We start from the raw sequence: 288358 nt of genomic DNA on the forward strand, positions 1-288358 counted from the left end.
TAAGTCTGGTCTTTTTTTGTGAGTTTGAATTTTTTTCTACATTTTTCTCCAGCTCTGTTCGGGACCCTCTATTGTGATCTCTCTCAGAAGCCATGATGTTTTTGATCACCTCATATGCACATGAAAGCTGAACAATGAATGAATAAAGAAGACTGAAAAAGAATTGATGCCTTTGAATTATGGTGTTGGTGAAGAATACTGAATATACCATGGACTGCCAGAAGAACGAACAAATCCATCTTGGAAGAAGTACAGCCAGAATGCTCCTTAAATAAGAATGGCGAGACTACATCTCACATACTTTGTACATGTTATCAGGAGGGACCAGTCCCTGGAGAAGGACATCATGCTTGGTAAAGTAGAGGGTCAGGGAAAAAGAGGAAGACCCTCAATGAGACAGATTGACACAGTGGCTGCAAAAGTAGGCTCAAACACAGCAACCGTTGTGAGGATGGCAAAGGACCAGTGTTTCGTTCTGTTGTACATAGGGTTGCTATAAGTCAGAACCAACTCGATGGCACCCAACAACATATCTATTGGTATCGATATCTACATGTATATCAATATCTATATCTGTATCTTATCCTCCTCACTTATCTTGAAATGCCTTAAAAGTAGGGAACATGTCTTACTTATAGTTACTTCTCTAGGTATTAGAATCCCTCTTTGAACCCTATCTCAGTGGGCTGGAGGGAAGATCAGTTTCATTGCTTATTGCTCCTCTCCTATCATCAGTTGACACCACTCGCTGCTACAACATCTTCAACCCAGCTGGAATGGCTGTTTCAGTTTCTGCAGCTCTGCCTGCCACATCTGTACCACTTGTGGGGTATAGGAAGCTTAGGCATTTGGGGTTCCTGGGCCTGAGTTTCTTGGTAACTCATAACGTAATCCCTCTGAAGTCTTGTCAACTCTCAGGGGCACTCTCCTGAGAAGGGCCTGAGTTCCACCTCTTACTCTTCATAGACCACATGTTTCTCTATTCTACCCATTTTGGGTATTAGGGGGAAAAAACGCCTCCACGAACAAAAGGCTGAGCCTAGCAGACAGACAGTCCCTGAGATGTGAACTTGTATAAAAATAAAGTGCAAGTCTGAGTCAGGGTTGTAGTCAGGCTGTTCAGTGGGCTTGACTCAAGAGACCAAACAACCCAAAGCCATAGGAGATAATAGGAGGAAGTAAATATTGGCAGGTGAGCTCCTGGGAATTTGGCAGCAAGCAATAGCTTGAAATGCCAGCAACAAAGAAGGTGGCATCAGAAAGGCCTGACAAAGGGTAGAGAGGATTGGGATGCAAGGAAACGACATTGTTCCCTAGGAGGACCAATGAGTTCCAGGTAGGATTTCAGCTCTAGAGGGATGAAGCTTTGGATCAGGCATCACAATTAGGATTTTCAATGAGGAAAAAGACTATGAGGACCTAATCACCAGAAAGGATTCAAAGGTTAACCATATCCAGAGGCAAGGTTGACTGACTTCATGCTGGGGTGCTCAGTCCCTGAGCTACCCGATTAGGGTTCCAGAATTTCTTCTCTAATAGGAGGGAGGAAGATTGGTCTCTAAGTTGGGGGCGGAGCTCCAGCTTGCAGCAGAAATCTGAGTAGCCCCAGGGATGGGGTGTAGAGGAATGGGGGAAGGAGTGGAGAGTTAGACAGGCTATTACACCAGGTTTTGGATACACATAGTTTGAAAAGAACACTGGCATAAAAAATTGTCTTCACACATTTCTCCACACTTGGATGCCGTCAACACTTTCAACATGTTGACCCAAATAAAAATGGCCTGCTTTTTAAAAATCACCACTTATATAGCCTTCTCAAAAGCTCAATTGCCACAATCCAAGATAGAGAATATCTCATATGTTGAAAAGTACAGTGACACAATTGTTTCAATGATGACGGTTAGTGAAGTCTCAAGAACTGATAGCACATTTTTGGGGAGGATCAGAGAGCACGCCATGGACAATTGCCAGTTTGTGAACCATTAGTCAGAAACACTGAGTTAGGGTAACTCTAAGATCTTCATTTGGGCAACAATCATAATTGTAGTGAAAGTACTTGAACGTTATTCAGTGACTTCATAGGCAAAATGATTCAATCTCTTTCCACTTTAATCTATACCACATCCTACAACCGCAGCAAGCTTTCTTAAGCTATTAGTTAAATACATTCTTCCTTTTGCTTCAAAACTTCCAGTAGATCCCTAATGTGCTCCATGTCAAGTCCAAACTCTTCTGTCAAATGTTACCACAACTTGTACTCTACCAATTCTCCACTTTAACCTGTTTTCTGAATATGTCAGGCTAATCTTTTGAATCTGTCACTTTTGTTCATGCTATCCATGCCACTGGAATAAACTGCACTGTTCTCTCTGGCAGGAGCCCTCGTGGTACAGTGGTTAAAGAGCTGGGCTGCTCACCCAAAGGTCAGCGTTTTGAACCCATCAGCTGCTCCGCGGGAGAAAGATATGGCAGTCTGCTTCCATAAGGATTTACAGCCTTGAAAACTCTACAGGGCAGTTCTACTTTACCCTTGCAGGGTTGCTATGAGTTGGAATTGACTCATGGCAATGGGTTTCATTTTGGTTCCTGGCTCTCTCTGAATAGCTAACTCCTGATATCTTTCAAGATCTAGCTCTCGTCCCTCTTCCTCCATGAAACCTTTTCCAATAACATTTGCCAAGACTTTTTTCTTTCAACTTTCAATATTGCAGACACAAATGGTCATCTACCAAACATCCACTCTTTCCTTCTTCCTTCTTTGTAGAACACCGGTTTTGTTCTGGGCAGCTCTTTTGAAGTATTTGAGTGATCATATTCTGATCAAAAGGAAATAACTTATAGGAATTGCTTCCCTGATACAGACATGATAACACCTTTTCCTCCTGAGTAATTTTTTCATCTTCTTCCTGGATCCTTGACCAGAGCTGCAGGTGGAATAGCCATCTTGTGTGTATCAAGTGACCAAAGGAATGAAAGCTAAATGCTAAGGATGGCAAAGTGAAAGAGAAGGCACTTGGAATATTGATAACATCATGGAGCTACTGTACCTGCCCTGCACTGCCTATTCAGACATTTTTTGTTATATGAGAAAAATTAACCCCTCTTTAGGTGATTCATAATATATAAGCAGATGATGTATGCAGCTTTATACAATTCCTATCTAATATCTGCATACATTTAGAGTCAATATCATACCATAAATCAATTATTTGTTCTCTTGCCCTTTTGACTTTGTTCATTTTCTCTCTCCAACGAGGTAGTAATCTTTTTGTGGATGGATGTGTTCTTATATGTGTTTATCAATATTTCATCACTTATCTTCTTAGATGCCATTCTAGGTGGCTAATAAATAAATGTTAGTGTAGATCATGTCAATCAGCCAATAAGTATATAACAATGTAAATTATATGTCCAGTATAGTAGACAGAGTACTCGCTGGGGGAGTTTGAGTTTTAGAGTAGTTTTCTTGTAGCACTACAAATCCGATTCTGGCCTATGGGTTTTCCATGTGTTTTAAAATAGTTGTTGAGACTTCTTTCAGTTACATTTCAGTATTTAATTTAATTTTTCTATTAAAGAATACTTATAATTTCAGAGGTCAGTGTTAAAATAATTAGATAGATGATTGAATCAGGCAACCTTATAGGACTTAAACTATATCTTAGTATAGAATTTATTATGGGATGAAATGAATAACACTATGAGGACACTCTAGTAATTGATTTCTAATGCAAATTAGATAGGAATATTCTATCATTAGCTGTGGAAGAAGCCATCCCTGCAATTAAGAAGTTGAGGAATTGAAAGTACGAGATGTTGGATGAATTATCTATATGAAATTAAATTCACCAATAATGATGAGGATAAGTGATAGAGAGGAAAGCAGTGAGATAAAGGCCAAAATGATTGATGAACAAGGAAGATTGATCAAGAGGTAGATGACTGCACCAAAGAGATTCAGTAACAGGTATTGACAGGATTTTGTGTTGGCATCAGTATTGTTATTAAAACTTTTTTTATTACAGTTTTGATTTTTCTCACCCAGGAATTATTGAGAAAAGTTTTTTTTTTTTTTTACAAATACATGGATTTCTTGTATTTATTTTTTCTTATTCATTTAAAATGATGATATTTCATTATTATATTTTGTCTATATAACATGGTCTATTTAATTCTGCTTTGTTGAGTTTATTAAAGTTTTCTTTGTGGTCTAAGATACATTAAATTTTTGTCAGTGTTCCACTAGTGTTTGAAAAGAATGTCCATTCCTGGTTTTGGTGGCCCAGGCTTTGATATGCAGCTCTTGAGTTAAATTTGTTAATTATATTATTCAGATGATGAAGAAATGAAACCCATAGCTTAAATAATTTTTGTTCAATTCAGAATAATCTGTGATTGTTTGTTATACAAATAGTTTGTAATGTTGGAAAGAATTTCGACATTTTAGAGAACTTGAGAGACTAACCCTGTGATCTCAGCTTTTAAAAAGTAATTGATACTAGGTTTGTGATTTTAAGCTGAAAGTTGTAAGAGACTTTGCCAACATTTTAAAAGATGATTGGAATACATACGAGAATTTGAAATTAACTCTCTCTCCCCCACCCACACACACAACAGTTTATTAGACAAATGAGTTGAAGTTCTTCAAAAAAATAAAATATACTAATCTACAAATGCAGTTTAAAATGCTTAGGGAAATTAATCAAGTCCTAAAGAGAACCATTTAAGTGGAATTTCCTTCTACATTAGGTGACCAGACATTACATAATTAAAGAGTCTCCTGAAAATCATTATTCTTATTTTATGTAAAATTCACTAGATATCTTTAAGATGGATTTAAAGCCTTAAGGAAAATTTGGGTTTGAAATTGGGACTTTTTATATTGAATATTTAAAACCCATGTTATTCTAAATAGTTTTTTTCTGGATACAAAAGCCCTCCTTTAGCCTTAGAAAACTCTCATTGATAAAAGTGGTATTTTGATCAAAATTCCAGAAAGGGGGATGGGTGGGTATGATTTTCTAAAAACAGAAACATGGAAGAAATCTAAGTAAAGGACTTCAAGGGGAAATGGCAGCATGAACACATGTATCTTAAAAACCTCCCACCCTCAACTAAAATGAATAAAGGAATGTAAAAAAACAGAAAAGCCATACATAAAATTTGGAGGAGGACCGTCCATATCCTATAATCTCTAATAAATTTTTGCTAGATCTATTGCAGGTGGGACCAAATTAAAGGAAGACACCAAGGGGTCCACAACTCTCCCTTTTAAGAAAGTGGCATGGTTTCATAGAAGCAAACTGAAAAATACCCTGTAAAAATACCACCAATATCTCCTAATTTTGGGGGACCAGGGCTGAAGGCAAAAGACGGGGGGCCCTGGAATGGATCAGAGGAATATCTCATGTAGGATCTCTTTAACCACCACAGATCAACAAAGTCTGAACGGACAATGCCCAAAGGCAAACATAGTCACACTAGGTAGGAAGCAGCTTCTCCCATCACCATGGGTTCCTTCAGGAAGGAGACTATCAAAGAAACCTCATGTACCTGGATTTATTAGAAATAATGCAAGTCAGTGGATATATCTCAGAGGACAGGAGCAAAGTAAACCCTGAATGAAAAAGGTTTGGGATCTGGGAAAGAAGCTTGAGTTGGGAACTGGCTCAGACACTGGCAAAGGACTGCGGGGCTCTACTCTTGCCCAATGGACTTATCCAACTCCTTCAGTATATGCACTAATTACTGTATATGATACAAATAGTGGGTGGGGTAGGGGGAGCTAGGCATGGTAGACTGGGGAAAGGTTGGGCAGCAGTGAAGTTCTGAGGTATTTTCAAAACAACTCAGTAACAGTTTGTCTCTGCATTCATCAAGTTCCTAGGATAGGGCTGTTCATACCCGTATTATGAAAAAAGACAGCTATTACATGCCATTGCACTTCATTTAGTTTATATGTCAGACTACTTCTGTAGTTTGTAAGCTTCCTGAAGGCAGGTACCATGTCTTATTTCTCTTTGAATACCCAGTCCCTAACATAGGCATAAGGAGACCTGGTGGCTAAGCGCTTGGCTGCAAACCAAAAGGTTGGTGATTCAAACCCACCCAGCAGCTCTGCTGATCTGCTTCTGTAAAGATTACAGCCTAGGAAACCCTACAGGGAAGTTCTGCTGTCTCACATTGGGGAGCTATGAGTCAAAATCAACTAGACAGCACCTAACAACAACAGCACAGGCACTCCATAAAGTTTAATGGATGAACGAACAATTAAATGAATATTCGTAGGTTAAGTAGTCTAAGTTTTTGGAGCTGAATGTGTCTTGCAATTCTGAAAAGGGTGAGACTTTGTGTAAAACAAGGCCATTGTAACTTCAGGTTGCGCTAAAATATTTTAAGAGGCTAACCCTATCACTCACAGGTCTAAAGAAATCTCACTATCACAACCTGGAGGCCCACAGGCTTAATTTGGTAAGCAATGTGTGTACGCATGTACGTTTTAAAATTTTAAATCAATTGCCTTCCTGTGAAAATTGGGAGCCATCCTAAAGTTTTGGATTTGCATGGTGTTCTTGATGGCAACCTTGTCTGAGATACCATTTCTATTAAAAACTGGAAAGATATGGCTTCAGTAGGTGAAATTCTCAAGTGAAAAATTTGGTCAGAACTAAGTAGTGGCTGTCCTCTTTAGATATGGCATGCAATCTGCAATTTACCATAGTCCCTGCCTACTCACTTTACTCATTTATATTGCACCTGTGGCCCCTAATAGCTGGTTGAGTTTGTGACCCCAGCACCCGATGATATCCTGGTAAAAAAAAAAAAAGGGCAAGTGAGAAAGAAAGGGATACCTTCTCCTTTTTCAGAAATACTGGGAGAAACCTAATTGGACCTAGTGGGCAGTTGTTGTGGTTAGACTTGGAGCGAACACATACCTGTAGAGCAACTGTATTTGGGGGCAAAGCTCCTGTTTCTTCACTGAAGTGGGGGTGGGCATGGGAGGATTCCAAATTCCATACCATTGGCTCCAGAACTGTCCTTTGTGGTAAACAAAGAATACCAGTCTTTCCACAGCCAGGGGCTTGCTATTAAAGAGCATGGTTACTGAAGGGGGAAGAGCAGAATGGAGGAGGTCTGAGATTGTACTCAGTCCAAACTAACTACCTCATACAGCTCTCTGGTTCTTAGAAGTCAGCCAATTCAATTTACTTACATTTGGCTTCTACTTTCAGAAACACATACATCGAATGACACAATCTGCTATATTAGATTTGCCATTATTTTACAGTGATGCAGCAAAGAGCAGGCCAAGTACCTTAGACACATGAGATTTATGGCCAGTGATTAATCTTATATAAATAATGAATTGCTACCAAAGAGGGGAGAAGAAAAAATTCTTTCCCAAGCAAGGAAATCTAACCCAGTCATTTTGTGGATGAGGATTTTTTAAAAAACATAAACAAATTAAAAAAAAAAATTAAACATTCAGAATCTAAAAAATCCTATTTGAGTACCCAAGAGTCATCATTTTCCAAAACCGACTTATTGGGTACAGCTGGCGAACTGGCATTTGCCCCCTCGCCTCAGGAATATTAGAAAATTGCAATGGGTCCTCTCCAGAAGAAATGTGAGATTCATGCACTCAGACTTGCCAACAGGAATACACCTTCTGCAGCTGGCAGGCTTGAACTGACAGTCATGAACAGGTCCAGTTTGAAAGATGAGGATTCAGGATGCAGTGAGCAGCATATTTTTCTTATGGTTTTTTAAATGTGCATTTAGCCTTTGGGAGGGAAAAAATAGAAAAACTTTCAAACGATTTATAAGAGCCCTCCCTTCATACTTTCTCTAATTTTCCCTTTCTTTTTTCTGTGATTTGGAACAAAGGGGGGAAGGGGGAGAGAAATGTAATGCTACTGTTTATTAGACTTAGAAGAAAAATAATTTTGATTTTTTTCAGGAGCAGGGTTGTGTAGCAGGTTGGATATGTCTATACACATACCCAGGAGTCCCTGAGTAGCATAAACAAGCACTGGGCTACTAACCAAAAGGTTGGCGATTCAAATCCATCCACAGATGCCTTGGAAGAAATGCCTGGCAATCTATTCCTTCAAGGTCACAGGCATTGAAACCCCTGTGGAGCGCAATTCTACTCTGAAACCCATGGAGTCACCGTGATTCAGAATGGACTCCTTGGCAACTGATGATAGACACACTCTCATACATCCTGTATTACTGGTGGTACTCTTGCTCATTATTATCACCTTTTTATGAAAATCCACCTTATAGTCCATTGATTTTTATTCATTTATTTTTTGGAGATATATAGAAAATTTCAGGGGAGTCTTGATTCACTGGTTTTTCATAAAAGAAAACATTTCCTTTGCAGCTTGGAGTTAAAAAATGCAACTACTAGAGTTGTTTTCCTTTTCCTCCCTCTAAAACCAAGAAACATATTTTTCTTTCTGCACTAAGGCTATTACTGAACTATCAGATGACCAGTTGGGTCCTGAAACCAAGATATTTATGGTCTGTAAATATTTTTATGGTGGTAGTGGTGAAGAAAGGGGTGATCTTCCCCATACACACAGACTGCCTTATGATTTTTTTTAACATTTGAAAGTAAGTCTCTTTTTCCTGCAATCAGGGCAAAGCAATCTCACTCCCTGCTGGGAGAAGTTATGGAGGTTCCTTTGATTGCATTCTCAGACACTGTGTATCTCTGAATTATGAAGATTATGGATTGATTTTTGTGGTTCTAGTACAACATAGGCATTGTTAAGATAAAAAGATGAATAAACAGAGGCAGAATTATCTTTCAGAGTACTATTCAGTCATAAAGTGAAATGAAGTTCTGACACATGCTACAACATGGATGGACCTTGAAAACATTATGCTGAGTGAAATAAGTCAGATTCAAAAGGACAAATATTCTATGATCCTACTTATAAGAACATGCAAATGCACAGAAAGTAGATGAGTGGTTACCAGAGGCTGGGAGACGGGAGAATAGAGAGTTACTGCTTAAGGGATACTGACTTTTTGTTTAGGGTGATGAAAAACTTTTGGAAATGGGTGTGGTGCTAGCTGTATAACACGGCGAGTATAATTAATGCTACTGAATTGTATGCTTAAAAATGGCTAAAATGGCAGATGTTTTATTATATATGTTTTACTACTATAACATTGTTAAACATCTTTTAAATATTGCATTTTTTTTTTTTTTCCCCCTGAATCAGTTCTATCTCAGAGTATGTAGTCCAGGGACCAAAGTAACTCAGGAGCTCACTTAAAAATATGTTGGTGTTTGTATCTCAAAGGCAATTTAATGATGTATAAGTCAGCTTTGCTGTGGTAACAAACTACCTCTCCGCCACCCCCGCCAAATCTCAGTGACTCATTTCAGTGTTTGTGTCTGACGGTCAGTCATGGCCCTGATGCACATGTCCTCTTATTCCAGGATCCAGAATAAAGGAGCAGCCCTTATTTGGGACATGCCATTCTTGCATCAAAAAGTAAGAGCAAGAAAGTTGGCAGAAACGTACCATGACTCTTAACACTTCTGTGTGGATGTGGCATGGGTCAACAGATCAAAGCAAGGCATGTGGCCAAGCCTGATGTTGATGAAGCAGGGAACCACTGCAGGTTGACGGCAAAGGGGGACAAGTAGTTGGGAAGCATAGTACAATCTAGGAGGATATCAAGAGGAGCTTCAATACCATCACCAGTCAATATAAGGTGCTTTCAGTCTCCATCCGAGCTCCATGATTTAACACAAGACTCCCCCTGCCATGCAGAGCACATCCAAAGTTCCTTCCTCCTGTTTTTTGGTGTGTACTTAAGTCATTAAAAACAAATGTTATTATTTGCCTGAGCAGAGAAGAATTAGAAGGGTCAGTATTCTAAAAGAAGAACATGATAATGTAGCCCACAACTGGACACACACTATCGCCCAACTGTTGTTTAGTGTCGTTAATTTCTTCCACTTTCATTCTTTTTCTCTTCCTTTCTGTGTCATCCATCCTCTCTTCCTTTTCCTTCCCCCATGCATAAATTTTTCATTATTATATCTCTCACTTTTTCATTATTTCTCTTCTTTCCTAGTCTTTTTTCTTTTCATTAACTCTTTCTTTCACTCAATATTATCTTCTAAGTAAATCTAGGATATCAAGATTAATCAGACATGGCTCCTACCTCAATTTATGAAATGAGAACATCCTTCTAAATCTGTCCAAGGCTCTTTATAGCTCTGAAATCCTATGATTATTTGCTCCCAAGGGTTTGCTGGTTTGTAAGTGAGAAAAATATATAAAGTTAGCCACACTACAAGGTAAAATGTTTGAAGTGCCAGGAAAGGGTAATTGATAAAGTGCTATGAAAATTCAGTAGTGGGAGATTATTTTAGAGTGGGTTGGCAATTAACCAGCTTAATTATCTGAATCTTCTTGCCATTTCCTTTTTTTTAATTTCCCCTCTCCTTCGTTGACTGACACGTTCTCTCTCTTTCAGATATTTTTATTTTTGTAGCTAGCCCAAGGCTCTGAATATAGTTTTTATAAATCAGCACTCTTTTGTCTGCAAGTTACAGAAACCCAACTCAAACTGGCTTAAGCAGAAAAAAGGAATGCACTGGTTCATTAAATGGAAATGTCTCAGGCCTTTAGGTATAGAATCTAGGTAGTTAAAGGATGTCATTAGGAATCTGTTTCTCTTCTTGGCTTTGCTTTTCTGGGTGGCGGCTTCATTCACAGGCAGACTCTTTACTCACGGTTACAAGAGAGCTACCACTAGCTCCAGACCTACAGCCTATCAGTTTAGCAACATTAGCAGTTCCCTTCTTTCATTGGTTCTAGCAAAAGACTTTCATTGGCCTGTCCTGGGACACAATCCTACTCCTGAATCTATCTCAGTGACCAGGAAAATGGAATGTACCAGTTGGTCAGGCTAGGATCATGTTACCATGTTACCTGGCTAGGATCATGACCCTGGAGGAAAGTAAACCTTACCAGAACTAGACGGACAGAGTGGAAGAAAACAACAAAAATAAGAGTGCTGTCTCAGAGGAAGGGGGCATAGAAAATGGACATGAAAAAACAGCAGATATTTGCTACATGTTGTTGTTATGTGCTGTTGAGTTGATTCTGACTTCTAGTGACCCTATATGACAGAGTAAAACTGGCCCCACAGGGTTTCCTAAACTGTAATCTTTACTGGAGCAGATCCCCAGGCCTTTTCTTCCATAGAGCTGCTGTCGGGTTCGAACAGCTGACCTTTCGGTTAGCAGCTGAGTGCTTAACCATTGCACCACCAGGGCTCCTTGTCTACTACATACCAACCCAAAACCAAACTACTGCCGCCGAGTCGATTCCAACTCATAGCAACCCTATAGGACAGAGTAGAACTGCCTTATAGGGTTTCTGAAGATGTAAAATCTTTACAGGAGCAGACTGCTGCATCTTTCTAATGTGGAGTGGCTGGTGGGCTCAAACAGCAACGTTTTGTTTAGCAGCCTAGTGCTTAACCATTGCGCTACCTGGGCTCCTGACAATCTAATAGCAAGGAGCAATTAGATGTTGGTTTCTAGGTAGGATTCTCCCCTAAAAGAATCCAAAGCTCCTTGGAGAAATAACTGATTCTAGTGCAGAAACGGGATATACAAGATGAATCTGGAGGTTGTGCCATAAAGTAAAAATATACTCAAAGGATTCTGAGAACACGCCAAAAGGACATAGAAGCCAGCGTAAGAGCTCCCATTGGCCAGATCTGGAACACATTGAGCCTCAAAATAAATGCAGTAATAGAATACAATCCATTCAACAAAATCAGAGTCCATGGGATTATACAGATATAAATAAATAAAGAAGAGAAATCTCATCTGTACAGTTGAATGACAGTAAATGTAGAAGAAATAATGGAGTTAGAAAATCACCATTTGGCAACCAACAGAGTATAAATTGATTAGACAAGTATCATCAATGCATGCCAAAACTAGTGGGTAAATGTTTGATGAGGAAAAGACTATTTACATAGTTTAAAAGGGTTTCCCACAAATTAATTACTAATTTCAAAGGGAAACCTGACAGACAACACATTAACCAAGTAATGGGACAAACTGACATCATGTTCCTCTTGATATGATGCCCTGAGAAGGCTACAGCATCACTTCTATAGTATTTCTCCTAAAAAACGTAACTTCCAAATTATGAGGAAACATCTGACAAATCCAAACTGCAGGAAATTCAACAAAATAGTCTGTATTCTTCAAACATGTTCAGGTCATGAAAGACAAAGAAAGGCTGAAGAACAGTTCCAGGTTAAGAGGGGACAAAGAGATGTGACTACTAAATGCAGTATGTGATTCAGGCTTTAATCCTGGTCTTGGGAACAAGTATCTACAAAGGACGTATCGGATAATACAGAACATCTGAATATGGACTATAGATTAGATAATATTGTATCAGTGTTAAATTTCTTAATTTTGATCGTATTGGAATTGTGTAAGTGAATGTTGTTGTTCTCAAGAAGTATACACTGAAGTACTTAAGAGTAACAGATTATGTCTAAAACTTACTAGTCAATGACTCAGAAGAAAGTATGCATAGCAATAGAGACAGAATGAAGGGTAACGCAAATGCAGTAAAATTTAAGTAATTTGTGGTAATTGGAAAAAAGTGAGAGTTTTTTGAAAGTATATCAAAATAAAGAGTACAAAAAATAAACACTTGGGGGAAACAAAAGATAATCTCTTGTTTATTTACTTTTTATTGTTTATCCCTTCCTGACTGGAATGTAATCTCCATAAGGCCAAAAATCTTGCCTTCCTTGTTCACTGTTGTATCTTCAGCATCCAGAATGGTATAAATATATAGGACTTCAATAAATATTAACTGAATGAATAGAAGAGAAACAAATGAAGACAAATAGCAATAAACAGACTCTCATGCCTCTAATTTTGCTCTTCCCAGAAATCTGACTAAATCTAAAATATTTTTTTCAAAATTGGGAAAATCTACAAGGCAAAGAAGTATAAAAGAGAAAACATCAATCTCCCACCACCAACTTTCCCTGTTCCTCCAACAGTCAGAACTTTACCCTCTAGGCAGAATATCAGAAAACTTTTCTCTGGGAAATTTAACTAGCCTCAGTGAAAATTAAATAAATGATTATTTGATTCCTCCAACAAATATTTCAGTGTTTTTTTTTACAGTCCATCTTTACCATATAATAAAACTCAAGCTAGCAAACATCTCCCAAGTGCCCAGAGTTTATAAATCAGCTTTTTAGCCTCTCAATTTTAAATATAAGCAAACATACAAGAATCACCAAATTTTAAGAAAAGCCTCAAACGTGAAAAATAAAGATCAGAAAAAAAACACAGAGAAAAGCAACTTGGAATAAACAGAGACTATATACAGACAGAAGAACTGATATATTCAAACTGTGGCATTGGCAAAGAATATTGAATATATTGTGGGCTGCCAAAAAAGAACTAAAAATCAGTCTTGCAAGACATACAACCAGAATATTCTTTAGAAGTGAGGGCGGCAAGACTCTGACTCACTTACTTTGGACATGTCATCAGGAAAGACCAATTGCTAGAAAAGGACATCATATTTAGTGAAGTAGAGGGCCAGTGAAAAGGAAGGAAACCCTCAATAAGATGAATTGACAAAATAGCCTCAATAATGGATTCAAATATATCAACATTCATGAAGATGGAGCAGGACTGGGCAATGTTTCATTCTGTTGTACTTAAGGTCATCATGTATTGGAGTTGACTTAATGGCAACTAATAACAACAACAAATGTAAAGAAATTTTATAAAGAAAAAAAGAACTCTTTGAATGAAAAGACAAACAAAACGAAGCATGAAAAGAGCAATGGAAAACTCATTGAAAGACTTGGAAATAAAGTTGAGGGAAGCTTCCAGAAAGTAGACAGCAAAAGATTAAGAGATGGAAAATAGGGGAGACAATGTAGAGGAAATCCGAGGACCAGGCTAGGATGTCCAATATTTAAACAACAGGTGTTCCAAAAAAGGAGGGCAAATGTAGTGGAGAAAATCATCTACAAAATAACTCAAAAATATTTACAGAACGGATGAACATAAATTTTTAGGTTAAAACCACCAAAAACTCATCAAAATGAAGGGAGACCCACACCAAAGTACTTTCAGTGAGATGTTAGGCCTTCAAGCTTCTGGAAGTGGGAGGCAGACAGGTACGTAAAAACAATCAGTAGCCAGAATCACTTTGGGCTTCTAAAAAGCAACACTGAAAGGTAAAAGGTAATGGAGTAGCATCTTCAAAATACTAAAGGAAAACGATATCAAATATAGAATTTTATACCCAGCCAAACAATCAATTATGGGTATAGATTAGAGACATTTTTAGACATGCAAAGTCTCCAAAAATTTACCCATACCCAATTTTTTTCAGGAAACTGTTAGACAATGTCATCCATCACAACTAATGGTTTACTGGAAAAGAGGGAGATATAAGATACAGGAAATAAAAAATCCACCATAGATGAGAGGAGGAGGGAATCCCCAGGAAGATGGTGAAGGGACAAAGATTGACATTTGTGTATCAAGCACACAAGATAATGAATCTAGCTGAAGCATTCCACAAGCCTTCAAGAAGGACTTTAAGAGGATGAACTTGATAGACTACTCAGTATGAATGAACATATTAAGTGGTGATTCAGATGACTAGAAGGGAGTTTGGTGTTGAATTTCTGAAACGTTTCAGAAAACTATGCAAATGAGAAAACAAGGTAATTAGTTTCACTCTAAAGAAAACAAAAAGTTGCAGGGGAAACTAACAGCAGTAAAAGTTTACTACGTGACTCAGCAGTAAATAACATATTTAGGCATCATAACATAAACACAATATCGATCTAACAAAAATTCTATATAACCATATTTGAAAGATTGGAGGGTGATATGTAGGGAAGAAACAGGCAAAAAAAGGAAACTAAATTCTCATCTTTTACCGTAAAAAAATGATATGTTAGACAGTAGAAGTGAAAAAATATTGCTATATATATATACACACACACATATACATACATATTTGTATAACCAAAAAAAAAAACCTTTTGCCACTGAGTCCATTCTGACTCACAGTGACCCTATAGGACAGAGTAGAACCGCCCCATAGAGTTTCTGAGGAGCGGCTGGTGGATTCAAACTGCCAACCTTGTGGTTAGCAGCTGTAGCTCTTAACTACCGCACTACCAGGGCTCCATATATATATGTATGTGTGTGCATATACATATATATGTACATGTATGTGTATTTATGTATATGTATGTATGTATTCATATCGCATCAAGCTAGAAATACTTGCAACTGCTACAATCTGTGTTTCTGCAACTGGGCATGTGATTATAGCTGGTATTTATAACTTCGTTTTCCCTCATTATTACCTAAGACTGAAATAGATGGACAGCCTACTAAAACCTTAATTGATTTGTCTAAATAGAAAAACTTTAGGTCTGGTTTACTACTTGAATCACTGCACTAAGTAAGGGCAAAACAGGTAAATCTCACCTCTGTTGCCAGATGAGTGGTAAGGATCAGTATGAATCCAACCTCAAAAGGTGGAGATTGAGCCAGTTCTCACATTCCCACTTCTTCATCCTCATTGCTAGCCTCCCACTCAAGTGGCACTTTATCTTTGACCCTAACCACTGGAGATGGGTCACAGCTCACAAGTTAAATGGACACCATCCTTCAGGCCAGCTGCCCACACAGCCCTTCTCTGACCCCAGGTACCTGGAGCTAGGTCAGAGCTTACAAGTTAAAAAGGACACAGTCCTTCAGACTGCCTAATAGGCAGACATCAGCCCCTACTGACTCTCACTGCTCCTTTGGGTTTGATAATTCACTAGAACTACTCACAGAACCCCCCAGAGAGTATACCATACCTACTACTGCAGATTTACTACAACCAAAAAAGATATAAACGAAGGGACACATAGGGTGAGGTCTGAGAAGGGTCCCAGTGGGAAGCTTCCATGTCCCAGGGATGGACAACCCTCTGGAGAGCAGATATTCTCCCAACCAGGCAACTCATCTGAATCTTAGTGTTCTAAGCTCTTATCAGCCTCCCTACTGGCCATGATAGAGTACATCATGCCTAGTTAATGTTGGGCCACCAAGTGGTCCTTTTTGGTATGGTAAGCCCCCATTCATTAGCCTCAGGTGTAGTCCAGTTCTCTGGAACCCAGAACAAAGGCCAAATTGCTTTCTGTACCTCAAAGTCAACACAAAAGAAAGTCAAAGTCCCTAACCTCCAAACGTGGGTCAGATCAGATCCAGAGGAGGTCAGATATCTTGAGCAAGGACTCTGCACTATTTCTCCTAGCCTTCACCAATAGGACCTAGAGCCATTTACTCAGATTATTGTGTACTGAGAACCTGGAAATAACCAGCCTTCTTCGGGATTACTGGACACTAACTCTGAACTGACACTAATTTCTTTTTTTTAAAGGTAATAATGTAGTAATATAAATGTTCATGATGTAATATTAAGTTTTAAAATCAGGTTACAAAACATTATATAAAAAGAATGCTCTTTTTGTGAAATACACATTTCTTTACAATTTATGTTATTCTACAATGAATAAGTACCACTTACACATGCTCCCCCTCCCCTTTGGCAACCAATGATGTGTTTACTGTCCTTTTTCAAGGCTGTCATATAAATGAAATCATAAAGTATATAGCCTTTTGAATCTCTGACTTCTTTAACATACCAAATGCTTTTAAGATTCATCCACGTTGTTGCATGTATCAAAAGTCTGTTCCTTTCTTGTGTTGAATGGTATTCCATTACATGGATGTACGCAGGCATTGCATTGTTTCTAATTTTGTGATTATGAATAAAACTGCTACAAATATTCATATACAAGTTTCCATGTGGATATGTGTCATTATTCCTTTTTATTTTTATTGTGCTTTAGCTGAAAGTTTATAGAGCAAAATTTGTTTCCCATTCAATCGTTTGTATATAAAGTGTTTCATGACTTTGGTTTCTTTCTGTACAATGGGTCAGTACTCTCCCCATTTCTGCCCTGGTTTCCCCATTTTCTTTTGTCCTGATTATCTATCTCTTCCTGCCTTCTCATCATTATAATTGATTGTTCTAAGGAGTATGTTCCTCTTGAGTGTTACTGTTTATCTTATGCGCTTGTCTATTGTTTTGCTGGGAGGTGGTCTCTGGGAATGGCTTCATTTCCAGGTCAGAAGCATGTCTTAGGGCCATAGTCTCGGGGGTTCCTCTTGTCTTTGTCAGACCAGCAAGCCCTGTCATGTTTTGTAAATTTGATTTTTTTTGTTCTAAAGTTTTCTCCCTCCCTGTCCAGGACCCTTGGTTGTGATCCCAGTCAGAGCAGTGGCAATGGTAGCTGAGCACCGTCTAGTTCTTCTGGTCTTGGGGTTGTGTAATCTGTGGTTCATGTGGTCCATTAGTCCTTCAGAATAATTGCTCCCTTGAGTCTTTGGTCTTCTTCACTCTCCCTTGCTCCAGAAAGGAAGTGGCAATAGTTGTATATTAGATGGCTGTTCGCACGCTTTTAAGATCCCAGACACTACTCACTGAAGTAGGATGCAGAACACTGACTTTATGTTCTATGTTGTGACACTAATTTCTTGACATCCAAAATGCCTTTGTGGTCCTCCAGAGCAGGGGGCTTATGAAGATTGAGTGATTAATGAAGTTTTGGTTTGGGTCCATTTTCCAGTGGGCCTAGTGGGGTTCCCAATCCAATATCATGCTTACTTCCCCAGTTCAGGAATGAATAGCTAGCCTATACATACTTAGCAATAGAAGAACCCCCACATTGGTTCTCTGATCTCTCTCTATATTTTTTCTATTATCATATTTTATTCTCCACATTGTTCCAAAGTTACAGTGGCTTACAGAGATACATGGCTTACAGAGATACATATAATACTACAGAGTAAAATAAATGAAAAATAGGTGAGAAAAACATGACAAAGAGGTAATATGGGTAAAAACATAAAATCAAGCAAGAAACCAGATTAGTACTTAAGGTACATGCAATAAAGTCTTATACACTTGCTGAGAGTGAGCCATAAATTTGCTCTTGAACAGTAAGACAATTCATTGAAGACAAACCCATTGCTTAGAAGACGTATGCCTACTTTAAGTTCTGGGGAGGGTATTTCCTGCTCTTGGGGAGTACCAAAACCACAAACATAGTGAAAACAGGCATTCTATCCACATTAATGAAAATTGAGCCTAATTCTTAAAATAGCTGTGAATTTTTATGTACCTCCTGTTTTTAACGGGGTGTAGTTTAGTGACACTTCCTTCCAGCAATCACATTCACACAAAAAAGAATGTAAACGACACACACTAGTTCAAAAGAGTTCAAGGCACGCAAGATTAAAAAAGGGAAATAATTTTAAAACTTTATGTCAAATCTGGAGTTTTCTCTTTTGAGCTGATCTGAGTTGGACTTCCTTTGAAGTCAACAAAACTGCCTCCTGGATCTCTTCCATGGGGAGGAAGAGCAAATCGAGAATTTTGCCTTATCACATCAGTCTACAGAAGAGGTCTCAAGAGGCAGAACATAGCATTAACATTCGGAGGAGTCAAATATTTACACATTTTTCAAATGTTAAATAAATGATTACGATGTTGCCCTTTAAAACAACAAATTAGCCAGGATAAGGACTGGTCAGTGACCTTGTTGAAGATCTTTCATAGTAATTAATTACTTCATTCAAAATATTATAAATGAACATAGGCAATCACATGCAACTAGCGAAGTAGACATTCTGCTTATATTTAACAGGAAGAAAATTATACTATCAAGATTGACACAATGGCAAAAAATGCCATAATTTGTTCCAAAATAATTAAAGGATAAATTCTAGACTAGAAGTGTGAGTATAACATCAGCCAACATCAACAATGAATAAAAAGATTGTGGGAAACTTCGAGACTATGAATATCTGATAAAAGGTAAAGAACACTAAATCAATTAGCTAATGAAAATGAGAGTCAGTGCCAAAATCAACCAAATCTTTGAATATAAATACTAACTTAGGAAAGATTCGGGAAAATTCTAATCTATTATACTGTAGCCTGTTATACTGTGCTACTAAATACGGGGCAATGTGGGCCCCTCCCACCTCCATTGCTAACTGTGTGGTCAGGCTCAGCATGAATCCAGTTCCCACCTGGAAATAGATTCTGTTCTCACTTTCCCACTTCTTTATCCTCATGCCAGCCCCTTCAGTGGTACACACTCTTGCCTCTGGTGACTCCAGTCACCTGGACGTAGGTTGGAGACTCATCAGTTAAAGGGACACTGCTTCTTTTAGATGGCCGAATAGGCAGATGCTAGCTACAAGCTAGTGGAGTCCACATCATGCCCCAACATTCTACCTTGCTGGACAGAGATTCAGGCCTGGTTTCCCACTACCCCTTCAGGATGCTAGTCACAAGTTCAGGGGTCCCCATTAACTTCTGACATGCTGGATTCTACTATCCCTATGGGTTTGATAATTCCTTGGAGTAACTCACACAATTCACAGAGCATCATCTATACTTACAGTTACCTATTTATTACAACCAAAAGGATACAAATGATGAGACTTCTGGGAGGGGTCCCAGAATGGAGCTGCTGTGCCTGAGGGGATGTGCTTACCCTTCCTAGGACAAATGTTTGGTCTCTCCAACTCAGAAGCTCCACCTGAGTCCCTGGGATTGGGGCTCCCAAGCAGTCCATGTGCTCATTGATAGATTACACCATGTCTCAGGAGGTTTAGTCACTATTAATCACTCGGGTTAGCCCTCTTGGGCTGGCCATCCCACCCTCACTGGCCTCTGGTGTGGTTCAGCTGGAAACTCTGGTGGCGTAGTGGTGAAGTGCTATGTCTGCTAACCATAAAGTTCGGCAGTTCAAATCCACCAGGCGCTCCTTGGAAGCTCTATGGGGCAGTCCTACTCTGTCCTATACGGTCGCTATGAGTTGGAATCGACTCGATGGCAGTGGGTTTGGTTTTTGGTTTGGTGGTTCAGATATCAGGAACGGGGGGAAAGGCCAAATTGCTTACCACAAGGAGGTTCCACACCTCATGTATACAGTCATAAAATCACTAGCATCCTATGGTTTTCAACACTGAAAAAATGTATTAGAAAACTCCCAAATGAAAAATTTTAAAAATAGCATCGAAAGGGCACAAAAGCTATAAAAGACAAGACTGACAAATTTAACTACGTAAAGTTTCTGCATAGTAATAGACATCGAAAGCAAAGTTGAGACAAATCATAAACGGGAAAATATTTGCAACTCAAATCACGAAAGATAACATCTATAAAAAAATTTTTTTTATATCTATATATTTTACATAGCAAAAAGAAATTCCCAAGGATACAGCAAAAAAAGAGGCAAATGATATCTTCGGAAAGGTCATGGTAAAGGAAAATATTAATATTAAAGATGTATAATTACATTTAAAAGAAAATACAAGTTTAAGCTTTATTAAGATACCACTTTTTGCCTAGGAGTTTCAAAGATCAAAAACTGTTGGCCAACATATAAGGAAACAGGCACTCTCATACACTGTAATTTGATAGAACCTCTGTGGAAGGCAATTTGATATCTATATCTGTATCTCTCTATCTATATATATTCCAACTGTTTGATCCAACTTTTCTATCTTTAGAAATTTATAATACAGACAAAAGTGAAATGACCCAGTCTGTTAGCAGAAGCATTGGTTACAACAACAACAACAAAATGAAAAGGAACTAACCGTCTATCAGTATGGAACTGGTCAAACACATTAGAAGACATCAATATAATCAAAAATGAGATATGTGATTGTAAAATTGAAGAGGGACGCTCTTTCTGAAATCATGCAGAATGAACTCCAAGATATATGAAAATAAAACAAAAAAACAAAGCACAGATTAGAGAATACTGTGTTCTGTTTGTGTAAAAGAGAAGGAAGATTATACACACACATGCACACGCTTGACAAGCACAAAATATTTTTGGAAGTCTAGTCAAAATCAGGAAAGTTATACACAAATAACATTGATTATCTCTGAAAACTGGATGGCTGTGGGAGAGAGGTAGAAGACTTTTCTCTCTATGCCGTTTAAAAAAATACTGTTTTTAGAGAAAATTTACATAGCAAATTAGGTTCTCATTTAACAGTTTTTATACACATTATTCAGAAACCCTGGTGGCGTAGTGGTTAAGTGCTACAGCTAGCTAACCAAAGGGTCGGCAGTTCGAATCTGCCAGGCACTCTTTGGAAACCCTGTGGGGCAGTTCTACTCTGTCCTGTAGGGTCGCTATGAGTCGGAATCAACTCGACGGCACTGGGTTTGGTTTGGTTTTTTGGTTTGCACTGCAGCTTCCAAAAGAAAAAAAAAAATCGCCATCAACTCAATTCTGACTCAAAGCAACGCTATATGACAGAGCATAACTGCCTCATAAGGTTTCCAAGGAGCAGCTGGTGGATTTGAACTGCCAACCTTTCGGTTACAGCTGAGCTTTTAACCACTATGCCACCAGGGCTATATATATAAGCATACGTATCTACCTTTTTTTTTTTTTTTATCTACCTATGTAACCACGCACATATGTGTTGGTTGTTATTACTGTTGTTGCAAAATTGTGTTGTGGCTTTTACCAAAATTATCCCTTATTCTTGTGTATTTCTTAGTGTCATCTTTTATCTTGGTCAAGTTGTGATGACTTTACCCTTATTCGGTATTGCCTCACCTATCACCAAAACTAACAAGTGTCTACTTTCTAGAAAGTGATTTCCCCTCCTTCCCCCTCCCATCCCTGGTAACCACCAAGGGATGTTATTTTCTTTATGTATATGTATTCTTTCTTTTATAATAATGGGATCATACAGTATTTGTCATTTTGTGATTGACTTATCTAACCCAGTATAATGTCTTACAGGTTCATCCACGTTATAGCATATTCTGAGAATGCTGCTTAGCATCCCATTACGTGTGTGTACCCCACAGTTTATCCATTCATCTGTTAATTGGCAGTTAGGTTGTTTCCATCTTTTTGCTCTTGTGAATAATCCTCAAATGAACATAGATGTACATACACGTTCATGTCAGTAGTTGTAATTCTCTAGAGTATATACCTAGGAGTACAATTGTTGGATCATAGGGTACTTCTATTTCTAGCTTCATGAGAAACCACCATACCGTTTTCCATGGTAGTTGAACCCATTTACAAACCTACCTACAGTGGAGTAGGTTTCCAAACTCCCTGCAGCCTTGTCAGCATTTGCTGTTTTCTTTTTTTTTTGGTCAGTGTCATTTTTGCATGGGTGAGATGGGATCTTACTGTAGCTTTGATTTGCAACTCTCTAATGGCTAATGATTGCAAGCATCTTTTCATGTGTTTGTTGGCCACTTGAATGTCCTCTTTCATGAAGTGTTTGTTCATGTCCTTTGTTCATTTTTAATTGGGTTGTTTGTCTTTTTCTTGTTGAGATGTTGAAGTTTTCTCCATATTTTAGAGATTAGACCTTTATCAGATATATCATTCCCAAAGATTTTTTTTTCCCAATCTGTAGGCTGTCTTTTTACTCTTTTGATCAACTTTTTTGATGAGAATAAGTATTTAATTTTTAGGAGGTCCTCGTTATCTAACTTGTCTTTGTTGCTCATGCATTTGTTGTGTTTGGTAATCTATTACTGAAAAAAATTAGATCTCAAAGTTTTGTCCCTATATTACCTTTCCAGGAACTTTATGGTTTTGGCTTTAACATTTAGGTCTTTGATCCATTTTGAGTTAGTTTTTGTGTATGGTGTTAGGTATGGATGCTGTTTTATTTTTCTTTAAATATCCAGTTTTGCCAGCACCATTTGTTAAAGAGACTGCATCTTCCCCATTGAATGGGCTTTGACCCCTAGTCGAAAATCAAGCAAGCACATTCCTGGGTTCTTGAAATCAAGAGAAATATTCAGTGAATGGCAAAAAAAGGTGTGTGTTATCAACAAATTAGCCCCAAAGAAGCCCCACAGATGCATGGATTTGTTTCTAGGTTCTCAATTCTATTCCATTGATCTATGTGTCTGTCATTGAACAAGTACCAGGCTGATTATTGTAGCTGTATAGTACACTTTGAGATTGGAGAGTGTAAGGCCTCCTACTTTTTGGTTCTTCTTTAATATTGCTTTGGCTATCTGGGGTCACTTTCCTTCCCTTATAAAGTTGGCGATACGTGTTTCCATTTCAGTAAAGAATGTTGTTGGAATTTGAGTTGGTATTGTATTTTATCTATAGATCACTTTCAGTAGTATTGACATTTTCACAATGTTAAGTCTTCCAATCCATGGGCATAGAATGTTTTTCCATTTATGAAGGCCACTTTTAGTTTCCCGCAGTAGTGTTTTATAGTTTTCATTTTATAGGTCTTTTACATCCCTGGCTAGGTTTATTCCTAGGTATTTTATCCTTTTGGGGGCTACTGTAAATGGTACTGTTTCCTTTATTTCCTTTTCAGAGTTCTCCTTGTTAGTGTAAAGGAACCCAACTGATTTTTGTGTGTTGATCTTGTACCCTGTCACTTTGCTGAATCCTTCTATTAGATTCAGTTGCTTTCTTGTGGAGTCTCTGGGATTTTCTATGTAAAGAATCGTGTCATCTGCAAATAGACTTTGTATACCCTTTTGTAAGGATCGAATTTTGAACTGTATGAAAGCATTACAGCTTGGAAAAAGAGTGAAATGGAAAGGACGCCTCCCATCTATAACATTCTCTACTATCCTCAATTAACCTTCTCTACTTTTTTTTTTTTTTTTTTTACTATCATTGAGTTTTATGGAGTCTACTTCATCACTCTACTTCCCTGTAAACAAACATCAGGCAAGTGTCTATTTACAAAGCTAGTATCTGAAAATATCATCTCTAAACTCAGGTTACAGAAAAAGTCCATCAAGTTCCAAAATGAAGAAACTGTGATCTCTGAGCCTCAACAACAACACATTCATAGTTTAGAAATGAAAAGAAGCAGAAATATGGGATTAAAGTTAATGATAGTTTAGGATCTGCTAGGGTTATATTTTTTAGTAGCAAGCACATTCCTGGGTTCTTGAAATCAAGAGAAATATTCAGTGAATGGCAAAAAAAGGTGTGTGTTATCAACAAATTAGCCCCAAAGAAGTGTCAAACTCTAACTAAGCACCCCCAAAACTAACTGTGACTTAAATTTTTTAGTTTCAGTGGTGTCCTTTAAAAAGGCAGGGACAAACCAGGAGTGAGTACATGAAAAACGGAATCAGGAATCTTTCATTTTTCCAGAACATATTCTTGTTTTATTAATCTGTTATGCATGCCTTTGTAATGCGCTCAAATCACTTATGATTGTCATGTATGCTTTCCGTATCCCCATATGTATGAGTCACTTATAATGTGAAGTCAGAAACAGAGGATTTCTGAACTTAGAAATCTCTAAGATAGCCACGCACCTGCATGCTGTGATTAAAGAAATGTAGCTTCCAGCTAAATTCTTGTACGGTGGCCATGAGGTATAAGTATGTCATAAACAACCCCCTTAATGTCTAATCTTGAAGAAAGATTCAACACTACACCACATGGCCACCTGGAAGAAACAATGGAACACATTAGTCTTCATTAAGCAGGGCATTAAACACCCAGTGCTGTCGAGTTGATTCCAACTCATAGCGACTCTATAGGACAGAGTAGAACTGCCCCATAGAGTTTCCAATGAGCGCCTGGCAGATTTGAACTGCTGACCCTTTGGTTAGCAGCCATAGCACTTAACCACTACGCCACCAGGGTTTACCTGGCCCTTATTGTGTGAAGCCAAGGTGAGAAAATCACATATAAACTCTGAATTTCTGCTCGCTTACTGAGCGATGACAGCAGCAAAAGGTCTGACTCTCACTCTTCTCTAAAGGCTGAGAGCCTGCTGAGATACTGCCTATCTTATCCAACCTCAGGCCCTAGCTATGGAGGGCCTCCTCTGAGTCTGAGGTGTGGTCAAGCCTTCCTCTCAAAACAATTCATTCAGGAAATCTAAAGATTCAGATTCTAATCACTGAATTAACATTGTAATTGTTAATTGAGATCTTGTGTGCGATGCCATGATTACCTTGCAATAAACTAAATGAACTTATGAACGACAAACTTCAGCATTTCTTTTTTTATTCTTAAGATAAAGTCTTCCAGGGCATAACTGTATTAACCAATCTTCCACAGAAGTGGTGTTATTAAAAGCTTTTTCTATGAACTGGGCCTAGGGGTTCACTAAACTGGACAAGACATCTGGTTTAAAAAAAAAAACAAACAAACTGTACAACCCAAATGATTAAAATTTTGGGAAGTTATCTTTGATGACAAAAGGCTGAAAGTTGTCTATGGTTTAAATAAGAATGACAGAAGCTAAGTGTCATATTTCCACATGGAAAAGCCTTCACTGATGAATTTGTCCTGACATTGGTTAGACTTGACAGCAAACTTCCTGACAGAAAGAGAAAATTGATTGTAAACTAGAACATAGTAAAGGGGAAAGGAACCTTGGTCTAAGTTCCTGAAAATAGTGCTGAAGAAACTGAGACATTTAATGATAGAGCTGAATTTGCTTGGTCTGTGCTTATTTTTGCCTTTCAATATCTTAAAGGACACTGATAATCTTTGATTTTGAATGGATCTCAAAACTGTATATGAAAGCAGGAGGCTTATGTAGAGAGGACTTTTTTTCTCCTGTGGATTTAATTCTTTTATAAGTGTAATAAACTTTGTGTGTACCTGTGTGTTCAGGGGAAGTAGTATTATGATGCTGGGGGAGGGTATTCACTGAGGTATCAAGTCATGCAAATGTGCTGGTCTACTCCATTGACTGAAAAGTGTAAAATCAACTCCAAATTCTGTGATAAAAATTAAGGGTCCAGAAAGCAGAGCAACAGATAGTTTCTGCACTGTGTTTTGTGCACTCTGGGCCCAGTCTCTGGGGCTGAATTTTCTTATCTATGAAATGGGACCAATAACTTCATCTCAGGTTTACTTGGGTGTACTCAGGCATGCATAAAGGAAAGACACCAAAATTGTTGTACATAATTGTTGTTATGTAACAGTAAGGTTTGTAAAATAGTATTGATAAACAATAATGGGATAGTCAATAAACATGATTATTCTAATATTGATTCTTATTATTTCTATATAATTGCCTCAAGTGGCCAAATTTATGAACATCTTCTGAAACTGGAGGTATAGAAAAAGGAATTTAAATAGTACAACATGCTGACATAATATGAGGATATTTACAGAAGCATTTTAGGCCATCGTTAGCAGTATAAATTCTTACCTTTTATCTAAGGAGCAAATACACTCTTTCTGCAGTCATGGATGCAGGAGATTTCACCAGACAGAAATTGGGTAGCGTCAAGTACATTTAATGTAATTAAAAAGAGTATTTCTCCATTCTCAAGGCACCTAAAGTTTAACGCATGGGTTGGGGGAGAGCAGTGGGGAAGGAGGAGGGATAGGAATGAGAAATGCTTCAGAGCAAAGTGGGCTTTTCTTTAAAGAAGCAAAGCCTCAATTCCTTTCGGAATGCAAGCAAAGGATCACACGGTTTTTAAAAGTTTTCCTGGGACAGAAACAAAGTTAAGAAATAACACTTTTGAGGATAAGCAAAAGCTGTTGGAAGTCCGCTTTTCACTCCCTAAACTGAGAGCGTGCTCTTATCTCAGCCTTGATAACAAATCTCCCTATAAAACAAAGCGCCAAGATGTAAATGAAAAAGTGGCAGGGGTGTGGCATCTTTCCGGAGGCGGCTCATGTTTAATCTCTGCCTGTCAGAAGCAGCAGCCCTGGCCTGGAGCTCTGGAAGGAAGATCTCAGAGAAGCCGCCTGTCAGTCAGTGAGATCCCCCTACAGGAAAGTGGCGCTGAGGTTGGTAACTGACCCTCGAGCGTCTAAGAGGGTGCCTTGTGCGTGAAGACATCGAGTCTCCAGGACCAGCAAGGACAGGGGGCGCCCCCACTCCAGCTACTCTTCAGTTTAGCCCCCTCCTCCTGGAAAGCCCAGCGGGGATTCGCCTGGGGTTAGGTTCGCTACAGGCGGTCAGCGTTCTTTAGGACCTCAGGGAAACCCGAGCGTTCCTGGCTTTAGGACCCAGGAACTCCGCGGCAGCTTAGATTTAGATGCCTAGGACCACAGCACCACCTACTTATAGAAGCATCCCGAGCCTCAGCCGGTCCGCATCTCCATCGGCAATTGCGCTTGCCACAGCCCCTCGGCTTCTCGGGAGCGTTGTCTCCCCCAGCTTGGAAAGACAGAGACCTTGACGTTAGCCGTGAAGTGGAAAGAGGCCGGGAAACGGCGGGATTGGCTAGGGACGCAGAGAGTGAGAGCGGGCGAGCCCCTCGCTGGGTTCGGACTCACCGGCTGGGACGCAGCATCCCAGTGGCTGCAGACGCACCCGCCCAGTCCTCGCCGCGCTCCTGACAGGCGCCGCCGGCCCTGCGGACCCTCCGCGCACGCCCACCCCGCAGCAGTCGCGGGAATCCCGGAGCTGCCAGGCGCTATCCGTGCGTCTCGCCAAACTTTTCCACAGCCCACGTGCTAGTTAGGCAGCTCGCCTCCCGAGCCCGAAATGGAGCGCAGCGCCTAGGCACGCCGCGCCACCGGAGACGTACGTGTGCACGGTAGGCGACCCGCGCCCGGCCGCCGCTGCGACGCTCAGGGACCCCACCGTGGGGCCCCAAGGGCCGAAGTGAGCTCCTTTAATCCTGAGCCCTCGGTGCCTTGGAGTTCTTTCCTTCCCCCGGAGCGCCCGCCAATGCCACTTACCCGGGTTAGAGTTTAGGGCTCGGGAGAGGTTGCTAATTCACTGATTGTAATCACCTTCCTCTCCAAGTCGCCCGCAGCTGTACGGTGAATTAAACCGCTCCCCGGCTGGTGACAGGCAGTGAGCTCGTTTCCCCTCCCCCCCGCCCCCCCCCCCCCCCAGCCGCCTTAAGTTGGAACGCATGAAGGCGCAGCTGCCTTCCCCGGGCTCTCTCCACCCCTCACCCACCCAGTTTCTCGCCCCCTGGTCTCGCAGGTTCACGGCGGAGAGATGTTGGTCCTGCTGAACTGACCAGTGCTGCTCCCGGGCCAGTGGCGCCTCTCCCTCTGGGTCCTCTCCAGCAGCGCGGCCGGCTCCTTGAATGAGCCCTTCAGCTCCCCGACTTTGAGAGACATCTCTCCCCCGCCCGACCGCCCAGATGCAGTTTCGCCTCTTCTCCTTTGCCCTCATCATCCTTAACTGTATGGATTACAGCCACTGCCAAGGCAATCGATGGAGACGCAGCAAGCGAGGTGGGTCTCACTCTGCCCGAGGGGCGTGGGGGCCCGGAGGTGTGGGGCGCGGCATTCATTTGCCCTGGGCTCCCAGGGTCCCAGCCAGGCAGGACTGTGCCCGCCACTATCGTTTTTGGGCACCACCGCCCCTACTCTCCCGGCCCCGCTCTGCAGTCGCCAGTCCGCGCGGTGAGCCGGAGCGTGACATGCAGAGAGCAGCACTAGCTGGGCGTCCCGCGGGCGCTCCGGGCGAAGTCGTGCAGTCCACACCCACGTTCGCGGCAGCGCTTCCACTCAGACTCTCTTAGCTTTAGGTCGCATTCCTTATCTGGCATCTTTTTCTTTCTATTTTTCGTTTCCCTCTGTTTTTTCTTTAGTTTTGTTCTCCTAGCTATCTCCCCAGCAGCGCGTCTGTCTACCCCTACTCCACCCAAGTTGCGCCCTAAATCCTGGCCCAGATCGTCGTGGACCTGGCCCTTCGTATCTGTGTGTGTGTGTGTGTGTGTGTTGGGGAGGGGTACCAAGTCGAGGTAGAGGACCCGCATTTCCAGGCAAAGGGCAGCATTGCCCCCTAAGAACCTGAGACCAGATGGGATGATCTATTGAACTTCACCAATTCAGCGGCCACTCGTGCGCTAGTTTTCTGGGAAGCGCTCGCCTGCGAAGTGATGTTTGGAGGCTGGCCCGACTCTGTACCCTCCATTTGCTTCCTCAGAAGCACCTATTTCGGTGAGTGGTTTCTGTTCCCGGTGAAATTCACTTGCGGCTTTTTAACCGCCCTTTTCCTCCCCATCAATTGTGTGCGCATCGGGGAGAGGGGAGTGGAAGCCTCCAGAAAGATTTCAGAGAGCTAGCTCTCCCGCAGATCTAGTGCGCTGCATTATTTCAGTCTCTGAGTCCTGCTGGGGTGCAGCTAATCTAGTCGCGTTTTAGGAGAAGGACTGCTAGACAGTTAGATCTGGAGGATTTAAACATAAACCTTAACACACACCTTGCATTACTTGGGCATGGAAGGTGCGCAGCAGCAACCCCTTGTAGGCATCTGGTGAGCGCTGTCTTTATCCAGCAGTAACTTGAGTTTTTGCGCGGTTAGAATTTGTTGGGAGGTAATAGATCTTGATTTTCCCGGTATATAAACGTCTCACTCGACCTGTGAGATGATTTGTTTATACCTCTTTATGGAATCTGCGGTCCTGCATTCAAACTTTGGAGGCTTATCGCACTCTTCTTTCTTGATGGCTTTTTAGGACATCGTTAAAGCTGTTGTCACCTCTAGGCAGGGTTAGAGGTTGGCGGGCCCGAGGGCAAAGCTCGAGCTATCTGGTGATGTGTGTCTTCTGTAGCCTGTGCTCGCCAGTTGACGATATGGATCTGTGGTTCATAAGATGGGAGCTATTCCTTCTCTCTTTCTTTTACTCTTTTGTTTCTAATATTTTGAAAATGCTTCTTATTTTCAGAAATTGTCCCGCATAAAAATACTAGGGAGAAATTTTCTTCCCAAAGGTCACGAGTGTTTGATACTGATGTTTGTCCTGGAAAAGTCCCTTTCCATCTCTTTCTCTCAACTTCCCTCCCCTCCCAACTGGCTCTTTTTTCCACCCTAGTATTTTCTTTCGAGGTATTATTCCTCAGAGCCGCAATTTTTGATTACACTGTGGTTAAAAGTGTTTGGAAAGGCCTTTCCCTCTCTTATAGGCAGAAGCTGCAGTCTGTTTGGTTGAAAAGCTAAAGTGCTTAATTTTATGAAACAGAAATAACCTAAAACCCTTTGCCAAGCTCTTGTTTGCTTATTAAGTGACATACTAATTCAGTGGTCGTTTTTGATCCACACTGCTGGTTCCTATGTGGTTGAGTGGAGACAACCAAGCCTACTGTTTTAGTAAAACTGAATGCAGAGATGCTGTTTGGTGGAGAATGACATTACAGCACTCCTGCGGCCAGAAGCGATACTGCACACTGTGCCGTCTGTCTCTGCAGTTCTGCCTATGCCTTCTTAGGTATCTGAGGCAAAATCTACTTGTTTCAAAGCTTACTTAAGCAAAATCTCTTGTAGCAATTACTATCCACATCCCCAAGCGCTGACATTTAGAAACCCAATTCTAAAGTGTGCAATAGCAACTTCTGCCAAACCAACCTTTCATTTTAATAAAATTCAAATGCTCTCAAGTGTGTGTAAATCGGTAAGGTGGTTGAAAAAAAAAAATCTATTGAAGTTTTTTTTTTTTTTTTCCTTCTTTTTCTTTCTCAACAGATGTCCCTTTCCAAATCCCAAGTTTCTGGCCCAAATAACTGTGGTCCTTAAAAGTGACCACACAATCTGTGCCAACAAAGGGTGTACTGTGTTTTTAATTAAAAGTGGAACTACTTAAAGGACTGGCTAGACAGTGTAGGGTGATAGTAGCTTTTCTGCTTTGCAAGGAAGCTTAAGGATTGCATTGTGAGAGTATTGAAATGAATAGAGATCTAACTCAAGTTGTGTGAATTCTCCCTCTTCACAAACTTAAGCTGGTTTTAATTGATCGCATGTGCACTGATTGATCCTATACCAATTGTTGTGCATACCAAACAATTGGCTCTCCCAAAGGAGATGGATTTACATTAGTTCCTTGGTGAATGCTTGACTACTTGCCAAATCATGCCAGCAGTGACAGTTGACGTGCTGGAGCCTATTGTGGTACCAACATTTCCCTTTTTCCCTTTGTTTTGGATGGTGGTAGTTAAATATTACTTTCTATGAAAAAAAGCGATTAGTAGCTTTAAAAAGAGAAAGTGTTGTAGCTTAGAAGATCAGTTTTCTCTGCTTTGTGCTAGGATGTAGGCATTTATAGTACCAGGATTGGTAGGCTAATGCCTGGGACCTTATTCTTTTTTTTTTTCATATTCCATCTGCAAATAATCAAACCTTCACTGTGGAGCGTTCTCAGAACTCCTTTGGCATTATGTTTAGTCTGCTCTATGATCTCAGATGCTCCATAATATCATTTTCTTAATGAAATAAAATTCTTGGCAGAGATCAGATAATTTAGTCAGTTAAAATCAATTGCATCCAGTCTGGAATGGAGAGCAAATATATCATTTAACTCTTATGTTTTATTTCAAAATATAGCCAGAGGATTGAGAAAATAGAATGGCAACCTTTCCTGCTTTTGAACAAAACTTTGTATGGGGGGAGACCATCATAAACAATACCAGTAATTACCTGCCATTCTTTCTTCTCCTTATCTTGAAAACAGAATCATAGATTAAAAATTCATTTGATAATTACTAATGGGATCTGGCCTCAATAATTTTCTGTTAATCAGGTAAGCATGCTACTTTTTAAAAAGCTGATTAACCACTAGAGTTTTGTGTATCAGGTAATAGTCCTAAGACTGACTGAGTCCTTTAGCCCTGCCACCCCGAAGCTAGCAGTCATTATTAGCTGCTTTTAACCCTTATTGCCTGTATCTGTCTTGAAACCTCTTATGATTTATTTTTATAATAAATGGGATTATTTGATTAGTTTTTAGACTAGTTATAAGCCACATTTCAGGCCTAATCACTGAAAGGTAGATAGACCAATCAAAACTTTATTACGGTCTTTCTGGAATTTCTTGAGCTTGATATGTAGTGACTTAATTTTATAGTTCATTCTTTTTAAATACCTAATCATATTTTAACCAGGAATTTATAACTACTTGATAAAGCTCTTTAAAAGCAGCAAGGCTCTGAAACATATAATTCATGTTTCTGGTGGTCCGAGGGTAGGGGGTGTGGTGTGACAAGTGTTTCCTGCTGTAGCCCTTTCCATTCTGAAGCTTCAGCTCCCTCCGTAACGTCTCATTTTCATAAGATTAGATTTGGCTTATCCCGTGAAACTGAAGTGTTCATGACAAATAGTGTGGTGTTTTTCTGGCAACTGAGGTTGGAAAAAATAAACATTTTCTCTTAAGGCTTATATGGCTAAATTAATTTACGTTTTTATTTTTTAAAAACTTTAACAAAGAGATTTGGAGGTATTTGTTTTTGTAAGTGCTTTTAATAATTGTTTATTTCTTGTGGTATTCTTTCAAAATGCAAAATGGCACATGGAACATATTAACCTACACTTAAAACGAAAAAAGCTTCAAAATGCATTTTGTAGGCTCGCTTTTTTAGGCTCCAAAGTATTTCAGAAAAGCTGAGGTGATGTTTAACTTTGCGGCATAAACGTGTTCTTTCTTTTCCTTTGTTCTCTCTCTTTTTTTTGTCTACTTTTTCTTCCAGCCTAATTCCATGCGTTTTTCGGGCCAGTGTCTTACTAGTGCGGAGAGGTCACAAAATTGCGGTCCTCAAAGCAACATCTTTTTTTTTGCTACTGATAAGTTGGAAGTGATTCAGAATAGGTGACGTCCCCCAGGCCTCCATTTAATTCTGGCTTGCTTTATCTGCTTTTAAAATCCACCTTAGTTAGAATCCAATATTTGCAGAAATCACAAGTTGGAAATGATACTTTAATTCCTTAATGCAAAACCACCTCTTGATTTATTCAGAGACTGACTGTCCAGTTTATGGATTATCCAGGCTACTTTTACTTCTTTCCTTCCAACTGACTGCCTTTTAAGCCTTTTTTTTTTTTCTGGAAGTAAGCACTCTTCTGCCTCCCAAGTACAGAAAATAGATGACAGACAAATCATTTGATATAATGCCTAATTATCACTTTGCTAAAAGGATCTGACAAGCTTTGGGATGAAAAGAAATTTTCAAATTGTATGTATTTTTCAAGATACCATGATGTCCATTTTTTGTAATTATCACCAGCAATCAAGGATGATAACTAGATGCTAATTAATACTAAAGTATATATATATCATATATAATTATATATAATAGAAAAGACATACATATATGTATATATAAGTGTGTATGTGTGTGTGTATATGTGTATACACACACACGCACATATATGGTACCTTCGTGGCACAATGTGTGTGTGTATATGTGTATACACACACACACACACACACATATATGGTACCTTCGTGGCACAATGGTTAAGCACTTGGCCACTATTCAAAAGATCAGAGGTTTGAACCCACCAGCTGCTCTGCAGGAGAAAAGACCTGGCAATCTGGGTCCATAAAGATTTGTACAGCCTAGGAAACTTTCTGGGGCAGTTTTACTGTGACGTGTAGAGTTGCTATGAGTTAGAATTGACTCGACAGCACACAACAACAACAATATATATATAAAGAGAACGCGAGAATGAGGATAGAATATTCCTACTCTTTCCAAGGCCAGCCTCCACCTGTTCCACATATTTTTTCTCTCCTCTAAGACCTTTCTGTATCGGTCACTGTCTTTTCAAACATGCCGCTATTCCCCAGTCCTAAAAAAAAAAAAAAAAAATTCTTTCCTCCTTACATTGATGCTCAATCTCTTACCTTTTTCTTTGCCTTTACCTTTCCCTTCTCTTGGTTAATAAATTCTGTTTTACTCACTCTTGAATCTGATACAATCTGGCTTCTACCTTCACCATTTTACTATAAGGGTTTTCTTAGTGGTCATCCATACTCGCTTCATTGCCAGCTCTTATAACACCATTGCAGTTGTCTGTGACTCGGTCCTCTGGAGATGTCTTCCTTTGGCTAGTGATGCAACACTCTAGTTTTACCTTCTACTTTTCTGCCCGTTTCTCTTCTTTGGGCCATTCATTCTGGGTAGGTATAGAATAGTATTTTTTCACCTGCATTCCTTTCTTTGGGGGATTTTACGCATACCTGTGTCAGCAATGGTTTTTTCCATGTAGAGTCATTTTACTCTAGTCGCAAGCTCCGTCCTCCTCTTTTAAATTACATTACCTTCCAGTTGCCTGACTTCTGCCAAAAGGGTAGATGTTCCATGCATACTCAGATTTGACAACTTGCTTCATCTTCTGTGTCTTCTCTCACATGTGTTCCTCTGCTTGGGTTCTTAATTTCTACTCTTGGGTAGAAATGTTCCTGTGAGTCAAGGCTGGAGGCCTCGTTGTAGTCTTTGGCTTTTCTGTTGTCGTTTTATTAATTCATTCAGTCTTTGTGAGTCTGCCTCAGAAATGTTTATATCCATCCCATCCTTAATTTCCTAGCTCATACCCTCATTTACTCCTGTTCTCTCAGCATCCACTTCTTTCTCACTCCATCCTTCACAGTGCTGCCACGTTGAATTTTTCTCAACCGCAGATCTGATCATGTTACTTCTCTGCTTAATAAGCCCCAAACATCCCGTGTCTCCATTTTGCCTGCAGAATAAACACCAGCCTCTCTCACATGGCATTCAAGGTTCCTCACCATCTGACCGCAGCCGATTTCCAACCTTCTGCCACCCTAAAAGCCCTATATGCTTAAGCTATACCAGATTACTTCATTTTCCCAGTGCACCATGTGTTTCTGTGCTTTTGTGTTGTGCACACGCAGTAAAAACAAAATCAGTGCCGTCGCAGTGCCCAGCTAAAATGCTACTACCTCTGCGAAGCCTTCCTGGGATTTTCTGCCTGCCTTTCTGAAGTCAAAATCAATTATTCTCTCATAGTCTTAGCTTTTTGTGCTACTGCTCAAGGACTCTCCCCCTCCCTTCCCCTTTATTCTGGTTATTTTGGCATATATCTTATTTTCATCATATTTGAAGCTTCGCTAGGGCAGGACTGTGGGTTACTCATCATGTACTCCCCAAACCAGGCCTAGTAGAGTGCTTCCTCCATCATGGCTGAACAAAAAGCCATTGCATATGAGATTTTTTCTTTGTGTTTAAAATACTTTTGATGACCTTGTGAATTTTTTAAAAGTTTGAGTTTCTTTGCACATAAAGTTTAATGAATGATTAAATATCACCAATAATAGGTGTAATCACATTATTTGTTGTTCTTCTTTAGAGTTTAAAGAAAACAGAGGAATAAAAACATCCTCAGCCCATTACTCATTCCACAGTCTCTTCTGATATTATCCAGAATTTTACAGACCATACTAGTGCCTGTTTTTGTGTATCCATGTCTGTTTATTATATGAGTGATAGAGTATCCCAAATGGCAGGTGAGTTTGGGGCTACCTGTATTTTTAAAAACACTCTTCCTAGAGAAAGGGGCAATAAGGGATTTTCATTCTCAAATACTTTACCCCATTTGAATAATCATTTAGGGGAAAAGAAAAAACATAGCTTAAAAGGCATTAATATTAATATAGATAAATTAGTGCAGGAAAATGTTTGAGAGTCACTCTTTTATTTGACTTTAGGATAATAAGTGTAGCTCTGAGGACACTTCAGTGAGAGACAGATGAGTGTGTGTATTTTAGAACAAGCTCTTATGTAGATGTAAATAGACTACATCATTTTTTTTCCTGTAGTGTCTTTCAGGAAAGCACTGTGCAGCACAGTGAATTACTTAATATGACCCTTTTAGCCATCCATGGTTTTGTAATGATTGGATGGGGCTAATAAGGTGCTTGTGGCCCACCAAGGGGATTGGGCAGCCTGCTAGTAATGCAGGTGAAGTGTATGGAATACTTGCAGGGGTGGGACCATGCAAATAAAGTGTATGGAACCCTAACAAGGGGGATTGGTCAGTTTTGGCATCCTGCTAGACTTAAAAAGAGAGCCAATTCTAGAGCAGTGGGGGACTTCACTACCACCAAGAAAGAAAAGCCAGGAGTGGAGCACATCCTTTGGACCATTGGGGTCCCTGAGAACCTTGTAGACCCAGGAGACAGAACTGTAACACAAGAGATGGCACAAGATGGTGAGAAGTCGTGGCAAGTGTGGCAGAGAACTGACAGCAGCAAAACCAGTAGGCTGGTGCAGTGGGCTTTCCAGCCCGTGAAGCAAGAGAGTTGAGCATCTTTGGCCAGAAGGCTTGCTGGTGGAGTGGGGTATCTCCAGGCGTTTGCCAGCGGAGTTAGGCTTGCCAACCCATGGAGCTAGAGAGTTGAGTGCTTTCGGGCGGAGGCTTGCAGGCGGAGTGGGGTGCCTCTGAGCACTTAATCAGTGGAGCTAGCCAGCTTTGTAATACTTGCCGGAGCAGGGTAGAGGCTGGACCGAGGGGCTGAGGGCCAGGGAGAGGCTTGCCTGCGGGCATTGCCTTGTCTCCTGGGTCTACAAGGTTCTCAGGGACCCCAGTGGTCCAAAGGATGTGCTCCACTCCTGGCTTTTCCTTCTTGGTGGTAGTGCAGTCCCCCACTGCTCTAGAATTGGCTCTCTGATGCCAAAACTGACCAACCCCCTTGTTAGGGTTCCATACACTGAAGAACTGTATGCTGAGTTGTTCCTGAACCTGAATTGTAACCTGATAAACTTCCCTAATAAACCCCATCATTGTGAGTGTAGTCTGTGAGATCTGTGTGGCCACTGCAATGAATTAGCGAACACAGCCAAGGAGTAGATAGTGCCATGCGAGGGATGGCTGGTGTAGGAATTGGTAAAAAAGGTTGGAGCGAGGGGGTGTGTCTGACCTCAGCTTCATAGGAATCAGCCTTGGGCTGTTGATGCAAATAATGACCCTTTTTCTTTCCCCTTGTGAAGTTAGACAAGGAGGTCTAAGGGTGCCGCCATGCCATTCTTACAGTTGGCACCATTTTTTTTTTTTTTTTTAACAACTGACATTTCACTACCCTTTGAAGGAGGTGGGACTGGACTGGTTTGACTTATAAGGAAGGTGAGCTGCTTACTGAAATGTTGTATGATTTTAAAAACCAACAATTAAGTGGAAGAGAGCTAGATTTAGACCCATCTTATCTGAATGTACTTGCTTTTCCTGTACACAGTATACTTCAGCCTAACATTCATTTAAAAGAAAATGAAATCACCTCTGAACCCATTCATGTCTACAGACCAGACTTTTAATCAGCTTCAGAACTTCCTACAGTTCATATTTATGCTAATTGAGTAACTGATAGTAAATAACTGAAGGCTGCGAGGGTGGAGGAATTGAGGCATAAGTCATAAGGATGTTCTGGTAAAAATTTGCAGACCTAGGACTTGAACGCAGACCTAGGACTTGAAACTCTGTCTGTGGTTGCTTGTAGTGCTAAATTTGTTTGATCATTACTCTTGTATATATAAATTATGGGAACCTCTTTTATTTCTGGTTTTCTAGTGAGAACATACATGTGTGTGCATGTCTCCGTGTGTGTAGGTGTGTATATATGCCTGGATTTTATATATACCCACCTGTGTGTGTGTGTGTATAAATGACAGCCTCTTTCACATGGCATTTGAGGTTCCCCAGCGCTTGACTACAGCCTGTTTGCAGCCTTCTACCACCCTGATAAAATCAGAAAAACCAACCAAGGTTAGAAAAAACTATTAAGTATATTTCTTACTTTTACTCTAAAATGCAAAGAATCTAACTATAGGTAGCTTCTTCTCTTTTCTAGTCATTTGGGGGAAACCTTTATAATTTCCTTTAAACTTTTCAACTTCACCTGCTGAAGGACATTAAAAGCAGTTATGAAATATAGTATGTAGTTTTTATACATGGGGTCACTATGAGTCGAAATTGACTCAATGGCACCTAACAACAGTAACAACAACAACATGTTTTTCAGCACCTCTCTTTTGAGCATGGTTTCTTCACTTGGGGTTCAGAGACAGGGACCAAGGTTTTTGTGAGCTTACTGAAATTATAAGCAAAACATTTTCTGTTTCTTTTTGGGGTGTAGGGAGAGGACCTAGAGCTTTCACTAAATTCTCAAAGAGGTCCATCTCTTTCCTTCTACAAGTTAAGAAGCATCAGTTAAAGAAATAGGAGTAGACTTTCTTATTAACCTGATGCCAAATAGCTGCTTCAAATTGATGTAGATGTACATCTTCTAAAAGTTCATTTTTTTTAATGTGGGTTTTCAACCATTTGTCATGTGCATACTTAACGATATGAGGCCACATTGGAAGCACTATCCCCAAATCTATTTCAGTAAATAATTACTTGGCCAGCAATTCCTTAGTCAGAGACAATAGTTGTTAAATTTTCCTCTGCATCCCCCCAGAAAGTTTATGAAAGTACAAAATAAATACACATCTTAAGGAGTCTTGTTAAAACTTTGCCTATGATCTAATTCTTATTTCATTAACAAAACAGTTAATACATAGTTTTAGAAATAGTTGTAATTTCCCAGCCAATGCCATGTGGTGCTGGCACTGATGTGACTTGTATGTCTCACAGTTCACAAAAATTGCTAGAACCTGAGCTTAGCACTCTTCAGTTCCAGCCAAGTGGGCTTCTGCTTGATTCTGGCTGCTTTGTCAACACAGTTTAGAATTTTTTACCGTGTTCCTTTTAGTCTCACACCTGGGGCTGGTTGAATAAAACTTGCCAGCCAGCCACCTCAGCTGTTAAAACGCACTGACCAATAGAGGGCACACTTCACATTCTTTTCCTTGTGCTTTGTTCTGAGTCCTGCAGGATTTGTGCTTACTTTGCTCCTTGGTTCACGTGGCAGACTTGCTTTCCTCTTTCCATTAAGATTGATGCTGAGATCATCATGATCTTGTCACAGAGGAAGAAAAAGGACTGAATAAGAGAGTTTTCAGTCTTACTGAGCATTGCTAATTTTGGTCCCTAATCTTCCAACAAGAACTTCTCATCAAAAGACTTAACCAACCTCACAGTTTGCCTCCTGTGTGGGATAGATACTAAAATTAGAGATTGCATAAACCTGGAGCTGGATTTCAGTTTTTATAGCCACTTTGAAAGACATCCCCCCCACCCCCCGCCCCTGCCCCGTAAAGAGCATACCTAAAAATTTAACCAACTGGTAAAGTTTGGGTCAGCCAAACAACTCCAAATTAATACTTCCCAATTAATTGCCAGATTCTTAAATCTTTATGGAAAGACCAATTTCTGTCAATGGGCCTCCCATATGTTTAGCCCTTTGAGAATGATGAAAATTGCCTGACCTTATTTTGAAAATTCAAGTTTAATTTTTTCTTTTCCTCTTGTGTAATAAAATCCCAGGGGTTTTGGTTAGCAGATGTAGCTCTTAACCATTCAATTTATTTAATCATCCAAACCAAAACCAAACCCAGTGCCGTCGAGTCAATTCTGACTCATAACGACCCTATAGGACAGAGTAGAAGTGCCCCATAGAGTTTCCACGGAGCGTCTGGCAGAGTCAAACTGGCGACCCTTTGGTTAGCAGCTTTGGCACCTAACCATTATGCCACCAGGGTTGCCTAGCTAATCATAGTGTGGTTAATATACTGTGACCAAACTTGGTGTATCCTATGTCCACCTACAAAAAACTAATCCTTTAGGTTGTTCTCGGATCTTTTACTGCCATAGATGGTCTTTGAAAGACTGTGCTCTTAATGAGAGACCCCAACAGCCCAGTGAATTGGGAGGAAATGCTCCCAGGGACCCCCAGTGACTGTGCCTGAATAAAGATTAAGGCAGTTCCTGGCAATGGGTTTTTTTTGTTTGTTTGTTTTGGAATGTCTAGGAGCCCTGGAGGCACAGTAGTTAAGGGCTGTGGCTGCTAACTAAAAGGTCACCAGTTTGAATCCACCAGCTGCTCCTTGGAAACTCTATGGGGCCGTTCTACTCTGTCCTATAGGGTCACTCTGACTAGGATATTGATCTTCAAGCATTCCATTTCATTTTTGACTATTTCCAATTTTCCTTGATTCATACTCTGTACATTCTGATTATTAATGGATTTTTGCAGGTGTTTCTTCTCATTTTGAGTCATGCCACATCAGCAAATGAAGTCCTGAAACTTTATTCCATCCACATCATTAAGGTCAACTCTATTTTTGAGGAGGCAGTTCTTTATTTGTTGTATTTTCAGTGGAAGGCACTCAAAAATTGTTAAAATTAATGGCAATTATTGACATTTGGTGTTTGATTTTTAGAGCTTCACTTTCTTTGGAAGTGAATGTGTGTTTATGGGTAAGATTTATAGGAAAATTTTGTGGGATTTGGGTATTGGTGTTGAGCTCTGCTAAGTAGATATGAATAAGTGGTAGAAAGCAGCTGTATATTGGGTGAATGGAATGAGCAAACTAGCTTATTTTTTTCCATTTATCTAAGGTTCTAGGTCCCTGTCATAATTCTTTGAGAGGAACCAGAGCTATCCTATTCCACAACACTTTTCTGACCAGCAAGGGATATCTCGTGCTACCCTTCTTCCCCCACCTTAATGTAGTAGAGAAACTTTTTTATGATCAGGGGACTAAATAACTTGAAAAGCCACTGGTGTCAGAAAAATGGACAGCAGTGGTTACCAAAAGCATGATTAGTGGGCTGAGTTAGGTTTTTGTGGAGTTGGGGAAGTGATTTGTATCACTCCTGATGGCCACTAAGTAGTGAAGTAGCTGATGTGGTTCTTGATTGAATCCTGTCAACTATGAAAGACGTTTTTGTCCCTTCCTTTAAATAATATTATTCTGAAAGTTGATCTAGATCTTGACAATTACTGCTTGAAAATTGGTTGTCCAAAATAATCAATTTAGTGCAATTTAATTGTTCCATTTTGGGAAGTAAAGAGAATAGTGCTTTGTAACTGCTATAGGTGGTCTCAACTTGATTTGAAAATGATTCAAGTGTATAATAACCATTTTAAAGGCTTTAACATGCTTCTACACAGTGAGTAGTCATCCTTTTTTTTTTAAATCAAAGAGGACGGTTTGAAGAAATGGAGAAGCTGGACCTAGGAAAGGGAAGAAAGTGCAGGAACATGACCACTTGTTTCAAGACTTGGAGGCCTGTCATGTAGAAAAAAAATGCAATTTATTCTACCTTTTGGAATTAAAGCAAAACGGTGGAAACTCATAGGGAAGAAGACTAAAGATTATGTTTAGGAAACTATTCATTAATGGAAGAGACCCTGTCTTGATGCCCTGACTCTCTGACTTTGAGGAAAATGCTTTTTTTCTAACAGTAGAGGGTATCTCTTAAGACAGTTGTAAAGCAGATGATTTCATAGAGTGTAGAGGGACCACAGTTCACACTGTAAGAGTCATGATGAGAACATCTATAATGCATCTGGCACATAACAGGTTCTTAAATATAAATTCTTGTCGACAGCTATTTGAACTACAGTTATGAGACTCTTGCCTCCCTAAATAGAGGAGACAGAACAAAACTGTTTGTTTAGATTCTGTATCATATGCCTCTGGGTCATCATTCTAAGCCTCAGTAATAAATAATAGTATAGATACTGAAGTTTAATCTGGATTCCTTAAACTGAAACCAAACCAAAAAACCAAACCCGTTGCCGTCGAGTCGATTCCAACTCATAGCGACCCTGTAGGACAGAGTAGAACTGCCCCATGGAGTTTCCAAGGAGCACCTGGTGGATTCAAACTGCCGACCTTTTGGTTAGTAGCTGTAGCACTTAACCACTACACCACCAGGGTCTCCCCTTAAAGTGAAGGGAAGGTTTATTTCTCAACTTACATGATCTTGCTGTCAATTTTTAGAATATTTCATTATGAAGAGTCTGAGCTCTTAATGCACAGATAAGCAGTATGGCATACAAATATTTTACCTTCTTTAATGGGAAGGTAAAGAAGCATTTGACAAAAATTCATCAACAGTAATACTTTGCACTATGAAAGTTACTAGCTGAAAGTTTGGTGGTTAGAACCCACCCAGAAGTGCCCTGAAAGACAGGCATGGCAGTCTGCTTCTGAAGGTCACAGCTTTGAAAACCCTATGGAGAAGTCTACTCTGTACACATGGGGCCACCATGCATCAGAATCAACTCACCGGTAACTAACAACAAGAAAGCATAATAGGCTTTTCAAATTCTTTTAGACAGGCAGGGAAAGGCAGGATATAATTTTAATGTTACTTGAAATGCATTTGCAGAGGGTGGTGATTGGTGTGTATGGTAAAGGGCCCTGTCTCCAGCTTTGTTGGAACAGCATTTGTTTTCTTAATGATTTGGTTGAGGACAGATGGCACATAGACTGTAGATTTGCAAAATACAAAGTTGAACAGGATGTTTAAAATGTTGGCTGACTGGTTGCAAAAAGATGGGTGGGAATGACAGGGTGAATTTAAGAATGAAATCTTAACAGGGTAAATGAAGAGTTTAGTTCCTAAGGTCAAAACACTAACTATGGAAGAATGTAGTAGTAGTAGTGGAATTGGGATGATTACTAGAGGTAAGACCACTGCCCATGTTGGAGACAAGGGGTTGTCATTGATCCTGGATACATCTTAAGGTTACAATGTGATACAGTTGCAAAAAGAAATTGGTTGCATTAAGAGAAATGTTTATCTAGATTCAGGAATAAAGCAGATGAAGGTCCCCAGTCCATATCAGAGGTAAGATATTCTGTTCTGGTTGCCTTTACGTTCAGAAGTACACTGGCAGCATCAATTATAATACTGATTTGTAGTCAGACCCTGTTTCAGTTAACCAGTTGCCATTGTATTCCCTGGGGGCTTTCAGTGGCTGATTTTCGGAAGTAGATAGCCAGGCCTTTCTTCCAAGGGCCCTCTGGGCAGACTTAAACAGCTGACTTTTCAGTTAGCAACCCAGCGCTAAACCATTTGTGCCACCCAAAACTAAAAGCCCACTGCTGTTGACTGAACTCTGACTCGTAGCAACTCTATAGGACAGAGTAGAACTGCCCAATAGAGTTTCCAAGGCTGTAAATCTTTATGGAAGCGGGCTGCCACATCTTTCTCCTATGGAACTGCTGGCAGGTTTGAACCGCTGACCTTTCAGTTAGCAGCCGACTGCTTAACCGGTGTGCTACCAGGGCTCCTTTTGTGTCACCCAGGATCCTTTAAATCCTCATTTTATTTTCACAACTCTGTGAAATAAGCATTATTATTAATTATATTATTATTATGAATAGTAGTAATGGTGGAAGTAGACCCAGAGGTGGCAGTAGATGTAGTAGTAGTAATGGTGGAAGTAGACGCAGACATGGCGGTGGATGTAGTGGTAATAATAGTGGAAGCAGACACAGGCGTGGTAGTCGATGTAGTAGTAGTGGTGGAATTAGACACAGACGTGGTAGTAGATGTAGCAGTATTAACAATGGAAGCAGACACAGAAGTGGTAGTAGATGTAGTAGTAGTGGAGGCAGACACAGATGTGGTAGCAGATGTAGTGGTAGTAGTTGTGGAAGTAGGCACAGATGTGGTGGTAGATGTAGTGGTAGTAGTCATGGAAGTAGGTGCAGACGTGGTGGTAGATGTCGTGGTAGTAGTCGTGGAAGTAGATGCAGACGTGGTGGTAGATGTAGTGGTAGTAGTCGTGGAGGTAGATGCAGATGTGGTGGTAGATGTAGTGGTAGTAGTCGTGGAAGTAGACGCAGACGTGGTAGTAAATGAGTAGTAGTGGTGGAAGCGGGGTAATTTGTAGAGGTGGGACTACTGCACATAATCACAGAGACTGTTCACTACATGAAAGCATTATGTGAATGAGGCCCCTGGACTTGTGTATACAGTGGCCTTGAAGATGGGGATGCTTTAGATATGGTTTAAAAGCCCATATGGTTAAGGTTCTTTCTGCCCCTAAATTTCTATGAAGCTGTATGAATCCCAAGAATCACCTGAGTGTGTTTATTCCTTTTTCAAATAAAACCATGCATCAGACTGGCTTCTTGTTATTCATTTCCTTCAGCTGAAATGGAGCTGATCTCCCGTTGAAGTTTACTGGCCTTCAAGAGTTGTCAGCATCCTTTATGGAGCATTACTGCAATTTTAATATTGTCTACTATTGCTTCTGGGGTTAGAGGTGTCTTAAATTAGTCCCCTGTGATTTTGAGCAGCACCTTATATTGGCATTTCCAAGAGACTTATCTATTCTTGATTGCATAATGTATAATAAAGGGCTAGTAGGAACATCTTCTAAAACTATTGTGACAATTTTTGAACATAAGCAAAAGTAGAGTCATATAATGAATCCCCATATATACATCACCCAGCTTGAACTACTATTGAGATTTTGTCACACTGCTGCTTTTATTTATTTTTTTACTTTTTATTGGTTGAGATGTTATAAGGCAATTCCTAGATATTATATCTCTTCACCCTACATATTTCTGTGTGCATTTCTTATAGATATGGACATTTTCTTAAAAACCACAATTCATTAACATACCTAACAAAATTAGGAGAGTCCTGGTGGCCTAGTGGTTAAAAGCTTGGCTGCTAAGCAAAAAGTCAGCAGTTCAAATCCACCAGCTGCTCCTTGGGAACCCCATGGGGCAGCTCTACTCTGTCCTATAGGGTCACTAAGAGTCGAAACTGACAACAGCACAACAACAAAATTAGTAATTACATAATTAACAGAATTAGTAATTCCTTGGTAACACTTATAATCAGTATGCAATCGGATTTCCCCCAATTGACTAAAATGTCTATGGGTCAGTTATACTCTGTCCTGTAGGGTACTGTGAGTCAGAATCAACTCGATGGCACCAGGTTTGGTTTCGGTTTTGCATGTATGAATTAGGATTCATAAAACACTCATTCATTGTATTTGGTCGGTATCTCCCTCACGTTCCTTAGAATGTAGACCAGCACTTCATCCCCACCCATTTTTACATAGCATTGACTTTTTGAAGAAACCAGATCAGTTACCTGCAGAATGTCTAACATTATGGATTTTTCCATTTGCTCCCCTGTGGGGGTCATTTAACTTGTTCCTCTCTCCTTCATGTTTCCTGTAAAGTAGTTGTCCTTGAAGGTTTGATGAGATTCAGGTTAAACTCTTAAAACACTTCACAGATGGTGCTGCATCTTTTCCTGTTACATCACATTAGGGAGCCTACAACGTTCCCTTGTGAAATTCTTAGTGATGGGTTCATTAAATTCTTAATCAGTGGGGTCATGTGGTAACAGCCTGATCCCTCCACATTCAGGTTCCCATTATCCTTTCATGTAATGGTTTCTTCCATTGATGATCTTGGTCTGAGTTACCGGTTTCATTAAAAAAAAAAAAAAAATGCTGTAGTGTTGTTTTTGACTCATGGCAACCCCATGTGTTGCAAAGTAGAACTGTCCTCCAAGGATTTTCGTAGCTGTGACCTTTTGGAAGCCAGTTTTTCAAGACTTGTCTCGGTGGTTTTGAACCACCAACATTTTAGTTAGCTGTGTTCTTAACTGTTTGTGCCACCCAGAGACTCCTTCAGTTTCACTGGGGGCTGCAAAACAGTGATTTTAAAAGTCTTATCATTCCTTTCACATTAGCTGAAATTCTTCTAACTAAAACAAACATTCTTTTCAACCATAGCTATTTTACTCTGAAATTACAGTTCTTACAGGAATGGCGGGCTATAGCTTAACTCCTCCCTTTAATTGCCAATTTTCAGAGGGAAGGGTCAGTGCAGGTAGGGCTGTTCTTAACTGTTAGGCTGGCCAGTGGGTCGACTTCACTACCAGTGAAGAAGTGGCTTTGATTTGTGTCAAGCTGCTGCCTGTCAGGTGGAGGAGGTGAAGTCTTCCAACAATTTGTTTACTGAAACATTAGTGGTAGAATGACATTGAAGTGTTTTTGGCTTCTGCTACCAGGAATGAAATGCAAGCCTTCTGAAAACCTGAATCCTATTAGACATCTTCTGATAATGTTTTCTGTTAACAGCTTTCAGAGAAACTACTAAGTGAATGTACAGTAGCTTCAGCCTGGTGTAATCTGAGGCTCATTGGGTAGAAAAACAGTACTTTGTGCTACTTAAACACTCACTGAAAGGCTTAGAGAGGAGAGGAAGGAAAATATTTGAGGAGATCAACTGGATGTGGTAGAATAGAAGTAACGTCACCTGAGAAGGATTAACGTTTCCCCAAAGCTTGACCTGAATGGCAGCTCGCCACTTAGAATTTGCTCTCTCAACCCATCAACTGCTTGTGTTTTTTTTTCCTTTTTTTTTTTTTTGCTGTGTAGTCCTTAACTTGCCGGCATATAAAGAAAGGGTCTAGAGATTACTTGTCTTCAGGGGTTAAGTGGCAGTGAAGTTTAAAAAAAATGAACATTCTTCCTACTTATTAGCTGCAGCTGGCTTTTTCTAATTACAGAAATCTTTCCTTTGTCCATTTAAAAATTTAGCTCATTGCTCCCAGTCAGGATCCCATTGGTGTAGTTTTGTATGACCCATTGGAAGATATTTATCGTATCTACATTTAATAATTTTATGATGTAGTGAAGTTGAAAATTTAATTCACACAAATGTCTATGGGGAGAAGTAAATTAAGTAGCTTGTTATAAATTTTGAATGTAAACACATTTACTATGGGGCTCACAAAAACAAACCTGTTGCAGGAGGAAATACAACATTCTCTTCCTGGTAAAGTGCCTTCACAATAATTAAGAAAGCAAAAAGTATCACAAACTAAAGAAATTGATTATATTGCATGCAAGCCAGGGGGTAGAACTAAGAGTAGAAGTAGCTCTGTTACTAATGAAAGGTTTTTGAGCTCTAATTTGCTTTCCTGCCCCTTCAACCTGTATGTTTTAAAGTAAGAAAACAAATGAGCTGTAGCCAGTAATTAGGGCAAGTAGCTCATGTCCTTCATACCTCATTTTTTTCCCTCTTCATTTAGTTTTGAAAGTTATTTGGTAATAAACCTCCATATTGTTGAAATGTTTCAACTTGGAAGCGAATGGTAAAGACTTTACGTTTTGTTCATGTAAGTAGCTGGTTTAAAGAAGAAGGGGGGAAAAAAAAAACCACTGGGGGTTTTTATGACTTTAAAACCAACATGTGGTCATTGTTGAAAATTTGGAAAATAGAGAATAACACAAAGAATAAAACAAAACTGATAGACAATCTTTCCTCTCACCAATAACCACTATTTACAATTTGCTTAACAATATCTTCCAGCCGTTTTCGTCCATTTTACATAAATATACATTTTTAAAACATAGTGCATCATAAACCCATACTCTTAAGTATTTCATTGACATTATAATAGCTACATGATAAGTTATTGTTCTCTATGCAACTTTAAAATCTAGTCCCCTATTATTGGAATGAGGGATGTCATTGCTGATGTGAGGTGTGTCAAGTGAAAGCAGAGAATACCAGAAAGATGTTTACCTGTGTTTTATTAACTGACTATATGGATCATAACAAATTCTGGATAACGTTGCTAAGAATGAGAATTCCAGAACACTCAATTGTGTTCATGCAGAGCCTGTGCATAGACCAAGAGGAAGTTGTTCAAACAGAACAAGGTGATATTGAGTGGTTTAAAATCAGAAAAGGTATGTGTCAGCATTGCATCCCTTCACCATACTTATTCAGTCTGTATGCTGGGCAAATAATCCCAGAACCCAGACTCTAGGAAGAAGAATGCAGCATCAGCATCGGAGGAAGACTTATTAACACCCTGTGTTATGCAGATGACAGAACCTTGCTTGCTGAAAGTGAAGAGGACTTGAAGCACTTACTGATGAAAATCAAAGACTAGAGCCTTCAATATGGATTACAGCTCAACATAAAGAAAACAAAAATCCTCACATTTGGACCAATAAGCAATGTCATGATAAATGGAGAAAATATTTAAGAAGGATTTCATTTTACTTGGATTCACAGTCAACGCCCACGGAAGCAACAGTCAAAAAATCAAAGGGCATATTGTGTTGGGCAAGTCTGCTGCAAAAGACCTCTTTAAAGTGTTGAATAGCAAAGATGTCACTTTTGAGGACTAAAATGTGCTTGACCCAAACCATGATGTTTTCAGTATGCATATGAAAGCTGGACAATGAATAAGGAAGATCAAAGAAGAACTGATACCTTTGAATCATGGTGTTGAAGAATATTGAATATACCATGAACTGCCAGAAGAACAAACAAACCTGTCTTGAAAGAAGTATAGCCAGAATGTTCCTTAGAAGCAAGGATGGCAAGACCTCGTCTTAAGTATTATGGACATGTTATCAGGAGGGACTAGTCCCTGGAGAAAGGATATCCTGCTTAGTAGAGAGTCAGCAAAAAACGAGGCGATGGATCGACACAGTGGCTGCAACAGTAGGCTCAAACATAGCAATGATTGTGAGGATGGTGCAGGACCAGGCACTCTTTTATTCTGTTGTACATAGGGTTGCTATGATTTGGAACCAACTCGATGGCACCTAACAACAACATTATTGGACAGTTAAACGTTTAAGTATTATTAAAGATTTACAGTACTATTCATGATGCTGCTATGAATATCCTTGTACGGAAATCTTTTCCTACATCATTTCTACTTAGGAATTAGTCCTAGAACTAGGTAGAGCAATTAACACACTGTAATTGTTACATTTATTGAGTACTTATATGCCAAGCATAGTTCTTAATACTACATATTATTTTATTTAATCCTCCAAATGACCTAGTGAAGTAGGCCCTGTTTATTTCCTTCATTAGAAATAACCCATTGCTGGTGAGCCGATAACTTGCCCAAGGTCATAGAGCTAGTAAGAGGTAAAGGTAGGATTTCAGTCTAGGTATTATGGCTCGGCCATGCTCTTAAACACCAAGCTAAAAAGTACGGCGCTCAATCTTGTTGCCAGTTGTTCTCCAGAATTCTGTAACCATTTTTAATCTATAGGTGGGAGATGAGGTGCACATTACTTTGAGCCTATGTTAATTTTTCTCCCGCCTTCCTTCCTTTCCTTTCTCCCTTGAGTGTGTCTGTTGAGAATAAGAAGTATCTCCCTTGTCCCCAAGAAGCTCACAGTTCAAATAGAGAGACAGGAAATTCTTTCCCATTTTTTTCCTGGCTCCAAATAACTTTAATACCCAGTCAGTTGCTTAAACGTTTGTCCTGGTTTACTCAGCAATACTTCCTATTTCTACACTCCCTTTCCAGTATATTTTGAATCTTCTTGTTCTTCTAAGTCTGCCATTTTGTAGACTACACTGTCATGTGTCCCTCCTAAACCACTCAGTCGCCTTCCAGCTAATCTTCCCTGACCCATTCTCCACAGGGCCGCCAGAGTGATTGCTTATAAAACAGAAGTCAGAGCATTTGATTTCCCTGCTTAAATGCTTCAGTGGATTTCCATTATACCTCAAATAAAATCCTAATTTCTTTGCCCAGCCTGCAAGATCTGTGTGACCTAGTCCCTGTTTACTTCTCCAACTTTCCTTTTGTTGTCTATGCTTAATCACATTGACTCTTTTTCCATTTCTTAAGCACTTTAAACCTGTTCCTGTCTTAAGACCTTTTCATTTTTTGTTTATGTTGTTTAGGAAGCCCTGTCCCCACCTTTTCATGACTAGCTCCTTCTCTGATAGCTGTATCTAAAGTAGCACTTTTTTTCTACCTCTTCATTTTCTGCAGTTAGATTATCAGGGCCAGGGCTAGGGTGAGGCAAAAGCGGGGACTAGGGCTCAAAATCTAAGGAGTACACTTACCTGAGCCTAAGAGTGAGTGCCTTCTGGAATTTTGCACTTTTTTTTTTAGGAGCCTCACTGTAAACCCTAGTGGTGTAGTGATTAAGGGCTACAGCTGCTAACCAAAAGGTCGGCAGTTTGAATCCCCCAGGTGCTCTTGGAAACCCTATGGGGCAGTTTTACTCTGTCCTATAAGGTCATTATGAGTTGGAACCGACTCCACAGCAGTGGGTTTTTTTAGGAACCTCACTTAAACCTCACCCTAGTCTGGGCCCTGCTTTCTGTAATATCAACTGTTTATTTCTTAAACACTGTAGAATTCTCTCTCTCTCTCTTTTTTTTTCTTCTGAAACCCTTTTCCTTTGTCTCCTGGGCATATAGCTAGTTGACATTTCCCAGACTCCCTTGGAGTTAAGTGTGGCTATAGACTCGAGTTTTAACTAGTGGAAAGTGGGCAGAAGTAATGTACTTACTACTTCCAGACCTGGAAGCCTCCTATGGGAGAGCTTCTTGCTCTTCTCTCTGCCAACTTGGTGCAGAAGATCCAGCCCCTGGGGACAGCAGAGCCACAAGGTGAAAAGAACTCCCTGAAGAACCCTGTGGAAGTCTCCCTACTGACCTGACATCTGCATTGGACTCTATAAGAGCAAAAAACAAACTTGTATTGTGCTAAGCCACTAAGATGTTGAGACTTGCTTGCTCAGAAGCTAGCCTTGCTTGGCCTAAACAAGGCAGACTCTGTTATTCCCACCAAAGCTTTTGGAACATAAGCTCCCAAAGGGTGGTGGCCTTGTTTACATTGTGTCAGTAAGGCCCAGTACAGTGCTTAGCCTGTTGTGGGTATCCAAGAAATATTTTTTGAACAAATAAGTTCAGCCTTTAAATAGCAATATGTGAATAATTTAATACAGAATGTCAGAATAATACAGATAGAACTATCTTGTGTTCCAGAGGGGAAAGAACACTGTGGAATGATTCTCTAGAAGAAAAAGTTTCATAAAAATGGGGACTTAAGCTAACGGTATTCACTATTTATACAGTGGTTCTTATATTTCTTAGCCACACATGTTTTGAAAACCTAAAGATGCAGGACAGTGATTTTACACTGAAAAGGTGGAATATAATTACAGCTCACATATTTAGGCTATACCAAATTCTTTTTATAGTTTGACGCCTATGACTAAACAATATCAAAAATTTCTTTCCTTTATTTCTTCATGATTGTGCCCAACATATGTTTGAACTTTTGTGGATTTCTTAATTGATACAGCATAGAAGTTATGCCTACTTCTATTAGCAATCTAGTGAAATCCCTTGATGTTCAAGGTTCAATAGACTGTTATTTTACTTGTGATAGAAACATTTGTTTGGGGTTAGGATTTGGTCATGTTTCTTCCAGAAATGTCTGTGAGCTCAAAGGAGAGAGCATTGTGCTGGCATTGTACTGTGGACGATGGGAAGGATTTTTTTTTGTTGTTGTTAAGATTGAGGATTTCCAAGCCTTTTGAGAAGAGAACCTGATTTTCGTTTCTTGGAAACCTTGAGATCCGGGCGGGGGAGGAGGATGGGTGAGTGGACAGTGACGGTTCCTGCTAATGAAGTTCCCAGGCAGCTCTCTGGTAGGGTCAGAGCACCTTTCCACCAGGAAGCTCGCCTTCCAAGGCAGGTGCAGATAAAATGTATGTACTGTAGTGCCAACAGATGGCCTAGGTTTCATGATCTGTAAGATGGTCCAGATACACAGGTTCAGAACCCAGTTAAGGCCTGTTCTTGTGAGTTAGGGTTGAGTCAGTTCTGCCTCGTGGCTTCCCCATGTGTGCAGAGTAGAACTGCTCCCTAGGGTTTTCAAGGCTGTGACCTTCTGGAAGCAGATCTCCAGGCCTGTCTTCTGAGGTGTTTCTGGGTAGGTTCAAACTGCTAACGTTTCGACTAGTAGTCGAGTGCTTACCTGCACCACCCAGGGACTCCAGCTAAGACCTAGAACGTATAAAACCTCAGAGTCTTTTATTCCTATTTATATTCAAGAGTAATTGGTAACCTACTGTACCACCTAAGTTATTTCTAACAACAACTAACAAGCTAACTTCAGTAGCTCAGCCACAGCTGTGTGTGTGAGTGTGAGAGTGCATGTATGTATGTGTATATCTGTGAGAAAGAAGCAACTTAAATTCATCTTTTTGACCAGATATCCCACCTATCTAAAATGAAGATTTGACAAAATGATCCCAAGACTCCTTCTAACAATAAAATTTGCATTTCTGTTTTTTATTAGGTCCAGATTATCCCCCTGATTAAAATTATTCTGTTTCTTAAATACAGTGTAACATCTATTAGATTATTTTACATCTCTGTACCTTTTTTTAAATTTATTTTTAATTGTGCTTTAGGGGAAAGTTTACAAGTCAAGTTAGTTTCCCATTCACAAATTTATACACATATTGTTTTGTGACATTGGTTGCAATCCCCACAATGTGACCGCACTCTTCCCCTTTCCACCCTGAGTTCCCTGTGTCCATCCATCCAGTCCCTTCCTGTCCCTTCCTGCCTTCTCGTCTTGCTTTTGGGCAGGAGTCGCCCATTGGGTCTCGTGTATTTGATTGAACTAAGAAGCATGTTCCTCATGTGTGTTATAGTTTATCTTACAGGCCTGTCTAGTCTTTGTCTGAAAATTGGGCTTGGGAAGTGTTTTCAGTTCTGAGTGAACAGAGTGTCTGGGAGCCGTAGTCTCAGGGGTACCTCCAGCCTCTGTCAGACCAGTAAGTCTGGTCTTTTTTCATAAATTTGAATTTTGTTCTACATTTTTCTCCGGCTCTGTCTGGGACTCTCTGTTGTGTTCCCTGTTAGAGTGGTTGGTGGTGGTAGCCGGACATCATCTACTTCTTCTGGGCTCAGACTGGTAGAGGCTCTGTCTGGTTCATGTGGTCCTTTAGTCCTTTGAGCTAATATTTTTCTTGTGTCTTTGTTTTTCTTCATTCTTCTTTGCTCCGGATGGGATGGGACCAATAGATGTTTCTTAGATGGCTGCTCACAAGTTTTTAAGACCCCAGACACTTCTCACCAAAGTAGGATGTAGAGCATTTTCTTTATGAACTGTGTTATGCCAGTTCACCTAGGTGTCCCCTGAGACTATGGTCCCCAGAAGCTCAATCCTTCAAGGTGTTTGGATGTGTCTAGGAAACTTCTATGCCTTCGCTTTGGTTGAGCTGTGCTGACTTCCCCTACATTGTGTGTTGTTTTTCCTTTCACCAAAGTTGACACTTGTCTACCATCTAGTTGGTGATTTCCCCTCCCCACTACCCTCCTAACCATCAGAATATTTTTTCTGTGTGTAAACTTTTTCTTGAGTTCTTATAATAATGGTCTCATACAGTATTTGCCCATTTGTGAATGACTTATTTCATTCAGCATAATGCCCTCCAGATCCATCCATGTTGTAAGATGTTTTGTGGATTCATCATTGTTGTGTAGTATTCCATTGTGTGTATGTACCATGGTTTGTTTATCCATTCATCTGTTGATGGGCATTTAGGTTATTTCCATTTTTTTTGCAATTGTGAATAGTGCTGCAATGAACATGGGTGTGCATATGCCTATTCATATGATGGCTCTTAATTCTCTAGGGTATATTCCTAGGAGTGGGATTGCTAGATCTTATGGTATTTCTATTTCTGGTTTTTAAGAAAGCACCATATTGTTTTCCAAAGTGGTAATACCATTTTAGATTCCCACCTTCAGTGCATAAGAGCTCCAATTTCCTCACAATCTCTCCAACTTTTGTTATTTTCTGTGTTTTCATTAGTGCTGGTATTGCCGGGGTGAGATGGCATCTCATTGTAGTCTTGATTTTTATTTCTCTAATGGCTAATGGAGCACTGGCGGTACAGTGGTTAAACATTCAGCTGCTAACCAAAAGTTTGGCAGTTTGAATCCACCAGCTGCCTGTTGGAGACCCTATGGGGCAGTTCTAGTCCGTCCTATAGGGTTACTATGAGTTGGAATGGACTTGATGGCAACGGGTTAATGGCTAATAATGATGAACATTTCCTTATATGTCTGTTAGCTGCCTGAATGTCTTCTTTGGTGACGTGTCTGTTCATATCCTTTGCCCATTTTTTAATTGGATTATTTGTATTTTTGTTGTTGAGGAGTTGAAGTATTTTGTAAAATTTAGAGATTAGACCCTTGTCAGATATGTTGTAGCCTATGCCATTGTTTTGCTATTTGTAAAACGGGGGTGATCGCACTTACCTAGTTTATAATTTTGTTGTGAGGGTTAAGTAGATCCTATACTAAGGAGCCCTGGTAGCTCAGTGGTTAAGAGCTTGGCTGCTAACCAAAAGATCAGCAGTTTGAATCTACCAACTATGCCTTGGAAACCCTCTGGGCCAGTTCTCTTTTGTCCTGTAGGGTGCTGTGAGTTAGAATCTACTCGATAGCAAGGGGTTTTTGATTTTTATGTTAAGTAAAGCTCCTGGAACAGTGCCTGGCACTGAGCAAGCATGCAGTGACTTTTAGCTGCTGATGCAAATTAAGCTTTCCGCTTACTCTGTGGATGTTTTTTTGCTCATATTTGCCTCCCACACCAGGTGTCTAATAAATTCTCCATTCATGGTTTTGAAAGATTCTCTGAAATAGTGTCCTTTTAAAATCTGTTCTAACCCCAGTAAACTTCTGCAATGTGTAGGGGTTGGAGAAAAGGTAGTGATATTAATTAAGCATTGTTGATCATGGTGCCGAGGAATACATCCCAATTGGAAGTTTTGGTCAAAATCATATTCACTGCCATCAAGTCAATTCCAACTTGTAATGACCCTGTAGGGCAGAGTAGAACTGCACCACAGGGTTTCCAAGGCTGTAAATCTTTATGGAAGCAGACTGTCACATCTTTCTCTGGTGGAGCAGCTGGTGGGTTCAAACCACTGAATTTTCAGTTAGCAGCCAAGTGCTTTTAACCACTGCACCCCCAGGGCTCCCCTGTCAAAATCATAGGTATTATTCTTTTTTTAAAGTTCTTTGTAATAAAGCTCATTCTTTTAATCCTAGTCTGTTTCATCATGTATCCAGGAAAATACGTTTTTCTAATATCCCCCATTTATTAGCATTAAATTTGAATTTCTTAAAGGCAGGGAAGAATAAAAAAGGCATATGCTTAGAGATTTGCTTAGGTCTGTTGAGATGCAAAATACACCTTATAAAAATGATGTCATAGAAGCATGTATATCTAGAACTCTAAATCAGCATGTATTCGATTCCTGGCTTTCTGTGTGATCCAGTTCCTGTATGATCCAATATTACATAAATAGGTTTATTTCACCGTGAAGATGAGTCACATTAGAAATAACTTCACCCAGGGAAAAAAAAAGAGAAATACTTTACCAGCTGAAAAAGCTAAAGTTTTCCTTTCTGTATTTATTACCATAGCATTTTTGCTTTTAAAAAGTAAACATACAAACCAATATTCTAACGTGTACATTGCTCGGTTTGGTGTAAGTTACCAAAGAACTAGAATGGAAATAAATGCCCGAAGAAAACACTTGGAGAAACAAACGTAAATTTACTTAACCCTGGTGGTGCGTGTGACTGTAGTTCTTTGGGGATAAAGAAAACAGCTAACTTAAGAGACAGGAGTCCTGGGCTGGAATCCCTGATAAGGGGGTACCGGCTGTCCTTAATACTATGGTCTTTTTTAAACTAATGAGTTTGAGGAGGTGATTGCTACTCCCCCTTCTATCTCTAAAAACTCCCTGCCCATCTTTCCCCTTCATTTGCTGGAATGGTATTCAAAACTGCTTTGCTCAGCTGGTCCTGTCCTTTCAAAATGTCTTCTCTTACAGTCTTGATGAGACTCTGACCCTTTGGCCCTGCTTGCTTAACATTCATGCATTTTCTCTGTACACAGCTGTTTTTATTGACAAGGTTTTTTTAGGAAATAGGTAATATTGAGAAATTTTCTTTAAAACATTTGGTACCTCTTAGTACTCATATCTTCTGAACATTGCAGAAGGTAGCCAGTTCAAAAGAAAAAAAATTGGGCGGGGGGGCAGCCTTTTTTTCTGCTGATGATACTACATAACCTCAAACCTTAAGTATGCTAAATGCAGGGTCTTGATTTTTACCCCCTACACTATCTCTCCGGTGGTCACTGTCAACTTGGTGACTGCCAGTGGCATGCTGTCTAGATCATTCTATAGTAATAAACATCTCGTTTTAATGTTTAGATGAGATTTAAAAAAAATCAACTACCAGTTTTTATTCTCTCCCTTAAGATTCATTTAGTTTTTCTTTTTTTTTTCTACCAAGTATTTAGCGTAGTGGTTAAGAGTTTGGCTGTTAACCAAAAGGTTGGCAGTTCGAATCTACCAGCCACTCCTTGGAAACCCTATGGGGCAGTTCTTCTCTGTCCTATAGGGTCACTATGAGTCGAAATCAACTTGACAGCAGTGGGTTTGTTTTTCATTTTTATTGGAGGATTTAGGGTGTTTTTTTTTTTTTTTTTTTTAGGGTGTAGTGGGGCTAGGGAAGTTATTGCTCATTGCTTGAAGCCGTGCAGGGTTCTCTAGGTCTCGCACACGTCCTTACATGTGGTTTTGATTTCATGGTGTGAGAGGGTTCTTCACTTCTTGATTCTTTTGTGGTATGTTGCTGTGGCCATCACTGTAATTAATCTACCAGGAAGAAATCTGAAGGTTCAAGTCAGTAAAGAAGAACCCAGGACAAAAGCAGCGTAGGAGCACCTCCCCCCGCTGCCCCCCAGCTTTTTACCGTATGATTCTTCTGTCCTTGGAGATGTAGATAACTTTTTCCTCCCTGGTTTCATCGAGAATACTATGTTGCCTCTTCTTTTTCAAATTTAAGTGCAGAAAATGGTGAGTTGGGGGTGGGTTATTGAGCCAAGCCACATCATAGGTCCTGGTCAATATTTACCAGATAGTGACGGCGGTTTTCTCTGTAGACTGTTTCACTTATTCATGCTGGCAACTTATTCCTCTGATTTGCTCCTTCCAAATGGAACTTCATTAATGCCACCTTGCCTCCTTTGTTACTTTAAAAAGAAGTTTCACTTTTAATTTTGATAAATTGGAAATAATCAGGAATGTAGAAAGAATAGTAAAATAAACATTCACATACCCAGAATACCTAGAATACCACATACCTAGAATAAAAAATTCACATGTTGCCATATTTGCTTCATCGATCTGTATATACATACCTTCCTTGCTCATTTTTAACAGGTGAGCTAAAGCTGTTTTGTATGGTCCCGTGACAGAGGCGAGGAATTATCCAAAAGTATGAATTTCACTCTCGCATAATCTGTTTTTTCAAACGTAAATATTGTTTTCATTAACTGCTCTATACCTCTAGTCCGAAATCTTCTGGAAGCTCAATTCTAGTAACTAATCAAATATAAGTAAAAAGCAATTTGTTTTTATTGCAAGATTCTTTTTGAGAAGGGTATATGTGGTTTGTTTAATGGGTTATATGTGGAAAAAAATTTTTTTTTTTTTTTTTTTTATGTGGAGAGTCTGCTTGAAAATGCGATATGTTTAAAACAAATACATCTTAGAAGCACAAGTGATTTGGAGGGTGCTACCGATTTCCCAATGTTGACTAACTAGTGGAAAAAATAGAACAGTAGTTTAGTGTTTGTTCTTTTTCTTTTTAAGAATATGGAATTCTGTATGGGGTAAAAAAAAAAATGGAATGGAAAGAACTTTTGTGTTCTTCTACAAATATGAGACTGTCCGTTTTAAAGATATAGTAAAGCCTAAGCTATTAGTAACTCTACAGAATAAGTCATTTTGGAAAGCCAGGATTATAGATAGATGAAAACAAATATTTTAATTGTTAGAACTTGGAAAAATTGATGCATTTCTTTCTTAAATATATTTGTTTTACTGATTCTAATACAATTTCTGTAATTTTACTCTTCTTGGAGACTTTCCCTTATTTCTACCTGGAACTATCATGCTATATACCAGTGGAGACGTAAAGGTAAATAAATGTTGTCATGTTGGCTCTACTCCCCTTTCCCAGTGGCCCTGGGATTTGCTTTCTTTCTCACAAAGTTGACATGAAGCAAATAAGGAGTGGAAGGGTGCTTAATGGATAGCACACTGGTACTGGAGTAGACCCTAGGTCTAAGCTGTGTGTCTTTCGCAATTTGCTTAACCTCTCTCAGCCTAAATTTTGCCATCTGTTAAACAGATGATTTCATGGTGTGAAATCATCTATTTAATTGTGAGGATTAGATAGCAACACCTACTAAATGCCTAATATAGTACCTAGCACGTAGTAAGAATAAAAAGTTTCAGCTGTTAATAGTTTTCTGCAGAATTATTTAGCAAATAACCCAGAAGCAGATCCCTGTAAGCAGATTTTTTTTTTTCTGTCTCCAGAAAAGTATTTATTATGTCGATCGCTTAACTTGTCCCATTACTTTGAGCAAATATTACAAACAGTAGACCAAGGTTTCCTTTTAAATTGTATCCACTTTCTGCATATCCTTTCAGTGAGAAGGAACGCTGCCCAGCAACCTTTCAGGAATTTCCCTGAGGTGTTTGGAAGAGCCTGTGTGGTGAAGCCTGCAAATTCTTCATCTTTATCAAAAGATAGCCCTTCTGCTGACAAGACATTCGGTCAAAACTCCCCAAAGTTCTCATTAATATACTTAGCATGGTCTCTGACGTAAGCAGGATTAAAAATTGCAATTTAAGTATTTATAATAAGATTGAAAGCTTTGAATAGGATTTTCTGGTATATGATCAAGTCTCACGTTTATTATTAATACTTCATATCCTGGATAATGCCCAGAGATTATATGAAAGGCAGAAAGGTGATAAAAATACTACCAATTGCTAGTCCTGCTTCTGCAGGTTGGCCTCTGGCAGACAGTGGGCTTCCTGACTGCTGAGTCCTCTAAACACTCATGCCTCTGGGTGCTGCTTCCTGCTTCTGACTCTCACAGCAGCCTCCAATCCCCATCTTTTGTTTCCCCCTTTCCCAGTTCTCTATCATTTTACCTTTCTTGACTTTTTTCTTTCCAAGTACTTGGAACCAGCTGTTGCCCTTGCCCCAATGAATTTCTCATGTACTGTATTTGTATTTTTTCACTTAGCTGGTAATCAGTGCAGTGGTCCAAATACTCTGCCTTTAATAAGATCTCTGGACTTACTTGATATGCAAGCCTCAAATATTAATATGTTGAAAGAGCAAAATTTTTAGAAAGTGGTGGTGTGTGCCATCGAGTTGATTCTGACACATAGCAACCCTATATGACAGAGTAGAACTGCCCCAGAGGGTTTTCAAGGAGCACCTCGTAGATTTGAACTGTCAACCTTTTGGTTAGCAGCTGAACTCTTAACTACTGTGCCACCAAGTTTTCCATATTGGCTTATAGAATTATTAAGAAAAACCAAACCAAACCTGTTGCCATCGAGTTCTGTCCCAACCCCTAATGACTGTGGTGCTTATATATTATCCAGGGCCTGAAATAATATGGATCCAGGGACAGAAATATTATCATTTTGTTTTTCTCTTGCTTTGTTGATTTTCAAGCAGGATTCCCCAGCAGTTTCTGTTTTCCAAAAGTTCCCAGAAGTGGTCCTGGGGCTGATTCTTTTTGACCCAGCTTGATTATGTGTCCATCCCTGAACTGATCACAGTGGACAGGGAGCTGAGATACCTGTTTGGGTTTTGTCATCGTCCACCCTTAGACTAGGAGGTGAGGTGGTGGTGGCAGCCATACCTGAACTGTGGACTGAGGGGTAATGCATTACAGTAGGTCCCCAAAGAAAAGTCAAGGTGATTTTCTCTAGTAAAGGACGAATGGATATTGAGTAGGCAAAACCAACTGATATCATTACTGTATGCTTCCTCAGATTTGGTGATAGTAAACCCCACTTCTCCCAAGAGTTGTTTTAAATCTTTCTGTCTTCTAATTTTTTACAAAATTACAAATACAGTAAACAGGAATGATTATGATTTTTTTCAATTATGTCTGCTGGCTACATAAACGTTGAGTGTTTTGTATGTAAAACCAAATGGTTTATTTCATTTCTGGAAAGGTTCTGTGTGGATTGCCTTAAGCAATTGTATTGGAGAGGGAATTCATGGGGTGAATATTAAAATTTCCTATCCATTTTATGTGTAATTTGTCAGAATTGTCAATATACTGGGCTAGGCTTGGATTATAGACTTAAAGCAGACCACTGGCCTACCTCTGTAGTTAATAGTATACTCGATGGCACTGGATTTTTTTGGGGGGGGGGGGTTTGTAAATGATGCTTTTTGTTTCCAGGTGCCCAGTTTTAACCTGGGAAAAAGTTTACATGTGATTATAGGATTGTTCCTTCCTCAAACTATTGATTTAAAAAATATATATCAATGACCGTTTTCGTTGCTAGTCTTAGTTCTCTTCATTTTTCCTGTTTATATCATATCTTATACACATCTTAATGGTTTTGCCTACCACTGAATAGACAATTTTTTTCTCGTCTAGTTTTTGGAATAGTCTAACAGAAGTACTTATTAAATGTTTCATGGTGTGTGTGGTGTAAGAAAAATCTATAATTGTTTTTGATTTAGATATTTTACAAAGTAATCAAACCCCAGATATTATAATCCAAGATAAATGGTAGCACATTTTCTTTGCATTTGTGAAATCTTATTACACTGTTCTGCAAATGTATAAACGTTTTCTTTTCACAAGGCCCTAGGCCTAAATTACAGCTCCTTATTAACAAATGGTTTCCATACTCTGTAAAATGTGTGCGGGCGAGCCTTATTCAAGCAGCAGCCATCACCATTTGCACTGTCTGGAATAGGGGTCATTTAGCTTTTAACTATACCTGTCTTGGCTTTTTATCTCTTCCGAGATAAGAAGTGTTTCATGTTTTATTGAATATTTACTTATGTGAACCTGAGATACAAAGATTCTCCACTTTCCGTGAAGAAAGACTGCAAGGTAGGAAGGAGAGAGTCAAAATGTAGCTGTGTTTTATATTATACAGTTTAATTCCAACCATATATATATCCTGGAGTGCTGACTCTATGGCAGTCTGAATGGAGTAAGCAGTTAGCAAATTGTTCACATGTTTTCCCCTGCAACTCATTTATGTAGATGCAGGAAAAAGTCTTTTACTGTTTAGGATGTATATATCAGTATAACATATATAGACAAGATGGCTATCTTGGAATGTCTAGAAAAGGTGAACATAATTTATCTAATCTTGTGTTGCAGCTCTATGTGGAACAGACGTTTCTCTTTCCTACTCATTTTACTCTCTCCCCCAAAGAACTTTTAATACTTTTGAGTTTGGGTATTTATGGGTAGTGAATGGACCACACTACTTTATAGTCTTGAATGTATCATATTATATAATAACTTTAAGAGGGAAAGGAGTTAATTTTCTCCGAGTGTTTGGATTTTGAGCCCAGGTGTCCAGTACATGGGCTTTGTGATCAAGAGGGAAACTTACGTGTTTGAAAGTCAATTTACCTTTTAGAAATTAGGAGTATAGATATTAGTGTTCCTTCCTGGCATCTAAAATCAGAGAATTTTTTCCCTTCTTGATCACTTCCTACATAAATATATATAGCCATCTGGGGACAACAGAGTCAGTGGCATTTTATGACTGTAAACCCACTGTAGAATTGTAGCATGATCAGTGGGACATACCAAGTCTTCATGGGCTGCGGATTCATTGAGCAAAGCTCTCTTGAGTTCCTATTGGGTGTCAGGCATTGTGTTAAAAAAAGATTTTTACTTATAAGCTAGTAAAGAACTTGCTTTTGAGTTTAAAATATTTTTTTTTAGTGGATAAGTGAGTATTTTTTTTTTTTTCCCTCTGAAGGTGCTGTTGCTACAGTTCAAATGTAGTTGTATCCATGTCATGTTCTTTAAAATGCCTTGCCATTGAAACAATGTTTTGCACAAGTGGCTCTTTTCATTTCACTTCTCTGCGGTGTTTTCTTGCCTCCTCACAGACTCCTTTACTTTTCTTGTCCCTGCTCGGACAGCCATCACACGGCAGCAGCGCTTTCACATTCCTTTGCTTCTTGCCTGGCTCTCGTAATTGTGAAGCTCGGCCAAGTGGTCATGGGTATCTCTTTAATTTTCTTCAAATTAAATGTGGACTGAGAGAATGTTGGCATGCTTCAGGGTGAGAGGTGCTAAGACTATCTTTTGGTTTTTTTCCAATGTACTACTCTTTTTCAAACTTTATTAGTAAAAAGTATAACCAAATTTAAATAACCACTCTCCTGGAGCAAATAAACAGAAGAGCAATATACTGTTTTAGATACAACTTCAGAAAGAACTTGTGTTTCTTTGTTCTTTGTTATGAGCTAGATAGAATTCTTATTTGGCACCATTCGAGAAACAAAGCAGATGAAACAATCCTTACCTTGCCAGAGCAGAGGGACAACAGTCGAGGTCTCCGTATGTACAGACCAGTGCTTTCCATTACATTACCCTGGCTTTCTCTAAGGTTCATACAAAAAAAAAAAAAAAAAATGCAGGACTTTAAAGTGACAAAACATTAACATTACATGTAAATAGAGGAAGCATTTTAACCAAAACAAACTTCTCTCTACAAATTAAGTACACTAGGGTCGCTTTGTGTTGGAATCGACTTGATGGAAATGGGCTTTTTGGGATCCTTAATGTTTAAAAGCCCCATTTATCAAGGTACTTGCTGTTAATACAGTTGCTCTTATCTTCCTCTGTCCCCCTCACCCACTGGCTGACCTAGGTTGTTTTCACTTTTAACAGCCTCTATCTGAGACTATTCAATGCTTCCGCTCTAGTAGTAATAGCTACCATTAGTTTTGGTGGTTGTTTCTGTATACAAGTAGTTCCCGACTTACGGCTGGTTGTAAGTCAGTTCTGATATAAGTTGAATACCTCTTCATTTTTTTTTAGTTTTCATTATTGCCTGCTATTGGGCAATGCTTAGAACAGTAAAGCATAACGCTGAACATCTGAGAATAACATCAGGAAATTACATGCTATAACATTACTAACGATAGGATGTACAAAAAGAAAAGTCATAAGTGCGATCTGTCGTAACTCAAATACATCGTAAGTCAGGTACTACCTGTACTATATTTCAGTCATGTGCTTTACAAGTATTACTCCATTTACTCCTTGAAACAGCCACGTGTAGTTAGTATGGAGGTGTGTTTTAGGGAGCAGAGAGATGAGGGGATGAGCTTTTACAGCTATCATGTGATGGAACCAGGATCTGAAGCTGGGCCTGACTCCAAACAAAGCCTTTGATCCCCCAATTTTCCAGCTTTGGACGGCCTCCTAGTCTGCCAATTTCATGCTTCCTTCATCTGTTACCCATCACTGTTGCCCTAGACACCAAAGCTTATCCTACTTCTATGACCAGCCACCATCCTTATAGACTCGGCTCCTTACTTCCCCATGTGCCTCATTTTGTCATTTAGGTTTCCTTTTTTTTTAGGAAAAAAACTATGTTGATGACAGGTTGTTTTATACTTCTTACCATTCATTTATTCAACAGTTAACGAGCACCAGCCTTGAGCTGTAATGAAATCTGGGTTGCAGGCAACAATGCCTCTTTTCTGTAATTTCCCTTTTGTGGAGAGTCCTGGTATTTTTCCAGATTTCCTTGGAAAAGGAAGGGCTGCTTCTTATCACTCTGTGTCACTTTGTAGCCATGTGTCCACCTCCATTATTTAACAGTCTCCTTTTTTGTAGTCTACTAGTAGATTCATTTATGCTGCCTTCCCCACATTACCATTGTGCCCACTGACCTTCCTTTACAGTCCTGCGTTAACTTCATACTTGGTACATGAGGTTCCTCTAAAGTCAGCACCAAGAGGTACCATTCGTGACCCATGAAATCTTGTCCTTGATATTATTTTCTCAATTACCTCGTGAAGTGGCAACATCTTGAGATGTTCCTAACTCCCAGGTCTCAAATTTGCATCTCCTTCTCTTGGACAGACTATATCACTCAACCCTTCCTTAATAGAACTTGCTATTTGACCTTGTAACCACAGGTCATTAAACTTTCAGTTTCTTGTTTTTAAGACTGTCAGCGTAGTGGTAAACTAAAGATTGTGCCTGGGCCCGTGGTCATCTTCTAGGCTGACCTCTTTATTACCCTGACCCTTTTTTCCTTGACCTTTTGTGATGCCAGTCCCATGTATCTGGTGTGCTTTTTGGCCTCAACTGAGATTTACTGCTCCTTGGAGATACATTCAGACGTTGATTTTGGATTCTTTATTACGTTTCCCCCACAGAGGCTCTTCCAAATGGTTTTCTGCAATCTTAGTTTTTATTCCATGATGTATCTTTTGTCACTGAGGTAACTTTGTCACTTAACTTACCAAGAAGATCAGACGTTATCCAATGGGCGTTCACTGATCTTCCCTCTCATGCCTACCATACTTGTACTTTCTTGTTACCCTACTCTACTCTTTTCTTAAAACCTTCTTTATATATTCACCCCTCCTTTTAAATTTCTTTTTCTTTTTTAGATGAAGTGGGGTCGGTTGCTTCCACCTGCACTTTTGTTATCTCCTTTTCTGGATCTTGCTCAGATATGATCTGTCCAATTTGTGTCTTCAGTTTCTCGTTCTACTGGTACCTTCCCATTTTACTTTCAAATGTGCTTTTATATCCTCAGTCCTTATATATAGAAATGTCTTTTGACTCACCAACCCTTAAAATTTACTATTTTTGCTCTGGGCATTCCTTTCCTTGTCCAACTTCTCAGACAAAAACAATTTACAATCCTCCTAACATTCTTCTGTCTTTCCATTCGTTCATTCTTTAATGCCTTTTATAGTGGGGCAAGGAGAAGAAATCAGATATCAGGTTATGTTTTAGAGATGTCCTCCTAAATTGCTTGATAACTTTAAAATCTCTCTCTAGACAGGCCCTGCGTTTCCATTTACATGCTGGACAGCTCCACTTTCTTGGCCAACTTAACTTGTCTTAAAAGTGAATTCATCTCTCTACACCCCCTTCCTCAACGTAAATGAAACAAACAAACAAACAAACAAACAAAAAACCCCACAACTTCACACTACCATCTTACTCTGTACTGGCTTTGCTGTTGATTTCAGTGATACCTCAGTTCTCTTCACCCTGGTAGGGAATTTTGACCACATCCTCAAATATTCTCTATCCTTCAGACCTCAAGCTCAATTTACTTGTTAGTTTTTGGTTTATAATGAATCAGATTTACCCTTTGCCAAATTTCCCCTTTGCAATACTCTAGCCCAGATGAGTATGTTAGTCATAATGACTGCAAAACTCTCTTAACTGACTTTTCTCTTTTATTCACCACCCCCACTCCCTTCATTAGTTTTTATCCCATACATTAATCCAGGTTAGGCTTCCTGTTTCTCTTTGGTCATGTTCATTCTCCTGCTCAGAAATGAGGAACTTCTCATTACCTAGAGGCCAGTTTTCATACTTGCCTTCCATGTGGAAGACCTGGGTTTGATTCCTGGACAACGTGTCTCATGTGTAGCCATCACCTGTCTGTCAGTGGAGGCTTGAGTGTTGCTATGATGCTGAATAGTTTTTGGCAGAATTTCCAGACTAAGACAGACCAGGAGGAAAAGGCTAGTGATGTACTTTTGAAAGTCAGCCAGTGAAAACCCTGTGAATCACAAAAATTTGATCTGAAACCTCTTATGGGGATGGTACAGGCATGGGCAGCATTTCATTCCATTGTGTTTGGGGTTGCCATGATTTGGGTGCAGACTTGACAGCAGCTAACAACAACAATAACAACAACAATTTTCATACTGAGTGTGATATTCTATGTCCTGTTTTGTATGTACCCAACCTACCTTTTCAACCTTCTTCTAAGATTATCTGCATTTACTCTCTACTTAGCTGAACTACAGCACTTACTCTTCCTAAGCGTGCCTTGTAGTTTCTTTCTTTGTGCCTTTTGCTCATAAGTTTGTTTTTTCTGTCTAAAATGTCTTTACTTCCCCTTTACCTTCCTTCTGCCTTTTAAAATTCAGCCCATAAGACCCAGCTTAGAGCCTTCCACAGTGATCGCCCATTGTTGAGGAGTTAGTGATGAAATAGAAAATAGTATTATTTATGCTGACAACGTTTACCCGCCTGATGGTACAGCTGTTTTAATGCCTGCTTATACAATACCTGGAAACCCTGGTGGCATAGTGGTTTAAAGCTACCGCTGCTAACCCAAAGGTCAGCAGTTCAAATCCATCAGGTGCTCCTTGGAAACCCTATGGGGCAGTTCTACTCTGTCCTATAGGGTCACTAGGAGTGGGAATCGAGCCCATGGCAATGGGTTTGGTTTTGGTGTGGCATTACGGTCCCTCTGATTAGATGCCTTTCAAGGACCTATTCCTCAGAGCCTTCTAACAACAGGTGCTCAGTATTATTTTCTCAATTAATCCTTTATTTTTACTGTTTATTATTTGACCGATAGTAAGAAAGGATAGGTTTGCTTGGATAGTCATAGGGACCCTCTTAAGGTTGAAGGGAGAGGAGAGGAGGAAGGCAGGTTGAGCTTGGTGTGGTGGTTGAATGGATGAGCTCCTGTATCTTTAGAACTTGGCTCTATTTTTTTGCCTTTTGAAAGGCAATCTTATGATAATCCATATTTTACACATTATTTTTCAGTCTTAAACACGCAGAAGGGTACAGTTTAAACAATCCTTTATTCTAAGCACTAAAGCTAGACTGAATGAGTTTAAATCCTGGCTTTTCCACTTACTAGCTGAGTGACCTTGGGCAAGATATATAACCTCTCTGTTCATTCATTTCACCCTTTGTATATCCGAAATAATAACATTCCCTTATAAGGTTTTTATAAATATTAAACAAATACACGTAAAGCATATTAAACAATGTTTTTTTTTTTAGCATTTAGTACATTTTCAAATGCTGGTGACTAATGTTATTACTACTAAGCAATGAAAAATTGCTGCAAGTAAAACGGTGTGAGGTATTAGAACTTAGAGTTTCTAATTTACTTGCCAGACAACTAAAGTACTGTGGTTTTAATACAGAAGAAGAACTGCTAAAATTTAGAAACTCTTAAAATGTGGCACATAGTAAAAGAGAGAATGAGTGGGCATATTATGGATAATTATGGAATATAGCCTCATCTTTGTTGTACTGTCATATACACCTGGGAATTGGCTGATGCCTTAACTAAAGACATTTCAGAATAGGGATAATAATTTATGTGGTAACTAGTAGACACCGAGCAGAGCATTTATCAGTACTTACTAGATACAAAGATAAATAGCCCATGGTCTTCGTTCTGGCGTTCTCAAATTTGTGGGATAAACTGGTAAACCGATAAACTACAGCCCAACATTGAAAAGCACTATTAACACAGGTACGTACAGTGTGCCGTAAGCCTCTCTGCCTGCGACATGCGTGACGTCTTGAAAGAGGAGGGTGAGTTAGGAGCTGTCTTGAAAAATGAGACAGTTTTCTGCTGAGAGTCTACCTTTTGCTATGGATGTTAGCACATTGTAATGATGTGAGGTGGGTGTTTTTGTTTGTTTGTTTGTTTTGTTTATTGCCCTTTTTTTTTGCCGACTAAAATGTGTGAGGATAGCAAAGCACCCATGGTGGTTTACTTGGTATAAAGGGAACGCTTGTTGTACCAAGTTTTTTGTTTGTTTTGTTTGTTTAAATAAGATGTTTTGGCTTTTAACACAGTCTTTTTAAGAGCTGTTTTTTAACTTGGAGGATCGCGTGCTGAGAAACACAGGATACCTCTGTGTTCCTGTCTTTGTAATGTGTTTCACAAAAATCAAGAAAAATGTTTAGTCAGCACATGGATAGATCTTTGTCTTCGGTTTCTAAATCTGATAATGGTGGGAATAACCTGGGGAGCATTTAATAATGTGGGAGCCTGGGCCCCAATCCAGAAAATCGAAAACAGACTGTCTGGGCATGGAGCTCAGGATCTGTCCAGAAATCACAGAAGTTTAAAAACGGGGAGGAAACAGTGTTCACTGTAAGCTTGTGCTATTGATGTGTCTGGCACTAATTGGGTCTGTGATATTAATTCATGCACAGAAGTGAGTTGAAACACAGTAAGAAGACATAAAAGTAAGTCGAGAGACAATAGGAAGTATCACCAAAGTCCTTTTTGCTTATCTGACACCTTACTTATCCTAAGGATCTACAAGAGACTGTGATTTCAAGATAAAGAATAATTCAGAAAAGATGTTTAGATTTCTAACATTCTATTGCTATTGCTATACACCCAGGTTATCATTTGGTCTTTTGTCCCTATTATGTTGTTTTCATTGAAAAGGATCTGCTCTCCTTATTCCGAACTCCTTTTTCTCTCCCCACTGTACATTGGGAAGTGTGTTTCAATGATTAATTTAAAACGGTTATGCAATATGGTGGTGGTGGTAGGGAAAGCGGTTAGTTATTTCAGTCAAAACATGATGACAATAAAATTTAGCTTATGCTTAGGAGTCTAATTGATCATATAAGGGTGTGACAAGATTGTTAAGTGTTTTGTGCACACGTGTATCTTTTCTAGACCAGTATTTATGATGCTTCCCAGACTGGCAGGTTCGGGAGTTGATTTTCATACAGCTTTGACCACAGCCTGGATATGGCCAGTCTTTATTTTGATGGCTGCTAATGCCCCATAATGCCCTGGCTAGGCTGCACCAATTGTCATTCTTAGTCTGACATAAAAGAGATATCTAAGCCACACGGTTGCTGTTGAGTTGATTCTGACTCATAGTGACCCTATAGGACAGAGTGGAACTCCCTCATTGGATTTCCAAGGAGCAGCTGATTTGAATTGCTGACCTTTAGTTAGTGGCTGAGCTCTTAACCACTGTGCCACCAGGGCCCCAAAAGGGAGCTATAGACCTAAGGATTTTTATTTTGAAATATTTCAGTCAGATCACAAATAGAAGTTACCTCCCATATACATCACTCAGATTCAACATTTAGTGAGGTTGTTTGATATATGCTTCATCTGTCCTTTCTCTTTTGTCTTTGCTAAAGCATTTTAAAGCAAATCTCAGACATCGTGTATTTCTACCTCAACATGCTTCGTTACCTATAAAAAAATGCAGATTCTCTTTTGTAACAATGCCATTATCACATTTAAAAAATTAACAGTAATTCCTCGATATCATTTTATACCCACCAGAGATCACATTTCTCAGACCATCTGAAAAATGCTTTTTTTTTTTTTTTATAGTTTGTCTATATGAACAGGGATGCTAGTTTGGGAAAAGGACATTTTTAAGGGTGGCACTAAAGACATCCTTAAAGAATGTGTTATATTCCTCATATAATTAGAACAAGTGGAAAGGGGGTGGGGAACCCAGAGCATCATAGGATTTCTTAAGTATTTTGTGGAAGGAACTAATACTTTCTCTCCATTTTCTGTCCTTAAGGAGCACTATGATCTATCCCCTGAGAATGAGCGATCCGATGCACTTTTTAAACAATGTAAACCACAGTTTCTGGTTTAATGAGAGATTACTTTTCACATTGCATTCCATGTCATTGCAGATGCAATGATTTCATGTTCTAAAGTTAGTCCTGCAATTATCATTTTGATTGCTCTTAGAAAAATGCACGCAAAGAATACAGTGACTCAGCAAAGGGCGTGCCAGTGGGTTGTAGCTTTAAGCTTTCCAGTTATGATGGAATTGCATAAAGAATGCACAAACTCTGTGTTGCATTTTTCTGCTCTTCCTGCCTTTCTTTCCAAATACCACCACTAGCACCAGGCACAACCAGCTCCTTTTCTTTATCTTATTTTTTTAAAAGGTTGTGAAGAGTTTTGGAAGTACAGTTTACAGGTGAATTGTAAATCTCCATACCCAGCCCCCTTCTTAAAAAGTAAGCTGTCCATTCCCTTGTGATTACAAAGGTTTGTGAAGCTGTGCTTTTACTTGAAAATAATCCACAGACTCCAGAAAATTCTAACCTTAACATAAATTGATGCCCACGTGGCACCTCAGTCCATGGGGTAATTGAAGGTTTTTATTGTGCACATGTGAAAGGACACTAAGTGTAGTAAGAAATGGCACTTGACTTCGAGGCATGCCTGTCTTCGGAGGGAGGATGAAAGTCCAGCTTGGAGAAGATTAGCCGTTCGGAGGAGAGGAAGCGGGAATTGGGGAGGACATCTAGAAGTTCCTGCAGCAATCCAGGTACAAGTTAATTGGCCGCAGGACTAGGGTCATGGCATCGGGTGCTAAGAAGATGTTAGAAAAGTTTAGAAACTCTTCTTGTTCGGTTACTTTTTAGATCTGGGTAGTGAAGGATGGTGTTGACCAAGAGTTTTATCCTACAGCATACAGATCCATATTATGCTTTTGAAAAGATACACAGAGACTGGTAGGGAGAGGTTGATTTCTGTTTCAGTATCTTAACTTCGAAATCATGAACACCTAAGAGGAAATAGTAAATATTTAGAGATATGTGGCAGGAACAGGATAGAAGTGGGGATTATTGATTTGGATGATGAGTAAAGCCATTTGTTCATTTATATAAGACATTAACCTTCATGTGCCAGGGACACGTAAGGTGACCAAGTCCAAACGCACTGCTATCCAGTCAATTCCAACTCACAGCAACCTTGTAGGACAAAGTAAAACTACCCCATAGGGTTTCCAAGGCTGTAAATCTTTCATGGAAGCAAACTGCCACATCTTCTGCAGAGCGAGTGGTGGTTTCAACCCACTGACCTTTTGGTTAGCAGCTGAGTGCTTTAACTACTGTGATAACAGGGCTCCATGAAGGTGACAGTAATAGAAATTTAAGAGTTTCTACCCTCAAGGAGTTCATCATTTTAGCAGGAATGGAAGTGAATGGGTGAGTTCTCAGAGGAGCAGACCATGTGTGAACTATGGTTGTTATTAAATGTTTATGATTATGTATAACCAAAACCAAGCCAAACCCAGTGCCACCGAGTCGATTCTGACTCATAGCGACCCTATAGGCGGATTTGAACTGCCAACCCTTTGGTTAGCAGCTATAGCACCTAACCACTAAGCCACCAGGGTTTCCATGATTATGTATAAAAAAAAAAAAATTTTTTTTTTTTTTGTATAGGAAGGCCTAAATTTGGTATGGAGCCCTGGTGGCATAGTGGTTAAGAACTTGGCTGCTAACCAAAAGGTCAGCAGTTCAAATCTACCAGCTGCTCCTTGGAAACCCTATGGGATAGTTCTACTCTGTTGCTGTGAGTCAGAATTGACTTGACAGCACCTAACAACAACAATAAGCACAAATTTAGTATAATGATTCCTTGGGTGGTACAAATGGTTAAGCACTCCACTACTACCTGAGAGTTGGGGATTCGAACCCACCCAGAGGCATCTCACAAGAAAGGCCTGGTAATCTGCTTCTGAAAGGCCACAGCCTTGAAAAGCCTATGGAGCTCAGTTTTACTATGTAACACATGGGATTGCCTCGAGTTGGAATCAACTCAATGTCAGCTGGTTGAATTTGGTACAATCAATAGATGGTTTTCCTCTTTCTTTCCTTCTCTAATCCTTTTTTCCTTTCAAAATTTTTATTTTAGAAGTAGGAATAGAGAGTATATGGTATTTCACTGAAGTTGTTGAGTTTAAGGGGCAGGATCAGGGGTCAGAACTTCTATTTGGTCTATATCATTGTGGTCCAATCATAGTTCCTGGGCTAAGGCTACTATTTCTACAAGTTGCGTGTTGAAATATGGGTAGCAGTCCTCCTCGCTTCCCCCTTGTAGCTACTGGGCCAGTTTGTGTTATAGATGAAATGTAGGGTACCAATCCTGTCTCGGAAAGAAGTACAACCAGAATGCTCTTTAGAAGCAAGGATGGCAAGACTACGTCTCACATACTTCAGACATGTTATCAGGGGGGATCAGTCCCTGGAGAACGACATCATCCTTGGTAAAGTGGAAGGTCAGCAAAAAATAGGATGACTCTCAACAACAACAGCAATCCTATTCTATTACCTTTTCTTCACTTCTCCACTTGTGTGCTAGAGATGTGGGAAGCTAGTCACTGTCTCCAAAGTAACCTTGACTACTTGATGTGTCTACTGGTTCAAGGTCACTTTTTTCCCCTCTATCTACAGGAAAAACAAAAACAAAAAACTGAAATGAAACCCGCTAACCAAAATTTCAATCTTTAGCTTTCCTCATTTCAAGAAATATTATTTTTATATTTTCATTCATGGTTCTTGAATTTTCAATGTAGGGAATTATAGCCTTTTTCGATCCCTGATTTTTATGCCATTTCTTATTCTCATTCAGGTGATACTCAATGCTTGTATTTTTCTTATCCAGAGGAGCTTTTGTCAACATGAAAGTCTCTTTTAAAATGAATTGACAGTCTACTCTACATATTTTTCAAAGTGCATAGGATGCATAGTGTTTTAATAACCAGTAATAAACATTAAAATCTATTTTTTAAAGTTGGTAGCATAAAAAGGCCTTTAGTTACACCACAAAAAAAAAAAAAAAAGAAAACACATAATGGACTCCAGCTGCTTACCTTTACAATTTCCTGAGTCAAGTTTTCTGCACCATATAGTCATGATCCGTTAGTGCTGCAACATCTTGGGGATCTCATAAGTATCCTCTTTATGACTATTATTTAAAGAAAGATTAATCTGATGGTAGATTCAAGCCTATAACACCGTGACCTATGAATAGATTAGTTCAAGTTATGCTTGTTCCAATATGGAAGTATAACTTAGATGCACATCCTACAAGAATGATTTAACAATGGAATTGGTTGAGACTGAAAGAAATCAGTAGATTGAGGAGACATGAATTCTGTCCCTGGTAGTGTAAAAAATCATCTTGATCCTTAAAGAATATTAAAACAGGAGTACAATCATCAGTAGAAAAATGCTTGCCAATTTTTCAAGGACCTTGGATACCATGCAGTGATTTCACTGAATGTTAGATACACTTGATAAAATGCATCTCATCGTTATATCTTCAACAACAGGCAAATTGAATAGCTGACATAAATGTTAAAAAAAAAAAAAAAAACTATTTCAGAATTTTGTTACCTGATGATCTAGGAAGGGCTTGCCTTGCTGTGTTCTTAAAAATATAAGTGGCCTTTCTCTGAGTTGTTTGTGACTTGCCTCAACTAAGGTTAGGAACCCCTCTTCCTACAGTAGCTTGTACACACCTTTATCATTGTTCTTGTTGTCAGGTGCCATTGAGTCAGTTCCAACTCATAGTGACCCTTTATATGACAGAATGAAACACTGCCTGGTCCTATGCCATCCTCATAATCATTGTTATGCTTGAGCCCATTGTGGCAGCCACTGTGTCAGTCCATCTCATTGAGAGTCTTCTTTTTCACTGACCCTCCACTTTACCAAGCATGATGTCCTTCTCTGGAGGTGGGTCCCTCCTGATAACATGTCCAAAGTATGTGAGATGAAGTCTTGCCATCATTACTTCTAAGGAGCATTCTGGCTGTACTTCTTCCAGTATGGATTTGTTCATGCTTCTGGCATGAAGGGAGTCAATTCTTTGGTCTTCTTATTCATTGTCCAACTTTCACATGCATATGAGCTGATTGAAAACACCGTGGCTTGGGTCAGGCATGCTTTAGTCCTTAAAGTGACATCTTTGCTTTTTAACACTTTAAAGAGGTCTTTTGCAGCAGATTTGCCCAATGCAATGTGTCTTTTGATTTCTTGACTGCTGGGTGTTGATTGTGGATCTAAGTAAAATGAAATCCTTGACAACTTCAATCTTTTTTCCATTTATCATGATGTTGCTTATTGGTACATACAGTCATGAGGATTTCTGTTTTCTTTCTGTTGAGGTGTAATCTATACTGAAGGCTGTGATCTTTGATCTTCACCAGTAAGAGCTTCAAGTCTTTTTCATTTTCAGCAAGCAGGGTTGTGTCATCTGCATAACACAGGCTGTTAGTGAGTCTTCCTCCAATCCTGATGCCCCATTCTTCTTCATATAGTTCAGCTTCTTGGATTATTTGCTCAACATACAGATTGAACAGGCAATGGTGGAAGGATACAACCCTGACACACATCTTTCCAGACTTTAAACCATGCAGTTTCCCCTTGTTATGTTCAAATGACTGCCTATTGGTCTATGTACAGATTCCTCATGAGTGCGATCAAGCGTTCTGGAATTCCCATTCTTAGCAATGTTATCCATAGCTTGTTATGATCCGCACAGTCAGATGCCTTTGCGTAGTCAATAAAACACAGTAAACATCTTTCTGGTGTTCTACCTGTTTTGTCTTTCAGCCAGGATCCATCTGACATCAGCAATGATATCCCTGGTTCCACGTCCTCCCCTGAATCTGGTTTGAATTTCTGGCAGCTCCCTGTTGATGATGTTCTGCTGCAACCACTTCTGAATGCTATTCAGCAAAATTTCACTTGTATGTGATATTAATGGTTTTGTTCAATAATTTCTGCATTCTGTTGGATTACCTTCCTTTGGAATAGACATAAATGTGGATCTCTTTTAGTTGGTTGGCCAGGTACTGTCTTTCAAATTTCTTGCCATACATGAGTGAGCACTTCCCAGTGCTGCATGGGTTTGTTGAAACATCTCAATTGGTATTCCGTCAATTCCTGGAGCCTTGTTTTTTGCCAATGCCTTCAGTGCAGCTTGGACTTCTTCCTTTAGTACCATTGGTTCTGTACTGTATTATTAGCACTCACCTTATTGTGTTGGTTTTATTTTTCATACATGCCCCAAATAGGTAGAACATATTTAAGTCAGTAGGCAGTTCCTGATGGCACAACCAGTTAAGCACTTGGTTACTAACTGAAAGGTTTGTGGTTCAGACTAACTCTGAAGCTCCTTGAAATCTACTCCTGGTGATCTACTTCCAAAAGGTCATAGCCATGATAACCTTATGGAGTGCAGTTCTACTTTGAAACACATGGGATCACCATGAGTCACAATTGACTCAGTAGCAACTTTTTTTTTTTTTTTTTTAAATATATCAGTCAAGAAATGATTGAAGGTTGTGGGTCCTGCCCCCACTCAATTTCCGTAGTTATTTCTACGCATTGCCTGTGGTTACTGTACAACATCCATCATGGTTTTCCTTCCTTGCTTGGATACCTGCTGGTCAATGCCTGTCATTCCTGAAGTCATTAGAGGGAGCCTCACCATGACTACTGCTCAGACAGGACCAAGGACTCTCGCTTCTGACACTTCTCAAGTTGTCAACTTGTAGGGTGCCAGGGCCGTGCTGACTTCCATGCAGAAGTAGAGACACTGCCACCATCCCAAACTCTGAGCTGTACCTTGGTCATATGAATGACTACTGCTTGGGCCCCTCCGAAAAATATCTCCTCAAATAGCTCCTACAGCTACTGTTCCTCAACCTTCTAACTTTTGAGCCTCAAACCCAGTCCAATGGACTGGCCAACAACAGATGCCTACCTGTTTTGTCTTTTTATCTGTCCTAAGGCCTTGCCTCACAAAACTCCTCCCTCCATCCCAAGTTACCAAACAGAAGGGAGACCGAGTTGAAAAAAGAGGAGGTCATTGCTACTAAAAGTGAACTCCAGCGAGTAGAGTCAGATACATTGTTAAATGAATGTTTTTATTCCTTTGAGCTCTACAAGGGCAGGGATTGTCCTTTTCTTTGATTCCTGGCACTTCACTTAGTGGTAAAGAGGCCAGAGTGGAGGAAGAATTATTGCAGTGTAGTTTCCACAACTCATTTCAAGCTGGAATACCTCCCTTCAGGACCCTCTGCTTCCCATCCATTAAAGAATATTAAATATGTAAGTATAGTTATTCTTGTTGCTCAAGTTCTATTTCAAGATTCCTTTTAGTGGGGAAAAATGTTTCACGTATTTTCTCTTTCCCTTGAGTCATCATTGTTCTTGTTGGGAACACTGTGAAAAATGTCGTGAAGATGCCTTGCAGTGTGAGTTCTGTGGTAGCTAATGCTTCCTGAGCCTCCCAATTGTGGCAAGTTAAAAATGATGATTCTTGTGGGCTGTTTTTCCTCTCTATTTTAGGTGTGGAGTGTGTGAGTAGAGGTTGTTTTACCTTCCTCAATTTGTATGCCCACAGGGATTTTCTTTTATAAATATTACTTTGAATATTACCATGTATTTAAATTGATGCTGAACCAAAAAGCCAAACCCATCACTGTCGAGTTGGTTCTGACTCATAATGACCCACATGGTTTCCAAGGAGCAGCTGGTGGATTCAGACTGCCAACTTTTTGGTTAGCAGCCAAGCTTATGGCAGTAACTTATTATATACCGTGCTCTAGCAATAAAATAGCAACTTATCTGTAATTCTTCTAATAGCCCTCTGCAATAGGGGTCAGCAAACTTTTTTCTGTGAAGGGCCAGGGAGTAAATATTTTAAGCTTTGTGGTTCATGTGGTCTCTGTTTCAACTCTTCAACTCTGCTGTTGTGCAGAAGCAGCCATGGACAGTGTGTAAAAACATGACTCTGACTGTTCCAGTAAGATGTTCTTTACAAAAATAGGCCATAGGCTTGATTGGACTGGTGGGCCGTAATTTGCTGACCCCTTCTGCCAAACATCTTCTTTTTTAGATGAGATAATTAGACCTCAGATATTGAGACTTACCTAAGATCGTCTTGTTAAAAGGTGTGAGCATCAGGATTTGAACTGATTCTATTATGTCATGATTCAAAAAAGTCAATCATAAGATATCTGTTTTTTTAAGTGCTCATTCAGTTCAGTATCCACTACTTGCAAGGCTATGTACAGTGTGCTATGGAAGTGATACAGACCTAGTTATAGGACTCTGTACTTCAGAGGATGGGATAGTCAATAGCATCTCTCTTACCTTCCTAAGTCATGAGTGATGACAAAATATCAGAGTTTTCATATGACAAATTAAATATCTTGATTACTGGTAAAGCTGATACTAGAAAACATAGCTTGGGTGTAGAGTAAAAATGAGCTTCCTACCCCCATACGTTGGACTTAGGCTCAGCCAGCCACGTATAGAGAATGTGTGATGGCCCCAGCACTCCATGTGGAGGCCTGCCTCTGTAACCCTTCAGGAAGGTCAAGCAGATTCCAAAGAAGAGAAGAAGGGGAGAGCGCTAGTCTGCCATGCTTACTTAGTTCTTAGTTGTGAACACTCCATTCTGAGAACCCCTTCCCTTTCAGTGGGGAAGAGTTAGTGAGGGAGTGAAGAGAATGAATAACATTATGTGAGTAGAAACATCAGGAGTAGGGAATAAATGTTCCTTTCCTGGTGTTCAACATAGAGCAAGTGGCATAAGAAGGAGAAAAGTTAAGTGGCTTTAGAAGTTAAAATGATTAGAAATTACTCCTAGGGTTGGAGAAGAGCGAAAGTTTGACAAAGAAGGTGGCATTGGAAAAGTCCTTGAACACTCTTTATTTCGATAAGTGGAGATAGTGGGGACAGGATAAACAAGAGGAAGTGAATATTAGAAGCAAAGGTCCATTTGGGGGACCAAGGAGGGTCAGTTGCTGGGTCACAGCATTATGATGACCAACTGTCCTGATTTGCCTGAAACTATTCAAGTTTTAGTGCTGGAAGACTTGTGTCCCAGGAAAGCCCTCTGTCCTGGGCAAACTGGATGACTAACATCCCTACAGAGGACCTTAGGTGCCAGGTTAGCAACTTGGACCTTTATTATGTTGGATTGTGGAATATATAGAATGGCTATATGTATGTTGTTAAGTGCCATTGAGTCAGTTCCAGCTCATAGTGACCCTATAGGACACAGTAGGACTGCCCCATAGGGTTTCCAAGGAGTGGCTGGTGGATTTGAACTGCTGACCTTTTGGTTAGCAGCTGAGCTCTTAAACACTATGCCACCAGGGCTGTGGACTTTTTGGTGTGTGTGTGTATATATATATATACACATATATGTACATACATGTGTATAAAAAAACCCCAAAAATATGTACATACATGTGTATGTACTGCCCTAAATGAACCACTAGTTAGAAGAGTGAGAGACCGAAAGCTGTTCAGTAGACAGAGGGACCCATTTGAAGGTTTTTGAGAGATGTGAAGGTTATATTGAATGTTAGAGTATGTAAATGTGCAAATAGAGGCTTGTGTATTGTTGAATACACATGTTGAAGCCACATAAGAAAATATTAAGGAATGAATTAAAACATCAAGAAGCGTTTTGTTTTTTGCAAAGGATGAAACCCTAAACGAAAGAAATGTGATCCCTTTTTATTGTTCCTGTTGGGCTCTGAAATGAGTTATTTAGAATTCAGTTCCCCAAATTGTTACCTATTCTGATCTCTCCATTCTAATGGATAATGGTGATTTGGAGTGAATTGTTAGGATTCAATCCATGGATTGTTTGGCTTTTTATCTTTTAATGCAGGGTCTCTACTCTCCTGCTTTCCCAAACAGAAAAGCCTTTGTAATAAAGAATGCATTTGCGATAAGTTCGTTGAAATTTATTATTCAAGAATTGTTTTCATTCCCATGACTATATTGTTCTGCTGGCATCTGTTTATCCCACCAGATTGACCAAATTGATAAAAAAAACCTACTTGGGAAAGCTTGTATGGTGATTTGTTGTTGGCACTGAACTCGTGATAAACTGGATGAACTAGATGCACATCTTATCTGTTTATGTATCTAGATGGTGTCTTTCTTTCAATAACTATTTGTTAATGAGTTAATCAGTTGGGTAATTTTCCCTTCTGAGAAACCTAAGTGGAAAATGCAGTGTGTTTGGGCATGTTCTTCTTTTGGGTAGTGAACCTTATTATCTAAGAAATACCAGAAGTTGATCTCATAATTTACTCAAAAATTCCAGGAAATATGGAAGTGATATAGAGATCTGGTTGTTTGAAAACCCCAGGAGCACTTTCAAGAAACCGGTTTGTATTAGTTGCTGTAGTTTCTTATAGGTAATTATTATGTTAATTATTTTGAAATGGATTGGTTGGTCATTGGTTCTTCTGCTGAAACTTGCATTGTTATATTGTTTAACTTTTTATTTTGAACTGCCCCATATGGTTTCCGAGGAGTGCCTGGTGGATTTGAACTGCCAACCTTTTGGTTACCAGCCTTAGCTCTTACCCACTACGCCACCAGGGTTTCCTTTTATACCAAAGGTAATATTTACTATATATTCTTTTGTAATTTTTTTTTTTTTTTTAACAGTATATCCTAGAAACCATCCCATATTGGTTCAGAGATCTTCCCTGTTCTGTTTTACAGCTACATTGTTCTCCATTGTGTGGATGTACCGTAATTTCTCCAATCACTCTCCAGTGTGTGGGCATTTAGGTTGTTTCCAGTATTTTTCAGGGATGGACAGTGCTGCAAAGAATAACCCTGTACATATATATCTTTAAATTAATGTAATTTTTATTTCATCAAAGCAACTTAATCCAATTTTTTTTTCAAGTTGTCATACATGGAGAGAATTTTAGGGTTATGTGTGTGTTAACTTTTTTATCTTCCTTTGGAAGTATCTTCAGAGTATAAAATATTGTTAAATTCTCCTACTTTTAAACACAGAAACACCGTATTGGGACTATACACCGTGAAATTTTAGTAATTTAATTCATGTTTAATGTGTGGTCAAAAGAGCCCTTGTGCTTCCTGGCTTTTTATTATCTTAGGTAATCTGAGTAGCTTCTAACGAGAGGTTCTAAAAGAATTTGGGTAGCTGGTTTTATAGCCGTAATTGAGACACAGCTCTGCATAACTCCTTCCATCTACCACTTCCTCCTCCCTATACAGGACGCAGGCCTGAAAGACTGCAAGCGTGGCCATGTGTTTTTCCCAATTAATAATTGTTCTTTTATTATTAGCAGCCTTAGAAATGATATATTTGTAAACACTTGGTTATCTAATAAGCTTTTACCTGTGACTATAACAAAATGTCCTGTTAAGTAGGACCGTATATATTGCGAATTTACAAATAAAGGTGGTTATAGGCCTGCTCTGCGTTACCTTCTGTATTACTATGTTTCTGTTTAACTGTCACCACCTGAGAAGAAGCTAATCTTAATTTTATTTGTACGTCCTTTCTCTTAAGTGTTCACATTCTGCTGGTTTCTTAACTTTTAATCTAAAATCAAATCGTATCATTTTAGTTCAGATGCCATGTGTTGTGTTTTATCTGATCCTTGTGCACTTGAACTCAGATTTCCCTGACAAAGACTCTGTTGTTTCTGGGCTGATTGACTTTAACCAGAAGCTGGTGCTTTCTAAGCTGCATTTTCGAATGGGCTCTGGGGGTAACGTAGCTAGTGTGTTCCTCAGGGATTTTGAAATACTATGACGTTTTTCTGAATTCTGAATTTCCTGCATTCGGTTAAAATGATGTAATTTTATTCCTTGGCAGTAACCATAAAGGGGAGTTTTTCTCACTGTTTCTGAAGGATAAATTAATAAATAGTAATCTGAGTTCTGAAGGGCGTTTAATTTGGAAACCTGATTATTGAGTCAGATTTCACTATAAGAAGTCAATCAATCTCCGTTTCTTTCTTCTTCCCTTTGTTTTTCCTTCCTCTTCTTGTTCTCAGTTACGCTTGTAATACGTAAATATGTCCTCATTGTGGGGGAAAAAAAAAAAGGTAAAAAGCATGTCTCCCATGTCCCGTTTTATAATTTCTCTCTAGACGTAGCTGCTGTTTTATATCAATTTCAGGTAATTCCTATGTGTTTATACCCTCCCACACATAAACTGTCATACATATTTGGGGCTTGAGGATGAAGGAGAAATGTTTCTCCTCTCCAAAGGCAAGGATGAGTGACTTCAAGCAAATCAGCTTAAATTTTGGTCCTACTGAGAAGAAAGTGGAGAATGGCCTTTCCTTCCAAAACCTGCTAAGTCAGCGGACTTGCTGCGCTCTCTTTGTGCTGAGGAAGAGAAGGGAGACCCTGACGGACTGTCTCTAGGAGGTACTAAAGATGGATCCTACACGTTTGGCTACATAATAGATGAGACTGATGAGTCCAAAAAACCAGAACCCATTGCTGTTGATTTCAACTTCCAACTCATGGTAATCCCGTATGTTACAGAGTAGAACTGCTCTATAGGGTTTTCTTGGTTGTAATCTTAACAGAAGCAGATTGCCAGGCCTTTCTTCTGTGGCACCACAGGTGGGTTCCAACTGCCAACTAGCAGCCTGTCACAAATAGCTTGCACCACCCAGAAGCACTGAGATTGGGAATTACAGTCCTCAATCACCACACTGTCATGGGGTGGATGAGGGAGGGCTAACTAAGGCATGTGTCAGAGGAATGCTCTGCGAATACTCCCCGCTGTGTATTAGCTGAAAGATATGAGATCTTTTGCATCAGACAGCCAAAGCCTAGGGAAGCTTCATGCATGACAGACAGGGTTGCTTTTGAGGATGAAGACAGTGAAGGCTTCACCTTCCTTACTGAGCCCTTAGGCAGTGAGACAATTAAGGCCAACCAAGGAGATAGCTAAAACCTCAGTCTTTAAGTAGAAGACATGGCTCTGTTCCTCTCCAGCACAGTCACGGAGTTAGCACCCACTGCCCCCAACCCTGATGCACTCCAAGCTGTTAGAGACTTAGATATTTCCTACTTGTGCTGAGGGAAAGGGAGGAAAGGCTTTGCATTAAATATAGATTAATGTCTGGAAATAAAAAGGACTAAGTCTTAGATATTAAAGAACTACTTTAACAAATTTCTATTTGCTTTCATTCATGGAATCTGTTCAGTATACCTAGGAAACTGGTACTTGAATGAAAATGGGGCTCAGTGTAGCAGAAAGAGGGGAGGCAGGTTTTGAGAGAAAAATCTGTTTATTTACATATTCCAATGAATCAAACTACCTCAATAAATTAGTTATTGGTTTGCTTGCCAATGAGATACATTTGATTTGCCTTTCAAATCAGTGATCTGTACAACATGGGTGAAGGATGCATTGAAAAAAGATTGATACAGAAGTTGGTAACTGACTATATGGTAAGGGTATGGGAATCTAGGTTGGATGTAAGGAGTTTGGTCTCTGTTGTGTAAGCAGAAGTCTACTTGGTAGGGCTATTGGTTTCTTATTGAACACGAAAGAGACTCAACTGGCACATACCTTTTGCCCTCACCCATGCCTAGGATGCTATGCAACGGATACCTCCTAACTGCCAGAGGGCCTGGGAAAGCTTTTTAGCCAAATGCATTTTACCTCCCTGAAGGTCCTGAAAGAAGAGTGAGCGACTAGGAATGTCTGCTACATAATAGGTTACCTGTTTGCCTTACTACCGCCAATATTAAACAAAGAAGACAAAGGTTATTATTTTTTTAAGAACATTTTGAAAAATAAGCCACATATTAATTGGGACTACTATATATGCAAAAAAAAAGGGGCTGTCATATCCAACATGCACTCAATCAATAAGTGCTTTAGAACTTCTAGTGTCTGATGATTGTAATCCCTGAAGGATAACAACCGAAAGAAAGAAAGAAGAAAAGCAGTTGTCTTTCTCACCCAGCTTGATTTGAGTGAAAAGTAAAAAATAGAAACCACCAAAGGAAAGTTTAAAAGCAGCACGTAATATGTGACTGATAAAGTGCCTCAGATGAACACTCTGAGGGAGCCCCATGAAAGGGCAAGATTACCATGGAGCGAGGGTCAGTTTTGCAGAAGAGATGATGAAAATATAAATGGGAGTGAGTTGTATGATTTTTCTTTTTAATAACAAGTATCAGTGTTGGGTGATTCACTGTAACATTTTTGAGTTGGCTTCATATAACCAAAATCAGTTGCCATTGACTCGATTTCCACTCACAGCGACCCCATGTGTTTCAGAGTAGAGCTGCACATATAGTTTTCAATGGCTGTGACTTAGGATGTAGATCTCTAGTCCTTCCTTTGGAGGCACCCCTGGGTTGATTCGAACTGCAGACCTTTCGGTTTGTAGGCAAGCATTTAGCTATTTGTACCACCCTGAATTCATATAGGTAGATTTGAGTATATTAGAGATTAGGAGGTCCACAGACCATAAATAAAACAAAGTTTCTCTAGTTTACTTTTCTATGTCTCTTTTGTATTTATATTTAGAATAATCTAGATTGTATTGATTACTCTTAAAAATATCCATCAGTCAGTTTTTAAAACTATTTTCAACATATATGCAATTCATGTGTCGGCATGAAGTCTGTTAAACATAAAATGTTTTGTTAAACATAAAAGCCAAATTCACTAAAAGTTCATGAAGACATGAAATTCAGAATACTGGCACTTTTAGATTCTGGGTGCTTTACAGAAAAATCTTAATATTTGATAACACATGGCTTCATTTTTAAAGCTTTATCTGGATTTTCTGTCTGCCCCTCCCCCCTTTTCAGTCCTATTTAAGGCTTCGAGACGTCTTGGCAAAAAGGAGCTAAAGAGATTTAATTCGTACAGAATATGAAACTCTTTAGGCCTGGATAATGTCTGTAGTTTTGCTAAGTCTGGAAGGAAGGAAGCCTTAGCCAACACTGGGACAGCTTGAGAAACTATTGAAATCATACATGTATTGTTCTGTCTCTTATATAGGAAAGTACTTCTGTGTGGCCTGGTTTTACTTGATGTGGTCCTAGTTAATATGGTTGGCTACTTAAGGTCTCTTGTGTTGACCTAAGGGAGGTTTGTGAAACATTGGTTAATGTCCCATAGTGTGAGAAGGATTTATTACAAATGCTGTATATCATTAACATAGGCATTCTTTCCATGTAAACCCAACTCTTTTTGTAAGAGTGTATCACAGTAACTTGGATTAATCCCTCATTTTCCCCCGAGTAAAATAAACCAAAAACCCATGGCTGTCAAGTCAGCTCAGACTCATAGCAACCCTATAGGACAGAGAAGAGCTGCCTTGTAGGGTTTGCAAGGCTATAAATCTTTATAGAAACAGACTGCCATATCTTTCTCTCCCGGAGCAGCTGGTGGGTTCGAACTGCTGACCTTTTAGTTAGCAATCGAGTGCTTAACTATTGCACCACGAGGGCTCAGAGACCCTCAAAAAGATTTATCCTAGAATAAAGCTGTGTCTCTGTTTTGAAACTCTGATTCTTCTTTCTGACAAGATTTAAGTGACACCCTCTTTTAGCTAAGAAATATAAATATGAATTCAGCATGAAACTTTATCCACAATTAAGTATGCCAATTTTTTTTTTTTTTTACATGTTGCTGTTTAAAAAAAAAAGCACAGTGAGCTCGTGAAAATACTTCATGGAGGGCGGGCACAGTTGGCAAACAAACATAGAAAGTGGGTGTTCTTTGTATAAAAAATACGATAAAAAATATTATAGAAACAACGTTTGTTTTTTTTCTACAAGAAACAAAGTAAGTTTTGTGCAATGGCCGAATGATTCAAAGTTCTGTAGAGAACGAGTCTTCAGATTCTAGAAAGACTTTTTCTTGGTAGCCATTAGAAACAATCTGATTTGAATATTGGTATATTAACGTTGACTTTCCACAGAGTATTTACATTCCTACATATATTTCCCTCCCTTTGACTTTGTAGGTGCTATGTAATTGAATATTTACTTTGGAATATCTTCTAATTTAACTATATAAAAATTAACATTTCCTAAATATAGGCTTATCAGGCATAGGTTTAACTGCAAGTGGTGCAGTGGTGAAAGTGCTTGGCTGTTAACCAAATGGTTGGTGTTCTGAACCCACCAGAGACTGCACAGGAGAAAGATGTGGCAGTCTGTTTCTGTAAAGATTACAGACTTGGAAACTGTATAGGGCAGTTCTACTCTGTCCTACAAGGTCCCTGTAAGTTGGAATAGACTCAACAGTAACAAGTTTTTTGGTATAGGTATATCATTCATTACACCTACTCCTCACTTATTGACATGGTTAAGTTCCAAAGACCAGGTCGTTAATGTGAAAATCGGCATTATGCAAAAATGGAGGATGAGCACAGCAGATCACAAGATGGAGGATGAGTACATCATTACACAATTGCAATATTACATCATTATATAACTGCCAAACCACTGAGAATCATGGTTCAGCCAAGTGGACACATAATTGAACCATCATAACCGGTGTACTCTTGCCTCACGCTTCAGCGCTCGTTACTGCCAGATGTACATTGTTAATGAGCAAAATAGTCAAGATAGTAGATTTTTTTACTATTGTAAATGTGAAGTGTCGAATAATGAGATAGACGATAAGTGAGGAGTAGGTGTACTAATATCACAAGAAAATAAACACATTCTTTGTTTTAAGATTTTGTTTGTATCAATGTTACACATACGCATAGCTTAGAGTCAAATAGTTCTCCAGGCTTTTTAGGAAAAATTGCTGTCCTTGTCCCAGTGACCTCCTTCCACCTCCTCTCCTGACCACTTTCTACTCTTTTAGAGGTTTTTGGTATTTGTGTTCCTAACTCTTCATAACGTGACTTTATAACTCTTTCTCAACTTTTTAGTTTCGGGTATTATCGAGTTTCTAGTATGGAAGATAAGGATTTAGTTCATTTTCTCTGCCTTTCTTCCTCACCAACACAAGTACACTTCTTCTCTCCTTCCTCCCAGTATTGTGATTTTGAATGGACGAGTTGTGATTTTTATATTTTTATAACTGTGCAAACATTATCCACAGCTGAACCAAATAGTGTATGTTGTATATATTACATTTTCTTTCCTTAGGTGGTTTTTTACACATCCCTAATTCCTAAATCTCAGTACACGGAAATATATTGCCTATTTTATTCTATTAAAGAAACTTCTTCCAGAGCCTCTGACCTGTACCAGTCTGGTTTGGTTGGTTTCTAGACTGCTTCAAATCTGTGATCTTGGGATTTCCCTTCCCTATCATCTTGGAGATTCCTTCTGCCTCTAACCATGTTGAATACCCTGTTTTTGGAGTCCATCTTTTGTTTTTTTAATTTAATTCCCTGTTTTTTCTGGAACACATCCTTCAGTAGCTTACTGAGAAAGGGTACATTTTGAGGCACTGCATATCAGAAAGTGTCTTCAACTTCACAGTTGACTGTTTGGGATAGGTATAGAATTCTAATATGGAAATTATTATCCTTCAGATTTTTGAAAATGTTATCCCACATCTACTGCTTTCACTAATTTCCATGTTGCTATTAGCAGAATGGTGCGGCTCTGATTTTTTTTCTTTCTCTCTCTTGAAGCTTATAGGATCTTCTCTTCAACCTCGGTACTTTGAAATTTTACAGCAATGTGCTGTATTTTCATCTACTGAGCCCCTGGAGTGGGTTTTTTCCAACCTGGAAATTTTGTATTTTGGCTCTGGTAAATTTTCTTGAGTTGTTTTCTCGATGGTCTCCTCCCCTCCATTTTTTATTTTCTCTCTTTCTCTAACTGTTGTTATTCAGAGGTTGAAACTTTTAGACTGGTCTTTATATTTTCTGATTTTTTTCTTAGTTCCAATTTTTCTACATACATATATTTATTTTACAGCTCAAATTAGTTTTTCATTCAAAAATTTTATATACGAGTTATTTTGTGATGTGTTGCAGTCTCCACAGGGGACTTTTACTATCTACCCTAGGTTCTCCATGTCTATTTGTCCAGTTTTCCTGTCCTTTCCTGCCTTCTGGTCTTTGCCTTTGGACAGATGTCGCCCATTTGGTCTCATATGCTTGACTGAACTGAGGAGCACGTTCCTTGTGTGTGTTATTATTTTTTTTATAGGCCTTTCTAATCTTTGCCTAAAAGGTAGACTTCGGGACTGGCTTCAGTTCTGAGTTAGCAGGGTGTCAGGGGGCCATAGTCTTCGAGGGTTCCTCTAGTCTCTGTTAGACAAGCAAGTCTGGTCTCTTTTTGTAAATTTGAATTTTGTTCTGCGTTTTTCTCCTGCTCTGTCTGGAACCCTCTATTGTAATGTGTCAGAGTGGTTGTTAATGGGAGCTGGGCACCATGTAGTTCTTCTGAGCTCAGGCTGGTGGAGGCTGTGATTCATGTGTTTATTAGCCCTTTAAACTAATATTTTCATTGTGTCTTTGGTTTTCTTCACTATCCTTTGCTTTGAATGTGATGAGACCAATAGATATATCTTATATGGCCACTTGCAAGCCTTTAAGATTCAGGCGCTATTCACCAAAGTAGGATGTAGAACGTTTTCTTTATGAACTATATTATACCAATTGACCTAGATGTCCCCCGAAACCATGGTACTTAGCCTTCAGCCTCAGTAACTTAGTCTCTCAAGGTATTTGGTTGTGTCTAGGAAGCTTCTATGACTTTGCCTTGGTCAAGTTGTGCTGACTTCCCTTATATTGTGTATTTTCTTTCCCTTCACCAAAGTTAACACTTGTCTGCTATCTAGTTGGTAATCCCCTCGCCCCTCCCCTCCCTCTTAACCATCAAAGATTTTTTACTGTGTGTGAAACCTTTTCTTGGGATTTTATAACAGTGGTCTCATGCAATATTTGTCTTTTTGTGACTGACTTATTTCACTCAGCATAATGTCCTCCAGACTCATCCATGTTGTGAGATGTTTTGTGGATTCATCATTGTTCTTTATGGTTATGTAGTATTCCATTGTGTGTATGTATCATAATTTGTTTATCCATTCATCTGCTGGCGAGCACTTAGGTTGTTTCCATCTTTTTGCTATTGTGAATAATGCTACAGTGAACATAGGTGTGCAGATTTCTATTTGTGTGACAGTTATTGTTTTTCTAAGATATATTCCTAGGAGTGGGAATGCTGGATCATATGGTATTTCTATTTCTAGCTTTTAAAGGAGGCACCATATCATATTCCATAGTGGTTGTTTTAATTTACAGTCCCACCAGCAGTGCATAAGAGTTCCAGTCTCCCCACAATCTCTCCAACATTTGTTATTGTCTGTTTTTTTGATAAGTGCCAGTAATGTCAGGAAGAGATGGTGTCTCATTGTAGTTTCGATTTGCATTTCTCAGATGGCTGATGATTTCGAGCATTCCTCATATGTCTGTTATCTGCCTGAATATCTTCTTTGGTGAAGTGCCATATCCTTTGTCCATTTTTTTAAAATTGGGTTATTTGTCTTTTTTTGTTGAGGTGTTGAAATAGTCTAAAGGTTTTAGAGATTGTATCCTTGTCGCACGTGTCATAGCCAAAAAATTTTTCCCAGCTGGTAGGTTCTCTTTTTACTCTTTTGGTGAGGTTTTTTGAAGACCATAAGTGTTTAATTTTTAGGAGTGCCCAGTTATCTAGTTTATCTCCTGGTGTGTGTTTGTTGCTGGTTATGGTTTTTATTCTGTTTATGCCATGTGTTAGGGTTGTATTAGTGTTGGTTAGGAAACCCTCGTGGTGTAGTAGTTAACAGCTACAGCTGCTAAGAGATTGGCAGTTTGAATCCACCAGGCACTCCTTGTAAACCCTATGGGGCAGTTCTATGTTGTCCTGTAGGGTCACTATGAGCTGAGCTGGAATTGACTTGATAGCAGTGGGTTTGGTTTGTTTTTAGTGTTGTCCCTAATTTTTCTTCCTTGATCTTTACATTTTAGGTTTTAAATTTAGGCGTTTGATCCATTTTGAATTAGTTTTTGTGTATGGTATGAGATATGGGTCCTATTTCATTTTTTTACAGACGGATATCAAGTTTTGCCAGCACAATTTGTAAAAAGACTGTCTTTCCCCCATTTAATGTATTTTGGTCCTTTGTCAAAGATCAGCTGACCATAGTTGGATGGATTTACATCTGTTTGATTCTGTTCGATTGGTCTTGTGTCTGTCATTGTACCAGTACCAGAATTTTTTGACTACAGTTGCTGTATAGTAGGTTCTGAGATAAAGTAGTGTGATGACTCTTACTTCTTTACTAATTCATTGCTTATCTGGGGACTCTTTCCTTTCCATGTAAAGTTGGTAATTAGTTTTTCATCTCATTAAAGAATGCTGTTGGTATTTGAATCGGGATTGCATTGTATCTGTAGATTGCTTTGGGTAGGATTTACATTTTCACAATGTTGAGTCTAATCCATGAGCGTGGTATGTTTTTCCATTTAGGTAAGTCTCATTTGGTTTCTTGCAATAGTGTTTTGTAGTTTTCTTTGTATAGATCTTTTATATCCCTGGTTAGATTTTTTTTCTTACTTTGAAAGAGATTTTCTAGTTTTATCTTCCAGCTTTTGAGATTTTTTTTCTGTCATCATGTCAAATTTCCATAAATTTTTTTGTTCTCTAAATATTAATTTTTTATACCTTCTTGTTCTAATTTTATGGTTAAAATGTCTTTCTGAGAATATTAATCAGTTTTAAAGGGTTTCTCTTCTTAATATTTTTTGAATTTTTTTTTTTTTTTTTTGCCAATTTCCACTTTTCTGATTATTTTAGTCTCTATCTCTCATATTAGATGCTTTAGTTAAATGTCTGGTGATATTTTTTAAGAGTGGAGTATTAAAAAATTGGAAACTATACATGGTTGAAGAAGTGGGGTATATTAACTGTGGTCTTCACTGTAATGTAATATGGCTGGGCAGTTCATTTGGTAAGACTCCATTTGTTCATACCTTTTGATCTTTTCAGAGCCCTGGTGGTGTGGTGCAGTAGTTAAGTGCTCAGCTGCTAACCAGGAGGTCGGTAGCTCAAACCCAACAGCTGCTCCACAGGAGAAAGGTGTGACAGTCTACTTCCATAAAGATTACAGCCTTGGAAAGCCCTTGGGGGAGTTCACCTGTGTCCTATATGGTTGCTGTAAGTCAGAATTGACTCAGTGGCAGCAGGTTTAGTTTTGGGTCTTTTCATGTAGGCTAGCCCAATTATCTAAGAAGACACTTCTGATCTGCTTAAAGATCCCTGGTTGCCATGGTTCGAAGAGCCAGCTTGAAGCTGACAAGCCCAAGGTGTCTCTTCCTTCAATAGGGAAATTTCCACTTAATCCCTCGTGTTTCCAGTATATTTTCCCCACTCTCAACTTTCCCTGGTATCTCACTGTCCAGAGAATCTCTATTTACTCCTCTTCAGAGATGAAATCTTAACCCTTCTTCAGGTATTATGGAAAGACACTTACCCAGCTTTGTGTGGGAGAAGATCTGGAAGTTAAACTGTGTCGCACACAGAATTTAAACCATTTCTCTTGGTTTTAGTCCCAAATATGTGTTACCTTCAAGAGCATTTGGTGCCAATTTCTGAACCTTTTACTCATTCTGTGATGTTAAATGGGTTACTCTTGTCTTTCTTCACTCTGGTAGCTTAGCTTTCTTGGGCTTGTTAACTTAAACCCAAAACTCATTGCCATCGAGTTGATTCTGACTGATAGCAACCCTGTAGGACAGAATAGAACTGCGCATAGTGTTTCCAAGGTGGTAAATCTTTACAGAAGCAGACTGCCGCATCTTTCTCCTGTGGAGTGGATGGTGGGTTTGAACTGTCAACTTTTTGGTTATCAGCAGAGTGCTTAACCATAGTACCACCAGGGCTCCTTATTGTTGTTCACTTAGTTGGTATAAAGCATCGGCTTTCTAATGTCCAAAATATTGTGCCGTTTTCTCCTCTTCTGTTCTCTTTGTATTTAAAGATTTACATCTTTAAAAAATAAATACCATTGTTATGTTTTCGTGGCATTTGATAGACGTAGAGTTAAATGTAAAGGTTTAATTTGTCACCTTTAGTAGGAAGTACAAGCTCACTGTTGAAAAAAAGATTGCATTATACCTTCTCTTACAAAAAAATGTATTTGGCTTAACAAACAACTCACTTTATATCTCCCCAGTCCCCTACACAGACCGTGATGAATCAGTGCTTCCAGATCTCCACATAGTTCCCAGCTATAGCCAGTTCCCTTATTCTTTTTTGCCCTATGATTTTAATCAATCTCTTCAGTCTAAGTTAATTTAATTAAAAAATATACACATGCATATTGCCACAAGCATTAATCTCTAAACGTTTTCATGATTGCTAGTCCAGGCCTTTTAATTTATTAATTACTGGATTTTAATTTTGATTTTTGAATTATTTTAATTATAAGTATGGTTGATTTCAAATTTTTGAAAACATGCAAAACAATTTTCTTTATCTGTCTGCATCAGAACCCTACTTTTGAAGTATTTGTGACTGGGGTAACTTCGGCTGAATTCTCTTGGTGTGGTCAGCATCTGCGGGTTTCCTTGTTCTGAGTGAGTGGGCCATTGCTGGTATTGTGGTTCCTCTTGAGGTCTGGCTGAGGTTCAGGTCTTGACTTTGGCAATCCATTCATAGGCTCTTGCTAGATGTCAGTTTGCCCTTTCCCATGGCAACCCCCCTGGTGAGGTGTTCAGCTAGCTCACACAACTTCGCTGGGCTTCCTGCACTGAGGCATATGGAGTACTCTTGTGATCACACCCATGCTACATAGAAACTGAGGGAGATTAAAGGAGTGTAAATTCAATCTCAGGTCTTTTTCCTTTCTATGTGAGCCCTGTGCCCACTGTACTTGAGTGTGTCCACCCCACATTGATACTAGGCATTCTGCATGACTGATTGTTCCCCAGGGTTTGTGGCATGAATAGGGCGTATTTCCATTTGCCCTTGGTCCTGTATCCTCTGTGGAAATTTTCTGTAGCCACTCCATCACTCCCCAGGTTTCAACCTCAGGATGAGACTTTGAAACATTCACTACATCTAACTCTCTTAATTTCCTTATAATTCTTCTCCAGCACCAAAAATGAGCAGTGAAAATTGGGAACATACACTTCTCTAAAAGAGTATCTTTCCCTTCTCTGCACGCCCCCCACCTTCAAAAATTGTCATTGGTACTGGTAGCTGGTACTTTATTTTTCATCATGGTTTGGGTTCTTGTGCGTATTTGTACTTGTGGGTATTCTTGTGGGTAACTATCATAGAGGGTCAGGTATTATTAAAAATTCTCAAGGTAGTCCTTGTAATTCTTCTCATGAATATCATTTATTTATTTACTTGACAAATTATTAGAAAGTGGGATAAAATGTAGCAACATAGATATATAGATATCCTACTGGGGAGAATAATAATTTCTTTCCTAAGGCTAATCTTGTCGGGATATTAGCCGTATCAAAGAATTTAATCAAAGTATGTATGTAGTATATTACAAGAAGGTATATATATATTTTTTAATATAATTTTATGTTCAAAAACACTTTGTCACCATAGAGTTGAAGGATGTGCTTGTGTTCCATCTGTTATGGTTAACTAACTAACTTAGGTCTAGGAATCACAAGCATGGGGAACTTTTCTACAAAGGGATTATAGAGCAACCTGGGCATTGATTGATGTGCAATTTACTATTTTTAAAAGTATATACAGGTTTCATTTTTGACTGCTAATACTAATGTCTACAAGGCCAAGCCAATGGGGGAAATTGTCGGGCAAGCCCTTGAGCTTACCTGAGTGTGCAGAATGGAAACAGGTGACTGAATTTATATTTATAATGGTGGTCAAGGAATAAATAAATAAGAAAGAAAATAAAGCAAATTATAACTATGGAAAGTTAAGTTTCTAGTGATGATGAGGGATTTTAGGGTCCCTGAGGATTCTGACTGAGGTCTTGAGTCATCAGAAAATGAATTTTGAAATCACATAGAGAACATTCTCTTATCTTTGAACAAATTAATTAAATATCTACTCTGGAATCCTAGAATACCTTGTAATAGAATGATAATCCCCTACAAAGATATATAATGGAATTAGAGAAGATAGAAGAAGGATTCTAAAATGGCAAGGATAGAAGGTATCTATGCCATGGGGGGTGGGGGGTGGGGATAAAAACTACAGGAATCTATATAGAAAGACGGGCTACAATAAGTTATGGCCAAACTTTTTGACCTCATGAATGGTACAAATAGTATTGATGGCATGAACACTGTCAGTCCAGGATTTGGTGAGCAGTGGGGCTAGAAAATATCACCCTACCCAACCAGTCATAAACTTATGGAACCAATTACTCTAAGAGGAAGTAGGAGTGGAAAATATAAATAGCCTCAAAAATTATTTAACTAAATTTGTGGATGACAGATCCATAATGGGTTATTACAGGGAACTAGGATGTTTTGGGTCCACTCCTAACCTTTGAGGCTGACATCAAAGAGCAGTCATTCTTCCCACAGCATGTCCCTTGGTGCCATTATCAAAATCCTGGACAGGAAAGATCATGAGTCTGATCCAGTGTAGCAAGACCTATTAGACTCTGATCTGTGGGTTGTAAATTTAGAGTAAATTCCAATATGAGAGTTGTAAATTTTAATGAATGAAGACTTGAAAACCTTAACTTTTGTATTTTCTAATCTTTGCTAATTCCCCTTTACATAGTGTACTTTGAAAGCCTCTTTTCCAACTTTTTTTTTTTTGAAAGATCTCCTTATTATGTAGCCTGTGCTCAATGGTATTTTGTGATGTGGTAGTTGTGTGCTGTCAAGTCGATTCTGATTCAGTGGCCCTATGGCACAGAATGAAACTGCCTCATGGGGTTTCCTAGGCTGTAATCTTTACAGAAGCAGATTGCCAGGTCTTTTCTCCCACGGAGTAGCCAGTGGGTTCCAACTGCTGACCTTTAGATTAGTAGGCGAGCACTTAATTATTGCACCATCAGGTCTCCCGTAGGTTGTATATTAAAAAAAAAAGTGTAGGATCAACTAATTACCCTGGGAAAATAAATCCTTGACACTTGGGATTTCTCTTGCATACCACCCCATTTTCAACTGAAAATTGAGATCATAAAATAGAAAGATTATACTTCTATTATGAATCTTAGTTTTTCTAATAGATATATAACATTCATCTTTAAATTGATTTTAATCCAAATACATAGGGAAGCATAAAGGTAATTTTGATGTTTTCAGGTCCAGAGATTTGTTCTACCTTATTTTTAGGGGATGGGGTCTACATCCAGAACTTTGAGCTGAACACCTTAGAACAGTGCATAGTAACCTGAGAATCCTGTTTAAATGCAGCTCTGAATTCTGTAGGTCTGGCTTGAGACCTGAGATCTTGCATTTCTAACAAGCAGGTGACGCTAATGGTGCAGATTCAATGACCAGACTTTTCATAGTGGACTTTAAAATATTGCTTGCTAATTTAGTGCTGTAGTTTTTTTTTTTTTAATCTTGGTTTCGGTTTTTCTACTAAATATGGTTTTGGACTGCTAAAGGAATAATTAAAACAAATTATTTATGTGAGCAGTACCCAAATACTATATTTACTTGAATATCGAACTAAACTAGAAATGTTCTTTCTTTTCCACCTATTTGGAATTCTTCCCATCTCTCTTCCTCTTCCTTCTTAAATCTTTTCTTTTTGTATTGAAAAATGAGGGACTAAACGGCACAAATTTTGCTTCAGTCTATTAAATTTCAACACTCTCTTTCAGTCCCTGGAAAGGCTCTGTATACTTTGCCTAATTACTGGTAATAAAACTCAGTAAAAGGATTTAAGGCTTATGAATGTTCTACTTGGAGGAAATTGTAATTAAGGTTATTAAGGCATTGGGGTTCCTGTGTATATTTTAAACAAATTAGGATTTTATGTGTTTTTTAAAGAGACAGTAACTCTTTCCTTTCCCATTATTTCCTCTGCATGGATGAGCATGTGGGTTTAGTTCATGCGGTTTCAAGTGGCATATGACCTACTCTGTTCTCTCAGGTAAATCACCAATTGAAGTTAAAGAGTTAGGGCTTTTTTTAAAATGTGAAACTCTAGATAACTTACAATAAAAACTAAAAAATGAAGAGAAATGGTCCATCATACTTTGTACAAAAGTATTTTAAAAATCAAAGTATTCTTTGAATGTTTTCTTTAAAACAGTTTAAGGCAGAATAATTATTATTCATCTTTTACTTCCAAAATAATTTTTCTATTAAAAAAAAGTAATGAGTTTATTGTGAAACATTTATAAAGCACCAAATAGTATAAGTAAAAAACTGACTTATTTACCACCTCGAAGTTACCACTGTTAATATTTTGTGTCTATCTTTCCATGATATTTTTTATGAGCATGTGCAGAAGGTAGAAATTTTCAAAGGTAGATCCCCAAGGGTGCCACAGAGCCACTTTATTTTTCTAACTTGAAGTCATTTGTATCTTGAGGCCTTGTTCCTCTTAGTAATGGAAAATTAATCCTGGTAAATTCATGTACTCTGTCAATTGTTTTTCCGTTTTCATCCCCAGATGAGCTTTGCACTTCCTTCCTTTCCCCCCTCCTCACCTTCCCAGGATTGCATCAAGCTTGTCAGAGGAGGAAAAGAGGTGGGGGTCTCTGTCAGCAGATGCTACTTTCCACTACTATGTGTGCTGTCACTGTTGATCTTTACTCTTCCACATCTACCCTGCATCATCTCCTGCCATGCCCTGCCTTCACAAGGGCTCCGTTCATCTGTCCCTGTTCTTTGCATCATCTGTCTTGACTAGGAGATGTCTCTGGCCTCTCTTGTACCCTTTTGAACTCCTCTCAGGAGGTTAGATTCTTTTGACTGGCCTCTTATACTGCTTTGGACTCAAAGGGACTTCTCAGGCCCTCTCTGTTCAGAATACCTCGCTACTATCTCCACTCTCCTACCAGGGTGACTGTGGGGATGGAGGACACTTGAATGCTGCTACTTTCTCAGGCTTTGCAGAAGCTTCTGGTCTCAGCTTCCCAAATTTATCCGGACAGGATGTATTCTTTGTTCTGCCATTCCCCTAAGGTTAGGGCACAGGTCCCTTCTTAGAGACTCATTCAACATAAACTCAGTGTTCTGTCCTTCCCCCACCCAGTTCATGGGGTCTTTATCTTGTTGAAGAGGGTAAATTGGCTCTGATAGATAACAGTCTTCCATGCTTATCAATGACAATGTTTTTTGCTCTGTGTCTTTCATGTCTTTGGATTTTGAAACTAAACATTCAGTATCTTATAACGCGATAAAATTAAAGACAAGACTTTTGTCCCTTCTAAGAGTTCTAAAGTTCTTTTTGGAAACAAAATTTGAGCTCCTTCTTTTAAGAACCACTCCTCCTTGAGCCAATTTATTCCACTTATGTATTTGCATGAAGAAAAAGTAAAGAGCTAAAAATGAACTTAAAAGGAATAATGCATCAGGTCATACTCCAAAATATCCCATCACACATAATGTATGTGTGATTTTTAATAAATAAAAGTAAAACCTGTTACCATGAAGTCGATCCTGATTCATTGTTTTTATAATCTGCCTTCTCTCATTCTGTAAAGAGAAAACGTTCTTTACATGTTAACCACCACTGCTACGTGAAATAAATGGCTCTTTGGGGTCAATATTTAAGATCTAATTATGTTATTCAATATTTTATTGATGAGACATTTAGACTGTTTACTATATTTTCATGATTAAAACCAATGCTGTGATAGAAATAAAATATTTTTGTTCACTGGTCCAGTTAATTCTTTCAGCTAATTCCTCGAAGTCACATCATTGGGTAAAAAAGGGAAAGTGTGATATTGCCAAATTATACGCTGGAAATTTTGTACCAATTTACGTTATCACCAGCAGTGTTTGAGAGGCCCACTTCCTGAGTGATTACCAATTTTTTTAAGCATTAATCTTCTAAACCTTAGAATACGGTGAGGCTTATTCTTTATTTTGATTTTGTACTTTTTTGTCACTAGTGAGAAAGAATGTATTTTATGTACATCTCTCCATTTCTTTTTTGGTAATTTTTTTTCTTCCAATAGTTTGTTTATATTATCTACTTCTTCTTCTACCCAGTGCTGTTTCTTCTTCTAGAAGGACCTTTATCCATATTAATTTGCAAGTATTCATTATACAGAAAAATTGCCTTTTGTTGTAGGTTACAATAATTTTTTCCAGTTTGTATTTTTTGTTTGATATGTATTTTGCCATGTAGAGGTTTGTTTTTTAGTCAAATCTACCTTTCTTTTCTTCTTCATTTTCTGACTTTGCCACACAGCCTTTTCAGGAAGCTCATTTTAATTATTCTATGAACAGACTTTAAAACGGGCAAACCATTTTACAAAGTGATATTTATATGGTGTATCTATGAAATTAGAGTACATTTAAAAATATTTGTAATAGTGAATAGTTTAATTTTGTTTTATTAATATTTTTTTATGTGATAGTATCTATTTCTCTTTATGCCAGTTGGTCTCTACTAGGCTACAGTGAAAAAGCCGTCAACCCTGATCATTAATTCATAGTGAGCAAGATTGTGTTGGTTTATAAGATTACTCAAACTTTTCAGTTAGTGACTGGAGTGAATGTTAGTGGAAGGTCCGTGACAGCATGAACTCTAGTGTTTTGTCCCTTGGGGAAGGTGGTCCTCAGAGGCCAAGTAGAGTCCATGAGTGAGGCAGGCCATGTGCTAGACAATGGAGAGAGGTGAACTCTGATGGAGAATGAATGCTTGTCCACTGGAGGCAGCTGCTACGCGACTGTGGTCAAAGGTTATCAAGCAAGAACGTGGGCCATGCCCTCTGACTATTCAAGAAAAAGCTAGAAATACGGATTTTCCTATTTAAAAATTTAGAGGGAAAAATGCACTATAGGTAAAACAGAACACTTCTACATGCTGAAATAGGGCTTATGATTATCAGGTTGCAACCTCTGCATTATATTCTTTGTATGGGCAAAACTGCTCTATGTGAAGAGTGTCCCCTAGAGCTGTGTAGCGCATAACCAAACGTGGCAGTCCTAAGGCTATTATACACCATGATGATGAACTTATTTTCTCAGGAAGTAGGTAATTTCCCATTTTTCTCCCTTGAAGTATATGTGTGTGTGCACAAACACATGCATACTTGCATGGCTACCTGTATGAGCCTAACGATCAGCTCTTAACATTGAACAGAAACCAGACTCCTTATAATCTGTATCTACTGGCTCTTCCCACCCCCCTTTTGCTGCACTCCTTTTTGAAATCTAATTGTGAAAACACAAGGAAAAGAATAAAAAAGCAACAGGGATCTACAATATGAAGTTCTGGATCCCTTTGAATAAATTGGAAATTTAACATCACAAGAATAAATCTATTGACAAGACTTCTAAACAGGTGCATACTTCCCTTTGTGTCACATCAGAAGGCATGTGGTTCCATCTGTCCCACTTGTGGTGATGCTAAGTTTGAGTGTGTGGTTAACGTGGTTCCACCAGATCTCTCCTTTGTAAAGGTAATGTTTCCCTTCTGGAAGTCATAAATAACCTCCTGGGTGATATTTTCCTGACAAACTTTTTTCCAGTGGTGTTAGGATGCACATGCTCCCTGCCAGAATCAAATTATGCAGCCACAGTCTTTAGAATGTAGACTATGGGACATTCTACAAGATAACTGGCCTAGACTCTAGAAATACTAATGTCAGGAAAGATTAAAAAAAAAAAAAAAGCGCAGGAACTGTTCTTAATTAAAGAAGATGAAAGAAAACCAAATGCAATGCCTGATCCTTGATTGGCTTCTGGATAGTGGAGAAACAGTGTCTACTTTTGGGACAATTGAGGAAATATGAATATGAGTATATTAGCATTATTTTATCCATGTTAAATTTCTGAGATCTGATAAAGTATTCACATAAGGTACATGGCGAAGAATTTAGTGTAAAGTTTGCAAATTCCTTTTTAAATAGTTTACCAAAAGATGTATGTGTGGTATTTCCATATCTTTGTTTCTACCTTTATTTGTCTGTGTGGATAGATAAATGGATATATAGACATAGGTGTATAGACATAGATATTATGTGTACATAGGGAGAGAAAGCAGGGGAAATTATTATTTTTTAAAGTAATGGTATTAGTCTAACATAATCTTTATTTTCCCTTAGTGACTTAAATATCTGGTTAGGTATTTATAATTATTGCTTTAAGTTATACGTGCATACAAATTTGATGCCCTAAAACCTCCTCTAGCATTTGGAGAGTTTGAAGTTCACTTTTTCCTATTTCTTGAAAATTAGGTATTTATCAGTTTCCCTCCTTTGAAACCCTCTATTTTTTTTTTAATTTTTCAAAAATCAATGTCTAAATATTTTAAAAAATATATTAAGATGTAATTTGTTAGGCTCTTCTTGTCAGCCTTATATTTTAATATTTTTTTCTTAACCTATGATTGGTTTTTCCCTTTTTAGTATGGAGTTCTTTATTTTTTGTAAATATAAAAATGAAAGCAGAAAATAAAATAGTTTTGCTTTGTCTTTCATCTAATATATTACACAGATCCTAATAGGTAGCATTAGCTTTTCTTGTTTGTTTATTTTGCCCTAAAAATAATTTTCAATAAATCTCAGGAAACTTTAGCCTTCTTCACATTTCTTTTGTAATTATTTCATTCTTCTCCTGAATGTATCCTTTTGTATCTGTTACTTAAAACGTTGAAATTAATTACAGAACTCTCTATGAAATCATGTTGAATTCCTGAGAATGTTACTCATTTCTCCTTCTTTGGGATTATATAAGCAGAATCTTATTTTAAAACTGCCTTCTTAACTCCTATTCTAATTTAGAAACTTTGTGAATCCAAACCTTCTTTCTTCTGAACTTTTAAAAATATGCATTCTTAAAGTCTGAGATTATATACTTCTAGGGTCACAGTTTATATATTCTACTCTTAAAGTCTCGTGGTACATGGTGATTTCCATATTAGTAACAAACGCTTCCTTGTAGATCCACGTTAGGTGTTGAATACCAGCTCCCTTTGTTGTTTTCTCTGTGTTCTGAAAGGTAAATTGTCAGTATGCTTGTTCAGTATTTATCAGTCATACTAAACTTTTTGTCTTTGCATATCCCATCCCTGTGTATACGTCTGTGCGCATGCTGTTCTCTCTGCTTGGAATGCCCTTTCTGACTGGCAAATTCCTACTTTCTCTTCAAGACGCAACTCATATTACCACTTATTTCTTAGTTTTTTTTTTTTTTTGATAAATTCAATCTCCTTCCTCTCTAACCCCAAGCACTTGGTAATGTACACATAAAAAGTAATTTAAAAACTACAAGACCTTGAAGGGCTCTCACTGGACAATTCTGGGATAATTTGAGCATCAAATAAAGATAGTAATAGATTATAGTCCATTGAATAAAATCCTTAAGTCCCTAGTTAAATGAATGAATGAATGGACAAATCTAGGAAAAGGGACAGTTCTTCCTAACAGTAGAATACTCATTAATGAATGGTAAACGAATGATGGAGTTAGAAAATCTCCTTTGACAACCATCAGAGTAGCAGTTGACATAGGCAAGAATGGATGAAAGCCAAAATAGTGTGTGGGAGGTTGATGAAGAGTAAGATATTTACATTGTTGTAATATATCTCCTCACAAATTACTTATTCATTTGTTGTTGTTGGGTGCCCTTGAGTTGGTTCCAACTCATTGCAACCCCACCCATGTGACAGAGTGGACTGCCTCCATAGGGTTTTTTTAGATGTAATCTTGATGGAAGCAGATTGCCAGGTCTTTCTCCTGCAGAGCTGCTGGGTGGGTTCAAACCGCCAGTTTTTAGTTAACAGCCAAGTGCTTAACTGTCGCACCACCAGGATTCTTTGCTTATTAATTCCAGAGGGAAAAATAACAACTTAACAGTGGAGAAACCAGGCAGAAACCACCTTAAGTGATCAAAGTTAGCATTGTAAATAAGGCAGAAAAGAATTTCAAATTCTAATGGAGTCCAGACTTTCTGGAGTCATGCAGGCTGGATGAACCCCTGAAACTATTGCCCTAAGATAATCTTTAAACCTTAAACAAAATATATCCCCTGAAGTCTTCTTAAAACCAAACAGTAACTTAGCTAGTAAAGAATGTCTGTTTTGAGCATTGTGCTCTTTTAAGATCTATCTTTATAGGATTTAATTGACAAAAGTGACTTGAAAGAGTAGATAAGAATCTTAGGGGACAGTGAGTTTATGTTAACGGAGGAGGAACAACTCAGAAAAGGATGGCGGCACAACTTGAGTGTAACCAGTGTTTCTGAATTATACACGTAGAAACTTGGTGTATGTTTTTACTGTGTAATTCTCAACAACAATAAAATAAAATAATTTTAAACAGTGCAAGCAAATTCATCATGTGCTGCCTAAAACAATGCATAGAAAAGGGCATAATGTGACTTCATTTATAATCTCAAAAACGCATGACCAATCATGAGGGAGCACCAGAGAAATCCAAACAGACATTCTGCAAGTTAAGTAGCCTGTATCCTTCAAAAATGTCAAGCTCACGGAAGACAAAGAACTGTTCCAGGTTAAAGGAGACTGAAAAGACGTGACAACCTAAAATGATGCTTAGTCCTGGATGGGATTCTGGTTGAGGAAAAAAAAAAAAAAAAGATATAAAAGACATTATTGGGTCAATTGAATATGGACTGTGGATTAGAAAATAGTGTTGTATCAATATGGTTGCTCTAAGACAATGTTTTTTACTTTTGGAAAGACACACTGAACACTGAAATGTTTGGGGAAAAAAGGGCTTAATGTGTGTAACCTAGACTCAAATGATTCAGAGAAATTATGTATGTATTTGTATATACACACATATTTCAAGCATGTGTGTACAGTTAGATACATAGACGGATAACGTATGAGAGAGTGAGAATAAACACCAGTAACAGAACAAATATATCAAAATGTAAACGGTGAAATTGGGTAAAGGGTATATACCAAATTCGAACCAAACCCACTGCCATCGAGTCAGTTCCAATTCATAGTAACCCTACAGGACAGAGTAGAATTGCCCCATAGTGTTTCCAAGGAGCGCCTGATGAATTGGAGCTGCCAACTTTTTGGTTATCAGTTGTAGCTCTTATCTACTACCCACCAGGGTTTCCTTTATTTAACTCTAGGGTTAAAAGTAGGGTTACTGACTTAAACAAATTCTGTATTGAATACTTTTAAAAGACCTGCTATTCTGTACTGTAGGTCACCCCTTCCTAAATTCACTGGTTTACAATGGTGCATATGTATACTGAGGCTTTATATCTGTCCATATGTAAGCAAACACATTATTGGCAATTTTCTTAAGAGGGAAACAGATTTTTGCTTTGCCTCTCTGAAACAGCAAGTTTTTGTGAATCACAATGGAGGAATTTGTTTTATATGTGATAGTGTTGGTACCGCTACAATTCTGATATGTGTTTGCCTTTAGTTTTGCCACTTTTGGTGAGTGGTCAAAGGCTGTTTACAGTTTCCCATTAATGTTCGTGTACGTTGCTTTTGGCTTCCAGGGCTTTCAAGGAGTGGTGGAGAATCGCAGTCAATAAGCAGTGGCAAATTTTTCTCCAAATCTGTTCTGAGCAGAAGCTTCTCCTCTTTGCATCAGTCAGCTCATACCTCCCTCCTTTAGTACATCTTTCAAGTCTAGTTTTGATCATTTGAATGGCATACTGAGGCTTTCTAATTACATAGGTAGGCCTGTTGTGTTACTTCAAAGGCCCCTTGGCCAGGACAGGATCTGTCTTCAAAGACAGTGAAGAGAGTGGACCATTTGCAGGAAATTGCATGGTTTGGAGTGATTTTTTTTTTTTTTTCTTTGAACTTGTTAAATGTATATTCCTCCTTAAAAAGTTCTGGCCTTTTGCTGTATGTCCAAACAGTTAAAGACTTTCCATTTATGATTTTGAAGATTTACCGTTAACTTCTGTCAGAGGAAACCTGTAATTCTATTTTCCCCCTATTCTTCTTGGCGTATCAGCAGTTTTATTCTGAAGTGTTTTGGGGGATGACATCTTCATTTTTTTGGTTTGTAAAACTTACACGGTACTAGGGATGCTGGGAAAGAAATTAGTATAGCACTCTTGATAACCGATCATCAAAAGGAAGTTGGTTATTAAAAGCAGAGAAAAGGGGCAGCAAGTGAACTACAAGGTACAGTTTTATTTGAAAGGAAGTTCTTAGTTATCATCATGGTATAATGCATTTTTTTTTCCCTACTAGGTGCTGTATGTATATATATATTGCTTAATAGAAAATCATGGTTTTGAAGTCAGCAGGATTCAGATTTGTCACTAAAGAACTGTATGACCTTGGAAAGGTTTCTTAAACTTTCTAATATATGTATTTACTTTGATAAACGGAAATTGTGAGTAATAAGCATTACTTTTCAAAAAGTATACAAGCATGTAGCCTGCAATCTGGCATGTAGCATGTCCTCTGGTGTTCATTTTCCTTCTTTTTTTTCACTTTTTCCATTTTGACTGTCCCCGGCTTATTTCTTCTTATTGTGATTAGACAGAATTTATTGGTACAAGAATAGTTAAGCCGTTAGATATGAAACTAGGTCAAATGTACAGATTGCTGAGAAGTTAATAAATCAACAAAGCATGTCCCACAGTGTATAAATGTTAAATGCAGACTTTTGTTATTGAAGATTTTTGAGAACTAAATTTTATGTAAGTCTGGAAATTTAGTAGTGGATTTTACTGACTTTGGTTAACATATGTGATACTTACCAACAGTTACCAATATGGAAGATAAAAAAGCTTTCACTTTTTGCAGTCATAGTGTATTTCCAAATAATTATTACATAATGATGTTTGTCAACCCTCAGGGCTTGTTAGTGCTCTTTTCATTAAGGCAACTGTGTTTTATTAAAATAATTTGTATTTATTCTTTGAAGAAACCTTTCTCTAGGACAGTGTAGCTAACTTGAGTTTTCCTTCCAATTTGAAAACACAGTGGTATGACCGACCCAAGGAAGTTTCCACATCAAACACACATGGGATCTTTAATATGTTTAGTTTTTTATGACGCTGATTCTTCTTGAGGGCTGTGTCCATGACACCAAGCAAGGTGTCCGGTTTGCTTTCCATTTTTTTTGAATGAACACAGTGGTGTAAGCAAGAGTTAGCAACTAGTATCTATTCTAGAATGCAGGTGGAATATGAGGGATATTTGAATAACTTGTATGTGGTGAGAATATACTTTGAATATATTCCATCCCTGGTGAGAATATGAATTGAATGTACTCCATCTTCCACCCGCTCCCCTCCCCCCTTTTAAACAATTTAATTTTTAGATAGGCAGATGGGGAGATTTTTCCTGCAGGCAGTTTAATAGGTCAGATACCATGCACTAATGTCGTAGTACTTAGGAAGTATGCAAAAATTGTTTTGAAATAGTGTTTGTATCAAAAGTATTTAAATACTGGATGGAATAAAAAGCTTGGCTCTGTTTTGTGAGCAGTTGTTTTTTTGTTTTGTTTTTTCCTATTTAAGTAATTGGATTATCTCTTTGGGTAAACATGGAACTCTGTGAGAGTGATGGTTTCACAATTTATCGTAAATGTATATATTTACATCTGTTCATGTTGGGATTACATGAGCACCAACAGTGTGTCCACATTTCCACAGAGCCTTTTAAGTAGGTTGGGAAAGCCCAGACGAGCGTTTGGCTTGAGTAATCTGTACTACACAGCTCTGTCTAAGCCCTGCTTCTGGGATCTCACGCATTGTAATTTTAAGCTTATGTTTCTTTTGGCATTAGAACAGTTTTATGGAGTTATTTATTTATTTATTTTCTTCCACAGATTCAAGCAGGTGGCTTATCTTAAGGAACATAGGATATGATTCTTCCTTTGTTTCAGAAACATCATGTATTTTTTGAACAAACAAGCAATCCCAAACCATCCTGTTTTTTTATCTGGCTTCATCGACTGATTAATGTTATTGGTGTTAGCATTTGTAGAAACTGAAGAGCTTATGATTCGGGTGGTGTATTTTGTCTACTTTAATAGTTTAGTCTTGTGATGAGTGTGTTTTTATTTATAATTGTGCATTTTCTCATTGCTTGACAGAATTAAGATCTAGTGTGTGTTTGTTGTTTGTTGTGTGCCGTTGAGTGGATTCCAACTCATAGAAACCCTGTAGGGCACACTAAAACTGCTCCATGGGGTTTCCTAAGCTGTAGGCTTCATGGGAGCAGATCGCCAGGTCTTTTCTCCCCCAGAGCAGCTGGTGGGTTCCGACAGCCCAGCTTTTGGTTAGCAGCTAGATGTTTAATCATTGCACCACTAGGGTTCCTTAACATCTATTACAGGGATTGCATTAAGATTTTTGTGACAAAGAGTTTGTAAGGGGGAAAAAAATATTCTTATAGGGCTTGGCTTTCCAAAGTAAAGGTTAATTGATTACGGGAAATGCTAATTCCATCATTTGGGGAATTGTATGTGCTAAGTCAAGGACCGTGATTTTATTATCCAGGTCTGTACATAGTTACTTCTACCTTTTCTTGTGCCTTATATTTTTACTTGACTTTTGGTATTAACTGTTTTGGAAATGACATGTTTTTGGAGAGTTTCTAAATCCCTCTTGTTTCATTTGGATTCTTCTGTTCTACTTGAGCTTCTGACTCTGGTGTAGGCTAGAAGATAGACTCTGTTGATCAGCCTGGAGAACTGGCATGTCGGAGTGCCAGTTTTGGCTTTTCTTGAGTCTCTCTCTGTGGTTACTGAGCCCTGAGGATCAGGACCTGATGGGTGCTGATATAAAATTACCCAGAAGGTACCTTAGGAGATCTGTGGCTACTACCATCACCAGATGTGCAACCCACACCTGCTTCAGCTGCTGACATTTTGGGTGAAATATGTTGAAGGAGTACTGCTTTGTATCAGGGTGAAATGTGCTGAAGCAGTTATTTTTCCTCTGACAACTACAATGATTGTTTGCTTTTGGCATATCCTTTCAGTCTCCTCCAGTTTTAGCATATTGTCTTGAATGTTGATGATGTCTGTAACTTGTTAATTAGAGGGAAAATGTGATATTCTAGACAGGCTGCTGTATCCTGTAACAGAACCATGTTAAGACTCCATCCCCATTTGCTTTGCAACCATATCTTGGTTCATTGTCTTTCCTTGACCTGCAGTTATTGAGTATTCTAAGCCTCCCTGTGGCATTTTAGATAAGTTAGACTTAGAGCATGCAGTACACATGCCTCATAGAAGCTTTCTGCTTCCTTCTGCTGTGGAAAAAAATACCCATCCAGGGATGCGCACTATGGTTACAGTTCATCATGGGTGTAAATGCACCTCTGAGCTGCCAGTCTTCAAGGATGTGGCTTAGATGATCTGGCATTGGAGAGTAATGGGGGGGTGGGGAGGAGTGGGAAAGGGTCATAATTGTCTTATTTTTCTTCACGTTTTTCTAATGATACTAACACTGTATGTGTTAAAATAAATCTTTAGCTCTATTTATCTTTCTCCTTCCATATTTTAAAATTTTATAATCATTTTGAATTTTTATATGGTGAGATACATACTTTGTAGGAGAAGCAAAATCATATGATTAAACACCTTTAATCTTAATATCATTAAGAACGTTCATTTCTTGAGATGACTTTCATATTTTGGAAGGGGCTTATGCATATTTCGGAAACCCTGGTGGCATAGTGGTTCAGTGCTATGGCTTTAACCAAAAGGTTGGTAGTTCAAATCCACCAGGTGCTCCTTGGAAGCTCTATGGGGCAGTTCTACTGTGTTCTATAGAGTTGCTATGAGTTGGAATCAACTCATAGTCAATGACAATGGGTACAGTGGGTATAGGTATACATATTTAGAAATTTTTTTTTTTCAAGGAATACTTCTCAGGATAAGGATATGTCTAGCCTTTCATTCCTAATTGACATATTGTAGATGAATAAAGTGGTATTATTAATTATCAAACTAACATTTTAGGGCAGGCAGTTTGTATTTGTCACAGGTAGTGCTTCTTTGGGGGTATTAAAGGTTTGTAAGCCTTGTATCTAAAATGTATTCTCTGTTGAAGAAAGTTTTGCCCTTAATTAGGTTCAAAATTTTTCTAGATTAGGCTCATTAACTAGCCTCTTTAAAATTTTAATGGGCATTTAGCAATTTATCTATTTCTAAGCTTTATTATGATTGTTTATTTTAACACTTATTTTCTGCTTGGGATTGTAATGGTGAACATTGAGTATTAAAATTTGTTGGCTTCATATTAAGATCAGATTACATGTTTTATGAAGATATTTTCTGTAAATATTTATACTTTTATGTAAATCTAAGCAAAAGCATTCTAAGATAGGCATTTCTTCATTTTAGGCACATCTTCTTGGGCTCATTAATTCATTACTTTGATTGCTTACTTGAGTTTGGAGCTTGGTGTTAGTATACATGATTATAGGATTTTCATCCCAGTGTTGTCAAGTTCTAGTGAGCAGGATCTGTGCCCAACTTGATTTATATAGGATCTGACATTCAAGGTCCCTGTTATTGGTGCCAGAGACAGTTTTTTTAAAAACATATGGCTTAAGCTCGGGATTAGGGAAGTGACAGGTATTAGTAATTTTATTATGTGCTTGTTGAGGTTAATAGTAACTATTCATTTAAAAAATAATGTTGAACTTGTAACATTATTTAACCAATGAATATGGGATGAGGCAGAGATACAAACAACCCAGTTGTTTCAGTCCTGTTATTTTCAGGATTAGAGATCTGTCCCCCTTTTCAGGAATAGGTATCTTCCCCTAGAAGGAATTTAGATTTCTTCTTACTTGGCAAGGGCTAAATCCAGAAACAGGAGTGTGCTTTAAAAAAAAAGTGTCAGGAGTATATTGGAAACAGATGGGCGTTCAACACCTACATAAAATGCTGTATGGGATAAAATGCGAATAACTGGATTTGATTTAACAAAAGACCAAACTTAAAATACCAGGATTCATAAAAAGGCCAGAGTTACTTTGCAATTTAAGAGGAACACAAATCAGTTATTAGGTTTAAAAGTAAAAGGTTCTACTTGTGCTGAGTTTTTCTCTCTCAATATAATTGTAAGTGATATATGTGTTGTTACTTGCTTTCTACCTTATGGTTTTCCTCATTTTCTGAATCCATAGATTCCTTTCCCTGTCATGGAGGTATGTGTGGGTTTGTGCTAAAATCACCATCTATAATTTTTATTGAGGATTTTCATGTTTCACGTGATATACTTCATCTGTAGGATTCTGGGTGGATCTAGATTTAGAAAAGTGTTTTGGTTGGAATGGTGAGGCTCTGGATCTCAGCAGGCTTCAGGGCTGGAAAAGTTGAAGCTTACAGAGAGAGCAAATAAACATGGCCATCAAAGCTGGGAATTAATATCTGTTTATTCACCTGCACACTTGAATTAAATCTCTTAGCAATAGACAGAGCCATTCAGCTTATTCGGATCATGACAAATAAATCACTCTAGTCATGTTTAAAGGCCTATTTTTGCCTGCCTTTGAACACACAGATTAGTGTAGTCACTGTATAATGGATGGAGAAGTTCTTGTTGATTTGTTAAATTATCGACTTACAACACAGAGAAGGTTCTTAGGATAGTTGACACTGGAAGATGGTTAATTAAACTGAAAAGTTTCTTCACAGTTTGGAGCATGAAGCTTCAAATTGCAAAAAATGAAATGATGCTCTCATCCTTCAGCATCGAAGAGCGCTGTTAATGACTAAAGATGATTGGGGAAAGGGAAGAGGTTGGGGGTGGCTTATATCACTTTTGCTTTAAGAGAAATCATTCTGTGTAGGGTTATAAAGGTATCTAAGATATGGACTCGGGTAAGTGTTCTTTAATTCATTTTCATTGTCTAAGTCAGTTGAGGTTCAGGTAAATAAAGCAATGCTTTTAATGTTTTTAATAATACCTTTTTTTTAAAAAAAAAAATGTAGGGCACAACTTGTTGACCCTGAAATCTTTGTGGTTAAGATGAAAGTTGGCTTCTGGTACATAAAAACAAAACAAAACAAAAAGCCTTTAATTTATGTTGATTCACTTTGTTCTTTAATTCTCTCCTTTCCATACTTTTTTACCGTGGAGTGTGATTTATGGTGATAAAGACCTTTTGGTTTAACTTTTGAACTGAAAGTAAGTATAACCTCAGCTTTACTTTGCGATGACTGTGGTACAGAGAGCCTTCTCCTTAAACCATTCTGCTATGTACGTAAACCTTCCAAATTCTCTTTTCATTTACAAAGCTAAGTTTGGGGTTTGGGTAATCTTGATACTGCTTTTTTCAAAACTCTAGTTAAATTCAAGAACAGAAGGCGGCCAGGAAACTACTCTTGGACATGTTACAGAGAACCCTGCAATGTGAGGCCACTTTTGATGCAATTCTAGCCAGTATCCCTCTGCCCTTGCCTTAATCTGCTGGTAGTTAATATTTAAAAAATCTCTCTTTCACAAAATAATAATGAATTGCTTCTCCGAGATATCATGCTTATAGGGTCTTTGTGTTGATGGCAAGTTATGTTCTTTGATGCAACCCTGAAAATTAAACTGAGTTGGATTCTTCCCAGTCATTTCCTGTCCCATCATAACCATTTCCTCATACAGCCTCTGAATATTCCCAGTTGCTATTTTTCTTTCCTATCTTTATGTACCCTATCCACCTTCAGTCCCAATCTTTACACCTTTCTTACTTTCTAACTGAGCTGTACTCCAGCTTTTCGTATTCACTTCTTACACCTTGCTCAGGACACCAATAACGGAATAAAACATCTTCAGAAGGCAGCTGGAGAAATTGTAAGTAATTGTAGACTGATTTTCTATCAGATATCTGAAAGTGCTTTATACCTCATAATGATCTAGTCAAAGTAAGGTATAACAAATATCATAATAAGAGTAGGAAAATTCATCATTATGATGTAGAATGTAGTAGAGAGATGTGGGCCTGGGGTTGGGGACCATAACTATCCATATGAGAAGTAAGAAGGTAAAGAGTTATGGGAAGATTAGCGGAAATCACCATAGCGAGGGAGTAGAATCCATTCTGTAGAGGTGTCATTATCATGGAAGCTAGAGGAAGAAGAACACTTCCAGCAATGGCCCAGTCTGCAGGAGTCCTGAGGGCCAGAAAGTGAGAATGAGGTCTTCAAATGGGCATTAGAAAACTGGTGGTAGTCTTCATAAGAAATAACTGAATGGGAGGTGGTGGTGGGTAACTAAAGGCTGCAGGAAAAACTGAAACTTACATGAATTGTGATAGTAGTGTTGATCTGGATCATTGCTATGGAAAGATGAGCACAACTTGACTGAAATTGAGTAGGATACAACATAGCATGTAAAGTATGATCATCTTAGCCACAGAGATTTCACAGTCAACAAGTTAGGAAAAACACAAATTTTATTTCATGTATATATGTATCTGTGTATGTATATATAATGTATATATATACACATAAATATATACATACACACATATATCACATATAAACACATACATATACATACTTACAAAGACATCTGGAAAGATATTTGCCAAAATTTTACTAGTAATTACACCTGAGGGGGTAATTTTTTAATCTAAATTAATTCTTCACCCCCTCACCCAATGACAGATTAAAAAAAAAAAAAACGGGATTAGTAGGATTGGGATAAAAGTGGGTTTTAAAAATCATTTGGAAAGCATAGATAGGCTTCTAGGCAGAGAGTGAGTGTCTATGAAATAGATCAAATATCTAGATAAAAGCTCTTGGACTGTTGATAGATCAAAGTCCTCAAATAGATGAGAAGTAGACCTTAATGGGCAAGTCAAAGAACTATCTTGTGAGAATGCAAAATGATACAGATACTCTAGAAAATGGTTTGGCAGTTACTTACTGTGAGACCCAGGAATCCCACTAATGGCTCTTTACCCTAGAGAAATAAAAGTTTATGTTGATAACAAAAATCTGTGCATGAATGTTTATAACAGCTCTATTCATAATTACCAAAAACTGGAAACAACCAAACATCCTTTAATGCATGAATGAATGAACAGATGGTGGTAAATTTCATGCAATGGAACCCACTCAGTGAGAAAACAAGGGATGTACAACAACATAGGTAAATCTCAAATGTGTTATGCTAGGCGAAAGAAGCCAATCTCAAAGGTTGTGTTTATATGGCATTCTTGAAAAAGCAAAATTAGTGATGGAGAACAGATCAGTGATTGCCAGATGTTAGGGGTGGGGGGAAGAGATGACTGACTATAAAGGAATAGCACAAAAGAGGTGTCCCCCCCCACCCAGGGGAGTGGTGATAGAACTGTTCTATATCCTAAATATAATAGTGGTCACAGAGAACTATGTTGTTGTTGTTAAGTGCCATTGAGTTGGTTCCCACTCATAGCTACCCCATGGACAACAGAACAAAACACTACCAGGTCCTGTGCCATCCTCGCAGTGGTTGCTGTGTGTGAGTCCATTGTTGCAGCTAGTGTGTCAGTCCATCTGGTTGAGGGTCTTCCTCTTTTTCACTGGCTCTCTACCAAGCATGATGTCCTTTTCCAGGGACTGATCCTTCCTGAAAACATGTCCAAAGTATGTGAGATGAAGTCTTGCCATCCTTGCTGCTAAGGAGCATTCAGGCTGCGCTTCCTCCAAGACAGATTTATTTGTTTTTCTGGTAGTCCATGGTACACTCAATATTCTTCTCTAACACCATAATTCAAAGACATCAATTCTTCAGTTCCCCTTATATGTTGTCCAGCTTTCATATGCTTATGAAGCAATTGAAAACACCATGACTTGGGTCAGGCGCACCTTAGTCCTGAAGATGACATCTTTGCTTTTTAACACTTTAAAGGAGTCTTTTGCAGCACGTTTGCCCAATGCAATGTGTCTTTTGACTTCTTGATTGCTACTTCCATGGACATTGATTGTCAATCCAAGTAAAATGAAACACTTGACAACTTCCATCTTTGTTTATCATGATGTTGCTTATTGGTCCAGTTGTGAGACTTTGTTTTCTGTATGTGGAGGTGTAATCCATAGTGAAGACTGTAGGCTTTGATCTTCATCAGTAAGTGCTTCAAGTCCTCTTCACTTTCAGCAAGCAAGGTTGTGTCATCTGCATAGTGCAGGCTGTTAATGAGTCTTCCTCCAATCCTGATGCCAAATTCTTCTTCATATAGTCCAGCTTCTCAGACTATTTGCTCAGCATACAGATTGAATAGTATGGTGAAAGGTTACAGCCCTGACACACACCTTTCCTCTCTTTAAACCATGCAGTATCCCCTTGTTCTGTTCAAATGACTGCCTCTTGGTCTATATACAGGTTCTGCATGAGCACAATTAAGTGTTTGGAATTCCCATTCTTCACTGTGTTATTCATAACTTGTTATGATTCTCACAGTTGAATGCCTTTGCATAGCCAGTTAAACACAGGTAAACATCCTTGTGGTATTCTCTACCCTCATCCATGATCCTTCTGACATCAACATTGATAATCCCTTGTTCCATACCCTCTTCTGAATCTAGTTTGAATTTCTGGCAGTTCCCTGTCGATGTACTGCTGCAAGCACTTTTGAATGGTCTTCAGCAAAATTTTACTTGTATGTGATATTAATGATATTGTTTGATAATTTCCATTTTCTGCTGTATCACCTTTCTTTGGAATGGGTATAAATGTGGATGTCTTCTAGTTGGTTGGCCAGGTAGCTGTCTTCCAAGTTTCTTGGCATAGACAAGTGAGCACCTCCAGCATTGCATCTGTTTGTTGAAACAGCTCAATTTGTGTTCTGTCAATTCTTGGAGGCTTATTTTTCGCCAATGCCTTGAGTGCAGCTTGGACCTCTTCTTTCAGTACCATTGGTTCTTGATCATATAATACCTCCTGAAATGTTTGAATATCAACCAGTTCTTTTTGGTATGGTGACTTTGTGTTCCTTGAATCTTTTGATGTTTCCTGCATTGTTTAGTATTTTCTGCATGGAATCCTTCAATACTGCAACTAGAGGCTTAATTTTTTTTCTTCAGTTCTTTCAGCTTGAGAAATGCCTAGTGTGTTCTTCTCTTTAGGTTTTCAATCTCCAGGTCTTTGCACGTGTCATTATAATATTTTACTTTGTCTTCTCAAGCTGCCCTTTGAAATCGTCTGTTAAGCTCTTTTACTTCATCATGTCTTCCTTTCACTTTAACAACTCTACATTCAAGAGCAACTTTCAGAGTCTCTTTGGCCATCCATTTTGTTTTTTTCTTTTTTTCCTGTCTTTTTAATGACCTCTTATTTTCTTCCTGTATGATTTCCTTGATGTCATTCCACAACTCATCTGGTCTTCTGTCATTAGTGTTCAATGTGTCAAATCTGTCCTTGAGGTGGTCTCTAAATTCAGGTGGGATGTATTCAGAGTTATACTTTTGACTCTTGTGGACTTGCTCTAATTTTATTCAGCTTGCATATGAGCAGCTGATAGGCTGTTCTTCAGTTGGCTCCTGGCTTTGTTCTGACTATTGATATTAGTTTATTGTACTGTGTTGGCTTGCATGTTGCTGTGATCCTGGAAGCTTTGCCACTGGTATTTCAAATACCAACAGGGTCACCCTTTGTAGACAGGTTTCAGAGGAGCTTCCAGACTAAAACAGAGTAGAAAGAAGGACCTGGGACTCTACTTCTGAAAAAAATGGCCAGTGAAAACCTTATGAATAGCAGCCAAACATTGTCTGATATGGTGCTGGAAGATGAGCCCCTCAGGTTGGAAGGCAATGAAAATACAACTGGGGAAGAGCTGCCTCCTCAAAGTAGAGGTGACCTTAAGGACATGGATGTAGTCAAGCTTTTAGGGCCTTCATTTGCTGACATGGCACAACTCAAAATGAGAAGAAACAGCTGCAAACATCCATTAATAGTTGGAATGTGGAAAGTATGAAGTGTCAATCTAAGAAAATTAGAAGTTGTCAAAAATGAAATAGAATGCATAAAGACCAATATTCTAGGCATTAGTGAACTGAACTGGGCTAGTACTGGCCATTTTGAATCAGAAAATCATGTGGTCTACTATGCCAGGAATGACAAGTTAAAGAGGAATGACATTGCATTCATTGTCAGGAAGAACGTTTCAAGATCTATCCTGAAGTACAATGCTGTCAGTGATAGCATAATATCCATACGCCTGCAAGGAAGACCAGTTAATAAAACTATTATTCAAATTCACACACCAACCACTAAGGCCAAAGATGAAGAAATTGAAGATTTTACCAACTTCTGCCATCTGAAATTGATCAAACATGCAATCAAGATGCATTGATGATTACTGGTGATTGGAATTTGAAAGTTGGAAACAAAGAAAAAGCATTGGTAGTTGGAAAATATGTGCTTGGTGATAGAAATGGTGCTGGAGATGGCATAATAGAATTTTGCAAGACCAATGACTTCATCGCAAATACCTTTTTTTCAGCAACATAAACGGTGACTGTACATGTGGTCCTTGTCAGATGGAATACACAGGAATCAAACTGACTACATCTGTTAAAAGACGATGGGAAAGCTCAGTATCATCAGCCAGAAATCTATACGTGTGTCAAAATTCATGAAACTGTATGTTAAAAGGAAAAAAGTCAGCGTTACTTGTATGATAATTGAAAACATAAAATAAAATTCCACCCCCACCCCCAAAGCTATCTTCACCTTGATTCCTGGTCATGAGGTACCCTGGTTCTTCTTCAGCCCTTTCTCTGAAACGTAGATTAAGCCCTTGCTTTGGGATCTCCCTGGAAGAGAGCTTATAGAACCAAATCAGGGCTGTGGGACCCTGGGAGAAGAGAGGAGAGCATCTTGTGGAAATAAAATTTATCTACTACAAGTAGAGATGTATTTATTTGAATCATTACAAGTAAATGCTGTAGGGTACGTTGTATTTTATGGTATAACTGATGATCTGATATTAACTTCCTGGATATTAGTTTTGTATGCAATAAAAATTACATGTAGGGCAAACAGGGTATATACCCCAAAGCTAAATGGTTGAATAATTGATGAGCTTTTTGGGTATTCCCTTTTTAGCTCAACCCAATAAAATTAAGTCACTTGTGACCTTATGTATCTTGTTATATTTATGGTCTTGCTTGGTGCAGTGGGAACTGAAACTTATGTAAATTTTTCATATTTTAGAAATTATATTGAGATTTCAGATTATATCATTTCCAAATTATATACTAGGAAAAATTTTTTTTTTTTTTAGGTCTAAAGTTTTTCTTTTTTTTTTTTAATTACCTTTTTCACCACTAGAGGTAGTGAACTTCTTGAGGTACATATATTGATTTTTAGATGCTATTTCAATATTTTTTTAAATTTTTAAATTAACTCGGAAAACTATTAAATATGTTAGTATCCAATGTAATTTATAATACCTTTAAAAGATACATAATTATAAGAAACTCCATTTTCCTGAAGTTAGTATATAGATATCCTGTCCATTTTTTGTTTTAAAAAAATTGAAATATAACTTTCATGCAGTAAAACTACACACATCTGAATTGCAGTTTGATAAGTTTTGCAAACATGTACATTTATGTCATCAATATCCCATTCTAATGTCACCAACATTCCAATCAAGATATAGAACATTTTTATCATTTCTCCCTAAATTCCCTTGTGCCCCTTTCTAATCAGTTTCTACCCCTCAAAGGTAGCTAGTGTTTTGATTGCTAGTGTTCTGATTTCTGCATTAGCTTCATCTATCCTTGACCTTGGAGGCCTGGTGGCACAGTTGTTAAACATTTGGCTACTAACCAAAAGGTCCACAGTTTGAATCCACCAGCTGCTCCTCAGAAACCCTGTGGGGCAGTTCTGCTTTGTCCTATGTGATTGCTGTGAGTTGGAATCAACTCGAGGGCAAGGGGTTTGGTTTTTGGTGCTCCTTGATCTTAATATAAATGGAATTATAAAGAACATATACTCTTTTGTGTCTGGCTTTTTTCATTCACCATAATGTGTTGAGCTTTATTCATGTTGTGTGTATTGATAGATTGATCTTTTTCATTGTTGAGTAAAATTCCTAGTATGAATATGCCACAAATTGCTTATCCATTCTCCTTTTCATGGCCATTTGGGTGGTTTCCTATTTATATTTTATAATTTATTGTATCTGTTTATAGTAGTTGGGACCTATATTTGCTATTACTGTTCTTACAGTTCCTGGGTTAAAAATTTTAGCATATATATTTAACTTAAAAACTAATCTATATGACAAAGTCTTCCTCACAAATAGTACAAAACCTTTAAATGCTTTAATTTTGGCTTCTCCCTTCCAGTCTTCTAGGTTATTGCTTTGAAAGTATAAAATATTTATGGATCCTGAAAATTAATCATTTCTTAAATACCTATGTTTTATAGATATACTGACATGTTTATCATTCGCTTTACTCACTACTGTATATTTTGCTCTACTTTGTTATGGGTTTGATTTTATTTTCTTCAGAATACACAGTTAACTGGTTCAGTGAGTGCTTTTGATTAATAAATTTCTTGCCTTTATTTTGACTGAAAAGTCTTTATTTTGGCCTCAGTCTTAAACTATCATTTAACTTCTTACAGATTTGTAGTTTGAGAGTTACTTTTTTTTTTTTTCTGATGAGAAACCTGCCAGTCAAATTTTCATTCCTTTGTAAGTAATCTATTTCTCTCTGTCTTGACTTGTTCACTAGTACAAGCATGCTGTGTCTAGGTGTGCACTTGTTTTACTGATCTTCCCAAGACTCGTCATTTAAGAACTCATGTATTTCTTTAATTCTGGGAAATAATCAGCTATTATTTCTTAGACCCATTCTCTTTATTCTCTCCTTTTGGAATACCTGCTATCTTAGTTATCTAGTGCTGCTATAACAGCAATACCACAAGTGGGTGACTTTGAGAAATTTATTTTCTCACAGTCTAGGAGGCTAGAACTCCAAATTCAGGGTGCCAGTTCCAGGGGAAGGCTTTCTCTCTCTGTCAGTTCTGGGGGAATGTCTTTGTCATCAATCGTCCATGGTCAAGGAGCTCCTCAGCACAGAGACCCTGGGTCCAAAGGACTCACTATCCTTCTGGCTCTTGTTTCTTGGTGGTATGACATCCCTATGTCTTTCTGCTTGCTTCTCTCTTTTTTTTTTTTTTTTTTTTATATAATAACTTTTATTAAGCTTCAAGTGAACGTTTACAAATCCAATCAGTCTGTCACATATAAGTTTACATACATCTCACTCCCTACTCCCACTTACTCTCCCCGTCTTGAGTCAGCCCTTTCAGTCTCTCCTTTCTTGACAATTTTGCCGGCTTCCCTCTCTCTCTATCCTCCCATCCCCCCTCCAGACAAGAGTTGCCAACACAATCTCAAGTGTACACCTGATATAATTAGCTCACTCTTCATCAGCGTCTCTCTCCCACCCGCTGACCAGTCCCTTTCATGTCTGATGAGTTGTCTTCAGGGATGGTTCCTGTCCTGTGTCAACAGAAGGTCTGGAGAGCATGACCGCCGGGATTCCTCCAGTCTCAGTCAGACCATTAAGTTTGGTCTTGTTATGAGAATTTGGGGTCTGCATCCCACTGCTCTCCTGCTCCCTCAGGGGTCCTCTGCTGAGCTCCCTGTCAGGGCAGTCATCGATTGTGGCCGGGCACCAACTAGTTCTTCTGGTCTCAGGATGATGTAGGTCTCTGGTTCATGTGGCCCTTTCTGTCTCTTGGGCTCTTAGTTGTCATGTGGGCTTGGTGTTCTTCATTTTCCTTTGCTCCAGGTGGGTTGAGACCAATTGCTGCATCTTAGATGGCTGCTTGTTAGCATTTAAGACCCCAGACGCCACATTTCAAAGTGGGATGCAGAATGATTTCATAATAGAATTATTTTGCCAATTGACTTAGAAGTCCCCGCAAACCATGTTCCCCAGACCCCCGCGCTTGCTCCGCTGAGCTTTGAAGCATTCATTTTATCCCGGAAACTTCTTTGCTTTTGGTCCAGTCCAATTGAGCTGACCTTCCATGTATTGAGTGTTGTCTTTCCCTTCACCTAAAGCAGTTCTTATCTACTGATTAATCAATAAAAAAACCCTCTCCCACCCTCCCTCCCTCCCCCCCTCGTAACCACAAAAGTATGTGTTCTTCTCAGGTTTACTATTTCTCAAGATCTTATAATAGTGGTCTTATACAGTATTTGTCCTTTTGCCTCTGACTCATTTCGCTCAGCATAATGCCTTCCAGGTTCCTCCATGTTATGAAATGTTTCAGAGATTCGTCACTGTTCTTTATCGATGCGTAGTATTCCATTGTGTGAATATACCACAATTTATTTACCCATTCATCCGTTGATGGACACCTTGGTTGCTTCCAACTTTTTGCTATTGTAAACAGAGCTGCAATAAACATGGGTGTGCATATATCTGTTTGTATGAAGGCTCTTGTATCTCTAGGGTATATTCCGAGGAGTGGGATTTCTGGGTTGTATGGTAGTTCTATTTCTAACTGTTTAAGATAACGCCAGATAGATTTCCAAAGTGGTTGTACCATTTTACATTCCCACCAGCAGTGTATGAGAGTTCCAATCTCTCCGCAGCCTCTCCAACATTTATTATTTTGTGTTTTTTGGATTAATGCCAGCCTTGCTGGTGTGAGATGGAATCTCATCGTAGTTTTAATTTGCATTTCTCTAATGGCTAATGATCGAGAGCATTTTCTCATGTATCTGTTGGCTGCCTGAATATCTTCTTTAGAGAAATGTGTGTTCATATCCTTTGCCCACTTCTTGATTGGGTTGTTTGTCTTTTTGTGGTTGAGTTTTGACAGAATCATGTAGATTTTAGAGATCAGGCGCTGGTCGGAGATGTCATAGCTGAAAATTCTTTCCCAATCTGTAGGTGGTCTTTTTACTCTTTTGGTGAAGTCTTTAGATGAGCATAGGTGTTTGATTTTTAGGAGCTCCCAGTTATCGGGTTTCTCTTCATCATTTTTGGTAATGTTTTGTATTCTGTTTATACCTTGTATTAGGGCTCCTAGGGTTGTCCCAATTTTTTCTTCCATGATCTTTATCGTTTTAGTCTTTATGTTTAGGTCTTTGATCCACTTGGAGTTAGTTTTTGTGCATGGTGTGAGGTATGGGTCCTGTTTCATTTTTTTGCAAATGGATATCCAGTTATGCCAGCACCATTTGTTAAAAAGGCTGTCTTTTCCCCAGTTAATTGACACTGGTCCTTTGTCAAATATCAGCTGCTCATACGTGGATGGATCTATGTCTGGGTTCTCAATTCTGTTCCATTGGTCTATGTGTCTGTTGTTGTACCAATACCAGGCTGTTTTGACTACTGTGGCTGTATAATAGGTTCTGAAGTCAGGTAAGGTGAGGCCTCCCACTTTCTTCTTCTTTTTCAGTAGTGCTTTGCTTATCCGGGGCTTTTTTCCCTTCCATATGAAATTGGTGATTTGTTTCTCTATCCCCTTAAAATATGACATTGGAATTTGGATCGGAAGTGCGTTAAATGTATAGATGGCTTTTGGTAGAATAGACATTTTTACTATGTTAAGTCTTCCTATCCATGAGCAAGGTATGTTTTTCCACTTAAGTATGTCCTTTTGAATTTCTTGTAGTAGAGCTTTGTAGTTTTCTTTGTATAGGTCTTTTACATCCTTGGTAAGATTTATTCCTAAGTATCTTATCTTCTTGGGGGCTACCGTGAATGGTATTGATTTGGTTATTTCCTCTTCGGTGTTCTTTTTGTTGATGTAGAGGAATCCAAGTGATTTTTGTATGTTTATTTTATAACCTGAGACTCTGCCAAACTCTTCTATTAGTTTCAGTAGTTTTCTGGAGGATTCCTTAGGGTTTTCTGTGTATATAATCATGTCATCTGCAAATAGTGATAACTTTACTTCTTCCTTGCCAATCCGGATACCTTTTATTTCTTTGTCTAGCCTGATTGCCCTGGCTAAGACTTCCAACACGATGTTGAATAAGAGCGGTGATAAAGGGCATCCTTGTCTGGTTCCCGTTCTCAAGGGAAATGCTTTCAGGTTCTCTCCATTTAGAGTGATATTGGCTGTTGGCTTTGCATAGATGCCCTTTATTATGTTGAGGAATTTTCCTTCAATTCCTATTTTGGTAAGAGTTTTTATCATAAATGGGTGTTGGACTTTGTCAAATGCCTTTTCTGCATCAATTGATAAGATCATGTGGTTTTTGTCTTTTGTTTTATTAATGTGATGGATTACATTAATGGTTTTTCTGATATTAAACCAGCCTTGCATACCTGGTATAAATCCCACTTGATCAGGGTGAATTATTTTTTTGATGTGTTGTTGGATTCTATTGGCTAGAATTTTGTTGAGGATTTTTGCATCAATGTTCATGAGGGATATAGGTCTATAATTTTCTTTTTTTGTAATGTCTTTACCTGGTTTTGGTATCAGGGAGATGGTGGCTTCATAGAATGAGTTGGGTAGTATTCCGTCATTTTCTATGCTTTGGAATACCTTTAGTAGTAGTGGTGTTAACTCTTCTCTGAAAATTTGGTAGAACTCTGCAGTGAAGCCGTCCGGGCCAGGACTTTTTTTTGTTGGGAGTTTTTTGATTACCGTTTCAATCTCTTTTTTTGTTATGGGTCTATTTAGTTGTTCTGCTTCTGAATGTGTTAGTTTAGGTAGGTAGTGTTTTTCAAGGAATTCATCCATTTCTTCTAGGTTTTCAAATTTGTTAGAGTACAATTTTTCATAATAATCTGAAATGATTCTTTTAATTTCATTTGGTTCTGTTGTGATGTGGTCCTTCTCATTTCTTATTCGGGTTATTTGTTTCCTTTCCTGTATTTCTTTAGTCAGTCTAGCCAATGGTTTATCAATTTTGTTAATTTTTTCAAAGAACCAGCTTTTGGCTTTGTTAATTCTTTCAATTGTTTTTCTGTTCTCTAAGTCATTTAGTTCAGCTCTAATTTTTATTATTTGTTTTCTTCTGGTGCCTGATGGATTCTTTTGTTGCTCACTTTCTATTTGTTCAAGTTGTAGGGACAGTTCTCTGATTTTGGCTCTTTCTTCTTTTTGTATGTGTGCATTTATTGATATAAATTGGCCTCTGAGCACTGCTTTTGCTGTGTCCCAGAGGTTTTGATAGGAAGTATTTTCATTCTCGTTGCTGTCTATGAATTTCCTTATTCCCTCCTTGATGTCTTCTATAACCCAGTCTTTTTTCAGGAGGGTATTGTTCATTTTCCAAGTATTTGATTTCTTTTCCCTCGTTCTTCTGTTATTGATCTCTAGTTTTATTGCCTTGTGGTCTGAGAAGATGCTTTGTAATATTTCGATGTTTTGGACTCTGCAAAGGTTTGTTTTATGACCTAATATGTGGTCTATTCTAGAGAATGTTCCATGTGCGCTAGAAAAAAAAGTATATTTTGCAGCAGTTGGGTGGAGAGTTCTGTATAAGTCAATGAGGTCAAGTTGGTTGATTGTTGTAATTAGATCTTCCGTGTCTCTGTTGAGCTTCTTACTGGATGTCCTGTCCTTCTCCGAAAGGGGTGTGTTGAAGTCTCCTACTATAATTGTGGAGGTATCTATCTCGCTTTTCAGTTCTGTTAAAATTTGATTTATATATCTTGCAGCCCTGTCATTGGGTGCGTAAATATTTAATATGGTTATGTCTTCCTGGTCAATTGTCCCTTTTATCATTATATAGTGTCCTTCTTTATCCTTTGTGGTGGATTTAAGTCTAAAGTCTATTTTGTCAGAAATTAATATTGCTACTCCTCTTCTTTTTTGCTTATTGTTTGCTTGATATACTTTTTTCCATCCTTTGAGTTTTAGTTTGTTTGTGTCTCTAAGTCTAAGGTGTGTCTCTTGTAGGCAGCATATAGATGGATCGTGTTTCTTTATCCAGTCTGTGACTCTCTGTCTCTTTATTGGTGCATTTAGTCCATTTACATTCAGGGTAATTATAGATAAATAAGTTTTTAGTGCTGTCATTTTGATGCCTTTTTATGTGTGTTGTTGACAATTTCATTTTTCCACATACTTTTTTGTGCTGAGGCGTTTTTCTTAGTAAATTGTGAGATCCTCACTTTCATAGTGTTTGACTTTATGTTAGTTGAGTCGTTACGTTTTTCTTGGTTTTTGTCTTGAGTTATAGAGTTGTTATACCTTTTTGTGGTTACCTCATTATATACCCCTATTTTTCTAAGTAAAAACCTAACTTGTATTGTTCTATATCGCCTTGTATCACTCTCCATATGGCAGTTCAATGCCTCCTGTATTTAGTCCCTCTTTTTGATTATTGTGATCTTTTACCTATTGACTTCCATGATTCCCTGTTATGTGTATTTTTTTTTAATTAATCTTAATTTGTTTGTTTTTGTGATTTCCCTATTTGAGTTGATATCAGGACGTTCTGTTTTGTGACCTTGTGTTGTGCTGATATCTGATATTATTGGTTCTCTGACCAAACAATATCCTTTAGTATTTCTTGTAGCTTTGGTTTGGTTTTTGCAAATTCTCTAAACTTGTGTTTGTCTGTAAATATCTTAATTTCGCCTTCATATTTCAGAGAGAGTTTTGCTGGATATATGATCCTTGGTTGGCAGTTCTTCTCCTTCAGTGTTCTGTATATGTCGTCCCATTCCCTTCTTGCCTGCATGGTTTCTGCTGAGTAGTCAGAACATATTCTTATTGATTCTCCCTTGAAGGAAACCTTTCTTTTCTCCCTGGCTGCTTTTAAAATTTTCTGTTTATCTTTGGTTTTGGTGAGTTTGATGATAATATGTCTTGGTGTTTTTCTTTTTGGATCAATCTTAAATGGGGTTCGATGAGCATCTTGGATAGATATCCTTTCGTCTTTCATGATGTCAGGGAAGTTTTGTGTCAGAAGTTCTTCAACTATTTTCTCTGTGTTTTCTGTCCCCCCTCCCTGTTCTGGGACTCCAATCACCCGCAGGTTATCCTTCTTGATAGAGTCCCACATAATTCTTAGGGTTTCTTCATTTTTTTTAATTCTTTTATCTGATTTTTTTTCAGCTATGTTGGTGTTGATTCCCTGGTCCTCCAGATGTCCCAGTCTGCATTCTAATTGCTCGAGTCTGCTCCTCTGACTTCCTAGTGTGTTGTCTAATTCTGTTATTTTATTGTTAATCTTTTGGATTTCTACATGTTGTCTCTCTATGGATTCTTGCAACTTATTAATTTTTCCAGTATGTTCTTGAATAATCTTTTTGAGTTCTTCAACAGTTTTATCAGTGTGTTCCTTGGCTTTTTCTGCAGATATCCTAATTTCATTTGTGATATCATTAAACATTCTGTAAATTAGTTTTTTATATTCTGTATCTGATAATTCCAAAATTGTATCTTCATTTGGGAAAGATTTTGATTCTTTTGTTTGGGGAGTTGGAGAAGCTGTCACGGTCTGCTTCTTTAAGTGGTTTGATATGGATTGTTGTCTCCGAGCCATCACTGGGAAACTAGTTTTTCCAGGAAATCCGCTAAAAAAAAACTGCAGTCAGATCCCTATCAGAGTTCTCCCTCTGGCTCAGGCTATTCAGATGTTAATGAAGCCGCCTGCGTGCAGTCCAAATCCCTGTGGGACGGTTCCCCGGCTCGGGTGCTGCTCTTTCTGCTCCAAGCTCAGTCACTGCCTCCCGGGGACTTCTCCTAACGGCTGCGTCCCACGCCGCCCGTGGAACCGGCTAGTCCCCCTCCCGGGGTTAGTTCAGGGGGGTGGAGCAGGTCTCTGTGCTTGTGCCGTACCTGACTGGTATGCTGGCTCCAGGCTCTGGAAACAATCGCTGCTTCCCCGTATTAGTTCGTTCTCCGTCTCTAAATCTGTGTTTGTTGTTCAGGGTTCGTAGATTGTTATGTATGTGATCGATTCACTTGTTTTTCCGTGTCTTTGTTGTAAGAGGGATCCGAGGTAGCGTCTGCCTAGTCCGCCATCTTGGCTCCGCCTTGCTTCTCTCTTTTAAATGGCAAAAGAGATTGACTTAAAACACAACTTATTCTTGTATTTTATTGACTATGCAAAGGCATTTGACTCTGTGGATCATAACAAATTATGGATAACATTGCAAAGAATGGGAATTCCAGAACACTTAATCGTGCTCATGAAGAACCTGTACGTACATCAAGAGGCAGTTGTTCGGACAGAACAAAGGGACACTGAGTGGTTTAAAGTCAGGAAAGGTGTGCGTCAGGGTTGTATACTTTCACCAGACCTGTTCAGTCTGTATGTTGAGCAAATAATCTGAGAAGCTGGACTGTATGAAGAAGAACAGGGCATCAGGATTGGAGGAAGACTTATTAACAACCTGCGCTATGTAGATGACACAACCCTGCTTGCTGAAAGTGAAAAGGACTTGAAGCACTTAGTAATGAAGATCAAAGACCACAGTCTTCAGTGTGGATTACACCTCAACATAAAGGAAACAAAAATCCTTACAACTGGACCAATGAGCAACATCATAATAAACAGAGAAAAGATTGAAGTTATCAAGGATTTCATTTTACTTGGATCCACAATCAACAGCCATGGAAGCAGCAGTCAAGAAATCAAAAGACGCATTGCATTGGGCAAATCTGCTACAAAGGACCTCTTCAAAGTGTTGAAAAGCAAAGATGTCACCCTGAAGACTAAGGTGCACCTGACCCAAGCTATGGTATTTTCAGTTGCATCGTATGCATGTGAAAGCTGGACAGTGAATAAGGAAGACTGAAGAAGAATTGACGCCTTTGAATTGTGGTATTGACCAAGAATATTGAATATACCATGGACTGCCAAAAGAATGAACAAATCTGTCTTAGAAGAAGTACAGCCAGAAAGCTCTGTAGAAGCAAGGATGGCGAGACTGTGTCTTACAAACTTTGGACATGTTGTCAGGAGGGATCAGTCCCTGGCAAAGGGTATCATGGTTGGTAAAGTACAGGGTCAGCAGAAAAGTGGAAGATCCTCAACAATGTGGATTGACACAGTGGCTGCAACAATGAGCTCAACCATAACAATGATTGTAAAGATGGCACAGGACCAGGCAGTGTTTCCTTCTGTTGTGCATAGGGTCACTATCGGTCAGAACCGACTCAATGGCACCTAACAACAACAACCACAACCTTGTAGATTGAGTCCTACCTTATTAATACAACTGCCATCAATTCATCCCACCTCATTAAAATCATAGAGGTAGGATTTACAACACATAGGAAAATCATATCGGATGACAGAATGGTGGACAGTCACACAATACTGGGAATCATGGGCTAGCCAAGTTGACACACATTTTTTGGGGGAACATAATTCAGTCCATAATACCTGCTAGTCATGTATTTGAACATTTTCCTTTTTTTTGCTTACATGCTTCTTACCTTTTTATATTTTCATGTTTTATGTGTTCTTGTGCTGCACTTTTGTGTGGCTTCTTTAGATTTCTCTCTCAGTTAATTCACTCTGTTCAGAGACAAGGTTTTTGAAGTTTAAAATTTTAATTTTTTTTTCTAATTTGCACATTTTTTATACAATCTCATTCTTCTCCATGTGGTTTATATTCGGTCCTTTATTTCCTCAAGTATTTTAAACATACACATTTAAAGGCACTTTCAGACTGTTCTGTGGTTTCTAGTTCTTTGGATGTAAATTCTCCCATTTATTGAGACTGATGACTTGCATGTGGTTTGTTCATTTTTATTTTAAGGTGATTGTCTGTAAAAATCCCAGGTCTTGAGATTGTAGAAAATATCTAGAGGATAGTCTCACATTTTCTTCTTTGTTGGTTTTTCTGGCTGTGGACAAGTTTTTATGTTAACTTCTTTACTTAGGGATTCCAAAACATATTGATATTTGAATTTGGACCCCACACTTAGATGTCTTGCAGGCTTGGGATTTTTCTTTCTTATAGCTGTTTTCTCTCTTCTGAGCTCACAGTTTCCACGGCCCCAATCCAGGGTTGCCGTCCTCTTCTTAGCTAGTTGGGGTGAGGATGGGGTTCTAGTACTTATTCATAGGCAGAACAGTCCAGATGACTCCTTTGTACCTAAAGAGATCAAACTTTCAGTTCTCCACATGCATGTATTTTGACCTGGACACACAACCCTGCCGTAAGGTCTGCCTCTGTCTGGTCTAATATCCCATGAGCTGGTTCAGTTTCAGCTTGTAGCCTCAACTCTGTGTCTTGGTTTCTTCATTGTCTCTAAGCTTGGTTGTATATTAAGTTTTCGGTGGGTATATATTTATCTAGTATTTCTTTGTGATTAGAGCAGAGGGACAAAAGACACTTTGCTCTCAGCGTGTTGTATTTACCAGACTTCTGATTATATTCGTATTTAAACATGTTTTTTTATTTGTTCCTTTTGCAGCAAGCTATGTATCAAATCCCATTTGCAAGGGTTGCTTGTCTTGTTCAAAGGACAATGGGTGCAGCCGATGTCAACAGAAGCTGTTCTTCTTTCTTCGACGAGAAGGGATGCGTCAGTATGGAGAGTGCCTGCATTCTTGCCCATCAGGGTACTATGGACACCGAGCCCCAGATATGAACAGATGTGCAAGTGAGTGACTTTTGTCAGCCTTATTTTATTGTTTACGAAATTTAGAAAAGAGCTAAGTTGGAAATTTTGTCTAAAGAAGTGGTATATTTGTAATAATAACTAAAAACCCCAAATCCACTGCTGTTGAGTTGATTCCAACTCATAGTGACTCCATAGGGTTTCCAATACGGTATATCTTTATGGAACCAGACTACCACATCTTTCCCCTGCTGAGCTACTGGTGGTTTCAAACTGCTGACCTTCCAGTTAGCAGTTGAGTGGTTTAACCACTGTGCCACCAGGGCTACCTATACATTTGTAGTAGGCCCCAAAATACTGTAAGCTCAAACTTAAAAAAAAAAAAATGTGATAGGGTCAGAGAAGAGGACTTGCATTTTATTTTTTATAGACATGTATCACCCATACTTTTTTTTTAGGTTACCAAAATATTTTTTCATAACAAGGATCTCAATTCTAGCAGAAATGAGATGAATTGGAATAGAATAGAAAGTAGAGGAAGGCTATTGGAACAGTCAGAGATTAGAAGTAGTGTCTGTGAGTAATGAGTTCCAGAAGCTTTTGAAATAGAGTCAATTAGATTTGGTAACTAATTGCACTGGGAGAGAGAGAGAATCAAATTTGATCCTGAGGATTCTAGCCAAGTGTAGGTAGCTTTGTCATTAGCAAAGATAGACATGTATAGGCTTAGAGGAAATTTGGGTCTACCATCATTTCATGGAATTGTCTGGGTTAATATCTAGAGGGATACAACTCCCAACAAGTGTCAAAAGACTGACTAGTTTTTGCAAATACATGTCTTGTCCTTGAGGTGTGTGAGTTGGTTAGTAAAAATTAGTGAATTAGTAATTTGTCTGTTAAGTTATCAAATTCCATAGGAGGATAGAGTCCACCTTGAAATGGATTCCTGTTCAGATTGATTTAGACAACCTGTGGAGGGATTTGAGTTCACGACTATCCCGTGCACTTTTCATTCTAAATCATCAGTGTGCTAGGAGGGTGACACAAGAACATAGATGGCTCTAGGCATATATTCCAAGTTCAAATCCCAGATTTATACATACTGTGGATGGACAATAGGCTGATCATATAATGTGTCGCTCAACCTGGAATGTTGGGAAGTAAAAGAAGCTGCTATTAATAATTATTCAGAGGCATCAGGTGTAAGCTGGGATAAAACCAAACTCGTTATTATCAAGCCACTTCCGAATCATAGCGACCCTACAGGACAGAGTAGAACTGCCCTGTAGGGCTTCTAGGGAGCAGCTGGTAGATTTGAACTGCTGACCTTTTGGTTAGCAGCCAGGCTCTTAACCACTGTGCTGTAAGGGCTCCAAGCTGGGATTGTCATGGGCAAACTGGAATGGATGGATACCTCAGCTATACCTCAGAGTTTATCAACAAAGTATTCCTTAGAGTGATAGTCCCAGGAAGGGGTTAATAAGACATTAAGGTGAGTTTGATATCTTTTCTCAGAAATGAAGAGAGCAGTGTTTGTAATTCAGTGTTCTATAGAGAATCTACTTGCGATTGAGTTTATACTCATTCTGTAATGGGTTATACTTATTGTAAGTGAATGTAATCAATTTTGTAGCTTACTGACCTAGAAGAAATCGTTACTTACCAGGCAGGAAGTACTTATTAGCAAGACTCCTATGAACCAAAGTGAAAGTGGAAATTTATTTAATTCTTAGTATGTGAATTTAGATTACCATGGTTTTTTTCATACTATTTATTTCCTCTTTTTCATAGCTGTTTTATACATATTGCATATGTATTACATAATTATACATGTTCCATTCAGAGGATGAGACATTTAAATTGAAAAGCTGTCATAGACTTAGAATTTAAAATCATGCCTACTTTTTGTTTCTTAAGATATTGCTCAGCAGTAGAGAAGAAAGATGTACTTCAAGCATCAGTAGCTTAAAAAATCCCGTAGGTGAAATGTGCTCATCTGTTTTCTGATCACTAAAGTCAGACTGTAATTGTAAAGCGGTCTTTCTTCCAAAGGTCTATTATCTTTGAAGTGTTGGCTAACCTATGAAATGCTGGCTAAAGTAGGCTTCTTGGTAAACACAGTATGAAGCTTATGAAATTCAAACACTTGTATAAAAACCAATTCAATAACCATTTGAGGCATGTAGTGAGTATATATATTAACAGACAATAATATTATCCCCGATACTATATTAAACCAAACCAAACCCACTGCTGTCAATTCTGACTTACAGCGACCCTATAGGACAGAGTAGAAACTGCCCCATAGAGTTTCCTAGGAGCACCTGGGGGATTCGAACTGTCAACCTTTTGGTTAACAGCCATAGCTCTTAACAACTATGCCACCAGGGTTTCCAATACTATATTAGGTGATACTTATATTTTCTCTTTCTAATTCATTGATAAACTCATTTACATGATAAAGCTTTATTTTTTTTAATTGTTATACATATTCCTTGCAGAATGCTTAGAAAATACATAGACCTAAAAGAAAAAAAAAAAAAGCAAACCCAGCAAAACAAAATAAAATAACAAAAATTATTCCAAGATAGCAAAAATTAACATTTTGGCTTCTGTCCTTGATATTTTCTTTCTATGCATATTTATGTCTTTTCCCACTTATAAATATATCATTCTTCCATTGTATAACATGTTTAGTTTAATGAATTATGAACATTTTTCATGTCATTAACTACAGCTACATATATTCTACTGAATGTATGTACCATAATCTATTTAGCTAATCACCTGTTGAAATTTTGCTTTTAGTTTATAGCAGTTCTGTGAAGCACTTTCTTGTATATACATTCTCTCTCTCTCTCACAAACACACACAGTTTTACACATTTGTTGGGTTTATTTTCTTAAGATAAACTTTTAAACATAGTAAAAATTTTTAAAGATTTTTGATCTATACTGCCAAATGACCTTCCAGAAAAGTTGTAGAAGTTCACATCTTCACCAATAACAGATATATTTCCTTGCATCCCACCAACACTGAATGTTGTTGACAAAAATTATAAAAATACATTTTTTGTTTTAATATGCTTTTTGGGATACTAATGAAGTTTGACACATCCATTTTTCACATGAATATTGGTATTACAGAATATTTACCAGTATCTCTGGCTTTTTATTTTTTTTCCTATTTGAACAATGGCCTTGTTCTTAAAAATTAAAAACAAAAAACTTTAAATGAAGTATCGCACACAATTCTAAGTTCATGAAAGAGAATTCAGTGAATTATCCCAAAGTGAACACACGCATAAAACCACCACCTAGGTCAAGAAGGAATGTTAGTCGCACCCTAGGAACCCGCGTTGTGTCTCTTCCCAATGACCACCCCTCTCTCCTCCATCGTAAGCACTATCTTGACTTATAATCAAACACATGTACATGAATATGCATGAGAGCACTACAATCCCAATGTCCAAACAATAGGATAACTAAAAAAGTATAGTATATTAATAAAAGGAAATATACAGCACTGAGAATGAATGAACTACAGCAACATAGATAACTCTCAAAACATAATGTTGAATGAAAGAAGCCATAAAAATAACATATACTGATAATTCATTTACATACATTTCAGTAATAGGCAAAACTAATTTGTGATGCTAGAAGGCAGGATTGTAGTTCTTACTCTTATACATTTAATGAGCACCTACTGTGTGCTGGCTTTGGTACTAGGTACATGGAGATATAATAATGAGTAATAATTAGCTTTTGCCCTCAAGTTGCTTATGGCCTAGTGCAGTGGTTCTCAACCAAGGGAAATTTTGCCCCTTATGTGACATGTAGTGATACATGGAGACGTTTTTGGTTTTCACAGCTGGTGGGGATGCTACTGGCCTCAAGTGGATAGAGGCCAAGGATGCTGTGAACAACCTTTTCAACAAACAATTATCTGGCCCAAAACATCACCAGTGCTGAAGCTGAGAAACCCTGGTCTAGGGAAAAGACAAACAAATCAACAATTAATCCAGTGCAGTATGACATACAGACTGCTGATTTAGATTCCATTCTGTTCAAACTATTCTGCTATATGTACTTTTACTCATTTGATTTTTAAAATAAGTATATAAAGTAGGCTATGCTATTTCTCTTTCATCAATGAAGTTACTTAAACTGGGTAAAATAAACTTTCCAAAGGTTGGAATGGGTTGCAGCAATAAACGAGAGGAAACTCACGAAGAGCAGTGGAGGTTTTCAACATGATTAGGATTAGGGGGGAAAAAAAAGCCAAACAGGTGGGAAGAATAGAGGCTGGAAGCATTATCCCTTGTTAAGTAAAACACAGGTTCCAGTGCCATTGAGTCAATTCCAATTCCGACTCATAGTGACCCTGTAGGACAGAGTAGAACTGCCCCATAGGTTTTATAAGGCTGTAATCTTTACAGAAGCCAACTGCCACATCTTTTTTCCTGTGGAGCCACTGGTGGGTTCAAACAGCCAGCCTTTTGGTTAGCAGCTGGGCACTTAACCATTTTAACACCAGGGCCCCTTTTCTCAATACTATCCCGTTGCCATTGAGCTGATTCTGACTCATAGTGATCCTATAGGATAGAGTAGAACTGCCCCATAGTGTTTCCAAGGAGTGCCTAGAGCAGCCAATCTCTTAACCACTGCACCACTAGGGCTTCAGTCTTTACAAAAACAAACTGCCACATATTTCTTCCGCAGAGCACCTGGAGGATTTGAACTGCTGACCTTTAGGTTCGCAGCTGTGTTTTACTACTGTGTCACCGGGGCTCCCCCTCCAATACTACTAAAAAAACTACTAGCAGGTATTTATCTGGAGAGGGAAGAGAGGGACAGACTGTGTTTTGGAGGACAGTTTAGGTTACTTTATAAAGCTTGTAAATTTAGCAAACATTCAAGGCTTACCTTTTATATACTAGGCAGGAATGTGTGCTGTTAGAGAAATGGAGAAATACAATGTAATAAGGACTTTGGTAGCAATTATATACTGGGTGTTTAGGGAACCCATAGGGGATCTCATCTAACCTGCTCTGGGGGGTGGGTGGATTTTAAGACTGCCAAAGAGTGTGTTACCTGAAACAGTCCCCAGAGAGGAGTAGGAAGGAATTAGAGCAAAAGGGAAAAGGGCATGCATAGCAGAGAGTCAGCTGAAGGTTGGGACACAAGTTTGAGGAATAGAATCCTGGAAGATGAGGATGGAGGATTTGTCAACTGGGAAGACACACAGTTTTCTTCTTGCTTTGGAATATCTTCTGGTGGCAGCAAGGGAGATAGTTTGGAGAGTGGACCAGACGGGATGCATGAGAACCAATTAGGAGGCTGTTGTACAATTCCAGACAAGAAACAAGGATTTGAGATGAAGGGGAAGACCAGGTTTAGGAGATTAAGGAGATAGAATTAGCAGGAGTTGGTGGTTGGGCATAGGAGTAACAGAGAAGGAAGAGTCCATGATGACTCTCAGATTTCTGTTTAAGGATGGCATAAATATTGGTGGCATTCAATGGGAGGGAATACAAACATGAGGTAAATCCGGGCTTATTATTATTGATTTTGGTTTTGGTTGAAGGTGCCCCAGTAACACAGTGGTAAAGTGCTTGGCTGATAACCAAAAGGTCTGTGGTTCGAACCTACCAGCCGTTCTGAGAAAAAAAAGACCCGGTGATCTGCTGCTCTAAAGATTACAACATAGAAAGTGCTATGGTGCAGTTCTACTCTGTCCTGTAGGGTCACTATGAGCCAGAATTGACTTGATGGCAATGGGTTTGGTTTTATGGTTTTTGTTGGTTTTGATTGGCAGTGAAAGGAGTTCTAGTGTAGAAACGTTGAATTTGAGGTGACACACTCATGTAGAGATATATGGTAGGGAGTTGCATATCTGGGTCTGCTTTGGATAAAATCAGGTTAGGGTCTTCCTGCTATCCTGGTACATCTTACATCTCCTGATAATATTGATTATAGATGGAAATATTACCAGGAATATTTATTATGTTTAAATGCTTACCAGAGTACTACTATACAGTCACACCACATTCTGGTGGAAATGAAACTGTAGTATATCTGCAATAACCTAGTACCCTTCAAGAGTTCTTCAAACAGAGGTGTATATGTTGGGAAAATTATTTCCCCATCCAAATTAACGGCAAACGGAACCACCCTGCATGCAGTTGTGAGGTTTAACTCTTATGTGCCTCTCACTGCCTCTCCATTTTTCTCCCTGTGGTCCTCCTTGGTCATGACCTTCCCTCTTCTGCTCTGGACCATGCATTCTTATCTGCCTTCTCATCTCTATTATTCTCAAAAGCAGGAATTATTATGACATACTGATGGAAACTTTATGCTGGAGTGAGACAGTTTGTGAACTGAAGTGTATTCAAAATCACCTGATTAAGCCAGGGCTTTGAACTGGTTTGGTCTGGTTTGAACCCTTCCTGAGAATTTGCATTTTTAAGGAGTTCCCTGCTGAGGATTTGCATTTTCACCCAGATATACTGAATCAGAAGCATTTTCACCCCAGATATACTGAATCAGAAGGCACAGTTTAACAAGTTCTCCAGGTGATTCTTATGTATAACTTCTTGGGAACTTATTAGAAATGCAAATTCTCAGCAGAGGTTTTGAGAACTGGAATAAACCAACTGGAAGCCCTGGTTAAAGTACAGGTTACTGTGTCCCATCCCTAGAGTTTCTGATTTAATAGATCTGAGGTGATGCCTGAGAACTTCTAATCTGCACTTTTAATTAGCTTCCAGGTGATACTGACATTGTTGCCTTGTAGACTACACGTTGAGAATCACTGCTACAGTATAATCACTCTATGGTGTTTCTACCTGCATTTGAAGTTCCTTGTCACTAATTATGAAATAGAAGACTTACTTAGTAAAAGACAAGTTTTAGTACTGCTAAGAAGAGGGGGCATCGGCAAGGTAGTTCAGTGGTAGAATTCCCGCCTTCTGTCCAGGAGATGTGATTTGATTCCTAGGCAACGCACCTCAAATGCAACCACTATCCATCTGTCCGTGGAGATTTGCATGTTGCTTTGATGCTGTGGAGCTTCCAGACTAAGGCAGGCTGGGAAGAAAGTCCTAGCACCCTACTTCTGAAAAATCAGCTGGTGAAAACCCTATGGATCACGATGGTCTGATGGCCTTGTGCATGGGACAGTCATGAGTTTGGGGTAACTTGATGGCAGCTAACAACAAGCATAGGAAGGTATTCTGAGGAAATATGTCTCCCTTCCCACCTCCCTTGTTATCATATATTAAGTTATGGCTTCTCTTGAGCTGATGATGATAGAATACACTGGCTTCCAAAAAGACTTCTGATGCCCCCAAATGTCCCCTCCTCTGACCCCCTTCTTTGCCTCCCCCACTTTCTCATAACTCTCCCTTCTTTCTTCTGTAAGGTTCCCACTATTTTATAAATTGTGAAACATACAGTATTTTATAATTGTGTCTTGATATCTTAGGATCTAAGTTATTCTATTTTGTCGACAAAGGTTCTGACAAAAGATTTTGATGAAAACATAGCTTTTACACAAATAGTAATTTAAACCTTTATTTTGTACCATACTTTACAAGAAAGTTCAGGGGAGTGTTTGTGGGCAGCAGATAGGGATCATGGTAGACTACTTAGGCAGGCAGAATCCTGATCACTCCATCCACAGCTGGCTCCAGATCAGTCGGTGTACTAATGTTCTTTTTGACAGTGGGTGAACCACACAGTCTCTGAGCCTGTGTCCTTGTCTGTAAAGGCCAGGGGAGCAGGGGTCTATCTATGGAAAATAGCACCTATGGCAGTTAGTTTTAAATTGCTGAATGACCTCTCATAGCTGGCAGTGGAAACTGAGATGGCCAGTTGAAACTGCTCATTAGCACCCCTCCTCAAGTGCCTCCCTACCCACCATACCTTCGTTATGCCTCTGCAGGGAGGACTTTGAGACATTTTCACTAATGTTCTGTGATTCTATGAATGCCTCCGGAAGTTACTGCCTTTCAGCATTCTAGACCTGCCCCCTCCTCTCAACTCCCCTTGGGAATGGCTATTGCAGTATCTTTCTCCACCACTGTGATCACATCGGACCATTCTCTATGTTGTACTAAGCATTCCTTCCCTTAATTTCAGCCCTGGACATGGCCGCAGTTCTTAAAGATGATTTTTTACCAAGGGAGAGAGTAGAGGAGTAGTTAATAAAACATTTTTTGAGATCTCTCAGCAACCCTATGAGATAGGATAGCATTTACATTTTACAGTTGAAAAGACAAGCTCAGAGAGGTTCAGAAACCTACCCAAGGACACCCAGTATGAAGCAGAACCATGAATGGAATCCAGGATTCTCTCTGACGGCAGTGCCCATATTTCTTTAACCATACCATGCTGCATCTCTTGGGGAAAACAAAATAACGAAAGCACATTATTGGATAAGTTTTAGAAACTGTATTTTTGGTATGGGGATAGGTCTTCACTTTTAACTAGCATGCTGTGAAAGGATGTTCTCTCGTGCTGTTTTCATCTCCAAAGAGGGACCTTTTCCTAAGAGGGTATTCTGCAGAAGGCTCTCAATTGATTAATAGTTTACTGCCAGCTGGAGAAAGCTCATTGCCCTGAAGTGGTCTTACATCATTATATAAGTGTTGCTGTTGTATGCTGTCGAGTTGATTCCAACTCATAGCAACCCTATGGGACAGAATAGAGCTGCCCCATCGTGTTTCTCAGACTGTAATCTTTACAGGAGCAGATCGCTAGGTCTTTTCTCCCATGTAGACAATGGTGAGTGTTCGAACTGCTGACCTTTTGGTTAGCAGCTGAGGTCTTAACCAACCATTTCACCACCAGGGTTCCTAAGGGCAGCTAAATCAAAAACCCATTGTAGTAGAGTAGATTCCAACTCACAGAAACTCTATGGACAGAGTAGAACTGCCCCATGGGGTTTCTAAGGAGCGAGTGGTGGATTCAAACTGCCGAACTTTTGGTTAGCACTAGCAGCCAGTTAATACCCTGGCTATAACTTGGTAAGGTTATAACTTGGTAAGGTTATAGTTCTTTAGGAGGACTATAAAGATGGCTTTACTGTTCCCTTTTTTTATCAGAACAAGAAACCCTTACATGCTGAGTATCTTGATTCTTATGCTTTCTTCTGAAGAAAACTCATTTCTGCAAGATATTTGGATGCACCAGTGACTATAGGATAGAACAAAACTTTTGTCGATTGATTTCAGTTTTAGGAATTGTATACAAAAGCTTGGTCTCATCAGGGCCACAGTTTAATTGACTGAGGCCAGTCAGTCAAAGGCTTGGCATGTAATAAATGCTCAATCAAGTAAGTGAAATGTCCCAGATGGCTTGGGGTCTCTAAGAGCAGGAGGGAGGGCTCAGTAATATTAGCTGCTCTGTTGTGACAGACATTGTGCTGTGTACCATTAATAATGGACACATATTTAGTTTTATTTTTTTTGGCTAGATCTTTTCAACAGCTTTATCCAGTAGATACGTGACTGTCAAAATCATCAAATAGTATGTAGCAGAGTTGATACTTGAACGTGTGTCTGACTGATGACAACTCATGTTCCTTGTCACTGGACTGCATGCCTCCCTGAATGATTTTCGATTTTGTTCTAAAGAGGGATCACTCTATAAATTTGTGAAGTAGATAAAGCGTAATTTGAATGTGTTTTTACGTTTAATGAGCATTCCTATTTATTAACTACTTTTATCATTTCAAATTATATAAGGATAAAGAAATTAATTTCTTGATGATTAGATGCCAGATATGTCTTATCTAGGGAGGTGGTGGTACAAAGGAGCACCCTCCCGCAGTAGGCCACTATTTATCATGTGAAAGCCCCTTTCAGTGCCTTTATTATTTTTTTTAGGGAGCTAGCATGCACAGTGATGAGGACAATCAGACAATTCATTTCTATTATTTAAAAATGCTGTAATAAGAAATAGTTTAAAATATGCCCAATCTCTTCATTCTGTAGATTGAGTTCAGATAAAGAGAAGCAGTAATTTATTGCATTGTGCCTAAGAAAGCAACTAATAACAGCATGTTTCAAATAGTCCTTAAAGGAGAGGATGCGTTATTTAATTGATGAGTATTTCCACTGATTAACTGGTGTGTTTACAACCCTGCATGGCCCCTGTCAAGGATGAAGAAGTTGCCTTAAACTAAAATTTATGCACATAGATCTGAAAGAGACCTTACTGACTCTTCCTTCTCTCCTCCCTGCCCCAGACCCACACTCCCTAACAAATGTGGCTACTGAGGCTCATAAGGGAAATATTTCTTTAAAGTCACACAGTTAGTCCACAGCAAAGTAGGCTTAATGTCTGAGAATATTGACTCTAATGGGATGTTCTTTTCATTATACTGTTACTTAAAAAATAAACCATGTGATGTAGAGAAAACTATTATACACAGTTACAAACCTGAGTATTAAAAAAATCTGAATGTTTATTTTTTCTTAAAAGAGTGGTCAATTTAAGTTTTTCAAATCCCAGTAAAGATTTCAAGACATAAAATTTTACCTTCTAAAGAGGGAAATCACTTTGCAGTAAATCACATCTTGAACAGAACACAAGATTGGAAGGAAAGCTGGGCTCTGATGTGAGCTCTGACGGTAACTAGCTTTGTGACCTTAGACAAATTATAGAATACACTCTGAAATAATAGCCTTCTAGTTCTAATATCTCTCATAAATCTGTCTATAAAAACATCTCAGAAAAATAGTCATAGGCATGGTTGGCAGTTTCTTTTTTAAAAATTGGTATCTTGTGACTATATGTATGCATATGTATGTGTATATATATATATTTACTTTTAAGTTGAGAATATACATAGCAAAACACACACCAGTTCAGCTGCATATACAAGTCAGTGACACTGATTACATTTTTCAAGTTGTACAACCATTCTCACCCTCCTTTTCTGACTTGTTCCTACCCCCTGAACAAACTCAGTGCCCACTAAGGTACCTGTCTAACCTTTTGAGTTGCTGTTGTCAATTTGATCCCATATAGATAGTTCTTAAAAGAGTATAATGCTCAAGGCAGACATTATTGTAGTTAAGCTAGTTTTTGTTTGGTTTTAAGAAGACTTCAGGGGATATTTTTGGTTTAAGGTTTAAAGATTATCTCAGGACAGTAGTTTTGGGGGTTCTTCCAGCCTCCATGGCCCCAGAAGGTCTGGAGTCCATGAGAAATTGAAATTTTGTTCAGCATTTCCCCCTTTTGGTCCGGACTCTTCTATAAAATGGTTGATCAAAATGCTCAGTAATGGTAGCTAGGCACCATTCACTTCTTTCGGTCTCAGGGCAAAGGAGGCAGTTGTTCATAGAGGCAATTAGCCATACCTTCCGTTTCCTTCTCTTATTCCTACATTTACAGATCAGGTAACAGAAGTTCTGAGAAGTTTATTGACGAGCCCCAGGGTCTGCTGCCATTAAATGGCACAGCTGAGACTGTATCTTCTTTTATCATCAGACTAGCTTGATAGGCATGACAAAGCTACTTTTCCACATAAAGCTAGATGAGTACATCAGACCATGTTGTTGTTGTTTAGCTGTGTCAGGTTGGCCCCTAACTGATGGCAATACCATGTACAACAAAATCAGATCGTTGTGATCCATGGAGTTGTCATTAGCTGGTTTTTCAGAAGTAGATCTCCAGGTCATTCTTCCTAGTCTGTCTTAGTATGGAAGCTCCACTAAACCTGTTCAATGTCATAGCAACATGCAGACCTCCACTGATGGGTGGTATCTACATATGAGGTGGATTGGTCAGGAGTCAAACCCGGGTCTTCCACATGGAAGGTGAGAATTCTACCACTAAACTATCAGTGCCCCCTTATATCAGACCATAGGACCAGGCATAAAAGTTATGCTGGTTTTAGCCAAAATGCATTGTTTTGTAAAGTTATTCTCTCTTTAGCCTTTCTTTTCACCCAGTCCCTTCATTCTTGAGTCAATGGCATACCAATCAAGAAATTAAAAGATTATTAAAATATGACCTATTGACAGCTAACCAGGAGTCTTCTTTCTTGATTGATCAATATAGTATAAAAATACTATGGTAAAAGTGTTCCTGGGCAGAGATAGTAAATTCCAGCATCCCGTATTCATTTGATTGTTTGTCTTATACACAAAGCCAGATGGCATATGTAAGACATCACTATGCTTCCCTGAACTTAAATGCTACCATTTGGTGTTTTAAAAATGAAATACTTTTCTCTCTTCCTTTTTCCTCTCAAGGTCCACCAGGGATTTCAGTAATTCTCTAGCCCACGGGCCCGCAAACTATAGCCCACAGGCAAAATCTAGCTTCTTGTCACCTTTTCATGGGACTGTAGAGCTAAGAATAGCATTTAGAATTTTAAGTGGTTGGGGAAATAAATCAAAAGAACAGTATTTCATGACACAGATGAATGATACTAAATTAAAATTTCAGTTTTCATAAAAATTTTATGGGAAAAGAGCCATGGGTAGTCATTTGCGTATTATCTATAGCTACAGCAATGACAGAGTTTAGTCTGGACAGAGACCATATAGCTCGGAAAGCCCAAAATATTTACTATCTGGCCCTTTACAGGAAAAGTTTGCCAATGCCTCTTCTGGCCTATTTAGAGTGTGAGGGGATTGAGAGATTGTTCTCATTATTCTTGGATGAGTGTTAAGCGGAAAACAAGACATGTATTAGCCTACATGTGCTTTTCCATTTAGTTGAGTAGACAGACCTGCATTTTCCAACATTTTGAAAAATCCCACTAAGATTCAGGCCTGAAGTTTATTAAACTGCTCTGGTTCCACCTTAATATGAAAGGGTGACAGGTTACCAAAAAAGGAAGAGGACAAGGAGTAAGTAACCAAGACGAGCGAAATGCTACTGGCAGAAATTTAAAATCTGATTTGAGATGTTAAATTGGTTTATAATTTTTTTAAAGTTTTTCATTGCTATCACATTTCTTTCCTATTTAATTTTTAAGTAGTCACCCTCATCTCACCGCCCTTGAATGGATGAAGAAAATCTCTTTAAACACCTAGCTTTGTATTCCCCGAGAATGTGTTCAGGTTTTGCTTTGGCTTACTTGAGCGTGATTTCAAGTATGCCTCACTTGAATATATGAGAAATGAAGTTGACATTTTTTATAGTTTCTGGTTATTTGACCACGGAATTTTATACAAACCTTAGTGTTCCTTCAGATTATTTTGTATGAAAAGGCAAGATATGATATGTAACCTTCCAATACTACAGTGAAGCTACCAGCAACATTTTTCACAAGTTTGAATTTTGGATATTTTTAAATGAACTATTGCAACATTTTAGGTTAAAATGAGTCAGGAGAAAAAAACTTATTTTTGCCTGCATATATTTCCTCAGAAGTAGAAATAAAGGGCACTTATGAAACCCTGGTGGCATAGTGATTAAGTGCTACGGCTGCTAACCAAAAGGTCGACAGTTCGAATCCACCAGGTGCTCCTTGGAAGCTCTATCGGGCAGCTCTACTCTGTCCTATAGGGTCACTATGAGTCGGAATCGACTTGACGGCAATGGAATGGGTATGATGTATAAGATAGAACCTTATAACAATCTGAAAAAGTACTATGTAAATTTCTGGTTGGAATCCATTCATCCTAACTAATTGCAGTTTGAGGATTAAAGTCACTGCTGAGGCCGGGATTTTACTATCCTCACAGTCACTGCCCCACTGGCTGTCATAGGCTGTGTTTTGTGCTTTTCATAAATAGAGCACCTTTGTTATGCTTAGAAAGCAACACTGTGTGTTTCAAGCAATAGCTTTTGAAGGATAAACTTACATGGACACGGGGTGATAGGATGTTTGTGGTACCTTTTACCTATCTTTTCGTTCTCATCTCTGCTTTGATAATCTGAACAACCGTCTGATATAGGTAAGAATATCTCACTCTTCAGTCTGATGGAGAGGGGGGACTAGAGCTCAGAGAGGATGTGACCCCCGCCCCATGTGACCCCCCCGCCCCACCTGGTCAAAATTACCTTCAGATCTCCATTTTCCTAACTCCTGATTCTTAGTGTTAAAGGCAGATAGTCTTTCATATAGGTGCTCAAGAAAGAATTGTACTCAGTTTCTTAAGCTATGTGACCTAGCATAAAACTACTGTTTACCACAGACCATGGTCTTCAGATAATGCCATTCATATAATGTTTCTCTGCATAGAGCGTACTGTTTGAGCTTGCTTCCATCTGCCATCATGGGCTGCCATCTCTTGGTTCTCTCTTGAGTAGTTGATAAGCTTGCATAATCATAAGAGCTTATGTTTTTTGACCACTACCTACACAGCAGACACATTCATTAAACTGCAGAATTCTCTCAACAAACCTGTGAGATAGGCATCGATATTACCTCCCTTTTGTAGATGAGGGCACTGAGGGAAAGAGAGCTTAACTGACTTGGCCACGGTCACACCACTAGTGAGCAAGCCAAGATTCCAAGCTTGGATCTGCTAACCACTGTATGAATGGCCGCTATATTCTCAACATGATTCTTATTTCCACTTTTTGGCTCTTGCTCGGTATGTGCTATTTGGCACTTGATATGGTTGAGTTTCATTCTGTCGTTGAATTTCATTCTGTGCGAACTCTCCTAACTAGTGAAGGCAATTTTGATTTAGACCTGTTCCACTGCATCTTCTGTTAATTTCATAACAGTGGCTTTTTTAAAAAATCGTCACTCAAACAGTTCAGTTGTAAGTATAGAACACTGAGTCCTGAAACTTCGGGATCTGTTCTTCGTTTTCTTTTTGTTGAAATATAATGAAGCCTCTAATGAGCTGAGTGTAACTAGACCATGTTACAAAAAATGTAACTTTAGCTTTTAGGACAGTTTTCACCATTAGTACTCTAATGAGACTACTGCAACAGTCCATATTAGAAATGCCTGGTGTGGGTAAAATAAAACTTTATTTAGGGATATTTATAAACCATTGCAAGTTTTTAGAAGGAATTTTAAACAGCAGTATTTGAAATTGTTAGCAAAACCTAAAAATATTTAAACAATTTTAAGAAACCTCATATTAAGTTGCACAGTCTGGTCCTTTCCACGTGAAAAATTGCTAGGACTATAATTTTGAATGTCTTTTGGAAAAACCTGCCCCTTTAATCTCCATTCAAATTTTGGCATACAATAAGCAGAGAAACCTCTAGGGGTTTCCAAAGGTTGGCTTGATGCATTTTGATTCTTGCAGTTGCTCTCTGAAGACTAAGTGCCCCCTAGTGGGTGTCAGAAAGTCCCCAGTGGTGCAAATGGTTACTGCACTCAGTCAATAATGGAAAGATTGGCGGTTCAAGTCTACCCAAAGGTGCTTCAGATTCGAAGGGCCTGGCAATATACTTACAGAGAAAAAAAAAGTCAGCCATTGAAAGCTTTATGGAGCACAGTTCTACTCTAAGACACATGGGTCCTCCATGAGTCAGAGTCAAATCAAAAGCAACTGGTTAGTGGGTGTTGGTGACTGCCACATTCTAAATCGAGATGCTGGTAGTTTGACAATAGAGAGCAGTTGAAGAACAACAAGCAGATTCTTATGGAGTGTCAAGACACTGTGAGCACACAGCCCTGATGAGCATCAAAAAATAATATAAACAGATTCCTCAATGTGTGTCTGAGGGCCTCTCTGCCTCACTGATTTCTTCCCTTTCTCCAGTAATTGATTGTAATATATAGAATTAAAATTTCACAGTTAGATTTAACAAAGATTGATTTTTCCATGCTTTCAAAAGTTTTAATTTTTTGTTTATATGATTGGCCATGCTGAGATATTCAATTAAGAGGTGGTTCTTGTCATCTAGCGTTAGCTGAGAAGACAAAACTAGCTCAACGTGACAAATCTATGGCATCTGTCAGTTTTGCGTCTTGTCCTCCACCCTGTTTGTCAGTTTTCTTGATTGATCCTAACTCCTTTCTCATTATTGTTACATCGTAGAGAGGTGAGCTTCCCGGTGGTTTCCCTTCCCTCTACTCTCTCTCTACTTTCAGGAGAGTTCACCTTCCTCAGAATTCTTTTTACTCCCCAGATCTCTTTGTATATACTTCAGTTTAGCCACATTATTACTTAACTGCCTGCCTGTGTACCTTTCTCCTCAGTAGACTGAGACCTTGGAGGGCAGGACCCTTGCTTTCCATTAGTGTATCTGCCCTGATACCTGGCCCTGGGTGCTTTTCCTGTCTAAATGAGATGCCATTTTGGTCATGTTGCTCACATATTCAAGAATCTCTCGGGACTTTCTTCGTTAGTCATCAGACCAAGCCGCTAATCTTAAACCTAACTTCATTCTTATTAATTTTAGCTCTTCTATACATGCTTAGGAGCCCTGGTGGTGCAGTGGTTAAGAGCTCAGCTGCTAACCAAAAACTCAGCAGTTCAAATCCACAGCCATTCCTTGGAAACCCTATGGGGCAGTTCTACTCTGTCCTATAGTCTCTCTATGATTTGGAATTGTCTCAGTGGCAGTGGGTTTGGTTTTTTGGTATACATACTTAGATGCAAGCAAAGTACAAACAATTCGTAATGCTGTCCTCCCTTTGGAGTCCCTGGGTGGTGCAAATGGTTAACTTACTGAGCTGCTAACTGAAAGGTTGGTGATTCGAGCCTACCCAGAGATGCCTGGGAAAGAGGCCTGGAGATCTACTTCTGAAAAAATCACCCATTGAAAGCTGCATGGGGCAAAGTTCTACACTAATACACTGGGGTCCATGAGTAGGACCTGACTGGATGGCAACTGGTACCTTTTTTGTATGAAAGTAAATAAAATAAGCAGAATTCCTTACCCACAGCCTTTAAACCTGGGTAACCATCCCCATCACCTAATCTCCACTTGATTCGAGCCACTCTTCATCTCCCATCCCACACCAACCATGTTTTTTTTTCTCTGTTGTTTATTTATGAATGTAGTTCCCCTTGCTGGAACTCACAGCTGAGGTTCCAAGTGCCATTGCACATGTTACCTGCCACACCTTATTCACATCTTATATTGTTATTGTTTTTAGGTGTTTAATTCTTGGTTTCTCTAATAAGATTTGCAGTCCTTCAAAGCAAGAATGGCTTTTAAAAAATTGTGGTATTAGGGATATTTGCAGTGCCTGTGCAAGCAATTTCGTGATAAAAAGTGTTTACATATTAAAGGAATTGAGTTTTAAATGGTATTTATGTTAGTTCACTTCCCAAGCCTTAAAAACTCACTATATGTCTAGCACTGTGTTAAGAAGCAGGGAATTTGCAGATTGAAAAAATAAGGAAAACTTCATGGCAGAACAGAATTGGAGAACGGAACAGAAAAGAGTTTCTTTGCCACCATAGCACCTAGCACATGCCCCTAATATATCCCTACTATGTTGCTTTTATGTTGCGGAGCTCTGGTTGCTCAATGGTTAGAGCTACAGCTGCTAATCAAAAGGCTGGCAGTTGGACTCCACCAGGGCACCTCGGAAGCTCTATGGGGCAGTTCTGTGCTGTCCTGTAGGGTCCTATAGGGTTGCTATGAGTTGAAATCAACTTGATGGTTTTGGTTTATGTTACATTACAGTGCTCTGTAAGTGCCGCGTTGTCCCCACCCTTGGCTTTAGCACCTCCAGGGAAGGGAATGGGTATTATAATTTTATGTTCTCAAGATCTGGCACAGTACCTGGCACATACTAGGTGCTTGGGGAATGTTTGGAATGAACTGTTGAACTGAATCACGGCGTGTTTTGAAAAAGTTATAATAGGGCCTGTATCGGGTGCTGTGGGAGAACAGGAGAAAGGTACCCAGTCTAGCTTTCAGATTCTTGGCCTGGGGTGAATCCCTCTTGCCAAATGCCAGCCTTGTCAGACTGCATTTTGGACATGGTTTCCCTTGAACAATAATTTTCTGAAACCAATATTGGCAGTCCTCATTTGGTGGATTACATTTTTGAGGAGGCTCTGTAATTTGGAAGCATGTAAGTTGGCTAAACCAGGGTCTTATATTTCTGCACAAGGACTTAAAGCACAGGTTGCAATAGAAAAGACCTATGTTTAATAAACTTTGATATACCTGTTTTTTCATGCAGCATAAAATTTTGAGGTTTAACAATCTATTGTATGCTCTTATTGGTATTTTAAAATCCATTTATTTATAAAGTTTACATAGAGATTTTCCTGAAGTGTATATAAGAAACTGTTAACCTGACAGCTGTTTCTGGGGAGTAGGCCTGATGCGCCATTCAGGTGAGGAAGAGGATTTCTATATTTGCCTTCAAACCTTCTGTGCTGTTTTTGGTTTTTATATTTATTATGAGCATGCTTCACTTTTATATAAAAAATGAGTTAATAGAGCAAGTGTGAATCTCAATTACTTAAGAATAACAAGCTTAAGAATTTCTTGGGAGAGTGGCTACAGGCTAGGGGAGAAAGTATAGGACTATGAAGCACCACAATTAGTGCTGTTTCCAGATCAGAAGATTTAACTCCTGGAGAGGTGGCTGAATGGGACAGAGGGTTGTGGATGGACCTGGAGCTGGTGAGAAAAGGTTTGAAGGTGCTGAAGGATGCAAGTAGACTTCTAGGATAGGTGGCATATACAGTTGCTTCTTTGCAAAAGGCTTGGGGCCATAGGTGAGTTTGGTAGGTTCCAGCTGATGAGTTTGGTGACTGCCTTTGTTGGTTCTATGTTGTGACAAAGAGTGAGACCAGGAGGTTGCCAGAGCTTCAGAAGTTAATGCTTGGCACCAGTCAAAGGTTTTTTTCCCCCAATGCTTTATTATATAAAAATAAAATCAACCAGTTGCTGTTGAAGTTGAGTCCAATTCATGGTGACCCCATGTGTGTCAGAGTAGAACTGTGCCCCGCAGGATTTTCTTTTTTTTTTAATAATTTATTATTTGTTGCTGAGAATATACACAGCAGAACATACACCAATTCAACAATTTTTACAGTAATTCAGTGATGTTAATTACATTCTTTGAGTTGTGCAACCATTCCCACCCTCCGGTTTTGAGTTGTTCTTCTTCCATTATCATAAACTCACTACTCCTAAGTTTCCTGTCTGATCCACAGGATTTTCAGGGGCTGAGTTTTCAGAAGTAGATCACCAGGCCTTTCTTCTGAGGTGTTTCTGGGTGGACTTGAACTTTCAACCTTTTGGTTAGCAGATGAATGTGTTAACCATTTGCACCACCAGGAACTCCACTTAATTGTATAGATAGTACTTTATTTAGTTTTTTTAAAAATTATAATGATTTGAGTGAGGGAAATGTGACATTGAACATGTGAAAACAAGACGGTGGAAAGAGAGATGGTGAAATCGGTGTCTATTTTGGAGCCTACAGCAGGTTCAGCATTATCAGTTAAGGGGTATAATTTCATGCACCCAAATCTGAAAAAGTCTGGAAAGGGATAATATGCCCTTTATTCATTCTTACCTGTTGAAATAAAAATGGTTTATTTCAGGATGTTAATATAGTGGCTTTTGTTTGTTTGTTTTTGTAAACTACATTTTGAGGTTACTTTTTAGTTTACTTTTAATACATAAATATATTACAATTCATATGATGTAAAAGTATGTAATTCTTATGTTTCAAAATTCCATTAATACTTCCCAAAATTAATTTTTCTAAGAAACTTCACACACACACACACACACACTGCAACATGCCAAATACATCCTGCAACCTGTCTTTTTTCCTTAACAATAGGTCTTAGAGCTTATCTCGGGTGTTGCTTATAATTCACCTTGCCTTTTTTAATGGGTATAGTATTCTACAGTTTGAATGTATCATATTTTTATTCTACTTAAGTTTGGAGGACAAACAATTAAGCTTTCTTCTAGTATGATTTATGCCTGAAGAAAGTCCTAGGGGACTTTATGGTAAATGATAGGTATTTCAGAAATTCCACATTCTAAAAAAAACAAAAAACAAAAAAAGAAATCCCACATTCTATGAACTGGTGTTAGGAGCATAGAGTGAAATGAGGAAAGGGAGCTACGAGTAGCAATAAAGATTAGTCCAGGACCTTGTGAAATTAATTCCAAATGCTTACTGCTATAGCTTTCTGGCCAAAAAGCTTATTGGTGAAGGCCATGTTTTAAAGAGAAATCAGACCTTCTAGATAACAGCTGATTTATGAAGTGTATTTTTTTTTTTTTTTTGTAGCACAGTTGTTTTCTTTTAAATATAAATGCTTTGTTCTCTTTATCCTTTAGTTCTGTTTTATCCTTTGGAATGTTTATCATTTTTTCTTGGAAAGTAATTCTGCTAACAGAATGAGTTGCTTGCTTTAGTAAAAAAAATATAGCAAGAAAACCAACAATTTGTGGACATAATGGTCATGTATTTTGACCATGATTAAGAGGCTGCTGACCAACTATAGACCATCATTTTATTAAAATATAGGTTACAGCCTTTATGAATACAAATGAACCTTTTATGGTGTGATAAATTGTTCTTTTGTGCCCACCATCCCTACCCCGCCCCCCCCAAAATCAGAAGACCAAACCAAAACCAAACCTAGTGCCATCGAGTCAATTCCAACTCATAGCGACCCTATAGGGCAGAGTAGAACTGCCCCACAGAGTTTCCAAGGAGCACCTGGCAGATTTGAATTGCTGGCCCTTTGGTTAGCAGCTGTAGCACTTAACCACTACGCCGCCAGGGTCTCCCCCAAAAGCAGAGATAGTGTAATTTGACTGTGGACTTTGACCCACACATAGTTAACATTTTGATTGTAAATTTGGTAACTTTTTAGCAGTTGAATTAGCTGCTACATGGTGGCCATTTAATGTATGAAAATCTGCCTAGACTCAAAATTGAAAAGTAAAGAGTTTCCATTTTATTTTTGTTTTTAGAAACTTATTATTTATAAAGTAGCCTAGTTCAATGCAATCTTTTTTTAGCCGTTAATTTTACTTTCTGACTTCATTTTCTCAATTTTCAAAATGTTAATATTCAGTGATTTTAAATGTGGGCTGTGTTTTCTACTCCATCATCTCTTTGCTTAAGCTATATATTTTAAAGCTTTTCTGAATCATTGAAGTGCTAAATATAGTGCTGGCACTCAGAGGCTTGTTAAATGAAGACATGCCATGTCATGGAACTGTCATCGAGGTCTGCATGCTATTTATTGCCATGAGTTAAATCTCTTACAAGTAATAATGTAATATACTCTTTTGAAAACTTAACGTTTCAGTTAAACAATCCTTTGGCCTTCTCACAGGGAATCTATCCTAGAATACAAGCCTATAAATTATTGCTGCTCTTTACACCTGCTTGTAATGTGTGCAGTTTAGTGGGAAAATACATACTTCTAATCCACTGTAAAAATAATAATAATAATAATAAATAAATAATAATATATTTTTTAATTCACTGTTGCTCCTATCTGTAGACTATCTATTATGTTATTGCTATTTTCGACTCATTGTGACCCCATGGGACAGAGTAGACCTGCCCCACAGAGTTTTTTTAGGCTGTAATCTTTACAGGAGCAGATCTCCAGGTCTTTCTCCTGTGTAGTTACTGGGTGGGTTTGAACACCAACCGTTGGGTTAGCAGCCGAGCACTTAACCATTGCATCACCAGAGTTTACATATATTATCTCAACCAATGACATCCCTGCTTTATACATGAAGAAACAGAGGCTGAGAGAGGTGTGTAACTGCCTCTGTCACAGAATAGGTAAGGGTATGGCTAGGACTCAGACAGACCTGTAAGCATTTATGTTTCACAAACTGCCCTTCGTAGAATTCAATAAGTGTGTTATAGAAAAAAAAAAAAGGAACAGATTTAGGAGGCAGATAGCTTTAGGCTTTCAGAACCAACTACTAGCTATGTAACATTCTCCTAGTTTCCTCATTTGCAAAATCAGAGTACTGCTACTCGCTTCGTAAGATTATTTTGAAGATTAAATGAAAAGGCACGTAAAGCCTTTGGTACATTGCAGGCTTTTAACAAAGTCACCTAAACTGGCTGTCCAAGTCAACTCACTCTCTGCAAGAAGATGTGAGCATTGACCAGGAGCCTAGGTAATAGACCATGCATTTTAAAATATTTTCAGAATTAAAATTCTTAACTCATTTTTTATCCTGAATCAGAAGACACTGATTAGAGTGTTCTCATTGTATTTTTCGTTGTACGTCTTTTGAAGGGCAGATGAGGTTTCAATCCCAGCAGCAATGCAGTTAATAATGGAGATGTTTCCTTTTTTTAGTTTTAATCCTTTACTTTAATCATTTGGGCATTTCTGGAGGGTCTCATGTTGCCTATGGCCATGGAGTGGCCATTTCTCATTCAGTCTATTGATATGGCGAACTGTTGGGAAGAGACAGGAATGATTGATAAAGAGGTGGCATTAGAACAAATGGTATAAAATGCATTTCTCTGACCACTAAAATTTCAACGGGGCTAAACCATGAGCTCGTGAACATTTTATTTGCAAAACAAATGAATTTCTTTGACAGAAACTTTCCCTTTTTCTGTTTAATTTTTTTTTTTTTAGGATGCAGAATAGAAAACTGTGATTCTTGCTTTAGCAAAGACTTTTGTACCAAGTGCAAAGTAGGCTTTTATTTGCATAGAGGCCGTTGCTTTGATGAATGTCCAGGTGGTTTTGCACCATTAGATGAAACCATGGAATGTGTGGGTGAGTGGTTTTTAATTAATTCTCAAACTGCAACTTTTTATTTTAACATTTATTTCTTGAAAAATGTATGCTGGATATATTCAGTCTAAAAACCAAATGTGTTCTCTTATTGTTAATTTAAACTGGAAATTAAGTGTTTTTTTGTAGACTTTCTGGATTCTTCAGGCATCATGATGATGGGGGGTAGTGTTGTTTATTATATCTTGTTACAAAATTTACTAGTTGGATATTTGCCATGTTAAACTACTTATGTGCTGATAATAACATTTTTATAGACTATGTAATACATCCATTTCTTATTATCTTAATAAATTGGTACTAACTGTTGGAGAAAAAAAATTTTAATTTAGAACAAAAATGGAGTTTTCAAGCAGTACCGTGTCTGTTAATTATTTGATTGCTTTTGTTATGCCTATTAATTATGGAGCATCGTCTTGACTTTATCTTTCAAAAAAAAAATCGAAGGCAAATTTTTCGTGCCAAATTTATTTAATGTGATTGACTGCACATTAAAACAATTTTATGTCTTTCACTAAATTTAGACACCTAGAATGTATACTTTCAGTGGTTAAGAGTTCTGCTGTCTACCAACAGGCTGGGCGTTTGAATCCACCAGCTGCTCCTTGGAAACCCTGTGGGGCAGATCTACTCTGTCCTATAGGGTTGCTATGAGTCACAATCGACTCGACAGCAACAGGTTTAGGTTTTTTATTCATAAATAGTAATTGGGAATACACACGTTATAAAGTTTATATTTGAGTGTTCTCAAAATGCCTTGGTATTTCTATACCATGGATTGAAAGGTAAACACCTGTCAGTGGCTGCATTTTGATGAATGCCTGAACCTACTTACCAGCGTAATGGAATCTTCATGTCCTCTCACTCCTGAATTTTATCTGGCATATTATACAGCTGATATGATGCACGACAGAGCTATGTATTAAAAATGAGACTTTGCATCCCCTTAAAATGAAGACTTAAAAGACAATTAAGAACTATTTTCTGTAGAAGTACTGCTGAAATAGTCTGTAATTATATATTGGAAAGTTTCAGAGGGGAACATGTTTACGTGAGGGTTTTTTTGAAGAGATGTATATTGTGTTCCTATTCGTGGGTGAATTAACACACTCATGCAAATCCTGTAAAAAATAAGCGAGTTACTGGAAGAGCATACTGAGAAGGCTGAATTTGCTTTTGAGAGGCAAGACCCATACCCACTACAGATATTCAATGGAGACTTGTAAGATAAATTAAAAATAAAATTCAGTGTATTACCCTGAAGAGAAATCTTAAATAGCTTTACTAGAAGGAGTTTTTTTTAATGGTAAATTTGATGAGAAGGTTTAACTTTGCATATCTATATATTTTCGTTCTACCCCCTTCCCAGAGGATGATGGGAGATTAAGCCTAGTTTTCAACCACATGGACTTGCCAGAAGAGATGTTAAAAGCTTTTTACATATCTAGGAAAAATACGCATTTTCAAATATCTTATCGTGTTTGTGTTTTTCAAACTGAAGTAATGTACAGTACCAATACGGAGAACAAGAAATACTAAATACAGTGGCTTCCAATTGTCTGTTGAAAAAATATAGAGAATCAAAAAGTGCAAAACAACCTCCGCATCCTCTTCCCTAATAGCTTTCAAAATTAAAACAAACGCATTTGTGATTTGGTGGGGAGGGCATTATAATTTACCTGTAAAATTTTGTCTTTTGTCATAAGGAAATAACGTCTTATACTCTAGGTTTTAGCTGTTGAATCCTGTTAAAGATTATAAATTTCAGTGCCATTAGAATGGATCAGTAGCTTTCCTTCAAATAAATGAACTAAGACAGACTGAATGTAACAGCTGTTTAATTACTTAGATGGCACTTGTTTCTTGTTTCAAATAATTTATAGTTCCCAAAAGACAAGCTTAGGTCTTTGTGGGCTCAATTTAATTTTTGGTATCGGAAGGAAGAGAGGGAGTAGAGGAACATTGCTAAATGAATTTGATGACCGTGGAACAAATGCATATCAAAGTGCTATTTGTTTCTTTTTTTTATTATTAGAAGGATGTGAAGTTGGTCATTGGAGCGAATGGGGAACTTGTAGCAGAAATAATCGCACGTGTGGATTTAAATGGGGTCTGGAAACCAGAACACGGCAAATTGTTAAAAAGCCGGCAAAAGACACGATACCATGCCCAACCATTGCAGAGTCCAGGAGATGTAAGATGGCAGTGAGGCATTGTCCAGGAGGTGAGTTTGGGTAATCACTGTCATGTGCTGTGTGTTTTCTGATTCTCCCCCTCTGTAGCCACCCTGTCTCCCAAAAGAGATTATCCATGCAGGAAGCCTGGTAAATAACCATTGGTGAAGGGGTAAAATTCTACAGTGTACTTATTTAGAGACAAATGTTTAAGTTGTGAAGCATGTAAAGTGAATGTTTCATTTATTTTCATGATATCTTAAAGATAATTTAGAAGAATAGATTACAAATGAGATTTTTAAAATGAGATTTCTAAAAGTTCGTGTGAGTGTGCCTGCGTGCGTGCATGTGTGCTTGGTTAATGTACCCTAAAAGCGGGCTCATGTGAAATCAGACTGAAATCAGGCCTTTGCTGATGTTACTCTGAGAGGGCAGTCAACTTACAGTTGAGAAGGGTTTAGATTAGAAAGATTTATGGAATCTTTAGAGTCATCTGCATCACTACTAGTTGAAGATGACAACTTAAAATAAACTTACCCAAACACTGGGAAGAATAAACCTTGTCCTAATGTTACCACAATTAGCCATTTCTCTTTGTTTTGATAATAATTTGTAGAAAACAGCTACTGGTATGTGTGTGTTTATTCATGTCTTTGTCGTAATTGTGCTGATTTGCAGTAATTATTGTGTAATAACAAAATTAGGCCCATTTAGGAATTAGAAGACGTACATAACTGAGGTACCAGATGAAGCACAATCAGTACCCTGAATTGCACTTCTCAGCATCGTCACCGTGGTTCTTAAAGCATCGATTGCTTGTTACCCTTGTTGTATCTCTAGCAGATACTATATAATACCAGGGATGAAGCTGGAATTTTCTAGTGCACAAAACGGGAAAGCAAATAAACAAAGTTGTACTTAGAAAATTGCCCCATAAAATAATCAAAGCTTTTGTTTCCTTCATTCTTTCTGTTGGTGCACAGTTTTTTCAGCTTTATGACTACAGCCCAGAAAGCAAAGACATATATTTTTAAGATAGTTTTTGATATCCGTATCATGCGACTTGATAGAGAATTATCTATGACCCATGGAGAAGGACAAAACTTTTAAGACTTGAAGACTCCGAATGGCCTTTGAGAACTATTAGATCCAGATTCAGAAGCTACTCTTAGGAAAGCAGCTTTTCCTCTTGAATTAGTTGTGCTTTTCCTTGCTGGGTTTTTGAAACAAAGTTTTTTTGGATGTGCTTTTCACTAACAAGGATGGTTTTGTTCACTTAAACTGGGTATTTTTCAGTCAAAATATAAGAAAATATTTTCTTACAAAACTAATAAGCCACTTCTTGGATAGCTGAGAGCATTTAACCTGCAATCTTGTGCCTCAAAACAAACCTGATGTATTCAGGTATGGGAAATAAAGACTTTCTTTGTTGTATATTGTTTATATAACTACTCCCCCCCCATTCCTCTTCCAGCAACGTGGTCCCCCCAATTGTGGTTTACGCTAATAGCAAAAATTAACCTGAAAATGCTCCTATAACAAACGTGCTTATGTGTAACGAGAGCCAGCACTTTCCCCTCCCCCCAAGACTCTGTGTTGACCTAGCCCCAGCCTTGCTTGAAAATTTTGTAGATAACAGCTAAATTGTGAAACTATAATGTTTATTGCATCCATATTTTTTATGCTACCAACAACAGTTTACTGTCTTTAATGGAATATAACCTGCACTGTCAGTAACTTAAATTACACCCAAACAAATGTATGGTCTGCTAATAATTCTGTTTTTTTTTTTTTTTAAGAAATGCACCAGTACTGGACTTTGAGTTAATTCATCTTCAGGTTTTACCAAGTTTTATTTGTTTGGAAAGACCAGCTCTCACTCTAGTCCCTATATCTACATTTTTACTTTAATAAATTCAGTTTTTCATATAACCTGTAGAATAAGTAGGTTTGAAAAGTCAAATTGAAGTTTCTTTGTTTTATAGCGAAAGAATTAAAATTTAATTGATTATTGCTGGAAATGGTAAATTACTCTGCCAGAAAATACCTTTTATTTACAAATGTAGGAAATGAAAAATAGAACATGAATTTTGGAACTTTGAGCACCAGGTGATAGAAACTGGCGTAACTTCCAGCGGCCGTATCCTACCTTGCCCCAGGTGAGAGAGGGAAAAGTGTCTTTCTTCAATAGGTCATGGTGATTAATGAAAAGATGGAAGAATCCAGAAGGAAACCACTTTATCCCATTTTACATCTTGATTTGATTTCAGTGATCTGCTTTGACAAACCATGCAAAAATCTAAGTCGTAATCAGGTTGGGAATACAGGCATTTTTCAGATCTTTTCAACACATGTGTAGATTTTTCTCCTGTTGGGGCCAGTCTTAACCAGATTGCACACAAATGTAGCCTTAACCTTCTTCACACTGAAGCACGGGCACATTAAAATCAGCTGCTTTTGATTACTTAAAGGCATAAGTTAGAGGTCAATGTAATGGAATAGTCACTAAGTGTGTAAGACATTACATTGAAAACCATTAAATATGAGAAAATAAATGGCTGCACGATACATTTAAAAACAGTATAATGCTCTAACCTTTTTTCTTAATTGTCGTATGCTTATTTGATTTGAAAAAATTAAGTATATCTGGGAATATCTTAAGTAGTGGATTGGTTACACTTGAGATTACTCAGTGTTCATTCCCAATCTTTTCTTTTTGATTTGTTATCTTTCATGTCCGATGACTTAACCTGCAGTGTTTCTTGGGACTCTTCCAGTGCTCATTCTTCAGGATCTTGGCCTGGCGATCACGTGATCTAGGTTTCTGCACCCTGTCAGCTCATTAATTCTGTGACCCTTGGCAAGTCACTTAACCTCTCTTGGCCTCTATTTCCTCATTTGTAAATCGAGGAAGTTAGGGTAGCCAGTCTCTAATATCCAGACCACCTTTAAAATTTGATGCTTCTAGAATTAATTGCCAAAATATGTGGACAAGTTCTGTGGTTGTCGTATGTAAAGTGAGGAAGAGACTTGGAAGCTCAAGAGCATGGTTTTATAACCAAAGAACTGAACCCTTTTCCAGTAGCTGCACCATGCATTTGCCAAGCCTTCCACATCTGGCGGCGTTCACCCTCCTACTTCAGGAAGGATTCAACTTGTGCAGTCAACTCTCAAAGACTAAGCAAAACTCTTCATAAGTCTGCACATGACCTTTGGTTTAGCTACCAAGATAGGAGGGTGGAGAATGAGAAAGGAGAAAAAAGTAGAGAATAAAAGATCATAGAAAAAAAAGAAAGATGGCCCGTGGGTCAGAGAAAAAAAAAATTGAACACTGAGTATAGGAAACAAGGAAAAAACCAGAATGAACTGTTTAAAAATGAAGGCTGTCCTCACTGCAGATATAACTGTCTGCAGCCCCCACTCTCTACCCTGACTATGCTAATAGAGTTAATCCTTTTGGGATTAATTTATTCTATTGCTATAGAACCTGCCACTTTAAGGGATTTATTTTTGAAGGGCTTTCAAGTCTGGACCCTGCTGTGCATTTCTTAATAGAAAAATATAAACATGCTATTATCAGATATTTAAATGGCAAATGGGAGTACAAAATTGTAGTTGCTGAGATGTGAATTGGGAGGATGCTTATGTACAGAAGAGAATGTTGTCTTCTGGAGGTGGCTTTAGTCTTCCACTCTTTCACAGGATTGGCTACCACTATAACGTCATCCTCAAATATTCTGTCTTACCTACATGGGACTCCTCGTTATTTTCCAAAGTCCCAAGACAACTGATTTTGTGAATGTTGGTTTAGTTATTTAGTGCTGCTATAACAGAAATACCACAAGTGGATGGCTTCAGCAAAGAGAAATTTATTTCCTCACGGGAAAGTAGACTCAAAGTCCAAATTCAGGGTGCCAGCTCCAGGGAAAAGCTTTCTCTCTCTGTGGGTTCTGGAGGAAAGTCCTTGTCTTCAATCTTTCCCTGGTCAAGGAGCTTCTCGGGCACAAGAACCCGAGGTCCAAAGGACACGCTCTGCTCCCAGTGCTGCTTTCTCGGTGGTTGAGGTCCCCATGTCTCTCTGCTCGCTTCTCTCTTTTGTATCTCAAAAGAGATTGGCTTAAGATGCTATCTAGTCTTGTAGATCTTGTTAATGTAACTGCCACTAATCCATCTCATTATACATCATACTGATAGGATTTACAACACATAGGGAAATCACAGCAGATAACAAAATGGTAAAGAGTCATACAATGCTGAGAATAATGACCTAGCCAAGTTGACAGATATTTTGGGGGAACACAATTCAATCCATGACAAATGTATTCAGATATTTTTTTGAGCCTTACTCAGTGTGCCCGTTGGTGTTCTAGGCATTGGATTGCCCAAGAAGCCCTGTAGAGCTTTTTCTAGTGGAAGGAATGGCATTTAAAAGGTAAATGGATGAGTATATGGTATAATTTCATGTGGAAATGAGGGTTGGGAAGAAATAAAGCAGGATAAGGAGTTAGTGAATGACTGGGTTGAGGGGGAAGAAGTGACACTGATCAGAGATCTGAGAAAGAAGGAGCATGACTTTTTTGTTTTTCTAGATTTTGTTTTTGCACTTGAGAAATATACACAGCAAAACATACACCAATTCAACAGTGTCTACATGTACAATTTAGTGACATTGATTACATTCTTTGAGTTGTACAACCATTCTCACCCTCCTTTTCTGAGTTGTTCCTCTCTCATTGGCGTAAACTCACTGCTCTCTAAGCTTCCTATCTAATCTTTTGAGTTGCTGTTGTCAATTTGACCCCATATAGATGGTTTTTAAAAGAGCATAATGTTCAGATCTTTTTTACTACTTAAGCTAAACTATTTGGTTTTAAGATGATTTCAGGGAATATTTTTGGTTTAAAGTTTAAAGATTATATCAGGGTAATAGTTTCAGGGGTTCATCTAGCCTCCACAGCTCCAGAAAGTCTGGAGTCTTTGAGAATTTGAAATTCTGTCCTACATTTACTCCCTTTTGATCAAGATTCTTCTGTGGAATCTTTGATCAAAATGCTCTTCTGGTCTCATGGCAAAGGAGGCAGTTGTTCGTGGAGACAATTAGCCACACATTCTGTAGTGGTTACCAGGGATAGGAGGGAGGGGGAAAAGAGAAGTTAATGGTGATGGAAAAATTGCATTGATTATGGGTAGGGTTGCACAGCTGAGTATTGTAATTGCTGTCAATAAGCTGTAAAAGTTGAATTGGCAAAAGTTGTGTGATTTACAACAATGGCAAAAAAAAAAAAAAAAAAGAGCAGCTGTTGAATCTGCTTATGTACAACCAAACACCCCATGGGATTTGCTTCCTTAGTTTAGAGGTAGGTTTTAGGTTCATGGTTTCATGGACCATCCTAGTTACTTGGCCTAATAACATATTTAGTGTTTCTTTCCTACCTCCTAGTTTGTTGTATAGTGCCCAGAGTCTTAAAAGCTTGCACGTGGCCATCCAAGGTACAACAATTGGCCTTTATTCTCCCTGGAGTAACAGGAAGAAGGAAAGTCAGGAATAGGAGGAGGATATGGAAGGTGTGGAAGCAAGCCCTTTAGGGAAAATTCTTTACTTATTGACTAAATGGCTCCTTTTTGTGAATACCGTTGATTCTACCTCTATAAAAAAAAAAAAAAATTATTATTTATTTATTTTTTACCTCTATACCTTTTTTTTTTTTTTTATATACCTTAGGGAATAGGAAGGACCTGAGATCCTGACTGATTCAAGGTGATACTAGCAAGTTGTTAGTGGTAGAGGCAAGAGTAAGAGCAAAATCTTGCTGCATAGGAAACCAATGTTTTCCTGTGCCTTTTCTTTGTACCTTATAATAAAGCTCAAAGATAAAAAGCTGTGACTGTCCTACATTGAAGTAGCCTGCTTTTAACTATTTTTCCATCCACTCAGAAATATATATTTACTTTTACTCTACAAATCCTTTCAAAACATAATACCCTGCCATCGCCAACACTTCCTAACATCTTCCAACTTGAAACATTCTCCAAAGCTCATTTAATAAATGCCAGTGTTGAGCTGCTGGCTTTGCTTTGGTTGAGCTGCCCCTATGTTAAGGCCCTTTTCTCCTATCATTCTAGTGACTTCACTCCTCAGTTTGCTTGGGGGGAAAAAGTGTAACTTAAAGATTGTTCTTTCCGTCCACTGCCTTTCAAAGTCAGCCCTCTAGATGAGTCTGTCTTGTTTTGAGCCACGTACAGCGTTCATCTCTGACACCTGCTCTTTGGTGTTCATGGAAGCACTGGGAGTCCTGAGCCCCACCACCACATCTGATGGCCCTGTGCCACGTATGGTTTTTCTCTTTCTGACACGTTTCAGCAATCAGACTATTAAAAAGTAATTTAGGTGAGGCTTAGATTTTTTTTTTTTTTTAGATGTATGTTCGGATGGCTTTCTGCCTCTTTTGCTTGGGACTGCCTCAGCTCACCATACTGTAGTTGTTAGTAATAATACAGTATAATTCTTTAAAGCCACTTCCAGCACTGTGCTACAGTTTAAATACAAAATCTTCAGGAGCATACTACTTCAATTTGAAAATGACTTGTTCCTCTTATAAGATATTACCTGACCATTAAGCACCTCCCCCGCAAAGTGGCTTTTAACTTGGTAGGAATCAAAAGAAAATATTATTTGGCAACTTAGAACTTGAATCTCTGCAAACATTTATGTTTCAAAATGGCAAATAGTGGTAAGATCTCTCTAATCTGTGTTTTCTGGATATAAACTGACGTGACAACATGTGGACTAGGTATTTAGAGAATATAAAGATGGTTGTGGATTGTGACGGATTAAACCGAGAGCAGGAAATAAGCACATTTTCAGTAGGATAGGGTCAAGAAAACATGCTTTAGACATATGTTCTTTATTTCTCTACATTTTGTTTATATTTGAGTCACAATTTATGTGGTCTACTTTATACATTAAAAAAAAAAATTTTTTTTTTTTTTTTACTTTATACATGCCAACCTCTCAAGAGTAGTTTGGAGGAGAATAGGATAAGAGGAAATCTCTTTTCTTTTGAAACTTCCATAGTTGTCAGGAATGTAGATACTGAAATTTTCATACAAAGAAGAGAGCATCTAAGCAAGGGGAATTCTTATTTCCCTTCTGTTTGCGGTATTGAATGTTTATGTTTCTTTGAAAATCAGTGATTTGGGTTAGTTGCTGTAAATTAAACAAATCAGACAATTTCCTAGGTACTTTGAATAAACTGCAGCTAATTGTGATGTGCATTTTATAGTGATGGTAAACTAGGAGTCACGCATAAGTAGCCATATTTTAGATGTTAATGTGTAATTAGCATACAAAGTTGATCTTTCAGCTTTAACAAAGATCTACCTGCAGGTCTTATCTAAGTGCCTTTAGGGTAGTGGCTTAGAAAGTACCTACCCCCCCCCCCCCCCCCCCCGCATTTATCTGTCTGTCTGTCTATTCACTCACTCACTCATTTCCTGGAAAGTGGGTGGGGTTCGTTTTCAGAATGACTAGTTTTCATATAGCGAAACCTATAGCCAGAACTCGACGGGATTGCCTTGTTTTTTATGTCTCCCAAGTTTTATGCTTTTGACAGGGTGCAAAGTCTTACCACTTTTCTATCGCTGTCTGTTCATGGGAAATACTGCGTTTTTCTTCTCATGAGAGGCTTCTGCTTTACACAGATTCTGGTTTTCACAGGTTTTAGCATATATCAGAGGATAAGGGTCTGAGGAAATGAAACAGCAGGAAAGTGGGCCCCGATGGTGTATAGGAGCTTATGAAAAGCCCCTGTACTTCCCAGGGAGGGCAAGACTGAACTTATTCCTGAGCACGGACATGGATGTAGACATAGCAGTCTAAGGGAATGCAAAGCATCCAGAATGTGGAGGCTGAGGGAATAGATATAAGACAACCTTTTTTTCCAGTTTCATTACAAACCAGCCTTGGGGCCAGCCTTGCTTGCAAGTGCAGCTGAGGAGTGAGTGAGTGAAAGAAGTCACCACTTTGCCTACAGGCCTGTGCCATTCTCGACAGCTTCCTATCTGGAGTCTCTACTGGCCCCATTTAATTAGAATCCGAGCAGTATGTACTAGTCTCTTTTATGGGTACTTGTAAAAAGGATTTCTCAACTGCCTGTGCCCCTGAAGCCCTGACGTTCCTTGTATGATGAGGCAAGGACAGGAAAATTCCAAAGGGGCTCTTCTATGAATTCCACACAGCAGTGAGTGACACTGCTCTTAATGTAAAAAATATAAAATAATTTTTACAACGCTCCAAAATAAAAACAACTTTAATGGGACACACATGTTGTCCGTGGCAGACTTTTTTCCCCCCTTCAGGGGATTTTTTTTTTCTTCCCCTTCCTTTTGAGATAAGAAAATTTTAAGTATAAATCCCCTGGTGGTTTCTTAGAACAACTTATTTTCCTCATCAGACACCTCTCTGGGATCTTTAAATGGTGTTGATAAAAAGAAAACAGGCGGTTGGCTCATTTAGATTTCCTGTAAATACCTCTCCAGCTACTGGACAGACCTAGAGCTGTGCGCATGGATGTTCTCCAGAAGCGGGAGGCAGCAAGAAAACATTTTAATGGAAATAATGACAGTGGTTTACTAAAATCCCAGTGTGATTCACATCTGTCGTCCTGCAGAAGTGGTTAAGATGATAAAATTACTTTGTGCAAAAGGAAGCAGGGGTGGGGGGAGGACGGAAGGATTATTTGGCAAAAATTACCACCATTAATTTAAAAATGTAGAGGTGGTAGTCTTTGCTTTCCAATTGTCCTATTTATGTAATTTTTGGACCTAATATTTCTTTGTGACAGTGTTATTTTTTTGTATTTGAAGACTTTGGAAACTAGGAGTAAAATATTTGTATAGTCAAGATACATCTAATAGTTGAAGTTATACGCTTATACCCTGCCTGTTACTGAAAGGATTTAGTGGGCGCAGGGTTAAGAGCTATGGCGTGCTATGGCTGCTAACCAAAAACAGGTCAGCAGTTTGAATCCACCATCGTACCTTGGAAACCTGGTGGAGCAGTTCTACTCTGTCCTGTAGCTTTGAAATCAACTTGACGGCAAGGTTTTTTTTTTTTTTAAATCATAAAAAGATATGTGATAATATGGAAAAACAAAACAAAAAAATTGAAAGATCAGAACCAGGAGAAAGTTAACTTAGAATAAGAGCTCAAGACTGATAAAAAAAAAAAAAAAAATCCACAGGAGTCTGTATGGTTGAACTAATTGAGCCAAACGTTTGGCTTTGATTGCTACCAGCCTTTGATTCCTACTTGCTTTTAAAGGTAGATGTGGTTCCATCTTCATTTAAAATAGATTATTAATTATAACATACAATATCAACTAGCTTCTGGAGGGAGAAATCTCCCCTGCACGCATTCAGTGTGTGTATGGTGTGTGTGTGCGTATGTGTAGGAATGGTTGTTGGTGTTAGTTGCCATCGAGTCGATTCTGACGTGTATAGATCCACCTGTGAGTTGCCATCGAGTCGATTCTGACGTGTGTAGATCCACCTGTGAGTTGCCATCGAGTCGATTCTGACGTGTGTAGATCCACCTGTGCAGAGTAAAACTGCCTCACAGGGTTTTCAGGTTGAGACCGTTCAGGAGCAGGTCACCAGCTCTTACTTCTGGGGCACCGCTGGGTGGATTCAAACTGCCAACCTTGTGGCTAGTAGTTGAGGGGTTAACCATTTACACCACCCAGGAACTGACTCTCTCTTTCTTTGTCTTTATATATATCTATATCCATACATAGAGTTTCAATTTTAGACACCTTAAAATGTGTATGTATAGAATTGAATGGAATTTACATTTTAGAATTGAGGAAACTACTGTTAATTCTCACAGAAAACATTTTAGGTCGGCGAGGAGATGAAACTTCTGCAGCACTCAAAGTGGATTTTCCACATGAAGAAACGGTTCCAGGGAAGTGGGTCGTATGGTGGATGATATACTCAGTAACGTTGGTCATGGATTGGATTGTGTCCCTCAAAAATATGTGTACCAGTTTGGCTAGGCCATGATTTCCAAGTATTGTGTGATTGTCCACCGTTTTGTCATCTGGTGTGATTTTCCTATGTGTTGTAAATCCTAATCTCTGCCTGTGGTTAATGAGGCAAGATTAGATTATGTGAAGGAAGATTAGGGTGGGATGTAACACCCTTACTCAGGTTGCATCCCTGATCCAATGTAAGAGGAGTTTCCCTGGGGTGTGGCCTGCACCACCTTTTACCTTACAAGAGATAAAAGGAGAGGGAAGTGAACAGAGGGGGAGGACCTCATACCACCAAGAAAGAGAGCCATCCTTTGGACTTGGGGTTCCTGCACGGAGAAACTCCTAGTCCAGAGGAAGATTGATGAGAAGGACCTTCTTCCAGTGTCCACAAAGAAAGCTTTCTGGAGTTGATACTCTGATTTGGACTTATAGCCTACCAGACTGTGAGAGAGTAAGCTTCTGTTTGTTAAAACCATCCACTTGTGGTATTTCTGTAACAGCAGCACTAGATGACTAAGACAACATCCGTATCACATTTGTATGTTTCCAGAAGGCAGCTTGGTGCATGTTTCTTGATGAGAGCTGAAGGCATAATCCTGATAGAAGCATGTGCAATATGGAATCAGGGCTTTTTGACTGATCAGCTCTGTTCATTGACTGCAGTTATTTAGTTGATTCTTTTAGAGGATATTGAATACATTTGGAATTTCGTGATATCTAGAAAATCTAGAAAATGCACAGGTCTATTATACTGGTTTTTTATTGTACTGGGGGGCAGTTACCTTTTTTAAAATAATTTGTTTTTCTTGTTGAGAGTATACACAGCAGAACATACACCAATTGAATAGTGTCTACATGTACATTTCAGTGACCTTGATTACATTCTTTGAGTTGTACAACCATTCTCACCCTCCTTTTCTGAGTTGTTCTTCCCCGTTAACATAAATCCACTGCTTCCTAAGCTTCCTGCCTAATCTTTTGAGTTGCTGTTGTCAATTTGACCCCGTATAGATAGATCTCAAAAGAGTGCAGTGGTCCAGGCAGACATTCTTTACTAGTTCAGCTAAACTATTGTTTGGTTTTAAGAAGACTTCATGGGATATTTTTGGTTTAAAGATTATCTCAAGGCAATAGTTTTGGGGATTCATACAGCTTCCATGACTCCAGAAAGTCTGGAGTCTACGAGAATTTTAAATTGTTTTCTGCATTTTCCCCCATTTGATCAGGATTCTTCTGTAGAACTTTTGATCAAAATGTTCAGTAATGGTAGTCGGGCACCATCCAATTTTGGCCTCATGGCAAAGGAGGCAGTTGTTCATGAGGGGTTTAGATATGGAAGCAGTTACCTTTTGTATATAAGCATGGTTTCTTGTCAAGAGAGTAAAATATTCTTAAGACCACAAGTTACATATTTAATGCAGTTATTATCTCAAGCCCGGCACTAATATTTTAGGTTACCTTCTATGATTATTGCTAATTCTCTAAGGCTGACTTTTGATATGTTAATGTGTCAAAAATATTGGTTATGAGAGAACCATACAGATTTTAAGAATTTACTAAGTTGAACTGACTTTATTAAAATACGTTACGTGGTGTCTGCCTTTGAACCTATTTCTCCAAGATAATTGCCATAAGTGTTAGAGGTGGGATCCCAATACAGTCCATGATTTCTCTATTGCCATGTCAGTAGGTTCCTCAAATGAGTTATTTGAGGAATATTCTAAAGAAATGGGCAAATTGGGAACAGGGAGTGGTATAAATAAAAAATTTATAGTTATTAGAGAAGAAGAAAAGTTGAATGTAATAAATGCCAAGTAAGTATTCTTAAAAGGGTTTTTATATTATAGGAAAAAATACCATTTTTTGGCTATTGTGGCCAAGGACTACTTCCTGAAGAGTGAGAATTAATGTAATATTAGGAGGGGTGAATGGAAGCCACATTAAAAAAGGGAGGAGATCATCTTAGAACACTGTGAGGAAACACGTGGGAGCCAAAGTGTGCCTTTTGTGCCCAAGGGAGGGTGAGCAGGCAAGGCTGGCTGGAGCTCCATGAATGGCAGTCACGGAAACTCACAGTAAAAATATAAGTTTCATACTGACTGTGAAGTCTCTATGCAGAGGGCAGAAATTTTTAATTTTGCCTTGTACACAGTGGAGAGCCATAGTGGACTTTTGAGCATAGAAATATTTTAGTAGAAAGCTGATTGAAAATGGAAGAGACTGAAGGTTGTGTTGGTAAGGTGTTAGTAAAAGGATAAACTGTACATCCAAATCTTGGGGCAGAACACTGATCAGAGTCTGGGTTTAATGGGAGAATTACCAGAGACTGCTTACGGATTCTGAAGTTTATGCATTTTTCTTTTATGCTTGCTTTTCTAAAGAGCCTAGAATTTTGCCTTGCCTTACGGTCCACTGTGACCCCTACATCTTTTCCTGCCAACTTTCTAAGCCAGGCCATTCCTCAGTTTGTGTTTGTCCAGTTTCTTTCCTTTTTTTAAATCAAGACTCGTTTTACTTTCACCCAAGCTGAACTGTTTGTTTCTAACTACTACTTCTATTTTCCATTTACCAAAATCATTGAATGTATTATTCCCTATTTTCTAGCTTGTCATGTTAACCTTCTAATGGGTTTTCCTGCCAGTGAGCTTGGAGTGCTCTGAAAATTTAAAGTGCGCAGATAAAATATTTTTCTGGTCAAAGAATAAAATGTTCCTACAAGGCCCTGTTTCATTTGTATAATTTAAGGTAGTTTCATTTAGGATACCGGCTTTTAGCAGCTGCCTGGAATATTGTGGTGAGAAGGAGTCTGAGTTAAGTGCAGGTTGCAGTAGGAGACTGTAGTTATCAATCTGTGGTACTTGTGGCGTGGGATGGGGAGCCGTGTGTTACGTGTCTGTTACCCCTCACCCATTTTGTGTGTGTTTTTTTTTTTTTTCTCCTGCCTTCCCTCCAATTCCCAACACACACTCAGACATCTTTGACAAATAGTCATCTAATTTCTGTTTTATGCTTTCAGTGATGATGGATGGCCATATATTGGGGAAAAAATATAGTATGGAATAATAATTGAAAGAGTTTTTATTTGTATCTGCAGGTCCTGGACATTTCTTGGTTGGGTGGCATTAGTCAAGCTACTTAATTTCCCAAAGCTTAGTTTTTTCATGAATGAAATAGGCACACTGTGTTTCCTCTTGAAATAATGGTATGAAACATAGCCATGAGCTAAATTCAGTAACATGTTTACTATTGGTTGGGATCCCTTCCTGCGAGTAGTTTATAGTCTCTTGTTTAGATATATAAATTCAATACAGTTAAATACGGCACAAGGTGGTGGTGTTATTAAGTGCTGTCAAGTCGGTTCCGACTCATAGTGACACTATGTACAACAGAATGAAACACTGCCCGGTCAGGCACCATCCTCACAATCCTTGTTATGCTTAAACCCGTTGTTGCAGCAACTGTATCAATCTATCTTGTTGAGGGTCTTCCTCATTTTCGCTGACGCTCTACTTTACCAAGCATGATGCCCTTCTCCAGGGACTGGTCCCTCCTAATAACATGTCCAAAGTACCTGAGATGCCATCCTGCCATCCCTGCTTCTAAGGAGCATTGTGGCTGTACTTCTTCCAAGACAGATTTGTTTGTTTGTTTAGCAGTCCATGGTGTATTCAATATTCTTCTCCAACACCTCAATTCAAAGGCTTCGATTCTTCTTCAGTCTTCCTTATTTATTGTCCGGCTTTCACATGCATATGAAGTGACTGAAAACACCATGGTTTGGGTCAGGCACACCTTAGTCCTTAAATTGACATCTTTGCTTTTCAATACTTTAAAGAGGTCTTGTGCAGCAGATTTGCCCAGTGCAGTAGTCTTTTGATTTCTTGACTGCTGCTTCCAGGGGCATCTATTATGGATTCAAGTAAGATGAAATCCTTGATAACTTTAATCTTTTCCCCATTTATCATGATGTTGCTTATTGGTCCAGTTGTGATGATTTTTGTTTTCTTTATGTTGAGGTGTAATCCATACTGAAGGCTGTGGTCTTTGATCTTCACCAATAAGTGCTTCAAGTCCTATTCACTTTCAGCAAGCAAAGCTGTCATCTGCATAATGCAGGTTATTAATGAATCTTCCTCCAATCCTGACCTTGAGTTCTTCTTCATATAATCTAGCTTCTCGGATTATTTGCTCAGTGTACAGATTGAATAAGTCTGGTGAAAGGGTACAACCCTGATGGAAACCTTTCCTGACTTTAAACCACTCAGCATCCCCTTGTCCTGTTCGAATAACTGCCTCTTGATCCAGGTAAAGGATCCTCGTGAGCACAATTAAGTGTTCTGGAATTCCCATTCTTCACAATGTTATCCATAATTTGTTATGATCCACATAGCCAGATGCCTTCGGTTGTCAGTAAAACACGGGTAAACATCTTTCTGGTATTCTCTGCCTTCAGCCAGGATCCGTCTGACATCAGCAATGATATCCTTGGTTCCACATCCTCTTCTGAATCCAGCTTGAATTTCTGGCAGTTCCCTGTTGATACACTGCTGCAGCCCGTTTTGAATGATCTTCGGCAAAATTTTACTTGTGTGTGATAATAATGACATTGTTCGATAATTTCTGCATTCAGTTGGATCACCTTTCTTGGGAATAGGCATAAATATGGATCTCTCTCAGTTAGTTGGCTAGGTAGCTGTCTTCCAAATTTCTTGGCAGAGATGAGCGAGCACTTCCAGTGGTGCATCTGTTTGTTGAAACATCTCAGTTGGTATTCCATCGGTTCCTGGAGCCTTGTTCCCCAATGCCTTCAGTGCAGATTGGACCTCTTCCTTCAATACCATTGGTTCCTAATCATGTGCTACCTCCTGAAGTGGTTGAACATCGGCCAGTTATTTTTGGTGTAATGACTCTCTGTATTCCTTCTATTTTCTTTTGCTGCTTCCTGCATCGTTTAGTATTTTCCCCATAGAATCCTTCAGTATTGCAACTAGATGCTTGAATTTTTTCTTAGGTTCTTTCAGCTTGAGAAATGCCAGTGTGTTCTTTCCTTTTGGTTTTGTAACTCTAGGTCCTTGCACATGTCATTATAATACTTTACTTTGTCTTTTTAAGCTGCCCTCTGAAATCTTCTGTTCAGCTCTTTTACGTCATCATTTTTTTCCTTTTGCTTTAGCTACTTGACATTCAAGAGCAAGTTTCAGAGTCTCCTCTGACATCCATTTTGGTGTTTCCTTTCTCTCCTGTTTTGTTAATGACCTCTTGCTTTCTTCATGTGTGATGTCCTTGCACAACTCATCTGGTCTTCGGTCATAAGTGTTCAAGGAATCAAATCTATTCCTGAGACGGTCTTTAAATTCAGGTGGGATATACTCAAGGTCGTACTTTGTCTCTCAGGGACTTGTTCTAATTTTCTTCAGTTTCAATCTGAACTTGTATATGAGGAATTGATGGTCTGTTTTGCAATTGGCCCTTGGCCTTGTTCTGTCTGATGATATTGAGCTTTTCCATTGTCTCTTTACACAGCTGTAGTCGATTTGATTCCTGTGTGTTCCATCTGGCGAGGTCCATGTGTATGATCCCCGTTTATTTTGATGAAAAAAGGTGTTTGCAGTGAAGAAGTCATTTGTCTTGCAAAATTCTATCATGCAATCTCTAGCATTGCTTCTGTCACTGAGGCATATTTTCCAACTACTGATCCTTCTTCTCTGTTTCTAAGTTTCATCTTTCAGTCACCAGTAGTTTCAGTACATCCCGATTACATGTTTGATCAATTTCAGACTACAGAAGTTGGTAAAAATCTTCAATTTCTTCATCTTTGGCCTTAGTGGTTGGTGCATAAATTTGAATAATAGTCATAGTGTATGGATATTTTCCTATCACTGACAGCATTGTACTTCAGTATAGATGTTGAAATGTCCTTTTTGATGATGAATGCGACACCATTCATGTTCAACTTGTCATTTCTGGAATAGTAGACTATATGATTGTCAGATTAAAAAATGGCCAGTATCAGTCCATTTCAGCTCACTAATGCCTAGGATATCAATGTTTATGCATTCAATTTCATTTTTGACAATTTCCAATTTTCCTAGTTTCATATTTTGTATATTCCATGTTCTGATTATTATTGGATATTTGCAGGTGTTTCTTCTCATTTTGAGTCATGCCACATCAGCAAATGAAGGTCCCGAAAGCTTGACTATCCATCCATGTTATTAAGGTTGACTCTACTTTGAGGAGGCAGCTCTTCCCCAGTCATCTTTTGAGTGCCTTTTACCTGAGGGGCTCATCTTCTAGCACTATATCCGACAGTGTTCCACTGCTATTCATGAGGTTTCACTGGCTAATTCTTCTCAGAAGTAGACCCCCGGGTCCTTCTTCCTAGTCTTAGACTGGAAGCTCAGCTGAGACCTGTCTGCCATGGGTGACTCTGCTGGTATTTGAATACCGGTGGCATAGCTCCCAGCATCACTGCAGCATGCAGGCTCCCACAGTAGGACAAACTGACAGACATATGGGGAATGGTACAAGGTAGACAAGCACAATTCATGATAAGCTCTAAACACAACTATTTTATCTTGAACTGCCTCTGTAACGTTCAATTCAGTAGGTATTATCTTCCTTTTTACCTCGGAGAAAATTTTAGTCTCACAACTTTCCTCCTTACTCTTTTGGTGATAATAGCCTGATGGTGACTTGTAGTCACTCATACAGTCTTAATTTAGTTATTCGAATGTCTAGTCCTAGATAATAATCAGAACTAGAAACCTAAATTAGCAGAAAGTCTTTGATTATTATTTTGGATTTATAAACAGAAAATGTACACCACACTTTGGCTGATTTAAAGAGTATATTTTCCAAAATAACAAATTCTTATATCTCTGTCTTGAAAGTTTTAAAGGAAATGCATCTCCGATGAAATAGTAAAAAGCAACTGAGTGCTAATCCAGGTGAGATGTGTATTGTATAGGCTGCCTTCCCTGTCTTCTTTTCATCTTATGTCAGAACCTATAGAAGGGAACCGGATGCCTCTGTCTTGCATCTGTGCAAAGATTTCATGTAGTGTTCCTGTATTTTACATGTTTAGAATGGTATTGCTAACTTGAGTAATTTAAAGTAATTTCTGCCTCAAATGTCAAATGTCTGTTGCATTTCAGATCTTCCTCTATTTGGTATAATTATCAACTCTGAGTGCACAGATTGACTTAATACAGTCATCAAATATGCTTTGAATTAAGCGTTATTTGGCTAGCTTCTGTAGCTCTGTTTGAAGCAAAGCACTCTGTATTGCCGTTACCAGTTTGCTTCTACTTTATCAGAAACATAAGACCTATAGATCCCAACAACCCCTTGGTGAAATCTTTCTGCCAGGTGGATGACATGTGAGTGTATCTCGTTGCAAAACTATAACATTGCTAGTAGCCTAATTTGAACCATTTCTTTTATAATAGGTTACATTTATTAAGAACTTGCTTAAAAGAGTTCAAACAAGGGTGGTGACCTCTTAAGCACTCATATTTCCAAACTTTTTAAAAACCATACATCCTTCACATTGTTGATCCTTTATGCAAACTTTTAGTACTTAGTACCAAATGATTCCACAATTAGTGTTTTGCAGCGAATGCACAATGAAAGATTATTGAGCATTCAAGATACGTGGTCATTTAATCTCCTGGTGCATTTGTATGTGCGTGTGTGTGTGTGTGTGTGTGTGAGAGAGTGAATTAGAAGTTTCAGTGCTGCATTTAGGGAAATGTTCAATGTTGTGCTCGGCATTTTGTTTGACAGTTGTCACATTGTTTTCATTGTCTCTCCAGTTTTGTTTATTTCCCTGCTTCTTAAGCAGCTTGATGAAATCTCATCAGCTAACTGGGAGTGAATTTCGATGAGTGCCAAGTTGCTTTGATGAAGTCTAGTGCAATTATCTTAAACTCGACTTTATTTGGCTTTAATGCTGGCATTTTCCATATTGAGAAAATCAGTGCATTTGTCCGCTGCAAGAGATAGAAGCCCCGTGAGAAACAAAGATAGCTCAAATACAAAGAGCAACCACGATTTAAGTTCATTTTATACCTTTGTTTCAAAACCAGCTGGTCCACACATTAAAACGTTGTTTTACCATCTGTTCTATTTAACAACAAAAAATCAGAATGAGTTCTTAGCCAAAACTACCCTCACCCACCAACTAGAAAAAGCAAATATACAGTTCCTATTGATCAGAATGAAAGCTTTGGTTTCCTGTTACCTGCATTTTTCTAAGGGGACAAAACTGGTTTTAAAGCTTTTAAAAAAAGATATTTCATTTTACCAGCAATGAAAAATTGAGTTTTTTAATTGGACTTCCTAGGAAGATTTCAGGCTACAAAACCAGTACTGTAAAGGAGTCAGCAGTATCCCAAATTTAGATCTTAATTTTTGATACTTATGATTAAGTAGAGTGGCTGATGGGTTCGAACTGCCAACCTTTCGGTTAGCAGCTGAGCTCTTAACTGCTGTGCCAGCAGGGCTCCTTTATTGAGTACAGTGTACAGAAATTACCTTTACATAAATGGTTTCAAAACTTGCCCCTTGTTTTAATGAGCTATTATTTTGTGTTCACTTATTAGGTTATTATTATTATTATCACCATGATCTAGACCAAGGACCTGGTGAGGCCTTTGTATACCCAAGCTTTTAGCTTTCATGCAGTTTGAATTAAAGCTACCACAGAAAATAATTCCTAGATGAAGGATATAGGAGAATGATTTCTAGTGGATCTGTTCTGATACACTTTTTTCTTTTTAATTTTTATTCTGATTGTGGTCTTGTCACAGCCCCAGATGAATCTCAAATAGTTATTCTAGAGTCTGGATATAATTGCTGTCTTCTTGGTATAAGGGTCTCCTGATCCATAGTCTTGAAAGAAATTGATGAAATACGCATTTTTCTGGTGCAATGCATGGCTTTTCATTATAATAGGTATTTTTAAAACCATGAGTTGTGATGATGAAGTGATTCAAGATTGGAAAAAGGTTGAAAGCTGCTACAACTGAAATGAAAGCAAGAACCAAATGCTGACAGCAAGGAACACACAGCCATCATAGAAAAATGTTGATGCCAGTTGCCTGAGAAGTGCATCAAGGAGGTATAGTAAGCCTTTCTAAGGAATTTTATTAGGAGGGAGCTGTGACTGGCAGTTCATCAATGCCTAAAACAGCTTCAGTGCACTTGACCTTTCCACATTTATCTATTAATATTTTTCAAATTGGTTCTTTTATAAAAGCCATTTGCTTTCAGTATTGTACGTGGCAGGGGGCAGGGGGGCTCTTCAGATTTTCCAAGTCCTTTAAATCTCCATTGCTTGCTAGATCCTTCTTTAGGAAGGAGTTTGTTGAGGCAGATGCTAAATGGCCTTGGGCCAAGAGGCTGTGAGCAACGTATCTATTGCATGTACACTGGGAGTTGAAGCTTTTCTAAGAGAAACAGACCATCTGACTTTTTAATTAGAAAACTGCTCAAGTCAACACCTCGCTGTCATCTCTTGGGACTTCTAAACTAGAATCCAGGGTAGCTTTACTAGTGTTTTTCTTTTTTAAAACATGCAATAAAAATGTAGAACCATAGCCAGGGGAGGGATGAAGGGTAAGGGGGGTGCGTCTCAAGGGATTGATAACAGGATTAGAACTTTGTAGAAATAATTTGCATTTCTGGCTAGCATCTGTCATAGAACACACATACTTAGCTTGGCTGGAGTTATGAAACCTAGTGTTTTACATTTTGAGTTTTTTTTAGGCAAAATTCAACACTTTCTCTGCTATGCAGAAGTGGCCACCTCTGTGAAAATTCAAGAACTAGCCCTAAGTGCAGGAAGAAGTAGACAAGTATAAGGAAATCCACTCTGACCAAAGCTTTTTCTTTAGCCAGTTCAGTGGCAAAAGGCAAAAGGCAAAACAACAACAACAACAACAAAAACTGCATTCACATTGTTTATATGAAATTGAAGGTGCTAAAATAGCAAAATCCAGAAGGTTCTGGGGTGGCTACAGCCTATCACTTTGAGGAAGCTCTGTTCTATGTTGATTTATAGGATTTTAGTTTGGATCTGCTGTTGTTAGAGACATCCTTAGACTTATTTCTGGTTCAAAGATGATATTGAGCAATCGCAAGCTTTTAGGAGAGAAATTGTTTTAAAAACTTATCTAAAAGAAACATTTTATTTGTAAAACAGCCCATGAAAAATCAATGTTTCATTTTACTCTCAAGATAGTAGCACACGCGAAAGGAACAATTGTCGATTTCAGCTCATGACGACGCCGTGTGTGTCAGAGTAGAACTGTGCTCTGTGGGGTTTTCAGTGGCTCATTTTTCAGAAATAGATTAGCAGGCCTTTCTTCTGAGGTGCTTTTGGGTGCACTTAAACCTCCAGCCTCTTGGTTTGCAGCTGAGCATGTTAACAGTTTGCAGTAACCAGGAACTCTAGCACATACTAGACTTTGAGATTCCAGATAGGTTTTTTGTGTTTTGTTTTCCCCTTGTTATGTTGATAGAATGTAGATAAAATGCTTGAGAGTTAACTTCGTTGACATCTTCTGTCTCATGTTTCTGTATCGGTGGAGAAGGTGCTTCATGGTGGTCAGTAATGCAAAAAATATTATGACAAATTTTTGAAATTTTCTGTCTTTAATCTCTGCAATTCAGACTGTGTGCTTGTACGTGTTCTGCATTTTGACTCATTGAAACAGCTAAACAGGGAGGCAAAAGCACAATGGAGACATCTTTAGGGCTAATGCTAATTTAGTGAATTTAAATTGCTGTTCTATAAAATCATCTCATTATAACTTCCAATCATTGTGCCCTTTAGTCTAGTAGCATTTCAGTACACCCCTCCCCCCGCCCCCCGCCCATTCCCCCTGCTAAGCAGTTTGTAATAGATCAGCTATACCACCAGGCCATCAAATGTATTCAATTTTGGAAGCAAACACTTCATGGTTGTTTAAAAATCCAGAGTATTCACATGGGGAAAGTGTGGGAGGTTTCAAGTTTCTGAAACATTCTGCAGAAAATGAAGTGATAACAGTTCCTGCCGGTGGCCATATGACTCAATAATAACTGGAAGAAAAAAAATGTTTACTTAGGCTTGGCCAGAGTTAATAACAAGCAAGAGTTATAATCTTATTTTGCTCACATACACATTTCCTTTCTCCACAATCTCTCTCCTCGTCTTCTGTAGACATGCTCACTATCTTGAGACCTAGATTTACTCTTATAGAGAAGGTCAAAATGTATTTTATGCTGATTGAAGACTTTTTTTGACCCTTTTCATTAATTAAAAACACAGTAATAGCAAGGTCTCAGTTCTGTTGGCACAGTACAATGTTAGCTCGTATAGTGGCTAAATGTGGGTAGCATTTGTGGTGGGCAGTCCGAGGTAGCTGTTTAGAAGGTTTTCCTTTCAATTCCGTGACTGAACAGCCTCGGGTCATCAAAATGCTTTACTGTCAGAGATTGCAGAGTACATTTGGCACCAACATGTGCTAACATGAGCTTTTGTTGTGTTTAAATTCCTTTCCAGCTAGGTTGGCCAGATCTTTATTTTATTTTGGTCCATGGCCACATCTGTCACCTGTCGTCCTCAGAGGTTCTGTGCCTCTTGGGAGGGACTGCTTTTTCCTGAACCTCTGCTTTGTGTTTAGCTCCCAGACTCTTTAGACCTTTCTTTCTGTAGCCACAATCAGGTGAGCCACCTAGTCTCTAATCCATTTGGTTGATGGGCTGGGGAGTTAACGTCTGTTTTATTTTATTTATTTTTGCTAAGTGGGTGGGATATTATAGCTTTAATAAATGACCTTTTGTGCTGATAGTATTGTGGGCAGAGAGAATGTGTATTTTGAAAAGAAAACCTTTAATTTGAATATGTTAAGTAATTCTGTAGGAATTCATAAATGAAAGGTTTAGGATAAAATGTATTTTCAGGAGGGTACCTGGAGCATTTACCTAGGTAAGGGGTGAACAGTCTTAAACTGTCTCAAGACTGAAATTACTTGAGCATTTCTGGTTTAATTTTAATTTCTTCTGAATATTTTCAAGCCCTGAATTTGCAAAGGTTTTACTGTGAACCGGAAGCTAACTATTTGGTTTAACAAACATGCCAAGCAATGTAGAAAAACTAATTTCTGTGGCGATCAAACCCCTGGTTCTATTAAATGTTTCATCTCTTTCTTCTAACTTGAAATTTAAATTTGAAAGGAAACTAAATTTTCAAGTAGTTAGGAGAGTGCTGTCTGATACAGCACTGCCATATTGCAATTTTATTTCAAAGACCCTAATATGGAAAGGTTCAGGATTTTAAGAAGACACAGAAGACATACCAGTCTTTACATACCTCATTCCCTTTGTATTCATGTGTGTATGAGCAAAATGTATATTTTATCAACCAGTCTGCTGAAATTACCGAAAAAGGAGCTCTACCTCTAATATGGATCAATGTCAGTTACTAAAAGGTGTGATGAGAATAACTTTACAGAAAAGTCATAACGTAAAATCGTGTGTTTACACTGAATCTAGGGTAAAATTTAGGGGTCTCTCCTGTGAATTACCTTCCCGTTCTTTGATGACCTGGCATCTCTAGTTGCCAGCCTGTTCCAACCGCGACACCGCTACCACTTGAGGCTTCATTGCTGGCCGCTTGCTCATCTGTTTCTGTTTTTTCACCTCTCAGATGAGGGAAGTCAGAACAGCAAGACGTGAAGAGAGCAAAGGCTGGGAGTCAGACAGTCTGGGATTGTCCCTTCAGTGCTGCCACTTAGTGACTTGTGACCTTGAACATATCTCTGATAATTGTTTTTCTTTGCTGTAAGGTGGGCAGATGGTAGAATGTCCCTTGTAGGTTTGTTGTGAGATTTAAAGAAAAATGCACAGTGTCTGCACAAAACTAGCATTTGCTGTGCTCTTAGGCTGTTATTTATGTTAGTTTGAGTGTGGCAACTCTCAGCTGAGCCTGGATGGCTTGCTAAGACACTAGAGTTCTTCAGATTCCAGAAAGTTGTGGTATTGTCCCGGTTCCTAGCTCCTTCTATTAAACAGGTTAACCTCATCCTTTATTCATGGAATACAAAGGGAGTTAGTTATTCAGTAGAGCATCATTTTGTGGCCCTGGTGGGCGGGTCAGTCTCAAGTCTGTGTGTCTCCTGGTTCTTCCCACCTGCTCGGGCTACTGTACCCATCCACTTAGGCAGTTGCCTCTAATTTCTGTATCTGGAAAACTAGTCACTTTTTTCTTCAAATGTCAACATTCCTCCCAGGGAGGGAGGGGCGGAGTCAGGAGAAGGATTTCTTACAAATCCAGGGCTGGGTTAGGAAGTCATGAGATCCAAAAATTCTAAAGTGGAGACTTAGATTATGTCCATTTTTGTCCACTTTTTGGGTTATTAATATATGTTTTCTGAAACAAGTTTTAACATTATTAGCCTAAAGATTTATATTTCATAATATTTCATTATTTTTTGCATGTATCTCCATTTTCTATGTATATTCAAGTCAGTATTTTGTTATGTATTTAAAATGCATTTATACAGATAAGAAGTACTTTGAATGTAAAAAGCTTATGATCTTTTTTTTTTACCATAGCTAAATTTTAAAGTTGAACATTTAAAATTTTCCTACATTTTGAGAGAGTTGTTTCCTTTCATCAGCAAGATTCCCGAAAAAAAGTGAAGTGAAAAAATCAATAGCATTCACAGTCATGAGTGTCAGCCAGTTAAGAATGTAATAAAAGCATTTGAACAGAAGGAAAACCAAAAGGGAAGTCACCAAACGTTTGTGTCTTGGTAGTGGGATTATGGTCTATGACGACAAGGATAGTCATGCTCGCCACTGAATTTTCAGTGTTCTAACAGTTCCTTGCATACAAGTAGGTTGTCAGTAAATATTTGAATGAATGGATGATATTTAAAAATGTTCTTCCTTTATACTTTTTGTAATTTTAAAATTTTCTACTGTTAACATTGTTTTAGCATAAAGTTGTTTTACAAGAAAATGTTTTCATGAATATCATAAAAAACAGCATTCTATAACTTGGAATATTTTCATAGAATAGATTGAGCCAAGAGAATTACAGTATAAAAGACTATGAACTTCTTTTTTTCTATAATTCAGATTATTTTCTTATGATAGATTGAACGGTAGAACTGCTATATAAAAGAATATGAACTTTTTTCCCCACAGATTCATGTTGCCAAATGGCTTTTCAAAAGTGAGAGTGCCAGCTTTGGCCCACCTTGCCAACACTAAGTTTTATATTTTGAAACATAGTTTTGCTAAGACCTGATACTTTACTACTGTTTTCAATTATATTTATTTGATTATAAATGAGGAGACCCCCTTTGTTTCTTTACCGAGTTTCGTTTTTCCTCTTTTTGAGTTGTCTTTGTAACCTTTGCCCAAGATGGGTAAAGAGAGTATGCATTCCTTAAGAAGCTTAGAAAAAAGGGATATGAAAAATAATGTGGTAATTTTATTTTTTAAGACAAGGGTCCAAGACTTCTACAATGGCAGAGAGTTTTGAAATTTTCAGAGTTGGATACTTAAGATTATCAGGGCCAAGTACAAGGTCTTTAATTTTTAGATCGATTGAAATGAGTCCAAAGTTTTCCTAAAATTGCTGAATTTATAACCTGTTGTATTGTACAATGATGGCTTTAGCTTCTGCCTTTGTCTTCTGAGCTTTCTAAGTCATGAGTGGTGCCAGCTGAGACAAATAGAATTAAAAGATGTCAACTTATTTTTGAAAAGTTGTTTTATAAAAATGAATTTTTAAAAATTTCTCAGAGGTAAAACTTGGCAAATGTGCTCTCTCAGAAATCTGTTCATGGGTTTTGTCATTTCAGAAGTTGTTAACATGATGATGCTTAAAACATTTTTTAAAAATATGTTTTTTAAATGGATGATAAATTTGAGACCTGCATTTTTTATGACCATAGAAGTAAATGAAGGAGAATGGATCATTTAAATACATCTGTATTTCATAAGACTATATACGCAATCTCTTAGGCCAATTTCTTTTTAAAAGCTGACTATTTTATGTGATCTTACGTTTACTTTTATAGTGGCCTGACGTGAGCATGGAACAGGTTGTAATACTAGAAAATGATGCCATCTGATTTTTCATATTGATAGTGACATGGTAAATTTAAACTTAGAACAGGATCAGAAAGATACATGTATGTATAAGTGAAACCTCCATTAGGCAGTGTTCACAAGAAGGTTGCATGATGACCAGGCTTTCTATGATTGAATGGTATTTTCAGGTGTCAGAAAAATAGCCCGGAGCCTTGGCGGTCAGGAGGGATAGAGCAATGTCCCACAAGGATCTGCCCCTACTGCCACCAACACAAGATAGTGTTGAAGATTATGCATTGATTTATCCACTCTCTTGCCAGTCCTTTAGCCTTATCCCCTTCTAGTACTGCTAAATCCCCCAAGCCCAGTTCAAGCTAAGGTTGAGAAAAATCACACACTGTGGGCAGATGTCCTCACAATCTCAGCTGAGCGCTCAGCCCAGCCTGACAATCCTGTTACTTAGCTCTCTGTTTTCTCTCCCTTCCTCACTTGGCACAGCGGCTACTCCAAACCTTGAGTGTTCTCCTCAGAAGATGATGTTGTCTTCTACTTATGGCAGACAATGAAGTAAACTCCCTCACCTTACTTCCTGTTTCTGGATCTTCAAACTTTGCACCTCCTTGTAAAGGAGCCAACACTTTTGCTTGTAAGGATACACCCGGCAAGCCTGAGTCTTAGCCTTTCTTCTCCCGGAAGATCTTATTCACCTGCTACAACTTTATTGTATTTTCTTTCTCTTCTCTACCAGCTCCTTCTCAGTGCCTTCACCTAGCCACTGAATCTTATTTTTTCACTTGTTATCCTATATGTACTTCAAAATATCTAAAATGACTTCTTCTTCATTTAAATTAGTTCTTACACATAATATATTCAGTTTTAGTGGGCAATATCACCTCTCAACTCAATTTAGCCACAATCTGGAGGTTATCCTAAACTCCTTTACTACCCTTATTTCCCATATTCGTTTGGTCACTGATTCTGTCTGATTCTACCAACTTAATAACTTAGTGCCTGTTCCTCTCTGTACCCAGTCCTACTCTTTTTATCTTTGCTCCCCTTGACTGCTTGAGTTGTCTCCTGATTGGTCTTTTTTTTTCAACATCAAATTCAAAACAGTACTGGTAAAATATGTAAACATCAAATTCAAAACAGTACTGGTAAAATATGTAAGCTACAGGTCATTTATTTCATGTAGGTATTTTTTTTTATTACCTATAACCTTGAAGCAAACAAATATGCACCTTTTTTTTTTAATGTTACCAAATATTCTAGGTGTTAACTTTATTTAGTGGTGTTGTCTTTTTTTTTTTTTATAATAACTTTTATTAAGCTTCAAGTGAACGTTTACAAATCCAATCAGTCTGTCACATATAAGTTTACATACATCTCACTTCCTACTCCCACTTACTCTCCCCGTCTTGAGTCAGCCCTTTCAGTCTCTCCTTTCTTGACAATTTTGCCGGCTTCCCTCTCTCTCTATCCTCCCATCCCCCCTCCAGACAAGAGTTGCCAACACAATCTCAAGTGTACACCTGATATAATTAGCTCACTCTTCATCAGCGTCTCTCTCCCACCCGCTGACCAGTCCCTTTCATGTCTGATGAGTTGTCTTCAGGGATGGTTCCTGTCCTGTGTCAACAGAAGGTCTGGAGAGCATGACCGCCGGGATTCCTCCAGTCTCAGTCAGACCATTAAGTTTGGTCTTCTTATGAGAATTTGGGGTCTGCATCCCACTGCTCTCCTGCTCCCTCAGGGGTCCTCTGCTGAGCTCCCTGTCAGGGCAGTCATCGATTGTGGCCGGGCACCAACTAGTTCTTCTGGTCTCAGGATGATGTAGGTCTCTGGTTCATGTGGCCCTTTCTGTCTCTTGGGCTCTTAGTTGTCATGTGGGCTTGGTGTTCTTCATTTTCCTTTGCTCCAGGTGGGTTGAGACCAATTGCTGCATCTTAGATGGCTGCTTGTTAGCATTTAAGACCCCAGACGCCACATTTCAAAGTGGGATGCAGAATGATTTCATAATAGAATTATTTTGCCAATTGACTTAGAAGTCCCCGCAAACCATGTTCCCCAGACCCCCGCGCTTGCTCCGCTGAGCTTTGAAGCATTCATTTTATCCCGGAAACTTCTTTGCTTTTGGTCCAGTCCAATTGAGCTGACCTTCCATGTATTGAGTGTTGTCTTTCCCTTCACCTAAAGCAGTTCTTATCTACTGATTAATCGATAAAAAACCCTCTCCCACCCTCCCTCCCTCCCCCCCTCGTAACCACAAAAGTATGTGTTCTTCTCAGGTTTACTATTTCTCAAGATCTTATAATAGTGGTCTTATACAGTATTTGTCCTTTTGCCTCTGACTCATTTCGCTCAGCATAATGCCTTCCAGGTTCCTCCATGTTATGAAATGTTTCAGAGATTCGTCACTGTTCTTTATCGATGCGTAGTATTCCATTGTGTGAATATACCACAATTTATTTACCCATTCATCCGTTGATGAACACCTTGGTTGCTTCCAACTTTTTGCTATTGTAAACAGAGCTGCAATAAACATGGGTGTGCATATATCTGTTTGTATGAAGGCTCTTGTATCTCTAGGGTATATTCCGAGGAGTGGGATTTCTGGGTTGTATGGTAGTTCTATTTCTAACTGTTTAAGATAACGCCAGATAGATTTCCAAAGTGGTTGTACCATTTTACATTCCCACCAGCAGTGTATGAGAGTTCCAATCTCTCCGCAGCCTCTCCAACATTTATTATTTTGTGTTTTTTGGATTAATGCCAGCCTTGCTGGTGTGAGATGGAATCTCATCGTAGTTTTAATTTGCATTTCTCTAATGGCTAATGATCGAGAGCATTTTCTCATGTATCTGTTGGCTGCCTGAATATCTTCTTTAGAGAAATGTGTGTTCATATCCTTTGCCCACTTCTTGATTGGGTTGTTTGTCTTTTTGTGGTTGAGTTTTGACAGAATCATGTAGATTTTAGAGATCAGGCGCTGGTCGGAGATGTCATAGCTGAAAATTCTTTCCCAATCTGTAGGTGGTCTTTTTACTCTTTTGGTGAAGTCTTTAGATGAGCATAGGTGTTTGATTTTTAGGAGCTCCCAGTTATCGGGTTTCTCTTCATCATTTTTGGTAATGTTTTGTATTCTGTTTATACCTTGTATTAGGGCTCCTAGGGTTGTCCCAATTTTTTCTTCCATGATCTTTATCGTTTTAGTCTTTATGTTTAGGTCTTTGATCCACTTGGAGTTAGTTTTTGTGCATGGTGTGAGGTATGGGTCCTGTTTCATTTTTTTGCAAATGGATATCCAGTTATGCCAGCACCATTTGTTAAAAAGGCTCTTTTCCCCAGTTAATTGACACTGGTCCTTTGTCAAATATCAGCTGCTCATACGTGGATGGATCTATGTCTGGGTTCTCAATTCTGTTCCATTGGTCTATGTGTCTGTTGTTGTACCAATACCAGGCTGTTTTGACTACTGTGGCTGTATAATAGGTTCTGAAGTCAGGTAAGGTGAGGCCTCCCACTTTCTTCTTCTTTTTCAGTAGTGCTTTGCTTATCCGGGGCTTTTTTCCCTTCCATATGAAATTGGTGATTTGTTTCTCTATCCCCTTAAAATATGACATTGGAATTTGGATCGGAAGTGCGTTGAATGTATAGATGGCTTTTGGTAGAATAGACATTTTTACTATGTTAAGTCTTCCTATCCATGAGCAAGGTATGTTTTTCCACTTAAGTATGTCCTTTTGAATTTCTTGTAGTAGATCTTTGTAGTTTTCTTTGTATAGGTCTTTTACATCCTTGGTAAGATTTATTCCTAAGTATCTTATCTTCTTGGGGGCTACCGTGAATGGTATTGATTTGGTTATTTCCTCTTCGGTGTTCTTTTTGTTGATGTAGAGGAATCCAAGTGATTTTTGTATGTTTATTTTATAACCTGAGACTCTGCCAAACTCTTCTATTAGTTTCAGTAGTTTTCTGGAGGATTCCTTAGGGTTTTCTGTGTATATAATCATGTCATCTGCAAATAGTGATAACTTTACTTCTTCCTTGCCAATCCGGATACCTTTTATTTCTTTGTCTAGCCTGATTGCCCTGGCTAAGACTTCCAACACGATGTTGAATAAGAGCGGTGATAAAGGGCATCCTTGTCTGGTTCCCGTTCTCAAGGGAAATGCTTTCAGGTTCTCTCCATTTAGAGTGATATTGGCTGTTGGCTTTGCATAGATGCCCTTTATTATGTTGAGGAATTTTCCTTCAATTCCTATTTTGGTAAGAGTTTTTATCATAAATGGGTGTTGGACTTTGTCAAATGCCTTTTCTGCATCAATTGATAAGATCATGTGGTTTTTGTCTTTTGTTTTATTTATGTGATGGATTACATTAATGGTTTTTCTGATATTAAACCAGCCTTGCATACCTGGTATAAATCCCACTTGATCAGGGTGAATTATTTTTTTGATGTGTTGTTGGATTCTATTGGCTAGAATTTTGTTGAGGATTTTTGCATCAATGTTCATGAGGGATATAGGTCTATAATTTTCTTTTTTTGTAATGTCTTTACCTGGTTTTGGTATCAGGGAGATGGTGGCTTCATAGAATGAGTTGGGTAGTATTCCGTCATTTTCTATGCTTTGGAATACCTTTAGTAGTAGTGGTGTTAACTCTTCTCTGAAAATTTGGTAGAACTCTGCAGTGAAGCCGTCCGGGCCAGGACTTTTTTTTGTTGGGAGTTTTTTGATTACCGTTTCAATCTCTTTTTTTGTTATGGGTCTATTTAGTTGTTCTGCTTCTGAATGTGTTAGTTTAGGTAGGTAGTGTTTTTCAAGGAATTCATCCATTTCTTCTAGGTTTTCAAATTTGTTAGAGTACAATTTTTCATAATAATCTGAAATGATTCTTTTAATTTCATTTGGTTCTGTTGTGATGTGGTCCTTCTCATTTCTTATTCGGGTTATTTGTTTCCTTTCCTGTATTTCTTTAGTCAGTCTAGCCAATGGTTTATCAATTTTGTTAATTTTTTCAAAGAACCAGCTTTTGGCTTTGTTAATTCTTTCAATTGTTTTTCTGTTCTCTAATTCATTTAGTTCAGCTCTAATTTTTATTATTTGTTTTCTTCTGGTGCCTGATGGATTCTTTTGTTGCTCACTTTCTATTTGTTCAAGTTGTAGGGACAGTTCTCTGATTTTGGCTCTTTCTTCTTTTTGTATGTGTGCATTTATTGATATAAATTGACCTCTGAGCACTGCTTTTGCTGTGTCCCAGAGGTTTTGATAGGAAGTATTTTCATTCTCGTTGCTGTCTATGAATTTCCTTATTCCCTCCTTGATGTCTTCTATAACCCAGTCTTTTTTCAGGAGGGTATTGTTCATTTTCCAAGTATTTGATTTCTTTTCCCTCGTTCTTCTGTTATTGATCTCTAGTTTTATTGCCTTGTGGTCTGAGAAGATGCTTTGTAATATTTCGATGTTTTGGACTCTGCAAAGGTTTGTTTTATGACCTAATATGTGGTCTATTCTAGAGAATGTTCCATGTGCGCTAGAAAAAAAAGTATATTTTGCAGCAGTTGGGTGGAGAGTTCTGTATAAGTCAATGAGGTCAAGTTGGTTGATTGTTGTAATTAGATCTTCCGTGTCTCTGTTGAGCTTCTTACTGGATGTCCTGTCCTTCTCCGAAAGGGGTGTGTTGAAGTCTCCTACTATAATTGTGGAGGTATCTATCTCGCTTTTCAGTTCTGTTAAAATTTGATTTATATATCTTGCAGCCCTGTCATTGGGTGCGTAAATATTTAATATGGTTATGTCTTCCTGATCAATTGTCCCTTTTATCATTATATAGTGTCCTTCTTTATCCTTTGTGGTGGATTTAAGTCTAAAGTCTATTTTGTCAGAAATTAATATTGCTACTCCTCTTCTTTTTTGCTTATTGTTTGCTTGATATACTTTTTTCCATCCTTTGAGTTTTAGTTTGTTTGTGTCTCTAAGTCTAAGGTGTGTCTCTTGTAGGCAGCATATAGATGGATCGTGTTTCTTTATCCAGTCTGTGACTCTCTGTCTCTTTATTGGTGCATTTAGTCCATTTACATTCAGGGTAATTATAGATAAATAAGTTTTTAGTGCTGTCATTTTGATGCCTTTTTATGTGTGTTGTTGACAATTTCATTTTTCCACATACTTTTTTGTGCTGAGGCGTTTTTCTTAGTAAATTGTGAGATCCTCACTTTCATAGTGTTTGACTTTATGTTAGTTGAGTCGTTACGTTTTTCTTGGTTTTTGTCTTGAGTTATAGAGTTGTTATACCTTTTTGTGGTTACCTCATTATATACCCCTATTTTTCTAAGTAAAAACCTAACTTGTATTGTTCTATATCGCCTTGTATCACTCTCCATATGGCAGTTCAATGCCTCCTGTATTTAGTCCCTCTTTTTGATTATTGTGATCTTTTACCTATTGACTTCCATGATTCCCTGTTATGTGTATTTTTTTTTAATTAATCTTAATTTGTTTGTTTTTGTGATTTCCCTATTTGAGTTGATATCAGGACGTTCTGTTTTGTGACCTTGTGTTGTGCTGATATCTGATATTATTGGTTCTCTGACCAAACAATATCCTTTAGTATTTCTTGTAGCTTTGGTTTGGTTTTTGCAAATTCTCTAAACTTGTGTTTGTCTGTAAATATCTTAATTTCGCCTTCATATTTCAGAGAGAGTTTTGCTGGATATATGATCCTTGGTTGGCAGTTCTTCTCCTTCAGTGTTCTGTATATGTCGTCCCATTCCCTTCTTGCCTGCATGGTTTCTGCTGAGTAGTCAGAACATATTCTTATTGATTCTCCCTTGAAGGAAACCTTTCTTTTCTCCCTGGCTGCTTTTAAAATTTTCTGTTTATCTTTGGTTTTGGTGAGTTTGATGATAATATGTCTTGGTGTTTTTCTTTTTGGATCAATCTTAAATGGGGTTCGATGAGCATCTTGGATAGATATCCTTTCGTCTTTCATGATGTCAGGGAAGTTTTGTGTCAGAAGTTCTTCAACTATTTTCTCTGTGTTTTCTGTCCCCCCTCCCTGTTCTGGGACTCCAATCACCCGCAGGTTATCCTTCTTGATAGAGTCCCACATAATTCTTAGGGTTTCTTCATTTTTTTTAATTCTTTTATCTGATTTTTTTTCAGCTATGTTGGTGTTGATTCCCTGGTCCTCCAGATGTCCCAGTCTGCATTCTAATTGCTCGAGTCTGCTCCTCTGACTTCCTAGTGTGTTGTCTAATTCTGTTATTTTATTGTTAATCTTTTGGGTTTCTACATGTTGTCTCTCTATGGATTCTTGCAACTTATTAATTTTTCCAGTATGTTCTTGAATAATCTTTTTGAGTTCTTCAACAGTTTTATCAGTGTGTTCCTTGGCTTTTTCTGCAGATATCCTAATTTCATTTGTGATATCATTAAGCATTCTGTAAATTAGTTTTTTATATTCTGTATCTGATAATTCCAAAATTGTATCTTCATTTGGGAAAGATTTTGATTCTTTTGTTTGGGGAGTTGGAGAAGCTGTCACGGTCTGCTTCTTTAAGTGGTTTGATATGGATTGTTGTCTCCGAGCCATCACTGGGAAACTAGTTTTTCCAGAAAATCCGCTAAAAAAAAACTGCAGTCAGATCCCTATCAGAGTTCTCCCTCTGGCTCAGGCTATTCAGATGTTAATGAAGCCGCCTGGGGAGGGTGGGGGAGGGAACAGAGAGATAGGAGAGTAGCACCTCAGAATATAGCCAGAGTTGCTTGTCTTGCTTGGAAAGACTATTATATCTGAGATTCCCGCGGGCGCGTCGCCTATGTGTGCTGTCTGTGTGGAGATTGCCCCCGGGGGGTCTGGCCCGCTGGAGTCACGGTCAGATCCTCCGCTTCCAGCCCCACGCCCAGCGTCAAGGCTCCCCTACTGGGACGGTGCACTCTCGACTCCAAAATCAGTCGCTGCCTCCCGGGGACTTCTCGTCCCTCCAGCCGCGTGGCCGTGCCGCCCCCGTGAACCAGGTGGGCCCCCTCCCGGGGTTAGTTCAGATGGGTGAAGTAGCTCCCCGTGCTTGTGCCGCGACCGAGTGTCCCGGCTGGAACGCTGTTCTCCCCGCTCCAATACCAGTCGCTGCCTCCCGGGGACTTCTCCTACCGGCTGCGTCCCACGCCGCCCGCGCGACCCGGATGGTCACCTTCCCGGGGTTAGTTCAGGGGGTGGAGCAACTCTCCGTGTTTATGGCGTACCTGCGTGCAGTCCAAATCCCTGTGGGACGGTTCCCCGGCTCGGGTGCTGCTCTTTCTGCTCCAAGATCAGTCACTGCCTCCCGGGGACTTCTCCTAACGGCTGCGTCCCACGCCGCCCGTGGAACCGGCTAGTCCCCCTCCCGGGGTTAGTTCAGGGGGGTGGAGCAGGTCTCTGTGCTTGTGCCGTACCTGACTGGTATGCTGGCTCCAGGCTCTGGAAACAATCGCTGCTTCCCCGTATTAGTTCGTTCTCCGTCTCTAAATCTGTGTTTGTTGTTCAGGGTTCGTAGATTGTTATGTATGTGATCGATTCACTTGTTTTTCCGTGTCTTTGTTGTAAGAGGGATCCGAGGTAGCGTCTGCCTAGTCCGCCATCTTGGCTCCACCTCGGTGTTGTCTTTTTTAAAAGCATGGGTTGCACTTATGCTATTAATGTGGCCACCTCCCTTTAAATTGTCACCCAACTTTTTAATATCTTGCTCACGAAGTGAACCAGAGTGATGGGAGATGCAAACATCTAATATGGGTCTTCCTTTCCTACTCCCAGTTTCTTCCCTATTGAAAAGCAAACATACCAACAAGGAACAGCTTACATGTATACATAACACTCTCTTCTTAACATTTAGCGAATGGGAGATGTGAACTTAAGATTTTATATATAGTTACATGGATGCTTCTCGGCTGGGATGATAAAAGAATTATTTGACAACTTTTTCCCAGGCTTTGCCTTCTGTGATACAAAACTGTCTGTAGGGAGTGTCTCAAAATCCTCTGGTGCTTGCTTCAGTCATTTATGTTAGTTGTCAGCCAATAGTTTTGTGTAATTGGATTGTCTTCTGCTAATTTTATTGTATTTTACTTTCCTATTTTTAGGACAGAATTTGTTTCTGTGACTTGAAACAAATAATTCGGTTAATTTCATGAGAGCCAAGCATCCAAATATAAAGTAATGTAGAGCGATAACATTCATGTGTTTTGACAGCATTTAGAAGGAAAATAAAGAAGGCTTGTGTCAAAAATGTACTGCAGATCTCAAATTACCAAGGGCATTACTGGACTTTGGCTATCTTGGAGCCAGAAGTACTGCAAAGCTATGATTCTGAGGATATGTGAAGAATAAAGACCTACTTTATATTATTTCTTTTTTACTGTAAAGGAAATAACATTCATTTGAAGAGTGTTAGTTTATACTAAGTAACTCTTGTCCATTGTCGGTATTAAATTTAGTGTGAGATTATTAATGAGAATTATTAAGTAGTTTAAACTTTAAATTTTGTGTCTTGTAATTAGCTTAATTTCATACCCCAGATTTTGATGGGGCAGTTTGAATTGTTTTATTCCCTGGCAAAGTGCTATTATCTTTCCAACCCTGTTAGAAGAATGCCAGATTTTACGTATGCCCTGAGACAAATTAGCACTGTTTGGTTAAAACAGCTGCCTAGACGATGAAAAACAAATTAGATTATCAAATCCTACTTGGTAGTTTAGCATGTCAATTAGTTAAGTAAGGATTTGAAGCCTATCATACAGTCATGGGATGAAAAATGACACACAGTGGTCAAGCCAAGTGTCTTGTAATAGGCCCAACCTCAGTGTTGGCTCCGCTGTAGAGCTAGGGGTGGTGTATGTGCCCTTCTGTGTAATCCCCTTTCTCTAAGTGTGAGATCATAGTTGTATATTTGAGGTTTTATTGAGTACCCACCGTAAGTTAGATGACTTACTTAGGGATGAAACAACATACTTTGAAATCATTACAAAACCAAGACTATATAATTTTAGTCCACTGGTGTTTGTTATTCAGCTCTGTGGTTCGAAATGCATGTGCGTATCTTGAAAACCCTAGTGGCAGTATGGTGTAACGAAGGATGCTTGTTTGGTCTGATGTATGAGTATACGGGCAACGTTCATCAACGTTTAGCAGGTAAAGAAGCCTGGCTGCTTCAGTACTGGGGGCTATGGGCACGTACTGAAATTAAAGTGACAGAGATCAGGCTAAACAAATAAAGTTTACTTCCTCCTTTTTCATTCTTCTTTTAAATCAAGTTGCCTATATTCTGCTCCTACTTTACTTCTAATGCTGTAAGCACTTATACATCAGGCAATCCAGTGTATTGTTGAAGAGTTCTAAGTCCGGAGTTCATATCCTGGCTCCTTCACTTAATAATTTTGTGATTTTGGCAGTTACTTAACTTCCCCAGCCCTTCGCTTCCCCATCTATAAAATGGAGTTGATAATAATGCCTGCTTCAGAAGTTGTAATGAATACTAAATGAGTCAATATATGGGTTTGGCGTTGTACTTGGGCACATATTAATATTAACTGATAATGATGTTGATGACATCCATATACCTAAAACGTATAGGTAATCTTAATGGAAGGAGCCCTGCTTTTGCAGTGGTTAAGTGCATGACGGCTAAACGAAAGGTCAGCAGTTCAGTCCACTAGCTGCTCCATGGGAGAAAGATGTGGTAGTCTGCGTCCGTAAAGATTACAGCCTTGGAAACCCTATGGGGCAGCTCTGCCCTGTCCTGTAGGGTCACTATGAGTCGGAATTGACCCAACGGCGGACAACAACAACAATCTTAATGGTACTGGGTGATCTGAAAAAGTGGTTCCCAAACCAAAAATACGTCAGAATCACCTGGAGGGCAGAAGATGGGTATATAGATTCTTTCTGTGAACACCATAGCTGAGTTGCGGCCCGGTACTCTGTATTTTAAAAAGTTCCTGCTGGGTGCTATGAGTCGGAATCGACTTGATAGCAATGGGTTTGGGTTTCGGGTGCTTATGATGCAGCCTGACCTTGTAGCATCATGAAGCAATACTGACAAATTCACTATAGAATAAAACTCTGAGTAGAAAAAAGGGCAAAGGGGGGCGCTTCCCCTAGTTTTAGGAAGATACTTTGTTCTCTGTGTGCATTTCTATGTTACTTTTAATTCTTTAATTAGCAGCTGCCTGTCTCTTGTATATTTTGTGTGTGTGTATATATATATATATATGTGCATGTATATATATCTCCCCACAGGCAACATCTTTCCTCTCCAGCAAATATCTTGCATATAGCTTCTTTAAAAATCAGATTTAATAGTACAGAGAGAATTGCTTTGCCTCTTTCTTCATAGTGGGAGACCTACTTGGGTAGATAGAGAAAACCGAAGATGAAAAGCAGCTATCGAAAAGATTAAATTTATATCTGTTCTAAGTTTTCTACAGCCTATCATTTGTGTATGTGTGTGTGTATGCGCGCTTTAGTGTTCTGAAGAGATTTTGAAAACTTACTTGAGTGTTTTCTACCTGAGCAAAAACTGATCCCATTTATCTTTATAATCTCTTCAAGCTTACAGTTATTGAAATATTTTTCGCTCTCCTCTCTCTCTCAGCTCTTAGCCGAGAGCAGTCCGCACATTATTTGCTTATTTGGGTACTGTTCTGTGAGTTCTTGTATTTAAAGCTTGTGTGGAAGCCAAGCCACAGGATCTGGCTGGCTTTCAGCAGCTAAACAGGGGGCATGTAACTTGCCATTGGTCCCCAACTGAGAGAATTGTGGATGTAATTTCTTTTTGGTAAACATCCATCCTGAAGTAAATTTATCTCCTCTAAACATTTGTTTTCCTTTGGGTGTTTTTTCTTTTGTTGTGCGATCCTCCCTTTGTTGGCCACGAGGACTTCTGTGGTGTTACACATACTCTCTAAACAATGATGTTTAAGTCAGAGGATGTAAAATGAATCCCACCCAAACCAGCAGTTACCGTCCATAGAAATGGGAAGGAGTGACTTCTAGGAGGAGTGGGATGACTAAGGGTCCATGGTGTGACCAAGCTGAGCAGCACAGCCATGACTTTGGGCTTAGTTGTCAGGGCATGTGGTCAAACCTTCCTTGTGGTTTGGCTCTGACTTAGATTGTTTCATGTAGTTGGTTTAAGGAAGGCTGAGAAGATGCATGCTTGCTCTCTCGGTCTCATTGATATGCCTTTTGTTTTTAATCATCATCATTATCACTGCTACCACCACTAACATGTATACATGTATTGAGTGCTTACTATGGGCCATAAACTATGCTAAGAACTTTACTGCATTTTATTGTTTAATCATGAAAACAACTTTATGTGGTAGAAACTGTTTCTCACACTTTACTGATGAGGAACTGAGGCTTAGAGAAGATACCAGTTTTGAGGCTTTAGATGAGTTAAAGTAGCAGAGCTAAGATTTAAACGGGGCCTCTCAGTCTCCAAGGAGCATGTTCTTAACCTCTGTGCTATATTGCTTTCTTGAACTAAGATGATTGTTGGAAAGTGTCCACTTTAGGAACTTACCACTTATAAATGCTCCATACATAAAGCTTTGGGATGGCATTTCTCCCAGTTCCATTACTTTTATATACTCTAAGTACCTTTAGTAAATGGAATCAAAAGGTTAGACTAGAAATGCACTGTTTGAAAGTTCTTTACATAATCTGGCAAGGCTAAATTTTTAGTCTCTTGTTTAAAATAAATATGACATTTCAAAAAGAAGAGTAGACAGTTTGTGTTTATATAAAGTTAATTATTTATGTAAACTTGGTCAGCTCAGAAATGCATCCGTTAACAATATACTTTTTAAAGGGGTAAAGGATAATCTAGTAAAGTTTTAAAAATATAAAGATTATATGGAATTTGGTAGCCAACTATTTTTGTCTTTCTGAGAAACTATACTTAACCACAGAAGGGGGTTTGAAGTTCAAATAGTATTCAAGCTCCTTAGTATTCAAGATTATTAAGAATATTCAAGTATTTTCTTGGGTCTCTGAAATACTTCCCCCTCCCCAGGATATGTGTGTGTCCCCAGGATAGATGGTATAGTAATATTTTAAGGCAGATAGATGGAGTATATGAATTCTTAAGATCCAGCCCAGCACTGTGAATGTTTTTGGTCTACACTTAATGCTTCTGATTAGTCAAGAGATTTTTAGAACTTGACATTTTCCACGGGTATAAACAAAACAGAATTGGACTTTTGAGCTCCTCTTAGTCATAGAAACTTTAGTTGTACATTTTCTTTCAAATGCCAAGTATTTGAACATAGTTAGGATTAATGATCACTGGCCTCTGATTCAGAATGGTATCCGGATGGATTTTGTCCTTGCTGCCACCCCTCCTGACTTCTCCCTAAAAGATTTATAAGGATGGAATGGATAACACTGCAAAGGAAAACCATCAGTCACCCTGTTATCAGAATCCAGAAGGAAGTTTCAGCCACTAAATGACTGAAAGGACTGGATTGAGAAACGTAAGTCGAGGGTCATTTATGTTATGCTGTTGGTGACTGACTATGCCTAAGTGGAAGCTATAAAATGATTTTTTCCACTCACCATTGCGTGGCCCCTGGATCCCGATGAAAGTTCTGTGTCAATCAGAAATCTGGGAAGATGGCCTTTTTTTGCATGGTCTCTGCTTTATATCAACAACAGAATAAGAATTTTAACTAATAGTGAATACTCATATCAGATATTACATGTATTAACTCATTTAGTGATGTCAGTAATTCTATAGGGTAGGTACTATTTTATTGCTGATTTCCAGATGATGAAATAGAGGTATGGAGATGATAAATAATCAGCAATGTGAGTGGGAGCAAGTTAAGTAGTAGAGCCAGGGCTTGAATCCAGGCAGCCTGACTACAGGGCTTATGTTCCTAATGATGATAAAAAATTGTCTACGAAGCCATATTTTTCTTTCTAACATCCTTCTTTCTAAGTCCTCTTCTTACAAATACCCAACTTCCAGAAAACAAAGACATAACAAATACGTGGCACACTGTGTCTGGAAAATGTGGTTCCCTTAAGTGATATAAATCTGGGAAATGATGGAAAGAACTCTGGTGGGAGTGAATGCTGAAGATTATAATTTGATTTATTTTACTTGAGTGTGTTAGAGATCCAGACAGTACCTAGAAGCTTCCAGTTTAGTTCAGCAGAATTGAAGTAGAGAAAAGTTACCTAAAATTTGGAATTAGGTTGGGGGATGGGCAAATCAAATGCTGTTTATCTGTTGTAATGAAAATGGAATTTTATCGGCATGCAAGGCCCAAAGGCAGTTTCCACAATTCATCTCTTGGATCTAAGTAGACTTTCCTTGTTTTTTTTTGAGGAAGAAAAAAGCAGTAAGCTATGGCATAGTTATTGTAGAATGAAAAGAAGAAATTCTGAAATCTTAGCAAAGCTCAGACTTCTGATATTGTTGCATTATAAGAACAGAAGGAAAATTTTAGAAAGGAAAGTTTTGTTCTCAGTAGGATGCAGGGAAGACATTCAAAAAACAGATTAGAAAGCACTTGTGAATAGGCTGAGATGAAGGGACAGTTGGATCAGATTAAGAGGAAGCTCAGGTAAAATAAAGAGTTGATGGGAACCTGAATATAGAGTAACCAGTTTAAATATTCATTGAGGAGTTTCAAGTATAGAATTGATGATTTGGAGAATAGAATAATGAAATGAAGGAAAAACTTGGGAAACTGTAATTGAATTTTAGGCAATAAGGGCAAATAGATGAAAATAATAATGGAAAAGATGATGGATATTAATCACAACAACAAAAAAGTTGCCTTGAAAAGTGGTGTCAGTCTATACAGGCAAAGAATCCACGATGTGAAAAAAAGATTTACATATAGACACAACCTGGCAAAAACACTTGAATAGAAAGGATAAAGAGAAAATCTTATATGCATCCATCAGGAAAAGTACTTTATATCCAAAGAACAAAAATCAAGTCAAGCTCTCCTCAGACTCTTCGGTGTTAGTCACAACAACACTCACACACACACACACACAAATACACATGTGTGTAGTGGAGGAACATCTAAGTTTTAAAAATGAAGACTGTGACCCATGTATAATCTTGTGCTCAGCCAAGTTATCTTTACCTGTATTCCATGCTACCTGAATTGTCGCTGCTGGAACATTTGCTATCACAACTTGCAAAAAGTTTACCCCATTAAAAAAAAAAAAAAAAAGCCCACCATAATGTAGGGCTTGAATCAAACCCAACATGCACTCACCAGCAAAAACATTTAAATAAGGTATGAGTCTGAGCAAGAGTATGTGCTCAGCAGTCCTCCCAACAGGATATCTGTGTTGCGTTTATCTCTTGCATGATGAACATGCCAAGATATAGTAGATTAAAATAAAGAATTTTATCATCCTTTTTTGTGGATCTCAGGGTTGAGTGGTTGCATTTGGGAGACCCTTGCTTGGGGGCCTTCATCCTATTGCAGTCAGTTGACTGCTAAAATCATATTTATCTGCAAGTGTCTTGCTAACATGATTGGTTCCTGGGCTGGTGTAGATGGAACAGCTGGGTGTTGGCTGGGCAGCTTTCTAACCACAGAGTCTCTCCATGTGGTTAGCTTGGGTTTTCTCACACGTCGGAGGGCCCAGAATGAATCTGCAAGACTTCTTATGAAAAAAGAAGTCTCAGAATATCATCTCCGTCATGCAAGTTGCCAAGGCCAGCCCAGGGAAGGGGAAGGGAGAAATAGTCTCCACCTCTCAATGTTGTTGTTAATTTCCATCAAACCTGTTCAGACTCATGATGACCCCGTGTATAACAGAACAAAATATTGCCCTGTCCTAAGCCATCTTCACAATCGTTGATATACTTGTGTCCATTTTTGCAGCCACCATATATCTTGAGTGTCTTCCAGCCTAATGGGCTCATCTTCTGGCACTATTTCAAACAATATTCTGTTGTGATCCATAGGTTTTTCATTGGTTCATTTTAGGAAGTAGATCTCCAGGCGTTTCGTCCTAGTCTGTCTTAGTCTGGAAGCTCTGCTAAACCTGTCCACCATGGGTGACCCTGCTGGTATTTGAAATACTGGTGGCATAGCTTTCAGCATCACAGCAACACTCAAGCCACCACAGTATGATAAACTAATAGACAGGTGGTAGATCTCTCAATGGAGGGATGACCTAAGCTACAAAGAAGGAAGGAAATTCTAGCAGCCGTGCTGGAGTCATGCTGCTCCAGTGTTTCATGCTCACTTTATTTCTAAAAGGAGTCCCTGGGTGGTGCAGACTCAGCTGCTAACTAAAAGTTTGGAGCTTCCGGTCATCCCAAAGGTACCTCAGAAGAAAGCCCTGTGGATCCACTTCTGAAAAATCAGCCACTGAAAATTCTGTGGAGCACGGTTCTATTCTGACACACATGGGGTTTCCCTGAGTCAGAATGGCCTTGACAACTGGCTTCATTATTTCTAAATGTGAATTGTTTCTGCTACTGTACAGTATCATTGCTTGGTTAACACAGACACACCTGCAAGAGTTTATTGAGTTTTATATAAATAGGTAATTTAGTTATTTAACTGTTTTTTATTCAGGAATCTTTGATGGATTGTACATGGATTGTTTTCAAGGATTGTAGTAATATTCTGGGAAATTGGTTGGGATACTTGAATGAACTTGGAATAAATTATTTTTTTTGTTGTTTCAAATAATGAAATACAGGCCTCCACTATCCAAAAATTTGCTGCCCAACATGTTTTCAGGAATGGATTAGATTCAGATAATGAGGTGTGCCTGTGCTATGAAAGAAAAGAAAGATACTGAAATATACAATTACAAAGAATATATATACCACCGATGTATTTGTTTTTTGAAAAAAAAAAAAAAAAGGAAGAAACAAAGTTGTTTTTTCCCCTGTGTGATACAGTGTTATTTTTATTGAAAAGATCTCTCTTTAATTAACAATGGCTACTTCTGGGTTTTTAAAAAAATTTTTCAATGAGTTTTTATTAATTTTCTCAAAGAATGTCATACCTACCAAAGAGTACATATAGTTTATATGTAGGGTTTAAAGCACAGTGATAAAACAATCATACCTGTAGCCATCACTTAGCTTATGAAACTAACCATTACCAAACCTACTGCCGCCGAGTCAATTTTGACTCCTACCGACCCTATGGGATAGAGTGGAACTGCCCCCACACAGTTTCCCAGGCTTTAAATCTTTACAGAAGCAAAGTGCCACATCTTTCTTCCATGCAGCAGCTGGTAGGTTCGAACGACCGACCTTTCAGTTAGCAGCAGAGAGCTTTAACCACTGTGCCACCAGGGCTCTTAAAGCATTACCAATACCTTTGAAATACTTTGTGATTTTCCCATTCAGTCTTCTGATTGCCCCTCTCCTAATACTTCTGGAAGCAATCCCTATTCTTTTCTTTATACTTTTAAAGACATTTATATATGCATAAATAATACATTGTGTAGTTTTGTATTTTTGTATAAATGGAGTTATGTGGCATTTTAGAGAAAAGATTCTGGGTACAAATCCTTTGTTAATTTTGTGTGTTTCAAGTGTCTTCTCACTTCGTGGCTTGTTTTTCATCTACTGTAAGTTTTACTATAATTATATGCACTACTCTTTTCCTTTATAAGTTGTTCTCTTGGAGCTTTAAGAAATACTTCCCTACTTCTATATTCTCCTGTATTTTGTTCTGAAAATTGTCAGTTTTTCTGCTTTCACATTTAAACATTTGATCTACTTAGGAATTGATGTTTGTATTAGATGTGAGCCGGGAATATGATTTCTTTTCTCCCCTTGTTGCTGTTTTTGTAATGGGAATCCTTTGGATGGGACCTAAGACAAAGCAGTCTTTATATGAACTTACAAGCTCTAACAAGTAGTGTTATTAGTAAAGTTTCAAAAATCAGATTTTATCCTGTTAATAAGATGTTTACCTGCCATGTGGCTGATTTTAGCAAATGATTTCTAAATGAGAAGGTATTTATAAATTTCTGTTTGAGTACTTGAGTGGTCACAACCAAATCCCATTGCCACTGAGTCAATTCCGACTCATAGCAACCCTATGTGAAGAGTAGAACTGCCCCATAGGATTTCCAAGGAGTAGTTGGTGGATTTGGACTGCCAGCCTTTTGATTAGCAGCTGTAGCTCTTAACCACTGCATCACCAGGGCTCAACTTGAGCAGTAGCTATGATAATCATTTCTAAATTCTGCACCTTTTTGAGGAAACCCTGGTGGTGTAGTGGTTAAGTGCTACAGCTGCTAACCAAAGGGTCAACAGTTCAAATCCGCCAGGCGCTCCTTGGAAACTCTATGGGGCAGTTCTACTCTGTCCTATAGGGTCACTATGAGTCGGACTCGACTCGACGGCACTGGGTTTGGTTTTTGGTTTGACACCTTTTTGAAGTATCATCCTTAAGAAAGAAAAATAATCAGTTCTTCACATCTGGCAAGCATCTCCATGTCTCTTTCTCCACAGAAGCCTAGTGCATCTGAATTTTTCATTATTTCTATATCTTGTTTATAAATACAGGAACTGAGAGAGAGGCCCTAAGTATCATGGTTTGCTCTTAGTAGGAATTATTCCTCCCCCATTTTATGGCATAAAAATGGGCTGATGAGTGGATAAACAAAATGTGGTATATACATCCAATGGAATAAAAAAAAAATTTTTTTTTTTTTTTGTAAAGAGAGATGAAGTCCTGATACATGCCACATGAATGAACCTTGAAAACATTGTGCTGAGTGAATTAGTCAATCACAAAATGGGCAAGTATTGTATGATATCACAAATATGAAATACCTAGGATAGGCAACTCCCACATGTCTGTTAGTTTGTCGTACAATGGGGGCTTGCGTGTTGCTGTGATGCTGGAAGCTATGCCACCGGTATTCAAACACCAACAGGATCACCCATGGTGGGCAGGTTTCAGCTGAGCTTCCAGACTAAGGTAGACTAGGAAGAATGACCTGGCAGTCTGCTTCAGAAAAGAATTAGTGAAACCGTATGAATAGCAGTGGAACATTGTCTGATATAGTGCCAGAAGATGAGCCCCCCAGGTTGGAAGACACTCAGAAGACGACTGGGGAAGAGCTCCTTCCTCAGAGCAGATTTGACCTTAATGACATGGATGGAGTCAAGCTTTTGGAACCTTCATTTGCTGATGTGGCACTATTAAAAATGAGAAGAAACAGCTGCAAACATCCACTAATAATCAGAGCATAGAATTACGAAGTATGACTCTAGGAAAATTGGAAATTGTCAAAAATGAAATGGAATGCATAAATATCAATATCCTAGGCATTAGGGAGCTGAAATGGACTGGTATTGGCCATTTTGAATCAGACAATCATATGCTCTACTATGCTGGGAATGACAACTTGAAGAGGAATGGCTTTACACTCATCGTCAAAAAGAACATTTCAGGATGAATCCTGAAGTACAGTGCTGTCAATGATAGGATAATACCACACACCTACAAGGAAGACCAGTTAATACGACTATTATTCAAATTTACACACCAACCACTAAGGCCACAGATGAAGAAATTGAAAATTTTTTATCAGCTTCTGCAGTCTGAAATTGATCGAACATGCAGTCAAGATGCACTTATAATTACTGGTGTTTGGAAAGTGAAAGTTGGAAATGAAGAAGGATCAGTAGTTGGAAAATGTGCCTTGGCCATAGAAATGACTTGGAATATTGCATTACAGAATTTTGCAAGACAATGAGTTCTTTACTGCAAATACCTTTTTTCACCAACATAAATGGTGACTACACACGTGGACCTCACCAGATAGAATACAAAGAAATTGAATCAAATACATCTGTGGAAAGAGACAGTGGGAAACCTCAATATTATAGGTCAGAAAAGGCCAGGGGCCAACTTATATGCAAGTTCAAGTTGAAACTGAAGAAAATTAGAACAAGCCAACGAGAGCCAAAGCACAACCTTGAGTATATCCCACCTGAATTTAGAGACCATCTCAAGAAGAGACTTGTCGTGTTGAACACTAATGCCCAAAGACCAGATGAGTTGTGGAATGGACATCAAGGACATCATCCATGAAGAAAGTAAGAAGTCATTAAAAAGACAAGAAAGAAAGAAAAGACCAAAATGGATGTCAGAAGAGACTCTGAAACTTGCTCTTGAATGTTGAGTAGCTAAAGCAAAAGGGAGAAATGATGAAGTAAATAAACTGAACAGAAAATTTCAAAGAGCGGCTCAAGAAGACAAAGTAAAGTATTATAATGTTGTGCAAAGAGCTGGAGATAGAAAACCAAAAGGGAAGAACATACTTGGTATTTCTCAAGCTGAAGGAACTGAAGAAAAAATTAAAGCCTTGAGTTGCAGTAGTGAAGGATTCCATGGGGAAAATATTAAATGATGCAGGAAGCATCAAAAGAAGAAGGAAGGAATACACAGAGTCATTATACCAAAAAGAGTTAGTCGATGTTCAGCCATTTCAGGAGGTAGCTTATGATCAGGAACCTGGATGGTACTGAAGGAAGAAGTCCAAGCTGCCCTGAAGGCATTGGGGAAAAACAAGTCTCCAGGAATTGACAGAATATCAACTGAGATGTTTCAACAAATGGATGCAGTGCTGGAAGCGCTCACTCATCTATGCCAAGAAATTTGGAAGAGAGCTACCTGGCCAGCCAACTAGAAGCGATCGATATTTATGCCTGTGCCCAAGAAAGGTGATCCAACCAAATGCAGAAATTACTGAACAATATCATTAATATCACACGCAAGTAAAATTTTGCTGAAGATCATTCAAAAGTGGCTGCAGCAGTATATTAACAGGGAACTGCCAGAAATTCAGGCCTGATTTGAAGAGGACATGGAACCAGGGATATCATTGCTGTTGTCAGATGGATCCTGGCTGAAAGCAGAGAATACAGAAAGATCTTTGACTTTGAAAAGACATTCCACTGTGTGGATCATAACAAATCATGGAAAACATTGTGGAAAATGAGAATTCTAGAACACTTGATTGTGCTCATCAGGAACCTGTACATAGATCAAGAGGCAGTTTTTCGAACAGAACGAGGGGATACTGCATGGTTTAATGTCAGGAAAGGTGTATATCAGGGTTGTATTCGCTCACCATACCTATTCAGTCTGTATACTGAGCAAATAATTTGAGAAGCTGGACTGTATGAAGAACAGGGCATCAGGATCAGAGGAAGACTCATTGACAACCTGCATTATGCAGATGACACAACCTTGCTTTCTGAAATTTAAGAGGGCTTGAAGCACTTAGTCATGAAGATCAAAGACCACAGCCTTTGGTATGGATTGCACCTTGACACAAAGAAAACAAAAATCTTCACAATTGGACTAATAAGCAACATCGTGATAAACGGAGAAAAAAATTGAAGTTGTCAAGGATTTCATTTTACTTGGATCCACAGTCAACACCCATAGAAGCAGCAGTTAAGAAATCAAAGGACACATTTGCGTTGGGTCAGTCTGCTGCAAAAGACCTCTTTGAAGTGTTAAAAAGCAAAGATGTCACCTTGAAGACTAAGCCATGGTATTTTCAATCACACCTTATGCATGTGAGAGCTGGGCAGTGAATAAGGAATACAGAAGAATTGACACCTTTGAGTTGTGATATTGGAGAAGAATATTAAATATACCATGGACTGCCATGGAAAATCATCAAAAATGAAATGGAATGCATAAACATCGACATCCTAGGCATTAGTGAGCTGAAACCTACTGGTATTGGCCATTTTGAATCGGACAATCATATAGTCTACTATGCCAGGAATGACAACTTGAAGAGGAATGGTGTTGCATTCATCGTCAAAAAGAACATTTCAAGATCTATCCTGAAATACAGTGCTGTCAGTGATAGGATAGTATCCATAGGCCTACAAGGAAGACAGTTAATACGACTGTTATTCAAATTTAGACACCAACCACTAAGGCCAGAGATGAAGAAATAGAAGATTTTTATCAGCTGCTGCAGTCTGAAATTGATCGAACATACAGTCAAGATGCGTTGATAATTACTGGCGATTGGAATGTGAAAGTTGGAAACAAAGAAGAAGGATCTGTAGTTGGAAAATATGGCCTCGGTGATAGAAACAATGCCGGAGATCGAATGATAAAATTTTGCAAGACCAATGACTTCTTCATTGCAAATACCTTCTTTCACCAGCATAAACGGCGACTACAGACATGGACCTCGCCAGATGGAACACAGAGAAATCAAATTGACTACATCTGTGGAAAGAGATGATGGAAAAGCTCAATATCATCAGTCAGAACAAGGCCAGGGGCCGACTGTGGAACAGACCATCAATTGCTCATATGCAAGTTCAAGCTGAATCTGAAGAAAATCAGAGCAAGTCCACGAGAGCCAAAATATGACCTTGATTATATCCCACCTGAATTCAGAGACCATCTGAAGAACAGATTTGATGCACTGAACACTAGTGACCTCAGACCAGACGGGTTGTGGAATGACATCAAGAACATCATACGTGAAGAAATCCAGAGGTCATTGAAAAGACAGGAAAGAAAGAAAAGACCAAGATGGATGCCAGAGGAGACTCTGAAACTTGCTCTTGAATGTCAAGCAGCTAAAGCAAAAGGAAGAATTAATGATGTAAAAGAACTGAGCAGAAGATTTCAAAGAGCAGCTTGAGAAGACAAAGTATTATAATGACATGTGCAAAGAGCTGGAGATGGAAAACCAAAAGGGAAGAACACGCTCAGCGTTTCTCAAGCTGAAAGAATTGAAGAAAAAATTCAAGCCTCGAGTTGCAATAGTGAGGATTCTATGGGGAAAATATTAGACGATGTAGGAAGCATCAAAAGAAGGTGGAAGGAATACACAGAGTCATTATACCAAAAAGAATTAGTCAATGTTCAACCACTTCAAGAGGTAGCATATGATCAGGGACCGATGGTACTGAAGGAAGAAGTCCAAGCTGCTCTGCAGGCATTGGCAAAAAACAAGGCTCCAGGAATTGATGGAATATCATTTGAGATGTTTCAACAAACAGATGCAGCGCTGGAGGTGCTCACTCGTCTATGCCAAGAAATATGGAAGACAGCTTCCTGGCCAACTGGCTGGAAGAGATCCATAGTTATGCCTATTCCCAAGAAAGGTGATCCAACCAAATGTGGAAATTATAGAAAAATATCATTGATACCACACGCAAGCAAAGTTTTGCTGAAGATCATTCAAAAATGGCTGCAGCAGTATATCGACAGGGAACTGCCAGAAATTCAGGCCAGTTTCAGAAGAGGATGTGGAACCAGGGATATCATTGCTGATGTCAGATGGACACTGGCTGAAAGCAGAGAATACCAGAAGGATGTTTTCCTGTGTTTTATTGACTTTGCAAAGGCATTGGACTGTGTGGATCATAACAAATTATGGATAACATTGTGAAGAGTGGGAATTCCAAAATACCTAATTGTGGTCATGAGGAACCTTTACATAGATCAAGAGGCAATTGTTTGGACAAAATAAGGGGATACTGATTGGTTTAAAATCAGGAAAGGTGTACGTCAGGGTTGTGCCCTTTCACCATACCCATTGAATCTGTATGCTGAGCAAATAATCTGAGAAGCTGGATTATATGAAGAGGAACAGGGCATCAGAATTGGAGGAAGACTCATTAACCTGCTTTATGGAGACCACACAACCTTGCTTGCTGAAAGTGAAAAGGACTTGAAGCACTTACTAATGAAGATCAAAGATCACAGTCTTCAGTATGGATTGCACCTCAACATAAAGAAAACAAATATCCTCACAACTGGACCAATAAGCAGCATCATGATAAATGGAGAAAAGATTGAAGTTGTTAAGGATTTCATTTTATTTTGATCCACAATCAACAGCCATGGAAGCAGCAGTCAAGGAATCAAGAGATGCATTGCATTGGGTAAATCTGCTGCAAAGGACCTCTTTAAAGTGTTGAGGAACAAAGCTGTCACCTTGAAGACTAAAGGGCACCTGAGCCAAGCCGTGATATTTTCAATCACATCATACATGTGTGAAAGCTGGACAATGAATAAGGAAGACGAATTGACGCCTTTGGATTGTGCTGTTGGCGAAAAATATTGAATATACCATGGACTGCCCAAAGAATGAACAAATCTGTCTTAGAAGAAGTATAACCAGAATGCTCCTCAGAAGCAAGGATGGCGAGACTGTGTCTTACATACTTTGGACATGTCAGGAGGGATCAGTTCCTGGAGAAGACATCATGCTTGGGAAAGTACAAGGGCAGTGGGAAAGAGGAAGATCCTCAGCGAGGTGGATTGAAACAGTGGCTGCAACAATGAGCTCAAGCATAACAATGATTTTAAGGATGACCCAGGACTGGGCAGTGTTTCGTTCGGTTGTGCATAGTGTCACTATGAGTCAGAACCGGTTGTGCATAGTGTCACTATGAGTCAGAACCGACGGGGTGGCACCTAATAGCAACAACATGGACTTCCAAAAGAAGGAACCAATCTGTCTTGGAACAAGTATAACCAGAATGATCTTTAGAAGCAAGGATAGAGAGACTACATCTTACATATTTTGGACGTGTTATAAGCAGGAAATCATTCCCTGGAGAAGGAAACCATCCATGGTAAAGTACAGGGTTGGCAAACCAGAGGAAGACCCTCAACGAGATGGACTGACACAGTGGGTACAACAACGGGCTCAAGCATAACAAGGATTATGAAGATGGTGCAGCACTGAGCAGTGTTTCGTTCTATAGTACATAGAGTCGCTATGAGTCAGAATCAACTTGATAGCACTTAACGACAATAGGATAGGCAGAGGTATAGAGATTAGAGTTTAATAGTAGTTACTGCGGGTGGGAAGGACAGCAAAGGGGGATCATTGTTTTAGTCGTATGCAGTTTTTGCTTATTGGGTTGGAAAAGTTGACAATGGATATTGGTGATGGTTGTACTACATGATTGATACAATTAGTTTTATTGAATTGTAATGCGAAAAGTGTTAAATCGGCAAATGTCATGATCTTTATATTTTTACAACAGTGAAAAAAAAAGAACCTTAAAGAAGCTTTAGGATCCCTGGGTGGCACAAAAGGTTAAGCCCTCCAATACTAGTCAAGACGTTGGTAGTTTGAACTGACTCGGCGGCGCCTCTAGAGACAGGCAGACAATCTGCTTCCGTTAGGTCACAGACTTGAAAACCCTATGGAGTAGTTCTACTCTGCACACATGGAGTCACCACGAGTCAGAATAGATGGGACAGCAACTAAAAACAACAGAGAAGCTTCGTCATTCAGTGCAAAATGTGCTTTGCCAGAGTCAGAAAAATACTTTTGATTAGTTACGTCTCCAGGCCACAAGCTTTTATTCTGGGAATTTTTCACCCTTCTTGACTTTACAATTTTTAATTCCCTAGAACTTTAGCTTTATTTTTATTTTTTTAACTTGAAGTTTCTTGGCCAGAATACCTAAAAAGAAATAATTTTATGCTATGGGATGAGGACACGTTTATGCAGAATCAAATTGTCTTCTCATGGATATGCCCCGAAGTATTCTATGGAGGCTGTATTTTATATGCCTGTGCACATATGAATACACACACACCCCTCAGAGAAATTGTGCACCATCTCTGTGGTTTTTAAGGTAGCCTGTTTCATTGCTACTGAATCTTTCAGTGACTTAGAACTGAAGATTAAATGATGGGTTATTAAAATACAGCTGCATTTGTGTTTCAGAGAAAAACCTTGATTTATGCGAGGATCAATTTAACTTTGATAGAACATTTAGATGATGAGTCTTGAACTATTTTGGTGAAATTAAAAAAATTTTTAATACAAAGACTTGCAAAGCATACTAATTAAAGGCCGTTTAAAATATATATTTATCACTTCATCTAAAGTATTAAAAATATGTTTTAATCTTCTTCAGCTTTTATCATCCACACATTTTGACTGTTTTATACTAGAATCAAGTGATTGGCAGCAATTTCCAGCAGTCGCTTAATTCTTTCCATGTCTTCCAGTGGAGTTCTATCTAAACGGCTGTCAGAAAAATGGTTACCTACTTTTTGACAACGGTAAAGAAGGAAAGCTTTTTCATATTTGCTCTCAGTAGTTCAGTGTCTAATTCCTCTAATAGATAAAGGAGTTAATGTGATTGTGGTAGAGCTTTATAGCTATAATATTACCTGTTTTTTATCTGGGACTTTGTAAAACACAGAAAATTCTTTTTCGAAAAGCTAATTTTGTACATATCTGGAGAGCATTGGATTCTTTTCTTGTTTCTTGGCAAAGCATTCTCTGTAATCTAGTCTTTCTTCAAAGTCCCGCCAGTCCCTTTTTTTTGGTAACATTTCCATTTTTGGTGCCTTCATTTTCTTTCGCTGGTTTAAGTTGTCTAAATTCTTTTTTTTTTTAAATTCAAATAGGAGATATTATTTAACATGTGAAATGTACAATACAGTGCTCTGCGCACCTTACTTCATCCTCTGTGTCCACGACTATTTCTTTTCTGCGCTACAGGCATAGACTGTTAACTGACCCATTTAGCCCAAGTTTCAGCATACTTCTTTAAGCTTGTCTTGCTAAAAGATCATGAGGTTATGCTTTTATAACAGTGATAGCCAATTGCCGTGGAGTCAGTTCCAACTCATGGCAACCCCATGTGTGTCAGAGTAGAACTGATTTTTTGGAAGTAGATCACCAGGATTTTCTTCCAGGATACCTCTGGATAGACTCAAACCTCCAACTTTTTAGTTAGCAGCCGAGTGCAGTAACTGCTCACACCACCTAAGGACTTCATAACATAATAAGAGCTCAGTGATATTCTTCATGTAGTTCTTGTTGAACTCCAGGTGATTTCTCTCACTGAAGTTAGAGGACTAATTTGAAATGCTAATCTCCCCTAGGATATTTGATTCAGTGGTCACTGATTTTCTTTTTTAATTTTTAATGCTTTAAGTGAATACTCCTAGTTGCTCTCCCCCTAATGAGACAGCACACTTCTTCCCTCTACTCTCTCTTTTCTTGTCCGTTCAGCCAGCTTCTGACCCCCTCTGCCCTCTCATCTCCCCTCCAGACAGGAGATGCCAACATAGTCTCATGTGTCTACTTGATCGAAGAAGCTCACTCTTCAAGAGTATCATTTTCTATCTTATAGTCTAGTCCAATCCCTGTCTGAAGAGTTGGCTTTGGGAATGTTTCCTGTCTTGGGCTAACAGAAGGTCTGGGGACCATGACCTCTGAGGTCCTTCTAGTCTTAGTCAGACCATTAAGCCTGGCCTTTTTATGAAAATTTGAGGTCTGCATCCCAGTGCTCTCCTGCTTCTTCAGGAATTCTCTGTTGTGTTCCCTGTCAGGGCAGTCATCAGTTATAGCTGGGTACCACCTAGTTCTTCTGGTCTCAGGCTGATGTAGCCTCTGATTTATGTGCCCCTTCTGTCCCTTGGGCTCATAATTACTTTGTGTCTTTGGTGTCCTTCAGCCTCCTTTGCTCCAGGTAGGTTGAGACCAATTGATGCATCTTAGATGGACGCTTGCTAGCATTTAAGAGTGGTCATTCATTTTTTATTTTTTAAATTTTTATTGTGCTTTAAGTAGAAGCTTACAAATCAAGTCAGTCTCTCACACAAAAACTTATATACACCTTGCTACATACTCCCAGTTGCTCTGTCCCTAATGAGACAGCCCGCTCCCTCCCTTTACGCTCTCTTTTTGTGTCCATTTCACCAGCTTCTAACACCCTCTACTCTTTCATCTTCCCTCCAGACAGGAGATGCCAACATAGTCTCAAGTGTCCCCCTGATCCAAGAACCTCACTCCTCACCAGCGTACGTCTCCATCCCATTGTCCAGTCCAATCCCTGTCTGAGGAGTTGGCTTTGGGAATGGTTCCTATCCTGGGCCAACAGAAGGTCTGGGGCCATGACCACCGGGGTCCTTCTAGTCTCAGTCAGACCATTAAGTCTGACCTTTTTACAAGAATTTGGGGTCTGCATTCCACTGCTCACCTGCTCCCTCAGGGGTTCTCTGTTGTGTTTCCTGTCAGGGCAGTCATCAGTTGTAGCCGGGCAGCCTCTAGTTCTTCTGGTCTCAGGCTGATGTAGTCTCCAGTTTATATGGCCCTTTCTGTCCCTTGGGCTTGTAATTACCTTGTGACCTTGGTATTCTTCATTCTCCTTTGGTCTAGGTGGGTTCAGACCAATTGATGCATCTTAGATGACCGCTTGCTAGCGTTTAAGACCCCAGGTGAAGAGTGGTCATTCATTTTAAATAATTTTTGTAACTTCTTAAATTTTCTCATGTTATTATTGGTAAACTCTTTAGGGTTTTCATGCTTCCCTCTTTAATACCTAAATTAAATAAAACTGAAGAACACAGTGATATGAGTATGCAGGTAAACCGTGCTAGGGAAATACTTTGTGTGTGTGTGTGTGTGCACGCACACATACACTATGTAAGTAGCATCCTTTGATTTTAGTTCGTATTATGTATTTAACAGTCTACACGTTTTTTCTGGAGAGTGAAATACCATTTTCATTTAAGGCATCAGGATGTTTGTAAAAAATAATTAGCTCTATCCTACTATTTGAATATCTGGTACTCACAAAGATATTAGAATTCAAGATAACCCAGGTAGGTTATAGATTTTTTTTTTTTTTTTTAACTTAGGAACGTGATGTTTCTTATAATCTTGAGGTAAGCGGAACATGTCGTTTAGAATTCCTTATCAAATGTTTTTCCCCTAATCCAGATCCCTTGCTGCTACTTGGTAGTTGACAAAGATTCTCTAGTGATCAAAATGTGTAAACATAATATGTATGAGACTTGGTCTGTTCTTCATTTATGTTGTTGTTAGGTGCTGTCTAGTCGGTTTTCAACTCGGAGTGACCCCATGTGACAGAGTAGAACTGCCCCATACGGTTTTCTTAGCTGTAATCTTTACTGGAGCAGATCGCCAGATCCTTCTTCCCCAGAACCACTGGGTGAGTTCAAACCTCCGACCTTTAGGTTAGCAACCAAGCACCTAACTGTCGCACTAGCAGAGCTAGCTGACTTACATATATTATCTCACCTAATCCGGTTTGCACTACCAGGGCTCTTTTTCTTTACTTATCAATAAACATTTTGGCAAATGTTTACTTTCCTTGTCCTGTAAGAATAACAAAGAGTATATGCCCTTGACCATCCCAGTCTTGTATCAAACCAGTGATGGCCGCAGACTCTATCGTATGAGTTTAATGGTCGAGTCGTTAATGGAATGAACAGTTCACTAGGTTTACAGGAGTCTATCATTAAAAGAAAGAAAGTAACACTGACCTTCTTCTTTCTCTTATCCCTAGTTATATCCTTTACTCTCAGGAGATTACGTTCAGTATGCTGCAAAGGTGATGAGAAAAGGTATAGCATATTGGATAAGGGGGTAAGCTTTGAGGCCAGACTGCCTGAGTTCAAATCTCAACTCTACCACTTACTTAATGTATGTAAAGCACTTAGTGTGTGGCACATAGCTAACACCTATGTGGTTCTGCAAACCAACTAAATTGTCTTATGAAACAACCTTTTGATTGTATAAATGAACTTATTCTATAGAGAAAGGCAGGTTTCTGAAATATAACCACACTTCAGTAGAACGTAATGAGAAATGAATCTGCTGTAATATGAATGAGCTACAGCATGTTGGCATGAGCACAGAGGTGTTGTCCTGAGGTTCTGGTGACTTCATTTTGACTCATATCAGCCCCATATGATGGAGAAGAGCTACCTCATAGGTTTTTTTTTTTTTTGGCCATAATCCTTACAGGAGCAGATTGTCAGGACTTTTTCTCCCTGAGCTGCTGGGTGAGTTCGAACCACCAACCTTTCACTTAGCAGTCAAGCATATAACCATTGTGCTACCAGGCCTCCTTGAGCACAGGGCCATTTTCCTGGGTGTGCACGTTCCTCCATCACAGGGGCGGTTTGATTTCTGTGGCTTTCTTTTTGGGGGCATCATCCACAAACAGAGCTCAGGGAACCAAGTCCAGGCACAAGGTGGTGGTGTGGTGTGCTGTCGAGTCAATTCCAACTCATAGGACCCTCTAGGACAGAGTAGAACTGCCTTGTGGGGTTTCTAAAGCTGTAATCTTTACAGGAGCAGATCACCAGGTCTTTTCACCCATGCAGCAGCTGGTGGGTTCGAACTGCCGAACTTTCAGTTAGCTGAGTGGTTAACCATTGCGCCATCAGGGCTCCAGGTGGTTAGCTTCATTTCGCGGTTCAGAAGGTGAATGCCCAGTAAATTTGAGAAGGAGGTTGCAGTTTGTTGTCAGGTACTCGCACCTGGTACTAACTTCTTTATTCTGTCCAGCGTTCCTTTACTCTTCTGCCTACACCTTTCTTAGCCAAGTTTTATATTATCCACTGGCAATCATAACTTTACACTGAATCACCTCTGAAGCTTAAAAATAATCCTGCACTCTCCCCCGTGAGGGTCTCATTCAGGTGTCTGTGTATGGCGATGGAACCTATAGTTTAAAAAGCTCCCAGGAGTATTCTGCATCAGGCCTGTGAAGTGGCTTTTGGATACCATAGCTCTAAACCTCTTCCGACTCCCAGCTGAAAAATAAGCGCCCTGTGTTTTCTTCTCTTGGGTGTTGCCTTGGCCACACTGTTGATGCTGAGTTGGAACTCCTAAATGTGTTGCTTGACCCCAGGAAACTGAGGCTTTGAATGCCTTAACCCCAAGGAATAATTAATGTGAGAAACAGAGGTTGTAGGCCAGCTCATTGGGGAGCTAATGTGACCCAAGGGAGCCCTGATACTGTATGGGATTGGGCGGGGAGTCTGATGTCTTCCTCCAGTTTAGAGTTTACTTATTAATTTGTTTGTACAGCGGCCATTTAAATGATTATGAGATCAAAGGCATTTTGCTGGGCACAAGGGATCCAAAGAGTATAGTGGAAAGAGCACAGGTTTTAGAATCTGCCAGATGTTGGCTTGAATCACTGCTGAGCTATGTGATTTTGAGCTATTTATTTAACTTCTCTAAACCTATTCCCTCATTGGCAAAATAGAAATAATGCTTACCTTGAGGGTTCTTGTAAGAATTAGAAATAATACACAGGAGGCACCTCAGATGGTGCTATAACTTATTTAGGATTTATGTGCCACATGTAGTATTTGGAACTTTACATACATTCCTTGTTACCCCTCACAGCAACCCTGAGGTGGATACCATTGCTATTATCATTTTCTAAATGAGGAAACTGAGGTTTAAAGAAACTAAGTAACTGATCTAAGATCACTAGCTTTTAAATGGCAACGTTCCACCTTGAATTTTGGGCCATGCTATATAACCATGTATCCTAGATACCTTCCTGGTTTAGTATCATGTGATTCTTCCCACTCTTCCAGGCTAGACCTGGGAGTGACCCATTTGGGCCTGGCCAGGCATCCCGGATTCTGGTTTAGTTTGCAAGGGTGGGCAAGGCATGGTGAATTCCTCTTTTGGGATTATGCAATTGAGGCAAAAAAGACTGAGGCTGATACATAAGAGACGTTAGCTGAAAGGTCATGGAGTGTATTCAGGGTCAGGCTTGCCTATATACACCATATGAAACCTGAAGTTGGGGGCAGAAGCCAGGTAGGAGCCCAGAATAGAACAAGAGGGTTCATTTTATGATGAATGGTAAAGACCACATAGCTTTGTTTCCTGACTCAGTGTTTATATCAAGTCCACATATCTTGCTGTAATTCATCTTATTAGTTGAGGTAATTTTAAGTGAATATCTGCAACTTGCTCCTAGAAGGATTCTAAGTAGGACTCAGTGGCACTTATCACATTAAATTAGAGCTATTTATAAGTATTCACAAACCGTTGTTATTAGCTGCCATCGAGTTGGCTCCCACTTACGGCGACATGGATGACAATAAAATGTTGCCCGGTTCTGAGCCGTCTTCATGACCATTGGATCATTGGTATGTTTGAGTCCATTCTTGTGGCTGTTGTGTCAGTCCATCTCATTGAGGGTTTGCCTTGTTTTCGTTGGTCCTCTCCTTAACCAAATATGATGTCGTTTTTTAGCGGCTGGTCTTTCCTGATGGCGTATCCAAAGAAAGCAAGTCGAAGTCTTGCCGTCCTCGTTTCTAAGGAATATTCTGATTGTATATTCTTCTAAGACTCATTTGTTCATCCTTTTATCAGTCCACGGTACTGTTTTGGAGAAATCTGCTAAAACAGACTTTTTTCAGAAAGCAAAGATGTCACTTTGATGATTAAGGTGTATCTGACCCAATCCGTGGTCTTTTCACTCATCTCATGTGCATGTGAAGGTTGGATAATGTAAAAGGAAGACAGAAGAAGAATTGATGTGTTTGAACTGATTAACAAACTAGTAGCCATGCTATACGGGCAAACATAAAATTGCAACCCAAACAAAACAAACCCACTGCGGTTAAGTCGATTCTGACTCATAGCGTCCCTATAGGACAGGGTAGAGCTGCCACATAGAGTTTCCAAGGAGCCACTGGCAGATTTGAACTGCTGACCTCTTGGTTAGCAGCCATAGCACTTAACCACTGTACCACCAGGGTTTCCAAAAAATTGCAACAGAGGGTGGTAAATTTTACAATGAGGGAAGTTCAGAGCATTACAAGGGCTCAGGAATGAATGCATTCATGATCCTTTGTGGAACACCCATCATCTCATGTTACCCTGTATTCACTGTCCTCATATGAAGCCTGCCTCTTCAGTGCACTAGGTGAGCTGTAGGCTTGGACTGATGGCCCACACTCATACATAGCTACCATGTAGGAACCATTATTAACTTTCTTTTTACTTGCAAGCATGTCTTCAGGTTCTAGAGAAATCGTGTTGAATCCAAATTTAATGCCTACCATATATAATAGTTTTAAATGTCATTTCTTGAATTTTTTTTTCAGTTAGTTAATGGTTATTGATTTAAGACCAAAAAGAAAGTATCTAAGCCTCTTGTCCTAATGAAATTATCTTAAAAGGTACCTTGCATTATGAAGTCAGCTATGGAGAAACTTGAAATTCTTTTCTGGTTATCCCATATCTCATAATCAAATGAAAACAGTTATCTCATTTTCTCTGTAAAACTTGATGTTTTCCTGCCATCATTTAGGAGTGCCAAATGAGCCTGATCATTTTCTGTGAATTTTATTTATTTTGAGAAATTTAGAGAGAGTGTCTGCACAATGTTCTGGCAGCACAGCTTAAGTATTTACTTTTTTCCCACAATATTCAATTAATGTGTATAAAGCACTTACAATTCATGGTATATAGCAGAAAAATTTGGCATCTCATGCTACCTAGGAAACTTCTAGATTGCATCTTGCGGTAAGAGTTCATAAAGGGATTTCACAGCTACACGACGCCAATGACTTTTCTCCTAGGGCTTAGTCAGAGGAACCTATTAGTTGTCTTCTCATGCTTCTCTTTCTTGAAAAATAACTCTGTAACTTTGTTCTTATCCAATAACATTTAATGCAGTGAAAGTATATAAGAAAGAAATTGAAACCTGTGGTCAAGTTTAGTTATGCTGCTAATTAGCTGTAGAGACCTGGGTATGTCGACCAGTTTTTCTTTGCATTGCTTACTTCATCTCTAAACCATTTTGCAAAGTTGAACCATAGCAAAACACAAAAAAACTAAAAACTAGCTTCTATCGAGTCCACTCCAACTCATGGAGACCCCGTGTGTACCAGAGTAGAACTGTGCCCCATAGGGTTTTCAGTGCCTGATTTTTCTGAAAGGAAATGGCAAAGATTTTCTTCTGAGGCATCTCTAGGTGGACTTGAAACACCAACCTTTTAGTTAGCAGCCAAGTGCTTTAACTGTACCACCCAGGGACTCCTTGAACGAGAGCAGAGGATAGTAAATGTCTGGTATATTCACTGTCTCTCCACTGTCCCCAACATGGCCAACTAATTGTGACGCTGGGAGGGAGTCTGTCAGAATCCTCCTTCAGGAATGAGCACCAGACTATCAGCTTTCCCATTTGATATAAAATCTATGTACACTCTCTGGACAGAAGATAATGAAGGTCATTTTTAGTTTTACAACTTTATCCTTCCAAATAAGAGACCCAAGAAAGGAGCCTGTTCTTTGCAAGTAGTTTATGTTGATTTCCCCATAAAAAATGTCAGTCTGCATTTGTAAGCAGTCCTTTTTTTCTCTAAATCACTATTTAAATGATGAATTCATCTTAATTTTCTTTCTTTTTCTCACCAGCCCAGCCCCTCTCACCTTCAAGTATCTTTTTAGCAGCACTGCAAGTCTGTTTTTCCTTCTGCTGCAAGTTAGGTCTTATTACTCTGTGGTCCACTACAGAGCTTACCTTTGGCTAGAAAGGAAAAAAAAAAAAAAAAAAGCCTCCCACTGGGGCTAAAAGAGAGTATATAAAAATTTAAAGCCCAAAAGCTCCCCTGGATTTTTTTTTTTTTTTTTTTTGGTAACTAGATATTCTCTTACCATTAAAAATGAATTATTGCCCCCTTGTGGTAAAACTATGTATTAATTTTCTCATGATAACGAAATTGTGGGGAATATTATTTTATAATGGAGTCCTGGTTGCACAATGGTTAAAGCACTTGGCTGCTAACTGAAGTCAGCAGTTTGAACCCACCTGCAGCTTCTTGGGAGAAAAGATCTGGAGGTCTGCTCCTGTAATGATTACAGCCTAGGAAGCCCTATGGGGCAGTTCTGCTCTATCGTATAGGGCCACTATGAGTCAGAATCGACACCACCACCATATTTTTATATGGCCTGAAACTCTCTTTGTCCTTTCAAATCAAATGTAAAGTGTTTATGAAAAAAAACTTAAGGTATTTTTGAAATGACCTCATTTATTCTCACCTATCTTTTTTTTTTTTTTTCCTTTTTTATCTTAAACTCCTTATAGTCCTGTTGTTGAACTGATCTTGATTTTTCCCCCCTACTGTTTGAGGTACCAGATAGCTAAGAGCTTCATTTAAGCAAGTCTGGTGGAGTTCTTCAACGTTATAGGAAACAAACCCACATCTCGTTGAAACAATTTTGCTGTAGTCATTGCTTCAAGTGAGTCAGCAGGGGCTGTGGAATATCCTATTGCTCCTTAAAAAGTCATTTTATATAAAACAATATGTATATTAATGGTTTAATGAGAAACCAATTTGCTCTGTAAACCTTCACCTAAAGCACAATAAAGAAAAATTGGAATAAAAAAGTCATGTTATGCACATGAAGGACAATAATGAGAAAATTTTGAAATGCCATGTGGTTGAAATCTTAGTGACAATTTAGTTAGTTTATAAAGGTTTCGGTTCATCAGGATTAGCTTTTCTTCAATTCTCATCATGTTGAGTATGAAACAAGGGTTCAAAACCAAACTGGACTTGCTGTCAACAAAATAGGTAACAGATCTCACACCTAATAGGCTGTCTTGTGTAAGAAGAGGAAACCCTGGTGGCATAGCGGTTAAGTGCTATGGCAGCTAACCAAAAAAGCTTTCTATTTGTGAAATGTTTTTAGTGAGAAGAAGGGATGTATATATATATACACATTTTTAATTGTGCTTTAAGTGAAAGTTTACAAGTTAGTCTCTCATACAAAATTTTATATACACCTTGCTATATACTAATTGCTCTCCCACTAATGAGACAGCACACTCCTTCCCTCCACTCTCTCTTTTCATGTCCATTTGGTCAGCTTCTGACCCCCTCTGCCCTCTCATCTCCCCTCCAGACAGGAGATGCCAACAAAGTCTCATGTGTCTACTTGATCCAAGAAGCTCATTCTTCACTAGTATCATTTTCTATCCCATTGTCCAGTCCAATCCCTGTCTGAAGAGTTGGTTTTGGGAATGGCTCCTGTCTTGGGCTAACAGAAGGTCTGGGGACCATGACCACTGGGGTGCTTCTAGTCTCAGTCAGACCATTAAGTCTGGTCTTTTTACAAGAATTTGGGGTCCACATCCCACTGCTCTCCTGCTCCCTCAGGGGTTCTCTCTTTGTTCCTTATCAGGGCAGTCATCGGTTTTAACTGGGCACCATCTAGTTCTTCTGGTCTCAGGCTGATGTAGTCTCTGGTTTATGTGGTCCTTTCTGTCTCTTGGGCTCATAATTACCTTGTGTCTTTGGTGTTTAGAAGAAGGGATATATTTCTAAAAAGCCGGATGGGTGCTACCTAAAATGCTACTTTAGGGAACCTTCATTCTTTTGTTTTATTTTTTCTAGCTTCTCTGTCCTCTGACTCCCCAACTAGTGTAAGTAAATAATCATCCGTATGTGTTATTCTGAATTAGTATGTGCAGATTTTTATCTTAGGCTACACAAAACATACTGTAGTAGATCCCAGTCATGTTCATCATATTCATCACAATATGCCTACTTGGATTCCTTTCCCAATAAAAGAAGCTTCATGAACTAACAACCATTGTGAATGTCTGAAGTGTTTAGGTCAGTAGTTCTTAAACTTTTATATCTCAGACCCACTAACCATTGATAAGTCCACTAAAGAAACAGCTTACCACCACAGTAGGAATGCTTTTGAATTACAGACTTTTTATTCCCATTTATGATAAGTTGTAAGGACAGGCCGTAGTTAGCACTCTTGGGAATAAAGTTAATTGCCATGGCCTTGAAATACAAAATTTTTCATCTAGTAGTTAAAAACACACTTCACTGCATCAGTAATCATAAAACAAAGAGGTCATGAAAAATTATAGTAGGACATTTAGTTAAGTTATATATATATATATTTTTTTTTTCAGTATTATAGTAAACGTCTCTACAGTAAACCTTTGTCCATGTTTATTTTCCTAGGATAGATTCCTAGGTGTGAATCAAAAGTTAGGAATATTTTTAAACACTTCTGTGCATGTTGCCAGATGGCTCTTCAGAAAGGTTGTGGGATTTCGTACTCTCATAATACATCCCAATGCCTGTCTCGCCACATTCTCACCAGCTTTGAGTATTTTCACGTTTAAGAATCTTTGCAGTGGCATCTCATTATTATTTGGCAATTTTAAGTGTAACTGAGATTTACTTGCTTAAATGTGTTTATTAGCTATTTTTATTTCCTTCATGAACTGTATTTAGGTCTTTTGTCTGTTTTTATATGGGCTTTTTAAATATTTGAAGGATCAGCTGGCGTTTCTCCAGAGACTCATTAGTCACTGTTAAATAAATAAATTTCTGTTGCTACGTGTTCTCAGGCAAACTCAAGTTGCCCGTAGGAGAACAAGAAATAGCCCAGTTGCTACTCATTGCCTACTCTTAGTCCTTGGGACATCAGAGGTAGGAGCAACCTTTTAGTTCTGCCTCCAAAATGTCCTCAGCTATATGGTGAGATTTGCCAGGCCCATGGTTACACAGGTATTTTATCTTTAAGTTTTCGCTGCTTTGGAGGATGACTGAATGTCTCCATGATGAAGCCTAGATTTCAAGTCAGAGCATCGCAAACATATCGTTAAAATTTGGCAAAAATTGGTCTTGGTTTCGGGTGATTCCCTTTGTCATGGTGTGGCCATGACAAAGGTGGTTACAATTAATTACATTTGTCATAGACTTACTTAAGTTTGTTTCCCTAGTCATTCTCCCCACTTGCCGTTGTTGTTAGCTGCCGTTGAGTCAACTGCAACTCCTGGTGATCCTATAGACAGCAGAATGAAAGGCCGCCCAGTCCTGCATCATCCTCGCAGTCAGCAGCGTGCTCAAGTCCATCATTGCGAATGTTGTGCCAGTGCATCACACTGGGGACCTCCCTGGCCGTTGCTGGCGCTCTGCTTCCCCACACGTTGTGTCCTCCTCTAGTGGCCGATCCCTCCTGATGATGTGTCCAAAGCAAATACGTCAGTGTTCTCTTGTGATCCATAAGGCGTTCATTGGATACTTTTTAAAACTAGATCACCAGGTGTTTCTTCCTAATCTGTCTCGGTCTGGGAGCTCCACTGAAACCTGCTCACCGTGGGTGACCCTGCTGGTATTTGAAATACCAGTGGCATAGCTTCCAGCACCATAACAAGACACGGGCCACCACAGTATGACAAGCTGACAGAGGAGTGATGGCCCTGGTTTCCTAGCCTGGATAAAAGGCTTAGAAACTTTTATCTTTGTTTTTGTAATCACAGCTACTGAATTTTTTCTTTGCATCAAACTGAACTTTTGAAAAGTCTTTGTCAAAACCAATAGGAGTCGTTACAAAAATCCTAGACGGCCTCTTTGCCTTACTGTTGGGTGTCCAAGAACCATTGTTCCAACAAAAAGACTTACCTAAACTAGCGAGAGAAATAGGCGTTTGAAGATCTTCCTCAACTTTGGGAGCTTATGAAAGAATGAAATCAGCATCTGACTGGCAGTGGAGTCAATATCTGCACAGCTTCGTGTAATTTGTGAGTCTGCCTGAGACCTTGGTTCAAAATAATCTTCCCTATTTCTGATTCTAAAGCAGTAACCCACAGCTGGGCCTTAGGAGTATTTCCATAAAGGGCTGTTCACTTTGCTCTGTAGAAGACTTGCTAGGTTCTCCTGCTGGACAGTCTCCACATGTGTGCTCAAGTCAATGTAATTATGTTGGTTAGAGTGCCTTTGTTAGTATTTTTCTGACTTCTTTCATTTTGTTGATAATCTTGTCTTGTCCATCTTCCCTTTCATCCTGGGAGCACAACTTTTCACACAGTGTTTTGTAACTTTATAGTGGAAGATGACTATAACATCTTCATTCTATAAATGTAGAAACTGAGAGTCACAAGTTTAATGCCTTACCAGACATCTCAGTTACAAGACGTTGCCTAGCTACCAGGTTTCTTTCCTCCCAGATGAGAACTTTCTCCATTAAACCACACTACTTTCATTGAAACTTCATATAGTATCTGAGTCAGGTCCTCGTCTTGCATCCATCCGTTCAACAGCTGTGACAAGATCTGCTCCAAAGACGAGTTTCTATCTGATCTTTAAGAGAATCACTCAGTTGTATCGTCCAGACCATTGTATTCTTAAAGCACTCAGGGTAAATATATATAGAATTTGTCATTAAGAGTTGAATATGCTTGGGGGCCGACAATCTCTGCATAAAACTCAATCTTTTTCTGCTGCTCTTGTCAGTGTATTTTCCAAGTCTTCTCTTGTGAACTAAAAAGTAAAGTTAAATCCATGAGTTGAACTGCTCTTTAGGTGACTGCATCATACCTGTCTTTGAATTCTTCCTGAACAGGTAAATGTGCCTGAGAATGTGAAATGATCTGAAAGTCTAAAAGTCATTTTCTGCTTTAGATCTTATATCTAGGAGTCCCTGGGTGGTGCAGATGGCTAAGCACTCTACTGTTGGCCTAAAGGTTGGCAGTTTGAACTCTCCCAGAGCTGCCTTGGAAGGTAGGCCTGGCAATCTGCTTCTGAAAGGTCACAACCTTGAAAACCCTATGGAGCAGTTCTACTCTGCACACGTGAGGTTGCACGAGTCTGGATCAGTTCTGTGGCAACTAACAACAATCTCATATCCACAGATGTAAGGAAGTTAAGTGAAAACATAAATTTGCATGCTTATATGCCCAGTATTTTTCAAATGTATAGATAAGAACAGGAATATATATTTTTTTACTAGCTTTAATCTTACTAATTTTTTTTTTCTTAAATTTGAAAACCTTTCAAAGAAAATGTCTAAGACTTCTGTATCTTATGTTTTGCCACTCTTTTAATTCTTTGAGTTGGGCTTTCAGTCGAAACAACCTACTATGGACCACAAAATAGTTGCTATTAATTTAGGCCTATTCGTGGTTGAAGCTTGGCAACTCCTCTTAACTCTAGTATTGCAACATATCCTATGTGAGAATTGTGACTGACCAAAAACAAAACCAGCCAACCCAATCAATAGCAAAGAGATGTCCTGCAAAGACACTCCTGGGGGAAACTCCTTAGAATTGTAATTAATCAAACATCAAACAACACCCAAACCCATTACCATCAAGTTGATTCTGATTCCCAGAGACCCTGTAAGGCAGAGCAGAACTGCCTGATAGGGTTTCCAAGGCTTTAAATTCTTATAGAAGCAGACTAGCATATCTTTCTCTCACAGAGCGACTGGTGGATTCAAACCACCGACATTTCGGTTAGCAGTTGAGCACTTGAACAACTGCTCCACCGGGACTACTTGTAGAAATTATAATTAAAAAACCAAAAACCAAACCCACTGCCACCGAGTCGATTCCAACTCATAGTGACCCTATAGGACAGGGTAGAACCCCCCCATAGAGTTTCCAAGGAGCGCCTGGTGTATTTGAACTGCTGACCTTTTGGTTAGCAGCCGTAGCACTTAACCACTACACCACCAGCGTTTCCAGAAATTGTAATTAGGGTCCCTAAAATATCTCTAGTTGGAGCTGATACCATGTAACTTAACTGCCAAAGAAATAATCATACAATTTGAAAAATTATTTTATATAAATTTTCAGAGTATTTGGCCATGATACAAACTGTTCTATGAGCTATCGAGTAACTTGCCTATTACACAATATTATGTCAACCAGCAAACCCAAAGACCGTTTAATACTGACAATTACATCAGAATCACATGTTAGATAAATGACACCAAATTGACCCTCTCTGAAAATGAGAGTTTCCAGTCATTTAGCATAGCTTTGCTGTGAGTGAAAAGTAGTATACCTTTAACTTTCAGCTCCATAATTTACGTGAAGAAACTGTACATGTGGAAAACTTTCTTTAAATTACATCTGCTCCATATATTTTTATTTTAGCAGAACACATTTTAAAATTTAGGAATGTTAGCATTATTTTTCCATTCACTTAATTTCAATTTGCTTTTAAAGTCCAAGTTTTACATAAATTAAATGTAAACCCAATGAATTTTTTAAAAGATAGTGAGCCATGATTTTTTTGAACTAATTTAGAACTAAGAAAAATGTGTTCATAAAACTTCATAATTGAAGCTTCTTTTTAAATACACTATTTTGTGTTAAGTATTTCATCTCCCTGCCCTTATTAGGTGTGTCTCATCGCTAGATATGATGTTTCTAAAGAATTGTAACTTTACAGCTGCTTTGATTAATGATGGCTTGAACTAAGATTTCATTGGGTGGGATTAACTAGGTTTAAAAATGGCAAAATGCCATTATGATACTAATGCCAAAATTTAATGAGAACCAGAAGTTAACTTCAAGGACCTTTATAACTCAATATGGGGGCATGATCATGTTCACATTATTTTCATGTCATGTCTTATTAAAAATAAGTTACTCTTTTTTATCTTTTTTCTTGTGATAAGGATTTTTACTCAGCCAGTGTTTATTGAATATGGACTGTGTGCCAACCACTGGGCTAGGGATGATGTGAGGAGTGAGACAATGTTCCATCCTCAGAGAAAACGAACCTTTTCTGATCAGTAAAGGCAGAAATGAGAAACACCTCTCCTCTTTAGAAATCTAATGGCCTCCCGCAATCTAGTTTCTCTAAGGCATCCATCTCCAGCTAGCCTCTCGTCTGTTTTTCATTTCTTCTATCAACCACCTTCTCAACTGCGTGGATTGGAAAGCTGGCCAGCTGTGCCCCTATAATGAAAGGGGCTGGGATATTGAGTTTGCAGGTGTGGGAAGGATGGGAGACATGGATTAGAACTTAATGTTCTATTTATGGTACGGATTGCTGCAGTGTCTAGTAGCTACACCTCACAGGCAGAGGTAACTTTTCTAGAACTACACGATAAAGTCAGAAATAGCACAAGTAGGAGAGAAGAACAGCTGATAGTAGGATTCTTTCCAGTCTTCTGAGGAAGAGTCTCCCTGTACTGAAGGTTGATGGTGGTTACTTGCCTTCTCTAAAACTCAGGTACCTTGAAAACCCTTCTCTGTTCTAAAATTCTATGACTCCAAAAGAGAACAATAGGCCTAAAATGAATGACTGAGGTTCCTTATTCTTTTTTCTCAAAATCTTATGTATACATACTTGCAAAGAGCATCGAAGCCTTATGAAGTAAGGCTATAAACCATCACCACAAGAAGTTACAGGTAAAAGACAAAGGTGAAGGGAACATTGCATCCCAAACTCCAGTGGAGGAAAACCTCGACTATCTAGCTTATGGTTCTGGGCTTCTTAGTGGCTATATCGAAGAGGAGAAACGAGATAACGTGGTGTGATTCTTCAGTAAAACATACCACAGGTTCATCAGAACAAGCAAGCATTTTCCTTGCTCACAGTTAATAAGAATGATTTGTGCCAGGGATTTGCATAAGAAGTCTTAAGCCACGTAATGAATCATGTCCCCCTGAATTTTCATAGAAAATAAGGGAGTATTCCACATATGTCATTTCATATATTGGCCTTTGGAGAGCACAGAGAGAATAATGTTAAAAGCAAGACTTTTTTCTCTCCCGTGGGGCAAGGAGAGGGGAGTTTGAAACTTCTGGTATATTTACTGTAGATAGATGCTTATTTTCTTTTGACCCACTGACATGTGGAGCAGTAGAAAGATGTAAAGATGTCTAGTAAAGGGTAGCATTGTTAAAAGTAGGAGGGGATAAATGGAATTTTTGTGGCAGGATGATATTTGCAAGACTGATCAGGTTGCTGGAAGGTTTTTAAATATGCCAGTTCCCTGTAACAGGAAGATCAGTCTCTATTTTAGACAGCATATCCAATTTAGTAAATTATTATTATTCCGTCAAAATTAATGTGAACAATTTTCTCTTTGAGGCTGCTTTTTCCATAGGTGATGTTTTCCAGATGGCCTTTGTGTAAAACTCTTCATGTTTTGCGTTTTCTTTCACAGAAAAAGAGCCTATTCTGACATCTCTTCATTTCTTTTTCCCTTTTCCACCCCTTGCAGGGAAGAGGACACCAAAAGCAAAGGAGAAGAAGAACAAGAAGAAGAGGAAGCTGATAGAAAGAGCCCAGGAGCAACACAGTGTCTTCCTAGCTACAGACAGAGCTAACCAGTAAAATAAGAGACCCACTTGATGGATTGGGGGGGGGTTGTTTTTGCAAAAGTGCACAAAGCTACTTTCCACTCCTGCACACTGGTGTGTACAGCATTTGTGCTGTTTTCATGCAGTCTCTGTTCCCAGTGACATTGTGAAAGGAAGAGCCACTAGCATGGTCTCTGTGTTATTTATATGTTAATTTGGATCTGGGGTCCGTGGAGTCAGGAGCTGGTTGACCTGAGTCAGTGGAATCACGTGTCAGTGTACAGCATGTGACTTGGTTCCGTGTCTGCTAAGAGAACCTGTCCCTGGCAGCCGTGGAGAGGCAAGAGGTGTGAGACTGCAGACCACCCTTGGCGAATGGACTTGTCCATATTTATGTGAAAGAAGATGCTCGGTAGACAAAGCTCTGTTTCACTTGTGACCTTTATTTCCTCACATTGTGCGTTTTCAAGGATAAATATACGTAGATCTCTGCTTAGCGTTACCACATGTTCTCAGCATCTATTACCTTCAATCCATTGTGCGATGAAACTGCCTTTAGCTGGTGATAGCCTGTAGCAATCCCTGCTCAATTTCACAGCAGTTCTCATGTGTACATACTCTGCTGGGGCTACATATAAATGTCTTATTTACTGTATATTTATGCTTTCTTATGTGTAACAAGTCATATCTGGTTAACATTATATCACTTTGTTTCTAGTGGTGCCTAACCATTGTTCAGTAAGTAACTGTTCTAGTTTTATTAACTGACAAATGTTTTGTTGCCCCTTGAACCTTTTTTGTTTTTTGGGGGGTGGGTTTATTTCTTACTGTAAGGATAGGATAAGCTAGTTTGTGTATATAGTCAAATGACCAGTGTCAAAGAGTTAGAATATCTGAAGCCCTTCCCCACTCTCCATTTCCCCGACAGATAAGGCAGCATATGGCACCCGTCAGCCACAAGCCAAAACTCCTTTTGAATCTAAGATGTGATGACTTTATGAGATACAGCTGAAGGTTGTGTGGGCTTACATGCAGTCACTTGTAGTACTCAGCATGCAATTTCCCTGGTCCCCTGGAGAATTTTTCTGGCTTTATTTCTGACTTTAATTCTTTTTTTTAAATTTAAACAGTCCCTGACTTGCAAGGATAGGGTTTCTATCAATATTCTTGCGTCACTGTAGAAGTTACCATCATGAGACCATGAATAGAATTTGAGGAGCAAACAAGCTGAATTCCTACAACGCCTTGTCAGATTTTAACAGGTCTCTATTGAATCTGTTTCATATCCAAGATGGAGAGAAAGACAATATGGAGACTCCCCAGGTGCCTTTAAGAGCAGTTGTTTGAAAACCTTGGTTCACTTGGGGTAACTGGTTCTTAAGAGGATTGTGAAATGGCTTCATACTTTGGAAAGAGTCATTATCTTCCTCTTTGATACAAGAGAAAATTAGAATGAAAAGGAAATGGTTGCAGATTTTGAGGAAAAAAACCAAAGCAAGGTAAAGCCTTTTTCTCACCTTGCACTGGAAAAACTACCTCTTCAGCATTTCTGTTTAACTTTTGAGTCAAAAGCATCTTACCAATAAGTATAAATGTCATATACATCGCTATGAAATATTATTGCTATGAGATAATAAGCCATATATGAATGTTGTATACAACTTTAGGGTTTGCGCTTAATCCTAAAGTGTTCACCTCCTTTCACGTCTGTTTACACTATATTCCTGTTACTGAAGGGTGAGGGGTCTCCTTTATATAGTGCTTCATCACTAATATCTGTTCTGTTTCTGGGTTGTTCTTTTTGTGCATTAAAAACACTTCAAAGCTATTTTTTGTGGGAATTTTCTTTAGAGAAATTAATTTAGAAAATAAGGCAATGCCTTATATTTTACTTTTAAACTAAAATAGTTTAATATTGGGAAGTAGATGTGAAATAAGACTTTTGGGAATCTGTTAACAAAAGTATGTTTTGTCAACTCTGCTTCCAAATAATAAAACTTAAAAAAAAAAAAAAAGCAAGCAGACAATTTAAAAAGCCTATGTTAGTAACTACATTCACAACACTTATTATTTTCTCTCTAAATTACACTATAGTAATAGTGAGGACTGTGGGGATTTTAGGGCCAGATTGTCTGGATTCAAATCCAACTGCAAGTGGCCTGGGGAAAATTATTTAATTGTTTCAAATCTCAGTTTCTTCATCTGTGAAATTGGAATAGCAGTATCATCTATGCTATAGGGTTGTGTTTTAAGGATTAAATTAGGTAAGAAGTGTGAAGTCCAGTCATCAAAGTGTGGCGCGTTCTAAGTCCTACGTAAGTTGTTACCTGTTGTCCTTGTTAATCACCTGTTTCCTTGGATATGCAAATTTTTTCAAAAATACTCATTTCTCCTCATCAACAAAATAGAATATATTTATGAAAGTATACATTCTCTTCAATCTGTTACTTGATGCCAAACATATTAGGCCAACATTTATTCTTTTTTTAAGTTACTCCTCACGTGAATATTTATTTTCTCTTTTTAAAAATTGTGCTTTAGAAGGTTTACAGAGCAAATGAGTGTCTCATTAAACAATACACGTATTGCTTTGTGACGTGGGTTGCCAACCTTGCAACGTATCAACACACTCCTCTTCTTGACATTGGGTTCCCCATTTCCATTCATCCAGGTTTCCTGTCCCCTCCTGCCTTCTTGTCCTAGACCCTGGGCTGGTATGCCCATTTAGTCTCATGTACATGGTTGAGCTATGTGTACTGTTTGTTTTATGGGTCTGTCTAATCTTTGGCTGAAGGGTGAACCTCAAGAGTAACTTCAGTACTGAGTTAAAAGGCTGTCCAGGGGCCATATTCTTGGGATTTCTCCAGTCTCTGTCAGATCAGTAGGCCTGGTCTTTTTTGTGATTTTGAATTTCATTCTACATTTTTATCCAGCTCTGTCTGGGACTTTCTATTGTGACCTTGTCAGAGCAGTCGGTGGTCATAGCCAGGCACCATCTAGTTGTGCAAACTTTTAAGGGAATTGATTTACATCTGTTTCATTTCTGAGTCTCTTTATTATAGGCTACACACACACACACACACACACACACACACACACACACAGAGTAGTATAATTTTATAGCTTTAGGGTGATTATTCAAAGTTTGGGGACAGCCTGGTGGTTTTCAACAACCAACCACACCATTCCTGTACTTCATACAGTGTATAAATAGAACAGATGAAAACTGGTTTTCTTCCCTATATTTTCGGGCAGCTTAGCCTTCATAACAGTAAAAGATGGGGCTACGAGTTTGTCAATTAAGAAGTGTAACAAATGGGCCTTTTGGAAAAGCCAATTTTATGAGTAAATTTTTCTTTTTCAAGATTCTGGTATCCATCATCCATAAACATGATCTTTCATGTCTTGCTGGAGACAGATGGAGAAAAGTTAATGCTTAGTGTCAGGTGTGTGACTTGTATGTAGGGGATTCCTTCTCCAACTCCATTCTTCTGCACTTACGGGGAGCTATGAGCAGGCAAATGAAAGAAAAGTGAATTGATACTTCTTTTCATTTTAGAGCAGTTTGTGCACTGTAGATACTTACTATCATATTTAAAAACAGAACGAATATCCCTGTTACTAGTTGCCATCAAGTCAGCTCCCACTCATAGCAACCCCCTGTACAACATGAAACTGCCTGGTCCTGTGCCATCTTCACGATCATTGGTATGCCCGAGCCCATATTTGTGGCCACGGTGTATTTTGAGTGCCTTTCTTCTCCAAGCTAGGGGCTCATCTTCCAGTACTATCAGATAACATTCTGTTGTGATCTACAGGGTTTTCATTGGCTAAATTTTGGCAGTAGTTTGTCAGACCTTCCTTCCCAGTCTGTCTTAATCCAGAAGCTCTGCTGAAACCTGTCCTCCATGGATGACCCTACTGGTATTTGAAATACCAGTGGCATAGCTTCCAGCATCGCAGCAATGCACAAGCAACCACAATATGACAAATGGACAGGTGGCAGAATAACCCTATAAATGTTTTTTTATCTTGAACAACGTCATTATCCTCCCTCTTCTTTCAAAAGGGATTACATCCTGCTATTCCACTTACTTTTTTTTTTATTAACTTTTATTAAGCTTCAAGTGAACATTTACAATTCCAATCAGTATGTCACATGTAAGTTTACATGTATCTTACTCCCTTCTCCCACTTGCTCTCCCCCTATTGAGTCAGCCCTTTCAGTCTCTCATTTCGTGCCAATTTTGCTGTCTTCCCTCTCTTTCTATCTTCCCATCCCTCCTCCAGTCAAGAGTTGCCAACACACTCTCCAGTGTCCACCTGATTTAATTAGCTCACTCTTCATCAGCATCTCTCTCCCCCCGCTGACCAGTCCCTTTCATGTCTGATGAGTTGTCTTCGGGGATGGTACCTGTCCTGTGCCAACAGAAGGTCTGGGGACCATGGCTGCCGGGATTCCTCTAGTCGCAGTCAGACCATTAAGTATGGTCTTTTTATGAGAATTTGGGGTCTGTATCCCACTGATCTCCTGCTCCCTCAGGAGTTGTCTGTTGTGCTTCCTGACAGGGCAGTCATCGATTGTGGCCGGGCACCAACTAGTTCTTCTGGTCTCAGGATGATGTAGGTCTCTGGTTCATGTGGCCTTTTCTGTCTCTTGGGTTCTTAGTTGTCGTGTGACCTTGGTGTTCTTCATTTTCCTTTGCTCCAGGTGGGTTGAGACCAATTGATGTATCTTAGATGGCCGCTTGTTAGCATTTAGGACCCCAGACACCACATTTCAAAGTGGGATGCAGAATGTTTTCATAATAGAATTATTTTGCCAGTTGACTTAGAAGTCCCCTCAAACCATGTTCCCCAGACCCCAGCCCCTGCTCCGCTGACCTTTGAAGCATTCATTTTATCCCAGAAACCTCTTTGCTTTTAGTCCAGTCCAATTGGGCTGACCTTTCTTGTATTGAGTGTTGTCTTTCCCTTCACCCAAAGCAGTTCTTATCTACTGATTGATCAATAAAAAACCCTCTCCCTCCCTCCCTCCCTCCCCGCTTCGTAACCACAAAAGTATGTGTTCTTCTCCATTTTTTCTATTTCTCAAGATCTTATAATAGTGGTCTTATACAATATTTGTCCTTTTGCCTCTGACTCATTTCGCTCAGCATAATGCCTTCCAGATTCCTCCATGTTATGAAATGTTTCAGAGATTCGTCACTGTTCTTTATCGATGCGTAGTATTCCATTGTGTGAATATACCACAATTTATTTACCCATTCATCCGTTGACGGACACCTTGGTTGCTTCCAGCTTTTTGCTATTGTAGACAGAGCTGCAATAAACACGGGTGTGCATATATCTGTTTGTGTGAAGGCTCTTGTATCTCTAGGGTATGTTCCGAGGAGAGGGATTTCTGGGTTGTATGGTAGTTCTATTTCTAACTGTTTAAGATAACGCCAGATAGATTTCCAAAGTGGTTGTACCATTTTACATTCCCACCAGCAGTGTATGAGCGTTCCAATCTCTCCGCAGCCTCTCCAACATTTATTATTTTGTGTTTTTTGGATTAATGCCAGTCTAGTTGGTGTGAGATGGAATCTCATCGTAGTTTTAATTTGCATTTCTCTAATGGCTAATGATCGGGAGCATTTTCTCATGTATCTGTTGGCTGCCTGAATATCTTCTTTAGTGAAATGTGTGTTCATATCCTTTGCCCACTTCTTGATTGGGTTGTTTGTCTTTTTGTGGTTGAGTTTTGACAGAATCATGTAGATTTTAGAGATCAGGCACTGGTCTGAGATGTCATAGCTGAATATTCTTTCCCAGTCTGTAGGTGGTCTTTTTACTCTTTTGGTAAAGTCTTTAGATGAGCATAGGTGTTTGACTTTTAGGAGCTCCCAGTTATCTGGTTTCTCCTCATCATTTTTGGTAATGTTTTGTATTCTGTTTATGCCCTGTATTAGGGCTCCTAGGGTTGTCCCTATTTTTTCTTCCATGATCTTTATCGTTTTAGTCTTTATGTTTAGGTCTTTGATCCACTTGGAGTTAGTTTTTGTGCATGGTGTGAGGTATGGGTCCTGTTTCATTCTTTTGCAAATGGATATCCAGTTATGCCAGCACCATTTGTTAAAAAGACTATCTTTTCCCCAATTAACTGACACTGGTCCTTTGTCAAATATCAGCTGCTTATACATGGATGGATTTATATCTGGGTTCTCAATTCTGTTCCATTGGTCTATGTGCCTGTTGTTGTACCAGTACCAGGCTGTTTTGACTACTGTAGCTGTATAATAGGTTCTGAAATCAGGTAGAATGAGGCCTCCCACTTTCTTCTTCTTTTTCAGTGATGCTTTGCTTATCCGGGGGTTCTTTCCCTTCCGTATGAAATTAGTGATTTGTTTCTCTATCCCCTTAAAATATGACATTAGTATTTGGATTGGAAGTGCGTTATATGTATAGATGGCTTTTGGTAGAATAGACATTTTTACTATGTTAAGTCTTCCTATCCATGAGCAGGGTATGTTCTTCCACTTAAGTATGTCCTTTTGAATTTCTTGTGGCAGAGTTTTATAGTTTTCTTTGTATAGGTCTTTTACATCCTTGGTAAGATTTATTCCTAAGTATTTTATCTTCTTGGGGGCTACTGTGAATGGTATTGATTTGGTTATTTCCTCTTCCGTGTTCTTTTTGTTGATGTAGAGGAATCCAAGTGATTTTTGTATGTTCATTTTATAACCTGAGACTCTTCCAAACTCTTCTATTAGTTTCAGTAGTTTTCTGGAGGATTCCTTAGGGTTTTCCATGTATACGATCATGTCATCTGCAAATAGTGATAGCTTTACTTCTTCCTTGCCAATCTGGATACGCTTTATTTCTTTGTCTAGCCTAATTGCCCTGGCTAGGACTTCAAGTACGATGTTGAATAAGAGCGGTGATAAAGGGCATCCTTGTCTGGTTCCCGTTCTCAGGGGAAATGCTTTCAGGTTCTCTCCATTTAGAGTGATATTGGCTGTTGGCTTTGCATAGATGCCCTTTATTATGTTGAGGAATTTTCCTTCAATTCCTATTTTGGTAAGAGTTTTTATCATAAATGGGTGTTGAACTTTGTCAAATGCCTTTTCTGCATCTATTGATAAGATCATGTGGTTTTTATCTTTTGTTTTATTTATGTGATGGATTACATTAATGGTTTTTCTGATATTAAACCAGCCTTGCATACCTGGTATAAATCCCACTTGATCAGGGTGAATAATTTTTTTGATGTGTTGTTGGATTCTATTGGCTAGAATTTTGTTGAGGAATTTTGCATCTATGTTCATGAGGGATATAGGTCTATAATTTTCTTTTTCTGTAATGTCTTTACCTGGTTTTGGTATCAGGGAGATGGTAGCTTCACAGAGTGAGTTGGGTAGTATTCCGTCTTTTTCTATGCTTTGAAATACCTTCAGTAGTAGTGGTGTTAAGTCTTCTCTGAAGGTTTGGTAGAACTCTGCAGTGAAGCCGTCTGGGCCAGGACTTTTTTTTGTTGGAAGTTTTTTGATTACCGTTTCAATCTCTTTTTTTGTTATGGGTCTATTTAGTTGTTCTACTTCTGAATGTGTTAGTTTAGGTAGGTAGTGTTTTTCCAAGAATTTATCCATTTCTTCTAGGTTTTCAAATTTGTTAGAGTACAATTTTACATAGTAATCTGAAATGATTCTTTTAATTTCATTTGGCTCTGTTGTGATGTGGTCCTTCTCGTTTCTTATTCGGGTTATTTGTTTCCTTTCCTGTTTTTCTTTAGTCAGTCTAGCCAATGGTTTATCAATTTTGTTAATTTTTTCAAAGAACCAGCTTTTGGCTTTGTTAATTCTTTCAATTGTTTTTCTGTTCTCTAATTCATTTAGTTCAGCTCTAATTTTTATTATTTGTTTTCTTCTGGTGCCTGATGGGTTCTTTTGTTGCTCACTTTCTATTTGTTCAAGTTGTCGGGACAGTTCTCTGATTTTGGCTCTTTCTTCTTTTTGTATGTGTGCATTTATTGATATAAATTGGCCTCTGAGCACTGCTTTTGCTGTGTCCCAGAGGTTTTGATAGGAAGTGTTTTCATTCTCGTTGCTTTCTAAGAATTTCCTTATTCCCTCCTTGATGTCTTCTATAACCCAGTCTTTTTTGAGCAGGGTATTGTTCATTTTCCAAGTATTTGATTTCTTTTCCCTAGTTTTTCTGTTATTGATTTCTAGCTTCATTTCCTTGTGGTCTGAGAAGATGCTTTGTAATATTTCGATGTTTTGGACTCTGGAAAGATTTGTTTTATGGCCTAATATGTGGTCTATTCTAGAGAATGTTCCATGTGCGCTAGAAAAAAAAGTATACTTTGCAGCAGTTGGGTGGAGAGTTCTGTATAAGTCAATGAGGTCAAGTTGGTTGATTGTTGTAAGTAGGTCTTCCTTGTCTCTATTGAGCTTCTTACTGGATGTCCTGTCCTTCTCCAAAAGTGGTGTGTTGAAGTCTCCTACTATAAATGTGGAGGTGTCTATCTCACTTTTCAATTCTGTTAAAATTTGATTTATGTATCTTGCAGCCCTGTCATTGGGTGCATAAATATTTAATATGGTTATGTCTTCCTGATCAATTGTCCCTTTTATCATTATATAGTGTCCTTCTTTATCCTTTGTGGTGGATTTAAGTCTAAAGTCTATTTTGTCAGAAATTAATATTGCTACTCCTCTTCTTTTTTGCTTATTGTTTGCTTGATATATTTTTTTCCATCCTTTGAGTTTTAGTTTGTTTCTGTCTCTAAGTCTAAGGTGTGTCTTTTGTAGGCAGCATATAGATGGATCGTGTTTCTTTATCCAGTCCGTGACTCTCTGTCTCTTTATTGGTGCATTTAGTCCATTTACATTCAGCGTAATTATAGATAAATAAGTGTTTAGTGCTGTCATTTTGATGCCTTTTCATGTGTGTTGTTGACCATTTCATTTTTCCACATACTTTTTTGTGCTGAGACGTATTTCTTAGTAGATTGTGAGATCCTCATTTTCATAATGTTTAACTTTATGTTCGTTGAGTCATTACGTTTTTCTTGACTTTTTTCTTGAGTTATGGAGTTGATATTCCTTTTTGTGGTTACCTTATTATTTACCCCTATTTTTCTAAGTAAAAACCTAACTTGTATCATTCTATATCGCCTTGTATCACTCTTCATCTGGCAGTTCAATGCTTCCTATATTTAGTCCCTCTTTTTGATTATTGTGATCTTTTATCTATTGATTTCCATGATTCCCTGTTATGTGTATTATTTTGTTTATTTATTTATTTTTTAGAATTAATCTTAATTTGTTTGTTTTTGTGCTTTCCCTATTTGAGTTGATATCAGGACGTTCTGCTTTGTGACCTTGTATTGTGGTGGTATCTGATATTATTGGTCATCTGACCAAACAATCTCCTTTAGCATTTCTTGTAGCCTTGGTTTGGTTTTTGCAAATTCTCTAAACTTGTTTTTATCTGTAAATATTTTAATTTCTCCATATTTCAGAGAGAGTTTTGCTGGATATATGATCCTTGGTTGGCAGTTTTTCTCCTTCAGTGCTCTGTATACGTCGTCCCATTCCCTTCTTGCCTGCATGGTTTCTGCTGAGTAGTCTGAACTTATTCTTATTGATTCTCCCTTGAAGGAAACCTTTCTTTTCTCCCTGGCTGCTTTTAAAATTTTCTCTTTATCTGCGGTTTTGGCAAGTTTGATGATAATATGTCTTGGTGTTTTTCTTTTTGGATCAATCTTAAATGGGGTTCGATGAGCATCTTGGATAGATATCCTTTCGTCTTTCATGATGTCAGGGAAGTTTTGTGTCAGGAGTTCTTCAACTATTTTCTCTGTGTTTTCTGTCCCCCCTCCCTGTTCTGGGACTCCAATCACTCGCAAGTTATCCTTCTTGATAGAGTCCCACATGATTCTTAGGGTTTCTTCATTTTTTTTAATTCTTTTATCTGATTTTTTTTCAGCTATGTTGGTGTTGATTCCCTGGTCCTCCAGATGTCCCAGTCTACATTCTAATTGCTTGAGTCTGCTCCTCTGACTTCTTATTGCGTTGTCTAATTCTGTAATTTTATTGTTAATCTTTTGGATTTCTACATGCTGTCTCTCTATGGATTCTTGCAACTTATTAATTTTTCCAGTATGTTCTTGAATAATCTTTTTGAGTTCTTCAACAGTTTTATCAGTGTGTTCCTTGGCTTTTTCTGCAGTTAGCCTAATTTCATTTGTGATGTCTTTAAGCATTCTGTAAATTAGTTTTTTATATTCTGTATCTGATAATTCCAAGATTGTATCTTCATTTGGGAAAGATTTTGATTCTTTTGTTTGGGGGGTTGGAGAAGCTGTCATGGTCTGCTTCTTTATGTGGTTTGATATGGACTGCTGTCTCCGAGCCATCACTGGGAAACTAGTTTTTCCAGAAAATCCGCTAAAAAAAAATGCAGTCAGATCCCTATCAGAGTTCTCCCTCTGGCTCAGGCTATTCGGATGTTAATGGAGCCACCTGGGGAGGGTGGGGGAGGGATCAGAGAGCTAGGAGTGTAGCATCTCAGAATATAGCCAGAGTTGTTTGTCTTACTTGGAATGACTCTTTTATCTGAGATTTCCGCGGGGCGCGTCGCCTGTATGTACTGGCTGTGTGGAGATTACCCCCCGGGGGGTCTGGCCTGCTGGCATCATGGTCAGATCCTCTGCTGTCAGCCCCACCCCCAAGGTTAAGGCTCCCCTACTGGGACGGTGCACTCCTGTCTCCAAAATCAGTCGCTGCCTCCCGGGGACTCCCCGTCCCGCCAGCCGCGTTGCGAGTCGCTCCCGCGAACAGGGTGGGCTCCCCCCTCCCCGGGGTCAGCTCAGGAGAGCGGAGCAGGTCCCCGCGCCTGAGTCACGACTGCACGTCCCGGCTGGGGCGCAGCTCTCCCCGCTCCAAGACCAGCCACTGCCTCCCGGGGACTTCTTCCACCAGCTGCTCCGCCACACCGCCTGCGCTAACCGGCTGGGCCCGCGCGAACTGGTTGGGACCGCCCCGGGGTCAATTCAGGGGAATGTAGTTGATCCCCGTGCTCACGCCCTGCCCGCGCCCGCCAAAATCCTGGCAGGACGGCTCCCGGGCTGGGACGCTGCTCTCCCCGTTCCAAGACCAGTCACTTCCTCCCGGGGACTTCTCCCTCCGGCCCGCCGCGCCGCTCGCGCAAACAAGGTGGGCGCCGCCTGCACGAACGGTTGGGTCCCCCCCCCAGGGTCAATTCAAGGGAATATAGCTGGTCCCCGCGCTCACGCCCCACCCGTACCCGCCAAAATCCCAGCGGGACGGCTCCCCGGCTGGGATGCTGCTCTCCCCGCTCCAAGACCAGTTACTTCCTCCCGGGGACTTCTCCCTCCGGTGCGCCGCGCCGCTCGCGCGAACTGGGTGGGCGCCGCTGGCACGGACGACTGGGCCCCCCCCCAGGGTCAATTCGGGGCAATGTAGCTGGTCCCTGCGGTCGTGCCACACCCGCTTCCTGCCAAACTCCCGGCGGGACGGTTCCCCGGCTGGGACGCTGCTCTCCCCACTCCAAGACCAGTCACTGCCTCCCGGGGACTTCTCCCACCGGTTGTGCCGCCACTCCGCCCGCGCCAACCGGCTGGGCTCCCTCCTGGGATGAGTTCGGGGGCTAGGGCTGGGCCCCTTGTCTGTGCCATCTGCCCCCCTGGGCTCTGCCCCAAATCGGGCTCCGAAGGTCACGTGCCTGGTACGCTGGCTCCTGGCTCTGAAAACAACTGCTGTCTCCCCGTATTTGTTCATTTTCCGTCTCTAAATCTGTGTTTGTTGTTCAGAGTTTGTAGATTGTTATGTATGTGATCGATTCACTTGTTTTTCCGAGTCTTTGTTGCAAGAGGGATCTGCAGTAGCGTCCACCTAGTCCGCCATCTTGGCCCTGCCCCAAAATCTATTCCACTTACTTTTACAGGACCTTTAGGTATCGACTCCTCTCATTTCTTCAACCTCTCCTTTTCCTCCAACTTAAATGGTACTTTTTCTTTCCAGGTCTTCATTGTTCAACATCCTGAAAAAGTAACATACATTTACTGATAGCTCTGACCTTTTCTCATTTTCCTTTGTGTATTAATTCACTGTACCTGTGTTTCTGCCCCACCACTGTATTGTAATTGTCCCTATGAGCCACTGCTGTAGTGTGGTGGTTTGTGTATTGCTGTGATGCTGGAAGCTATGCCACTGGTATACTCAAATACCAGCAGGGTCAGGAAGCAATGACATTCTCCTTGCTGAGTACAAGGAAAATGTGTTATTTGCCTTGACCGTTTCATATATGTCCCTTCTGCCATCTCCACCATAGTGGACACTGGAACACTCTTTCCTTTAGAGATTTTGTTTCTCACTTGGTGTCTGTGATAATCCTCACTTGGATTTTCTACCTCTAGGCTATTTCCTTTTTTTTTTTTTTTTTTTTTAGGTTACTTCGTTTCAGTCTTCAAGTTCTTTCTTTGCCTAACTTAAAAATATTGACATTTCAGGCATTAGTCCATGGTTTCATATTTTTGGTTTAAACTCATTCCCTTTGGGAAATCCTGTAATTTCAGATACCGCTCATATGTAATTGACTTAAAAAATCCATATCTCTGTCTCCAGGTCTTCGGTATGTTATATCTACGACTCTATTAAATATCTTGACCAGAGAGTTCCACACTTATCTCAAGTTAAATGTGTCTAAAACTTAATTCATTATGGTATCTAGCAGTCAGTGTTCATTCAAGCAAATAAATCCATCTAGGTATCTCAAACAGTGAATTTAATATGGGACCTTGGTTACTCAAGTGATGGAAGAGATGAGAAGCCAAAAGAGGAATACAAGACAACCCAGAGATCAGCAATAGCAGGAAGCCACCATCACTCCTAGAGCAAGAGGGCTGACAAGATACTTCCAGAGTCCAGAAGTCAAGGTCACCACCCAGCTAGGGCCATAAGTCTAGCTGTGGTTAGAGATACACTCACAGAAGGAGCTTCAGTCTTCCACCAATGTCTGCTGTTACTCAAACCTACCCAGAAGGCTAGTGGGTGAGAGAGTCTAGGTAATGTAGTTCTCTGTGATGCAGAGGAGCAGAGGGTGGATCCAGGAGCAAAGAGGCAAATGACTAGTGTAATCACCAACACCTGCTCCTCAAAACTGTTCCTCTTCCTACATTCCTCACTAATAACTAAGATCTTTGCCTATCTTGTTGGTTAAACCAAGACCCTTGTATTCATTACTTATTCCCCATGTTCCCTATATCTAATCAGTTACTAAATTCGCATGAGCTTACCTCAGAAATGTCTCTCTAATTCCTCCCCACCTCTTTGCTCTCTTTGTCTTAGGCCTGGCCTGCTTTGTCTCTTAACTGGACTGTTCCATTATTATTCCTATATTTCATTCTTGCCCCCAGCTTCACTCACTCCAAATATTAATATTCCTCTCACTTATGTTTCTATTAACTCATGGTTCTGCCATTCCCTTGTTTACTTCCTTGTTACTTGTAGAATAAAATCCTAAAAATTTTAACATGGAATACAGCACTCTTTTAACTTCCTCTTTACCCATGTGTCTTATGGGGATAAGAAAAGACTGGGCTGAGATGATCATTATCATAAAATCTCCAAAGCTGCCTTTGGTAAACTTGGACATGTGCATCCTATTAGTTGAATCATGAAGGCAGAGATCTAAGAATAAATATGGCTTTCAAAGTGCATGGTACATATCTTAGTTTCCCAGTGCTGCTATAGCATATATGCCACAAGTGGGTGGCTTTAAAGAACAGAAGTGGATGTTTTTAAGGTTCAGGAGGCTAGAATTCCCAGTTCAGGGCACCAGCTTCAGTGGAAGGCTATTTCTCTGGGGACTCTGGGGGAAGGTCTTTGTCTCTTTCAGCATCTGTTGCCCAGCATTCCTCAGTTCATTGGCAGTCTTCACGTGGCATCTATGTTCCACCTGTTTGTGTTTCCTTCCATGTCTAATCTACTCTTTTTATAACTCAAGTGATTAGATTTAGGACACACCCCTGACATTGATATGACTTCATTAGCATAACAAAGAAAACCCTATTCCCAAACCAGATGACATCCACAGGTATAGGGGTTAGGGTTCGGAGTTATGGTTTTGGAGGACACAGTTCAATCCGTCATATAAACACATTAAATCCGTTTGAGAGGTGAAACAGTCTGAAAAATGTGTGCTTAATAAAGATTTAGAGAGATCCTCATCTTAATTTGTGATGAATCATTACAATAAACTTCCACATGCTGCCACCCCCAGCTGTAACCAACACCCTTGATTGCTGAGCTAAGCACATGGACCCAGTATTCTTCCCAACAAGGTGTTCCAAGGAAACACCCCCGGGAGATTAGTGTTGACAGGAGGATTATAACTTCTGCTTCCCAGGTTGAAGTTAATGCCCTAGAGCATGACAGCTTCTCCCAGAACCCTCCTTTGGTACAATCCGTGCAGTATTTTTTAAACCTTTCTACGAAAGTACTCCTAAACACAGAGGAAAAAATGCACGTATAACCCTGGGATATACATGATAAATAGAGAAAACATTGACGTTTTACTTGGATCCACAATCAATGACCACGGAAGTAGCTGTCAAAGAAATCAAAGGACATATTGCATTGGGAAAATCTGCTGCAAAAGACCTCCTTCAAGTGTTAAAAAGTAAAAAATGTCACTTTGAGGACTAAGGTGTGCCTGACCCAAGCCATGGTATTTTCAATAGCTTCATAAGCGTTCAATAGCCAAACAATGAATAAGGAATATCGAAGAAGAATAACTGCATTTGAATTTTGGTGTTGGTGAAGAATACGGATTATACCATGGATGGCCAGAAGAATGAACAAATTTGTCTTGGAAAAAGTACAGCCAGAATGCTCCTTAGAACAGTGTGGAGTGTGGATGGCAAGACTTTGTCTCATGTACTTTGGACATGTTATCAGGAGGGACCAGTCCCTAGAGAAGGACATCGTCTTTGGTAAAGTAGAAGATCAATGAAAATGAGGAAGACCCTCAATGAGATGGATTGACACAGTGACTGCAACAATGGGCTCAAACATAGCAATGATTGTGAGGATGGTGCAGGACCAGGCAGTATTCTGTTGTATATAGTTTCTCTATGAGTTGGAACCTACTCAACGGCATCTAAAAACAACTCTGGAATTATAACTTGAAGCAGACTTATTTTAAGTTTGAAATGTCTTTAGTCTCCTAATTTTAGCATAAAAATACATTCAAAGCTTGGATTCTACTTAGTAAAATGATTGTTTCTTTTTAAATACAAAATTATTCCCCTAGTCTGCACCCTGCCTCCAAAACTTTGATCCACCACTCACCCAAAAAAAACCTTTAAGCAAAATCACATTCTGGAAAGACATTCCATGTTTATTTGGTCCTGTGGTTTCACATATTCCTTGGCACATAATCACTTATTGCTGGAGAAATTCATATTCCCACTTACAAAGCTCAACAATGGCCCTTTGGTGGTGTTCTGAATTTCGCAAATGGCTTTGCCAACTCACTCATCCATGCATTTTATAACTTAAGTTTCTGTGGCAGCATGCTCTCCAGGTGCACATCCGACTTTGGTTTTCTTTCTACTGGCTTCCTCCCTGTTGCTGGTCGAGTTATAGGCCTCAGCCGCAAGCCTTCTTCTCTGGGCCTGTTTTTGAGCATGTTCATCTAGAAGAGGAATGGGCAAACCTCTTTCTATAAAGGTCCAGAGAGTAAATATCTTAGGCTTTGTGGGCCATAAGATCACAGTCACAACCGCTTAACTCTGCTGTTGTAGCAGAAAAGCAGCCTTAGACAAAATATATGTAACTGTGTTCCGATAAAACTTTGTGGATACTTAAATGTGAGTTTCATATAATTTTCATGTATCACAAAATATCCTTCTTTTGGTGTTTTTTCAACCATGTAAATAAATATAAAAACCACTCTTAGCTCACTGGCCATAAAAAAAAAAAAAAAGTAGATGGCTGGATTGGCCCATAGGCTGTGAGTCACTAACCCAGTGATCTAGAAGATTAGCTTGTTTAGTTCATGGACTATCCTTGCAAACTCTGTGAGAAGCTGCCTCTAATTCTGTCTCTGCTATTTACACTTTGCATCTGGTAAGAGTTCAATAAATGTGTTGAATGAATATACTATTTTAACTACCCTGTATATGGGTATAAAGGAGCCTTGGTGACACAGTCGTTAAAAACTTGGTTGCTAAGCGAAGATCACAGATTTGAATCCACCAGCCACTCTGTGGGAGAAAGATGGTAGCAGGCTTCTTCCATAAAGATTAAAGCCTTGGAAACCCTATAGGGCAATTCTATTCTGTCCTATAGCGTCTCTATGAGTCGGAATCAACTCTATAGCAATTGATATGTGTATCAGCCCCAAATTTATATTTCCACTCTTGATATCTCACATCTTTTCTAGTTTTATCTCCTGTTAGCCATAGGACATTTTATTTTCTTCTGACTCAAACCTGAAGTGAAATATTAAAAGCTCCAAAAGCAAAATTATTTTTATCTGCTTAAGTTCTCTCCTTTATAACATTTTATTGCTGTAAGTAGCAATAAAGGTTATGTTCCAGCATACCCTACCCACCTGCATTTTAATCATAGAATCATGCATTTTCTCTTTATCCGTTATCTCTCCAACATCGAGTTCTCCATCTTTTTTCTGTAATATTTGTCAGTGTTGTAGTCTTCCTTTGTTCTTGTAGCCCCAATTTATATGAGTTACCGCCATGGACTCATTTTAAACACAGCCAAGAAAGCTCATTTCTTAAATGATTATTTGTGTATTCGTATTGGCTTCTTTACATTGCTTCCAGGCTATATATTTTTTAAATTGTGTGCCCATTATAGTAATACTTTTTCTTTCCATTAAAGTTCAGTCCCCATTTTCTGTCTTAGCCTAAGAAACTTTAGTATGTACTGATGCCTTCTAAGGGTAAGACCCTGTTGTCAACAGTGATTGTAGTGCACCTATTCTCTGACATGTTTATTTTGACTGCTAGGTGATTTTTAGACCAACGCTTTGTATTATCTTGAGCCCCTATGCTCTAGAGACAGTAGAACAGATAGATGAAGTGATAGTGGTGGGGGTGTTGAGGTAGGTGTCTCTGGGGAGGTGGCCTTTGGCATGAAGCCTGACTGATGGGTATATGAAAATCAGGGAAAGGAGCAGCCTAGACACTGGGAATGACCAGTGCAAAACTCCTGAGGTGGGATCAGGGTCAATCAATGTGCAAACAAAAGGAAAGAGTTGCAGGGGTATGGTCAGGGGGAGCATGGAACCAGCCTGAGCTTGAGAGTAATCAAGGGCAAGTGAAGAGCTATGAAGACTGTGCTAAAAATCTGAATGTTAGCCTAAGTGCTTGGAAAATCATCGGGGAATTTAAGCAGCGGGGGAGGGGTAATGCAATCTGATTCCTGGGTTCTACTTATTCAGCTGCTATGTGGAGGGTGGATTTTCAGAGGGAAAGCAGAGACGTGTTAGTAAGTCATTGCAGTATTCAGATGAGAAATGTGGCTTGTAGGTGGCAATAAAGAAGGGAAGAAGTGTTTGGTTTCACTACACTGGCAGAAGAGCCCACAAGACTTGCTGATGAGTTGGTTGTGGGGAGCATGGGGAGCGGCGAAGGAAAAAAAAAAATCAAAGGTATCTCCTAGGTTTCTTGGCCTAAGCAACAGGATACACAGGGGAGATGGGAAAGAGTGGGAAATAAATAAATCCACTTTTCACATGTGAAGTTTGAGGTGCGTGTTAGATATGCACGTGGACACACCAAATAGGCAGCTGGATGTAAGTCTGGAGCTTAGGAAAGGGCAGGGCCCAAGATATGGGAGACATCGGGGTATATAGCTGGCACTTACCACCATGGAACTTTATGGGCTTCCCAGGTGGAGAATGTGTAAGGAGGAGAGAAGAGACTTAGGAACACTCAACCTTCAGGCATCAACCGGAAGAGGAGGCACCAGCAAAGAGGCCGTGAAAAAGTTTCCCAAGAGGAAAACCAGGAGCATGTAGTCGCTAAGAGTAACCGAGAGCTGGGACCCAAGGCTTTTGGAGTTCCTTTCCCCCTTAAAAATGACAGGAGAAAGTGAAGGACAATTAGGAATTAAAAAAAAAAAAAAAAAAATTGTTTAGGCCTTTGGCCTCCTCAAATTCATTTCCTCATTCTTCACGCCAAGAGTGAAACTTACCAAAAGTGTATAATCTTCTAAAAAATGGTTTCCATGAAGAAAGAACTTAAGTTACCTAAATGCTTAAAAACTTTGGAAACTATTATTCACATAAATGTGATAATGATACTTAATTTAAGGTTACCATATCATCTATCAGTTTCATCTACATTTATGATAAAATAACTATCTCAATGACTCTACAAAGAATTTTCCTTTATTTTTTTCAAATTTAGTAAAAACAAGCCTTCTGTGAATTACAGTTCCCTGGGTTTGTAATTTTCAGCAGTGAGGATTTTCAAACTTGTAATTATTGAGGTACTTCGGTAAGTGTGTTGTCTGATGTAAAAGCATACATGTTTGAACAGAGTTGGGTATTGCACACCCATTTACGATCATGGTATTTATCTGGACAGCAAGACCAGTGTTAAAAGTACTTTTTTCAGTGTTTGCTGTGTAAAATAACTGAAACTTTAAGTGCTTGCATTGCATTTAAAAAAAAAAAATTAAATATATTCCTAATCTTTGTTTTCCCTATCACACAGGCTTCTCCAGAGTTTCTCTCCTACACATACAAAAAAAAAAAAAGAAAAGAAAAAACCCAAACCAAGACACAACAAAAACCAAACCCGTTGTCATACTGTCTATTTCAATTCATGGCCACCCCATGAGTTACAGAGTAGGACTGCTCCACAGGGTTTTCTTGGCTATGATCATTAACAAAAATTTTGAGCCCTGGGGATGCAGTGGTTAAGTGTTTGGCTGCTAACCAAAAGGTTGGCAGTTCGAATCCACCAGCCACTCCTTGGAAATCCTATAGGGCAGTTCCACTCTTTCCTATAGGGTCACTGTGAGTTGGAATCAATTCGATGACAACAGATTTGGTTTGAACTGATTAATCTTTAAGGAAGCAGATTGTCAGGTCATTTTTCCATGGCACAGCTGGATGGGTTTGAGCCACCAACCTTTAGGTTAGCAGTGGAGTGCAAACCTTTTGTGCCACGCAGAGATCTTGCCTACAGATACTACCTGGGAAAACTAAGTATGGCCAAGACTTCTAGTGCTTGTTGTCGTTGTTCTTAGCTGCCATCGAGTTGGTTCCAACCCATAGTGACCCTATGTACAACAGAATGAAATACTACCCAGTCCTGTGCCATCCTCACAATCATTGTTATGCTTGAGCCCATTGTTGCAGCCACTGTGTCAATCCATCTTGTTGTGGGTCTTTCTCTTTTTTGCTGACCCTCAACTCTACCAAACATATTGTCCTTCTTCAGGGACTGATCCTTCCTGATAACATGTCCAAAGTATGTGAGATGTAGTGTTGTCATCCTTGCTTCTAGGGAGCATTCTGGTTGTACTTCTTCTGAGACAGATTTGTTCGTCCTTTTGGCAGTCCATAGTATATTCAATATTCTTCACCAACACCTCAATTCAAAAGCATCAATTCTTCGGTCTTCCTTAATCATTATCCCACTTTCACATGCATATGAAGCAATTGAAAACACCAGGGTTTGGGTCAGGTGCACCTTAGTCTTCAAGGTGACATCTTTTCTCTTCAACACCTTAAATTGGTCTTCTGCAGCAGATTTGCCCAATGCAATACATCTTTTGATTTCTTTGCTGCTGCTTCCATGGGTGTTGATTGTGGACCCAAGTAAAATGAAATCCTTGACAATTTCAATCTTTTCTCAATTTATCATGATATGGCTTATTGGTCCAGTTGTGAGAATTTTTGTTTTCTTTATGTTGAGGTGCAATCCATACCGAAGGCTGTGGTCTTTGATCTTCATCTGTAAGTGCTTCAATTCCTCTTCACTTTCTCACATCCTTTTCTCCTCTACTTCCCAACCCTCTTGCAGTTAGGTGGGGTGTTGTGATCGATTTTAACCAATGAGATTTGGACGGGAATGGTGTATGTCACTTCAGAGCTGGGATACTTAAGAGCTGGCGTGAGTTCTATACAGTTTGTTTTTTCCTCTAGCTGTGACTGTGAACACAGAGCCATAAAGTGAAAGCTGGCTGGATTACTGAGTCACTGCATGGAAAACAGTTGCATTGGATGGTCACCCAACCTAAATCAGACTTTGCATGAGCAAGAAATAAACCCTCATTGTTTTAAGCCACTGAGATCCTGGGATTATTTGTTACTGTGTCGTAGTCTGGTATTACTTTGTAATGCAGTTATTCAGTTAGTTCTCAAGATCAAGAAATTATTTACTTATTCACTGAAACCAGATCAGTAGATTTAGAAAAGCAGAACAGTCAAAAGGAGATTTGACCAGGATAATAAATAGGTATCCACCTCTCATCTATCATTTGATCATACTGTGATGCTTGCATGTTACTATGATGCTGGAAGCTACACCACCAGTATTTCAAATACCTGGAGGATCACCCATGGTGGACAGGTTTCAGTGGAGCTTCTAGACTAAGACAGAATAGGAAGAAAGGGCTGATAATCTACTTACAAAAATTAGCCAATGAAGACCTTATGGATCACAACAGATGATCCATTGGAAGATGAATCCCTCAGATTGGAAGGCACTACATGATAGCCACAGCAATGGACTTAAACATACCAACAAGTATGAAAATAGTTCAGGATGAGGCAATGCTTCTTTCTGTTATTCATAAGATTGCCACGAGTTGAAGCAAACTCAATGGCAACTGACAACAACAACAATAAATACATGTAAGTTTAGAATTAGAACGATGACATCTACTTTTTAAAAATTTTTATCGTGCTTTAAGTTAAAGTTTACAAATCAAGTCAGACTCTCATACAAAAATTTATGAACACCTTGCTATATACTCCTAATTGCTCTCCCCCTAATGAGACAGCACACTCCTTCCCTCCACTCTCTCTTTTCGTGTCCATTTGGCCAGCTTTTGACCCCCTCTACCCCTCATCTCCCCTTCAGACAGGAGATGCCAACATAGTCTCATATGTCTACTTGTTCCAAGAAGCTTATTCTTCACCAGTATCATTGTCTATCCCATTGTCCAGTCCAATCCCTGTCTGAAGAGTTGGATTTGGGAATGGTTCCTGTCTTGGGGACAGGTCTGGGGACCATGACCTCTGGGGTCATTCTAGTCTAAGTCAGACCAATAAGTCTGGTCTTTTTTTTTTTAATTGTGCTTTAAGTGAAAGTTTACAAATCAAGTCAGTCTCTCACACAAAAACATATATGTACCTTGCTACATACTCCCAATTGCTCTCCCCCTAATGAGACAGCCTGCTCCCTCCCTCCACTGTCTCTTTTCGAATGACATCTACTTTTAATGAAGTATTTCATTTTCATGAAAGAGATTGATGGACATTCTTACGATGGTGATAACAATCATTTGCTGTCAGCTTTTTTGAGGGTTCATGCAATATTGCTAGATGGCCAAGGCAGCACATGATCGCCACAGGTTTTCTCCATGTGCCTACCCTTTTCAACCAGTCTTAAATATCTACTGAATGATATCAGTGATGGCTTATACTGTAATTAGTCTGTGTGAATGAGGCTGGTCCTTGACTGTGCTCTCGTATCACATCATTAACCACCCTGCCCTCAGCACACACCCCCATCTAATTCCCATCCTTCAAGCTTCCCATTGTCCATCACTTACTCCATGTGGCTTACTTGCCTGACTTATCATTGAACTCCTCCTCTATATTTAATTTGATTCTTTATTACACTTTTAAATAAAATGACTTAACCTTTGTTTTTCAACAAATAAGTAATCAATTTTTCGTAAACCCTTTGAGGGGAGAGACCGTACTCTGTATAGCATCTTTTTATTCCTCACAATTGCATATGTAGTAGCAAATTCATCACTAATTAGAATAATTAGGTTGATGGTCTAATAATTGCCTCTTGATTTTTATGATTACTAAAATTTGAATCAGCCCCGAGTCCCGGAAGGAAAGTGTTTGTGAGAGTTAAGGATGAGAGTTTCCATTGTATTTGTAAGATATTTCAAATTTGTATTAGATTTTTTTGTAAAAGGTATATTGTTATACTATAAATTACTTCCTATTATATTTCTAAGGTAATTATGTTTGTGTTATCTGTGTTAATTGGCTTCATAATTTATCAGATCAGTTCTCAATTCTATGTAGTTCGAAGAGTGACATTTGGCCAGTTAAAGTTTTAATTAGAGAAGTAAATCCTCTGGTTTAAATGTGACACCTTTATTTTGTTAGGAACTAAGTGATCTGGGATGAATGGTTATGAGTTTCCTTTATGACAAGGAGAAAAAATTTTCAATCAGGAGTCATACTCAGAATTATATTGAAACACTCTGAACTCTTTCATACACACATCTGTTCAAATAAAAAGGAAAGGATTCTATGTCTCTGTCTTGTATGTCTCTATGTATCTCTGCCTCTCCACGTCTATCTCTCTGTCTCGAACTCTACCCTTGCCACCTTGAGTATTTCAATCTGTATTCATCCCTGAAAATACAAATTATTTTCTCCCGGATGTTTAGGCAAAATACTCCTGAAAGTTCTTGATGTCTGTTCTGAAATTACATTATTAAGAGCTTACTGAGCAAAACGCAACACTGATCAGATGGAAGAAGGAAGCACCGAAGAAGTTACAGCTCCAAGCAAAACCGCTTTTTGAGTGTGTGGCTGGGGTGCACGTTAATGACACCAGTGTCCAGGTGGCCAAATTTATGTCCATCCTCTGGATCTGATAATACAGAACAGGGGGATGAATTGGTAATGAATCAGGCTAAAAACAGATGGTGACTCCATGTGTGTATGCTGCTGAAAACCTACAAAGGGGAAACATTAAATATGTGTCTTTAAATTTAAATTAGTGCATTTCAAAAACACAGCCTGTTGAGCTTTTGAAAATAGTCTGGCTGAATGTGTTTCATCTTGTAGTTTTGAACTCTAATGTGCTTTGTGGAATAGCAAAAGACAAAATGGATAGTATTTTGGTTACCCTTTCTTTAGCTCCTCAATATCAGTTGTGCTCTACTGTAATTAGGTCCTGGCTTGCAGTTCTTTGTCATTAAATTTGCTACACCCTAATTAGGAAATTTAGAAAATTTGAAAGAACACCATCTAAAAATTGGCCCCAATTATTAAATATCTTTTCTTAGATTAAGTGAAATTTGTTTTTGCTCCACAGTGCAGATTGAGTTTAGTGCTTAAATTATTTGTTTTAAAACATTTTCATGCTGTTTAAACAAATACTAGACTATTGAGATTAACTAAAATATAGAACATTCTACTGGCTTTTCATATACTAGGGCTTTATTGGAAATACTTGGGCCTGAGTCTATCCAGAAATGATTGCTTCTTTGACTTACACTCCGAGACAAATAAAAATGGTGCTCAAATGCCAATCCAAACACATCCCAGAATAATTTGGGGGAAAAGCTACCACAAACTCACCCTATGATTCTGTGAAGGCCTTGGATGATTTAATATAAAACTACATAAAAATAAGTGTAGTTGAAAGTTGGGTAAAGTTTATAGCAAGTCCAGAATTTGGTCTGGAATCCCTAGACAATGGAGTTACAGGAAATCAGGGCCCAGATGAAAGAGGGATCATAGTGGTTCATGCCCCCCTCACATCTCACATCGCCTCTGCATAAATCTCTGGGCTGTTATTACCTGAGCAATTCCTTCTCTGTCTTCTTTCAGGTAAAACTCAAACTGTCCAAATTCAAGGCAGATTCAATTTACATCTTGGACGTGCCTGAGTTTACCCCAACTGGCAGGATTTTTTAGCAGTGACAATTCTATACTACAGTATGGAGTTACTTCTTAAATATAATCTCATACCTCCTTTTGGTTGGTACTGATGATAATGATGATGATGTTTTGGTAAGAGTTTATCAATTTAATTTTTTACCTTTTGTATAAAGATACTAAAATCTTTTAGAAATGTCCTCACCCAGTGTATAGTTTTTGTGGAAATATTTTTCAAGTCTAGGAGAGAAGGGGAAGATAAGACCCTAAATGAACCTTTCCAGAGGGACCAGATTCATAATCATTCTCTCTCTCTCTCCCTTCCTTCTAAATTACCACAGTTTGTCCCAACAGGAGAAATACAATTCAGAGAAAACAATGGTCCATGATTTTTGTTGGAAATTACATGTTATTCAAAGCAGAACAAATCCAGAATGAACAATCAGAATCCTTGCCTTTTGTCACTGAAGCAAATGTGCACAATTACCAAAATTAAGGTGCCAAATAGTCTAAAAATCTGAGCAACTGAAGTGCAGGCTCATAAAGTTTGCAATAGAATGAGAAGCCTTGCTAGATTCATCATGGTGGTGCTTTTGCTATGTAATTCATTGGTTATGGCTATTACTAGATTGAACCATTCGTGCTTGTAATTAGATGATAAATTCTCTGAAGACAGGGCACTTGGGTTTAAATCATTAGTTTTCCAGATCACTTAGCATAGTGCTTTGCATATATTAACTAATATTTCTTCAGGGATTTATGGTTTTTAATATCAATATCTATCATCTATCTATCTGTCATCTATCTATCATCTGTCTACCCTTTAATTTGGTCCCTGCAAAAATTATGAGGTAGGATAAGCAAATAGTGGAATTCCTATTTACACAACAAGAAACTGAGATTGAGTGAGAGGACTTGTCCAAGTTTCACGGTTCTTTTTGTACCAGAGTATCAGTGAACATTTGTTCAATAATAATTGAATCTGAAATTGGTGGCCAATGGTCAATGGAAAAGCCTGACAAAGGTGTTTCCCTGGGGAAATGGCTGTCATAACTTAAATGCGGACACATTTCCATCATCTTATTCAAAGTTTCAATGTCCAAGCTTGGTTCTGATTCATTTAAATAATTTCATCAAAATAATTTATAAAACAGGTTTAACATTAAATGTCAAGAACTATGACCCACATTAAGGTGAAAAAGGCCCAAATTTTTACATTTGTCGTTTATTCTCAAAACACTTACACTGTCATGCTACCTACCAGGTCCTGCACTAAGCCTTGGGAGGAAGGATACGTGAAAAACACATGGCCCATTCCCTCAAGCAGCAGGAAATTCAGAAAAGAAAATAGAGCTGCAAATAGACACTCAAACACTTAGAATATGAAGTGCCAAAATAGAGCGACATAGAAAATATCCATCTAAAGCACAGAGTAACTCTGCCACTATTTCCAATAAGACCAGTTCTTACCAATTCCATCGTTATAGCCGTACACATTTACATCAGGATTTGCCACTCTAAATCCCTGCCTCCAGAGCAGAGTTGTTTTACTGCACTCCAAGGTGGTGCAATGCGATTTGCAAAAAATTTGGACTGTTATTGATTTAATTGTGTTCCCCCAAAAGTTATGTTGAAGTACTAACCCCTGTATCTGTAAATATGACCCTATTTGGAAATGCCAGGTTTCTTCTGTTATATTAATGAGGTCACACCTGCGGAGGGAGGCTCCTAGACCTATTCCCTTCTGAGTAGAGTCTCATAAAGGCAACTACAGAAACAGAGAGGACGATGGGTGGCAGAAATGGTTAAGCGCTCAACAAGCTGATAGGTTGGCGGTTCAAACCCACCTAGAAGGTGCTTGGAAAACAGGCCTGGCAATCTGCTTCTGAAAGGTCACAGCCTTGAAAACTCTATGGGGCAATTCTACCGTGCACACATGGGATCTCCGGGAAGTTGGAATTGACTCAAGGGCAACTAACAACAACAGACACACTCACAGGGGGAAGATTCCCATGTGAACGAAGACAGACACAGAAGACAGAAACATCTATAAGCCAAGAAATGCTAATGATTGCCAGCAGCCCTGGTGGTGCAGTGGTTAAGAGCTATGGTGTGCTACAGCTGCTAACCAAAAGTCAGCAGTTTGAATCCACCAGCCGCTCCTTGGAAACCCTGTAGAGGAGTTCTACCCTGTCCTATAGGCTCACTATGAGTCAGAATTGGCTCAACAGCAATGGGTTTGGACGGGTTTTTTTTTACCAGAAGCTGAGGAGTCCCTGGGTGGTGCAAATGGTTAACACTCTTAGCTAACTAAAAGACTAGAGGCTCGAGTCCACCCAGAGAAGCCACTGAAAACCCTATTACGCACAGCTCTCACTGACACACAGGGGGTTGACTCAAGGACAACTATAAACCTAGAAGCAGAAATAGACAAAGACATCCCCCTAGAGCCACAACCTGAATTCAGAGTTCTAGCCCCCTAAACTGTGCGAAAACTTCTTTTCTTTTATGCTACTCACTTATATCTGTGTGTTTTGTTCTGGCAGCACTAGGAAACTAAAATATGGACAGGTGGCATTTGCCCATAGTGCAGATTCCCTAGTTACACTTTTTGAAAGAGTGATGTAAGGGAACACTACTCATGTTCATCTCTTTTAAGGATTCATTGGACTTACATCACTTCTTAGAAAATTTAAATACAGCTTAAAACTTTTCATAGTCTAGATACAACTTTTTGTATATACATATGTGACAACCTTAGAAGATGGTATTTTAAATGTTATCAAAAACTGATATTTTAAAACACTTTATTATTTGAAAACATATATACATAAAACAAACTGAACCTGTTGCTGTCAATTTGGTTTTGACTCATAGCAACCGTATGTGGAGAGGTAAAAAATAAATTAAAAATTATCTATAATTCTGTCTTCCAAAAGAGCATCATTTGCAAACATTTTGATATGTCTGTTTTGACTTTATAGTGCATGTATACTTTAAACTCTACCTTCAAGAGCAAGTTTCAGAGTGTCTTCTGACATTCATTTTGGTCTTCCTTCCTTCCTGTCTTCTTAATGACCTTTTGCTTTCTTCATGTATGATGTCCCTAATGTCATTCCACAACTCATCTGGTCTTCGGTCATTAGTGTTCAAAACATCACATCTATTCTTGATATGGTCTCTAATTCAGGTGGGATATACTCAAGGTCATACTTTGGCTCTCATGGACTTGTTTTAATTTTTTTCAGCTTCAACTTGAACTTGCATACGAGTAACTTATGGTCTGTTCCACAGTTGGCCCCTGGCTTTGTTCCAACTGATGATATTGAGCTTCTTCATCTTTTCTTTCTGCAGATGTAGTCGATTTGATTCCTGCGTATTCCATCTGGTAAGGTCCACATGTATAGTTGCCATTTATATTGTTAAAAAATGTATATTTGCAATGAATAAGTCATTGCTCTTTCCAAATTCTATCATGCAATCTCCATCACTTCTATCATCAAAGCCATATTTTCCAACTACTGATCCTTCTGCTTTGTTTCCAACTTTCACATTCCAATCAACAGTAATTATCAATGCATCTTGACTACATCTTTGATCAATTTCAGACTGCAGAAGTTCATAAAAATGTTCAATTTCTTCATCTTTGGCATTAGTGGTTGGTTCATAAATTTGAATAATAGTTGTATTAACTGGTTTTCCTTGTAGGTGTATGGATATTGTTGTATAACTGACAGCACTGTACTTCAGGATAGATCTTGAAATGTTCTTTTTGATGATGAATGTGACGCCCTTCCTCTTCAATTTGTCATTACCAGCATAGTAGACCATATGATTGTCCAATTTGAAATGACCAATATCAGTCCATTTCAGCTCACAATTGCCTAGGATATTGAGCTTTATGTGTCCCATCTCATTTTTGACAACTTCCATTTTTCCATAGAACACTAATGACCAAGGGCCAGACGAGCTGTTGGATGACTTAAAAGACTTCATACGCGAAGAAAGCAAAAGGACATTAACAAGACAGGAAAGAAAGAAAAGACCAAAATGGATGTCAGAAGAGATTCTGAAACTTGCTCTTAAACATAGATAGTGAATGGATGAAAGATGAAGTAAAACAGCTGAACAGAAAATTTCAAAGTGCAGCTTGAGAAGGCAAAATATTATGATGAAATGTACAAAGACCTGGAGTTAGAAAACCAAAAAAGAAGAACGTGCTCGGCATTTCTCCAGCTGTAAGAACTGAAGAAAAAAATTCAAGCATCCGGCTGCAATACTGAAGGATCCTATGGGCAAAATACTGAACATTTCAGGAAGCATCAAAAGAAGATGGAAGGAATACACAGAGTCACTGTAGAAAAAAGAATTTGTTGAGGTTCAACCATTTAAGGAAGTAGCATATGATCAAGAATCGATGATTTTAAAGAAAGAAGTCCAAAATGCACTCAAGGCATGGTGGAAACAAGACTTCGGGATTTGATGGAGTACCAGTTGAGATGTTTCAACAAACAGATGCAACACCGGAAGCTCTCACTTATCTATGCCGAGAAAGACGGAAGACACCTACCTGGCCAACTGACTGGAAGAGATCAATATTCGTGGCCATTCCAAAGAAAAGTGATCGCAGAGAATGCAGAAATTATCAAAAAATATCATTAATATCACATGCTAGTAAAATTTTACTGAAGATCATTCAAATGCAGTTGCAGCAGTGTATCGATTGCCAGAAATTCAAGCTAGATTCAGAAGACGACGTGGAATGAAGGATATCATTGCTGATGTCAGAAGGATCTTGGCTGAAAGCAGAGAATAGTAGGAAGGTGTTTACCTGTGCTTTGTGGCTACACAAAGACATTCGACTATGTGGACCAATAAAAATTATAAATAACATTGCAAAGGATGGGAATTCCAGAGCACTTAATGGTGCCCATGAGGAAACTGCACCTAGACCAAGAGTCAGTCATTCGAAAAGAACAAGGGGGTACTGTGTGGGTTAAAACCAGGAAAGGTGTGGGTCAAGGTTCCACCCTTTCACCATATTTATTCAATCTGTACGCTGAGCAAATAATTCAGAAGCTGGACTATACGAAGAACACAGCATCAAGTTGGAGGAAGACTCATTAACAACCTGCAATGTGCAGATGACAGGACTTCGCCTTGCTGAAAGTGAACAGGACTTAAAGCAAAGATCAAAAAGTACACCCTTCAGTATGGATTACACCTCAATATAAAAAAAAAAAAAAAAATCCTCACTACTGGACATCATGGTAAATGGAGAAAAGATTGAAGTTGTCAAAGATTTCATTTTACTTGGATCCACAATCTATGCCTATAGAAGCAACAGTCAAGAAATCAAACAATGTATTACATTGAGCAAATCTGCTGCAAAAGATCTCTTTAAAGTATTAAAAAGCAAAGACGTCACTTTGAGGACTAAGTTGCACCTGACCCAAGCCATGGTATTTTCAGTTGCCTCATAAGTATGTGAAAGCTAGACAATGTGTAAGGAAGCCTAAAGAAGAATTGATGCCTTTGAATTATGGTGTTGATAAAGAATATGGAATATACCATGGCCAGGGTAGCTATGAGTCAGAATTGATTCAACAGCAATGGGTTTGGTTTTTTTGAGGGGGAGGAAGAAGAATGAGCAAATCTGTCTTGGAAGAAATATGCTGCTTAGAAGCAAGAATTGGTGAGACTTTGTCCCACGTACTTTGGACATGCTGTCAGGAGGGACCAGTCCCTGGGAAATGACATTATGCTTGGTAAAGTAGAGGGTCAGCGAAAAAGAGAGTAACCCTCAACGAGAGGGGTTGACACAGTGGCTGCAACAATGGGCTCAAACATAGCAGCAATTGTGAGGATGGCACCAGAGAGGGCAGTGTTTCATTATACTGTACATGGGATCACTATGAGTTGGAACTGATTTGGCGGCTCCTAACAACAGCAATACATTAAAAAAATAAAGTATGAAGCATACGGTCTTAAATTATAATTATTTTAAAAACCTATTACATCATTTTCCTGCATCACTAAATGATGTAGAAAAATATTTATTATATTGGTTTTAAATCATTTACCACTTAAAACGTCTCCAATGTTTTGCTAGTATAGATGGACTGTGCTTCCTCAGGAGAATGTCCTAGAATGGAAATGCTTGGTCAATATGTTCACATATTTGTATGATTTTTTATTATGATTCCAAATTACTAGATTTTTTTCATTATGATTCCAAATAATTAGAATTACTTATTATAATTTCCATTTTCACCAGTAGTACATAAAAATGCCCTAAGTAAATATTTTTTGAAATCTAATCGAAGTGGAAAAAATTTACAAAGATAAGCATTCAGGGAAGGGAGTCTTGGTAGCTAATGACCACTGTTCACTAGGTGGCCCCACTACTCCGGTAGGAATAAAAAAAAAAAAAAATAGCAACTATATAAGATTTAAAAAAATTAATAATATGGCATTTTCTCTCCTCAGGTGTTAGTTTTATTATCACACTGGGGATCAACTGTATCTTCCCAATCCTTCGTTTTTCATTCCTCAGTACCCAGAAACATTCCAGGGACATAACTGAGACAATACATGCTGAATCTTGTAGACAGAAGCAAGGTAATGAAGAATTGTCGGGGTGTATATTGAGTAAGGAGTTCCTGGATGGTGCAAAGGGTCACCAAGCTGGACTACTGACCAAAAGTTTGGAGGTTTGAGTCCACTCAGAGGTGCCTTGGAAGAAAGGTCCGGTGATCTACTTCTGAAAAATCAGCAACTGAAAATCCTATGGGGCCCGGTTATACTCTGACACATATGGGGTCGCCGTGAGTCAGAACCAACTTGACAGCAACTGTGTTTTTTTTCTCATTATGAGTAATCAAAGCTTTATGTGTTCCATGAAGCTTTATCAGTCCATGGGCTATGCACTCAACTGGACCTGGAAATGCCATCCCTTCTCTCAAATAGCTTGTCTCCAGTAGAGAAGATGGACGTGTAAGCAGGACCTGCTACATAATTTGCAGGGTCCAGTACTAAATGAAAATGAGAGCCCCCTTGTTCAAAAATTAAGAACTTCAAGACAGCCACAGCAGAGCATGAAGCCAAGAGTGAGACTCTGCTAAGTGTGGACCCTGTGCAACTGCACAGGTCAGAAGCCCATGTTGTGAGCCCTAAACGCAAGCATAATTTTACTTCAGTACAGGATGGTAAATGCCTAAGTAAGTGTGTATTGAAGTATGATGCAAACAAACGGAGGTGGTACTTCCATTCTGGACAGTTTTAGTGGCTCTACCAATTAGCAAGTAGTAATCTAAATTTGATTGCTTGTAGCAAAAAATTGCAGACAATGAACCAAACCTGCAAAAAAAGAAGGAAAAAAAAAATCTGTTTGACCTCACTTTATCCACTAACCAGATATTAGATAGCATGTATAGTGCTTTCAAAGGCTAGACCCAACATTTGGAGGAGGGGCATTTTCAAGTATGGAGAATAGTGAGGTGGACATATGGGATGAACACCAGATATGTTTGTGATTTTGTTCCTTGATCTATGGGAGCCAAGGAAGCACACATTGTACTCTTTTTTCCTAACCCAGTCAAGACAATATAATTCTAAGAAAGCAAATGAAAAATATTCCAGTACAGGACATCAATCACTTTTTACAATAAGAGTGAACAGACCAACAGACATTTTGGCTTTTCTTAGTTGGATTAACTTCAATGTCTAAAAGTTGCTAAGTAACACATTTAATAATGAGATTTCAAGTCCAGGAAATTAATGATCCGTGACCCTATTTAAGAGAAATATTAGTGCATCGCGAGGCGAGATGGCTGAATACAGTAATGGGAACTTTGGGTAATATACTTAACCATTTTCATGTGCTACTTTTTTATTGCTGCTCGGTCAATTTGGCATGACACTATTTTTTTATTAGACCATTTGCTAAGATTATTTCATCGTTATCTCAAGTTAGCTAACTACATGGGAAAATAATGACGTAGTGAGAATAGCCATTGTATAGACATTACCACTTTTTAAACAAACTTATTTCCAGATCTGATAAATGTAAATGTAAATGTTAGGAGCACATTAAATACAACTTAACTTTTTCAAATACATCATGGGCTTATGTCAGCAAAACAAAGCAAACACACACACACACATAATCCTCTAACAAACCTCTCCCTGTGCTGGAAACATTTATCTACTCCACTTTGGACTTCAGCAATTTGGTCCTCCCAATGAAATTTAAGCCAAGGGCTCAACCACCTCACAAAGAGGACACAACCTGGGCTGAGAACAATCTCCGAAGGTCTTCTGAAGCCAAACTTGGCTAAAACCCTTTCAGTTCAGTGGGAAAGGAAACTTCAAAGGAGTAAACAGCTTCTGTGGATTAATGGCCACGAGAGTTTTAAGGTTGAATAAAATTCTCTACTGGAATTAAAAAAAAAAAAAAATTGGCTTGGACACATTCTGCTGAAAGCACAAAGCGTTTCAGGGGCAAAGTATCACCTTTTAAAACAAAAGTTTAATTTCTTTTAAAAAGAGATTTTCTGGTGGATTCGAACTGTTGACCTTTTGGTTAGCGGCCATAGGTCTTAACCACTTCACCACCAGAGCTCCTGTTAAGCACTTAATAAACACTAGTCAAGATATATGGAAACCTTGGTGGTGTAGTGGCTAAGTGCTACAGCTGCTAACCAAAAGGTCAGCAGTTCAAATTCACCAGGTGGTCCTTGGAAGCTCTATGGGGCAGTTCTACTCTGTCCTATAGGGTTGCTATGAGTCAGAATCTACCCTGATGGCAATGGGTTTGGGTTTTTTTTTTTTTTTTTTGGAGTCAAAATATATTATTCATTAAAGTATCAAAGAACTTTGAGCAATGTCCAGCATTATGCATGACTGAATAGGCTCCATAAAGAATTTTTGGTCAGCAGGGGCTGACTCTCTCATCTCTATACAGCTCAAGTGTTCATTACTGTAATTTGAGGACATATTCAACAGCACAAGTCAATGACTCTTGGGTCTGCTGTACTGCAGGAGAGCCCTAACGACCCTTCTTATGGTACTTGAACATCTATTCTCAATTTTCCTTTGGACTGTCACTCATCAATGATCATTTTCTCTCCTTTGTCTTTGCTTTTTGTTTGGCTCTGCTATCTCCAGTCCTGTAACAAGTGTCAGAGAACACTAAATTTTATTCTACCTACTATAATCCTTCAACTTAGTGCATTGCTTCCTGTTTTCAAATTTGAACAAAGTTTAGTCACAAAGAAGAAGACTGAAGACAAGAGTGATAAGGAGAATTTTATCTATTTTCAGATCTCAAAATATTCAAGTATATTCTATCAAAATATTAATACATTTAATATGTGTTTGAGAAAAATAAAGAAAGTGAGTTATTCTGTTGTGAAGACACTTAGAGGAAATGGGCAAAAACTATTCATAGAAGAGTAAAACCAAATGACCACCAAACGTGAAACGATGCTCAATTCCACTTGTAATAAAGGAAATGTAAATAAAAGCATAATGAAGTATCTTTTCACATCCTTCCAGTTGAAAACATGTTTATATATGATTATCCCAGGAATTGATGAGCATATGGAAAAATAGAATTCATATACACACACCTATTGACTATCTCGTTATCCAGTATTTTGCATTTACAATAGTAAAAAAATATACTGTGCAACTATTTCACACATTAATAATGTGCGTCTGGCAGTAACAAACGCTGAGGTGTGAGGTGAGAGTAATGCTGGCTGTGATGGTTAGCTTATATGTCAACTTGGCTGGGCCATGGTTCTCAGTGGTTTGGTAGTTATGCAATGATGTAGTCATCCTTCATTTTGTGGTCTGATGTGGTCACCCTCCATTTTTGCATGATGCTGATTTCTGCAAAATAACCTGGTCTTTGAAACCTAACCATGTTAATAAATGAGGAGTAGGTGTACTGCTGCTGGGAGTTACATGTTACAACCACTTTGGGGGGCCATTTGGCAACACCTATAAAGTGAAAATTGTGCATATTCAATGATCCAACAATTCCAGTCCCAAAAGGAAAGTTAATTGCAGCATTATTGAAGCAACAAAAAATTGGAAATGACTTAAAGATCTACCAACAGGAGCATAACTAAATAAATTGTGGCATCTTTACATGATGGAAAATATGCAGCAGAGGAATGACTAAACTAGCTCAATATGTGTCACCAAGGATAAATCTCATAAACACATTTGCAGAAAAATCTGGTTTCCAGAAGAATATCTAGAGTGTGGTATCATTTATGGAAAATTTAAAAATACACAAAGTAACATTCATATGAATGTAGTATGTATGTCTACATATATAGTAAGCATATAAATAAATGCAGGGGTTGACTGACACCGAATTCCGGATGGAGGGTACTTCTTTGGAAGGATATGTGCCTGGAAACGAGAGGAAAGAGTTAGGTACACAGGAGATGTCAGTTGCATTAATGACGTTTCATCTTAAAAGTTGGGTTTATGATTTTATTCCTTAGATGCTTTTGTATTTGAAATATTTCACAATAACTTTTAAAGCTTGTGGTATAAAATCAGACTTAGTTTTTTTTTTTTTTCAGACTTAGTTTTAAGGGTGAGAATAACAAGGGGGAAGGAAACTAACATTAGTTGTATATCTACATTAGGCACTTTATGTATGTTACATCCTTTAATCCTTATTGCTCTTGCTCCTATTTTATAGGTGAACAGCCTGGAGGAGGTTTAAGTACTTCAAAAATATTAAAGATATAACAAAATTTGACCAACCCTAGCTGACTCTGAAGAGCTAAATACAGAACATTCCAGGAAGTGGGAGAAACTGCAGTGCATAGAAAGAGGCTGGAAAAGCCACTTTCCTGTCTTTATCTTACAAGTGAACTATAATATCTCTTACAGTTTCTTTTTTGATTTGTTTACATGGCTATCTACCCCCAGTAGGCAATATGCTATTCAAGTTCAAGGTCCATGTCTGATTCATTCCTATAACCATACTTCAGTCATTGCCCAGCATGTAGTACGTGCTTAGTACATGCTGTATGACTGTGTGAATGAATAAATAACAATTTTAGGTGGACCAGGAGATCATACAGAGACAATCTCAGCATTCATTCTTATTAACATATTGATTTCAACACATAAAACTCACGACAGACAAGAAAAGGTAAATCAAAAACAGAATACTTAGGTTCAGCTGCAAAATGAAAGGGAGCTACATGTTCTATTATGGGGACCAAGATAATTTCCTTCAAAGTGGTAATTAAGGGAGATGATTCTAATTTGAAACTGGTTTCCTAATTGGTGTCTGGCTTTTAGAAATCTCCCAGGCCTTTAATTTATATATATTTTCCTTAACTCTCCATGGCTCACTCCCACCTCCAACAAACCCCCAAAATTCTTTCTTAAGATCGAAGAGGTGAGTCACATAGAGGGGCTATGAATTACCAGTTGCTCTCCAAAACATTATTTTGCCATCCAAAATCTTTTAAAAAATTATGAAATTATGTATAATTCTACTATAAAAACATTAATATTCTAAAAAGGGTCTTCTGCTTAAATGTCATCTGTCAGGCCTTCCCTAACCATCCTAATTAAAACAGCAACTTCTCTTCCCCATCACTGCACTCTTTCTCTCCTCTGCTTTAGTTTTCCTGACAATGACATATAATCTATTTGCCTGTGTTGATTATGTCTTCTATCCCCACAGAATGTAATCTCTAAGACATCACCTACAGTGTTTACTGATGCATCCCTGTTGCCTAGTAGAGTGCCTAGAAAATAGTGTATTCCAAGTAAATACATGTTGAATGAATGAATGGATGAAAACATGATTGAGTCCATCTTAAATTTTCAGTTAGAACCTTAACCAGCTTTTCATTTAAAAAAAAAAAAAAAAAGCAGATATTCCTCTGCAGTTTTATTTATCCATATGATTTAAAAAAAAAAAAAATCCATGCCATCAAGTCAATTTTGACTTGAAGCCACCCCTTAGGATAGAGTAGAACTGCCCCTTAGGGTTTTCAAGGCTATAATCTTTATGGAAGCAGCCTGCTACATATTTCTCCCTCTGAGTGGCTGATGGGTTCAAACTGCCAACCTTTCTTTCAGTTAGCAACTGAGTGCTTTTAACCACTGTGCCACTGAATCTCCTTCCATATGATCAGTATCCTCAAGTATAGTGAACAGGAAGGATTCCCATCTGCTATTCTCTTCCTCCTCCTCAAGATTAGTCCGGAATCAAAGCCCACAACTCAAGTAGGAGAAAAATTAGGGCCCAATAGGACATGTGAGAGGTAAAGAAAAGAAAATTTTTCCTCAAACACCCTCCTTTTGCACATTGGGTCGTTCTACCATTCTTAAAAGCAAGGCCACTAGTACTCCCAGACACAAATATCATATCCTATGACGCCAGGTCAATGGACAAAATTTCAGGGATCGACAAGCCATGGTCTTAAAAGCTCCTGTTACAGACCGGGCCACCAAACAGATGCTCGATTCATTACTAGCTTTTGTGGAACAAATCCATGTTCCTTGGGAAGAATCGACTCTTTCTCAGGGGGAAGGGAATTAATCCTATTATGACCCCTGAGTCTCAACTCCCAACTTCCCATTAAATGTCTGACTAAACGGCATGCAGGGCGGGCTGCAGAGTTTGAGAATTGCTGTGAAATCCCTATTTGTTTCAGAATAAAATCATATGCACAGAAGTTTTTTTTTTCTCACCAAATTATTTATTTCTTCATTCAATGAGATATAACTTAATTTGTTGGAAATATTTAATAGAACTGTCTCCTCTCCGATAATCAAAAACTATGGTTCTAAGATCTCCTTTCTCTAATGACAAGAGGCTGGTTTGGACTATTTGGCTAAGTATCTGCAGCTGCTGACCATCAGCATTGCTTAGTTTCTTATAGTTCATCTCCTCCCTGACCCTCTAAGCAAATTATACTCACAGCTCTGCTCGCAGTTAAACATCCACGTGTGTGATATAGACATGTAGGACTATCTGGAGGGCAAATAGAAGACCTTTCATCTGCTTGTTTTCTCCACTCTTAACCGGAACCATTAAAAGCAAATGGACAGGCAGAAAAAGACCTACAGCCTCAACTAATTCTGACCCAGTCCTTTGGGACACCCATAATACCTGCCTCTACTGTCTCTGGTTCAGCACTTTTGCCACCAAGACCCCTGGAATCTCAGAAGACACACTGAGTGTATTCTGACTCTAACCAAGTGACCTTGGACATGTTTGTCAATCTATGCAATCTTCACTTTCCTCATCTGTAAAACTGAGGGCAGAGGGGAGGAAGCTGTGACAAAACTACTCAAGAAAAAACCACACATCTTCGCTTTTTCACACTGTAAAGAGGTCTCTTGCAGCAGATTTGCCCAATGCAATACATTGTTTGACTTCTTGACTGCTGCTTACAAGGGTGTTGATTGTGGATCCAAGTAAAATGAAATCCTTGACAACTTCAATATTTTCTCCTTTTATCATGATGTTGCTTATTGGTCCAGTTGTGAGGATCTTTTGTTTTCTTTATATATTCAGGTGTAATCCATACTGAAGGCTGTGGTCTTTGATCTTCATCACTAAGTTTTTCAAGTTTTCTTTGCTTTCAGCAAGCAAGGCTGTGTTATCTGCATATCACGGATTGTTAATGAGTCTTCCTCTAATCCTGATGCCACATTCTTCTTCATAGAGTCCAGCTTCTTGGATTATTTGTTCAGTGTACAGATTGAATAAATACTATGAAAGGATTCAGCCCTAACGCACACCTTTCCTGATTTTCAACCATTCAGTATCCTCTTGTTCTGTTTGAATGACTGCCTCTTGGTCTATGTACAGGTTCCTCATGAGCACAATTAAGTGTTCTGGAATTCCCATTCTTCACAATATTATCCATATTTTTTTATGATTGACACAATCGAATGCCATCTGTGTAACTTTGGCCACTTACTTAACCCCTCTCTGTTTCTGTAACCCATCTGCAAAATGAGTATAACTTAGTTTGTAGAATTCTTGAGAGCATTAAATGAGATAGAGTGTGGAAAGTACCTGGCACACAGTTAACAGTAAAAAAAAAAAAAATTATTATTATTATTATTACTCTCAATCTACCTTCACTGATTATGATTTTGTCTCTTTTCAATATTGCACTTTGGCTTTTGTGTACTCATCTTCCTTTCTAGTTTCTGAAGGCACAGGATTTTATCTCCCTGGTGCCTGGCCCAATGCCCTTTTTGAAGTTGTTCAATATATACTTATTGAGTTTAATACTCGTCAACTGATTCAGACAATTTTGTACACGGTCAAAGGCCTCTCACGTCAGAGAACCAGATCAGTTCTTTGTGTTTAAAACGTTCCTACATTGTGCAGAATCTTCAAAAGAGCACAACATATGGGCAAAGGTACTAATTAAACACTTGTTGAAAGTAAATTAGTTCATTAGAATTGACCGCTACTTCCCGCAGAGGGTAATCAACACAAGGTCTGTGGATAGCACCAACATCCTGTGGGGGCAGAAACGGGACTTGTTTTCAGGCAAAAATACGTACTTTAATAAATGCTTTTATGTGCTTCATCCTGTCCGTATTAGAAAAAAAAAAAATCACTAAGTCTACACACAAATAAAATGGTAATAACTCAGAGAATTTCAGGCTTGATTACTTCTGACATTGAGGAACCACTCACCAGAGGCACTGCCATTTTTCTTCTAAGCACAAATTATTTGGGGAGTTAGAGATTCAAGGTTTCCTTTTGTTAGATTTTATAAGGAAAGTTCAGTTCCTAGCTGGGCCTTTTACCAAGAGTAACTGAGGAAATAACTGGAATATGTCACCAATCACTAGAATTTGCCTAACATGTAATGGAGTAGGCTAAATTCTGGATATTTCTTGTTTGGGGGTATTTTATTTTACCAGTACGATAACAATTATATTTTCATAAAAATCAAGGATCTAATTCAGATAAAACACAAGCTAACCTAAGTCATCATTCATTCACTCTTCACGCTAAGCTCAGACCATTTGTGAGGCTTTTTGATTTATATTTATTTTCAACTGGGTATGTAGTTTGGGTTTTGGCTAGCACCAGCAATGAAAATACCATGAGAAAAAAGTTAGTCTCAGAGCACTTTGGCCTTGATCAACCCGTTGTTTCATGAAATTGAAGTTTTGACATTAAACTTTTTGGAGAGCAAATGCCAAATAATGCTGGTTTCAGTCATAATAGAGCAATAAATACACACTCTTCTATATGACTGAGTGGGAGAAGGCTGGGAACAAAAGCCCGAAGCTGAGAGTTTCGGTTTTGTCTCACTCAGTGAATTAGTCTGCCTTTAATACAAAGAATACTCTAGAGGTACGTAAAGGTAACCTTATGTTACCCCTAATACTTATCCTTACTGTCCTATTAAAGATCCTGTTTTTCTTTTTTTCCTCTTTTCATTCTTTCTGTCCTCTCCTCTTCTTCTTCCCTTCCTTCCTTTTTTTTTTTTTTTTTTTGTTCTTTATTTTTTAATGAGCATTTTCAGTAAGTCTGTATCATAAATGTAAAACGGTAGGGCAAATTACGGGTCTACCACCATCATCCTTTGCCAATGAGTCAATTCCTACTCATAGTGATTCCATACAAAACAGAGTACTACTGCCCCACAGGGTTTCCAAGGCTGTACTCCTTACAGAAGCAGACTGCCACGTCTTTCTCCCGCAGAGCAGCTGGTGGGTTCGAATCGCCGATCTTTTGGTTGGCAGCCCAATGCTTAACCACTGTGCCACGAGGGCTCCTTAAATTAGGAATGGGGCTGTCTAATTGTGTGTGTGAGTGTGTGTGTGTGTGTCTGACAGAGAAAGAGAGGGAGATTTATTGTATTTTGCATAGAATGTCAAATTAAGTTTGGTTCCAGGATGAAAAGATGACTGCATTCTGAATTGAAGAAACTGATCAGATGAGCAAGGAACGGAGGGGAGGACACTGTGTCAAAAAAGAAGTATGGCAACCCCCTTAACTGACAGCCTTTGGTAGTCGTGAAAATGTTTACACATTTCCTGCTTGTCAAAATAGCTACATGAAGTTTGGCTGGAGTTGCTGTTCACTTAACCCCGCCACAGAGACTCCCTGTTTGAAACCACAAATGCTGTTTGTACTGAAAAGCTGTCCTGTGGCTTATGAAACCCAGCTATTTTATTGGCGCCTTTTCAGCTTCATGTTCTTCCATTAGGAACTGGTTCTTCAATTAGGGGTGAAAAATGCAGATGAAAATGTGCCTCCTATTTCTTCTCTTTCATTTTTTTTAATCAAATGTAAAAAAACTTCAGCAGTTGAAGAAAGCTCAATGTGTGTTTTCTTGTGTTTCATCTACTCGCTTGTCCCTCTGAATACTTAAACTAAAAAATCACAGTCAACTTAAGATAAGAAGAAAAAGATTTTAATGTAAGAAGGAAATCTTTTTATGAGTACAAGAATGAAATAGAGACCCTTAGGAATTAGCAGCATCAAGGTGCTCAATATTTGTGTTATAAAAATGTATGTATTTCTCTGATTTAAAATTTTATAATTGCCTAGGACAATTTGGCATGGAAAATTATTGGTGATGCAAAGCCTGAGTGCTCACCTGCTAATCGACGGGTTTGCAGTTCAAACCCACCCTGAAGCTCTTTGGGAGAAAGCCCTGGTGATCTGCTTCTGTAAAGATTACAGCCAAGCAAACCGTATGGTGCAGTTCTACTCTGTCACATGGGGTTGCCGTAAGTCAGAACTGACTCGATGGCACCCAACAACAACAACACAGCTATTTTACCTTCTGACTTTTTTTTTTTAATTCTTTTAGTTATAGCTTTCTTTTGCAGCAAGTCTTGCACGCTATTTTTGGCCTCTAATTGATTGACTCAGGACTTTGCTAACCTTTAGGAAGGATCAGTTCTAGGCAGGCAACCAGGGAGCACATAACTTCCAGAAGTATCTCCAAAGTTTCAAAGAAATGTGAGTTTTATGAACGTGTAAGAAAGATATTTTCATTAGGCTGAGTTCCTCTAACTCACTGTCAGATGTTAGCTATGAGGTCTTAATGTAAGAGGTCACAGAAAGCCTTGAATAATGTTGGGTACACAGGCTTCACAACCCCCACTCAAGAGCATCCCCATCTATAGGGACAATGAGCGTATCCAGTAGGATAAACATGGCTTTTTGTTATGTCATTAGGTCAGAGTTGTGGTGTATTGCAAAAATGGCTTATGTGGCATTTTTAACCTTGGTTCCATGTCAGATAATTTTTTTTCTTGCATTAGAGTTGCCTTTGTAAGCACACTGCTGTGTTATCTATCTATTAAGCTTATTAAACATGTTTGTTAGATTAATTGATGAATTTTTTCTTCCTTTTTCTTATAAATAAAACAAAAAAATCCATCGCTATCAAGTCAATTCCAATTCACAGTCACCCTATAAGACAGGGTAGAACTCCTCCATAGGGTTTCTAAGGAGCAGCTGGTGAATTTGAACTGCCAAGCTTTTCGTTAGCAGCCAAGCTCTAACTACTATACCATCAGGGATCATATAATACGTTACCCTTCATTTTTGGCTTTTTTTCACTTAGTATAGTGTTTTGGAGGTTCATCCACGTTGTAGCATGTATCAGTACTTCATCCATTTTTATGGCTGAATAATATCCCATTGGGTATATATACCACAATTAGTTTATCCATTCTTTTGTCGATAGGCATTTGGGCTGTTTCCACCTTTGGGCTGTTGTGAATAGTGCGGCTATGGACATGTGTGTGCATGCACTTGTTTGAGCGGCATTTTATGTTTTAACTACTACAATAAGGTAATATGACATTTTTGTGACCTAAAAACCCAAACCAAACCCAGTGTCGTTGAGTCGATTCTGACTCATAGCAGCCCTATAGGACAGAGTAGCACTGCCCTGTAGAGTTTCCAAGGAGTGCCTGGCATATTTGAACTGCCGACCCTTTGGTTTGCAGCTGTAGCACTTAACCACTATGCCACCAGGGTTTCCATTTTTGTGAACAAGTCATGATAATACAAAAGTAATAAATTAGACCTACAGTGGCTGTTTTCAAATATTAGCATGCAGACAGATTACCTAATGACTCTTTAAAATACATATTCCCTTACTTCATACCCAGGGATACTCATTTAATAGAACTGAATGGGGCCCAGGTACCTCCATCTTTAAAAGCACCAGCAGTATTTTGGGGTAGGTGTTCAGTGGCCAAAAATTGGAGAAAATCTATTCTAGAGTACTCTGGAAGCTTTCTGTGAGTTGATTAGATTTTTAAAAACTCAGTCTGCAGTGGCCCTCGATTACATGGGAGTTTGGGGAGGAAAAAAAAAATCTGTTTAATATGCAACCTGAGCATAATGAGCTAGCACAGTAATATTTTCAAAGAAATTCACTCTAAACAGTAAATTACTATTCCTGTCCCTAGCTCTGTGTGTGTGTGTGTGTGCCCTCCAATCAGCACTGTTAAATTTGCAAATATTTAGCAAGATTTTATGAGGTGCCACACACTTTCAAAGTGCTTCACATGAATTAAAGTATTTAATTCTCAGAACAACCCTATATGATAAGTGCTGTTATTATTCCCATGTAACAGTTAAGGAAACTAAGGTGCAGAATGGTTAAGTAATTGACCCCAGGTCATAAAACTCATAAATTGTTAACAACTGAATACACTATTGATTTTGGATACAGGTAAGACTTGCATAGGAAAAAGTAGGTGCAAAGTGCTCTCCCATATGAATCAAGGAGATCAAAGGAAAAGAAAGTTGTGAGATCTTGAGTGTGAGATTAGGTAAACTTTTCAGAATTAATTTCATAAGCAATCTTTATAGCAATGTACTATTTTAAACTTAGTTTCTAAAATAATTTTTTTTATTGTGGTAAATACATATGTAATAAATCATTTGCAATTTCAACATTCTTCACATATACAATTCTATGAAATTAATTGTATTTATCACATTGTTCAACTATCACCATTAACCATTTCCAAATTTTCCATCAGTCTTAACAGAAGCTCAATGTCCCTATAGCAGTGAGTTGCCCTTTTCCGCCTTCTCCCGATCACACTTTGTAACTACTAATAAACACTGGTCTTTGTACATCTCGATATTTCATATATGTCCATCAACAGATGAATGGATAAATAAAATGTGGTGTATACATACAATGGAATGATTACTCAGCCATAAAGAGAAATGAACTCCTGAAACATGCTACAACATGGATGAACCTCAAAAATATTTAATCTGATTTTTAAACAGTAATCAGAGTATCAGAAGTTTTAAATTTTCTGATATTGTTATAGAGGGAAAATTAATTCAAATTAGCCCACACCTCTGATTTGACTCTAGAAACCCAAGTGGAATAAAAGAATGTTGCAGGAGCTGTGGCCCAGGGTACCAGGGAGCAGTCTTAATGAATGACCGTGTGAGCCTTCTCTACCTTTAAACAGTCCATTTAACATGGAAAACCTTCCATCCAAAATTGCCATTTTCTTTTTCAAATTCCTATTCAACAACCATTAACCAAGAACCCATCCTGTGCCAGAAACCAGGTTTTAGATTATATCTTCTAACATCCTCATGATCATGGTTTGTGGTATGTTATCCATTATTGTTATTACTCCCTGCCATTTTATATATGTGAAAACAGGCTTTGTAAAATTAGGTAAATTGCTAGCAAGTGGCAGACTCAAGATTTGAGCTCAAGTCTCATTATAAGTTTAGGGTTTCAGCCAATTTATAACCATCTTAAAAAGTGGTTTCTGATTTTGTAGTGATGGTATAGAGTTTGAGAAAGCTGTGGATTTATAAGGTAGGCTTTAAAGACTTTACAAACAATTACAGAGATGCAAATCAAAACTACCATGAGATACCATCTCGAACTGGTAATAATGACATTGATTTAAAAAAAGAGAAAATAAATGTTGGAGAGGCTGTGGGGAGATTGGAACTTTCATACACCGCTGATGGGAATGTAAAATGGTATAACCACTATGGAAAACGATATGGCACTTCCTCAAAAGCTAGAAATAGAGATACCATATAATGCAGTAATCCCACTCCTAGGTATGTATCCTAGAGAAATAAGAGCTGGGACATGAAAAGACGTATGAATACCTTTTCATTGCAGCATTATTTACAATAGCAAAAAGATGGAAACAGCCTAAGTGCCCATCAATGGATGAATGAATAAACAAACTGTGATACATAAACACAATGGAACACTATGAAATGTTAATGAATAGCAAAGGATCCTAGAAACATCTCACAGCCTGGATGAATCTGAAGGACATTATGGTGAGTGAAATAAGTCAATCACAAAAGGACAAATATTGTATGAGAACACTATTATAAAAAGTCAGGGAAAGGTTTTCATACAGACAGAAACATTCTTTGATGGTTACCAGGAGTGGGGGAAGGGTGGAGGGAAAACCACTAACTAGATAGTAGGCACGTACTAACTTTGGTGAAATGAGAGATAATATACAATATGGGGGAAGTAAGCGCAGCATCGCCAAGGCAAAGGAAGACGCTGAAAGATATGCAAGAGTAAAAGGCAACAACAGTTAATACTAATACATATACAATCCTTCAACAACATAATAAACAGTAATGTATAAGTGGATACATAGGTGGATATGTAAACTGAACAGGGATGAGAGGGCATAGGGAAGTGGACTTATGTACGTATATAGGAAAAAAAAAAGACTTCATAAAGGTTTTACTATGAATATATTCCCCACTACTCTTTTGCCCAAAATTTATAATCTGGAGGGGAAGAGAGAGTACAGGGGACAAGAGGCATAATTATTCATTTGACAAATATTTATTGAACAGTTCTATATGCCAGGCCCTGGAGAAGGACAACATGCTTGTTAAAGCAGAGGGTCAACGAAAAACAGGAAGACCCTCAATGAGATGGATTGACACAATGGCTGCGACAATGGGCTCATGCATAACAACGATTGTGAGGATGGTGCCAGACTGGGCAGTGTTTCATTTTGTTGAACATAGGGATGCTATGAGTTGGAATTGACCATATGGCACCTAACAACAACAACATATACCAGGCACTGTGACAAGTGTTAGGGTGCTGGGAATAGAACAAGATAGACAAGCAGTTTATAGTCTAGCAATAGGAGAAATATATTAAGCAAATATAGTTGTGATAAGTGCTATGCAGGAGAAGAGTAGGGTTATTTAAAAACGTATAACACTGAGATCCCACCTAGCCTGGGGAGATCATTGAAGAATTCTGAAGACAATGAGGCTCAAGATGAGACTGAGTGAGGAATTTGAGTCAGCCTGGTTAAACAAGAAATGGGTAAAAAAATTCTTCAGGGAATTTCTTCTCCCTTATGCTACAATCTTTTGCACTAGTAAATTATGAAAATCATTTAGCTTGTGATGTGATCAAAAATTTGTCCCACTCATTATTGTATCGCCTTAAGACCGTCACAGCTACTTCGTAATGAGATCTACTCAGGGTAGGTTAGACCCATATTTTGAAAATAAGTAAAATAAAGGAAGCCTCGAAAAATTTAAATACTTTTTCTCAAACTAAACATGGCAAGCACATCAAATGCACTACCTCTGCCTTCAAGACAACTTCAACATTTAGCTTGATTTTATTATGTTTTTGAAGTCTATAAATCTCCACAGTACATTTTCCACAGAATGCATTTTAATTCTGTTGACATTAAAGAAAGTACATGAAGGACCCTGGCCCAATAGAATGTGGGCCACATCAGAATGTGACGGAAGAGTGGCCAAGACTCAAAGTTTCCATTCTCTTCCAAGGGAAACCAAATAAGAAAAATAATACATCCTAAAAGCCAGAGTTCTGATTAGGATTCTGGAAATAGGGATGAAATACGATATTTCAGACACAAAAAATCGTGCCTTGAATTCCAAGCTGAATCTAAAAGGTTATACAGAGTACACTCTATCAACCTTCTAATCAGACTTATCAATGGGTTCTCCTGGAGGTTCACAAAACCTTCCTGTAGACTTTTAGAGAAATCGAGTGTTTAATATAAAATTCTTTCTACTTTAAATTTAATATTCACAAAATTTATTCATCTAAATTCCCCAAAGACAAATATATTTCCCCTGAAGTGAGGCCTCCAGGCTAGCTATAATGCAGTCTAGTGGATAATTGGTTAGGAGAAAAGAGTCCTACCTTGTCCAATAATAGATGTTATCAGAAAATCTTAATAAAGCGCTTTCCGTTAGAATTATATGGGCAGCTTTTAAGAAATGTGCATGCGAGAGCCCAGCCTCAGAGATCCTGTCTGAATTAGTTCAAGTGACAACTAGGGAGCAGTATTTTTAAGAAGCTCTGCCAGGTGGCTCTAATGTGTAACCAGGTTTGAGAACAGTTCTAGATCTTGGTTTTCTTATTTATAAAATGAAATGATTCCTAAACCATCTCATTCTTTAACATAAATGGATAAAGGTAATAAATATGGCTGTGTTTGAGAGTTTTCATGTCTATTATGCCTTTAATGAACACTTATTGCTCATTAACTGATGACACTGGGCTTGAGTTAATGGCACATACATGCTGCTTGCCTGCCTATCTGCTCTTTCTACTAGGATTCAACGAACAGTAATAGATTACCTTTATTGGGTGCTTATGGTCACTGGGTGGTGCAAATGGTTTGCGTGTGGTTTCTAACTAAAAGGATGGCTTTTCGAAGCCACCCAGCAGTACAATAGAAGAAAGTCCTGTCAATCTACTTCTATAAGATTAAAAAAACCCCACTGCTGTCTGTCTGTCTGTCTCTCTGTAAGATTAGAGCCATTGAAAACCCTATGGAGTACAGTTCTACTCTGGCACACGTAGGGTCACTGTGAGTTGGAATTGACATGATAGCAATGGATTTAAAGCAATATTAAAGTGTGTGTCAACTAGATAGCAAATGATTTGGTTTTTTTAGATGGGTTTCTCAACCCCGTTTTACAAATGAGCTAGTTAAGGGTTAAAGTGATTTGCTGAAGGTTGTACCATTAGTAGGATTTTAAGTAAGAAGGATTTGGACCCAGGAAGTCTGAGTCTAGAGCCCAGAGCCAAGAAATTGGAAGAGCTTGGCAGTTATTTCCATCTGACTTTGGTCAGAGAAGTGTGTCTGTGTGCAGGAGTCCCCATGCCAGGAAGGACCACCTTTGTAAAGCAGGACCCAAAATGTTCTCTGTGTTGCTTTTATCCTTTATGCATAATTAAAATTGGCTCCAGCCTTGTGAACATTAGTTCAGGTTCTATAAAGTGTTTGAAATTTGAGTTGCCTGGCTTTTTATAAAAATAAGCCAGAATTAAATGGGAAGAGACTGTTTCAAACAGGGAGAGTGGCCTTTAAATGGCAAGTTTGAGTTTTTTCCTACCATCAGCAAGATAAAATTCATTAAAGAAAATAAAGAAGTTTCTTTTCTGCACATTTTGGTCATCTGTATGCTGAATTTTCAGCCTGCTAAAGATGTGTGGAGAATCTTTTTTTAAACCTCTTTCCATAATCTAGCTAGGGAGGAATCAGCATTGTCACCATCCGGTTGCCATTAAATCATTTCTGACTCATGATGACACCATGTGTGTGAGAGTAAAACTGTGATCCAGAGGGTTTTCAATGGCTGATTTTTTAGCAGATCGCCAGGTCTTCCTTCCAAGGCATCTCTGGGGGGACTCGAACTTCCAACCTTTTGCTTAGCAACCGAGAGGAAAATTTCTAACATTCTCACCCTAGGAAAAAAATAGACTTTTCCCCTTAAGATATTTTTTCATTTCCCCTCCAGTACTTTACTATTTATCCGAAAGATTCAAAGATAAAAACAGCTGGGTTTACTCTTTTTCTTAAATTTATTATTTCTTTTAATATAACAAGCTTACTTTCATAAGCAGTAATTCGTAAGTAAGAAAAAGTAAATCCAGCAGTTTTTATCTTGAATCTTCTGGATCATTGATTAAAATCAAGTAATCTACCATAGAGTATTTAAAATGTTTTAGATTTGGTTTGCATGCAAATTTTCAGAAAAGCACCTATAGTATATAGTGAGATGTATTATCAAGAACATTGAAAGAGAGCAGGAGATAAATATTATGGTCACATTTCTTAAAGTGTTAAGAAACAAAGATGTCACTTTGAGGACTAGGGTGTGTCTGACCCAAGCCATGGAATTTTCAATCTCTTCCTATGCATGTGACAGCTGGATAATGAATAAGGAAGGCGAAGAAGAATTGACTCATTTGAATTGTGGTGTTAGCGAAGAATATTGAATATACCATGGACTGCCAGAAGACCAAACAAATCTGTCTTGGAAGAAATATGGCCAGAATGCTTTTTTAAAGCAATGATGGGGAGGACATGTACTTAGGACATACTACCAGAAAGGATTAGTCCCTGGAGAAGGACACGATGCTTGGGAAAGCAGAGGGCCAGCAAAAAAGAGGAGGGCCCTCAATGAGGTGGATTGATGCAGTGGCTGCAACAATGAGCTTGAGCATGGCAGCAATTGTGAGGATGGCGCAGGACTGGGCGGTGTTTTGTTCTGTGAGTCAGAACCGACTTGATGGCACCTAACAAAAACAAGAATGGAAATATGGAATACCTGTTGCAGTTGAGCTGATTCTGACTTATAGCGACCCTATAGGACAGAGTAGAACTTCCCCATAGGGTTTCTAAGGCTGTAATCTTTACAGAAGCAGATTGCCACATTTTTTGCTACGGAGCAGTTGGTAAGTTCAAACCAGCGACCTTTTGGTTAGCAGCTGGGTGCCTGTCCACTGCAGCACCAGAGCTCCTTCGATGTGGCATACATGTGGAATTTCAGGACCAGAGCTTAATTCCACAATTTTACGTGTGGACACAACAGATTGTGAAAATTACCTCTTCTTGGCAAGGACAGATTAAGCAGTAAGCAAGGTGCGCATGGTTTTACATTGAGCTAGGTATGTACTAGTTTACTTGCCATTTACTCACTAATCTGTAGTGCACAATTCCACGTGGGTTTCTTTGATGTGATGAAACCCACGTGAAATTGTGCGCTATAGATTAGTAAACAAATACAAGTAAGCCAGAGTATACCTTGCCTATTGGGTAATTGGTTCCTGCTTCTTGATATCTAGCATGCCAGTGACCCTCCCTAAGTGGTGTTGCCACATAGCACACAGGCAACATACCTGAAATCTCTCCCCGTAACTGTTTTAGGCTTGGCGTATTATCTTTTAGTCATCAAATAATGAAAGGTAAATACAATTTTTTAATAAACATTTGCTAGTTCTTTGCTGTTCTAAGCATTAGGAAATGAAGAAACTAGTGATGGAAAACTGTGGGTGGATGAAGTTAACAGCAAAGGGCATGGGCATAGAACGGTAAACTATCAAGTGATTGGTCTTAATTTAGGTTAAGATACCATCTCTAGGAGCCAGTAGCAAAAACATGGGATTTGGAATTCAAAGACAGTAGTCCCTTCTCAATTATTTACTAAGCATCTTCTTACATACCTCCCATAGAACTTGATGCTGGCAATACAAAACCAAATAACAAACCAGTTGCTATCACATCGTCTCTGAGTCACGCTGACCCCGTGTGTGTGTCAGAGTAGAACATGGGTAGAGTAGAAAACTCCAGAGGGCTTTGAATGGCTGATTTTTCCAAAGTATATCACTAGGCCATGCTTCCGAGGTTCCTCTGCATGGTCTTGAAACACCAACTTTCCGGTTAGCAGCGGAGTGTGTTAGCCATTTGCATCACCATCCTCAGAGGAGACCAAATTTTCTTTATGAAGAAAGAGTGCCCAAGGCATTGTGAAAAGCAGGCAGCAGCCAGCCTTACAAACAGCCCTGAGAGGAACGAGGAAGAATTGACTAGCTCTCCTTGTGGCCCTGGCAGGCCGTTTAACTCTTCAATTTCCTCATTTTAAAAAATGGAGATAATTCTATTTACTATACAGAGTTGCAGCAAAGAATCCGACTAGCTAATGTGTAGCAAACTGCTTTTATTTATTTATTTATTTCGTGCTTTAGGTGAAAGTTTACAACTCAAGTTGATTTCTCATACAAAAATTTATACACATATTGTTTTGTGACATTAGTTGCCATCACCACAATGTGAGAGCACACTCCCACTTTCAACCCCAGGTTCCCTGTGTCCATTCAACCAGTTCCTGTCCCTGCCTGCCTTCTCATCATGCTTTTGCATAGGAGTGGCTCATTAGGTCTCATGTATCTGAACTAACAAGTACGCTCCTCATGTGTATTATTTTTAAAGTGTAAAGGAATGCTTTAATTTTTTATTAATCACCTTAAAATATTTGAAGGCTGCAATAACAGTCCCATAAATATTCATAACTCACCATGATTGGGGGAGGTGAGAGACTATGTTTCTCCTGGGATGGTATATATTGAATTTGGAGTCTGGGTGGCTCTCGAGCACTCCGACATCCCTCTATGATTCAAATGCGTAAATGACTTCAGCCACTCAGCATGGCCATGCATTGTGTATCTCTGCACCTTGTAATGCTTAGCTATCTCTTCTGTTGGGAGTACCATTCCCCTATCTTTCCTGTAGACCTGCCAAAGTCTTACACACATCCTTCAAGATCTTCAAGCACCTTGCCATACAAACTTCCTATGTCCACCCTAATACAGTTGATCATTCTTATTTGTCCCATCAATGAAAGCACTACATTCATCCATTATGACACTTATTACAGTATAGTATAATCAATTCGATAAATATTTATTGTGGTTAAACTCCATTGCCATCATTGAGTCCATTCAACTCATGGTGACCCCACGTGTTACAGACTGGAGCTGCTCCATGGAGTTTTCTTGGCTGTACTTTTTATGGAAGCAGATTGGCAGGCCTTTCTTCAGCAGTGCTGCTGGGTGCGTTTGAATAGCCAGTCTTTAGTTTAGTAGTCAAGAGTAAACCACCTTGTATAAAATATTCTTGCCTTTTTTATCTTGATTTTCACTATACCAAGCACCACATTTATACACACATGCAATACAGTTAGTACTTTTTTTGACTAATCACTGTAAAAAAATGATTTACTAGAAAGTGTCCAAAAGGAATAAAGAAGAATAATCAATTAGGAGACTATCAACTTTTTGTCAACCATAATAGCTCATGAAAATAGGATTGGGAGAAAACTCCTAGGAATGTCTTTTGAATGTCTGTAGCATTGGAAATATATCAGGAGAAAGTCCTGGGAAGTGATCTCAGAATAGCATGTGGGCCAACAACGCCTTAGGAATGAGAAACCTAAATGTGTTCAGCCAGATTTAGAATAGGAATGCAGATTGCTTTTCAGTACTAGTTGCTCTTGCTAAATGAACGTAGTTTTATTTCAAATTCCAGTATGGGCCAGATTTGGAGGCATTTTGGTTCACTGGGTGTTCCGTTTACAAATACCTCGATAAGTGGCTTGCTAAATTTTCCCAAAGCTGTTTTTTTGTGCTTATCCACCTGCAATTTGCATCACCGAAATAAATATTACCAACATTTTGAACTCCATTTAGTGTGGTCCCAGATCCTAACTGTTCAAACAGGGCCCAGTTGGACTGTCTATAGTTCAACACTTTTTACTGACAGCTAAAGGAAAACAATATAATAACCTAACTACACCTTGCCCACACTCCATTTTGTAACCCTTTTCCAACAATCTGTAACAGTTCAGTTTTGGAGCAGGAAACTGTTGCGACTATTCCAGGTGATCTGACTAAAAAGTGAGTAATGGTAACGGTGTGTGAGATGTGAAATGGCCAATGTCTCAAAACTTGAGATGAGAAAGATCGGGCCAAAGGGAGATTTTGGCACTGGGGAAGATGATCTCTTGTAACATGTTAGAATTTCCAAGAAACAAATTAAATGTGATTTCTAGAAAATGGGTGTGTTCCTCTAATCTAGACATAAAGAGAAAATTGCAAAGAAGGTTAAATGCTTGGATGGGCCTCTCGCGGACTCCACACCAGTCATCACGTTTCCCATCAAAGACTGCAGAATATCATTCTGGTGTTTTTGTTTGATTCTTTGGTTGGTTGTATATTTTTGTTTTACTGCACAATTTGAGACTTCAGGACGTATTTTGGACCCCATTTTTTGATGTCTAATGGATGTGGAGAAGGCAGGAAAAATGAACAGATTTTATCTGCTTCTAACCTTTTTAATTGAAGTCAGCATCAGGGTAGTCCTGGCCCCACTTGAGGCTTGTGTGACATGACCCTAAAGTGGCCCTTATTCCCCACTCTGGTTGATATAATACATTTATAACCTCCCTTCCAAATTTCTGCTAGCTCACAATTTGGTCCACTTGACCTGAAAACTCAGCCGCACTCCAGGCAGTGGGATCCATCCTTCCCTGGTCAGACAGATTAAAAGGTTGTGAGTCTGGCCAACGAGTCAGCTCAGTATTAATGGTGCCTCTTTGATCTAATGCTCTACTTCTGGTAACTAAACTCTGCCTGGTTACTATGCCCTCACCCCTATCTTTGCCTTGATAACCAGGCAAGATGGTACCTTCTCTGGCCTAGAGCTCTATTTTTCCTCTTCTGCATCACACGGCTGCAGCACAGGGTCTGCTACCAGTGTTCCATGATGGCTGACTTGCTGGTATCATCACTCTACCTTGCTCATTCACTGCCTAAGCTGTCAGCTGTTAACTGGCATCTCTGGATAAATTGCTCTGTTTGCTTAACACCTACCTGGAATTCCTACTATCACTCTCCTGGAATTGGTTTTCAAGCTACAGCCTGTCCCTAACAGCTGTGATTCTCTAAGGTCCTGGCTTCAGCTGATCTGGCTCATCAACCACTGAGTCATCTTTCTGACACTTGTTGTTGTTGTCAGGTGCCGTCGAATCAATTCCGACTCATAGAGACCCTATGCACAACAGAACCAAACACTGCCTAGTCCTGCGCCATCCTCACAATCATTGTTATGCTTGAGCCTATTGTAGCCACTGTGTCAATCCACCTCATTGAGGGTCTTCCTCTTTTCCACTGACCCTGTACTTTACCAAGCATGATGTCCTTCTCCAGGAACTGATACCTCCTGACAACATGTCCAAAGTATGTAAGACTCAGTCTTGTCATCCTTGCTTCAAAGGGGCATTCTGGTTGTACATCTCCCAAGACAGATTTGTTCGTTCTTCTGGCAGTCCATGGTATATTCAATATTCTTCACCAACACCACAATTCAAAGGTGTCAATTCCTCTTCGATCTTCCTTATTCATTGTCCAGCTTTCACATGCATATGATGTGATTGAAAATACCATAGCTTGGGTCAGGCACACCTTAGTCTTCAAGGTGACAACTTTGCTTTTCAACACCTTAAAGAGGTCCTTTGCAGCAGGTTTGCCCAATGCAATGCATCTTTTGATTTCTTGTCTGCTCCTTCCACGGGTGTTGATTGTGGATCCAAGTAAAATGAAATCCTTGACAACTTCGATCTTTTCTCCACTGATCATGATGTTGCTTATTGGCCCAGTTGTGAGGATTTTTATTTTCTTTATGTTGAGATGTAATCCATAACGAAGGCTGTGGTCTTTGATCTTCATCAGTAAGTGCTTCAAGTCCTCTTCACTTTCAGCAAGCAATGTTGTGTCATCTGCATAACACAGGTTGTTAATGGGTCTTGCTCCAATCCTGATGTCCCATTCTTCTTCATATAGTCCAGCTTCTTAAATTATTTGCTCAGCATACAGACTGAATAGGTATGGTGAGAAGACACAACGCTGATGCACACTTGATGCACCCTGACACTTAGGAAAGGCCAAAAGAAGAAAAGATACCTGCCTTATAACCACCTGGAGGAGCTCCTGGATCAACAGTGGGCATTGATAAAAGATTGACGTGCAAGGTCCAGCTTTATGGCACAGTAAGGGAAAAACTGCACAAAGCACCCAGAAGAAAGGTGGTGTGGCAACACCTTCAGTGAAGAATGAGTGCTGCATCCTGGAATTTAAAGCGGAAAGAATCTTTGTGATTTACCCAAATGCACAGTAGGTCAAGAATACACATGGGCTGGGATTTATCAACAAGAGGCTATTTAGAAGAGGAACAGAGGCAATTATAGAGTCAGGAAAGAAACAAGGCAAAAATTCCTTTAGTTTACATCCAACCTCACTATGACATCTGATTACCTCGGCCAATTTATGATTTTTCATTTTGATAATTCTTTAAAAAAATAATCCATATTCTTGGTAAAAATTCACAGAAACAAAAAGTAAACTAAAAGTGAAAAAGTAAAATTTTCCTTTACTCCCATGAATTTCCTAAGACTTGTGTTTTTTTTCAATTTTTCCAGAAATATTTAATATCTTTATAACTAAAAATGAATATTTTAAACATAAATTTTGTGAAAATACACCAACTATCTGCAGCTTTTTTTTTTTTGACCTTGCGCCTGACCCAAGGCATGGTATTTTCATTCGCATCACATGTATGTGAAAGCTGGACAATGAATAAGGAAGACCAAAGAAGAATTGATGCCTTTGAATTGAGGTGTTGGCAAAGAATATCGAATATACCATGGACTGCCAAAAGAATGAACAAATCTGTATTAGAAGAAGTACAACCAGAATGCTCCTTAGAAGCAAGGGTGGCGAGACTGCTTCTTACATACTTTGGACAAGTTGCCAGGAGGGATCAGTCCCTGGAGAAGGACATCATGCTTGGTAAAGTACAGGGTCAGCGGAAAAGAGGAAGACCCTCAATGAGGTGGATTGACACAGTGGCTGCAACAATGAGCTAAAGCATAACAACGATTGTAAGGATGGTGCAGGACTGGGCAATGTTTCGTTCTGTTGTGCATAGGGTCCCTTTGAGTAGGAACCAACTCAACGGCACCTAACAACAACAACACAACAACATGTGTTGGGCATCTTTCTACATTAGCACATATAATTTTGATTGATTTTTTAACATCCTTTTTAACAACTGCGTAGTATTACAAGATCTAGATAATCCATTCTACTAACATATATAGATTCTAAATTTTCCTAAATGAGAGAAAAAGAAAACTGTAATTTGTTTGGAGATGAACTATGCCAAAGGTCAACATGGTTGAGGTGACTTGCTGTCTTAACCTGCCTCTTACACGAGCAAATGTTTGAGAGAATGACTTAAGAAAGCATCCATACCTTTTAATGAGATAGGTGAAGGAGAGCACATTTGAATTAAAGATCACAGGGGAGGGATGGACAAGAAAAGCTCAACTCTTTGGTCACAAAGAAAGGATCCAGGTTCTTTTTGAGTGGTTTAGAGGTCAGAACAGGGTTCAGCATCCTAGAGATTGCTATTGGTGTCATGAGTCAATTCCAACTCATATTGACCCAATGTGACAGAGTAGAACTACCCTGTAGAATTTTCTAGGCTGTAATCTTTATGGCAGCAGATTGCCAGGTGGGTTCAAACTGCCAACATTTTGGTTTACGGCCAAGTACTTAACCGTTGTGCCACCAGGGCTCCTTCTCCTAGAGATACGGGACTGTTTTCAGTTCATAACCAGGAAAGGAAGATAATGAAGGGCTTAAGTACCACTGGATTTTCTTTTAAGTAGTGATCAAAATGATGTCATATTTTATAAGAAACAGTATCAGTTCTCCAAACACCAAAACTCTGAATTTTTCTACTAGGCCAACTCTTCAAAGAGCTCAGTTGCAGCATCTTTGTTTAGAACCCTCAGAAAGAAGAGTATTGAAAACAAGGGGCATATGGTATTTTTTGTTTTTACAGCGATCTTGCATTAATAAAATGTGTTGGGTGCTCTGTGGCACAAGCAATTGAGCCCTGCAGCTCGGTTTTAGGCAGCTCTCTACTGGCTGTTTGAGAAGATGTGGATTCTATGGAAGGAACAGCTGCACTGGCAGGGAAGCAGCCAGCAACGTTGTGTTTCACCACTTCTCTCCACCTTAGTTTTGTTTGCTGCTTGTTGTCGTGGGTGACCTTCTGGCTGGAACAGAGTGTATAAATGTGTCTTCTAAAGTAAGAGAGAAAGGTTGCCAGGAGAGCACTTGCAGGGAAGTAGTTTCATTTGGAAATTTGAGGAAGAAGGGAAACTATTTCAAAAAGGTTTAAGCCCAGAGGAGCAGCGTGCCAAAAGATAGACATTCTGGAGGAGGTAAGAGCTTTGTTACCATAAGAATTCAGGGATAATGGATGCTTCATCAGGAAATGAGGTGGTGTTGACAGGGAGAGATGCTGTCCACTGCAAGGAGATTCCCTTTATACAGCCCTATTTCTAATGATAACAATTTGAAGGAAGGGCATTGAAATAACTTTCACCTAGTCCCTGTCTGAGAGCCCTGGTTCCACAGGGACTCAAGCATTGCCAAGACTAAATCGTACTCCACCAGTTGTCATTGAGTGAATCCTGACTCATGGTGACTCCACGTGTGTTGGAGTAGAACTGTGCTCCACAGGGTTGTTAATGGCTGATTTTTTGGAAGTAGATCACCAGGCACCTCTGGGTAGACTCAAACTTCCAACGTTTTTGGTCAGCAGCCAAGAATAAACTTTTTGCAATACCCTAGGACTCTAAATAGTACTGTTGCCTACAAATTCAGGGAAACTTTCATTGAGGATCCTGAGAAACCAGAAAGAGAGATATTTCCTCAGGTAGACTTTTCCTCCATGTCAATTTCAAGTTTTGATGGCTCTATGCTGATCATTTGATACTTGTGTGCATTTCCTCTGTCGACATTCCATGAAAGTTGGAGGAGCTTTAAATTTGGGCTTTAATTTAAAAGGAACTTTGACTGATTTGGGACCAGTAGTTGAGTTCCAGGTAAAACTGTCACACAGATCTGGCTTGATCCATTTTATAGAAGAGAAGGCTGCTCAAGTTCTCTATTTCCTCAGGGAAAAATAATTTTTTAGCTGCCTGGGAAATTCAAAATTGAAGCCACTACTGAGCACTGTCCAGCCTTTTGGCTTGTTTCTGAAGAGCCTGCCTTAAGTAATGTGCCTTTATTTAATTTGGCATAAGTTTCTGTTATTACTGAACAGGATGGAAGTCGGGTTTCTGATAAAGAAATATCATATTATATTCTGGGAATATTTAAATGTCAGTGGTGTTAACAGTAAAAGTCTTCATATTTTACTCTTAAGAACACTATTAGCGCTCATTAAGCCAGTCAGAGCTGGGTTCATATTCTACCATTACCATTGTGTAATCTCAAGCATATTTCATAACTGTTCAAATCTTTATTTCTTCGTCTGTACATTAAGGTTTTAACAAATAGCGTAGGAGACAGCCGTCTTAATATAACAGGTCTCACACATGGCACACATGCACACCCGTTGCCATCAAGCTGATTCTGACTCATAGCGACCCTATGGGATAGAGTAGAACTGCCCCCACGGAGTTTCCAAGGAGTACCTGGTGGATTCGAACTGCTGACCTTTTTGTTAGCAGCCGTAGCTCTTAACCACTACACCATCAGTGTTTCTTCACAAATGGCAGGGGTTGAAAAAATGTTAGTTTCTTTCCTCTTCTGCCTTCATTCCTTGGCAGATTTGCCTTAATGAAACCAAATTTCTCTGACAACACAGAATATTTAGGTCCTCTTCTCTTCAGACCCAGGATAGAATGTGGGAGTAAAATGTCTTCTGTTTATTCCAATTTATTTAATTAGTTATCTTCAAAAGAAAAAGCGAGGTAGAATTGTGCATTCTTTATATGCAATTGAAGTATAACTTCACACAGGGTGGCATAGGCATTATATGGGATTTGGGCTTGGGCAGTCCTGAGTTCATATTGGGGTTAAGTGGCTTATCCAAGATCAAACTTACTATTAGTGTGACCTTGGATAAATTACTTAGCACAAATATGCCTCCATGATTTGGGGGAAAACTAGTTACACACACTTTGCCAAATTGTTCATTCAGTCGAAAATATTGACTCTTCTAGGTACAGAGAATGCACTGTGAACAGGATAGGTATAAATTCTGCCTTCACTGGTGCTAACATTTGAGTGGGGAAAGACAGACAGAAGCATGGAAATAAACGAAAACTTAAGTTCAGATAATGCTAATTTCTATGAAGAACATAAAACAGACAGATGTCAGGGAGGGTGGCTGAGAAGCAGAGAGGTGGCATGATGCCTAGAATGGGCCAAGAGGACACTTGAGCTAGAACCTAAATGGTGCAAAGGAGGCAGTCCAGTGAAAGTCCTGGGGAAGGGAACTTCAGGAAATTAGAGAGCCAGGTGCTAAGGCAGTAAGTTGGGAATAAGGTTGGAAGTTGAAGGGGAATAAAGAAAGCCAGTGTGAGAAAGAGAGATGACAAGGCTGGGGAGATGGGCAAAGAGAAAATTATGGAGGACTTTGTAGGCCATTGAGTCCCTGGGTGATGCCAATGGTTAATGCACTCAGCTGCTAACTGAAAGGTTGGATGTTCCAGTCCACCCAGAGGCACTTTGGCAAAAAGGACTGATGATCTACTTCTGAAAAATAACCCATTAAAAACCCCATGTAGCACAGTTCTACTCTTGACACAGATGGTGTTGTCATGAGTTGGAGTCAACTTGATGGCAACTGGTTTTGTAGAGCATGGTAAAGGATTCAAATTTTACTCAAAGAAAAATATTTCTGGCAGGTTGACTGATCATATTTATACTTTTGAAAGATGACCGTAGATGTGTATGGAGGATGAACTATATGTATAAATTAAATCAGCTGGTGCACCATAGCTGATGTCAGATGGGTCCTGGCTGAAAGCAGAGAGTACCAGAGAGATGTTTACCTGTGTTTTATTGACTATGCAAAGGCATTAGACTGTGTGGATCCTAACAAATTATGGATAACATTGAGAAGAACGGAAATTCCAGAACACTTTTTTGTGCTCATGAGGAACCTGTACATAGATCAAGAGGCAGTCGTTTGAACAGGACAAGGGGGTACTGTGTGGTTTAACGTCAGGAAAGGTGTGTGTCACGGTTGTATCCTTTCACCAAACTTACTCAATCTGTGTAATGAGCAAATAATCAGAGAAGCTGAACTGTGTGATGATGAACAGGGCATCAGGATTGGAGGAAGACTCATTAACAACCTGCGTTATACAGATGACACAACTTTGCTGAAAGTGAAGAGCGCTTGAAGCACTTACGGATGAAGATCAAAGCCCACAGCCTTCAGTATGGATTGCACTCAGTTTAAAGAAAACAAAAATCCTTACAACTGGACCAATGAGCAACATCATGATAAATAGAGAAAAGATTGAAGTTGTCAAGATTTCATTTTACTTGGACCCACAGACAACACCCATGGGAGGAGCAGTCAAGAAATCAAATGATTTATTGCATTAGGCAAATTTGCTGCAAATGATCTCTTTAAAGTGTTGAAGAGCAAAGATGTCATCTCGAAGACTAAGGTGCACCTGACCCAAGCCATGGTGTTTTCAATTGCATCATATGCATGCAAAATCTGGACGATGAATAAGGAAAACCGAAGAAGACTGCTACCTTTGAAATGTGTTGTTGGCAAAGAATACTGAATTTTACGGACTGCCAAAAGAATGAACAAATCTGTCTTGGGAGAAGTACAACCAGAATGCTTCTTAGAAGCAAGGATGGTGAGACTACGTCTCATATACTTTGGACATATTATCAGAAGGTATCAGTCCCTGGAGAAGGACATCACGCTTGGCAAAGTAGACAGTCAGCGAAAAAGAGGAAGACCCTCAATGAGATGGATTGAGACAGTTGCTGCGACAATGGGCCTAAGCATAACAACAATTGTGAGGATGGCGCAGGATCAGGCAGTGTTTCATTCTGTTGCACACAGGATCACTATGAGTCAAAACCAGCTGGATGACACCTAACAACAGTACACCATTAAGCTCTTAAAGCAGTGTCTGCCACACAGTAGATTCTCAATAAATGATTGCCGTTATTAATTATTGGCTCTTACTGCTTGTGTATTTGAATGTGACTGTGCAGCATATAGTGAACAAGAATGGTGAAATGGTTGAAAATAAATCTTGCAACCGTGCATTAATATTTTAAACCTAAACATATGGCTGCTTAGGTATGTTTGAGAGTGCTCACGCAATCGAAATACCTCTGAAAAAAATGATATCTGAATATTATCATAGTGGCTAATGGGGTGAGAGGAACCTTTGAAGTCAGCACCCACTATAGAATTATATTTTGGGCCTTTGCAATCTAAATGCAGAGGGGCCTATGAAAGCTCTCTTGTTACAGACAAGACATCTTTTTAGCAGGCTAGTTCAAGGCAGTTGGCTAGACAGAATAGACATATTTTGCAGAAATGAATGGGACTTAATTTCTAGTGCATATGTGTATAGCAGCAACATAGGAACAGAAATAGTGAGTGCTGGAAAAAAATAGTTAATGTAGATTCTATTTGTTTGAAGAGTTGTGGACAAAGAGCCTAAAATTCCTTCATGTATTCTTGTCTATATACAACCCTCATATAAGAGAGTAAAGGGATTTTGATAGAATAATATGGGTATGTACGAGAGACAGAATCACCAATGACGAAAGTCAACGAGGTAAGTGAAGGACAGAGAAATGAAGTGATCGCAGAAATTACTTTAGAGGGGTTCAGGACTGGTTCCTAAAGCCATCTTAGTAAAGGCTGACTGAAATTTGTAATAGAATTACACAACTGATTATTGCTGTATGTGTGTACATGTATGTTAACTGTTCACTTAACTGTATATAGTTCATTCTGTGTGAAGGGTTCAATTATTCTCAACTATTTTCTTTTGTTATCTTTATGAAATTAAAAGATCTTCTTATCTATCATTGAAGAAACATACTTGAATCAATTGAATCCAACTGATATTTGCAGCCGTATATCTGATGCCTAGAGAGGAAATAACAAATGGTCAACATCTTCAACAAAATGACACATGATCAGGGCCTCTTATTGGTTGGAGTTCCTTTAGAAATCTATTTACTTGGATGTGCCCAGAGAAGTCAGTCAACAAGCATTTGTTGAATGTCTTGGGTGCTTGGGTATCAGAAGACAGAACATCTTCATTTTGGCTTGATTCTTTTAGAAGCTGTTGGTGTAGCTTGCTTCCCACTCTCAAAAAATGGGACTTCCTTCCAATGTACTTTACTCAATACTGTCACATGATGAATCCTTCTAAATTCAATCATATACTCTGTACCACAAATCTTCCAAGGATAGGCCACTGCCGACAAGCTTGAGTCAAGCTACTTCATCCCTATATTCTAGGCCATTTTCTGCCCTATTTCTATTTCTTAGTCCGAAGAGAACACAGAGAGAGAAGAATGAGTGTGCCTGAGTGAGTGGGGGATGGGGGTGGGGAGAAAAAGGGAATAGGGAGAATTTTTCCAAGCTGAAATAAGCCAGGGACATGCCATGTCCTCTAATAATTTTTTGGAGTTTCATAATATCCATCTCTTAGTTGGTGTCAGGCTATTCCTTAAGATCTAGGTAATATTGGTCAAGACCCCTTTCTGTGACTTGTAGAAAGTTAATGCCCACTTCAAGTCTTTGGTGACTTCACAGGCACCTTATATTCTTAGATTAGTGGTTCTCATTCTACTGAGTTAGTTCGGCTTTCTGAGCATGCTGTCTTTATTTTGCAAAGCCCTTTTTAGTAAATTTCCACAAGAAAGTTGCTCATTATAACATCTGGCAAATTGTTTGCTAAAAGGGCAAGATGTTTACCTGTATTTTATTGACTATGCAAAGGCATTTGACTGTGTGGATCATAACAAATTATGAAAAACATTGTGAAGGATGGGAATTCCAAAACACTTAATTGTGCTCATGAGGAACCTTTACATAGATCAAGAGGCAGTAGTTCGGACAGAACAAGGGGATACTGATTGGTTTAAAGTCAGGAAAGGTGTGCATCAGGGTTGTATTCTTTCACCATACCTATTCAATCTGTATGCTGAGCAAATAATCTGAGAAGCTGACTATATGAAGAAGAATAGGGCATCAGGATTGGCGGAAGACTCATTAACAACCTGCGTTATGCAGACACAACCTTGCTTGCTGAAAGTGAAGAGGACTTGAAGCACTTACTGATGAAGATCAAAGACCACAGCCTTCAGTATGGATTATACCTCAACATAAAAAAAAGAAAAAGAAAACAAAAATCCTCACAATCGAACCAGTAAATAACATCATGATAAATGGAGAACAGATTAAAGTTGTCAAGGATTTCATTTTACTTGGATCCACAATCAACACCCATGGAAGCAGCAGTTAAGAAATCAAACAACACATTGCATTGGGCAAATTGACTGCAAGAGATCTCTTTGAAGTGTTAAAAAGCAAAGATGTCATCCTGAGACTAAGGTGGGTCTGACCCAAGCCATGGTGTTTTCAATCACCTCATATGCATGCAAAAGCAGGACAATGAATAATGAAAACTGAAGAAGAATTGATGCTTTTGAATTTTGGTGTTGGCAAAGAATATTGAATTTTATGGACTGCCAAAAGAACGAACAAATCTGTCTTGGAAGGAGTACAGCCAGAATGCTCCTTAGAAGCAAGAATGATAAGACTACATCTCACATACTTTGGGCATATTATCAAGAGCAATTAGTCCCTGGAGAAGGACAACACACTTGGTAAAGTAGAGGGTCACTGAAAAAGAGGAAGACCCTCAAGGAGATGGATTGACACAGAGGCTGCAACAATGAGCTCAAGCATAACAATGATTCTGAGGATGGCGCAGGACTGGATAGTATTTTGTTCTGTTGTATATAGGGTTGCTATGAGTAGGAACTAACTGGATGGCACCTAACAACAACAACAAAATGGCAACAATTATTTCCCTCCCTTTATCCATACCTCCTTACTATGTGACTCTGCAACTCCTCCCATTACAAGTAAAGATATTTTCCCCACCCCTTGAATCTAGGCTAAGTATGTGCCTTGCTTTGACTAAAAGAAAGCAGAGAAATGACGATGTGCCAGTTTAAGCTTAAACTTCAGGGGGCCTTTAGTGCTTCTGCTCTCTCTTTTAGAGTCTCGCCAATACCATGTGAACAAGCCTGGTCTAGTCTGCTGGAGAATGAGAGACCACATGGAGCAGAGATGAACCATCCCAGTTGAAACAATTCTAGACCAGCCAACCACCAGCTGACCTGGCAGGTGATGCAGATGCATGTATGAACCCAACCTATGCCAGAAGAACCACCCAGCTGAGCTAGGTCCAAACTTCTGATCCACACAATCATAAATAAATGGTTATTGTTTTGAGCTGCTAAATTTTGAGTGGTTTATTGCATAGCAAAAGCTTGTTGATAATAAGACCTTTGTGTAGCACAGATTTTACTCAAGATCTGAAGGAGATGAGTACACATCCATTAGCTCACACAACTTAAAAACGGTATTGAATATTCTTGCTCTGAAAACTGCTGGTTCGTCGCCACCCACTTCCTCATTCTCAGGAGGCAACCTCTCAGCCCTCTTTCCCCAAGCTTCTTCCATTTTTTGATCAGAATAACCCAGCACTCACCAACTTTTGACATCAAATTCAAATCAAGACTTCTCCCTGCATATCTGAAGAATCATTTGTATGTTCATTATCATTTGATAATAAAATAATGAGAATAATTTTTATTGAGCACTTTCTATGTACTTGGCTTTATACTAAGCACAATATATAGTTATCATATTTTATTATCATAACAACCTTATGAAATACTATTGTTCTTATTTTACAAATAAGGAAATTAAAAGAAATTAAATAATTTGCTTTCAAAGGGCCGAGTTACAATTCAGACCCAGGTCTACCTGACAAAGCTAGTGTTTTGTAACCACTGTGCAATGCTGTCCTGTTATTACATTTATACCTAAGCTAATCATTTTTTAAAGGCATCTCACATGGTCACATTTGTCTGCACTTATTTTAGTGGGTATCATAAATGTGTATGTTATTTATTGAATTATCAGAATTTCAGGATTGAGATATTGATTGCTTTTTTTCCCTGTAATTGCAATTGTAATGTCCTGTCACCACAGACTTGAATAGATTCAAGATCATTGGGCAATAACAAGGGAAAAATACCAGGACGGGTTTAGAGTGATCATTAAAATCATTAAAAGAAGGATTAGGAGTTTATTATAAGCCATATCAAGGAGATTCGCAGCCCATAAGCTTAGCAGGCTGAGCTATATTTGCTCTAATTATATTAGGAATGGTTATGGTTGGCACATTTATTGTATTATACTTTGAGATCATTAAGTAAAGTTTTTTTTGAATGATATTAGTTTCAGTCTAAGTTTAATTTTTGAAAAGTTAACAATGCATAGTATATCTAAACCACAGTTAAAGTGAAAAGCCTTAGCTTTGTACCTAACAACATATCTTCCTTGGAAACTGAAAAAGCCCACCTCCCCCACCTCAAAAACTGATCTTGATTCAACTGTGGCTCTGACACTCAGCTCTGTAATTTGGTCTTTGCTGACAGCTGACTTCAATTTTTGCCTGTTTATGGAAGAAAATTAAAAGAACACACTGTCTGTGATCCAGTGGCTGTTTGTGGCAGAGTTCTATTCAGTTTCTGAATCAAAACTCAGATAGTTGTCAGGAGAACTAATCCTTATATAAACATGATTGCATTTTGCAGGGCCGAGCACAGAAAGGCTCCGAGTGACCGGGAGGAAGTGTGCCACTTTCCCCAGGTACTTTAAGGGTCAATGCCTTTGTGGTTTCAGTTTCTAAATAATGATTTCAGGTTCAGAAGCTTCAGGTGGTTGATGTTTGGGTGGTAGCCTTTGTTTTTGCATACATATGAGCCCCAGTTATTTAGTGATCGCAAGAGCATTCTCCTGGCGTCAGTACTTACAAAATGTGGGGGACAAATACCTGAAAACAAGCCTCCAATAGCCCTTAACTCGTATAACTTCCCTCAAATTCAAGACCTCTTTGGTAAAAGATAGGATTAAATCTCATTCAGGGAGACTGAACCTTAAGTACAAATGTACTGAGACTATTGCATATGCTGTTTCTTGGTTTTCTAAGCAAATGAACAAAAACAATAATAGATTTCACTTGCAATAGAAAGATACTGATAAAAGCTCTATGACTTCTTACATGTTTCTGAAATCTTCAAACTTAGAAAGCACCAGGTCATACTAATTTTTTTTTTTCCTTGAGATATTAATTTCTTGGAAATATTTTAAATGTTGGAAATTCCCAGTGAATGTCGTGCCACTTTATGGGGTAGGAACTTTCTACATTTCAGCAACAAGGGACAATATAGCCGTAGGTTCTTTTGTTAGGAGCATAATGTGATCTTGTGAGCTGCATATGGGGTAAGAAGGACATTTTAGGACTTCTATAAAGAACAACACTGACTTAGGCGAACATCTTTGATTGTTCCTCATGGTGAATAGTATAATAAAATGCTTAACCACTATGCTATTTCACCCCAGGAGTAGCTGCAACAGAAATAAATGATCATTTTGCTTTAGACTTGAAAGACTTTTGATATCTCACTTAGCTAACTGCAGACAAATATACATGTGAGGTGCAAAATCTTATTAACTTCTTATTCTCTTTTGAAAAGCAACTGTTGAAAGATCAGTTTAAGAAGGGTTAATGTGCTGCTTCTGAAGGCTATTTCATGCAATAATACCTAAGTATCTCAGAAATCTTTTTCTGGAGTCAATTCCCATGAATCCTAGGCAGATTGGACAACACGATCGAAGGTCCAGAGGCAGAAAAAGGAACTGAAAAGAGGCTACTGTGCCTGGAGCAGACCAACAATGACAAAAGTGGCATGAGCTGAGGTTGTAAAGGTAAGCAGCGGTCAAGTGTAGTGCCCCAGGAAGGACTTCGGATCCTGTTTTAAGTGCAACTAGAAGCTATGGTCGGCAGTTCGAATCTGCCAGATGCTCCTTGGAAATTCTATGGGCAGTTCTACTCTGTCCTATAGGGTCGCTATGAGTCGAAATCGAATTGATGGCACTGGGTCTGGGTGTGGGAGAAGCTATGGAAAAGTTTTAAACAAATCACTCTGACTCCTCTTTGGATAAGAGGAGGAAAGACAGCTACAGAAACATTTATAATCACCCCCAGGAAGGAAAGATGGAGATTTGGGCTAGGGTGGCCAGTGTGAATAGAGAGATTAAAACAGATGCAAATTTATTTTGGAGGTCGCAATGAGTCATAATCAACTCGATGACAATGAGTTTGGTTTTTGGTTTCTTTTTATTTTTTTGGTATAGAATAGGCAGAGTCCCTGGGTAGTGAAAACAGCTAATGTGTTTGGCTGCTAACTATACGGTTGGAGGTTTGAGTCCAGAGATGTCTTGGAAGAAAGGCCTGGTGATCTATGTTTAAAAAATCAGCCATTGAAAACCCTATGGAGCACAGTTCTACCCTGACACACATGGGGTCGCCAAGAGTAGGAGACGACTCCATGGCAACAGGTTTATATGATAGGCACTGTGCTAGGAAGCCCTGGTGGTGTCGTGGTTAAGTGCTATGGCTTCTAACTAAAAGATTGGCAGTTCGAATCCACCAGGTGCTCCTTGGAAACTCTATGGGGCCATTCCACTCTGTCCTATAGGGTTGCTGTGAGTTAGAATAGACTTGACAGCAATGGGTTTTGTTTTTTATGCTAGGAGTGGGAGATAAAACAATCAAGGTCATAGTTTGTGTTTTAATTTTAGTATTCAGGAATCTTAGAGTCTGCTAGAAAGGTAGATAATAAAGGGAAAGTTGTACTTGAGAAAGACATGTGCTATATTAGAACCGAACACAGAACAGTTTTTGGAAGCTTATAGAATAGGAAGTCAACCCATAGAAAAACTACATGGAAAAGATAGTTTTAATTGGTTATCATCTATTTGTTGAGAAAGTGTTGTGTGAATGCAGTTATGATATAGTATTAGAGAACCTCAGAGTTCATTCTATAATCCATAGCTCTGGATTTATTAATGAAGAAACTGGGGCTCAGAAAGTTTAAGTGACCTGCCTAAGAACACAGAGATGGTCATCACAGAATCATTTTATTGCTTAGTTTAACAATTACTTCCTTGTTCGTGGCAATAAATAAGAAACGAGGTTCTTGCACTCACCAAGCTTACCTAATTAAGGTAGAGAGGTCAAAGATGACTGTGAAGCTTTTTGCTTGAGCACCTGGGTGGATGGCAATACCATTGACTGAGATAAGGGACATTGTAGGAAGAAGAGGTTTTATGGTATTGGCAGTGCATGGGAAGGAAGGAATGAATCCAATTTGGAGGTGATTGTGAGAAGTTCAAGTGGAAATATGAACAAGAACAATCATTTCAAGAAAAGACTAACCTCCATCCTAATAAAACCAGTTTAGTGACATCATCTCACTTTAATTCCTTGTTCAAATTAGAGCTAGAGACTATTTGTTTCCAGATAGTTATTTTAAGAAGGGGTATCAAAATAAGAAAATATGTTTACATTTCCACATGCGCTAAGTACTCTCAAAACAAACCAGCATGGCTTTCTGTCTCCTGGGAGCTTAAGGAGAATTTTATTTTTTGCTTGCTTTTTTTGTTTAAATTAATCTTATGCCTCTGAATAGTAGACATTGTACGTTGTTTCAATTACTTATGGAAAAACACCATGATCATGACAATAAACTTCTTATGTTTCAGAACCAGCATAATTCAAATATCCCTTGATTTCAAAACACCAGATTTGTAAATATTCCTCATATTCAAATGAGGGGGATTAGCTCCTTGGCGAGGGTGGAGCTTGTGCAGGACCACTGATTGGAGGAAACGGTTGAGAGGCGGGAAGAGGAGGGGCTTCATTTACTAGAAAAGGAGACAGGAGCCACACATTAACAAGCCTTCCAGGTACTTTGGCCAAGTGAAGTGATTCAGATCAAAATCAAGTTTCCTCCCCATCGTTGAAGCCTGGAGAGAAGGCACTGCTTTTGAAGACATTTCTTTATCTTCCCATCCCTTGAGATCTCTTAGTTGAGGAATATAGATGCCCTAAATGAGGAGAAAACAATGATTGGCCAAGCTGCAGAAGGGGTGGGAGGGGGGTTACCTCAATCATTACCTTCTTTGGAGTTTGAAGTAAACATATCAATCATATCTCAGAAGGTGTTTAGGTCCAACACTCTCAAACGCATCTGGTTATCATTCCCAAGGGAAATTAGCCCATGCTGTGTCATTATCCTGTCAAGAAATCAAAGGCTTCTTCTTGCATTGGAGGCTGCGATTTGCCTTTGTTTGTCTATTTTTTGTGGCCCTCACCTGTGACTGGCTTGCAGTCACCTGAATACTCACTATCATTACATATCCCTTCTCTGGAGGCTGGGTTGCTATAGCCACTCCTCATTCTTATTGGGGTAGCCTCCTACGTACATTTTGAATTAACTTTGGAATTTAATAATCATTTATAACATTGGTTCAGTGATAGAATTCTTGCCTTCCGTGTGTGAGGCTTGATTCAATTCCCAGCAAATACACCTCATATGCTGCTACCACCATGCCAAGTAGTGAAAGCTTGCTTGTCGCTATGATGCAGAACAGGTTTCAGCAGAGCTTCCAGACTGAGACAGACTAGGAAGAAAGGCCTGGCTATCTACTTCCAAAAATCAGCCAGTGAAAACTCTATGGATCACAAAGGTCCAAGCTGTAATCAATCATAGGGATGTCACAGGACTAGGCAGCATTTAGTTCCACTGTGCATGGGGTCACCATGAGTCAGGCCAACTGGGTACTAGCTAACAACAGCAGCTGCAATGAGAAAAACATGTTCAAAAGCAATCAGCTTAAGATGATATTTCTACTACCCAATCCATTTGTGAATTGGTGATTCTTGTACATATTTAGCCTAACTTCCTGTAAGATTTCCCTCAACCGCATAGTGGAACAAGTAGTATGGATATTAAACGTGGCCACATGCTTCAGCACAGATAATTCTTCCACAGAATATTTTAGGGCTGGAAATTATCATAAGGTTATCTCATCAAGTTCTCGAATCTTCTATTTGGTCAAATTGAAGTCCAGTGACTCATAAAGGAGTGATCCTATAATTTATTGATCAACATGAATAGTTTTTGAGTGCTGGTGGGCAGTATAACATAGGATGCTACTGGGCTCACTGAGATATATATTCTACTCACAATCAAACTTGCCTAATGTCCTAAGTTAATGGCAGAGAAAATACCATAAACCCAGGAACCCTGAAGCTTTTGCTCTTATATCAAACAGAACGCAAAAGGACATGATTCAGTGCAACTCAGATTTTCATCAAAAGGTTTCTTTCTCAGATTGCACGTATTGCGCAAGATAAAACAAATTTTCCATGTTAATTTAACTTTTTACCAAAGTTATGTTCCAAAACATCTGTGTTAATATCTTACTGAGGATAAAATTCGTATAATAGTTATAATGTTTTAAAAGATTTATTTAAATTAAAATATAGACAATACATTCCATACAATATTTTGAGTAGCTGGAGAATCAAATGAATCTGAAAGTTCTCAGTAAAAGTTATCCTTGTATGAAAACCAAACATCAATAACATTTTCTTGAAAATAAATGTCAGTAAAATTAAATGAAAACGATCATAGAGGAACATCTAGCGAGTCACAGCCATAGAGCTTTGAAAGCGTATTCATTTTTTTCAGTAAAATATATTTTTTAAAAATGGTAAAGCAAAAAAGAAAAAGTGAAGCAAATTTATTTTGGAAATCTCTTTATTGACAGGCTCTAGCATAAACATGAGCAACTTTGTAAGCTATCATGCAATTGCAGTCACATAAATTCTAAGCGATCACATGATTGCAATAGGTTTACCTTTAAGGAAAATGAACTCGATGTGACCTAAATGGTGGGAATTAGAGGAATACGAATAGCAGGGTCATAATCCCAATTCTCGGGATCCCATTTCTTGGGCTCACACCATCAAATCTTTGCAGTTTCAGCAGCTCAGTATTACTTTCCCATCTTTTCAATTACCTGGCAAATG

At 38.8% G+C, this 288358-nt stretch overlaps 1 protein-coding gene across 4 annotated transcripts; it reads left to right on the forward strand.

The window, feature by feature from the left end:
* Positions 1 to 26926: 26926 nt before the first annotated feature.
* RSPO2 (R-spondin 2) lies at positions 26927 to 220377 on the forward strand. Of its 4 annotated transcripts, none has more exons than XM_049854306.1 (6): positions 26927 to 26946; positions 28100 to 28356; positions 125440 to 125628; positions 148091 to 148234; positions 150288 to 150476; positions 218379 to 220377. In XM_049854306.1, the coding sequence occupies exons 2-6, from the start codon at positions 28263 to 28265 to the stop codon at positions 218489 to 218491; spliced, it is 729 nt and encodes a 242-aa protein (XP_049710263.1). In that variant the 5' UTR covers positions 26927 to 26946; positions 28100 to 28262; the 3' UTR covers positions 218492 to 220377. The 4 variants fall into 4 exon arrangements, with proteins under 4 accessions (XP_049710263.1, XP_049710262.1, XP_049710264.1 ...); XM_049854305.1 differs by lacking the exon at positions 26927 to 26946 and adding an exon at positions 27151 to 27701; XM_049854307.1 differs by lacking the exons at positions 26927 to 26946; positions 218379 to 220377 and adding exons at positions 27151 to 27701; positions 169419 to 170091.
* Positions 220378 to 288358: the final 67981 nt, after the last annotated feature.

This window comes from Elephas maximus, chromosome 15 (genome assembly GCF_024166365.1).
Source record: "Elephas maximus indicus isolate mEleMax1 chromosome 15, mEleMax1 primary haplotype, whole genome shotgun sequence".
Taxonomy (NCBI): Eukaryota; Metazoa; Chordata; class Mammalia; order Proboscidea; family Elephantidae; genus Elephas; species Elephas maximus.

Coding starts and splice junctions, on each gene's coding strand:
- RSPO2 (XM_049854306.1), top strand. CDS start 28,263: ATGCAGTTTCGCCTCTTCTCCTTTGCCCTCATCATCCTTAACTGTATG. Junction 28,357..125,439: donor ATGGAGACGCAGCAAGCGAG/GTGGGTCTCACT, acceptor TTCCTTTTGCAG/CAAGCTATGTATCAAATCCC. Junction 148,235..150,287: donor TGAAACCATGGAATGTGTGG/GTGAGTGGTTTT, acceptor TTTTATTATTAG/AAGGATGTGAAGTTGGTCAT.